The sequence below is a fragment of the Falco cherrug genome, chromosome 6 (genome assembly GCF_023634085.1).
Source record: "Falco cherrug isolate bFalChe1 chromosome 6, bFalChe1.pri, whole genome shotgun sequence".
In the NCBI taxonomy this organism is placed as follows: domain Eukaryota; kingdom Metazoa; phylum Chordata; class Aves; order Falconiformes; family Falconidae; genus Falco; species Falco cherrug.
The window spans coordinates 90,821,492-91,064,482 of NC_073702.1; the positions used below are offsets into that span (position 1 = coordinate 90,821,492).

The 242,991-nt window shown below is 51.3% G+C and overlaps 1 protein-coding gene across 4 annotated transcripts; it reads left to right on the forward strand.

Annotated features, from left to right (window-relative positions):
* The first annotated feature begins 117,739 nt into the window (after positions 1-117,739).
* Positions 117,740-234,123, forward strand: SLC8A1 (solute carrier family 8 member A1). Of its 4 annotated transcripts, XM_055714411.1 has the most exons (11): positions 123,233-123,460; positions 128,553-130,388; positions 217,597-217,703; positions 220,358-220,378; positions 221,155-221,172; positions 221,290-221,304; positions 221,988-222,056; positions 222,917-223,047; positions 224,206-224,305; positions 229,785-230,060; positions 232,674-234,123. In XM_055714411.1, the coding sequence occupies exons 2-11, from the start codon at positions 128,578-128,580 to the stop codon at positions 233,048-233,050; spliced, it is 2,925 nt and encodes a 974-aa protein (XP_055570386.1). In that variant the 5' UTR covers positions 123,233-123,460; positions 128,553-128,577; the 3' UTR covers positions 233,051-234,123. The 4 variants fall into 4 exon arrangements, with proteins under 4 accessions (XP_055570382.1, XP_055570386.1, XP_055570384.1 ...); XM_055714407.1 differs by lacking the exons at positions 123,233-123,460; positions 220,358-220,378; positions 221,290-221,304; positions 221,988-222,056 and adding an exon at positions 117,740-118,067; XM_055714409.1 differs by lacking the exons at positions 217,597-217,703; positions 220,358-220,378; positions 221,290-221,304; positions 221,988-222,056 and adding an exon at positions 218,045-218,148 and having other exon boundaries at positions 123,235-123,460.
* Positions 234,124-242,991: the final 8,868 nt, after the last annotated feature.

The following is a 242,991-nucleotide window of genomic DNA, read 5'->3' on the forward strand; positions in this document are numbered from 1 at the left end:
AAAGCCTTCGCTGCGCCCTTCTTGCAAAGCTCCAGTGACCTGATGGACCAACACCTCTGCACAGGTTTCTTTCTAAAAGAAATGCCATGAGCATGTAGAAGAGGAAACCAACATGACTTATAAGTGTGTTGGCCCAAAACAGAGGAAGAGAATTATTTCTTGAGGATTTACCTTCTAGATGGAAAGGGGTTACCGGAGCAACTGGGTTTGCCACAGAAAGCGTTAACTTTTGGAGCAATCGTCTTTCCTGTAAAGAAACACATCTTTTGTAGTTGTCAAGAAGAAAGCCACCCTCTGAAATACCGAAAACATTAATAAAATAATTTCCACACTTCATTAGGGATGTAGCCATGGTAAATAATGAGTTTATTTTGTTTTCTCCTACTGGCAAATTGCCTTTTAAATTTTAATCACTTCTCTAAAGTGGCTGCCAGAGTTCTTCTTTTTCTATAATGCATTTATATATTGTATATTAATTTCATTGCCAGTTTTGATACATATAAAATGGCATTGCATTAAAAATATAAATAAAGCACAGTGGCGTGCCTGCTGGAATACAAAAGACAGCAATGATTTCATCAATACATCAAAGGAGATCTCAGAGTGCTCTCCTTCCTAGCAAGCTTTTCTCCTGAGAAACCAGGGCAGATTTAGTCAGAGCTGAGCACAAGGAAGAAGTTTCTGTGCTGGACTTCAAATACACTGTGAAACATAGTAAACAGAATTTTCTACTCTAAAAAAGATCTCATGATGTGCTTTGGGGAAAGAAAGACACATTGATGTGTAGAAATGTTGAAAACCCGCATAAAAGATTACATTTACCCCCCTGTCCCATGACAGATGTTCTCCTGATTTAGTTGCCTTTGTAAAGTACATCAGAAAAGTGGCTAGACACTCTGCTGGGTAGCTTGCCTGGTAAATCCACCCACAGGCGCATCCTCAGGGGAGTCAAGTAGTTACAAATACTGGCATCACCAGAATTCGGGTCCCTGTTATAAACCCAGTTTGCAGCAGATGATAGTGGGGATAAAGAAGCTCACACATGGGGATGGAGACACCGCTGGAAGGAGCTTTCCAAGGGACAGCAGCGAGCCCATCCCTGGTGCCCCGAGGCAGCAGTGCAGCACACACTGCTGCAGGGGCACAGCAGGTGCAGGCGGGGGGCACCTGGGAGATAGTGTCTGCACACGGGACAAGACAGGTCTGCAGAGACATGTGGCTTAATTAAAAATTGCATCTTGTTCTTATATTGGTTTTAGCAATTTACACATGCTAAGGAGGAGGCTGTTACAAAAAAAAAAAAAAAAAAAAAAACAAAAAAACCCCAAAAAACCAAAGCTTCACCACTTCTATGTTGAGAGAAACTACAAAATCTGGAGATATCTGAGCATCCCACCTCAGAGACAGAAACAGGTTGCCTCCACAAATGTGCCGGGGCTGGATGGGTTTCGGGAGCCATGCAGCCCCCTTTGCAGATGTTAGGCCAGTGTGTTTGCCTATCCTGGGTTACAGCTTCCCAATTTTTCCGTGCTGTGGCTGCCGTGATGGCTACAGGACCATGCATGACAAGCCAGTGTGTCTTCTGGTCCAGCATAAGTTCCCTGAGTGGCACATTCTCCTCCTGGATTAAATTACACTGACATGCCTTCCTCGTGGACTTCCCAATGGGAAGAACTGGTGGGCTGCAGGAAAAACCCTCCTCAGAGAGAGCTGACACCTCACAGGGCTGTACAAGAAAAGGCCAATGTGGTACAGCTGTAATTCCGTCCCTGAGCAAATGGCAAAAAAGCTGAACAGCAAGGGGAAAAAACCCAAAAAATCAGGAACAGATTTAAGGAAACAGGAAAAAGAACACCCCCCACGTTTCAAGGCAGTATGTAAAACTAAATACACTGCTGTTAAAGAAGGTACCAGAAACTCTTGCCATGTAGTCAACCAAATATCTGTGGAAATGTCTCTCCATTTGAGAACAGCTTCTAGTAATGACAGCAAATGCATCCAAGAGCCGAACCCACCCCCTCGAAGAGGCCTCTGCTTATTGCCAGCGGTGACAGATGGGTGTATTTGGGGAACAAAGGTACGCCAGGGCCACCAGTGCTCCCAGATAAGCAGCTGCCTGCTGAGAGGGGAAACAGCAGCACATGGAAAATCTCCTTATGGGACAGGGTGCAAGTGATGTTTGTTCAAACATAAAGAGGAGAAGGAAAAGAGATAAAGCAAGAATTTAAGGAAGCTTTGAGTGGTAAAAAAGTGAGGGTGAAAGAGAAAGCATCTGCACACAATTTTCCATAGACTATCTTCAGCCCCAGTGTCTGCGAGCCTGGAGAGAGCCCTCCGCTTCTGCCAGCCAGCAGAGGATGTCAGGGGAGGAGATTCGCAGGAGAAATTGCCACAGTGGCAAGAGCCATGTGGAGCCCACAGGTTTTGTCACTCAGACTCCGACATCCAGGGTTGTAAGGACCCATTGAGGTGAAAGCAGTTGGGAAGAGAGCCTGGCTCACCACTGGAGGACTCTTCCAAGCCCCGAGCAGAACAGTTCTTGCCCACCTAGGGGAGTTCAAGCAGGGTTTTCCTCTGGGACAGCGCGGTGAGAGCAGCGAGAGCTCAGGCAGCCTGTGCTCCCTGACAGGCACCGTGCGGCTTGCCCAAGCCCCTGCGGGTTCGCTGCTGCTTGCATCTGGGCGAGACAGGACCAAAGGGAGAGGCAAGTTCCAAGGCCGTGCACTCTGCTCAGCGACTCCCTGCATCGGCATGGTGCCTGAGGGAGATGCCAGTTTATGCCCCTCTTCTCCCTTTCCTTCCTTTTCTGACTCTCCTGGCACAGACCTGCTTTGCTCTCACCCTGTGCTTTGCCCAAGGGATACAAGCAGGGCTGGGGAAGCTCCAGAAAACCAAAAGCTCTGCCTAACATGACCAGCCAGGTAGAGAGCTGGGGTTTCCACCCCTGCCCAGGGCCAGGATGGCGGTTTCTGCCAGCACACCTGCCTGGGGCACATCCCGCCTGCTGGCACCAGTCAGGCTCATTCTCTTTAAAACCCCAAGGGCAGGAAAAAAATACCATTAATACATTTCTCTGATAGGTCTGATAGACGAGACTCACGGAAACACTGCTTGAAGGAACACTGGACATCTCCCCACCAGCCTTCCACCAGAGGCAGGACTGTCACTAGGGCCAGGGCAGCCCCAGCTCTGGGGGCAGTTGTGATGGAGGCAGCTCTCCCAGGTGAGGAGGAAACTCTCCTTCCAAAATAGCTTTTAAGTAATTAGTCTGTCTGGGTTGTGTTTGTCTCCTAGACTGATTTCCTACTTTGATACCTTCCCAGAGAACCTCCCTACTTTAGCTCTCTTTGCCTTCCATACTCCCCTCTTTCAGTGCTTGCTTGTTCCCAGTTTCTCCAGGCACATTGTCCCAGGGGATTTGGATCAGGCACTAACCCTGCCACTTGCACTCTCCCGATGACTCTCCTCCTGCAATGCATTACTTTTCCCCCAAGTGTCATGATTAACTGCAGCCAGTAACTAAGTACCACGCAGCCGCTCACTCGCTCGCTCCTTGCCCCAGCAGGATGGGGAGGAGAATCAGAAAAAGGTAAAACCCATGGGCTGAGATAAGAACAGTTTAATAACTGAAATAATAATAACAACAGCAATAACAATAATTGTAATGGAAAGAGAGGAATAAAACCCAAGGGGAAAAGACAAGTGACGCACAATACAACTGCTCACTACCCACTGACCGATGCCCAACTAGTCCCCAAGCAGTGATCGGTGGCCCTTGGCCAACTCCCCCCAGTTTATATACTCAGCATGATGCTCTATGGTGTGGAATATTCCCTGGGCTAGTTCAGGTCAGCTGTCTTGTTATGCTCCCTCCCAGCTTCTTGTGCACCTGCTCGCTGGCAGAGCACGGGGAACTGAAACGTCCTTGGTTTAGAGTAAGTGCTGCTCCTCAACAGCTAATACATCAGTGTGTCAGCAACATTATTCTCACACCAAATCCAGACTGCAGCATTGTACCAGCTACTAGAAGAAAATTAACTCTATCCCAGCTGAAACCAGGACACTCGCATTTGTAGGAAATTCATTAACTCCACTGATTCATCAGATCGATCAAGTTTGTCAACCAGGATCAGAAATTATTGCAAGTGGAAGAAAGGCCAGACAGACATAATGATCATGCAAGTCTTACTTCTTTAGGAAACCAGCCTCAAACATAGCACTGCTAAATCTGGGGAGCTGTGCTAATTAACACTATCCCATTAATCCTCACAGCCCCTCTGGACCACTACTGGAAAACACAAGGCTCGCTTCTAGCAGCATGCTGGCACGGGCACCCCAGGGTACCTGACTCAGCAGTCCTTCGCCCAGTGTGTAAATTACAGCACAATCAGTAAATTTATTCAAGTTGGGAGAGTGGTGAAGTACCCACTCATACCTCTCCTTGCTATCAAACTTGTCACCCTGCCAAACAGACTCAAAATGGCCGCTACGCAGGCATGACGTGAAAACAAGGACTGCTGCATCATACCTAGCTTCCAGAGGCACATTAAAAAAAGGGGAAAAGGCAGATGCAGCAGCAGGGTTACCAAACACCCCCTCAAACCAGCCTAGCTTGGGTCGCCTATTGAGTCGACAGACACGCCACAACACGTATCCATGGCAGTGGATCCATAATGTGGTGATCTTGCACCCTGGGTTTAAATCCTTCCACAAACCGATGGAAGGAATACAGAGATGGAACAGCCTCTGTTCATTGTGCCCAAATTCTCACAGTCCCCTTTCCCATCACTGTCCCAATTAGAAGCACTTCTAGCTAGCAGAGATGATGAACTGCAGGTTTTCATGAAGAAGATATTTTCTTTGCTCTTCTCCTGAAGTAGAACGGATTTCAGGCAGGTTTTGGATTTTGGCTGAAAATTAAGTTCTGAAAATTTTCCCTAAATTGCCAGAGCACCTCCTCCTTCCTTGCAGAGGCAGCTGGGAGGCTGGAGGCCCTTGTGCTGTAACCGTAATGGAGGCGAGGCTCTCCCCAGCCACACCAGGCCTGGTCAGGCCTTCCCCCGGCGTTAGGGAATGGCGGCTCCTTATTCACCCCCAGAAAAGGAGAGAATGTGTGCCTGGCTGAGAGCGCTGGGGTCGGCTCTGCACCCATCCCCAGAGGGAGCCTCTGCAGAGCGAAGACGCAGGGAAGCCAAGGAAGCTCAGGACAGATGTACACAGCACTACCTCTCCTGCCTTGCTGCTGCCTCCCTTCGGCCCCCAGCCCGGCGACCCCGGCCAGCCCGGCCGCTGCGGTGCTCCTGTCCCCCGGCCCACCACGCACCAGCTGCTGTGTCACTGCCACAGCTCCACATGCCCCAGGCCTGTCCCTGGGATCTGCACCCTGTGCTGCAGCTCAGCAGCATCTGGGGGCACAAAACATCCTCAGGAAGCTCTGCTCTCCTCAGCTGGCTTGGACTTCCACCACCACTACCACCTCCCGTAAATGTATGCACACCTCGCTCCTCAGCGCTGCAGCCGGAGCTGCAGAGGGACAGCTACCGCAAATCCTCCTTGACGAGGAGACCCTGGCAAGGCAGGGCTTTCCAATCGCTACAATGTTGGCCTGCAACTCTAGAGGTGTTGCTACTGCAACCCAGTTACCGTGACCATGGGGTCACAGTGCTGGCAGTAAGGGAAGAACAACTGACATCATCTACCTGGATTTGTGCAAAGCATCTGACGCTGCCCCACATAACATCCCTGCCTCTAAACTGGAGAGACATGGGTTTGACAAGTGGACTGCTCAGTATACAAGGCATTGGTTGGATGGTCACACTCAAAGAGTTTCAGTCAACAACTTGATGTCTTGGATGGAGACCAGTGGCAAATGGGGTCCCTCAGGGGCTCATGTTGGGAGCAGTATTTAGCGTCTTTGTTGGGGACGTGGGCAGTAGGACTGAATGCACCCTCAGAGGTTTGCAGATGACACCAAGCTGAGCGGTGTGGTTGATACTCTAGAGGAAAGGGATGTCATCCTGAGGGACCTTGACAGGCTTGAGAGGTGGGACCGTGCAAACCTCATCAAGTCCACCAAGGCCAAGTGCCAGGTCCTGCACGTGGGTCGGGGCAATCGCAAGCACAAACACAGGCTGGGCAGAGAACGGATTGGGAGCAGCCCTGAGCAGGAGGAACTTGGGGGTGTCGGTGGACGAGAAGCTCAACAGGACCCAGCAATGTGCACTGGCAGCCCAGAAAGCCAAGCGAGCCCTGGGCTGCATCCCCAGCAGCGTGGCCGGCGGGGCGAGGGAGGGGGCTCTGCCCCTCTGCCCCGCTCTGCTGAGACCCCCTGCAGCGCTGCGTCTGCTCGGGCGGCCCCAGCACGAGAAGGAGCTGGAGCTGTTGGAGCGAGTCCCGAGGAGGCCACGCGGATGATCAGAGGCTGGAGCCCCTCTGCTGTGGGGCCAGGCTGAGAGCTGGGGCTGTTCAGCCCGGAGCAGAGCAGGCTCCGGGGAGACCTCAGAGCAGCTCCCAGCGCCCGCAGGGGCTGACAGAAAGCTGGGGAGGGGCTTTGTGCAAGGGAGGTAGTGACAGGGCAAGGGGTACTGGCGTTAAACTGAAAGGGGGGAGATTCAGGTTAGATATTGGCAAGAAATTCTTCCCCGTGAGGGCGGCGAGGCGCTGGGCCAGGCTGCCCATGGCAGCTGAGGGTGCCCCATCCCTGGCAGTGGCCAAGGCCAGGCGGGACGGGGCTGGGAGCAGCCTGGGCTGGGGGAGGTGACCCTGCTCGTGGCAGGGGGCTGGAACTGGGTGATCTTTGGTGTCCCTTCCAACCCAGACATTCTGTGATTCTATGAATCAGCAAGAAGTGTGGCTGAGACACGGCTTTCCCCTCTCCCGCACAGTCAGTCATCTGTGGCTCCACACGCGATACCCCAGCTGACAGCATCAGAAGCCTACACGTACATGTACGTTTTACTGTGGGGAATAACAACAATACAATTAAAATAAAAATGAGTAATTCCTCTGTCAGGAGCTTCAGTCCAGCTATCAGAGTATTCTTGTCGTCTGTTAAATTGCACTTTCATTTTTAATAAAAAGTTTATTTACCCATTTTAACTGTCACAATGCGACAGGGCACTTGGGTTCTGGCTGACAACATAATTTTTCATCTTCAACTATTTCATGCAATTGCAGCATATTTGAGAAAGTGGCCAAGCCTGGCTAATTCTAATGCACACCTACCACAGCATTCATTTCTGCTTCTCCTTCATTATTTGTCCCTATTACAGAACTAGATTGGAAAGCCCAGAATTTCTACTTCGATAACCTTTCAAGTTTACAAACATTTTCCATCACATTGGAAAAACTGGAAGATTGTTGGAGCGTTAGGTTGATTAAGTAGCTCAACAAAGGGCAAGATCTGATCTCTTTCCGGCATTTAAATTCTTGATCTTGCAGTAAGTGTTACTCTTTAATCAAGGATATTTTTTTTTAAATTCTTAATATTCCTTATCACCATAATGCCCTGTGGCTGGAATAAGTATTATGTATTCTGATACATGCTAGGCTTGCACAGCACACTGTGAAGTTACAAAATTCTTGTTAAGAATTTATCTAAATTCTGGAAGACTGCCTAGAAGGGTAGTTTTGTATGAAGAATATGCAACTGCCTAATATTTAGCACCTTTTTTTTTTTTTTTAACCCTGCTCATACTAAATCAGTCAGGAACCAGAACATGCAACTGCTCTACTTACCATCAGCCTGATTAAAGAAAGGAGCAGCCCAAACTGGAGACAGCTACAGCACAGGTTGCGTACCACATTACGATCAGGAGACCCCCCCACCCTGTCACACCATAGCTTTCCCATGCTAAAGACCTGCAAGCAGCAAGCACTAGAAGGAGCTGAGAGCTGTGATGGGGGCAAGCCTTCCTCAGAGCAGAGAGCTGGGCTGCTCCCAGCTTACACACCACCATTTCAAAGCCTCCGACTAAAGACATTGAGCCAGCCCATGTTATCTTCCACTCTCTGCTCTGCTACCACCAAAAATACTCAAATCTATTTTCTACAACCTTCCTATCTGTAAGCATCCCAGGGGATCACCCAGAGGCTGGGAATGTCAGAGCACATATGTGCTTTGAAAGCATCCTTTCCACAGGACCACACAGAGGAAGCCGTTGCACTGCACAGTGACTGCTTTGGTCCACAGGGGTTTGCAAAGCCTGGGTTTGCATTCTGGGTTTGGTCTGGCACCAGCCGTACCTGATGCAGTGCACTGGAGATAAGAATCATACAAGGACTCCTGCTGCACCCTCACCTGAATCCCAAAAATAACCTGGTTTCTGTGGTCTTTTTTCAAGGAACCGATGAGCGGGCAACGAAGTTTACAGACAAGAGGCAGCTTTAGTCCCAGGCCTTTGACAGATTAAATCCCCTAAATCTCTGTTTTCCCAGCCCTAAAATAACACGATCTTCTCACCCCCATTCAAAGTCAGTGAAGTCCTGATGATTGAAAACACTTGCCCCCCCTGAGGTACCAGGCACTGCTCACACCTCCTTATCAATAATTAGGATCAAGTGTGTGAAGGCACTCACCCATATCACAGAGATACATAATTTGTCAGCAGGGTAATGAAGGAAATGAATCAGGCTGAAACATCCTCTGGAGATCAACAAAACATTTGCACCTTTGAATGTGCTCACGCCCAGGGCAGCTGAGGGTGCCCCATCCCTGGCAGTGGCCAAGGCCAGGCTGGACGGGGCTGGGAGCAGCCTGGGATGGGGGGAGGGGTCCCTGCCTGTGGCAGGGGGCTGGAACTGGGGGGTCTTTAAGGTCCCTTCCAACCCAAACCATTCTGTGATTCTATATGATTTGTGCTTTTGTAAGTCTCCTGGGGCACTTTAAATTGCTGTCCCACTTTTCCTCAAGAACTAATTTTGCCAGTGTGAGCTTTCTGAAGAGCTACAGGACTAGCTCGTTAGCCTAACGGAGCTGCTAGAAAGCTCCCCGCTGCCTGCCCTGGCTGTGCTTGCACAGGCCCCTGAGGGAGGTGGAGCAGGAGTTCTTCAGGGAAGGACAGGGTGGTGTCCTCTGTACAGCAGGGCTCAGAAGGTTTCCTCTGGGAAGGACAGCAAGGATTTATGAGCCCAGGGGATCCTGTTAGCACCCACCTCAACCTCCAGTGTGTGGACCAGGGGTCCTCAAACTACGGCCCACAGGCCAGATATGCCCCCCAGGGTCCTCAATCCGGCCCCCGGTATTTAAAGAACCCCCCCGCCCCCCCGCGCCGGGGGTTGGGGGGGGGGGGGGGGGGGAACCAAGCAGCCGCAGATGAGTCCCTGCCACTTCATCCGTGCCGGCCCCCTGGTTAAAACGTTTGAGGATCCCTGGTGTGGACTATCCCGTGCTACCCAAGCTCCTCACTGGTACTGTGAGGCATGTGCTGCACCAGGGCATCTCCCAAAGGTTCATGAGCAGCTGATACCTCTCTCCAGTCCAGTGGAATGTAGCATTTTAAGCAGCCATTGAACAAGGGACCGAGGCACAGGTGTGTTCCCTGAGGGTTTCCCTGGGGCATTGGGATCCTGGCCAGTATGGAGCCAAGCCTCTGCCTTGACCCACAAAGTCCTTGGCTGCTCTGCACCTCGGCCATTCCCATTTACTGAGCAGTTCTATGTGCCTCTGTCAGCAAACATCTGGGCACCAGCTGAATTTCAGCGGTGGGAGAAAAAAAACCCAAACCCACAGAAACAAAGCAACAACCCAAAAATGCTGTTGGGATATGGTGATTCCTGGCTCTCCTGCCTGGAGAGGCGGCTGGTCAGCCACAGCCTGTGGTGGATCAACCCTGAGTAGTGTGCAGGTTCCTAGATCCCCCAGTGCCCAGCCACTGCCTGCCCTTCCCAAGGTGCTGTATTGCTCCAGCTCCTAGATGCCTGGGGGAAGGGCTGGCCCTGCTCCTGCTGGCAGAAGATCTGGCAGCTCCCCGTGAGACCCAGGCACTGCCAAGGGGCAGGACTTCTTTCCCTCCTAGGTTTTCTCTGTGCTGCCAATACAACAGGGCCAATTGTTTATCCCTCCCCCTGCCCCCAACCTGGAAAAAGTGTTGAGACTGAAGAATTCAATCAGCAGAGCTTAGGGGGAAATAAAAAATCCTGCTTCTTTGCAAGGACATGTCCCAAAGCAAGGAACATGTCTGAATTTACTTTTATTTATGCCCTTCCGGGGGCAGGCAGAGAAAAGCCATTTTAATCAGGCCTGGCTGGATGATATACAACAAGCTTAGCTCCTTGCTAACGCAAAGCACTGGGGATCTGAGTTTTCTCACTGGCACAAAATAACAAACCTAGCATGCACAGGGGAGTACAGTGAGAATACCACTGTCTCTGCAGTATGATTAGGCTTAAGAAGGAGCTTTCGGCTTGTTTCTAGTCAACTACGTGTAGATTTAGCAGCTGCCTCGGGTTCAGATTTACTACAAATTACACTGCACATCAGATGGTGCAAAATAAAGCAAAGCCTACAATATTTCAGTGTCAGGCTTTGTGCCACCCTATTTAAAGCTGCGGCAGAACTGCCTTCATTTAGCATCCTTGCTCTGTGCCTGAACCAGAGCTATCGAGGGTGCAGCTAACAAGCTCACTAAAGCCTACCAAGAGCTCACGCCTTCCTCCCTAGGCTTGGTTTCCAAAGATGTCCTTGGAAACTTCCCAAAATGCCTGAAGCTGCCTGAGCAGTAGGGTCTCCTAACATCCCTTCCTTGCAGGTTGTCCCTGTATTAGGCTGCTACAAGCTTGTAGAGTGCAGTCTGAACAGTCTGGGCAGTTCCTCCTTGGCACAGCTGGAAAAGTGGCTCTTTTGAGAGCAGCCACCCATGGAGGTGCTGTGCAGCCAGGGCACTGCTGTAGCACAGAGAGATTGCCTGCCTTGGGGGGCCCAACAAGCCCAGCAGGGCTGGAGCAAGCCTGCAGTCCCACAGGGCAGCCCCTCTCCCTCTCTAGCGTGCCCCATCAGGCTGGGCTGAATCGCCTCTATGCAGCTCTGGGCAGGGAAACAGCTGCTGGGCCCAGCCTAAGCTTGGTTAGGGCTTCACCTAGCTGAAATAGCAGAGCAGAACCTGTGCCCCCACAAGTCCTGTAGGAGAAGGGCCAGTTCCCTCTCACAGGAGCTTGTCACAGACTCCTACTCCCTGCCAGAGGATGGACAACTCAAACCACCTTTCTTCGTAAAGTATCCCAAGCCAGGTACTTCCCCAGCCTCATCCTCTGCATCTCCAGCACCTCCTCCACACACATAGGCAAACGTAGCTTAGGGTAGGCTGGCTCCTTGGCAGCGCTGGCTTGTGGTCTGGTTGTTAACCCCCCCGGCTGGGCACCACTGCTGCTGTATTTAGCCGAACAGTGCTCATTAAGAGAGCAGAGATGAAGAACAGTGGCATTGTAGGAAAGAACTGGGTTTCCTATCTCAAGAGCTATTATTAATATCTCGGTTATTCCTGCAAACCCATGACACATGGAGAATCAAAGCAAATTCATGATCGGGGCATTTTTGCTTAAGATAGGGATATTTAAGCCATAAATTCTATCCTGAGTGGGATATTCCACACCATTCCAAGCAGGACACTTTCCATTTAAGCATTTCTGACCCCTTACCCTTTAAAACATTCACAGAAATACAAGAAACACAGGCTACTTCTGACCACTTTCCTTAACTGGCCCGCAATGTTTTAGATGTGATCAACAGGTTGTCTTTCAGATCCTTACTGAACCCACACAGACTTTCTGAAGATCTGTCTACAAGATTTTTACTTAGAGAAAGCTGCCCATTAACATTCAGTGCACATAGCTATATTTAGTTTTCAGGAAATATGACACTCAGACCACAGGAGGATTGGAAAAAAATATAACAATGGCCTATTTCTTTATTATAAACCTGTTGCTAAGGTATTTCCATCGATTTTCTTCTATATAACATATTTCTAAAGCACTGTAGGAGTAAATTTAGGATCCAAAGCAAGAAGAAAAAAAGTTTCTCTAGCAAACCTGAGTTTGGTCAATCAATCATTATGATATAAAATAAGAAAAAAAGGTCCTTCTTACTGGCCTTATGAAGTGATGCACTGCAGTTCCTCAGAGCTGCGTGTGCCTCCAGCAGATTAAACACAATTCATCAGCAAGGCTTGAGATGGGTTTCTTGAGCAGTGAAACCAGTAAGACACCAAGCACCCACTCTGTCTGCTACTTGCCATCAATCACAGGCTTTCCTGCTGCCAAGCCATGCATGGGAAGGTCTCACAGTTTGAGGAGCCACTTGGGAGAAACCTTTCCTTTCACCAGGGGCTGGACAGGAGATGCAAGTTACGGGAGAGGGTTCAGTGCAACAGCAAGTTCAGCCTCCCATCAAACTTGGCCCAAGGCTGACCCAGAAGCACTGAAGTCCAGGAACGAGGTCCTTAGGAAAGCTCATCTGATGCCACGTGAGGGACATTACCTCCATGCGTGGATACTAAACCCGATTCAGCACCCTCACAGTTAAAAGCAAGGTAAGAGCAGTGCTCCAGGTCCTCCCTGCCATTTCAACATGTGACAGGAATGCTTTTCCAGCTGACAGATGCAAGGCAGTGCTCGGGAGGGTCAGCCTTAGCCTACGGCTTCCCGCAGCCATCCCATGCCACGACCAGAGAGGCACCCACCGGCCCTTTCCCAGCCAGACCATGCCACAAAAGCAACTGCAGGTGTCCCAGCTCATCCATCTCATTTGTAATTGAAGCACCTATGCTGTTTCAAAACAGTCAGAGGGTTAAAAACAAAATTAAGCCTATCTTAATTTTACTTGGTGGAGATTAATCATATGTACTACAAGATAGCAGAGACAGCCTCATTAGTACTGTTTACGGTGCCCATCAATGATAGACGGAAGAGAGACAAGAAACGATTTAATCTCACATAAATGAGCAAAACTAAGCACATAAACTGTCTGTTGATACTAACTTGATTGTCAAAACATCAGCAAGACAAGAAAAGGGGTGGTGGGGGCAGGTGCTAAGACTTCCTTGGCTCTCCCGGTGGGCCTGTCTCCAGCAAAACACTGTCTGGGACCAACTGGTCCCAGTCCCAGTGAAGCTTGTGGAGCCAGCCCAGCCCAGTATGAGCAAGCACTTCACTAAGTCGCTGATTCCAGAGCTTAGCTCAACTGTTCCCTATTCTTAGTTACCTGCAGGCTGCACTCCCAACTCATGAGACACTCATAAATAACTCCTTGTTAATAAAGCACCTCATTAAGACCTGGATTTCCTTTTAACGACACTCCTGTAAAACAGCAGGCTCTCTCCTACAGTCAATAAACCGCATGAGCAGGGGTTAGTTCTTAGCATCTGCCTCAAATCCACCTCTGTTTTGGCTAAATGATCTCTAAGTGAGTAACAGTATAGAAGCGACCTTTGGTGAGAAGGAAAACTTAAATCTCAGAAAAGCGTTCCTGATTTTACTAACATGGGTGGCTGCCTTCCCAGAAGAGTCAGTCTCTTGTTCCGAGCATAACTAAGAGCACAGATATCCTTCAAAAGCATCATTTTTTCCGGTTCTCTCTTTTCTACCAAAGCCTATGGGGAAGCCAAAAAGGGCTGGATGGAGTAAACTTAGAGTTGTTCTTTGAACAAATCTTTGTTACCATCAAGCCTGGAAACTTGGCAGCATCCTACAGATGACCTTGAAAGGAATCAGTTTGGCTTTGCCCGACTCTGAGGAGAAGGGATTAACAGTGCCGACACCCCCGAGAGGTTTGTTAGCAGGCACAGCAGAGCTCGGCCCGATGAACACAGCACAGCTCTGTCCTTGCCGCGTTGCAGACGTCCAGCACCATAAAACTGCAAGAGCTCCAGCCCCAGCCCTCCTGGGTAAGAGCAGCAAACTGGAAAACGCTTCTCACCCCTCGCTACCTCCCCTCTTCCACTCGCTGCAGCGTACTAGAGGACTGCTTCTTACCCTCAGAAAATACAGTAATCAATGACAGGTTAGCCGTCTCCCAGGTGGCACTCCAAACTCCAAAGCCTGGTAGCCTTATCCTTGCAAGCACTCCTCTTTCCCCTTCTCAAGGTTCCCTCCCCCATTTACTCCAGACTGTCTTGTTGTTCAATTCTGGCCTCAGACAGCAGCAGTGTATCTTCTCATGCCCATTTAATCTTCAGCAAAAGCCATCATGAGCTATTTGTCTCCAAAAATAAATTACTCTCAAGTGGATAGAAAGATGATGAGGTCAGTCATATTACTGACACACAAATGAAACCTTAAACCTGATATCAATCCTGGGACTCTTTCAAGGTGCCACCTGGTGCCAGTAACCCAGGATACAGCGCTGTAAGGTCCCACCTTGTGGGTAGGAGATCCCACCCAAACCATTGCACTGCACTGCATGTGCCCACAAGCCTGCCCAGCGCAACACTGGAAGACTACAACGTGGACTGCCTACGCGCCTTTTACCATTTAATAAGAGTCATTTGATAATGAACCATTTCCTAAAGTGGCCAGTGGTTACCAGTTATCTAATGGCTATTTTTCAGATGTACAGAATAAAAGAAACAGCAGGCACCGGAGTGATCTTGGTCCAGCAGACACACAGCAAGAACCAGTGGCCACAAACTGCAGCTTCCAATGAAGGTGGGATCCCTTGTCCCACTGGATCCGCTTCTGGGAGTTTTTCTTCTAGCCAAAAAAGGCTCTGTGTCCCCAGGGAGCACGTGCCAGCCTGAAGCACATGGCTAACTGGAGCAGGTGACTGGAATGCCTCTTCAGGCTTCAGACCCTGCGACTTGAGGGAAGCTTCCTCCAAACAGCAGATGGGCCTAAATCGATGGGCCGCTCTGACTCAGCAGAGACAGCATCACCTTAAGTGACACTGATAAATGAGTCCGTGAGATTTGCTTTGCTATGTTGCCTTCTATTTAGCTTCCTCTGAAATTTAAATGCACAAAATACTGTTAATATAAAGAGGAAGCCAGGTGTGAAATGAAATCTTTCAGATGCAATACTTCATTACAAAGTTGTTGGTATAAAGCGGAGGAAAGCATATTCAAACCAAAAGCCTAAAAAGTCCTATGAAAAGGGACATCTCAGTATGATTTATTTATAGGTCACTTTGCCCTGAGCCATGCCACATCCCCTGCAAGCAACAGTTTAGCTGTGTTAATTGTCAGCTTTCATTAAACACTTGGGAAATGTTCTGTGCTGAAAGTCCAGTCCAGGCCCCGACCCCAGCAGAGCTGACCCAGAAAGTGACGGCCACTGGTGTCACCTTTGCTGTCCCTCAGCCACAAGGCACCTGGAAACTGCCGGCTCCCAGCATCGAGGGGAGGTCAGTGGGATTTCAGGCTGGCACCTGGCAGCTCCGTGGGGTCACTCTGCAGGACCACAGAGCAAAAGTGTCACCCGGGGGTACACTGGAAGAGAAGGTGGAGATGGAAATCATCACCCTCATGGGAAACACAAGGAAAGCACTCATTAGCAACACTGCTAATAAAGATGCAGTTCTTTGTGCATTTGAGATAGGCTGGTGAGCAACTGTTCGAAACTGTGGCTCATTTTAAAACAACTATGTCTTAATGAAAGTACCCAAAGAGGAGTCAGAATCTGAAAGACCTTCTGCAGAATTTATTCATCCTTAAGGATACAAACTAAGCTGCAAGTTGTACTGTAATGGTGCTTTGGCTTTTGAGTTAGTGAGACAGATTTGGGGAAGCACACACAAGCAAAAAGGGAAACAAAACTCCTGATGGTAAAGAGGGACTTGAACTCCACTCAGAAAGCTTAAATGTCATTTGCTTACAGTAAAAGTTATCCAAAGATTAAAAGAGGGAAAAAAAAGTTTTAAAAACCTATGTGGACTTCCTGGTAATGTCCCCGACATTTTCTAGTAGCAGCGAGCTGGGTTCTCTGCCCAAACCCTACCTTTCCCCTGTCTTCCTTCCATCCCCCGAACCGCCCCTGGCAGCAGGAATGCCTGGCCACAGCATCTCACCTTTTGGGAAGCAAAATCCTGCCCTACTTGCCTTACCCTGTCAGAGCTGAACATTTGTTTCTTACCTGGTAAACCAACAGCTGCAGAGGAAAGTTACAGGCTCGTTGCTGGGATTATGCCAATTTGCAAGTTCGGTGGTGTCTGTTTGGAGAGAGCAAGCAACTATTTTAACACTGTTGGCATTCTCAGAAATAATTTCTGGAGAGAATTTCTATTTACATTAGTGTTACTACTCTGCACGGTTACTTCCCACGAGAAATATGGACTGTTTTAACAATAAGCCAGTCAGCAGTTTTCCGCCCAAGAAGTGCTATGCAGTCATTCAAGGCTGATTCCTTTGGACCTGTTTATTTTCTGGGTTCCTTGCTTTGTACCAGTGTTTCATTTTCCTTCCAGCTGAGCTGTGCCTTCTTGGCACTTTTAAAGATCCTTCTGAAGTATCTTTTTACCGCACAAATTAAATGAGTTTTTAAAACAAAGGCATGGAAAAAATCCACCATGGCCATGTTTGTCCCAGAGGTCCATGACAGTCCCCAGCTACCTCTCTCTTCCACACTTCAGAGGTTCTTGAGATGAAGGTAGGGTGGCACTTCGTTGTTGGCTGAGGGTGCAGCCCCTGCAGGGTCAGAGTATCTGTCTGCCCCAGCACATGCCACATCCTCACCACACTCCATGCCCTGCCCAGGCTAGGGCTGGCGGACCCTCTGCTCCTTTTCCCTCCTGTCTGTAGGTCTGTATGCGATGCCTTCTCCCTGGGATGCCCCATGGCTTCAGCTGTCCTAAAGAGCTCCCCAAGGGCTTGGCAAGGAACCCCCATCCCAGCCGCCTGCCCCCCGGGGTCGAAGCTGGCGACGCTGCTTCTACCTGAGCGCAGCATGCCCCAGGCGGGCTCCAGGGGTGGGCAGCCATGCTCCAGAACCCTGAGCCACGTGGGTGCCAGTGCTGGGGTTCTCCTGTTAGCCCTCATAGCACCAGAGAGCCCCGGTTCCTTGCTCTTGTCTCCCTGGCAGTGACTGGAAGGGCACAGGGCAGCAGCAAGCGCCGAGCGTGGCCCAGCTCAGCTCTCTGCCCTGTGCTGCTGGGGCGGCTGCGCGGGAAGGAGGGTGATGCTGTGCTGCCGCAGATGCCCGCTCTGGATCCCTCTTCACTCTGTTCTGTGCCTGGCCCCCGAGCTCGCAGGCTGGACTGTGCAAAGGAAATAACACGCAGAGACAAGCGAGGAATGGGGGTGAACCAGGGTGAACCTGCCACCACAGAGCCCAGCCTGGCAGCACAGGCCCGGGCAGAAACGGTGCTTGAGAGCGCCGGCAGCGGGCAGCCATCCTGTGTCTCATGGGCGGCTATGGAGTCTTGCTGTAAAGTTATAAATCAGGGTTTTTTCTCTGTCTCTCTCTCATGCAGACACACTCCAAACTCCAAACAAAGAAAACCAAACCAAACTCTCCCTGAAACAATCAGAAAGATGGGAAAACAGAAAAGTGAGCCCTCAGGTCAGAGTAATTACACGATTTTCAGCAGGCTGATTATTATTACAAAGTCCTGACAATACAGGTGAGATGCATCTTGCTTTCATTCTGTGGGCTATCCTTAATTCACTGCTACATGACACAATAGCCCAAACCTAATGGACAAAATTGCTGTGCACACTGTGAACTCCCATGAACAATAAAATGCAGTTCAGTCCTGCTTATTCATCATATCCCCTTGACCTTGAGATGTTTAAAAAGACAATGAAAACACCTGAGACCTTCCAGTCTGAAAAGCTCTGTGCACATACAAACCGCTTCTTTTTCAAGAGGGGCTTTGTTCGAAATTAGCGAAGTGCCTATTATGCATACTAAAAAGTGAGAGCGACAGATAAGGAATAAACAGCATTTCCTAGCATAGAAAAGTAGGTCACATCTACAGTCGTTTTATTCCCAAACTTGCGGTGCTTCGATTCTCCTTTCTTCTCCAGACCTTTCCATAAATAAACTTGTTGAGAAGACAAAGAGCTCCTTTTCTGCTCCAAATGAGGAAAATACCTCACCCGGCCTGCTCTGTACCCCTGCAGTTTGCTGGAGCTCTCTACTGATTGTCACGTATTCGACACTCACTGAAATCTTTTCTCCCAACAAGAGCAGCCAGAAAAAGCCCAACTAGAGGCTCAGAGAAGGAACGGGTAGTGCCAGCTCAGGTCGGCTCAGAACGTCCCACAGGCTGCCAGCTCTCTGCCACCTCTCCCTGCCTTGCAGGATGCTCACGCAATTAATCGGGGCCCCTTGCAGAGTGGCTGTGTGTAACCCAGGCAGGGTACGGCTGGTCAGCCCGGCCTGACCCCCCGCAGAGCCCGTTAGTGGGGACAGGCAGCTGGCCTGGCTGCGCTGAGGCGTGGGCGCTGTGCATGCTGTGGGTGCTGCGGGTGCTGCGGGTGCTGCGGGTGCTGTGGGTGCTGACAGCAGCCTGCCTCCAGAGGATCGTTTTCCCCATTCAACCACACGGCTTTTGAAACAGCTCATGTTTCTGTTCCCCTGCTTTTGTACATCTCCCCTCCTCCAACTTGCGTGAGATTCTAGAGGAAAACAGACCTTCCTCTGGATGTCAGGATAAATATATATATATTTTTTTTATATGTTTACTATTTCTTTTTGTAAATTATTGCCTGCTTTTCTTTATTGCCTGCTGCCTTTGAAGGGGATGAATCTTCTTCCCAATATAGTGGGGGTTCGGGTTGGATAGCACGTCACTTTTCCCTGCCACAGCCCCTGGAGCACTGGGAGCCTTGCAGAAGACGTTGCACTGAAGGAATTTGAGACCACGAGCAGACCATGCCTGCCCTACCAGGCATTGTGTGCAGGGGTTGAGCAGCCCGTGTGTTGGCATGAGCAGCCACTGCAAGGGAACCTGCTGGAGTGCCCTGGTGTGCTGTCCCTACAGAGGTAACAGCCCAGGCTGTCAGGAGAGGGTAGATGGTTTTGTTTGTTATGCAAACTAAAAGGCACCACGGCATGGGATGGAGACAGAGCCTTTCCACCAACAGGATCTGCACAGCAGCCCATGGGAAAATCCAATGTCTGTCCCATGCTGCATGAGAGTGGCAGCACTGAAAGGATGTAAAATTTACACACTATCTATACTCCTCTTTTTGTTTTATCTTATCTTATCTGTTTTAAACAGCCATTTTATTCCATCATTTGTTGTGGAGCCCTTCTTACTGGTATCTGGAAAGAGCACTGCACTGCCTGTCTCTCACACTCCCGCTGCGGAGCACCAGGTCCCTGCAAAGAGGTCCACAGGCCACCTCCCTGCTCAAATGCTGAAAGCACCATTTACCACACCCTGAGGTGGGCTTTGAGGCTTGGAAGTTCCAGTTCAAAACTGCTTCCTTGCAGAGCCGAGGCTGAAACCTTTTGGCCAGGACGGCTTGTTTGGTTACTTGATTTTCTCATGCCCAGCAGACCTGCTTTCCAGGAGCTACCACAACGCGCGCTGCTGGCGCATTACCTTGTGGGTTCCAGCAGTGAATCAGTGGTGATCATCTGGTGGTGTGCTCATACAGAAGAGCGCCAAAGCATCCCAGATCACGAGGCTCTGAGATGGCATCTATCCCCTTGACAACTGGCCTTGCTGTTCCTGGAGAGGTGAGGAGCTTCCCTCATGCTAAGGCCCACAGCATTATATCATGTTTGAATTTCAGGAGCTGGGAAAGCACCAGAATGCCAGAGGCCAAGTCCTCACTGCGGAAAGGTGCAGTAAGAAAGACGACATTCTGCGGTGCAGCAGCAGCCATGATACACTTTGTATTGCACAAAAGCCTGGAAAGAGCTATGCCCATTATTGCTGGCAGGGTATTTAATGGCAATCAGCCCTTGTCCAGCCTCACCTTCATCTCTGCAAACAGGGATCTCCAGTGCTGAGAAGGCAGCTCTTGAAGGTGGTGCCATGAGGAAGGCGCCAATAAAAAGGGTTATTATATTCACACGTTTTGTCCTTTACTGTAAAGTTAAATAGACAAAGATTGTTTCCACTCTGAATGAAGGCTTTGGAGTTACCTGGATAAGCCCTGTGTTGTGTGACATGTTATGTGGGAGCACCTGAAATGCTGGGGCTGCCCCCGGGGCCAGCTGCAGTAAAGCAGCAATGGACAGTTTCTCACTGGTGACTGAGATGAATGAGCAAGCCTGCCAGTGGTGAGGTTACATTAATTTAGCCTCACTGACTCTCTCTGGGGATCAATAATACTGATTTAGGATTTTGTTCTTATGACAGCTGAAAGGTGTGAGCTAGAAGAATTGTCTGTGCCTTGCCAACTGCTTCCCTCAACCACAGAACTGAATGCAAACTCACCACCTGAGTCCTGCAAAGCCTGGAGGGCAATGTAGATGTTAAGTGGTGGGGCGGGGGGGAACCAAGAAAAGAGAAACTAACAGAAAACCCAAAATAAGCAAGCCCTTAACCTTGCATTCCTCCTAAGGGTGCAGAGAACTTGTCCCATGGGGAGAAAGAGCAGGGGCACTCCCTTTTAGCAGGCCAAGTTGAGTAGTCTCTGTTTGTACCATACGTAACTGCGCCAATCCCCTCGGAGCGGAAGGGAGGACAGCTGCGACCCTGCTCTCTGAGCCCAGGGGCACTTTTGGTTCCACCTGGGCTGAGACAGCACTGCCCTGGCTCTCCTGCATGGCCAGTCCAGATACTTACTGGTCTCAGTGGGACTCCCCACTGGGAAGGCACCTCTAATAGAGCCTGAAACACCAAAGCAGCCTCCCTTCTGTGAGCAAGGATGCCTTTCTGCTGCGGCGAATGAAGAGACGGGACACAGCTTGATGCAAGCAAGTTGTCCCTTTATTAGTGATTTTCTTACAAATATATATGTTTCTACCTTCTACATATTACACACTGATTGGTTAAATCTTAAGCGTAAAAAACACTGATTGGTTGATATTTAAGGCACACCGTTAGAACAATAGGAACTTACTAGTTTATCTTGACCTAGCAATAATTTCTATTCCAAGGTTAGGGAGTTTCTTTCTACGCGGCTTTCTTGATTACATATCGGCGCCATCCGTTCCCTTATCTGGCTACTTGTTTCTCTGTCCGTCTGGTTGCCTCCTCAACTGTGACGGCTCAGGGGTCTGCAGTTAGCTTGTTCCTTTGTTCCCAGGGCTTGTGCCCTACAAGTTCTAACAAGTCTCTATTCATCAGGCTATCAGTACTTGGACTCTTGTCCTTGAGGCCTTGTCCTACATCTCCCCCTTCCTGTTGCACAAAAAGAACCCCTGAAATCGAGCAAAAACAAGGCACAAGTAATAGAACAAATAAAAAACCAACTAAGACAGATTATCAATGTTAAAATAACCCACTGTCTTTGTTCCGTACAATTTTACAATTTCCCCTTTTTGTTTTTGAACAGCTAGTACCAGGTTTGCCATGTTCTGCAGGGCCCTTGCAAACATGACAGCAACCAAGGCAATAGCAAACAAACAATACTGCCAATTGAGCGAATGGATGCCAAAAAGGCTGACATTTTCTCAGATTTTGATAACATGTTGCTGCAATGGGGCGCCTAAAATCCACACAGCACATACCATCAAAATCCTCACAGCCATGTCCTTGAACCAACAACAAAAAGCAGTGGCAATTTTGACTCACATGCTTAACTGCCTACCAAACAAGGTGATTTAACTCTTTAATGCTTTCCCTGCTGTTACTCCGGGTAAGAGAAGAACCGCTGCGACACGTTCCCATCATAGCCTCCTACTACATTAGTATCTACAGAAAGACAATTATCGACAAAGTGTAAACAATATCAGCTTCTTTTGGATTAACATTATACATAGGTGGAAGGGCACACCAAACAAGAACTGGTTCAGTCAAAAAGTTTGAAACACCGCATGCCTTCTCTGAACATACCTCTGGGGTCATTCCCTTCATTCCCTCTCTTTTTTATGCAAAGAGAAACACTTTTACCATAACAGAGAAGCCCCTATTTACATCTCTGAGCCCGGACCCAAACCGCAGCTGTATGCTCCACCAGGCTCAGGGCAGAAATCATTCATGCAGTTACATAGCTATATATCACTACAAGCATGCAGACACCTATTAAACACTAGATAACCATGTTTATCTTTCCTAGTCTCCTTCACAATACCCAGCTGTTCTCTCATCTCTTGTTAGGTCAAATAATTCTCCAGTTTCCTCTCCTATCTCTCTTCAGACATTCTCTATCCTCCTCTTTTTTGCTTGTTAATTGCGAGGAGGCAAAGGGTGTGTGTAGCTGGGTGACCATGACCTGCTTTAAGTTACAATCAACTAAACACTGAATACAGAAAAAAAAAAGCATGGGAGACATAAGGCAAACATCAATAAGGTGGTTAAAGATAATTATAATAAATCCTGTAATACTTTTGAGTCATGGCCCAAAGTTTCCCAGCCGTGAGAAGAGACCAAAGGCATCCCGCCCCTGGCTCTGTTGCAGATCTTTGTTTTAAGGCTTTTGAGTTTTGTATACTTTTGTAAATTAATACACAGTGGTCACTCAGATTCACGTAACACATCCTATCAAAGTCTTCACACTTGTGTCCCTGTGCTAATAATAAAAATCAATAGCAACTCGGTTCTGTAGCAACATATGATGGACAGAATCAACATCTGTTAATAAGCCAGAAAAAAAATAGTATTTGTAGTATTACTTTGTTTAGCAAGCTAGCAGCCTAATTTACTAAGCAAGTTAAAAGCATGTACTATTCTTACAGAAGAGATTAGAGAAGCAAAAATCTGTTATGCTGCATTCCAGAACTCAGCCTGAGAATTACAGTCTGCTGTGAGTTCTGCGTTACAATCATTTGACACATGTTGGGGTTGCGATTGTGAAAGTTGCCCGTTTACAATTTTCATTGGCATTATCACAGCTAGTTGTTTTAAAAGCAACCCTTGAGCTTCCTGATGTTCGACTTGTTGCAAAATATTCTGAAGCCAATCAATAAAGTTAGTATTACAGTTAGTGACTCTCTAGGACCCTGCAAGACTGTGGCAAGACTCCCGCATCCTGACTGCCTTAATAGCCATCTCATTCATTTGCAAACAGCTGTCCCTGGGATACCTTGCCTGAGTCACAGAATCGGCACAGTTAATTTCTCCAGCCAACTGCTCATAGTTAACAGCAATTCCCCGATTAAGGTTTTCAGTCAAGGCCACTACACATAGCTCACAAAAATCAGATAACCACATCATATACTGTATCAGTTAGTACCATACAAAGCAATGACTTCCAATCATGCGGTGTGAGTGTATAAGGCTCTGCCATCGCTTCAAGAAGGGACATAGCAAATGTATTATAAATCCTCCCTTCCCGCACTGCTTTGCTTAACCCTTTAACAGCCTCGTATTGCACAGGCTGCCACTCTGCAGGTTGATTTGTCTGACAAAATACTGAACATGCCCTAGTGACTCCCAAAACCCATCACTTAAGTGTTTCCCACTTGCATTCCTGCCACCAATCCCTCAGACCCCCTTTCACCCTCCCCCAAAATACAATCAATGCATCAGGAGAGACAAGGGGGTGGGGGAAAGGTCTAGCTCCTTTTCCAGATCTATAGGACCTGGATCAAAAGGTTTATCAGTGTCAATGGAATCATTGTCCGAGTTGTCCTGTTCCCATGCTTGGTCCTGTGTTGTGAGGGTCGCTGCAGTCAGTGACAGAAGCTTTGGGGGCAGAGGAGGTGTGGACAGAATCGGCATCGTTGACAGTGTGTTGAGTCGCGCTGTTGGTGGAATTTACAGCCTCCTCTAGTTCAGTGCTTACACTGTTGGCGGAATTTACAGCTTCCTCTGGTTTAGCACCGTTAGTAGAATTAGTCCACACTGGGCAAAGCGTAGTCAGAATTTGCCACCAAGGTGCTAAATGCATTCCCGACACGGAGTTCCCCTCTGCGGCAGCATCATACAATTGTCTGCTGACCGCTTTAATTTCTTTCAAAGTCTCTAAAGTTTCTTGACTGCTCGCCTGTCTCAATGAGTACAGGTTTCTAAAGCTTCTTAAAATTTCTTCAAATATTTAAAATCTCTAAGGTTTCGTGGCTGCTCACCTGTCTCGATGAATACAGGTGTTATCCTTGGGGTTTAGGTTGTCCGCCTGGTCCAGACAGCAAGACGATCGTTCAGCCAAGCCGTCTCCTCCGGAACGCAGCCCTCTTCCACGAGCTGTCTTTTTTAACGACCTGTTCCGTCCTTATTCTTCCAAGGCTTCGGAACACCACCATAGGGGTCACCATTTGAGGAGACTGAGGCACGGACTCCCTGATCTGACTAGAAGACCCTTTATGAGTCCATATACGTCTCTTTCTGGGGACGAAGCCTGATTCCCCGTTACAGATTTCCCACAGCTCACCTCTCAACTCCGGAGGGATTTCAGGCCGGCTCCTGCTTCCTTTCAGCAGATCATTCAAAGTTCTGTGGGATTCGCTGCATGTCGCTCAGTTAGGCGATTCCAGAGCCCTTCACGTTAGATCCTTAAACGGATCACGTCGGGATCACCAATTTGCGGCTAATGAAGAGACGGGACGCAGCTTGATGCAAGCAAGTTGTCCCTTTATTAGTGATTTTCTTACAAATATATATGTTTCTACCTTCTACATATTACACACTGATTGGTTAAATCTTAAGCGTAAAAAACACTGATTGGTTGATATTTAAGGCACACCGTTAGAACAATAGGAACTTACTAGTTTATCTTGACCTAGCAATAATTTCTATTCCAAGGTTAGGGAGTTTCTTTCTACGCGGCTTTCTTGATTACATATCGGCGCCATCCGTTCCCTTATCTGGCTACTTGTTTCTCTGTCCGTCTGGATGCCTCCTCAGCTGTGACGGCTCAGGGGTCTGCAGTTAGCTTGCTCCTTTGTTCCCAGGGCTTGTGCCCTACAAGTTCTAACAAGTCTCTATTCATCAGGCTATCAGTACTTGGACTCTTGTCCTTGAGGCCTTGTCCTACATTCTGCCTCAGTCGTCGTCCTGTATACCGGAGCGTGGTGTTATCCTCTTGTGTGCTACCATCTACCTTAATGGTTCAATTTGTCCTGTGAAATTGTTGCAGCGGGAGAACTGGACATGACACACCAATTTTCTCCTATAATAGGAATCGTCAAAGCTCCTAAATTGAATCCTTGGCTTCGTGGGAACCTGGCTAAGAGTGAAAGCTCAGCAGTTCTACAGTGAAACAAAAGAGCATGGACCATCGACAGCCACATGTCCCTGCTGCTTTGCAGTGTTCTACCTTGCAAAACACCTCTAAAATGCAGGAGGCTAATCTTACAGCCGATGCAGCATCTGAGCAGAAGTAGTTACTACACATCCTGGGAATGGGGTGGGGTGGCTTGATGTTAGAAATCTTCTCCTTAGGAATCTTTCAAATTTGCAGTATCTTTTTCCTCTGGAAACAAGAAAAGCATGAAAATAAGACCTTCATCAGATCCCCTGCTAAGATGGATGTTGTCCACTGCTCTTACTGAAACTTTTCTTCAAAAATAGGAACTGTGCAACTCTTCTGCCTGAGAAGAAAGCCCTGCAGACACTGGAATAAGTGTAACTGGTGCAGGGCTACCCAGGAGCAGTGTCTTGCATACAATAAATGCTCCCCTTTCATCTCTGCTCAGAGGTCTAAAGCTGATCTCTGTAATGCTGACTGCTTCATTGCTGACTGCTTTCTGCCTGAAGAAACCACCTCAGGGAGGAGAGAGATTTCCTTATGCAGCGCGCTGCCCACAGCGGCACAGCCAGCCACCTCTGATCCTAGTTTGAACATCTCCCTAGCCAGTTATGGGCAGCTCCTCTGACTCTAATGGAAAAAAAAAAAAAAAAAAGGCAAAAAAAAGCAGCAGCTTTTTGCCATACTCTACTTTGTCTTTTACTGTTTCAGACAGGGGTGAACAAAAATTGGCTTCATCTTACCCAGTGCAGTCGAGGACAGTAGGATCAGTGGGGTCTTACGCCTTCAGTCCTTTCTTACCAAAAACATCCAAAACACACTGATGATTGATGGCTTAGCCACTGAACCAGCTGGTGGAAACTGGCTTTGCTCCGGAACCCTCCCCAGAGCTGTACCGAGATGTTGAGAAGGTGACTGGACTGTGATTGTGCTGCCCACGGAGCACGTTATGAAGAACTTCCATAATGAAAAGACAACATATTTTGTTGTCTTGCAGGGTTGATTAGACATCACACCGACCATCAGCTGAGGAGTTCTAGGAAGCCCTGAATCAGTGGAAGAACAGGAATTCATGTCTTTGCTAGGCAAAGAAGAGCTCTTCAGTGTCTGAAACAAATGCTAGCCAAAGCTGTGAGACTTCAAGCCCTTGAAGGCCAAGAAATCAGGTGGCTTAATGAAGGAAGCACGGTTCAGCCCAGTGGCACTGTGGCAAAAAGGCACGCTGGTCTGGCCATGCTGGACTCTGTAACATGTTACAGGTTTCAGGCTGCAGACAGACATGCTTCATAAACAGATTTTTTATATTAAAGGTTACACCATCTCTCCCCGTGGAAGCACATCTGATCTGCTATACACGTAACTGGTTTCCATCCCTAATTTGTGCTTAGTCAGGGCTGGTACTGGAAGTGGCATGGCTGTGCCGGGTCTGTGAGTCTGACTGTTGTCTCAGCACGGTGCTGGGTCTGGTAACGCGGCAGAAAGGAGCACAGAGCAGGAACGCTGACCACACGTGGGCTTCCCTGCGGGGGGAAGGAACGGGCAAAGGAAAAGGGGAAACAGCACTGCAAGAGTAGCTGCTAGGCTGGGCCCATGGCAAAGAGGCTGGGCTGACCCCCCAGTATTAAAGGGAAATTAAGGGGAGGAGGACTGAAATACAGCCCCAAACTCACAGCAGGCAGGAGTTCTCAACTCCCAGCTTCGACTCTGGGAGTTGAGTCTACAATTTGGGAGCTACAAATTGTAGCTACAGGCTCCTACAATTTGGGACTGAAAGCCAAAGACAACCTTCAGTTTTGCTGCAGTGCAGAAGTTTGCAGTGGTTTGTTGCAAGGCTCCCTTCTTCTTCCATTCTGCCCATCTCTGCACTTTGGAAAAAGAAACTGCAAACATTAACCACCTGAGCCCCACTGCCCCTGCCCCAGTTATTACACAGCAAACCAGTATGTACCCTGGAACTGACGTTTTCAGAGTCTCTGTTTCAGCTCCATGGGGAGGCAGGCTGCCCTACCAAGCAGAGTTTTCTCCTGGGAAAGCAGAGCATCACCAAAGCCTGAGAATCAGCGTGCTTGGCTTAACCTGGACCAGAACAAATAAAAAGGTTAGAAGAAAACCTCAGCTTTTTCCACCCACCTTCTCTCCTGTTTCTTCAGAAAATCTGATCTCCTTGGGAGACAGGGTACACACAATGTTGCCTAAACCCTAAAGCATTTTCATCAAAGTTACAGTCTTTTCTCGCTTTGCTCCGTGTACTCCACCATCCCAGCATGCTGAGCACCCTTGTGGTCTTGAAGCCCTTCAGCTTGCTCTGTTGCTCTGACCATTTCACTGGCTCTCTTAGAAGTGGTCTTGGCTGTGGTTCTTTGGTATAAAAGACATTGAAAGGTTCTTGTGAAGCTATGGACCTCAGGGTTTCACTCTGTAGCAGCAGAGGCAGGGTGGCCCTTGCCAAGCTAGCCTCTAAATCAGTGTGGGTGTTAAATCAACCCAAGGAGGGGCAATGTCCAAGGCACTGGGCACATCTCAGGCAGGGCCAGACTCTGCTAGCATGAACAATACTGCAGCCCTTCAGTCCTGCGCTCCCTCACGGCGCACAGCGTGCTCCTGTCCAGCCTGAGCTCCCAGCTCTCCTGCTAGAAGAGCAGCTCACAGTCGCTACAAAACTGAAAGCGTGCAACTACAAAGCTAGGAAATCAGTATCTGGATTATCCCTTTAGGCTGCTGCGTGCCTTTGCTTATCACTGCGGCAAATGCAGGAGAGAAGGGGGCAAATCTTGCTTCACTTAGTTGAAAAAGATGTGAGCAATTAGTTTAGTTTAATGTTGCATTTTGGAGAATATTACACCTGTCTTGGCATGAGAGGTACAATCCTGTGTTGTAAGAGGAGACCATGGAGCAGGACTTGGTGCATGTGATGCCAGCAGGGAAATTAACTGCAGAGGATGCTTTTCATTTCAGCAATACCAGTAAACCTGTCTGTACCTTTCAGCCTGCCAACACCACCGGGTACCTAGCCTGAAGCCATGTTGTGCTAGTAAAGGGAAGACAATAGCAGCCTGAAGGTAAATATGGCAAAGCTCAGGAGCCCGCTGGCCTTGCAGGCCCTGCCAGCTGCGTTATCACACTGGGCACAGCTTCCCTCCGCTGGGGCACAGCCAGCCCCTGCCGCTCCCTGGCAGCAGGGAGGCTTGTGGGGCATCCCTGCCCAAGGGGACAGTCACCTGGCATGCAGTCCAGCTGCAGTTCAGGGACAGCTCACATTGGGCCCATCCTGATGGCAATATTTATAGAGCAAAGTAGTTGGCTGCTAGTCAATTGTAAAGACAAGATAGATGTCTTCATCCTGCACTTTCACTCCCTCATGCGTGAGCCAGGAGCTTTCCAGCTCCCAGGTTCACTTCAGGGCGTCAGGCTCTCCTTAGTCAGCCTGAACCGAAGTGCGGCTCGGGGTCAAGTGTACCCATCACATTACCCCAGCCCTCCAGAGGAGCCACGGCTTCTCCATGTCGCCACCAAACAAAGCCTTTCCTGTGCTCGTGCACAGCGGTGGGCATTTTTCAAGAGTAACCTGCACCGTCCTGAACCCTCCTCTGATTGACAGATGGCAGCAGCTCCACCAAAGGCACCGCTGGAGCATACCCGAGCCCTGTGGAAGGAGCAGGTGAGATATCTGGGGGCCTTTGCTCCTGGGAGCCATATCTTGGTTTACAGCCAGACCTGACAAGACATTCCTGTCATCATTACCTGACAAGTGTCAGCGGTTCTTGTCTGCAGCCATTATCCCTTTAATATAAAACAACAGGGAGATTGAATAACCTTCTGAAAATGCAGCCAGGCTTTGCTAGGTCCTGGAACAGCCCTTATGGTGTTCTGGCCAGCTCTGCTTTTATTCCATTTCCTCCGCTGGCAGACAGTGCTGCTCACTGTGCATGCGAGCGTGTTCAAAAGTGTGACGTAAATGAAATGCATTCAGCTTTATGTGATATATAAGAGCCCAGACGTGCCAGGACCTTCAGTGGTTTTACAAGGTCCAAAGCAGAGGCAGTAGGTGCCAGCCAAAATCTTTGGTTTCTTCTGTCTCTGCTTCTCTCGTCCCTTTTCTTAGAGGTTTCTTGGGGAATGAGATAAGTGAATCACTGAAATTGCCCCTTGGAGAGCTGATCAACTCGAAGTCTGCAAAATCCCAGACAGAGAACCTCCTGCTGACAGCTTCCCCCCCCTGGCTCCAGATGCTTCTCTGCTGAAGCCTGCCCAACAGACCTGTGCTGTGGCTCGGCTCAGCTCACCTGGAGCAAACCCTGAAGCCCCCAAGTGCCAGCACCGGGCCACCCGATGTGGCTCTCCAGCCCAGTCCCCGTCTTTCTGAGGAACAACCTGGCAAGCGTCAGCACCCACTCAGCCGCTCTGCCGCCCATGCACAGCCTCACAGCACTGTGCTGCACCCCCACAGCTCACCAAGCACCCGCAGTGACGGATACGGATCACCTGCCAGCCAGTCCAGGCTCTAGCCAAATAGTGCCGAAGGTTAGCTGCCACAATGATCCAAGTGGGAAATGTTCAAGCTAATGCATACTTCCCCAAAGACAGCATACTTCTACTGATTTATTCCTCTTCAGCAATCATCTGATAGCTCCAGGACGCCCCACTGCAGTACAGGCTCGGTAACAGGCATCTGTGGTTCTGAAAATGGTGTGACCTAAGTAAAGCGAGCAGATAGGAAGGGGCAGAAAACTGCTGAAGAGAACAGGCCAAACTTTCATTCACATTAGCAACTACAAGCAAAACCTCATAACCCCCAGCCCAGCTCGTTAGTCCATGCTGGCTGTGCACACTGTACATCAGCAATATTTTAATTCAGGCACAGCACAGGACTTTTCTAAAGCAACTTTTTTGTCGTGTTTCAGAGAAACGCATATGCACTGGGGGTGTTGCTTTTATCTGGCAAGAGAGCGCATACGTGTCAGGTGTATATGTACCAGGGAAAGGCAAAGCTACTGGAATACAGAGTGTTTGAGGTGGTAGGCAGTTTCAGTTCTCTTTAACTCCATTGGACCCATTTTCCCAGTGATCATCTTCTGGATAAAAAATTCAGCTTGGAAGCTGTCACACAGACAAGAGCAAAGGGCCTGCAAGGAGAATGACTGCAAATGGAGTGCATTTTCCTGTGTCTCTCACCTGCAGACGAGGGTTCAGTTTTGCAATTACCTCTTCTGTCTTTCCTCATCCCAACTGCTGCTCCAGTAACAAATCAGCATCTTCTATCACATTGCTTCCAGGATCTTGGTTGTGCAGCTTGCTGGGAACAGGAAGGGGTTCATGGCTTTGCATGCCTAGATACAGGAGCAAACCACATCTTCCCCTCACAAAGCATTCCTGCTGGAATTAAGACAAACTGCAGATGGACCTGCATGCCGATTTGCCCCTGTGAACAAAACCAGCATTAGGGGTGGGCTACCTTGCTTTGGTTCCAGCTGGTTCTATGATTTCCTCATCTAACATTTCATGGGGAAAAAACCTCAAACATCAGAACTTACCCCTTAGAGGTCCTACAGTCAGTCATTTGCATGCCTGAATCTTCAGAAATGAAAATGAGAGGCTATATGATAAGTTATCACAGCAGCACCTCCCAGGACAGCTCCCGTATCGCAGGCTTTGACATGTGTACTAGCAGCAGACAGGTACAAATATGTGGGCATCAGTCATTTTTCCACCCTCTAATGCGTTTCCGTATCTAGACACACAGAAAGAAATATTTATACGGATACACGTGTGTGCATGTAGTTCTTGCCATACCTCCTTTTAAACCTTTCTTAAATATTTTTAAACCTTCCCTAAAGAACCATTTTGCACATCCCTTATATTGGGCTTGCAAGAAAAGAAGGTAAATGGCACAGAAGTTTGTAATGTATAAACAATTAAGATTTTCTCCATGCAGTTGCGTGATGTATTGTTTAGTTGCTAAACAGAGACCATCCCTTCCCCCAGCTGCCTCTCGGCGCGGGTTTCACAATCCATCCCAACTGCCAACGGCATGACACCCTCCTGCCACCACGTCGGCATGGAGCACAGAGCTCCCAGACACCGGGGCTCCCGCGGCCAGCATGGGAAGAAGCGCACGCTCAGTGCTGGGCGAGCCCAGCGGGTACCTCAGTGCTGCCAAGACCCTCCACAAGATCCCCAAGGCTTCGGCAGCTCCCGTGGCCACCTGGGCGGGTGCCCCTGTCACACGGGAACCTCAACGAGTTAAAGTTCTTCAGTTTGTACCTACTCCTACCCCCCACCCGTTTGTCAGCAGTACTTTGGCACTGTGCTTGTGACAGCAGTTTGGAATCCCTGTGAGGTACAGCAGGGCAGATATTTTACCTGTCAATCAAACCTGGCAGGGCAGATATTTTACCTGTCAATCAAACCTGTGATGTTTTGGTGAGCTGGAGGAGATGGTGGTACCAGCTCTGGTCTGTTCCCCTTCCTCCTCACTCCTGCATTTCCTCTAACATTTGGTTTCAGACACTTCTTTCTAACACTGCTTTAGGCAAAATTTTGTTTTTTTACTAAAATATCCCCAACCTAAACTTACTACTGTGGAATAGCTCACAGGAGCTTCTGCGGAAACTTCGGCCCAGGCTTTTCACGTGACCATCCTCCTGCACTGGGGCAAACCAGCCCCCAGGTGCACATCTGGCAGGACATACCACTTCAGCCTGGCTCTCGTCTGCAGGGAAGGCTGGAAGACTGAAGGCATCCAGACCTGAAGACCCTTGAGCTACACAGGCACTGCTCCCAAATCTTTCCATTCCCAAAGCAGCTGGGGTTTGCAAAAGTCATCCCAGAAGGGATCCTTTTAAAAGACATTTTCCCTCCCGATCAGTCCTGCAGAGCACAGCTGGCGGGGGCTGCGGCACGGAGCACGCAGGAGCATGGTGCCCGTGCGAGTCGCCCCTCGTTGTGCCCAGCCACCGGCAAGGGGGAGGCAGCGGCCTCAGGGCCCCCCTCCAGAGAGACACCTTACAGAAGGTGGGGAACTGTAAGTAGTAAAACACACCCTAAACCATTATTTTAGCAGTTAACTGGCACCAGACAAAAACAATAGGAGATGAGTCTTACGGAGTTTTCAAGTTAGCCACGTAATTAACCAGAACAGTGAGAACAGCAGTTACTCCATCCATTCTGTAATGAAAAACAATAAAAAAAAACTAAAAAAAAAAAAAGGGGGGGGGAAGCCTGGAAGCCAGTGTTGTTTTCTAAAATGAGTTTCTACAAGGAACATTTAGCTTATAAAGAGAGATAAATTATAGGTATGTGCTTAATGTGTGTTTATGGTTTAGCTCCTAGGAGACAGAAGGCAGAAAAACGATCTCTGCTTTTTTCCATCTGAGCTTCATTAGAACGAGCAGTTGGGGCTGGTGTCCATAAGTCACCGGGAAGCGGCCTGCAGGACACCCAACACCTGCAGGCCTGCCGCAGGGCTGGCTGATGGAGGGCAGCTCCGGGACCCCTGGGCGCGCCTGAGGGACAGGGGTGGGAAGGAGATGACCTGTGACCGTTAGCAAGGGCTAAAGTCCGATAGAAATCCCTGAGGAGCTCCACCTCCCTGTTGTGGCTTTGTAGCAGCGTGCCTAGGGCAGCGCACGTGTGCTAAAGGTGAGCACAGCTTTGGCACAGTTGTGGGGCTGGGGGCTAAACCTGCACCCAGAGGGGTGGGGGTCCATCAGTGCTGCTTTCCGAAGCTGCCCACGACGCCCCTGTCCATGCTTCACCTGGGTGATGTGCTCCGCAGCCGCGCTGCAGGGGGAGCAGGGCATCTCCGAAATGCTGTGCCCTGGAGACAGGGCAGCATCGCCGGTGCCTTTGCTCCGCATCCCTCTCCCGTCTCACCGAACTCCTCCTGCTGTGCCTCCCTCCAGGCCAAAACCCAGCACGGGGGAAGCCAGAGGAAGCCTTGCCTCAGCCCTACACCACCTTGCGGCAGCTGTCCCCAGCTTGGCCACATCCCCATCCCTTCCCACCGAGCTCTCGTGGCCCCCCCCAGCTCCCTCTCCCACCAGCACTGACGTGCTGCCTCGCTCGGGGCAGGCACGGCGGGCAGTGAACCACCCGCTCCCACCCGCGCTGGGGCTGCGCAGCCGCCAGGTTACCACAGGGATTGTTTCATTTACCAGCTCAGGACTCGGGGGAGGAGGAGAGGTCATTGTTGGAAAGAACAGGCACCTAATTACACCGTCAGTGGGTGCAGAGGTAGCATATGACCGCTCACTGTATTAAATATAAAACTCAAAACAGTTCAGTAATATGAACTTTCCCTGCCAAAGAAAACAAAACCACTGTCCTAATAAAGCCCAGAACGGGGAAGACTGCATCCACAGCATGCTGTTGGACTGCGTGTGGACCAGAAGAGCCATAACAAACAGGAACAACTTCATATGCAGAGGGAGGGTGCCTGGGTGGAGAGAATCCAAAAGGCAAAGCAATGCAGATGGGACAGTGTGTGGGGCTTGCACACAAGATATTCCTTGTACACGTGGGATACGTAACAAGAGCTTCTTTATTAGGCAGAAATCATGGTTTATCCTGAAGTGCCCAGTCCCCAGATGGACAACAGCCCAGTTGTCCACTCCCACTCACATCCCATGCCTGAGAGCCACAGACATCACCCAGGGCATCACCACCGCTGTTCGCTATTGCAGGTGCCACAAGCCCTGGGAAGCTGCAGCCTCTTTCAGGTCCAGATTACCCTGCTACCAGCCAATCTGGGGAAGACGGACTAGTTTCACGGCCCAAAGGTTTTTCTCTTATGAAAATGCTTGTCCTGCCTGGCAGCGCACCTGAGACCAAGCACATGTGTCCCCTGATGTCCCACGTGGGCTGATCTTGCAGTGCAGTCTTTCTCATGGGTGCCATGGTAGAGACTGCTCTATCCCTGTCCATCTCATTTCACAACATTCAAGGGACCTGCTACCCGCAAGACCACTGTCAAATTTGGGTAATGTTGGTCAAGACTCAAACGCTCTGAGGTGCAGCTGCCTGGCAGGAACATGATCACACATGCTTCGTGTCCTTGGAAGCCATGCTACACCCCAGCCTGTCATGGCACTGCCTCCGAAATACCCAGGCTGCACCAGCAGCAGTCTGGAGATCCCTTCCCCTGCTACAACTTGTCAGTACCCCCTCAGCCTGATTTTTTACAGCCGAAAATCAGGCACCTTTGGGTCTCAAGTCAGCAGAGAGCGGCTGTTCAGGCTTACAGAGTTGCCCCAAAGAAGATGCCAAAGGCACGTTCTTAAAACCTGTTGTATTGCAGAGAGAAGTAAAAAAAGCCACTTAGCTGAGCTGGGGCTTTTCTTGGCATCAGGAGTTCACGTGCAGCAGAGCCAGAGCACTCACCCCTCTGAGGTACAAGCATGGGGCTATGTGGCAGGGCACCTGTCCCAGACCCTGTGCTGCAGGGTCAACAGGGTCCCAGGGATGGGCTCTATCTGGCAGAGATGACTTCCCACGGGGACTTTTTGAGCCCAAAGCCCCAGTAAATGGCATTTCCTTGCAAGTCAGGGCCCCAGCACCTCTCCCATGCTACAACTCTGTGCAGGAAGGACCACAGGACAGCTGTTTGTAGGGCCCTGGAAGAAGAGGGGGGCCATGCCATTTCACCCATGTAGAGGGAGCATGGCCAAACCAGGGGGGACTCAAATATTCAAGGTTTGCATGCAAAGACTGAAAAACTCATGGGGATGGTCAAGCTTTTGCTGGTTTTGTGGACAGTCATGGTGATGAATCCAAGGGGTGTGCTGACTTGTATCTGGAGGCTGCACCATCTCTCATGGAGCAACACATTTGTTCTTATCATCTTCAGAATGTGCAAAGGAGAAACTGAAGGTTATCCAGACTGATGCTGCAAACAGAATTTACTCTGAGCAATTAATTATGCCACAGGGATGTGCATGTGGCTGCAAGCACTTGAAAAGCGGTCAGATGTTGATTTAGGAGCCTTCTGTGAGGCTCCTGGGGTTTTGAGCTGTTGAAGCTGAGGGGCAGGTATGCACACAAGCGGCTGTATTTACCTTACTGCTGATCATATAATCACACAATCACACCAGTTCTACAGCTATACATATAAATCGAGCTGCTGTTCAGAGCTAAGATTCATGGCTCCATATATATCATGCTCACTGGCATCTTTATGGAGGCAAAGGTTTGTATCAGGAAAGATAGGAAGTAAGTGGAAAAAACAGGCTGAAATCACTGTGGAGCAGCGGGAAGTTATTTTTGGGGCTGCAGATAGAAAATCCAATGTATAAATGTATCTTAATGTACAGGTTAGGCTTTGTGTCAGAGTGATACAGCTAATTCTGAATTCTGATTTCCAAATGTATTAAAGTCTGAGAAGTTTTAAAGCAGAAAAAGAGGCAAGTTGTTTGTTCTAGAACATAACAACCTTAACATGGAGATCTGTGTCAAGTTAAAGGACAAGTACAATGTATTTTAACCCAGAACACAAAGGAGAAATGGAATACTTGTGAGAACAGTGAGAAGATTCCAAATATTTCTCATTTCTAGTGAAATCCTATCCTACAGCTCTTTCCTAGCCCTATAGAATAAAAGTGAAATGGGACATGCATACATAACCCCTTTCGGCTGTTATTAAATCCCAGCCCAAATGCCTTACCCCCTAACCCAGCCTGCAGCTCTGAATGGGAACCTGAAGCTTGAGTGAAGATGAGATAGAACCCAAGAGGTTATATTGTTGTGACACTAATAGAATATTTTTTTTGGGTGGGGGGCGGGATTAGAGTTCTTTAATGCCCTGATTTTATAGGTTTGTGCAAAATACAGCATCAGTTTAGCTGGAGACATCTGGACTCTCTCTGTTAAATGAATAAAAGCTTTTTTTTATGCAGAGGATTCTCAAAGGAAATAAGAAGTTCACTAGTTGGTGAATAAAACATGGAATAAATTTGAAATACTCAAGAGGGAAAGAAAAGCACTGCATAAAATTAAAAAAAAAAAAGATGTGAAGTTCCTGATAAAGAAAAATAACACTATGTAAGACATCAGAGGCTATGCAGCCGCGACTAATGACAAAAGGTGACATTAAACATTGCAGAACCCTGACTAGTTTTGTAATAGTGTATAAATCTGTGAATATACAACTTCAAAAAGAAGATTTAAATGTCCTTCTCTAAGCAGCTTACCAGAGCTCCATTTTTAAAATCTTCATTATTGTTTCTTGCTAATTTGTTTTTACCAGATTCTCCTACTGTCTCCTGTGCACTCTGGTTATGAGGTATTGATAGGATTAGGAGCCCATGGAATTCAAGAGCAGTCGATCTGTCCTACACATTCCAGGAAACAAAAGCTTCGTTACTAACTTAAACTAAAACCTGAATGACATAGGTTATCCTTTGCAAAATACTTGGGGAGCAAATGCGGGCAAACAGCTCTGTCTACTGCTGCAGACCCATAGCTACTCCAGGGTGGATAAAAGGGGGATCAGAGGTGTAGTAGGTTCACTGCTTCAGCAAAAATGCTGCCCTCATCGCAGGATTATTTTGACTAGCACTAGTCAGTTGCTTGACCAAGAATGTCAGAAAGCAAAATAATTTCATTCTTAAAGAGTAAAATCTAAGTCCCAGATGCCCTTATTCTGAAGCGTGATGCCACTTGCACGTCTCTAGTTGCTGTGATCCCATGATCTACAAGGACCAGTTCCGCTAGGTCCAGGTGTTTATATCAGACCTCTTTGCAAGGAACATCACTTCCCAGAGCACGCTGCGATGACTCCCTTGGTGTGCGTGTGGATTAAGGGCTGCTCCATGCCTGCCTGTTCCTGGCACTTACAGCCTCTGCGCTGGGCTTCGTTCACCTTGCACATGCACCATGGACCCAGCGCTCGACAACAGGATATTGACCCTGGACAGAACAACTGCACGGTACGGTGGCAGACCTGTGAAATTTTCTGTTGGTTCCTGAATCTGTAAGATCAGGCTTGCAAAAGTGGTGTTGGATTCATGACGCACTGTCTTTACCATCCCATCAGTCCACAGACTGCTGGTCCATTTGCTTCCCAGCAAAGAGGTCCAGGAAATACAAGCAGCAGTGGAGGGCGACGGACTGGATTCATCTGGAAAAGCGGAAGCCAAAGGGACATTGAATCCCAGACTACAGCTTGGGTGGCAAGTACCAAGAGCCAAAGTCCCTGCAGCAGGTCCAGGTGCGGCAGGAAAGGCAACAGCCACAGCTGCAGCTTGGGATGTGCGGGGTGGGCACTGGAAAAGCTTTTTTCCCAGGATGGTGTTACATCCCCAGTTGCTGGCGGGACAGGGGATCATCATCCCTGGAGTGTTTCAACACTCACATAGGCAAGCCACAGCTGCCCTGATCTAGCACTTGGTGAGAATCCTGCTCCAAGCTGGTCCCTCCCGACCAGCTTTTTTGTGAGTCTGCAGTTCTGTGAATAACTCTCTCTTTCTCCATTCCACAAATAGCATTTGTGTCACTTTCACCCAAAACCACCTAACACCAAGTGCTGGGTTTACATGGTAAGGTTTTGCTGCTGCGGGGATGTTGGGCTGGATTCTGTGAGAAGATGCCAGAAGCTGTCCCCGTGTCAGATAGAGCCATTTCCAGCCGGCTCCCAGCCGGACCCGCTGCTGGCCAAAGCTGAGCCAGCCAGCAATGCGGGTAGTGCCTCCGGGATAACGGATTTAAGAAAGGGTAAAAAGCACTGAGCAACAGCAGCTAGGAAATTTAGATTTGTTCTTATTTCTCATTATCTTGCTCTGCCTAACTGGCAATCATTAAATTAATTTTCCCCAAGTTGAGTCTGTTTTGCCTGTGGTGGTAATGGGTAAGTGATCTCCCTGCCCTTATCCTGACCCATGAGCTTTTCATCTCTGTCCTGTTTTCTCCCTTCTCCTGCTGGGGAGCAGGGGTGGTGGAGTGGCTTGGTGGGCACCTGGCACCTCAGTGGAGGTCAACCCACTGCACAGCATTTCTCTCAAATCATCTAAGCAATGATCAGAATTCAGTTTAAGTTACAATTTCTTTCCCTGATGGCCAAGCCAGCGTGAAGCAGTTTTTAGCTCACCCAGTCCTCCCCCAGCTGGCATTTTGCTGGTCCATTGGCTGTGCCCCTACAGCTGCTGGTGGGAAGCTCCTTGCCTGCTGGCCGGCTGGAGCACATGAGAGCACCTTCAGCAATAGAGAAGGTGGCACGGGCTGTACCCTCAGAGCAGGGTACCACCAGCTGAGCTTCTCTTGAAAGTTACTGCTTTTCTTTTTGGTTCTGAAGAAGGGTTTGTCTCTCCAGACTGGGTCTGTTTCTTCTGAGAACATTAGGTAGCCCTTTTTTTTCCCCTTTCCCTATGAAAATTGATTTACTCTCTTTAACAGCCTCTTCCTTATTCATCCTAGAATATCTTCATCATGTTAACCAACAGTTCATAGGAAAAAGAAATAATAGCATGGTGTTGCAATAACCTTCCAGTCTGATCAAAGAACAGGAAGAATTATTTTTTTCCTTTCTATCTAAAGACTATACGATTGAATCTGACAACTTCTTGCTGAATTGAAGCATGTCACTTCGGAAGAGGTCTGATCCAAGATTTCAAGTGATGGAGACCTTCCCCTTTCCTGAGAAAGTCACTGCAATATCTAGTTACCCACCTCAAAACAAAAGAACAATAATTTCTTGCACTCTCCTCTGTGAGCTGAGCAGACTCATATTGCAAGATGCTTCACACATCTGCAGGCTTCCACAGCCCCCAGATTTTGAAAGTGAAGACAAAACCATTTTCTCAGTAGGCCAACTAAAGTCTCTCAACTATTGCCTTTTTTAACTGTGTGCAGCCACGCGGTTAGGCCTTTTCATGTCAGGGCAGCATACTACATTCCCTGGCTTCACCTTTCTTGTCTACTGAGATTAATGTACAGGTAAGAAAAGAGGTGCAGAGGGAATCTGAAAGCATGTTTTTCTGTGTGTGACTTCTGGGGATAATCCTTGTGAGCCTCTAGCACAGGCTGGAGCAGGAAAAAGCAGAGCTGCTTTCATCATGGCAGTGCTGGGTGGCATAAGCAGAGAGTTTGCCATTTAATAAGAATTAACTCCATTATTAATTAGCACAAAATCCCTTAGAAGTTTTATTATTTCATTAATAATTCACCCAGTTTCCATAGACTCAGATTCCCTGTCTCACTGCATGATTACAGACTCTCTCCCTCTCGCTCCCCCCTCCATTCATTCTTTTCTTCCCTCTTTTCTCTCTTTCCCTCTCCTGTCACTCTCCCTGAAATTTGCTGTCATGGTTGGCTCAGTCGCCCTCCATAACCAGTCGGGAGGTACCATGGACTGTCAGTCAAAAGGATGACAACTGAGCTTTACATCTGAAAAGGTTTGGAAACGCTTCACTGCGTTCAGGAGCACCCGGGAAGCGGGGGACAGCGGCAGCACACAAACCAGAGCGTAAAAACGGAACAAGACAGGCAGTGTTGGTTGGGATGGAGCAAAGGGGGCTGAGAAAGGCAAAGACCTACAAGGCCCATAATAATCTTTGAAACAGTTTTAATTTGCCAAGCAGAGCAAGACTTGCACAGCCAAATGAAGCTTTTAAATGGATGGATGAGCTTGAAAGGGCAAATACTGGAAACAAAGAGAACTGGGCCAAATAAGACTGGCAGAGCTCTGCATACGGCTACCCGTATGCCCTCGGCTCCCACCCCAAGCTTGGACAGGCTGCAGAAACACCAAGACAATACCCTCCACTTGGAAAAGGCTGAAACATCATAGGATGAAGCAGGAGTTTGCCATTATAGACGCGTAGCCTGGGAAAAGAGGATGGCAGCAGCACCCGCTTTGGTAACCCCTCCAGCGCTGCCAGAGGGCCACGGGCCTTCGTTCTGAAGGGGGATGAGGCACGTGTGATAGGGGAGTTGGTAGCAAGCAATACATTGGGAAGACACAATTTGGGAGATTACTGGGAAATGGAGAGAAAGAATAGCTTGATTAGCGGGTTAGGGTTCTGTCGAACGTTTCACCTGGCCAGCAGTCTGACCTCTATGGGACCAAGGCACTGGAGCAGGTGTTTTGAGATGGGTAAGCTCTCAACAGGTTCCAATTCAAGGCTGAGCACTTCATTTATCCATAAGCTGGGGCTTGGGAAGGATCCCCTTGCCCTAGGACAGAAACACCATGATCATGTTGGCATCCTCTTCCTTCAGAAGTCATGGGAGTAGGCCAATAGACTGTCCTCGTGACTCTCAGGGTGGGACAAGAGTCTCCTGACCCTGCTGAACATGTACAGGTAAACCCAGGAAGACAAATAAATAAATAAATATGCTGATTCCATGGGTAGAAATTCTGGAAAGGTGTATTTCTATTCTTTGATAGGCTTAGTGGGCTGAGAATAAAATTGCGATGGCAGTTAACATGTCCGGGATGTGTGCAGGGAGGTCACAGCGTAGGAAGCCCCCCCAGCCCGCAAGGCAAGGGGTGGTAGCAAGGGTGTCAGCAGTGTCCAGGGGGAAATCTGGGCTTGGCTCATGTTCCGCACCAGCCCCACAAGAGCAACACCTGCACATCCGAGGGCTGTGGAATACCAGATTTGAAAAAAATACCAAGATGCCGAAAGAAAAATCCCTAACGGGGTGGCAGGTAGGTTTGAGCTTGCCTGCCCACTTGGGCTTGTCTGTGGGACGTTATATGCTACAGGTAAGCAAAAGTTATCCATGCTTGGCCAGGCTGCAAAAAAAATCATATTCCTGTGCACTAGCCTGAGCAGCTCTGGGTCCTCAGGGAGGTGCCTGCCCTACTCCCAGACCGAGAACTCCTCAGCTGATGCCTCCAAGGTCCTGCCGTGGCTTGCAAAGCCCCGCTGTCCCTTACCAAGGGGAGCATGGTGTTCCACCCAGCCTGCCCAGTGCAGGGGGCACATCCCCTCCCCGCACAGCCGACAAACCATGATGCAGTCTGGTGAGGCTGGAGTGTATCTTTGAAAAGGGTATCTGCTCTGCCTCCGAGGGGTGGCTGTTGCAGGGGCCATGCTTAGCTAGAGCCGAGCCCCAGCTCTAGCCATTCCCGTTCGACACAGCTTTCCTTCACCTCCTGCAGAGTTAACCAGAGCGGCATCAACATCTGCTCGGGAGGCGTGCGCAGAACATCTGGCTTTGGGAGCCTGCTGCACTGTGAAGGAGGGGCACCCAGGAGGAGAAAAACTGGCTGCACATAGCTGAGAGAAACTATCACTATTTTTCCCTGACTTTGGCCTGCCGCACACAGATTTCTTGTTTAAATTCTGACCTGACAAAGTCGCTTTGAGAGTTGTTTATCAAAAGGGATTTTTTCAGGGGGAATTTATTTTGCAGTGAGAGGGAGATGCCATTGCACGCCCAGCCAAATTCATTTGGAAAGACCCATTTGCTATTAACCAAAGCATCTTCTTCTCTTACCATAGACAGAAAAGTCTGTTCCAGAAGCAAACTGGAGCATTTTCTCTCTTCTGCGCTACAGCTACTGTCCTGACAGCCATGCTTAAGCTCATTAGCCAGACACTCTGAGTTTCAGGGTAGAAAGAAAAGCCAGAAGTCCAAGTTGCAGCACAGTAAAATCCACATTTTTAGGGATCATCAACAAATCAAAGATCAAAATTCAGCTTGTGGATTCAGGAGAGGTATAGATGGGAATTTGCCTTCCTGTCCTGCAAAGCATTTTGTTGTTCTTAAAGGAAGGATAAGATTTGGTAGGTAAAGATCTATCTTAAATTATTGTTTTTAACATATAAACCTCTCCCTTTGCTAACAGCAACCACTCTATTATTCCTGTAGCAGTGCCAGGCAGACTTGCTGGCGGTGAGGCTATATACTGGAGGGGGAATCCCCCCATTTTAAAGAGCTTGTAAACGATTCAGGGAGACACATAAAGTAGCATCATTCCCAGGTTCGCTGGTTTGTGCTCTGCATGTGAATATGTGCATATGTGAATACATATACCTGTGCGTGCGCTCATGCTGTTAGCAGCAGCTGTCCTCCAAGATAAGCAAGCGAGGACCAGGCAGGGTTCACATGAACGGCTGTACTGGAAGAAGCCCCCTGTGCTCACACAGCAGGTTGGGACTGGTTTTCCCCATGGGTTGTTCCACAGGGAAGGCACATTTCCCAGGAGACTTCTGCAGTTTCAGTGCACAGCACAGGGCACGTGTGTAAAAACCCTGTGAGAAGCTGAGCTTCTAGCACCTTCGCACTGAGATCTGCCCATGCTCAAGGGAAGGTGTTCACTGGGGAAGCTGAGTCAACCTCTTTGCTTGTCAGCAAAGGGCATTTTTCTGGAAATGTTCTGGAAGTAAGACATGGTGCAGAGCCCCAGATGGCAGGCTAGCTGTGCTTCTCTGTTTAACTCCCACCTTGCCCCAGCAGCTGCGTAAGGCTGGTGTGAAAATAGACCCAGAAGTGTTGCATGCAACTTCCATTGATCAGTTAATGGTGCCCACAGATAGTTTGAAAAAGCTCTAGAAGGTTCCTCTGAGCATTTTTTTTTCCTGAGGAAGGTGAGTTTTAGAGAGAAATACGCTCATCAACAGGGCATGCATTTGCACATATAAGCATATATCTAAGATGGCCAGGGTTGTATACTTAACGTCAATACACAGGGCTGCCTCTGCTAACTGCAAGCTCTTGGCAAGCATGGAAAGTGGCTGCTGCTGGAGATCATTGGGAGTTAACTGCTTGCTTGGTACAGAACATAGATGCAATTAATAGAAGTTGGAGGTCTTTCCATGGAGAAAGAAATGGTCCAGGAGTTTTATGTGTCCCAGAAGGGACAGGTGAGGATGTGGTGGCTGACACCGCGTGGCTCTTCTTTGGGCAGCACTGAGCCAAGGGTACTGACAGTCGCTTTGTACTGTTGAATTATTCAGGAGTCCTTCACAGATGACTGCAGGCAAGGGAGAGTGGGAGGTCCAGGAGGAAGCTTAGGAGGAAACACTCAGTGTTGAAGGAGAAAGTTAAGCATAAGCCAGATTTTCACAGGACTTCAGGCCAGTGAAGGGTGGCAGACTCTCCTAACAGACACATAGGCTATACAGGGAAGGCAGCTTCACCCTGTTACTGTGGTTTGATTAATTTATGGGAGAGGTTTTTCATTTTCATGAAGTTTCACTTCCAAAGATTTTCAGTAACAAGGTAGAAGAGACAAAGCTAAACATGGGTGAGGTCAACTGAAAGCCATGTACTGTATTGTAGCATTTATATGGCACCTGTGATAACATTATGGGGCTGTTCAGGCACCTGTGATAACATTATGGGGCTGTTCAGGCACCTCTAAAGAGGTGACATTCATTCATCAGACAGCAGAGTACCCTCTGCACAGGTTGCAGATTAGACTCGTCCCTTCCTTCAGCCATGAGACAAAAAACAAGGTTAAATTGCCCATGCTTTCTCTTCCAGATGTGTGAAAGGAGTAATAGTAATGTACTAAATCAAGATTCAGCCTGCTACCCAGACAGAAGCTTAGAACTGATGTTGCCAAGAGCTTTTCAGAGGTGTTTTCTTGTTCAGTTTCCCAAGAGCTCCCAATGTCCTCAGAGTTTCTGGGACTGTACTTGTGTGGAGACACTGAAGAGGAAGCATGATGCTGTGGCCTCCGGAAAAACATCTCTCCCAGCAGCAGCTCATCACCTTCCTCCTCAAGAGGTATCTAGTTCAGGAAGCTCCATATACCGCGCAGCAGCTCACAATTAAGACAAGCCTGCAACAAAAAGTCTTAAGAGATGCAGTTCAGGGGGACGGCAGGCTGCACTGAACAGCCTAGAAGGTTACCTCGGCAGGATGGTTTTGTACCTTTTGAAACAGACTTCCCTTCAAGGACAGGTGGCAGGTACTTAACGATACATCATATGTCAAAGACAAGCTACAAGCAGAGCACACAGCACGTAGGGGTGACCCTCTCCGTTTATCAGGATGTCTGCTCTCTGCCAAAGGAGACCAGGAAATCGATGGGTTTGGGCTGGGTTTTTTCAGTCTTTTTTTATCTAGTCTCTTGCTTTGGTTTTTTGCTTCCCCTTTTTTCAGCTCTACAGCTCTCAGGAGTGGCAGGGCTTAAGAAAAGCTGGCTTTAGGGTCATTTCTGGTCATCAGGACAGTGAGTTGACATTGGAGAAGGCAAAACATTTGTTATATTTTCTCTAAGGCCTTCAGGAGAGCAGCAGCTTTGTGTCTGTGTTGCCGGTGGCAGAATTTTAACCTGACAGTGCAGGTGCCAGCAAAGTCTGGCAGGGAGCTGAAAACTTCAGCAAAGTCTTACATGGTCTGGGCTGTGCAGGGCACATCCATCCTTGAGAAAGAACCACTAAAACATGTTCACACCAAACTGCAGTTTTGATGAGGCACAGGTTTGCAGGCAGTAAACATACCACCCAAAAGTTCTCAACCAGCACTAATTGTATTAACTTTTCTTTTCCTTAAGCATCTGGGTTTGTTTAAGCAGAGCATCAAGGAAAGTCACCCTATGGCACTGTTCCTGCTGTGAGTATAAATGGCCTCCTCATTACCCAAATGACAAGATGCGTCAGAAATTGTGCTGTCTCTCAATAAGCCACAGAACTGCCTTTACACTTAATTCCTGTTTTGTTTTGGTTTTTTTTTTTTTACTTCTCAAACTGAAGTTTGGAGTCCCTACAAACTCTTATCTTGATGATCACTGGCTGTGAGCCAAAGCACACTTTGCTCAGCTTTCCATAAAATGGAAACGACAAGCAATCCAATAGTTTCCTGGAGTGTCTTGCATGAAAGGAAGTTGGTTCTACCAGCTGAGAGGACTAACTTGTGATCCCCTCTGAAGCACCTCAACCAGCTCAAAGAACTGCCTGCTTTGTTAACCTGCCTCCATGTCAGGCCAGGAAACAGGGCTGGCTTCAAGGAGCAGCTCAGGTTCAGCAGGGACTACACAGTCTCTAGAGATTCCCCAGCCAAAGTAAAAATTTGGTATTGTTCAAGGAAAACAGAGCATGCTGGATTCAATAGCCTGAGAGGCTGCTGCAGCTCCACCCCCACAGATCCAAACAGCGGGGAGCCTACAGATGTTTTCCCAGTAGGCAAACGCACACAGAGCATGTTTATATGCCACATATATACGTACCTGCAAGGCCAGCCACGCGGGTCACAGGCAGACGCTCACATCAGCGCCACCAGCCCCATCTGATCGAGCAGAATAAAGCTCCCCCAGTGATAATACGTATGCGCACATATACCAATGGATCCCTCCAGTATGTGGGCTCAGACACCCAGTCTGCCCAGTCACTGTCCCTAGATGCCGGTCTCCCCAGTTGCTGGCACCTGGGGCCACACAAGCCCCCAGGGCTGCAGCCCTGCTCCAGCTGCTGGCACAGACTGTCACAGCTGGCCAGGCCACCGGGTCCCACGGCCAGCCCCCCCCGCTCGCACCCCTGGGGACAAGCGGGTGCTGTCAGGGCCGTTGCTGGGAGCGCCCGAGCCCTTGCTCCCAGCTCGCCACCTTGCTCGCCTTGCTCCGGCTGCCATCACGCTTGCGCGCTCGCTCCAGTCACTCTCCGGCATGTGGTTAACTCCAGCTGCTGCACGCACACACGCACCCCAAGCACACACGGGAAACCGAGCCCCTCACCTAGGAAGGATTAGAAAGCAATGTAACAAGGAGACAGAACAGACGGTGCTGGCCGGGTGCAGAGCACAGCCAGACGAGCATGCTGACCACAAGCTGCTTACACGTGACTGGCCCTTTGATCCCCTTACCCCTCTGTGTCCTCATTCTCACTCCTCCTCAAATCACCTAACCACCACCACACATCTTTTCCTCCCTTTGGCTCCCCACTAAACCTCCCACAATAACTCCTGTGCAATTCCAAAGCCCCTTCCCTTGCATCCCGTAACCCTGGGCAATGAGTCCGCTCTTACTGTGGAAGGTGACCTGGAAAGCTGCTCCAGCGACAGGCTTCACCCTGGATGGGTGGCGAAGATGCTTCAGAGCTTGGGGGCTTTGTGGCATGCTGCAGTGCCCCAGACCAGCCGCAGTGCAGCGGCGTCGCAGCATATCTCCGGTGCCCCCCAGGCTCGCACCCCCAGTGCTGAAATGGTAACTGGTGGGTACTCCCTGGCTGCCCCTCTCACCACACACACCCACCGCTGGGCTGCTCAGCAGGGTCACTGGCAGCACTGCCAGCTTGAGCCCATCACTAACTCCTGACCTACAAATCTGATGCAGCTGGGCCTATTTAGGCTACTGCTTCCTAGTGGGAGATGAGTGTGTCTGTCCTGCTTGGAGCCAGGTGTTGCAAATGCCACATTTGAGCACCCCACACAGCACGTATCCCCATCTCCCTCCATCCAGAACTGCACGTGCTGCTGGGCTCGCTGCACTGTTTTCCCCTGCAAAACCACCGAGGTAACCTCACCTACTCATAAACCAGCTGTATCACAGCCCAGTGTCTGCTGCTTTTATTCCTGGAATTTCTGCTGCCCTTGCCTCACCTGCATGAAGGACACCTGCCAGTGGGGTTTCTGTGGCAAATGCATTGCTATTTCTCTGGTGACAGAATTATAAAGGTGCTTTTCAGACACTTAAGTGCTCACTGCTGTTGGGGCACACAATAACGGAGAACAACGGTGCAGCCACAGGGGAAGAGCAAAGCTGATTAGGTAGCCTGAAAAAAGAAAATTGCAGGCGTCGCTTTCAAAGAATGACTGTTTCATCCTTTCCACTCCTTGTTATGTTTGATGTTAATATTTGATGTCCAGTTATTTCTCCCAACAAATGCTCTCCAGAAAAAAAACAAAACCAGTTTTGCTCTCCACTCCCTTTATTAAGTTTCACTGGAGATAAAACACAGCTCCTCCGTGCAGTTTGCTTCTCTGCCACAGGATTTTTGGGGGTTGTTTTTAAAAAGAGCTGAACAAGGTTTTTGTTGGATTAACTGCCTTTCTCATAATAAAAGCCTTGAGTAGCTCTAATTGTATACTTGGCTTTGTTTACAACAATTATATCAGCTTCTCTTTTCTCTGTAATTTATTTCCCAATCTTGTTATCCAGCATACTTTTATGTAATTTATTTTTTTTTGCCAAATGGGTTGATTTTCCCCCAAGTGCCTGAAGTTACTGCTGTGCTAGTTCCCTGACTCAGGTTGCTGTGTCCTGTACCTCTGTCCTCCTCATATCCCTTGGCAAACAAGTGGAGAAGCAGAGGTGTACCTTTCTCCAGGGATCTGAGTGGCAGGTTGGAAGCTGCTCAAGGAATGCAGAGGATGGACTCTGCAGATTTTGTGCGATGCTACAGAAGCAATAGCCCTTTTTTTCTGTGAGACTTTCCTCAAATCCTGACAGAAGGAGGGTTTCCATGAGTGGAAACACTGCAATCAACTTTGTGTTTCTGTTAAAAGATGAGCATTGTGACATTGCTTTTAGCCTAAAAATATGTCTAGAAATATGAAAGCAACACTGGTCTCTTTATGTTGGCATTTCCCTTTTCTGGTATATTTACATTGATGGGTTAAGCTTAAATATCTGGGTGTTATTTGAATGTGTAGTTAAATATATGATACAGTGTCTATAGAGAGAGGGGCATGTAGATACAGATGCTTAAATATATGATGTATTTTTTGGAAGTGGGGAAGAGTGAGAATGAAGACATTTTGCTTCCATTTTCCAGTCATAAGAAAACCATAAGCCAATATTTTAAGCCTAGTGGTCTGGAGAGCATCAGCTTGACTAGAAGAATTAAGTTTGATGTGTGTATTCCTGTCCCGGAGATCAGGGCCCTCGGAACACTGCAGGTCTGAGCTCAGCACCAGCTGTTACGACAGCTGGCAATGGATGTCTTGACAGCACCAGTATCTGTTAGAGACTGAGACAGGAGTAGGGAAAATAGTCTCTAAGAACCAAGCAATGGACAACCTTCAACTCTCCAAGCCAAAACTAGTGTCTCAGTGTTCAGCTTACTCGAATTTCTGGGTTTTCTCACGTCTTCAGTTCCCTCCCTTTGTTTCCTCCTCCGTGTCACGCTTTTCTCCTGGTCACTTGCTTCCTTTTCCTTGCACTGGTGGTGCGAACACTGCAGCCGGCGCGAGCCCTCGCCCTGGACCGCCGAGTGCAGGCTGTGTGTGCCTGGACCCCGCAGGGACCCTGCCCCAGCTGCCCGTGATGGTGGCTCTAGGGGCAGAGCTCTCCCGCCTGCCTTGTCTCGACCCTGGCCACACATAACGTACAAGCTTCGGGTTCTGAGTTGACCTTGAGTGTTTTTAATAACATGCAAAGTATGCCTTAAGCATCAGCCTGGCTCCAGGGAAGAGAACGTTCAGCAGCTGCTCTCCTACATCCTGCTTTCTTGGAAAGGAAACTGCCTTCCTTCTAACTCCAGGTGCTTTGCGGTCCCACCAAACATGGTAGCTGGCCAGCACGGCCACATGGACAACAACTGAGGTACACAGTCTGGCTTCACTTTTGTTTTCTATAGTTTTTCAAATTTGGTTTGAAAACTTGCCAGATCTTGAGCACAGAAGCCATGGGATGCTGAAGAGCTTTCAGCACATTCAGCGCTTTTCTCTGTGAAACCAGAAGTGTCCTGCAGTGCCTCTGGCTAGTCCAGTGCCAAAGTGGGTCCCCTCTCCATCCCCATAAGGCAACCCTTACCAAACATGATATTCCTGACATCTTGTCCTATCCAAGAAGACACAAAGAACAATTAATGGCCCTTCTACAGAGAAAGAGCAGCTTTTTTACTGATGTAAGGCTTTTACCATATCCATCCTCAGTCTTCTTTTTTCTAAACTGAACTCCCTGTGCATCATTCTCCAATTGCTAAATCAGCATAGCACCTTGACACCTCCCTGTAATTCCACAAAATGCTCTTCACCAATTTTCAGTTCTGTAATAAATGCAGTAGGGGGTCTATGGAAGCAAGTATTTCTCCTTGTCCTTGTTCCAAGCCTTGCTATCCGCTGATCTGGGTGCCTGTCCGGCCCAGAAGAGCCTCAACAGGCAAGAACCGGGTTGAAGGTTTCCTGCAGAAGCCCGAGCCTCAACCTCCTTCCTACAACCGTCAGCCATGTCTCAGGCTGAATCATGCTGCAAGCCAGCCCCTGGCCTTGCGGAGTTGGAAACGGGAGGAATGGGACTTAAATGGTGGACTGAAGAAACTCTGACAGTCTTTAAGGAGCCAAAAATCCTCTAAGGAAACTGGGGAAACAGCTAATATTCCTCTGGGGCATCGGGAGCCCTCTTCTGACTTGGCTCTGCTTATGCCACGCATCTCTCTCCCCTCCAGCAGAACATCTTTTTACCTGATGAAGTCCAGCAGCCCCTGCCACAAAGCCCTGGAGATCGTGACCTGCCCCAGGCTTTAAAACGGAGATTCGTGGTCAATGGGGGAAGCTCAGAGGAAGCACCCTGCGACTCCGGCCTTTTTGAGGTAACAGCCTTGTGTGCTTAAACACCTCCAAACCTCCGGCCTAATCCGTTCATTATCTCACGCAGGCACATGCCTGTGATTGTGGGAACACACAGACGCGTGTCACAGAGGGCAAGGCAGACTTGAAGCTGGACTTGTAGACCTTGGTGAGAATCCCAGACAGCAAAGTGGATGGGGGGCTGCGCTGCTTCTCTCTCCTCAGCTTGGTAAAGTGACATTTCTGCCTGTGAACCAAAGGATTCGGTACATGAAAAGGTCCCAGAACTGTAGCTGAGCAAGCTGATACTGCTGTGAAAGGTGCTTACATGTAGAGTTTGTCCCGGAAAGTGTCAACACCAGCCTGAACTCTCACAGTAGAAAAAAAAAAAAGTACAAATAATCACTCATTTTCTGGAGAAAATGATAGGCAATAAAAGTACTCCCAGGGCTCACAGCACACTATAAAAACTGACAGATAAAAAAATACATGCTATTAATCTGTCAAGCAGCTCGTGTTACAGCAGGGAGAAAGCAGCGGCCGCAGGAGCTGGTGCCCCCGGTGCCTGGGGAGGAACAGCAAAGAGGAGCAGCAGAAACCTCACCCAGCCTGCACCGAACCTGTGGGACCCTGTCAGCTGCAGCGAGCTCGGGGAAGGATTGACTGAGCAAAGCTGGGCAGAGGGATTGCAGCTTAACTCAAGATGTGTCTGAGCCTTAAGATATCTCTGTAGGCCTCTTTGCCTACAAAACTCCTGCAAACAAGTTCCCCAGCAGCATTTCCTGCCTTCGCTTTCCTGGCAAGGCTGCAATCGGAATAAAAATTTCCATGTCAGAGAGAAACCCAGAAGCAGAGAAGTATGCAAACGGGAAAAGAACAGTAATTCACAGATTTATTTTTAAGTTCAAGAGTTCGTTTTGAAGATTTTTGTAACAATTTTAACTATTCGCAGTTTATCTGATCCCAAAACTCATATGGTATCTGAAATACTATAATCTAAGAGGGAAAAAAAATAATCCGGATGGTTTTAAAGGAAAAATTATTCAACTACTATGTTTCATTAGCCTGACCACAGTCACATTGTTGGCTGGGGCGGAGGGCAGGGGGTGTGTGTGTCTTTTTTCTTTCTCAGCCAGGCTGGGAGGTGATCAGAGGAGAACTTTTGGGAGCAGTCAGGGTTCTCCATGCAGATACTCAGATCTCTGAGCTCGGATCTCAAGGGAGCACTCCCAGTAACCGATTCCAGGACAACAGAGCAGTCTAAGAGTTGGTACCTCTAATTAGCAAGCACGTAGGGCTTTGCCTGTAGGGCAAAGGGGCTGGAGGCTCTGCTAGTTCACACAGACGCACTGGCTGCTGCTGTCTGGGTACCCGCTGCTTGTGAACGCCCCAGCCTGCTGGTCTTAGCTCTAGCCCTGTGCCTCAACGCTCCTGCGCAAAGCAAAGGCTTCGCTTCACTGTGGGGCTGGGAAGGACTTGCTTGGCCGTCCAGGGCTGAACCCACTGAGGAGGGAGAAGAGGGACTTCAGAGAAGATTGGGAAGCACGCAAGCTCACCCATCAGCTGCCAAAGATGCCCCTTCAGCCTCTGTAGTGCTCATGAGGCAGAGAGGTTCCATCCTTCGTTGCTGGAAACTACCTTTACTCCTTGCCACCTGTGTGTCCATCCTCTCTAACTCTCCTGCCAGCCTCATACCCACAGGGGAACAGGAAGTCCTCCATACCATCCTCTCCAGGGACACTGCAATTTCACTTCACTGCCGGTTTCTGCTGTGTTACTCGTGTCTCACTGCCGATGCATTCACATGGCCAAGGCAATGCTCAAAGAGAGCAGCATTAGCCTGCTCTCCTCTCGGCATGCTGCGTGTCCCTGGGTGCAGGTCACCATGCTTCCTGCTGAGCGGAGGAATGACAATGCCGAACGCCGGCTCTGCCTTGCATGCTACAACATGGGCAGTCGTAAGAAGGGAAAATAAATTGAAGTTGGCCTTTTCCAGTCAAAGCGACCATTTGAAGGAGGGCTCTGCTTTACTTTTGTATTTTACCTTCCACTCAACCAATACCTGCAAGCTGCAGGACAAAGGCTAACCCTCTGCCAGGCACTGCAGGAAGGAGTCCCCTGTTAAAGTAAGCTCTGGAAAAAATCACTCACCCCTTCAGCCCACAGATGAGAACAGGCATCCAACCCCCAGAAAGCTGCAGCATTTGATTCGGTCCACAACATCCTAAAAGCCAAGGGCAGTAGAGGAACACTGGGGAGGAGCACCAGGGCCACTGGATGACCCAGTGTGATTGTTATGTGGATGACTGCTCTGCTGATTCCAGCAACTCACACAGCACGTGTCTCCCATGGTACCTAAACACTATGGTGAGGCTGGACAGCCCACCTTGTCAAGATCTGATGCTGTTTTACACTGCCGTGACAGCTTCCCAACTTTGGCTTCTTTCTGTTTTCATTTTAGAGCACATTCACATTAATAACAGTGGCTAAGATGTGTGTTCTTATTATGAAGGGAAAACTGCTCTCCAAAAAACTAATCAAGCAACGCATCCTTGCCTGAAGCAGCTTTTCAATGGAAGAAAAGCTTCATGTGCATGCTACTAAATATCATCTCCTTACAGCTGCATACTGTTTCTGTTAATACACTTTCCCAACACTCAGCCATGCTGATAGATGTCATTTTTCAATATAATGAGAAAGCAGGGGCATTTTGGATAGGTGTAGGTCTACTTCACAGGCCTATAAAATACACTGAAAAACAAAAAAAGAAATTCCTTCTATTCCTTATCACAGTATTCTTGTCCTTCCACCACAGAACAGTGGATTTCCCAGGCTCACATCCTCACATCTACAAACCTGCACCCTGATTACCAGCCAGAGAAGTGGGTACTGATGTGGTGATGCCGTCCCTGAAGAGGCTCATGATCTAGGGGAGCTGAAGACTGTTTTCTGTTGTGAATAGAAATTAATTGATCTCTTCTTCCTAACACCAGTCTAGGCTGCTTGCTTAGCAGGGTGGCCTTATTTATAGCTGTTTTGTTATTTGCAATGTGCTGAAAGACCATGAAAGCGTGAGAGTGAAATATGTAATTCCCTCTGCTGAGGCACTGACTTTGTGGCATCCCTTCTTGTCAGGAATGGGAGAGTTCATTCACCCTGCCACAGCCAACAGGCTACACGTCTTTCTAATTGTGGGCATGGATTCTTCTCTCTTCCACGTAAGGAGAGAAGTGGTCCTTGGCTCTGACAGCCAGGCACTGAGCAGAGGTGTGAGCTATGCCCACGGCATGCTGTCCCCTCGCCAGCCCCAGGCTCGCTCCCAGCCTACAGGCAGGGCAGAAATAACCCGGAGGTACCGGCAGGGCTAAGTTTAGAGAAGCAACAAGGAGCAGGATGCAGTGGTGTTCACCTGAAACGTAGCTCAGCAGCTGCAGCTGCTTCTCCCTGTTCCCATAGACAGAGCTGTGCACCCCGTGCCCCCGAGGGGGTGCAGCCACCCACCCCAGACACCACCTCGGTGCACCAGACGGGTGGCAAACTGTCTGGCCAGTCAGGCTCAGAGCCAAGCAGCACAACCAGATCCCTGCCCAGCTCTATTTTCAGTGACCTTTAGGAAGACACAGGAACTACCCCAGTAGCAGGGTTTGGTCTGCCAGGGGGAGTGCTGGGTGCCAAGCCAAACAGATGCAAGTACAGGGAGCACATCCACATCCAGAAGAGCTCTGCATGGCCCCATCTGCCACAGCCCCGAACATGGGAGAGACTCGTGTTAGCGGGACTTGTCCCTGCAGACAAGCCAGCCTCCCGCTGCTCCTGCCCGGGAGCATGCTGCGGAGCTGGGCATGGGAACAGCACGGAGGGGTCTCTGCTCCCCGTCCTGCTCTCTCCCCTCTTTGCTCAGCACAGCCACTTCAGTTCTGCAAACATGGGACAATTAGCAGCTTCCAAGAAGTGAATGCACTTTTTCTCCCAGTTGCCGACGGCCTAAAATAAAATATTGCAGCTGTTGGTACCATGTGGGATGGCAAATCACAATAATGCTTTCCAGGACACCTCTGTTGTAGACTCGCTTGTGGCATACAGCCACACTACAGCTTCACCAGCCTGTAGATTCGAAATTACGGTTTCACTCTTACTGATGACACCGTCCCACTTTGTGATGGATGTGTCTTTGCACTAGAAAAACATAAGCTGTAAGTGTATAGCTCAAAAATAAATTTTTAGTAAGGAGCTGAAAAGTTGTTGTTGCTTTTTTAACGCAGCCTGTATATTAAAGTAAATAGAGTCTGAGTAAAGTAAACAGCTGAGGAGACTCCCTGAGCAAACAAACAAAGCTCAGGAACCGAATGAATGAGCACGCCATACGGTCATGGCACGCATGTACCCAACGGACAAAACTGGCAAAGCCAAAGGAGTCTTTACATCCCGAGCTCTGAGCTATTCTGTGGTTTGTCATGGGATTAAAACTGTGAAACTGGAACTATGGAGTGGGGAGAGGAACTTCAGTTCACCTTCCCAAGTCCTTCGTTCTCACAGTCTGGTGCCTCTGTAGCATTGGCAGATGGCCTAAAGCAAAAATACTTCACAGGGAGGGACTTGCTGTGGATCAGTCCGCAAAGGCACACCTGGCATTAAAAATATCCTAACCTGCTAAGTGCCTAGAACCATTTTCAACTTCACTCTGGGGCTCAAAAAGAGGTGTTTGATGGAGTTGTAGCGGAACTCCCCAGCCCTGCCGCAGCCTGGCCATGGTTATTCCTGGCTCACTCCGATTCTGCATCACAGGAAACGTGCTTAAAGCCCTGTCTGAAAGGACACATTTCAGCACTTGGGGAAACTGTTTGCTCAGACAAGACCACTTGCTAAACTCAACTCACAAATAGTTTCCATCTCCCTGAAATGCCTTTTCTTTTCTAGCTTGCTACTGATCAGAGTTTCTCTGCTGAGACCCTCAAAGCTGTCCCACAAGGAGAGGGAAGGAGAAACAAGCTGAGATTCAAACCTGCCTCTGCAAACATGCTCTTCGATGGGAGGGAAACTGGCAATCTCTGTGGGCCTGCCAGAAAGTCACTTAAAAAAAAAAACAGCTGGAAACACAGCTGGGTTACAGCTGGCACTGGGGAACAGCTGGAACTTGTCCTTTCGCAGTGTGATGCTGCACCACCCTGGGGATCACTGGCTCATCCCTAAAGCCTGTGGGCCGCTCTTTGCCTGGTTCATGGGATTGTCTGTGTGAGCTGCCGCTGCCAGGAGGGCAGCCACGAGCCACGGTGCTGCTCTGCCTCCGGGCTGTATGCCATGTCCACAAAGCATCCACAGAAACTCACCATGCATGTCCTCGGCATCTCCCCCTCTCCTGTCTCCACCTACCAGCAATGACCTGGGGTTGTTTCAGCCCAGCCACATCAGCCAGGCCTCCGCAATGCTAGTTCAGGAATCCAGTTTTAGAGCACGATGTTGGAACAAGCAGCACATTTCCCAATATTCCCAGCAATGGGATCTAGCAGCAAATACAGCAGGGCATTTCAGTAGAGAAAGGGATAGTGGTGGCAGCCTGAAAGTCTGTTTTGTTTTATATTTCCTAAACAAAATATCTTTATTTTCTATCCATTTTTTTTAATTGGCCAGTACAGGTGTGGTTTTTTTCCCCCCAGATGCTAGAAGAAAAGGACACTAAAACGTAAGCAATTAGCTTGACTTCATATTTTAAAATAGAAATCTGTGCAAAACAGCAACAAGACAGGAAGGTAAATCTGCTCGGCATCTGCCTGCCACAAATGTTTGTCCGTTACCAGATACAACCTTCAAGCAGAACAAAACCAGCAAAGATGCTGATGGCAATGGGAGTGATCTGATACAGGTGAATTCAAAGGCAGATCTTCTTTCATCGCTCCTCAGCCAGGCCAGGAACATGCTGGGAAGGAAAACCTCCAGCGCAACTGGCACTGAGCAATATAATTTCTCTCTCTCGATGCTCCTGGGCCAAAGCAGCCGGGGCAGGTACGGGGCTGGCACTGCCGTGTCCATCCGTAAGGAACTCTTCCCCTCCGCCTGCTGCGCTGCGGTGCTGCAGTGCTGCTCCCTGGGTTTTGCAGCCCTGCCCCTCCAGGGCTGTGGGGCAGCCACCAGCACCTATGGGGCAGCCACCAGCACCCGTGGGGGCAGGGGCAGCCAGCGCTCCCAAGCCCCTGGGGCATGCAAAGCCAAGCCCCGGCCAGCAGGGAAACACGGGCGTAGGACTGTGAACCTTGATAAAGATGCTGGGAGACAGTAGCTAGTAAGGAGGTACAGAAGGTTTTCTCTCAGGGAAAGCCCTGCTCGCCCTTTAGGGCATCACACAGTGCGGTACCCAGGGCTCTCCCACCACAGGCAGTGGTGTGGCTGTCAGACGGCGCTTGCTGGCGGCGCTGGACGGGTAGCCCGTGATGTGCAGCCACCGTTCAGGTGTAGCTATGCCCCAGAGGAGGGACCCACCTCCCCACCTCCAAGCACGCCCAGGCTGTGATGGTGAACAGCATGTAGTTAAGGCTGGAAGCTCAGCATATGTTTCCCATCCTCCTGTGCACGCCTGACTACCCCACAGCATGCATGCTTGGCATTTCCTTCCAAATGCTTTCCACTTCTGATGCAGTGATACTGAAATAGCTATACGCTATTTCCCCTCAGCCATCCAGGGCCAGCTTTCACATCATGGCTGTCTTCTCAGAGATGCAATCTAAAAGGTGCCATGGGTCCACGTTCCTGATTCTCCTGGGCACAAAGAACAGAGAGCCCCATTTCTTTCCATGTGTTCTGGCCAAACAAACACTTTCCTCAATAGTTCTTTCTCACATCACTACTTCTCTATGGAAAAACAAGAGAATAGGACAAAAAGCAGGACTCGTGGTGAAAAGGGCTCATGGGACATCACCACCCAGTGCCAGCAGGCCTGGCACAGCCTCTGGGCTCCTCCAGGAGCATCCGTTTGTCTCATTCCGATAAACACCCCCTAACCCTGCATCCTTAGCTGAGACTGCTCACCAGACAAGATACTGCAGTTTTTGGGTGTGTTTGCCTCACATGGGAAATAAAACCAGCCAGAGGGACCCTGAGGAAGCAGTGTTCACTGTAAAGCCTCTTTCCCTGGTGTTTGCCATCTGTGTGGTGTCACCCACTGGTGAGGACCCTCCCTGCGCAGCCAGAATAATTACCGAGCCAGGTACAAACTCTGCTGTAACAGACTTCTATCGCCACAGCCAGAGCAGTTTATCTCCAACACAAATAGGTGACAGAAATGTCAGGGACACCGCAATGAAATCATCTGAAGAAACAAGAGCTGCTGCTGCAGAATTTGGTGCAAAACCCCCCAACTTTTCAAAGGAGCTGAGGCATCTGCTGCAAATTAGGTGTGAGAGATAAGGGGAAAAGAACCACAAAGGAGTTAACCCAGACAATAACCAGCTCCTTCCAAAGGCCAAGAAAAAGAAACCCAACAAACCTCAGAGAAACATTTACGGAAGGACTGTTTAAAAATCTAAATGTCTGCAAACCTAACTAAAATATACACAAATCAATATATCATACTGAAAATGTATTAATTTCATATTTCAGGGCAGTTAATTTCCTGTCTTTCAAATGAAAGAGGCTGTTGGAGAAAATGAGTGGTTCTGGGAGCACAGAAATGAAAGGAGTCTTTGCACAGATTCTCTGATGTCTAATAAGGGCCAAATCTGTGCTCCAGTATTTTTCTCAGTAGGATTTTAGTAAGCTTTAACTTTTCTACTTAACCATGATTTTTCATCAGGTTTGTAAGGCCCTCTTGTCTCTTCATCTGCTGCTCCAGTGTACAGTTTCACTGAGATGGGTCTGGTTCCAAACCTTTGGTCCTTTCCTACTAGAAGAAAATTAGCAAGATTTCCCCCAAAAAAAGCCTGGGGAGGGGGTGGTGGTGGTGGTGGTGGTGGAGGGCTGAAACTAACAACCCTTCAAAATGATCATTAAATCTATAATGCCATTGTAATAACTGTCCCCTTCATTCTAATGACTTACCACCATCCTTGTAATCTGGAAACTTGTATAGGCGTGTGTCTGACTGTACCAATCACCAATGCCCCCCCAAGAAATACCGTTCCTTGGGCGTTCATACACGCTCCTTTACCGCAGCGGGTGGCAGGTAGGTGCTGCTGCACTCGCCGTGTTGGTAGTGCCGGGCTGGATGCCGCGCAGCAGAAGGAGTGCTGCTGCCAAAAACAACAGCGAGGAAAGCCAAGACAAACTGTCAGGCCCTATTAGCAGGATCGTTCTGACTCAAAGCAATCCTGTCAGGAGGCGCCTGCACCGCGCCTGCGCCTCCGCTCTCAGGGTACCCAGAAGATGACAGCCCCATGGAAAGGGGCTCCAGAGCGCAGGTGGTTTTCCTGTCAGTCCTCCCAGTCACAGGGAAGGGGTTTGAAAGGGCCAGCTGAATCAGGCGAGGTGGGACCGTGCAAACCTCATCAAGTCCACCAAGGCCAAGTGCCAGGTCCTGCACGTGGGTCGGGGCAATCGCAAGCACAAACACAGGCTGGGCAGAGAACGGATTGGGAGCAGCCCTGAGCAGGAGGAACTTGGGGGTGTCGGTGGACGAGAAGCTCAACAGGACCCAGCAATGTGCACTGGCAGCCCAGAAAGCCAAGCGAGCCCTGGGCTGCATCCCCAGCAGCGTGGCCGGCGGGGCGAGGGAGGGGGCTCTGCCCCTCTGCCCCGCTCTGCTGAGACCCCCTGCAGCGCTGCGTCTGCTCGGGCGGCCCCAGCACGAGAAGGAGCTGGAGCTGTTGGAGCGAGTCCCGAGGAGGCCACGCGGATGATCAGAGGCTGGAGCCCCTCTGCTGTGGGGCCAGGCTGAGAGCTGGGGCTGTTCAGCCCGGAGCAGAGCAGGCTCCGGGGAGACCTCAGAGCAGCTCCCAGCGCCCGCAGGGGCTGACAGAAAGCTGGGGAGGGGCTTTGTGCAAGGGAGGTAGTGACAGGGCAAGGGGTACTGGCGTTAAACTGAAAGGGGGGAGATTCAGGTTAGATATTGGCAAGAAATTCTTCCCCGTGAGGGCGGCGAGGCGCTGGCCCAGGCTGCCCAGGGCAGCTGAGGGTGCCCCATCCCTGGCAGTGGCCAAGGCCAGGCTGGACGGGGCTGGGAGCAGCCTGGGCTGGGGGGAGGTGACCCTGCTCGTGGCAGGGGGCTGGAACTGGGGGGTCTTTGGGGTCCCTTCCAACCCAAACCATTCTGTGATTCTGTGATAACCGGAGCAAAACAACTAAAAATCAGGTTCCCCAATCAGTTTGCTGCTCCAAGTGGCATTGAAGCACTGGAGTCCAAGGAAAAAGCTGAAGTCCAAGGAATCATGTGTAGAGCTCATCTATGTGAGGAAAAATGACCTATTTTGCTGATTTCCTTCAAGTATGAAACCAGATTTGATGTTGCATTGTTATTGGCAAATGACCTTTAAAAATAAAACACAAGTGACTTTTCCAAGTCATTTGTAGTCTCTATAAAGTGGAAGGATTTGAGATGAATGACTGGTAACAGGAGACTGATTTGGGCACTAAGTAAACGTAAGTGGATGGAAAAAGCCAGCAAAATGAAAAGAAAAATGGATTATCGGGAAGCCTGACAGGAACAAGACAATGCCAAGAAAACAAATGAAATGTAATAATGAAATCAAGTTTTGCCTGTGATGCTTCAGTCTACACCAAAACAAGGTTTATTGTGCTTGGCAGTGGACTGCAAGAGAAGTGCAGCTGTTTCAATGGAGCTGCTGCTTTTTTCTCTGGTCTGGCCTTCACTGGAGCATAACGAGGGAGATGTGTTTCCTAGAAGTGTGTATCTCCTAACTGAAGATAGATACTGGAGATCTTCAGGCTTGTTCCTGGTCACAGCTCCTTCAAACCACTCCCGATTCCCTCACAGACATGGCAGGAGAGGCTTCGCTGCCTGGGGGCAGGTGGCCAGGAGGGATGGGGTGGCAGCCCAGTTTGCACATGCACCCTGGCAGCCTCCAAAAGCTCCATCCCTCAGCAGCAAACCACAAGACCCGTCTCTCAGAGTGCCACACTGGTGCCAGAAGGCCCCGACTGCCTCTCCTTCCATCAAAATGAACCTGACGTTCGTGCCAGCGTGAGAACAAATTTGCCATTTCAAAACTCCAGCACTGAGCAAAGCCACCAGACAGACCCTTACCCACAGCCTACGGTGCATTCCTGGGTTTACTCTGGTTTTGCCTGGAGACCCAAAGGGCAAGTCTGACCATCACGATTTTCGAAGGCACCCTAGTGAGAAAGCAGCCGGGAGGGCGGGCTGACGGGGGGCTGGCAGCAGGCTTGCCAGCTGTGGGGCAGAGCTGCAGCAGAGTGCTGAGAGCTGGCACGGCTCACCGACTGGAGGTAAGGAGGGTATTTCAAGTGCTGCACTGAAAATACATGACCTTACTACTGTGAGCAAGCAAGGGTCTGATCCAAAACCCCTCAAAGGCAATAGAACCATCTCAGCCTTTGCTGTATCATCAAAATGAAGAAAACAACAAGGTTTAGCTGTATCCTTTCCACTTCAAAGTGCAAGGAGGCTGACAAGACACCCACTCTCAGAGGTTTTTAATCCTCATATTTATTCCGTCTATGATTGCTTATATAATTATATATAATATATATGGTTGTCTAATCCTTAGAGGACATGTCAACTCTCTAAAAGAGGCTGAGCAGGCACCCTGTCTTTCAGGAATCGCGTCACGTATTTTTTTCTGCAGAGAACAATCTATTGCCTTAGCAAATCAAATGCAGAAAGCTGCATATCTCTAATTTTGTTCAAAGAAAATTGTTTTCTTCTTTTCAAAATTCAGGCTTGAAGTAGTTTCAGTGAGCACTGAGGCATTTGTCTAAGTGAAGCTGCCACCTTTTCAAATCATTTGCCACGTATATCTGTTTTGTAAGGCAAACTGTTAGAGACCTTCCAGTTAATACCACATTTATCAGCACAGAAGGGAATCTCCAAGCTCAGTGAAAACTTTGTCATAAAGCAAAACTGAGCAATAGTACTGAAACATACCCTTCTTCCCTCTGCTGAGGTGAAATGGACACCCTGAACCCAGAGCTTCCGCGCTCTGCTGCAGGCGCCAGTGCCACGGTTCTGCTGGCAGGAGCCTTCTCCCTGTCCCAGTGCCCGGTGCGGCACAGAGCTCGTGTCCTTCCTGACTCCTGTCAAGGCTGAGGCTGTGACACTGGCTGCTGCTGCTGAACAACTTCAGCTGCTGACAGCGAAATAAGATTTCGCTTTGCCATTGGAAATAATTCAGCAGAAACATCAGTTGTTTTCCAGTAATGTTAGGGAGATGACACATTCCTCATTACGTACACAAGGAGGGCTCTCACAACACCTTTTCACTTTAGCCAAAACAATGTGGTTTTGACCTAATGTGTTTCAATTAGGCACTAACAACACTTCAGGGACTGACACAGTCAGTTCTTTGTCATTTAACATCTATTATAGCTGTATTCCTCCCTTTCATCCCAAAGGCACTCCATAAGACAACCGACTGTATCTGTATACTTGGTTTACAAAATAAAGCAGGAAAGCATATATTTCAACACAATCCTAGTCAGGGGAGGGAGGATGTTTTGTTTGGCTTTTTAATAAAACAAGACAAATGGCTTTGTGCTTTCTGGGCTCCACAAACAAGGGCCAAGAAGCCCTTCAGGAGCCCTTCAAGGCACTTTAGGAACTTCAGGAAAGCTTGAAATTAAACCAAAGAACAGCAGGTACTTGCAATGGTTTCGGGAAAGGAAAAGGGCTCTGGTGCTATCCAAAAAAAACAGGCTCTTAGCTAGCAATTTTTTTTCCATCTTGGCACAAAGTTACCTGGTTTTCAGCTAGGTTTGTGAAGACAGGAGAGAGAAGCTGGTGACTTGAAAAAACATTGTGTTTATTCCGAACAGTGAGATGTTCGATACATCTCTGGCTATTAGACTAGGCTCTGCGGTGGGACCCAAAGCACAATATACATTCTGAAGCCTACAGAAATGGAAGGCAGAAACGAAACTGCTCGTTGCTTAGCTTTGCTGGTTTCTTCCTGTCTATGTCACATACTTTAACTCAGGATTTAATATTTTGTGCAACTCCACTCTATGGTTTTGATCAACACATCCCACTAGCACAAAGCCCCCTGAAGACCTTGGACATGACCATAAGCCAGTTCCAGGCACATTTTGCAGTGACCAAGGAAGTGGATGTGAACCTTGTAAAGCATCTGAACATCCACCTGCCTGCATTCCTATCACAGTGGGGCTGGCTGCAGAGTGTCATTCTCAATCAGTCTGTATTCTCACTCACTACCGTATTCTGAGCAGAACTTGCATAGAAAAGTATTCTCATAACAGTTGCAAACACTGATATTTAACTATAGAAAAGACATGGCACAGCTATTTCAGGAGGCTGTGTCTGCCTTAAGTCAAAGACAACTTCTCCACTGAGACTATCAGAAGAAAGAGAAATATCCTCTAAGGCCTCAAAACAAAGATAGGACAAACAAATGGTAGCCAAACCCAGACAGGTCAGCGTCATGGACATCTTGGAGTGCTGTCCAGACAGAGCTGAGGCAGTGAAATGGGACTGAGCACCACGCTTGTGGGATGCTCTAACTCCACTTTGGGAATGATGACACTTAGAAAGAATTTTTTTACTTGCACTCAAAATCAGGAAGGCAGCCCATATACCCTGGGAGGCACTTGATCCAAGAAGATGCTCATGCAAGCTTTGGAAAGTTTTGCAACACTGTGTCATACCTAATTTTGACGGTATAGGAATATCAGGTGATATAAGAGAGGGCAGGAGCCAGAACACAGCTGGGCTAAGGTGGCCAGAAGTCACCAGCTTTGGTCCAGAGGCTAAAAGGTGCATAAGCTTGGTGTTGTCTGCAAGCAAATGTGCCCCATGAACAGGCAATGATATGCAAGTGGATCAGGTTATGAATGCCTTACAGAGAGGAAAAGCCTTTAGACAAAGTAATCCCATCAATTACAACCCAACATGAGGCAAGGGATTTGCCATCCAACCCTTTAAAAGGAGCAGGCATATTTTATGTAGTAAATGTTAAGTATCGCTGTGAATATGGCACACTAAATCACAGCCATTTAGGCTCAACAGCCTATTGTAAGTCTTTCTCCAGATTTTGATTAACTAACAAAAATAATATTCTCTAATCCTCCAGAGAACATGTTCTTTGCTGTTCTGATAATGTAACTTTTTGTAACAGGTGATGCAGGTCACTCACAAAACGAACTTGCATTTTAGAGAAGCTGAGAGCGAGGTACAGTTACGCAATTCTTGCAGAACATGTATTTAAGATGTTTTCTGCAGCAGAAGCAGTAACTGAAAACATTAGGCTTCTGACTCCTGATCAAATGATTATGGAATTTAAACTGTGTTGCATTGAATCTTCTGTAGAGAGAGAAAGGTGGTATAGACACAAGTAACCACTCCTGATTGCACACTTAATATGCACTTCCCTTCTGGCTTGATTCCTTACATCCATGATGTTTAAGAGATCACATTGTTTGTGTAGCTTTCAATCCTCTGCTAATAAATTTTAAGTCACTAATCGATCTCACCGAGCAGTTGGTATTTCCAAGATTTTTCATCCCTACAGGTTTTGTGAAAATTGGCATCTGGCTAAAGGAAAGCAGTCCAGAAAGCGTTCTTGCTGTCTGTTATAAACGGCACTTGGCTACAGCTGGCAGCCCATCAGCACAAGTGTACTGGCTGGCTAACGAGCATGGATGTACTTCATCATTAGGCACCATAGATGACAGAACAGAAGCTGTCTGTAAAGGAAACAGGACAGGAACCAAGTTTATGTAGGAAACAAGTTTTAATTAGTTCTTCTGCTTATTGAACACCTTGTTTTATAGAACATTGAATTCCTTGTGCTCTGTCCGGTCCCATGGGGCAGTGCTATTCAGAAGAAGAATGACACAATCATGAGGCACACGGAGTGCCAGCATGAGTCGGTGACCCCCAGCTCTAGTGACCAGTTCCAGGGGCAGGTAATGACCCTCTGGTGAGGAAATAAGGAAAGAGGTAGCAGCTGTTTGTTTTCCAAAACACTGGTTTTCCTTGAAAGAATGGAACTATATCACGCAAATGAGGACTGTACAGAGGGCAGATTTTATTTGGTTGCATTTTTTTCCTTGAGTGACATGTTAAGGATGTGACTTTTTAATAGCTTGCTTACTGCAATAAAAGCCTTCACAATCAGACATTTGCACAGACAGATGCTTGCCTGGAACGAAACGGACAGGAGGACTCTCATGGCAGCATAACTGCCCTTACAGGGCAGGTGTTTCACACTTCTTTTGTACCCCTGTAGCCTCAGTGGCAAAACTGGAAAAATATACAGCAGTAAGTACTCAACCTGTACGTGTGCCAGCCATGGGTCAGAACAGACAACAGAGCTAATTCACAGGAGGGGTTCAGGAACACGTGAAATAACTAGCAGTGATATTATTTTATCTGTGCAAGCAGATACCATATTAAAAAATATTTTTGACTCAGTGAAACATTTACTTTCTAACAAAGGCTTCGGTATGGGCGGTAAGAAAACCTACCAGTGTTTAGTTATGATCCACTCCACCATCCGATTTAGAAGTACTTTATGTGCCTTATGTCCCTGCCTTCTTTAAACCATCCCGAGTCAGAGATTCCCTCCCCTGCAATCCCGTGACATACCTCAGAAAGAAAAGGAACAAAGTCACACCTCAGCTAGTGAACCAAACATGCCATGGCCCTGAAGCCAAATTGGATGAAACGCCTCCGTTCATACCATGCCATAGTACCCTCCAGAACAGGCTGGCCACATCCAAACTGACTTTTGGGGCAGCAGGATTCTTTCCTGGTACATGTCGCTATATCATACCAGCATAGTCAAAAGCACGTGGTTCTCTAAAGGACAGCAACCCTTCTAACGAAGAGCTCTGTATAATGGTAAGTTCAGGGGACCCTCAGGCCAAGCAAGCACCAGCACTTACTCAGCCTACAGAGCAGCAAACAAATTGTCTGTTGTGTGTTTGGATTTTCTCTAGAAAGTCTTTGCGTGTCACCCGTGGAGATCCAAAATGTGCAGGTCCAGTGTGGGAGGGGTGCCCACATTTGCTGTTTCTTTTTATAGATGGAGCAGAAGGTACTATAGCTTTAGGTAATAGAAAAAAAAACCTACCTTGCCTCATTTGTCTGGTTTTGGGTTTGGGTTTGGATGTGCCAGAACATTCATTATGCACGTGGTGATTAACACCAGTTTGATCCCTCTGAAGAAGAAAGGCATATCTACTTTCACCATGAAGAAGCTTTTGACCTTTGCCCATGCAGGTCCAGCAAGCAAATAATGGTTTAATAATCCACAGTGACCCACAACCCTTGCTGAGGGACAGACACTACTGCCATAACAGCCAAGCAGGGCTGATGCCCAGAAACATCAATTCAAAAACCAGGCACAGACCGAGGAGCAGAACTAAACTCCCAAGGGGCTGAGCAAAGGCTCCAGCTGGAAGCTTTATCTCACACGCCTGGGCTGTGTGGCGTGCAGAACACCAGGCACTGCCCCAAGCCAGGGCAGCCTCTGGCCAGGTAGCGCAGCAAGGATGCCCAGAGCTCAGCAAGGGTGCCCAAAGCTCAGCAAGGGTGCCCAGATCACAGCAAGGGTGCCCAGAGCTCAGCAAGGTGCCCAGCGCTCAGCAAGGTGCCCAGAGCTCAGCAAGGTGCCCAGAGCTCAGCAAGGGTGCCCAGAGCTCAGCAAGGATGCCCAGATCTCAGCAAGGTGCCCAGCGCTCAGCAAGGTGCCCAGCGCTCAGCAAGGGTGCCCAGAGCTCAGCAAGGGTGCCCAGCGCTCAGCAAGGTGCCCAGATCTCAGCAAGGGTGCCCAGCGCTCAGCAAGGTGCCCAGAGCTCAGCAAGGTGCCCAGCGCTCAGCAAGGGTGCCCAGATCTCAGCAAGGTGCCCAGCGCTCAGCAAGGTGCCCAGCGCTCAGCAAGGGTGCCCAGAGCTCAGCAAGGGTGCCCAGATCTCAGCAAGGGTGCCCAGAGCTCAGCAAGGGTGCCCAGCGCTCAGCAAGGTGCCCAGCACTCAGCAAGGTGCCCAGCGCTCAGCAAGGTGCCCAGCGCTCAGCAAGGGTGCCCAGAGCTCGGCAAGGTTCCCAGCGCTCAGCAAGGTGCCCAGCGCTCAGCAAGGGTTCCCAGAGCTCAGCAAGGTGCCCAGCACTCAGCAAGGTGCCCAGCGCTCAGCAAGGGTGCCCAGATCTCAGCAAGGGTGCCCAGCGCTCAGCAAGGTGCCCAGAGCTCAGCAAGGTGCCCAGCGCTCAGCAAGGGTGCCCAGATCTCAGCAAGGTGCCCAGCGCTCAGCAAGGTCGCCCAGAGCTCAGCAAGGTGCCCAGATCTCAGCAAGGATGCCCAGATCTCAGCAAGGTGCCCAGCGCTCAGCAAGGTCGCCCAGCGCTCAGCAAGGTGCCCAGAGCTCAGCAAGGTGCCCAGCGCTCAGCAAGGTGCCCAGCGCTCAGCAAGGGTGCCCAGAGCTCAGCAAGGTGCCCAGCACTCAGCAAGGTGCCCAGCACTCAGCAAGGGTTCCCAGAGCTCAGCAAGGTGCCCAGCGCTCAGCAAGGGTTCCCAGAGCTCAGCAAGGTGCCCAGATCTCAGCAAGGTGCCCAGAGCTCGGCAAGGGTGCCCAGAGCTCAGCAAGGTGCCCAGATCTCAGCAAGGTGGCCAGAGCTCGGCAAGGGTGCCCAGATCTCAGCAAGAGTGCCCAGAGCTCAGCAAGGTGCCCAGATCTCAACAAGGATGCCCAGAGCTCAGCAAGGTGCCCAGCTCTCAGCAAGGGTGCCCGGAGCTTGGCGGAAGGGGGAACAGCAGCGCAGGCAGGTAACTTAGCTACAGCAAGGCACCCAGGCATCCCGCTGCCCCTTCAGGGAGCGCAACTGCTTCGAACCTTTCAAATGGAAAAGCAAATGCCAGCCATCTGTTAGCAACTCATTCAGTGAGGCAGAGCAGAGGGGTTCATTAAATCAAAATGGGCTTAAAAAAATAAACCCACCAACAGCACAATACTATACCAGATCAAAAAAGATTGTGACCTCAAAATGCACAGCCAAAGATGAATGAGTGGCACACAAACTAGGGAGGAGGCTGGGAGCTGGAGAGGAGGCACAGGTGGTGGGTGCCAGAGCCACGTTTGGAGTGTAGCTCTTGGTGGAGTGCAGATGGCTCAGGAACACACCCCAGTGATCCAGATGAAAGATCTGAAAAGACCCAGGTGGACTCTGGCTTTGCCACATTAAAAACAAACCAGCAAAATGCAGGAGTTACCTGCCAGCAACAGACAGACAGGGAGGTCCTGCTGCATGGGGAAGGTGCAGGGACAATCCAAGTGCTTGCGTACATACCTACCCCATGTAGCCATGGGGCAGCAGGAGCAGTTGGAAACAGTAAGTTCTGGCTCCAGATGTTGAGAAGGCAGCTGCCCGTGCTCTTACACATTGCCAGGCACCAACGGTGCTCTGCCCTGCCCAGGGCATCTGCCCTACAGCACAAGGAAGGGACCTCCAAAGTGCTTCACCGCAGCTCCTGCTTGGAGCAGGAGTATCCCCAAAGACCAGGCGAGGGAGGCCAGGGCTTTATCTGCCACGGGTGGAGCATCCTTGGGTCTCTGATCACCTTTTCTACCAGAGCAAGGGAGAATTAGATTGCCCTGGGGTTTCTTTAAAGCTAGACCCTCAGTATCCTGAAATTTGCTCTACTGTGTATTTTGAAGGAGGTGGCAGGTTTCTTTGCAAGTTCTGATACCCATTTGCAATCGGGCATGTAGTTATGTACTATGGATTTACACTTTCCATTTGAAAAGCTTCCCAGGCCTGCTCAGCACTGTGACCATGCTGGCACCCTCATGCAGTAGTTTGCAAACTGCGAGGGAGTAGTGGAACTGGAACCAAACCGAGTTAGACTTGGCGACATTTTAGTTAAGTGAAAAATGGTTTGGAAGGGCAGTTGAGATCCCAGCCTTCATAAGGGGCAGCGTTGAAACTGGTCTCACCCTGTTTCAGTTCATACAGTAACCAGCCAGATGCACCGCCGCTTCCTTTTGGACACCGGAGTCTGAACCCACACAGTGCCACAGGGGTTTAGATTCACCCCCTGCATGAATTATCACAGACAGAGGGCCCTACAGTGCGAAAGCTGGCTGTGTAAAACATATTCATAATATCCATATTTTTAAAAAAGTTGTATTCATAATAGCTATAGGAATAAAATTTGCCAGTGGGACAGAAGTGCAAACAAATGATCCTGGACCAAGATGTCACCAAACGGGAGAGCTGGCAGGAGGAAGGGAGGAGGCTTTAAGGAGGGAGGGCAAAAGCCCTGCCAAAGCTACAGCAGTGAAGCTCAGTCCCACCATATCCCATAGTGCTGCATTCAGGTCTCCTCTCAGCTCCCATAGGTCAAAAACTACTTGAGCATGACCAGAGGAAGAAGGAAAGACAGTGTCTGCAAATCACACCTTGAAGAGGAAAGGGTAGCATACGATTGCTATAAGAAAATAAGGCAACAGGAAAAACACGCCAAATTTTATGTTTAAGAAAATCCTCTCTGCATTGAAGGCCAGGCTTTAAGCTGGCTCGAGCAGCAGTGCTGCCCTAGCTTTGACTCACATCAGCCCTGGGATTAGGCAACCAGCACAGCTAGACCATTGTTAGCACTTCAGCGTTGGCTGAAATGAAGCTACCTTATATATATACACACACACATATACATATATATATAAAAGATGCACATGGCACCCAGCCCCCAGAGGAGTCATTCGAACCCACAATTTGATTCCAAAAGCCAAGAGCGGGAGCACCCAGGGTGGCTGTCAGAGGAACAGGCTACCTGTTGCCCTCCCTCCTCAGCTGGGGACCTGAGAAAGTGAAACAAGTCGTGAGATGACATTTCACTTCATTATTTCCCTTGTGTCTGCACCTAACACAATGAGACTGAAATGCATGCTGAAGATATCCAGGCACAATTGCAATGTAAATAATGAATTAACGTGACAATACCCATTACAGACAGTGCTTTAGGGGCTAGTCAGCTACTACGGCAAATGTGAATTTTTCATAAGATAATAACAATCCCACCAGTCTATAACATCCTTTTCTCATTTTTTTTCTGAAACGATATTAACATCTACAACTCATTTTCAATCACCATCACATTCTGAAGGAGTTTATTACCTCTAGTCATGACTCATAAGAGTGGGAAACAACAGCCACTCCTGCTCCAAGTATAAACTCAAAACGCCTTCAGTTTCTGTCTTCTGACTGATTCTCAATCAATTGGAGGATATCAGAACATATTTACTCTGAAGGATAACAGATCTCTTCATCTTAAGTTAAAATTAAACTCAGCATCAATCTCCCAGAGAGAAATGAGATAACACAGGATCTCTTTCAGTCTTTCATATATGCCAAACCACCCCTGAATAAAACAGCACAGGGCTGAGCCGTGGCTACACCTTGCCAGTTTAACTAAATCCCGTTCACTGTGGGACTGGCAGCAGTGTGTAGGAAAGCCCTGAAATACCTTTTTTTTCTAAATCAAATGTTCCCAGAACATCCCAGTGTAGTATCACTCAATTTGGATCAGGGATGAATTGATATGCTTTACCTGACCGAAGCAACATTTGCTCACATAGCATCCTTCCACTGCTCCCTCCCCCATGTTTCATTGCTCACGTGCCCTGCACCGTGCGGGTGCACACACAGAAGCCTGACATCCCAGGCTTTCTCTGTCTCCCACTGTGGGACAGGAGAAATGGGAGCTGGGCTCAAAGGGCTGCAGTGAACTGGGCTACAGCTGGCTGGCAGCTGGTCACCAGCGGTGCTCCTCAGGGCTCCCTTCCAGGGCCAGTCCTCTTCAACATACTCACCAGCAAGCTGCCTGCAGGAGCCGAATGCACCATTAGCAAGCTTGCTGGTGGTACCCAACTGCTGATGACTCTCTCGCAGGACAAGATGCCTTGCAGAGGGATCTAGATAGATTGCAGCAATGGGAAATCATCACGGGCATGAAATTTAACAAGAACAAATGCTGAATTCTGCACCGGTGACACAGTAATGCTGGATGCAAGTATAAATCAGGAGAGTACCTGGAGAGCAGTGGAGGGGACGTGGAGAGGGAGATGCTCATCTGTTCTCCCTGGTATCCCGTGACAGGATGGGTGGGAATGGTTCAAAGCTGTGCCTGGTTTAAACCAGAGGAGGTTTAGACTGGGCACTAGGAACCACTTCTTTACTGAGAGGGTGGTCAGACACTGGAACAGGCTTCCTAGAGCTGTGGTCGATGCCCCAGCCTGTCAGTGTTTGAGGCATTTGGACAATGCTCTTAGGAGCACGCTTTAAATTTTGGTCAAGTAATTGGACTAGATGGTCATTGTAGGTCTATTCTAGCCGGCATTTTCTCTTAAAAAAGCCCCAAACAAAACACAAAGACTGAGGATGTGCAGTGGGTTGGTGCTGGTGGGGTGGCGGGTGCCCCCCAAGCCCCATCGCTCCCTCCTCAGCCGGGCAGGGGAGCAAACGCAGCGACAGGCTGGTGGGTCCGGGGGGGGCAGGGGGGGCGCTCAGCGATCACGGCACGGGCACAGCGGGCTCGCCCCGGGGAAATCAGTTTAATTTATTGATATTACTATCGGTTTGATTTATTCCCATCGGAGTCAGAGGAGGGGGATGGGAACGGAACGTGGGAACCTGAAGCCGCCGTCCCCCGGCGCTCCCCGCCCCCCGGCCCGGCTGCGCTCCCGGTTCCTCCCCCCGGAATGGGGCTGGGGTCGGTCCCTCGCAGCGGTCCCTGCCGCTCCTGCCCCTGCCGGGGGTCCTGCCCGGGCTGGGGGGGGCTGCTCCGGCACGAACCCCCCCGGGCTGGGGGCTCAACCTGCCTCCCCAGGGGCTCCCCGCGGGCGGCCGGGGCACCTCTCGCTGCCTGCGGGGCTGTTGCCGGTTACCCCCGGGCGCTGCCCCCGGCTGCCGGGCTGCGCCGTGGCCCCGGCTTCTGGCAGCTCCCGGCAGAAGCCCCCCCGTAGCCCCCCACTACCAACCCCTGGCTATGCACACCCACTACATCAAATGATTAAGGGAATGATTAATAAAATCAAATGTATTGTTACAAGTTCGACTTTAAGACAATCAAAATAAATGTGCTGTTTGCTGTTAATTGAAGGTATTTCTGTATATCCTGCTGAGCACTGATCAATCCTTTGTGCAAAGGAGAAACTCCAAAAGGAAGCACCCCCACAGGACCGATGAGCCACCTGGAAGCCCACCACGAGGAATGAACTCAGCAAAACCTAGGGAAATGTAGTTCTGGCAGGGGGAGATGGCAACGACCAATTCAGGAAACCCCTCAGACCCAAAAAGAAGGGGAGACTGAACTGGCAAACTGATTTGCATGAGAAGTGAGAGAATTACTTGGCAAACAGGAAGGTGAATACTGAGTAAGGACGGAGCTGGTAACAGGGGCTGAAGGCTGGTGTGTCCCCGTGCCAGGCTGCAGGAGCCCTGGCAGCCAGGGCGCAAGCCCGTGCGGGGTGCACTGCACTCCCCACTCTGCACAGACCAGAACGAAGGGATAGAAACACCTCGACCCAGTGAATTGGTGCTATGCACCGGGTAACATGCCCACTTAGGGGACAGCGAAGCTCCCGGCCCTGTGCCTTGTCTCGCAGGAGGGCTGGGCATGTCCTTCTGCACAGCCAGATGAAGGGAGTTTGGAGCCAATGGCTCCAGGAAGCTGTTGCAAGGATTAAATTCCTGAAGCCGCATCCCCAGTTTGCTCATGTTTTCATTCATAATTGTGTGAGACAAGTTCTTGTAACTTAACAATGTATAAATAGATGAACTGTAGGACTTGCTCCTGGGCAACATTTATGAATGCATGCAGCTGGTCTGACATCACAGGAGTCGCAGCTTATCCTGTGGACCACAGCAAGTGTCCGCATGTCTAGCAGGAGCTCATGACTTCCAGTCATAGCTGTTTACCTGAGGTGTGCCACACCATTTATTTTCTCTGCCACCCTCCAGGCACTGCGCAGGGATCATGTCACACAGCTCAGGTAACCAGCAGCCAGGATGCAAATGGCTGGCTGAACACCCACACTCACAAAATGACTCATCCAAACCATCTAGCAAATAAAATCATCCAGCAACCAAGCAAGGCAGGTTCGCTCCTGCAGACGGAACATGTCAGCCCTGGAAGGGACCACAGTTGCCAATAACATTATTTCTGAAGCCCACCACTCCAAAGCCTGCAGAAAAGCTGACAGGCTGCTACACATTCAAGGGTGGCTGAACATTTGACTCCTACTGTTGTCTCAACATCTCGTGTGCTTTCAAAGTTTGGGATATACTTCGGGAGAAGCTGAAGGATATGGCTGGGAACTCTTGTGTCTCAGTTCAGTTGGTTTTTGCAAGTGTTTTCTGTACAAACATTGTTAGGAGCAAGTACTGAGGCTATGCAGAGGTCCCACGTTAGCAGCTTCCATTTCAGAGCAGGAAACCCAGCCTTACACTGGTTGGGTGGCCCATACACGCTTTTCTGCTTGCGGGAAGCAAAATTCAAATCCACCAGCACTCCAAAGCAAGTACACAGAGCATCAGGCAACTGGCAGCTCTGAATCATTGGGGCTTGCTTTGTGCCCAACAGGATTTGCAAGGATTTCAGAAGTACCGTGAGCAAGAAGCCGATTTGCAACCTATTCTCCCTTTCATTTCACAAATAATTCCAGCTACTATTCTGCATAGCAACCGTGCAGCAATCCTGCCTTCATTCTTCCATATGAGACCCCTTGCAGCCTCTGCCTTCGGTTCCTGGTGCTCTGTAGCTAGTCACATGCACACAGCTTGGGCTGGGGGTGGTCTCCATCCCTAACGCAGATCTTCCTGTTTTCAGCATCTCTTGTTGACTATGCCTAGCTGTTGGTAGGAAACAAATGGTCAAAATTTGGAGACCAGACTTTTCAGCAAGGAAAGCAAGTTGCTTTGCTACTGTGAGCTACTAGCTAGTTTGGCTCCATACTTTCACATTTCCAGTGGGGCTGGGAAATAACCAGTTCTGCATTCCAGGTGGAGTGAATCAGCTGAGGAAGCACAGCTCGTGTTGCAATATCCTGACTGTGGCAGGGATTACTCTTACCCATGGCAGCCCAGGTTTCTGTCACACCAGACCCCTCAAAACACTGGTGGGAAGAAGCACGTGAACATCTACAGGTCAAAGCAGAAAGACAGCAGGTGAATTTCTGAGGGAAAAGGGCACATACCATCTTCAGTGGCTTTGAAGATTTCTGTGGCCCTACACATGGCATGAGGATTTGCAAGGAATTTGGGGACTGACATGCTCCTGAAAATCTTGTCGGTTCCACTGAGGGATTGGTTACATAATTCAGATAAATGCCAAGCTCCCTTGTCTGTGTTTTCGGGATTAAATGTGTCTGTTCAGTCACAACAATTTTTCCTATATTTTTCCCGCAAGCTAATTGTTTCAAGTAAAGAAATCACTTTCTATCAAAGCAAAAAAAAAATCTCACTTTACTGATTTCATTTGCTAAGTGTTTTCCTTTTTTATGGCTTTAGAATCTCCCATGTTTTAAAAAAAAAAACCAAACCAAACCAAACAAAACAAAACAACAACAACAAATTCCCACAGCCCTAGAAAGAACAGTAGTGATTTCCTAACTGCACTTCACCATGCTAGGGTAAGATGAAAACTTCCATCAACAAAAATTGCTCTTCTTGCAAGGTATTCTGGAAGTACTCTGGTTTAGGCTAAATATCTGGGAGGACAGTAAACAAGTGGTACAGCTCTGCTGCAGTCACTGTGCAGTTACAGAAAGTACCACAGCTTCATTTGCAAACCCAGAGTGCAAAGGTACCTGTGACTGGCATTCTGGACTGTTTTCAGTATGAAAATGAACGTTTCTGGTTTGCAGGGCCCCCCAGGGGCACAACAGCGAAGGGTAGAACCAACCCAGGCGACTTCCCCGTGTGCCCCTGTGCCACGTTCCCACAGCCATCATTACAGGGATGCACATGTCACGGTCCTGGCTTGGAAACCCCTGCACATCACGGAGCCAGTGGTCCTCATCCCAGCTGGCCCCAGCAGGTGGGGCTTGCACTGCTGTGAGCCTGCATAGCCTCAGCCACGGGGCGACCTACGCCAGTGCCCGGCGATGGAGGAGCTCGGGGCCAGCTCTGACACGGCACCTGCCGCTGCGCTCTTCTGTGGCCCTGCCCCTACCTCAAAGTGCAGCAAGAAGCTCTCATGGCAACACCCTTTCTGTTCGATGGTAGAAATGATGCATGGAGTCGTTTTCTTGTAAGAAAATCATAAAATAGCTCAATAGCTATCATAAAATAGCTCAAATGACCAAACTAGCAGAACCTCCCCGTGGACGGGGTCTGCATGGCACACCGTGCCCTCACCAGAGACGCGCTCTGTGCCGTGCAGGCAGGGCTTCCCAGTGTCTGCAGGGAACGAGCATTATCTCTACTGTCCTCTCCTTTACACTGCTAGCTCTAATAAACGACCTTGAAATTGTACTTCACTGCATACAAATGCTTTTCTTACTGGGATCACAACAAAGCAGCACCTCCCGGTGCGTAAGGACCTGTCAGCCCACACAGCTTCAGCACAGTCCTGGTGGGCACATCAGGCTGCTGCCGCCTGGCTGACTGCAAACCCAGCCCCAGGCCTCACCGACAAACCAGCCTCCCTCCTGGACAGGCCTTCGTCCACCTCCACGCCTTCCACGCCATGGCAGAGCAAACTCCAAATCAATAGACAAAAATAATATATTGGAAAAAAAAATATGACTAATGTTTTCAGGGATTTTTAAGAAAATAATCTTTGGAAACCATGAGAAAGTTTCCCTGGCAACATTGTTTTCCCTTCCTTTTTTGCTCACTGTTTTGTTGTGTGCCTGTTTCTCTGGCTCACGTTTCTGGCAGTACATGTTATGCACAACAAACGCAGCTCTGGAAAGGGAAGAAAATCCACATTCAGTCAATAAAGGCCTTTCTTCCCTCTCACGCCATTGGGGTGGAATAGTCCCCTCTATACCTAACACCAGTGAATTACAAAAGCTAGTTTAGAAATTTTCAAGACCGAAAAACTCACTATTCAGAAAAACTGTGTTGAATGGCTTCTACAGGATAGATGACTTAGCCTTTTTTCAACTGAATATGAGCCCAAAAGCAGCTATTACCTCCATCTAAATGCAAGTTTTCACTAAGCATACTGAAAGTAAAGTAGCAGCTAGGAGGTAACTGGGATATAATGCAAGTTGACAGCTTTGAGATCTCTTCCCCTTGGTCAGATCTAGTTGAATTTGGCAAATGGATTCAAGAGCTGTGAGTTTGTAAGTAGACAGGTCAACAGGAAAAAACCAGCATTATGTCCTCTTGCTTCTCCCGCCCCTGCTCCCCCCCCGGAAACTATGCTAAAAATGTAAAACCAACAACCCCTCCCCCCCCCCCCGATTTCTTGAACTTTCTGCATGTGTCATGAAAAAGTGGTATTATCATATATAAAAGCAAAGCTATATCTGAAATGTGACCAGGGTACTTCTCACATTAAAATCCAGTCTCTGCACAGCGCTGCCTTCTCCATTACACCCCACGGAGCACACTGACTCCCATCTAATTCAAAATGAATATTTATGACTGCAGCACCGCATCATTACATTTACACAGGTGTTTTAGTTAAAAGTTCCATTTTGCTCCCTTCTAAACAGCTCTTTCAGCTGCAGTTTTATAATCCATTCACCCTGTGAGGTGACATGCAGAGGAGTTGCGAGAGGACAGACCTCCGTGTCGCAGATGCCGCGTCCCTTACACGGCTGTAGCCAAGCCACCTGGGCTGCACAACACGGAGGCAAGCGATTGCACAAGGCTTAGAATTTCTTGGATGCTGTGCTAATATGTGACCTGGCAGCTGAAGCATCTGCCAGATTTGTATCTTTCCAAGCCAGGAAATGGATTGCCTTTAACAACTCCAACACTTTATCCTTCTCCTCTTGATGTAGCCCACATCCAGGAGTTCAAAAACATTTATTGCTCTCTGTAATTACCTACCAAGAGGAAACTGACAGTGTGTTGACATCATTTTGCCAGAATTAAATCCTTTAGATTTTCTGAGAAAGCATTTAAAACCTTAGTTATTGCTTAGAGATTAGCCAGACTGCCAAATATCCCAGGGTTTCATATATATAAAACTCTATTTTATACAAAGCTTAAGGTGTTGAGTTTCTTTGCCTTGAAATTTTCCAATACCTTCATGTGACCTTGCCTCGGGGAAATAAAAAGAAATAGAACGTTAATTCAAAACAGCCTCAGTCAGCACAGATATGTTCATTTCCCTGCTTCCTTCAGCATTGCCAGATCTGGCAAAGTTCTCCAAAAGAGCAAATAGAGTCATCATAGGATCTCGTTTGCAACGTACGGCTCCAGACTTACTGTAGCAGTTACCAGAAGCGGATCACCTGGCCGTTTCTGTCCAAGGGCAGAAAGCTTGTTCTTTCCCTGTGAGGGACTTGGCCATCACAGCAGGAAGGCGCAGCCCTGCGGTGGGGCTGGGCTGCTGGAGGTCTATAGCCCAGCTCCCACCTGGCGCTAGCAAAATCCTCCTGCATTACTCGGGTCCCCCGACTACTTAACGGGAAATTCCTCTCAGAGGTAAGCGCAGCTCAGGTGAAACTGAGCTTTGCCTTCGGGAGAGGCAGGCTTTTGCATGTCCCATGGCACGTCTGTGACAGGTCAGACTAGACCATGGCAGGACTTGCAACAACATATCAGCCACATTTTCCGGGCAGTGCAGATGGTAACCGTCCTGGGAAGGCGCTGTTGACCAGTAGCCCTCCCAGAACCCATTTCTCCTGCTGGGGGATGGATGTTCCTTTCCCAAGTGCCATTGAGCTGGTGAGTTGCAGGAAGGCTTGCGAACACATTGCAGGCTCTACCTCGCCACCCCTGCTGCTCAGATTAATTGGCACTTCTGGAGTTGTTTGCCTTTACAGGTTTTTTTGTCCCTGCTTCACTGTTAGTGCTGCCGGCCTTACACCTTCAAATCACAATTCAAAAATCTCCCAGAACAGATGGTAAACACATCTTGAGCAACACTGGTCGTTTTCCTTTGAATTAACATTCCTCACTACCTGAAAGTTGGCAGGGAGTTTACAGAGTGTCTTTGGTCTCCTTGGAGCAAGTCCACGTGCTTTATTTGCAAAATATCTGTGGGTACTTCTGGTTGGCTTTGCAAAGCTCAAGTAGATGTGAATGACTCAGAAGCTGTTCAACCAGCAAAGGAACTCTGTGGGTCACAATTGAGACAGGTATAGTGGGACATCAGAAGTGCCTAGGTGGTCACAATCAAGTATTAACTGATTTGCACTGAAAATGTGGGTTTTCAGTTAAATAGTGTTTTGCAAAAAAGGTCTGGTTTCCAGCTAAACATATCAAGTCTTAATTCAAAGTCTATTATCTGAAAGATAAATAGAGAGCCAAAATTGGTAACAAACCATTGAGACTTGTTTTGGACAGGTTGACTTTGTATTAAACCATGGCCTTCTGAACCCCAAGAGGGAGGCAAGCAAGGAGCACTAAGCTTAGGTGGAATTCCAGCTTTCTGAACGCACCTCTGCATCATGCGTATGTATACCGAACGTTCTTCCACTCGGTGGTGGTTCTGTGGCACCACACACTGCATTCAGCCAGCTTGATGCTCCACATGAATCACAGACATACCATTAAAATTGTATTTATAGAGCAGTAAAAAAAAAAAAACAAACAACACACACAAACACAAAAATACCAAACCAAAACCAAAACAAAAAAAAACCTCTCAATTTTTAGGTGTGCCACTTTAATCAATAAAATGGCTTATCCACTCAGGGTATTACAGGTTGTGATGTTTTATAGCTCCTCAACAGGTTTTTCTGCTTGAGCAGGGCAGCCAGTTCCAGTTGTATCCACTCAACAACCTTATGTGAGAAAGCAGCATCTCCTACGTGGTGCAGCTTTTTCTGTGTGCAAAGGCATCCACATGATCTACCATGCACTTTTGCCCCCCCTTCTTCTTCTGCAGCACATTTTTGATGTCTCTGAAGGTACAGACACCTTTTCTGGTTCCACGCAACACAATCATCATGGCATTGCTCAACTCATATTTTCCTCATCAGCAAACCAACTTTATCACCTGCCCTGTGGAGATCCCTTCCCTTTGCGCTTTCACCTCAGGACCTTCAGTGACTGCAATGTCAACAGTCTCAGAGGAGTTTAGAAAGCTGCTGACTGGCATCAAGCATCCGCAGGACTGCCAAACCTGCATGCTCACAAGCAGAACCAGGGTCTGAGGAGAGCTGAGCATCCATCACAGTCATGGACGTTTCCAGAATTAGAGGTATTGGAGACTTTCCCGTAGATGTTTCTGTTCCTATTCACCTTCAGAAGTCACATAATTCTACCCCTTTAGGAATCAAATTACAACAGTGCCCAAAAGCACTGAAAAACCCCTACGTATGAAGCACCCTTTCTCCATTTCTGCACCGTTTCCAGGAGCAAAATATTAAGCAGAGGCTGTGGAAGTGGGGTTGGGCTGCTCACTCGAGGAGCCGAAAGCCATGGCCATCTGAAGGCTGCCCTTCACCAACTGGAAGTTGTCATTGCATGTCTCAGTTGGCTCAGATCTGCTTCCCTGACCACAAACACCCATTCCAATTAATTTCCTGGCTTGTGCAGCAGATGAAAACCATATACCACCACCCATTAGAAGAGCAGAACACCCTAGGACATTAAGGCAAAAGTTCCCATTGGATAGCACAGCAGCTGCTGTAGATTAACCTCCATATATTCAACCTTTCAGACTTTCAGACACTTACAGCTCTTCTGTGGGAACAGGGCAAAAAGATGGAAAATGCCCCAATCAATCAGAAAAAAAGTTTTATTTTGCAATGTTTGGAACATATCCAGCTTCAACAAAAATCCTGGACCAATCAGTAAGATTGACGTCTGTTTGAAACGAATACTAAGGTAATCACCAACATTTTTCATTCACTGTCATGGAATTGGCTTCAAATTTCACCGAGGATCAGCGTCTAGTCTGGATCACTGGACCCTAGAACTGCACGTGCAGCATCTTCTGTTGCACAGCTTGAGACACTGAGCTCAACCGTGTCGTCAGTTGTGGGGCTGACCTTTATGAGCAGCAGTCTGAAATTCAACATTGCAGAAAAAAAAGCAAGAACTTCTGCAGGAGGCAGCACCCGCCACCCTACCCACAGCGGTGGCCAAGCAGCAGGCAGGTCGGACGAGCACAGCAAGCCGTGCTTTAGCGGCCAGGGAAGAGGCAGAGACACCCAACAGCCACACGAAGGGCAGCTGCAGCGAGGTGAGCCGCGCTCCTGGCATGCGATGCTACAGGGAGCAGCGATGGAGAGCTGCAACCTGGCAAGGGCTGGGCATTCAGCGAAACGTCTTCCCCAGGCTGTGGGTCACCAGTGAGGCTGGATGGGGACAGCCTTCAGCACTGCAGGTTCTGTTGCCAAGCTGTGACAAAGAGGCAGCGACCCTGATCTAGGTGATCGGAGGTTAGATTACAGATCTCCAGCCGTCCTTCCCACCAACGCTGCTGGCAGTCTATGAAGTGCCACAGCAATGCTTTCCCCTGGCAGCCCACCCCCACCCGCCAGCGGTTTCAGCACACCCTGGGTCACAGGCTCTCCAGGTGCACACTGCAGCCCGAGCAACATGAGGCCATCAGGGATGGCAAGCTCAAGATAAACTGACTTATTCAAAATACCACTATAGAAAAAACAAGTCAGTTCAAAGACTAGAGAGGGCTGTTGGGAGTTGGGAATGAGTTTCCAAAATTGTTTTAAACAATGAGATCTTGTGCTTCTTAAAGGCTTTTCTAAAAGAAGTCGATGCTTTGTTTAATTGGAAATAGGAAACCTACAAAGTTCACCCTTAAATATTTTTAAAAGCTTTCTAAATGGATTATCTGAGCACAGCAGGCATCATACTTTTTGTAAGTGCAGGATGATATAAGCCTCGGGGAACTTTTGAAGATAGTTCATTCAATAATTCATTCACTTCCCTCTATTACTGCGTTGAAGAAAAGTTAAACACTGGCTCTGCTTTAATAAGTCAATGAACACTCCAAATGTAGTTTCCTCATAGGATTAATTCAATTTGCTATCTTCCTCAAAGTAACCCTTTACAAGGCAATGTCAGGAAAAAGCTCAGGAGCCAAGCACCGTGCACGCACCACTAGATCACTTATCACCGAGCCAGCACCAGCCCTCTCTAAATGCAGATACCGAGTTTGAAGTGCAGATACTACAGGTGGTGACACATTTTCATGTTCTGGCACAGTCTCTGAAGCTCTCTTCTAGACCCGATAATTTGGTACAGGCAGCTTCCTACATAGGAGGGAAGCCTTTCAAAAAAACTTTCATCGAGATGTTATTTTGGGAGCCAATTGAGTCATTCTAGGCAAAATTCAACAGAATGATGTCGGCTGCAGGACCACAGGGACTGGAGGACAGGGCACCCCAGCGTTAGGTTTGCAAGCCCCATAGAAGCCCTTGAGGAAGGCAGCAGAGGAAGGGCAGGCAGGGAAGCATCCCAGGTCCCTGCTCTGGGCAGGGGGTGCACACAAGAGCTGGGGAAGGGCGTGTGCAAGTGACCTGCAAGCTACCACAAAAAGATAAATCTGATACTTAGTAGGAAAAGTATTTCCAGAACAGCTCTCCAGAAGAGTGCCAAAAAAAAAAATCCACAACACAAGCCTACTTTGAGCCCTTTGAAAAGGCAGGAGGAAGGAAACAAACCAATACAGATTATGCAGTAACTTGAAAGTCCTTTTTTTTTTTTATGGGGGACAAGCTAAAATTTTCAAGCAAATTAGGGAAGTGCTCATTTTTACACAACATGACTTGGAATCTGAATTTATTTGGGATTAACAGTTTCAAAAAAGTTGTGCTTTTGGTCATTCAGTGGCCCTTCTCTTCAATTTCTGGCCATTCAATGGCCCTTCTCCAACCTCCTGAGGTGAGCAGAGAAGCCACACAGGAGAACCGAGGTGGCCGTTTATCAGAGGAGGAGGAAGGAGGGTAAGTGTGAAGGGTTGGAGGATGTGGCAGGAGGAATTGCTCCCTGATGGTTGGAGGCTGCTGCCTTCTTGTTGCCTGTGCAGCTCCAGGGGCTCAGGCATGGCTCATCTGCCACTTCCACACCCCGAGCAGAGCACTTCCAGCTGTGCACAGCTGGCCAGCCAGGGCCTTTCCTGTACTGCGCTCCTCTTCCAGTCCCACAGACCTGACGTTCTGCCTGGGCTCAAGCTTTTCAGAAAGCATCGTCCCCTCCAAAGGCATCTGAGCCTTTCTACTGCACTGGAACATGTTCAGAAAAAAACTGCTGATGTTTCAGGGTATAACTTGCCTTAAATTAACTTAGAGATCTTGATTGTTAATCTGGTATAAATACATCCTTAGCCCTGGATACCTAAACAGCCAGGCTGCACCCTCACGCCTCTCTACCTCCAAATGCTCTCCTGAGGAGCAAGTGGCCTCTGACCACCTTCTGCGTAGCCCTGGAGACTGTGTAGGTGGCCCAACAGTGAATGCTCATGGCTTTTAATCCTTGGAGCACAACCTCTGTCTTTTGGTCCCATGTGAGACTTCCAATGCTGTGTTGTATTTAGACACCATAATCTCACATTCTCCCCCTTAAAAATAAGATTGGAAATGATAAGTAGTAAGTTACACAGCCAAAGGTACTTCATTGTGCTGGTGAGCTCTGAGACCTGCTGAGGTAAGACTATTAAGGCTCCTGAAAAGACCAGTGTTACCAAAAAATTAGTATTTAGCTCAGCCTTTCATTTGTGTAGAGTCTTCAAAACCATTGAGGCTTTGGGAGGGTCTAGAAGGGCAAAGGCTGAAAGAATAGCAAAGCAAGTGTTGTGGGGAACACATGCTCCGAGATCTGCTCTCGGGCATCTTACAGACCCCCCTGCAACCTCCACAGATATTGAGAGCTATTAAGAAATATTTGTGGGATGTTTATGAAGGAAGACTTTTAATGCCCAAGTCAGACTTCATGTAAGTAGATGTTTATGGGTTCATTTGTTTCTTGTGTTGGAAAGCCCAGAATTAATTCTCTCAGGACCAGTTTTGATTTAGCTTTGACAACTCCATTATCAGATGTAACTCTGCTGACATATGGCTGAATAACGTTTGCTATTAAAGTTGGAATGCTCTTTGCTTGCAAGATCTGTGGATCATTTGGAAGCAGGAGTGCTGCCGCGTTCCTTCCAGCCATGGATTCCGCACAGTCCTTCAGGGCCAGAGGTCCATATTCCCTTTCACTGAAGAAGTGGGATTATGTGCATCATACCCAGGTTTACGATTTCCCCAGCCTAGAACTGAGCTGAACCTGTCTATCCGAGACAGGTCCTGGCCTTCTGCTTCCCTCCTTCCACTATCCAAGACAACCAAAGGCCATGAAAGAGTTTTCAGGGAAAAAAAAAAAAAAAAAAAAAAAAAAAGAAGAAGAAAAAAAAAAAGTCAACACTAACTTGAGAAGTTATTCAGGGAAATTTACAGAATCATTGATTAACTCAGCATCAAGAGTCCCTAGTCCAACTCTGCTCAACACAGGGCAACTTCAATCCAGATCAGGTTGATAGCGCCCTTGTCAAGTTTTGAAAATATCCAACGATTATGGTTTCCATCCCCTCCTGCTTTTCCCCCTTGTCCTGTCTGAATGCAGCAGTTTCTCAGGCAATCCCTCACCAATACAGTGCAAGTAAGCAGAACAGGCGCTTAGAGGGTTCTTGTAATTCACAGCCATCTTACTGACCGTGTAAAAAAAGTGCTGATTCATTTGTCACATAGTGCTCTCATTTCTCAATTTGTAAGACTGTTTAAGATTATCAAAATGGATGTTAAGAAAAAAGTGTCCAATCCAGTTGTCAGTAATGGCAATATTCCAATATAATTCAATATGTATCAGGTGAGTTTCCAACACCAGAAAGCCAACATGGGCTAAAGAAATTCCATAATAATTATTTCAATGCCACAGATTTTTTGCAGCACACTAAGGAAAGCTCCAGGAGGTCTCAGTGTCAGGCTATGGCACATCACTGGTGGAAAGACACCTATCTGTAGTGTCTGTCCTTTCTCACACCTGAGCTCAGAGAGGTGATCCAAGGACAATAGATTCCAGCACAGTTTGCTTTGCCGAGTTTGGCATGCCATTAATGAAAAACACCATCATTAAAACAAATCAAATGCTTAGAGCTGTACCAACTTAAAGCAAGAAACCTGATGATCATTAAGGCCACATTCTCCTGATTCAGTCTCCAGTGCCAAGTCCCAAATCCACTGTCCTGCTGTGACTTTCCCTTTTTATCCCACAGGGAAGAGCTAGAGCTTTCTGGTCTGAATCAAAAGAAAGGGTAGCTTTAGCATGAGCGGGTGCAATTTAGCCTCTTCTCCTTTAGCATTAGTCCCTGTGCAGGCATTTCAGACATGCTCAGATGGTCAGCTGCAATCACAGAAGAGGGAACTGTGGAGACAGTGAATGATGAATCAGCAGTTGCGATGGATGCTTCTAGAGACCTGGATACATCAGGAAAGACAGCCCGCGTGAAACGGTCCACACCCTTGCTAGCTAGTCATCCCCAGAAGGCACTGGGGGCTAACGTGCTCTTCCTTCCAGCAGGCTAAAGATCCTTCTGGCAACAGAAAACTAGGCACTGATGCTGTGGGGTTTTGCATTCCCCCCTCTCCACAGTAGTTCTAGCAAGTACCATGCAAGCCAATGGCAGATGTGCAGTGCTTGGCACCTTCACAGCTACCTGCACGTCTTGCTGTGGGCAGGCAGACCTGTCGCAAGCCCGGTGTCTGGTAGCAGGGCACATATTGGTGGCCCATGTTGCATCGCTTTTTCCTGATGTACATAGGAATTTCTTGGGAATTTAAAATAAAAGAAGTACTCCCATATCCTGAGTATGCCTCTGTCTTCTCTGTCGCTGATTCATGCTAGTTCAGATCCGGGAGCACTGCATGTCCAAACATATCCAAGTGCATTGAGGAGATGGAAATCATACGGAACCTTCTTTCCATGACTTGGATAAAGGTGTAATAATAGGTACTAGCAAGAAAAATCTGGTAAGTTTACCAGAGGGCATAGATCTGGGAAAATACTGCAGTTAGCTCACTGAAAATGCATGCTTGCTGTTCAGAGACAGCAGCATGACAAAGCATCAGGTTAAATATAGTGTTTGAGAGAGAAGAATCTTACAGTGGCAAGAGTAAGAAATCCAGCCAGCAGAACAGAGCCATTAAAACACACACACGCCTTGCCAGGGACAGGACACACCACCTCCCACCTCAGGGGAGCCCCTCGCCAGGCGGTGGGAGGGCAGCCTCCCTCTCCGAAGGGTGAGCGGGGTGTCTGTGCTCCCAGCACCCCAGGGCACCCCACCAGCGCCGAGCCTGCCTCCAGCAGAGGGGGGTGCAGCCTGTGCAGCAGGAGCCGCTGGAGCTCCAGGAGAAGGGAAGAGCTCGACATTTTCGCCAAGCCTGTGACGATGACTTCATCGTGCACAAGTATCAGTACAAAACACCACATTCCTTTTCATGTAACTCAGCACTGGAGGAAAAGCAGTCCGAGGTTAGCAGACCTCCAGAAGCAGCAAAGTTTGGAGAGAAGCTAGTGAGCAGTGAGAAAATTGCTACGGATCGGTCCCCTGCTCACGAAGGCTTACAGAGAGCTGGTCACGTATTTCTCCCTGCACTGGCTGTTTGTACCACCAAGCAAACACTTGGAAAATGCATGTGCATTTGCTGGTCAGACCCACAGTTCACTGCCCGTTTCACTTCTCCATGAAGTATATGCTCTACTCTTCTGCTCATGCAAATTTTTAGTGAGTTTTTGTCTATGTCCCTGTAATGGATTCACATTTTCCTTTTAATACTGCTAAGCATCTTCCAGAATGTTTTCACTTCCTCTAAGAAGGTACTAGACAGCAACGTATACTTATATACAACATGTACAACAACTTCCAGCCTCTCAGTACAAGCAGGTAAGACGCCTGTCACAGTCCGGCTCTCTGCGGGGGTAATAACCCACGTCAGTGGTTGAGGTCACTGCTAAAAGTTTTGCAGAACAAAAGCCAGACACAAATGAGAGCACCAGGCACAAAGACACACTTGCATGATTTTTCTTGCAATTCTCAATTCAAAAATTGATTTTCAAAATGCATTTGCTTTAGTATTGAACTATATTGTCTCATCATTGCTCTTTCAAGATACATTTGTCCATATCAATCACCATAATTGCTGTACTGTAAAGAAACTTATTAGAATTATGTCTGCAAAGACTTCACAATTCAGTGCTAGAAAGAGCCTAGGCCATTAACAAAGTGTGCGAGTAGTCTAACACCCAAACATGCCCGGGAGCAACTGCCTTTGCCCTTGGGTACATCGCCCCATTAACTCCAACGGGGAGCTGAGAAATCCTTTCATCTGCGCCAGTGAGACTGGCTCGTTTGAAGCATCTTTTCTACCTACGGCCCGGCATCATGCCTCGGTCCTGTGTCGTCCACGGCCCGACCGGGGCTCGGCGCAGGCGGTGCAACTCAGCCAGTCCCAGGGGAACCCGCTGCCCGCAGATTCAGGCACCTGCTGCGGGAACAGGGGGTTCACTGTGCTCTGGAGGACTGGCACCTGATCCAGGGCACAAACATGCTTGCCAGACTTGTTCACTGATGAGGGTAAGAGGAATTGACAGCTCTCGTAAAAAATAGATGTCAGAAAAGCAAGGATGTTATTAATATGGAAAAGGTAGTAAAAGTAATAAGCCATATGGAACAGCTACCAGACAGAAATCAGAGTCCATCAACAGAAAAGCAGAAACAGCACAATTTGTTCCTCTGTCTCCAGGCGCAGGACTTGCTAATAAATTATTGTACCATGAAGATAAGAAATATTTATATATTCTAAAAGTGTTTAACCTTTCTTATATCTAAAGCATATTCTAAGTTAAATTTCTAACATAGTTTATAGAAAAAGTTGCAACGACCCTTGGCATCTCTCCCAGCCAAAAGTACAACTAAAAAAGTCCCCAGAAATGAATCTGCAAGTCTGTCCATCACAAAGTTGCCACTCGCTGTGTGTAATAGATGGGGTTTGGTTTGTTAGGTTTTTTTAATAAAGTATTTATTTTGTCCACAGGATTTTTGTCTTGTTCAGGCCAGACAGATTAAGGTCTCTCGCCCAATTTAAAATTCAGCATTTTCCATCGTGCACAGTTTTAGATGCTATTACCACGCAGCACAAAGCCTACTTTGCCGGCAGGTTTCCCAGCTTCCCCCAGCCCCAGAGCCCGTTGTTGCAGCCCCCGCCACACAGACGGGCCTGTCCTCCCTGCAGCACTGCTAACCAAGGCGCTACAATTCCCTTTTTATCAGATGGGAGCTGTAATAGGGAGCCAGCTCCAGAGAACAAAACAGAGGTTCCCTTGCAGGTTTAGGGGGGGAAAGCATGTGTGAAGCAGCACAGGCACCTGCCCGCACCCCCCCGTGGTTTGTCTCCTCTGGTTTGATCTCTGTGATACTTTGATTCAGACTCTTTCCTCAGGCCATCGTAGCCCCCCTCCCACCCAGCCTGGGTGGCCCAGCCTCTTCCTCCACCCCTGCGCCCTTTCTCCAGCTCACCCTACCCCCCCACCTCAAAGCCAGACCCCTCCTTTGCTTCCCACCCAAAACCCTCTCCCCACCCTCTCCCAGCCCCCATCGCCCTCCCCACCTCATGCAGTACAAACAGCCTCCCTTTCTCTGGGGGCCTGCCACCACCTCGCCAACCCCGCCACCACCACCCGCACCCAGTCAGCGGCAAGACACACCGCCTGCCACCAGCCACTGTGCTCTCTTGGCTATGGGCTCATTTCTCAGTAGCCAGTAAGCAGCATACTGGAGGGAAGGGGACAGTAAATACAGACCCAGTGCACCAGCTGGTTCATCCTCATGGTCCTGGTCTTCTTGTTCCTCAGCAATCCAAGCCCACGCACCTTCTACCCTCCCTGGGGTTGTCTTCCACATCCTGGCCCCAGGCTCGTTGCCTTCCCAGCAGCACTGCTTGCAGCAGCCAGGGATGGGGCAGCTGATTGCAGATGATGAAGGGCAGGTAATTGCAGACAGGGAGCAGGTGATTACGGGCGGTGGCAGGGCCGCTAAACTTCCCTGCCTGCACTACAAAGGTCACTGCCAGGCCAAGCTTGAACAAGCCTGTCTTGTTCCAGAAACAGGCCTGAGCTCTTCCCCAGTAGAGCACTGCTGTGCTGTATGGAGACCAGTGGATATGGTCATCCTCCCAGAATATGACAGGTAGCCCGGAGAAACTGAGACCGATTTCCTTAAACCACAAACAGTTAGGGACAGCCTTACAGCAGAAAGCACTAAGCCATTTGATTTCAACTGTTGCCCATCCAAGGGATTAAAAGGGCAGCTGCTTCCCTCAGAGGTACACAAGTCCCTCTCTTGAATCAAAATGGGCTTCTCCTAGACTGGAAGTTGCTGGAGTCCGCAGCTGCAAACTCAACCTTGCTTTTGAAGCAGCTGGTGCTGGACACTAAATGATACAGCAATTCCTATGTATGTGACTCATGTGAGCTCATACGAGTGCACCAGCCAGCTCCATCCTTCTCCCAGTTCCCTCCTTAAGCAGTTGGAGAACTCGTTCGATCCCTGCACGCACTCCTGCCTCATCTGCCACCCACTGTGAGGAGCAGGGATGGTCTGGGAAGCATCCCCAGCATATTTGCCTGATGCTGAGCCATGGGAGTTTAGCTTGCACTGAGAAATACCAACTTTTAAAGGTTCCCAGGTTGAAGACTAGTAAACATACAAGAGGCACAATTGTCCACGTCAGGCAAAGGGATAAAATAAAAGAGCTAAGTTTTTTCCTTTCCACCAAATTGGCAGACAACAAAGGCTCACCAGGTTTGCTTTGCAAGTGAAGCACTTCATAAAACAGATCAAAGCACTTCCTGAATCTCAGCAATAGTACGGATCATTTCTGAGTAACACATCCCATGGAGAGAGCTCTTTGCAGGGGCTGCACCAGCCAAAACAGGATTAGCAAGTGGTAGAAATAAAAAGAAATTTTCACACTTTCACTCTAGCAGTGAAAGCAATCACTGCTAGAGTAACTCAGAATGTGCAAAGTGCCTTCACTCCGGAAGATACCCAGGCTCAGGAAAACATATACACAATGGGATCCCACGCCACCGAAATGCCACCAGTTTTGAGGACAAGCATTAAAATTGTTAAATCACATTTCACGTTCTTGTTCCAAGTCATTCAGAGGCACATGGAAACTGATGACTGCAAGACACCTTGTATTTCAGCTCTTGAGATTATGTAGAGCAAAATATACTTTATTGTCTCAAACACACTGCAAATATCTGACTGTCACCTGTCCTTGTGTGCTACGTTGCCATTACCTTTTGGAGGAATTAAAATGGAGAGTCCAACCAAACCAGGATTCCACCATGCTTATTTCTGTAAATTCGTGTAGTGGCACAGCTCCTCTCTGAACAGCCTGAAAACTCAGTGGCAGGAAGGAAAATACACAGGGAGAACAGCTACTCTTTCAGCAGGTGTACAGACCAGTCATGGCCATCATGCATCTGTCTGCACTTCGTGTGACAGTCTAGAGGAGATGCCACACCAGCACCTCTTCCTCGCCATTTCTGCCCAGCATCCCAGCCCACAGTGCAGGCCATAGGAGCTATTCCTGTGTTTAACAACATTTGACAGATCAGCTCTGGAAGAGTTTTCTAATTTTTCTTTTAAGCTTTCTCTATTTTAGACATTTAGCCTGTTCAGCATCTTCTGGCAGGGAGCTCGACAGCCTTGTTATGCAACGAAGGAACCATGCAAAGGGATCCTTCCTTCAGTCTGCTTTAATACTGTTTATTAAAGAATTTTTGAACATTTTTCTGTTATGAGAAGCAGCATCTGCTGTTTTCCTGCTCTCGCTCATGAACATGGAGGACTTGACCACAGCCCTTTCAGCTGTTTTCTTTCCAGTCATATTTAAACTCTTCTTAAGGAGCTTCCACCCACACCTCGGTTCCCAGATCCCCTCTTCGTGTCCCTTCGTTGCTCCCCTGGCCCCCAGGACAGAGGGCACACAGCCTCATGCCACACACAAGTCTGAGGCACACATGCGGTTTATACAGCAGGTTAACAACACTGTCTGTTTTCCTCTGGATGTATTTCCTAATCATTACTCACATCCCATTTGCCTTTTCGACCATGCTGAGCTGTGAATTGATGTTTTCACAGTGCTACACACAATGTCTCACAAATCTTCAGATCCTCTTTGTAAATGGTGCATGATACTTTAGAGACAAATAGCACATAAGCATATTGAAGGCTCCCACACACACACAAAGACATCATTTTGCAGTTAAATAAAGTAAATTTTATTTGCAAGATCATTCTGCAGTTCCTCAGCCAGTTTGGACCACCCAGGACAGGTCTGTATCAGCAGCAAGCTTGGCCACCTTCTCCTAGATCCCTCCCAAAGACATGCAGGAGATTCTACAGGCAGGCTCTCCCCATGGAGAAAATAAGCACTGATTCCTCCTCTACTTTTTAAAACATTTATTTTTATCAAACTAGAAGGAAAGTGTATGTCTAATTGCCATGTCCTCACTAACTCTGTTCTTTATCATGATGTCTTACTGATGTGCCTGGCACTAGGCCCCTGCAACACCCAGTGCCACCACCAAGTTTGCGGAACGTTTCTGAGCTCAACTGAGACTCTGCAGTCTTTAGAGATTTATTTGCCAGCCTAATGTAACTCCATCTAATTTTCCTCCCTCTTTACCAGATAGCAGGGATGCAAATTTAACAACCTGCCAATCATTAGGATCTTTCAGAACATTGCTCGAGTTACTAGTGTCTTTATTCCAATTTCTTTCTTAGGTAGGACATAAAAAACCTCATTAATTTCATCAGTGAAAGCTTCTGTCTCCTAGCATCTGCCCTCCCTCGCCCCCACAGATAAGGGAAAATTTCAAAACCTCTCAAGAAGTCAAAGTTCTTAATTAAGGGGGGGGAAAAAAATCATACCATAAAAGTTAACAAGGGAACAGCGAATGAAGTGGCTGCACTGGAGAACATATGTTCGTTCTGTAGAGACACTCCAGCTGACGCCAACACCACACCGGCTGCTCCCATGCTTGTCATAGCACCAGTTGACTCATTTCCAGGCAGATAGGAAGCTTTAGCAGGATCACACTGCAGTTTAGCTCTGCAACAGAGTTGAAATTATTAAGAATCTGTCGCTGCTTCCAGATACACTGGAAGCACAGACATAAAATTGCTTGGATGTTTTTAAACCAGAATCCTTACACTTCTGGCAACCTTAAGAGCTTGGGCCACTAAGAATGACTATATGGGCTTGAAAAGACAAGTTTAATACAGAAGACCTCGCTACACTTTAAGCTAAGGCTAGAGTTTATCTAACAGCATAATTCCATTGCAAAAAGTGTAGGGGTTTATGCAGATTTTTTTGTTGTGTTGCTAAATCCATGCCCGAAGATATCACATCTTCTCATCTGAACTGGCAAACCTAATACTGTAGAAGAAAACATGCGATGTGATCACTCAGGTTTCCAGGAGTCACATGGTCACAAATATGCTGGACACCAGTTTTCTGGTACCTACCCTCTGCCTACATGGCACTGAATCGGGGGGGTGTCCCCAGGAGACAGCTGGGCAGCAGACACATGCTGCAATGGGCTGCAGCTGCAGCTGCTGCAGTTCTTGCACTGCACAGGTAGCCGTAGATGCTAGGAATGGATAGGCTCAGGAATCACATGCACTTTGTATATGTGGTCATACTCCTCACTAAGGCACCCACTGGACTAGAGACACCACAGGTACTGTCCCACCAGCTCATCCAGGGGACCACCTGGACCTGATGCTATGCAATGCCCTGCACCCGGCAGAACATCAGGAGCTAAAACTACACTATGCAAAAAGCTGGCCTCAAAATGACTGAAGTTATCTAAAAGCCAGCTGTTCCAGCTTTTCTAGACAGGCCTCAGTATGTCACTGTACTTAATAAACCATAAAAACTAATTCTTTCCGTTTTCCTTCTTTGGTTCACATCCACGCATCCTCAGCTGTTTTGTGCTATTTAATCTCCTCCAAGTCAGGAGACGACACCAAGGAGGCTGTGGCACAGCAGCGCTGTTAACCAGGGATAATTGTGGGGAGTGGGCAGGCAGAGAGACAAACAACAAAGTGCAACAGCTTTGCCAGCGGAGAGCAGGGGTATCAGCAAAGGTGCCACCTCTGCCAGTCAGGTTTTTCCAGGCTGAACCAGGCTTTTTCAGAGCTTAGCACAAAAACAGGGTTAGAAGCAAAAAAAAACCCAACCAACCCAAACCTTAAAACAGTTCTGAAGAAATGAATGCTCTCGGGAGGCACGGTGGGCCATTTCTAAACCAAGAGCTAACTTTTTCAAAGAGCTTTTGTTAATAAGTATCGCCTTCATTAGTGGAAACAACACACCCAGGGGCAGGGAGGGCAGGACACTGCAAGAAGAGCTCGCCTGGATGATGCGGCAGGCTGCAGCCCTGACACGCGCACGCAGGCAGGCTGGTGCACAGCAAGGCACATGCTCGTTTCCTCCTCTGCTGCATCAGCACCTGCCTCTGCAGCATGGACCACTGGCCGGACCCCCACCCACTCCTGCCACAGGGCAGACAAACCGTGCAGAGTGGCACCGAGCAGGTACAGCTATGCGAAGCGCCATGCCATTCCTTCACACGCCTGTCCATCCACAGCCACGCGCAGGCGGCCAGCCCAGGTGCAGAGACGGTGCTTCCTCCTCCCAGGACACCTGCTGCTCCAAAAGCCCCAGTTAAAAGGTTTTCCAAGCACTGTGACCGGGCATGGACACTCATGGCCTATAGTGACACAGAAACAGAAAGCCTGTTAGCATCAGGCAGTTCCGGGCATTTTACTGAGACTTTTATGCTGTCTTGGAGACCAGCCCCCTGCCCCATCCCCACCCTGGGGATGATGCCTGGGGAGTGCAGCAACCCACAAATGAGAATAGGCAGTGGCTGTGCAGGGATGGAGTCAGCCACTTCCTATGCAACTCCTTTGAGTTCATGCTTGATACAGTATTTCTCATGTGCTTGTAAGCCTGCCTCAGCCAGCCCTCCGTGTGTTGCATCCATCTCTTAGGAGAGAAGCAGGACCTCCGTGCCACTTTGCAAATGTTGTCCCATTGTTCTTGCCATTTGAGGGAGGGGAAAATAATGCCTCTTACTGCCCCCTGCACTCTCCCTCCAAAAATGCAGCTGCCTAAAGCCCTCCTCAGGCAGGGGCTCAGCATGGAAAATTTTAGCCCCAGAGGTGAATGTCTCAGAAAGTTATAGGGAAATGAAAGCAAAAGGGATTGATTGGAAACTGGTTTGTGACCTCAATGCCGGTGGTTGCTACTAAAGCCCAGAGCAGGGGATTGCTTGTGACAGGGCGAAGCAATCTTCCTTGCACTACTCACAAAAATTAATTAAAGACCTTGGAAATTTTGATTTATAGATCATATATTCCCAACAAGCATGTATTTATTATTATACATCGGAAAACACCCATACAGATGAGGCATTGCTAAACTAGGGCTGTCAGGTATTTATTTCTGCAGTCACTAAAAGAAAAGTTATTAAACTATCCAAAGGCAGCCTTCAAAAGCAAGAAAAATAAATTCCAAATCAGTTTAAATGAATGAATTCATAATAATCACTGCTAAAGTATCAAGTGATCAATCTCCGTCTCCACTGCCTTCTAATCCTGAATATTAAACGGGGAAAGCACAAAGCACAGTGCAAAGCCCCGGGTGCCTGGGCACAGGGACACATCTGGAGCCAGCCCACCCCCACGCAAGGAGCGCCCACTGCTGCGCCTCTGCCCTGGGTGGGCAGCCGACGGTCCCCACTTCCAGAAGACTTTCTCTTTGGATCTTGGCAATACAGAGAAGCACAGAATAACTGAGGTGGGAAGGGGCTGTGGGCAGGCTTGGATGAGGCTGCTCGGGGCCGTGGCCAGCTGAGGTTTGAGGGGTTCCACTCCTGGAGATCGCACAGCCTCTCTGGTCTTCCATGCCCATGTTCAACCACCCCCACGGGGAAAAAAGACTTCCTAGCACATCTTCTTATTTTCCTGTGACTCCTGGCATCATCCCCTTTTGCGTGCCTTGAGCAACGAGTGGGGTGGTAGGCAGTGCTGATATGGTGAAGGCCAGTGCTGTGCCTCACATGGTGAGGGTCTTCAGGGTGTCATTTCTGATTTCCAGCAGTGGGAAGATGAGAGTTGTCTCTGACACCTGAAGTGCTCCTGAAATGTCCTCTCCTGAGTAGCATCTTCCCACCCACAAGTGCACGGTTCATGGTGGGTGGGGGGAGCCCCTCCTTCACTCAGGGCCAGACAGGGCTTTCACCACTGAGGGCCCAGGGGCCACCATTTAATTGACACCAAAAAAAAAGAAGTGGCTGGGGTATGTTTCTGAAGGAAAGGTATATTTCAAAAGGAAGCAGCAGGCAAAATCAGCTCCCTTCTTCCCCTTTCTGCTCTCCAGAGGGGAGTGAAGCAAACATTTTGGACAGGTAGTGTAGAGGAAGGGAAAGAAATTAGGAGACGTGCCGATCAACAGGACGTGCTGTGTCGGACTGTGCTCTGCCAGCCTGGGGCTTGCTTGCAGACCCCTGAGACCATGCAGGGAGTTATTAATGATCACCTGGCAATTCCATTAATTGCGTGTTAAATCTGTCCTGTGTTGTACGAACTGCATCAACATTAAGAAGCAATGTGTGAGGTATAAGCAGTAGTACTCAGCAGTAGGAAATTGTTTTCTCCTCTGCTTTCCCCACTCTTTCCAGAGAGGTGGTAAAGCAGGAGGCCACTGATGGAGGGTGAAGCAGCTCTCACTTCCCGTGAGCTGGGGTCAGAAAACAGATGTGGGATGCCCCAGAGCTGTGCACTTGCAGCTTTATGGCACCACAGAGGTGCCACCTCCTCCGGCCATGAGCATGCCTGGCTTTGCCAAGCTAGCATGGAGCTAGTGGATAACGGCAGCTATGGATCATAATACGTTTTCCCAGTGAAAGCAATTTTGCTGAATTTAGACTCTTTAATTTTAGCAATACTCATCAGTGTCTCTTCATCCTGATTACAATGTTTGTCTCCAAAAGCAGTTTCCACAGAAGTGCTGATTAATGTTATCACACCAACAAGCTGATGAACAGAAACGAAAACACTCTGGAGAAAAGTTGTCAAAATCCCATCACCCTGACATGACTGCAGGAGCAAGGGAGCCCCTGAGCCACAGTCCTCCTCCCACAGGATGGAAAACTCCTCCCTAATCCCAGAGGGCCAAAAGTGACCTCTGGGTTTCCCAGGACGACGAACACCTTCAGGCAAAATTCTGCGGCCAAGCTTTCTTCAGGCAAAGTGCCACTTTTATCCTGGCAGCCCCATTGGCCTGGGTGCGTCTGGTCACGGTTTCATGGCAGGGAAAGAAACCAAGAGATGGGATCCCCTGTCTGTGCAGGGCATAGGAGTGTCAGGCCGTGAGCAAAGTGTAGAGCAAAGGAATTTCTGAAATTTGCAATATTCAGCCATTCAGGGCTCCAAATTCCCCTCCGGCTGCAGAATGGGTGGCAGAGCTATGCTGGTGACATTCAGTCATGGCTGGATGAGACCTGCCCTCAGGTGCCCGCTCCCAGGTGGTTTGCTGTGACGGGAAGCTCCCTTCTCTCTGCCTCTCTCTTCCCTCCATCCAGCATAAGACTGTGAACATTCTGAAACCTTCAGCTGCTGTGTTGCTACACTTCTGTCACGTTTGGTCATGTTTTCTGGGACAGATGAATTTTTTTGGCAGAAGTTGTTGCACATGCCACCTGTTTCACTGGTGAAAACAAGAACTGCTTTTCCTAACTGCGTTATAGCCCTGCCTCGAAACCCCGCAGAGTAAGACCTTTCTGTTTGCAGTCCCCCCATACCTGCAGTAACAGACAGGCTTTGCCCTCGAAAGCCACAGAGACACGTGGAAGAAGCAAAGACTCATCATTTCTGTTTTGCACAGGGATGAACCAGGACACAGAAAGGCCAGATGGGACCCCCAGCTTCTGCTTGGAAGCCAGGCTCCCAGCTGCTAATGCAGCGATGGGCTGGTTTCCGCAGGAGACGGTCCACAGCGCGGCAGCTGCCCTTGCCCTGCACGGCCCTCCTGCGCCGCTGTGCCAGGGGCCGGGGCTGCGAGCAAGGCTCGGTTTGCAGCAGAGGCAGCGAGCTGCACTAAGCTAGCAATGCAGCAGAAAAAGCATGTGACGGAGAACTTTCCCCTTTTGCATCAAGCACAGGTTGAGAACACTACCTTTCATTACCCAGACTCGCACAATTTAGGAGAGCAGGGCGATGTTTGGGCAACAGACAGGAGCATCAGCCAGGAAGGAGGCAAAGTGGCCTAGACCCCACTGGTAGTTAGGGAGGAAAAGAAAGGATGGTGCTTCTCTTCAGACCACCGAGGGGCAGCTGGAGAAAACTCCCGTGCACCGTACAACCAGCATCTCCTGTTTTCCAGGACCCACTGCAGGTCCGAACTTCTGCTCCCAGACTCATCTTTTGATGGCATGTTTGGAGATCTCCCTTGACAATCAGGATGGGAAAATCAGAAACAAAGGGGATGTTCTATGCAGAATGTTCCTTCACTGGTAACCCAGTGTGCTGTCCTTTGCAGACTGTTTGTCTCTGAGCTATTGTACAGAGGTTTCTTGGCTTCCCTCGCATAGTTTCCGTGGTGCACTGGGTGCATTTGGAGCATATTGTGTTACATAAAGCAGCTCATTTTAACGTTGCATGAATTGTGCCATCACCTCCCTGCCCTCTGCTTCAGGCACACAGGCTATGTGATATGTATGAGAGGTGTGACTGCCACAGTGAACTCTGTGAAGACTCATATGGCTTTTATCAAGCAAGAGACAGTGCTATGAGTATTGGGCCTGATCCTGATCAGGTGTAAACTGCTGCAGACACTCACACCAGGATGTTTCCAGGAAAACAAATAAATCAAGAAAAAAAGGCAAAAGGGTTTTTTTTCTTCTTTCTTGGCAACAAGCAGTTCATTTTTTCCAGCTGCGGTTTTCAAGTTTTAGAGGACAACCCAAATATTTTCACTGAAAACAAAACTTTCAGGGAAACCCTCTGTCTCTTTTACTCTATTTCCAAAGGCAAAACCCTCCTTTCAACAAAATTGTGACCAGTGTTAAGACACTGCCTGGATCCTCTGCTTGCTTCTGCTGACTGGGAATCCGGCTTGTTGAGACCTGAGGTTTCTAGCAGAGAATTTCAAAATTCTCATCTCTCTGATGTTCTAAATAAACGTAGGCAGCTATCTGAGCCTTACGTCTACCCTAGCCAAAATATTGTTCATTCCAAGTGGATTTGCTCCGTTATAAATTGTCTACAAATAATTTAAAAAATGACAGTGTTTCTTAAATTATCTTATCAAGCTCTTTAAATATTGAAATGCATCAAATATTAATGCTTGGCAATTCAGGGTATCCTTACTCCTGGTTACTGCGGTATTCTGATCAGCACTAGGACCGCGTTCTGCCAGCCCCAGGACCTGAAGAGTTGGCAGGAGCTAAGGGAAGGGTCGCGTGCAGTGCCCACGGGTGCTCGGCCCCCGGGTGTTCTTTGCAGGAGGGAAATGTGGCAGCCCAAGAAGCTGGGACAGTTTCGGCAGGAGTGGAGCGGGCTGGTTAGCAGGCACAAGCCCAGCCAGGAGCAGGCGCCTGATGGTGCATGCAGTGCCTGAGCACGCTGCTGACAGCATGCACCGTCTCCCAGCCCCGCCGTGCAGGTCCAGGGTGAGCTGGTGTCAACAGGGTCCCACGGTCCCCGCCACAGAAACCCAGTGCTCGTGGGCTTTTCGGTTCCAGTCTGGCCATAGAGCCCTGAAGTGCCTCAAGCTACATGCAAATCGGAGCCCATGTGGCTGCCTCTGAATTTAGGAATGTCACAGGGACCGGGCTGCTGCAATCCTCAGCTCTTCAGCCTCAGAGGTGGCTCCATGAGAAGGCAGGAAAGTGTGCGATGAAAAAAAGCACATGTGGATTTTGCCTGTCAGGGATGGAGAAGGTACACCTGTAGAAACCTGAGTCCAAATGAACACAGCTGGTATCAGACCAGCTCCTCCTTCTCTTCCAGCAGAAACACCAGGACAAAATTCAAGTCCTCTCTTTTGGAAGCCAAGGAGAAGGTCCGATTTAGCTGGCTGAAGTATCTCATTTCTTGTGGCCCTAACAACAAAGCTGACCAGAATACTGCAGCAACCAGGACTAAGGATACCCTGAATTGCCAAATGAGAGCTGATAAGCCATTTCGAATGCACGTTCCCAGGCTGGTGTCCAGCAAACGGGAGGTGGGGGGATGAGGCAGGCTGCCCGACTGCCGTATTCACTGCTCCCATCCCGGAACTGGGATTTTTCAGGGCTTGTCCACCAGCATGGTACCTGCGTGGCAGATTGCCCCAAACTCCAGTCCCTGGCAATGCCTCAGGGCTCACAGCCAGGCAGACAAGTTGGCAGGGGATCAGCAAGAGAGTTTTGATGGATTCCCTCTTTCCTTACCCCCACCCCAGCTCAGCCCACCGTGTGGTACTGGAGATTCAGCAAAATCAACATGTTCTTCTGGAACATTTCTACTTTGACTGATCAGGAGAGTTTCTAACAGAAAAATGTTCCACTGGAAAATTTCTGACCAGCACTAATTAGCATTTTTTCTATTAGCTTTGTCCTGAAGGCACAGTAATTTATGCCTTGGCGAAATAAACAATCACTTAATGATCACAAAGAATTGGACACTCCCCAGGTTTGAGGCGTACTTGCTTACCCTAAACCAAAAAAGTCTTATTCCCTTTCCAAGCTTTACATACTTAACACAAGGAAAGAATGGCTGCCTGACTTTCTTGTGCTTTACCTGGATACAGGCCCAACTGCATTTTAATCACTTTGCTTTAAAAACAGGAGGAAATAGTGGATTTACACTTGCAGCGCACTAAGGTTCAAATGACACTGGAGACAAGCCATGTACGTGGAACGAGAGATGGACCACGCTCAGAGAGATTGCAAGATAGTCACAAAAAACAACAGGAAGACAAAAAATGACCTGGGTACCCTAGGAGTTCAGCTTTCCTTGCTGTTCCTCTGCCATATATCCTAAACTCCATTTCTCACTGAATCACGGGGTTATTTAGGCTGTGAGGGACCTCTGGAGGTCCAGCCCCTGCTCCAAGCTGGGCTGACGCCCATGTTAGCTCAGGTTGCTCGGAGCTGTGTCCAGCCTCCACAGCACGTGATGCTACATAAATGCACCTGAGCAGCACATCTGAACATGCTGAAGGCATCAGCTGCAGTCTGCCCCTCCATGCTTTCTCCCCAGCAAGCCTTCATTCAGAGCCCTGTATGAGCCAAATGCAGGATAACAGATCCCTGGTGGCCTTTGGGAAACGGCTGCGGATGCCAGGCATATGGTGCAGCTTTTGTTACACAGCTACAGGGTCTCCCAGGAAAGCAGGCAGCTATATTTAAATCTCTCATGTGAAATTTGCATTGATATTCATAAAAGACACTATGGCACCTCTTTGGCGGCTTGAAACTGCAGCATGCAGCAGGGGAAAGCACCAGCAGCTCTGAAGACCAAGGACCCATTTTGTCCCAAGGCTACAGGCTGTGACAGGCACAGGATGGACAGCACGAGAGGCCAAGCAGAGCTGCCGATGTCCTGCATGTGTCCCACTGCCAAGGGTGGTCCTTCTCCCCCGTCCTGCTTGATTTTGGGAGGAGAAGACCAGTCAGCGGCACAAAGAGAAGAAACGAAGAATGGATGGGGAAAAGAGCCGCACCAAGTTATGCAGAAAGAAGCCTCTGAGTGAGGAATTTCTGGCTGCAAGAGAAGGCCACCTGTTAATGAAGTGTTGCCATCCACAGGTTCTCATCGGTTGCTCACACCTGCCGTTGTTTTCCACATTTCCTTTGTGGAAAGCAGGACATAAGCAATGAATGGAAGCAACAGCCTTGCTTTCCTTAGCCCACCTCGGTTAGGCCTAAGACTTCTTAGGAGCAAAACATGGAAGTCAAGAGGCCTGTGAAGCACAAATACGCTCATATGTTAGTGCCAAATCTTGTTTGGTTTTTATGCTGCTTTGTGGCAGCTTCATGTCCATATCTGGACAACCTGGTAAAGCATAGAACCACATGGATAACACCAGGGAAGCAAAAAGTATTATTCAATATTTAAAATTAAGCAGGAATTCAAATGCTTTGCTGAATCGTATTCTTCTTTGTACCAGAGCATAGACCTCTCGACTCACCAAGCCTGCCTGACAGGCAAGAGCAGCATATATTCCTGTCCAAGCAGCCCCCCGGGATGAGCTTGGCCCCTGTTCTGGAAAGGCTGGAGAAACCCCAGGATAGATTTTCAGAAAGGATTTTTCTCTTCCCATTGCCTGCCACCACCCAAACAACAGGCACCGATCATTTGGCTGGGGGCTGGAAACCGGAGGGTCCCCTTCCCACTTACTCCTCGCTTGCAAGGGATCCCTCTGCTGCCCGTTCCTGCTTCCACGGGCCTTCTGCTCGCCCTGGGCTGCAGGAGTGTGCGCCCGGGGTGGCTGCCTTTGTGCTGGGTGCTGGGTGGGTGCTAGGAGTCTCACGGGACCCCCACCGATACGCACACATCCCCTCCAGTTTCTGAAGGCTGACGGCAGGAGCCAAATATGCCATTTGAAGCATATTTGTATTTCTGGTTGGGCAATTTGTAACATAATAATGGAATAACGTAGTTTATCGTTAATTGTAGAAGTCGAGCTGGTGAGCCCTTAAAAAACTTCTATTCTGCCAAGTGTTCAACAGATGTTTAGGAAAAATCTCAGTCAAGGTCATTCGTGTGTGGGAATATACAAGGAATTTCCTTCTTCTGCAGTGCATCAAAAACACCAAGTCTGAGGATGACGTTTTCAACACAAGTGGCCCAAGTATGGACACCTACATTCAGCCTTAGGCATCAAAGTGCCTGAATACGTGTCTCACCAGTTTTCCTCTATCCGGGGAGCCCAGCCTGGAGCAATCAATCAGGTCCCTAAAACCTCCCTTACCCCTAGTTGCAATTATAACATAAAATACTAATGACATTACACTTAGTCTTGCCCTTTCACCAGAGCCCTTAACATTCCCACTGGCACAGCAGAGATAACAAAGGGCAGAGTTAAGGTTAATTATACGACCACTTTCCTGACCTGTGACCCAGGGCTGCCCATGCCCATTTTTGCCCTTTATCGGCCCTTTCTGGAACAGAAGCCTAGGAAGTATGGAAGGTAGGAAGGAGAATGAGGAGTGTTTTATTCATAAATAAATCTGCAAAGAGCTTCCAAACTGCAGCTTCCACTCCTCAGTGTTTCAGGCATGTCCCACGGTGGCTACTGTAATATCAGAGGAATGCTTACTCCTGCTACTGCTGCTAATCTGGGAGCAGTCACGTGGCTCGGCTGCAAGCTCTCTCTCTCCAAAAATTTGACTCCTAACCTTCCCTTGCTACAGACATGATGTATATTGCCTTGACATGCTTCCAAGTAGCAAACGTTCAAAACCCTGACCTATAAGCAAAAAAAGCAAAGGGAAAAAAAAAAAAAAAAAAGAAAGATATTTCTGAGAACAAAATTATGTGAGCCTGCAGGAAAGGGAGAAGAGAAATCCACCTTGGTCACTTCTGTCTGCCCTCACCTAGGAATGACTTTGGAAAAAAAGATAGCAAAATGTTACTATGGGGAGAAGGAAAAAAAGAAAAGGTGTTCTAAGGTGCAAATCAAAAAGAAAGGGAGCCAGCAGAAAAGACCATTATTTATTTATTTTCACTCATTTATGTGTCAGATGAAGCTGAAAGCTGCCAGATAGCTTCTTTTCGACAGCTTGAAGTTACTGTTGTGAACAGATCCATGTATGGAAGCAAAAGCAGAAAAGCATAGATAAGCTGAGATCCAGCTATGCAAACCATCTTTAGAGACACTTAAAGGACAAGCACTCCAGCTCCTTTCTTTCTGGTAAATTTAGAGTCACTATCATATGAGCTTTATTCCATTCTGCTTTACCCACAACTGCTGAGACTCGGCTGGGGTAAGTGAAAAGCAATTCAAGCATGTCTTGGGAACACCTAGGTATTTGGTTAGACTGACATCCTGAGAAAAGCCGTAAATCTGGGGTGATGGGATGACTCCAACAGCTGGATAGCAGTTAAGCTCTCTTGAGTAGGGAACGTGACATATAACAGCTTTGCCACTGGAGGGACAGAAACTCTCCAAGTGCCTGAAAGGCAAGAAAAAAAAGGTTGGAAAACAAGCATTTGTTTTATCACTCATAGACTGGATTTACGGGCTGACTGGTGGTAGAGCTTCAGCGGACAGAGGGGCAGGAGGGATGGGTGGTGGTTGCCAGTGCCTGCGTCTTTTTGTCTTTCTATTTAGAAAAAAGTCATAAAACCAGTCGAGGGCTTTTTCTTCTCCGGCCTGCCCTACTTTCGTTCTGAGCAACATGCCTCATTTGGGTTGAGCTGACTGGACATTAGGAAGAGCTTGTTGTAAGTGACTGTTGTTTTTCTTGGCACTTGACGGCGGTTTCTTAATGTTTCTCTGTAGATTTGAGGTTGATTACATCCTGTGCAAGGATTTTTGGTACAGTTTTAACTGCCATTACAGTGTTGTGAAAGTCGACCCCAGCAACAACAGCTGTGTGCTATTGTGAATATTTTCAAAGCACTGAAGTAACAGCTCTCCTTCAAACCAGCACTGAAACCGTTAGCTCTGCGAACCGGGCACTGTAAAACAGCCGAGTACGCTCTTGGCAGAAAGGCTTTCTCCACGGAAGTGTTTTGTCATAAAGAACACAGGAAAAGCTTTTAGTAGCCTTGGCTTAAATCTTGTTGGTTTGCAGTGGCACAGTTAAAGTGAGATTTCTCTTTAAATGCATTTGGGTAACAGCTCGTGTGCTTTCAGGTGTTATAATATGATATTCATGCTCCCACTGCAAAGTGTTAGGTAAAGCTTTCTCGGTTTTCAGGTGGTTAATAACTGGAAAAAATATTAGAGCAGGTGAAGTGAAATTTTACAGAAAGAACTGAAAATAATATTGGGAATATGACTGAAATGGTAGAAGATTTCCAGAGATATGAAGGATGATTGTAAAGGGAAATTACTAGACCACAAAAGTCAGAAACATTTCCATTCATGAATGAAAATGCTTTCCCTTGTCCTTACATAAGAACAACATAATGGAAGCATTCCCTTGTAACTCTATAGTGAAGCCCGCAGTGGAGGGGGCCCGCGCATACAGCCCTCATTTCCCCTTATTTAGCTAGCATTTTCATGGATATTCCCACCTTCCTCGTTTTTATACTCACTGAACTACAAATCTTCCCTTTGCCTGGTTTCCTCTCAAGTGCTGGAGAAAAAAATGCTGAAAATTAAACTGCAGCTGAAATTTGTCTGTGCCTTGCAAACCCTGGGTTTTTTTGAGAGGTGCCTTTTAAATACATATCACATGTCTAGCTAGGACAGAAATTAATCTTTAAGTAATTGGGGTCAATTGATAACATTGAGCCATTAACAAAGAAACCTTTTTGCTGTTACTGCTATGAAAGAACACTTCTGAATTTCACACTTAGGCAGATTGCTTCTATTTTATGTTGGGTATGGTCCTGTTCTATAGGTTGCTGTGAGCCTGCTGACAGAGGAAAGCTTTTCCCCAGTTTTCCTCCCTTTTTTTTTTCTTTTTCCCTGTCCCTTGTCCCTTCGAGGCTATGTGCTCCCCTTCCCCCACAGACAAAGACCAGCTGATGTGCGTGGTCCCTGCGCAAGGTATTACCCACAGTTGTGCTGAGCAGATTGGGACAAGGATGGCAGGATGGAGCTGGGTGAGCTGGGACCCGTTTAATTTGACCCTCCATAAAGGGCCTGAGGCAGTGGGCAAAGCCCTGGGGCCAGGAGCCATCACTCGGTCCTCAGCCCCAGAGCAGACTGTCCTTTCTGCCCCCTCCGTCCATCCCCTTATCAGAAACATTTTCAGGCAGGCTGCGTTATCACTGATGTTTATCATTATCGTCGATGATGATTGTTGTTGTTGTTGTTGTTATTATTATTATTATACTAGCTATTATTAATATTTACTATTGATTCATCACAAGTATTGCTAGTGCTTGTTGGTCCCTTGTGCAAGGCTGATGGGATCTCCTTCGGACCCCTTAGATGTTAATATAGTCATATAAAGCATCAGCAACAGTATCACTCACATCTTTTATAAGTGACTATCCGTTACGAGCGCTGCAGTCTCGAGCCCCCGCCGCAAGGCCCTGCCACACGCCCGCTGTGCTGGCGCACAGGGAGCAGGGGAAGGGGAGCTCTGCCCCAGCCAGCGGGGCTGCCCAGCCCAGAGGGCAGAGGGAGCCCAGCAAAGGCCACCGAGCTCAGCGCCCGTCCTCACCAGCCGCAGGCAAGGGTACAGCCACCCTCACTCTGGTGGCACCTGCGGCGAGCAGCAATACGCTGTGTGTCTCCTGTGAGGAGCCAAAGGCACAGGACTGCTGGGCACGCTGGTGGCTTGTGTTCCTAAATCTTAGTGGTTTTCAAAAAAACAAACAAACCAAAAAAACCCAAAAAAACCCCGACACACTTTGTTTTCAGACATCAGGTCTGAAAAATTCTTCACAGCAGACAACTGGTGGCTGAATTCAGACTTTCCTGTGAGAAGGCAAGCCGTGCTGGTGGTTTATAGTGTGCCCAAGAAGAGAGCAGCTTCAAAATAAATCACAGGGAGGAGAGCTACACCGTGAAGTCATGCAGCGGGGATTTTGCAAACTGTCTCTGGCCTGAAGTAAGGCCGCTGTGTATCCCCCTCCTTCAGACAGCTTCAGTATTTTTCTGGTGGCTCCTGAGGGATGGAGTTTGGACACTGTCTCTGTCTTTTCTCTAGTAAGACCGAAGTCTGGAGCAGCTTCTGGGGACAGGCCGACAGACTGACCCGCTGCCCTGGCCACACACATTTCATTGCCTGTGTTCCAGTGAGATGGGCTTTATGTGACAGCCCTGCCTGTTGCCAGTCTAGAAACCTGCAGACCCACTCCCCAAATCTGGTTTGCCCAAGGAACTGAGGCCTGAAGAATATGATACTCCAAAAAAATCTGAAAATGGGTAGCTGTTGTCTTTGGGTTTCCTGCTCCCAAAACATCAGCTTCCTTGTCTTGCCTTTCCTCCTTCAGGGGGAGAGACAGTGACCTGCCTGGGGAGGGTCTCACCAGAGGACTCACAGGGACAGGCAGTTTTCCAGAAGGAAGGACATTTTAGGAAAAGTCAGTGTTTGCAGGCTGCAAGCACATGTAAGTGCTGCAGCACGGTGCTCGCTGCTCGCCATCTCCGGCGTAGCCGCACACTTACCTCCAGTACCTTCAGTGCACACGTGGCCATGAGCCTTCTGAACAGGAGCAGAACTTCAGATGGGAAGTGAAAAGAGCCTGTGTTCTAGAGGAACTGTGCTGCCATGTTTGTTTCACTGTGTTGAACCCTGGGCCACCCCACCTCCCAAACCTTTTCCTCTTTATGAAAGTTTTGTGCATAATAGCTGACCTCATAGCCTGGAGAGAGGGCTTAATAGCCCTGATGGCCTCAGGTGGTCTAAATCCAACTGTCATTTTTGGCCACTTACAGGCATGAAGTACTCCTAAATTTCCATCCCATGATACCAGTTACCTTTAAAACCAAGCTAGAGTCTAGCTCGTACAAAACAGCTCAGGATGATAGTAGGTTTGCAGGCACTCAGAACCTCACTAGCAAACCAAACCATGTTGCTGCTGATATGTGCCCTCACGGGCCGAACCCCGGTACTGAGGTTTGCAGACCAGGCATTTGGCCAGTGAGAAAGCCTCTTACAAACGCAGGGAAAAATAATCCAAATTCAGAGTTGCACGCCTTGGCCTGAACAGCTGGGGTATAGAGGTGCCCCGGGTGTTTTCCCTAGCGGTCGGCAAGACGTGCCAGCGGGCGCAGCGTGTTGGCTGTGCCTCAGGCAGGCCCCAGCCGCCAGGCTCCCTCTCAGACCCCCACGGCCCCACGCTGCCGTGGGGAAGAGGCAACACGTGGCGGCGTCTTCTGCCAGTCTGCAGGTAACGCAGGCAGGTTAGGAGCTGACATTCGTTCTGAAGTTGATCCTTTAAGAAACCCAGTATTATTCTGGCAACACATGGCGGGGGGAAACATAGCAACAATACAGTGAATCTGGAAGCCTTCAAAGCTCAGTTTATTCTTATGTAGGACTCTAACCGTCACTGTGATCTAATCATAAATGTATTCTTATTGCATGGGGTCACTGCAGGCCAAAGCTGAAGTTGTTTTGATTTCCATACTTCAACATATTTGGATTTCTTTTATATTTAATGCTGAACTTCCTCCTGAGTTTGGGATGTTTGTTTTTAGGATCTTTCCCAAATCCTTGGTATGCTGAACTCTGACGTTGTTAACATAAAATGCAGGTTTCGGTTTGCGATGTCTCTGGCTGAGCCTTTTCCAGAGACATGAGACGGAGAGGACAGGACAGGGCACGCATTTCACTCTGCAAAACTCTGCATTGGTTTATTTATGCAGAAAGGTGGGCATAGTAGAAGGAAGATACAGAACTGGGATTCTAGAAAATGTCAGGATTTAGGTAAAGGTACAATGGAAAGACCTATGCTGTAGACCAGTTTGGGTTCCACTCAGCTTAACAATGACTAATGGCTTGTCTGCAAATAGCCAAAGAGGACAAACTCTCGGGAACTTCTGCCAAGGAGTGCTGTTCGGGTATAGATTTTCCCTTAGCAAGCTGGGAGATTCACTGCTTGGGTTGTTTTACTCCCCGTGGGGATATACTATATTGAACAGTGTGTAAAGCCTTTTTTCCTACTCTCAGTCTCCCAGTGCTTTCAAGCCCCTTGTCCTGTGCAGGATGAGTTTCAGCAGTGGTTTTGTCCCTAGGCTGTCCCCCCGGTGACCCCACAGAGTGCGGCGTGCCCTGGAGGCTGCAGGCTAATCCTGCCCGACACCACCACACACTGTGTCCTGCGCTTCCAGAGAGTTGTCCCTCCCTTCACTGGAACATCGAATTGGCTTTTCTTTCCCTGCAAAAGCAGGACACTAGAGGAAAATGTGAACATGGAAAAATAACAAAACATGAAAATGCAGAAATGTGCGCTGCAAAGCTATTGCTGCCTTTCTATCCCCTCCCCCCACAAGGCTTCCCTGAGTCCCTGTTGGAGTTTTCTGCACATGAAATGTTCCCTTGCTGCTTTCTTCTCCATCTTAAGGTGTATCAGGCACCCTTCTGTTGCAACATGGCCAGAATGGGGCTGTGTCCTCCTCTTTGTCAGCTGAGTGGGTCCCTGTGGGCCACCTGGACAGTGACGTGCAAGGAGGCAAGTGGCACGCCGCCATCCCAGGCTCCCTGCACCCTCACCCACGGGGAGATGGGCTGGGACCCTCTGACACAATCTACCTGAAGATGCTCCTTCAGGCAGGCAGGTCTCCCAGGCTACAGGGAGATCTCACCAAGATGCTGATTTGTGTCTGCAATGTTCAACAGGCATTAGGAAGCAAGGAACAGGACATGAGCTTAGTGGAGATGATGGGGGGCTTCGCCCACAGGGATTTGGGCAGGGCCTCAGTGTGTCTGAAGAGTCTGAAGGGCCCTGAAGCAGCCAAGGGGACGTGTTGGTCCACCTGAAGCAGCAATGACTGCCCTCAGGCTTTCTGCAAGGGCCTAGGGCTTGATGGACCAGTCTTATCTCGTGCCCTACAACCTCCTCACCCTTCCAAATCAGCTTGCCCAGGTGCCTTTTTCCAACAGCAGCCACCACACACCAGGGTTTAGGCCTTAGTGTGGGAACAGGGAGCCCGTATCCCTGAAACAGCCCCCTCCCACGCCGACTCCCAGCATCAACAACTGCCACATCCACACGCTGCAACAGGGAAGCAAAACCAAGGTGACATCTACCTTCCCAGCACCTAACGCTCCGCTCATTGCTTTTGCTGCACTTTGGGAAACGTGACGTTAGAAATACCCCATGTTATCTTTCTGGCTTACAGAAAGGCTCCGAGCAGGGAATGCGGTCCGGCAATAAACATTTGGATTTGCTGCTAGCGTGTTGAGACTGCCAACACGTACACAGTAAAAGTAAACCCTTCCTGTGGCCACAGACCACAACATGCTAGTGATCTGTGTTATTATCCTGCTATTTATTGAGTCATTGTCACTGAGAAACACACATAGGCGAATAAGTTGCTAACAATAACACTGGATGTGAGCGATAAGTTTTTGGTTTACTCTGGTGTAACTTATTCCATATGGCCCTTTAAAGCATGTTAAACGTTAAGCCACTTTGGCCTGCCAACTCTTAGTTCAAGATGACCTCCTGAATTTAGCCTGCTTTTCAGAGAACAGCTATTTGAAGCAAGGCTCTGAAAGCATCTCTTGCCCAGGACAAATGCCCAGTTCAGAAGCAAGACAGATGTTCTGGGTTTCCTGGTCTTTAGCTGGATGAGTAGGTCTCCATTTTTATTGATTGTTCAGAATTGTGATGTTTACTGCTGCTCTGCTGCCTGCTGTGACACCTCTCAGATGTAAGCTGCATGTTATACCAGTGTTCTGGCACAAGCTAATATAGGTTTAACTTCTAGCATTTACTTCCCATGTGTGTCTTTCCAAGTTGTTGATGAGCCAAATCTTTGAGCAAACTTTCTAGCAGGTTTTCCAGATCTTCTTGGTAGCTTTAATTCATGGGCGAAACACTGCAAAAAGAGAGATACGAAGCTGTGAAAGGTGTCTTCATTGCTCTTTCTGGCTACATTACTCAGAGGTTTAACGCGATGAGCTGCAGCACCACAGGGGTCCTTGTGTGATGCCCTTCACTGTGTTCCTGCCATGTCCCATACTGGGCCCAGTCCACAGCACAGCCTGGAAAACAAATGCCTTAAAAAGTTTCTCTCATCTTGAAATACTTTTTGTCACTGGGTATGGAGAATAGATGCTCTGAGAAGCAACTTTCTTGATAGCTAAGAGATTTGCCTTTTGGCTTGAGTTGATTTGATCTGAAGTGAATTGCTGAGAACAAGAGTAATGGATACTCAGGGCATTTTGGAGCCTTGCTGATAACCTCATCCTTCCCCTGAAGTGTGATGTATCTCCAACTTAACCTAGACAAACGAGCTAATCTTGAAGGTTCTCTGCTGCGAGTGTGTATGAGGATCTCGATGATCCTGTGGAGGAGACCAGCATGTACAGAGCACGCACGCTTTGTTATTGGAGAAGAGACAACTGTACTGCCATTGAAAATCTGCTCAGTGGGCAGTCATTCATCTGTTCAGCTACCCATTGTTGGGTAAGATTCAGGACAAATCATGAGTATTTTAGAAAAATTAGTTAGTCCCTTTCTAGACACTTGAGAATCTCCATTATAAATCACCAAAGACCCACCCGATGATCCACAATTCAGTGGCAGTGCTTGCATTTTTAGAGGCTGGGGCAAGCCTGTCTGGATGTGTGACTTGTTTTGTGTGTGCCTGGGAAATGCCTTAACGTGTTAAAATGCCTGAAGACGTACCTCCACGTTAATGCACTAGAAAACTTTTGGCCCTTGACCCTTAATTTCAATGTTCTTACCTCAAAAATAACCAAGCAGACTATTTTTAAGCATGCTTTGATGCACAAGGAATGCTACAAAACAGGACAAGTTTGTAAGCATTACAAGCTGTGCCACTATTCATGTTTTCTAGACATTTTCTGTCCCTGTTGATAAAAACATACCCAATTTTAACATTCTTCTCTTTGAAACAGACAGTCTGATTATCTTGAAACGTGCCTTGATGTGTGCAGCCTACGGAAAATTACAGAACAAGACAAGTTTGAAGACTCTAACCTTAATAAAGCTGATGTTTTGCCAGCAGAAACTCCCTGCCTTCATCCCGAGTCGTAACTTCATTTCTTGTCTTTGGAGTGGATTTTATTTGACGCACGTCCTTTCCTTTGTGGCTGCGAGTTGTGCAGAGGCTTCACTGCAGTTAGTCCCTTGCCCCAGAACCACGGCCAGGGAGGCACTGCTGTCATCGGGAGGTCTGCGGAATGTGGCAGGCATGCAGCTCGTCCCTCGTACGGTCCCGTGCTGGGCTGCAGCTAGTGGTCTCCTAGGGTGCCATCTCAGGCACTTAAAGGTCCCCTGTAGAGCCAGCCAGGAGAAGCAGGGGCTTGATAGGCAGCCAGGCTGCCAAGGAGGGGCAGGGCAGTGTGGCCAGGTGATGCCCTTCAGGGCTCTCCTTGCCAGTTGCAGAGACAGCTCTCCTTCATCCCAGAGCACCCCAGGGCCCTCCCCACCACGAAGGCAAGCCGGACACAAGAGAAGTGGAAACGGTGGGTTTATTATCCCACTTCAGACTGTCATAATTAGAGTACAGGGATGACCAACAGCCCCCAGTCGTGCATTACTTGCTTTATCTTATACTCTGGTTTTGCACCTTTTATCCTTCCCAGGTTCTGCTTCTTCAACAAGTCTCTCCCAGACAAGGCATCCACCTGTGTTTACTTTTCCCTCTCTGATCCCAAGTTTCCTGACTTTATACACTTATTTGGTACTCACGATATAGTTGCCTTGGTAATTTCTAGCTCAGTCAGCAATTAAGCTAGTACCCTGCTTTTGTTATATGCAACCTTTCTCTTTTCTACCAATTTTGATGCTGCTGTCTAGTTAGTGTAACTACTGGTCAGGGATGGCCAGCTGCGTATACATTACTCCCCTTCTTATGACCTGCAGGTTCTGATAGCTTCTCATAGCCTTACTCCATGTGGTATCCCACACAGCCATGAGTCAGGGTTAAGCAAAGTCACATCATTCTTCTGTCTTTGCTGTGGGGAGAGCCCATGCACACCCCTGTGGTGGTGTCTCGCTGGTGTTGCAGTGCCGTGGGCAGCCCATCCCTCTGTGTGCCTCCAGTTCGCAGCGGAACAGGCTCCCAGCAGGGCGAGCGAACGGGCCGCCATGGCAGGGTGAGGGCTTCCAGCACAAGCCCTACTGTGCTGCCAGCCCCTGGGACCGTTTGGGCAAGCCTCAAGGCTCCTACGGCTGAGCGTGAAAAACTAATGGAAGAGGTTGCTGAGTGAGTTAAATGGCCATGGGCCTGGAACAAACCTTGACAGAACAACACCCAAGCGGGATATATCATGGGTTTCAGAGCAACAAGCTCTCTGCCCCAGTGTCCCGCTGGCTGAAAGGCCCATCAGCCCAGCAAACCGGCTCCCAGCCTGGAGCCAAGGTCAGTCTTTTCCCAGGCTGTGTGAGCTTGGATAGCATGGCTGCCTTGATCTGCTCTCCCAGCGTGGCCTGGTTTCCAGTGCTTTCACCATTTTCCTACAACAAATCTTTGTCCAAAGCCTAAAGGTAGGTTTTATTTTCTTTCATCCTGCTCACCACAACCGTGGTTTTCTTTTTATGATGTGCTGAATGCATCCTGATTGTTCACCTCTCAGATACATCTTCCTGATGAAATAATGTTGGGGGCTAAGCCACCTGCACCTGATCTGAACTCAACAGAGGTTTGCTCATCCTCATCTTAAAATCGTTCTGTGACACAGACTTCTCTCTCTCTGCAGACAATCCAGCTGCCTACACCATTACTCTCATGGCAAGCTTTTCCTCGTGTCAACCTTCAGTCTCCCTGCCTGTAGTTTAACCTCATGACTTCTTATCTTACTGACAGTAGAAGTGGGAAACATCTATTCTTTCAGATTTGCGAGGTATATGTCTTCTCTTGACTTGACAGTCTGCATTCCTGCAATGTTTCCTCTTGAATCATGTCTTCTAGAGCTCTCACTTGTCTTATTTCTTCCACTGACAGCTCTGGAGCTGTTTCCTGCCTCCCTGATGCCACCAGTCATGTAAATAAAGCTGTTAACTCTGGAGTTTACTGATGGCAAGTAAAATGCCAGATACCCTTAACAGCCTTGGCACAAATATCAAAATACCACACGGGTGACTTGACATGCAGGGACCAGAAACTTCCTTGGTGCCTGAGGTGCGTGTGGAAGGGAGCTGAATGAGAGAGGAAAGCCTGCATTCCCATCAGCCCTGCTAAGACACTGGTCTACTAAACATACAGCTGCTTACACACCAGTGGACTGGTCCTACTGTCAGATCTCTACTCCTCCTCCACAGCCATGTCTTCCCACCCCTGCCATTCCCTCCATGCCTGCCACCACACTGTCTGCACTGCTGGAGCAGGAGGCACAGCAGCAGCCCCGGGATGCTTGAACCCTGTCGTCCCTGCTGTGCCCTGTCTTCCTGATTGCCAGCCTACGCACATGCAAAGGCCACAGCAACCCCTGTTCCTGGGCTGCCAGCTGCCCTCAGGAAACGGTCTCACCCGCTGAAGAGATGGGAGCACTTGCAGAAGAGCAGGAGTTCATCCAAATAAGCAGAAACGCAGAAGGAAGCAGTCAGTGCTTGCACAATCTGCATTAGGAAACATCTGCATGCATGCACACATATGCGCACACACACCCCTCCACATCTGTCCTGCACACACAAACACAGGGATACAACCTCAGGACCACAACAACTTTGCCAGAAGCTGGGAACAGCTTCCAACAAGAGCAAAAGATTTTTATAAGAGACTTGGGGATTTCTAGCCACGAGGCAGGTGGCAAAGGAGCATTTTCAATCATTTTAAAGCATCATAACCATCCAGAAAGCGATGAAAAAGCCGTTCAGCTCAAAGCAGCCTTCGAACAGGCTGTCTTTGAAATTCTAGGAGTGGTGGTGGTGGTGGGGAACAGACTGGCGTGTGACAGCATGGGGAATTTGAAAGGAGAATCCAGTCTTACAAACGGTTCGGTTTCATTTCTCCAAAATCTCCAGAAAAAAACCAAAACCCATAACCATTAAGTAACTCAGAAGTTAAATCTGGTTTTCTTATGTTTCTTCTCTTTTTGAGTTAAATTCTCTTTACATGCTTCAGGGCTTCAATTCAACTACCACGTTTAGGACACGCAGCATTGGTTACGGCTCCACCACTGTTGAGCGTGCAGCACCAGGAAGTCAAGCACGCTTGGGCTATACATCTTCAGAAGTGCAAACAGAGCGAACTGTGCCGAAAGAGCAAGAGCTGTGCGTGCACCAGCAAGAGTCCCCGTCCACCGGGCTCTCCTCTGAGCTGTGGGGAGAGAAGGGGACTGCGGTAAGAACCGTGCTGCTGCCTCATCTGTCCCAGGGGCAGCCAGCAGCAAGGTCACATGCCTTCTCCAAGGTGCCTTGGGGAAGACTGAGGAGCAGAGAAATTCCCGGTACCATAGGTCCTTGTGGCCTAAAATGGACTGCTGCATGCTGGTGGCAGCAGGCAGCCCATTCCTGGGCTCTGCTCTGGCCCCAGCGGCTGACCGCCAGCAGAGCTGGTCGGTGCTGGAGGGACACTTGGGCAGGCAGGCTTCCTGGAGTGAGACGAGGCAGAGCTGAGGCAGAGGTTAGTAAAGCTGAAGCAGCAAGTAGGCAAGGAAAGTGTCTGAACACCACCCTGCAAGGACAGCAAAGACTACAGCCTGTTACAGTGAAGTCGTTTCCCTTGAAGAGAAGCCATTTCACATCCTCTTGCCCAATGTGCTTGGTTTTTGCAAGGTGTTCCAGCCACTTTCTTGACCTTGAATATATAACTAAAATATAAATAAGGTGCTTTACACAGCTGAGGTTTAATAAAAAAGTCTGTTTTCCCTCGAATATCCAGCCTCGCTCAGGGCTGGCAAGCAGATGGTGCAGAGGAGGCCAAATTACCTTCACAACCAGGGGCCACAGCCGGAGTCACGCACGACATCCGACTCACCCCGTGTCACCCACCGATCACAATGGGAACCTTGCACACAGATCAGATGAGGGATATGGCCTCGTGTGACACTGGAGCTGCTGAGGAAGCATCACCATCCTCAGTTTGCAGGACAGTTACCAGATCCTGCCACGTTATCATGGTATTTGCACTTTTCATTTTTTCTTAAAGTCCCAGCTCATGGAGTCATGTGATTACATATCACAATTTTCATCTCTCTTGATTTTTTAACTTGTGGTTACCAAGTAAATCGTAAAACATCAAACCTCTAGGTTTCAAAAGCAGAAGAAAAACCCAAAGAACACAACATTTGTTGCTTTTTAATGCTGGATTTGGGATGATTTATTTTTTTTTTTCCCACCAGCCAAATTTTTTCCAGGCCAGGGCAGCCTTGGGATGGTGGTGAAAAGAGCTGGAGCACCAAGTGGAGCACGCTAGTGCCTGCTGGGTCGTAGTGCTGCCCCGGGGCTGGCACACTGCACATCCCCAGCCCCTTGCAGGACACCCCTCTTGAGGCAGCAGAGTCCCCAGGCTGCTGCTTTCACTGGGAAATGCTTTCCAGTTGAACTTGCATCTGCATTTTTAGTTCCTGTATTCTGCAGTTTTGTAACAGCAAAACAAAGCTTCATTGTTTTTGGTGGGAAAAGATGCTAAGGGAATATCTGGTCCTTCATTTTCCAGTGACTCAGGCTAGGAACTGGTTTTGCCTGTGCAATGGGGACAGGAGTGAGACGCTGATATTAGCATGCCCTGCTGCCAAGACAAATGACAGCTATCAGAAGGGGGTTGTGTTTCTACTCCTTTGAGAAGAGTAAGGAGCCAGTTTGCACCTTGTACATCTCTTACATTAAGCCCAGGCACTGAAGTCACTCTGCGCACATACTGAATTTTTCCTGTATATCCTTGTTGACCAGAAAGCAGCTTTTTCAAAAAGCAAAGTGAGGTTCTGAAGCAGAATTTGAAGAGAAGAGCTTGTGGCTTATATTGCGGAGTAGATGTCTGCAAAATATGTACAGCTCTCCCTATTTCTGAGCTGCCTAACTTCATGCCCAGGACCTACAACCAGTTCTGCTTTCAGCCCCATGCAGCAGGCGGTTTCCAGTGCAAATATTCTTTTGTGTCTGCCACACACAAGCAGTGCGCTGCGAAACCTGGCCAGTCAATATTTCTTCCAGGTAAACTCTCTCCCCAGCTGTTAAATGCTATGCTCATCAATTAGTGCTCTGGATTTATTGTTTAAACCTGCATAAAACACAGCATAGGGCAAGTACTAGGGGGAAAGCTCAAAAGCAGCACAAGCATGGTTTCTCCAGTTACCACTGTGGGCTCCCCAAGCATTGCAGTGAGAGCAAACCATAGGCTGCCAATTTTTCACAGGTGTGCAGAAACATCCCATTGAGCACCGTTTGCTCCCTGGGGTATAGTCTTTAGTCTCAGTTTTCCAGGGGCAGAAGACACCTCCCACATGCAAGACCTATGGCTGGCCGATGGAAAACTGTCATGCGCTCGGACCTCTCTGAGATCATCAGGACTCAGACTGTACCAGCTACTTGGAAACAGCTCAGGAGACACTGCCTGGAGAGCTCAAAAAGAAGTGTACAATGCCAAGCACACAGAGCCGCCCTCCCCATTCGCTGCTGTGTGCCACTCCATCCGCCACATTTCCAAATGCCTGATTTATCCTCCTAACAGCAATGCGGGTTTGAAGGTGGCAGCGAAAGTAAATGCTCACATTGCTGGAAGCGATGTTTCTGAGCATCTTTTTTAGCAACACTGCTCTCAGGGATCTCCAGGTCTCTGCCAAGAACATGCAGAAGAGAGCCAGAGAAGGTTCAGTGGGCACACCCTCAAGTCTGATGCATCGAGGAGCAAAGACAGATGATGGCAAGTGAGAGGTGACATCCCATCTGCTCCTGCAGGATCTCTCTGGCATCTCCTGAGGGACCCAAGGAAAACCATGACCGGAGACAGCGAACCAGTGAGGACTCATTGGTTATCCTCCAGCATTATCTGAACCCACAAAAGCTGGAGCAGAGACCAAAGTATCCCACTGAGGAAATGTTCCAGACAGGGCCAAGCAGGGGTGGTAGGACAGCCGCTTGGAAGCGAGCGTGCTGTGCCCAAGCAGCATGACAATGTGTCTCTTTTACAGGCAACATAAGGCAGGAATTTTCCCAGCAAGAAACACCTGCGAGTTTGTGTTCCCCTCCACTAAAACATGTAAGAGCTCAGATGTCTTTTTTCACAAGGTACTGAGTGGAGAACTGGCCTGCGCCATCCTGTCCTGTGCTTGCAACTCCACAGTGCGCTGACCCCGTTCTCTGCAGGGAGGAATTGTCTTTCTGCTTTGCCTGTGTAGACAATACCCGGAAACCTCCTCCGGCAACTGCAGGGAGATGCAGGCTGCTGTCAGAGGGCTGTGGGTGTGCATGAATGAATGAATGAATGAACCATTCTTGAGCACTGGCATGAGAATCTCCACGATTTTGAGACTACTAATTAGTGGTTGTAAGCACGTTTGCAATGGTAGGTGTTCACTTGCATGACTGCAAAGAGAGGCAGGGAAGGAAAGGTAGCTGGAGCAAACCACTGCCTCTCCCAGCACAGCCCAGGCTGCAATCGTGATGAAGTGCAGATGTGTCCACACCATGACAAACTTGCTGTGGCAGGACACAAGCAATCCTGTTGCACTTCCGCCTGGAGCACCAGGCAGAACACGGGAGCACTTGCTCAGCTGGCCCAGCAGATTTCACAGCCCATGCAGAGCTCGACGTCGTTACAGCTACCACTTCAGCTGGCTTGGCTGAGAAAAAGCGGTGAGAACCATAGCCACTGCAGTGTGGAGAAATCCTATCACACAGCGTCTACCCTCATCGTTCAGGCTTACTCTCTCCCCTACTCCCTGCCCTCCACTCCTTCTGTCAGTGCCCAACTCCACCTTTGTTTTGGAGACTGTGAAAGGTGAAGGTCTGAGTGTGCCTGCATCCCAGCCTTATATCCCTCCTAACCTGTCACTTTTCAATGAGATGAAAGCTGCTCTTAGGTGCAAGTGGGATGACGCTGCACCTCTGCTTCAGCTTTCCTGTCTCAGTGCCATTAAGGCTGGGTGATACAAACGGTTCATTTGCATGGACTAATGAGCATCACCACAAATCTTGCTTTCTTCAGCTCCCCTCAAATGTCACAAAAATCCCTCAGCTGAAGTCACCTTTCTGAGGGTCTCAGCGGGAGGCACTGGGAGCCAGGAATATGCAGGCTGCAAGCAGCAGAGAAAGGTGAGCTGGGAGGAACTGGGGACATGCCTGAGAGCAGTTCACCAGTGGATCCCCATTAGCAGAGTTAATGTGTTGGTGCTCCAGAGGAGTTGGGTACTATATTCAGTGGAAGAGCCGGGAAGTAGGTCAGCAGCATAACTGAGGGAAGTGGGGAGCTTTAGGGAGAACTTCATGGCTGACAGCTAATTAAAATCTGAGTTCCACTGCTTACTGTTGCAATGATTAAGTTTCAGTGTGCGGGGCAAAAAGGAACAGCAGGGATTGTGTTTGCTGCAACCACGCCAATTTTTTCTGCTCACACTATCCGTTTGCCATGCCAGCCTTGCATCCTGCAGCCACTGCCAAACCAAACGCCACCGACACGCAGCCACCGCTCTGCTCGGAGTACAGCACTGCGCATGCTGCACACCTTTAGCTCTGCTCATTTGAGATCAGCGGCCCTGCTGGGAGAATTGAATCCCATCAAAGTACCACGCGTGGCCCGATGCAACCTTTCCCCTCCTCTGAAGAGTTTTAACCCAAAAGAGGTGAGACATACAATCAGAGTTAGCTCCTGGACACAAACCCATGGATTTTTTTCTAAACCAGGTTTTTGTTTGGAAATGCCTTTCAGCCCATGTGTAGGTGATAAGGTCTTAAATAATCTAAATACCAGTAACACCTGCAACACTAACAAGAAGGAGCTGGTTTGTCGGTTGGTCAGCTCATCACAAAGTGCTTTACAAAGGACTTGTATGACGTTGTGCATGTCTTACACCTCATTTTGAACAGAGAAATACAGTTTACCATCTCTGCTGAGGGACATGGTGATGCAAAAATCTTATTAAAAAAAAAAAAGAAGAGAAAAGGAGAGAAGGAAGGAAAGCCACAAATTAAATCCAAAGGTAAAATTCTAGCTTCCTGTCCTGCCTGTGGTGACAACAATTACAGGCACAGCCTACAAGATAAGAAGTGGGAGAGGGTGCAGGAGCTGGAATAATGGTTCTGCTTCCCTGCGGTTCTCCTTGCACCCAAGGGTCTGGGCACAGAGGGCTACTCAAGGTCACTGTGTACTTGCAACCACCGGCCTGTGAGTTATTACCTTTGGTCCTATTTTAAGTTCCTCAAGTCAGAGTTTTGCCTGGAGGGTGGGACAATGCGTTCATCTGCTCCTTGCCGGAGCCAGTGAAGGCTGGAGGAGCCGTTTGGGCATGGTGGAAGGGGCATTGCCTGCAGGAAGGACAGCCGGGCCAGGCTGAAGTGCAGCAGGTCCCTCTGTGCCCGGCTGCCGGCTTCCTGCAGGACCCCCCCCGACGGTTGGGGACAGGAGGCTCTGTGGGTTCAGGGGCTGCCCTGGATGCCATCAGATGCAAGGGCAGCTTCCAGCAGGGCCCTAGATGACCTACACGCCCCTTGCCTGCCACCCCCTGGCCCCTGTAACATTGGTGGTATGAGGGGGGAGCGAACCTCGACCCAGGGCCCCCGGGGATGCCTCTGGCCTCCCGCCCCCCACAGTAGCCACGGGCACCGCTGTAGGGGACGGTGACAGACACAGCTAGGCGCTCCTCGCACCCCCCCTGCCCGCCACCTCCCGCAGGGCTCGCTCCTCCCGCGGGGTGCGCATGGGGTCGGGCTGGCTGGGCTGGGGGGAGGGCGGGGGGCAGGGGGGCATGGCCGGGGACTGGCCAGTACGGGGCAGGGCTGGGGGCTGCCCCAGGCATGGCGGGCAGGGCTGCTGGGGGTGGGTCCGCAACCAGCCCTGCCTTTCAAAGTCCCTAGCTCCGAGGAGGAAATCGGGAAATATTTCCAGCAGCAGCAGCAGGAGGAGGAGGAGGGCTGAAGCTGCCACCCCGGAGGAGGGACGGCGGGTTTCTCCCTGCCCGCGCAGCGCCGCGGAGGGATGCGGAGGGAGGGGGGGCTGCCTGCGGGGCGGACCGGCTGAGCGCATCCCCGGGCGCGGCGTGTGCGCTCCCTCCATCCCTCCATCCATCCCTCCTTCCCTCCCTCCCTCCCTCCATCCATCTCTCCCTCCCTCCATCCATCTCTCCCTCCCTCCCTCCCTCCCGCCTTCCTCCCTTCTCCCGCCCGCCGCAGCCGCGCTCCGGGGCTCCGCCGCCCGCCCCGCCGCGATGCCCCGCCGCTGCTGAGCCGGCCCCGCCAGGTAGGACCGCGACCCCCCGGCCCCAGCGCGGCGAGCCCCGGCACCGGCTCCTGCACTGGGGTCCCCGGTGCCGGGGGAGATGGGGGAGGCGGGGGGGTGGGGGCGAGCCGATGGGGAGGCGGGGGTAGGATGCTTCGCCCCCCGCCCCCGCCCGGCCCTGGGAATGCTTTCCGTGATCCCCCCACGGCACCTTTAGGCAGGCGACGGGGCTTGGCCCCCTCCCCCGCTGGCCAGTCGCGACATGTCGCGACGGGAGGCGCGGCGGCGGCGGGGGTTGCCTCCCCCTACCCTAAGGGCCGGGCACTGCCGGGCAGGTGGGGCTGGGGAGGGGGCTGGAGCGGAGCGGCTCCCCCCGGGGCGCGGACGGGCCCCCTCCCCCGGCGCGGCGGGGCTGCGGCACCCCTGCCCCTCCCGCCCGTGCCGTGCCGTGCCGTGCCGTGCCGTGCCGTGCCGTGCCGTGCCGTGCCGCCCGGAGCGGCTCCGAGGAGGGAGCGCGGCAGCACCTGCAGCCGCCTTGAAATCCCCGTTTCCGCCTGGATCGGCGTGCGGCGAGGGCCGGCACTCGGCGGCGCGCATCACGTAGGCTTTGTCTGGGTGAAGCATGGCTGGGGCTCTGCCGTCATCTCCAGTTTAATTCTTTAATCGTAGCCTTGTTGCTTCCCTCCCCGCCAAGCCGCGCTCGCAGCCCTGCGCTCAGCTCCGTCTCCAGGGCAAAAGCAAACCGCCAAAACGCTGCAGAAATGCAGCGAGCACGGGGGAGAGCTGGAGGCTAAGAGGGAGAGCTGTAGTAAAACCACAAGGTCACGGGCGTGTGGGTGCGAGTGTTTGATTTCAGGGCTCCTCTCTGCCTGCGCCTCGCGGGAAGCTGCTCCTCCAGTCCCAGATGTTGGGAATCCACATGTCAAGCGACGGAAACAGGGGCCGAGAGAGGCTGGGGCTCTCCGTGTGCCCTCCCAACACCTGCCTGGGCATTCACGTGCTTTTTCTCACTGCTACAAAGAGGTGCACTTTTATTTAGAAAAGGGAAGCTGGGACACTTGCACAGTGATGTGGTGATGGCGGCTGGGGAAGAAAAAAGCTGCGCTGTACGCCTTTGGCTGGGGCAGTGGACATCACCAAAGAAAGGCATTTGTGTTCCCTTGGGTGCATCTGATAAATGTTTCTTTCTCCCCTTTTCCTTCCCATTGGTTCTTCAGTGGCAGATTTGCCCCTTTTCCGGTGGGGGCATTTAGCCCAAATAGGGAAATAACCTAGCATTTCTAGAGCCATGACCTACCGGCCAAGCCGTGACCCCCCCGGCCGTCTCCCCGGGAAGGCTGATGCATTGCCCGACTCCTCTTACACCCCACCAGCTCTGTTTCTCTGGAGGCATAAACAACTCCTAAGTCAGGCCTGGGGAGCTGCGTCGCTCAAAGCTTCCTCTGTACCAGGGTTTGTGTTCGAGATATTGAGGAGATTAGATGTACTTTTTATGCCTAGCGTCCCTGAATGCCAACACCAAGTAGCACAATTTTAAGCTGATGAAACTTTGCTTGCTTCTCTCCCCCCCACTTTTGCTAAGATTTTTGTGAACTTCTGGCTGTGAATTGCTCCCGAGACTTAAATATTCACTGTCTTGCAGCTGCCTAGGCTGTACCTAGTTTGCTGTCTTGGCACTTCTGTACGTGGCATGGCATGAATTTTGCTTATGTCCTTGCTCTTGGGAGCCTCCACAGCACCTTTCATGATGCCGTGTAGGCATGGCCATTTCTCTGCCTGTCTGGGCCTTTGGTAGTGTCCCAATCTGCTCGGGGCTGTCAGGTTTGCAATTTTCTAGCATTGCGTCTAGGACAGTATTTGGGTTTCTGCTGTGTTTTCGAGGGAATACGGTCCTGCTGGCTTACTGGGGAAAAGCCACTGTTCTCCAGCAACCTAATGAAACTCAGATCCTATAACAAAGCCCAGTGTCCCCCAAGGCACAAACATCGCTGGACAACGAACCAACCAACCAACAGGCTGGTCGTAGGCAACACAAACAGCCGGAGATCCTGGCTCTCCTTGCAGCCAGTGCAGTGAATGACCCGGAGCTCTGTCCAGGCTCAGGGTGCCATGACCTGCGTGTGCTCCCAGCTCATGGACACGGGTGCCTGCAGCTGGTGTAAATCCTGGCTGCACCGGGGTCTGCTGCAGGGTGCTTGGGGTGCTGTGTCGTCGGGACTCTGGCATCCAATATGGGCTGTGCTCACTGACCGTCTTCCCCTTGCCAAGAGTGTGAGTGGTACGTCTTCAGCTATTTTCAGGAAGCTTGTAGGGACTTGGCTTTCTACACTATCTCTATCCCTCTGGTGATTTTAGCTGAAATTGGGGGGGGGGGGGGGGGGAGTGGGGGGGGGAGGGGAGCAATGTGAACAGACAGGCAGACATGGAAACAGTGATTTCATATGCCTGGCTTCCTAAGGAAAGCTGGCTACAAATAGAAGTGAGATTTGCTGCTGCAAAAAGCTCCTGGGGAGACGGAGAAGGTGGGGGAGACTGGGGAGGAGGGAGGGGTGGTTAATCCCACTTTTGAGACAGGCAGCCAAGGCCTGGCTTACACCTGGGCTTAGACTCCTGAGATCCGGTGGTCTAAAAACTGGGCATCTGCTTGGCACGAGCGTTCAGCTCCCTCTAGAGACAGCGGGTCGGGAGCCGTACCTCTGGACTGGGACACTCCTGGTGCTGCCACCCTTCACCAGCCAGGCTGGGCACCCAGCTGATGGATGGAGTGTGCCAGGGTGGGCTTCCAGCCTAAAATACCCTGCCCAGCTCCTGTCTAGACCGTGTCCAAATCGCCCAGGACCGCAACCTGCATTTGCATCAGCCTTTCCTGCGCACATTCCCAGGGATGTCTGGTCCCTGGATGGGCGCAGGAAGCTGGGGCTGGGGATTTGTTTCTGCTCCCTTGAAGATTTCTGCTCCTTCCTCCGCAGAGCCTCAGAGAGCATCCCACTGCACAGGGAGCCCACCCACAGCTGCAAACCCTGTACAAAAATGGGCCCTGGGGAGAAGCGGACACAGACAGAGAGGAAAGCAACAGGCCTGCCAGTTCCTCCCTCCTGGCCCCTACGGGGCATCTCTGGGCAGATGCTTCCTCCCCAGGCTGCTCAGGAGCCTCAGCCTTATTAGCAGTGTTTTATTCTCCCTGCACTCGCGGGATGTGCTCTTCCCATTTTACAGAGGGAGGCACAGAGCACAGGGCGCCGAAGGGCTGCCCTGAGACCGCAGAGGGAGTCTGTCGGCAAGGCAGCCTCAGAGCCGGCTGGTGGGGACCAGGCAGGTAGCACCGTGCTTAAATCAGCCAGGGAGATCCACCGGCACAGGAAGGCATTAACAGTCCTTAACAGGAGGAATAACGGGGAAAAGGAAAAGCCTGATGCTGCTTGATAAAGGAGACTGAAAACAGGTGGTAGGGACAGAGAAATGGTCTGGAGATAGCAGCGAGTAGGAGGGGAGATTAAATAAAAATAAATAAATAAATAAAACCCGACAGAAAAAAAAAACCAGCCTCAAAAGAAATGTAGTATTTCCTCTTCACTTCTCCTTTCCTGGCGTTTTCCTTGCTGAGGTACTGAAACATGGGCAAAAGGGACAACTTGCCACTCTGTCTCCATATGTTAAAAAGCAAGGCTGGAATCTCCCTGACAAACGCTTCCAAACAGTCTCTACAAGCTGCCCCCAAATTCATCCAATCTGGCTGAAATTTTATATTGGGGCTGTTTTACTTTCTGTATTTATCTGTTTATTTTGGAAAGTTGCTGGGGAGATTGTGGGAGGAGATTGAATGCTTCATTGAAGAGATAGGATACTTGGAAAAATCAGTTGCAGACTGATAATTGTTCTAACTTTTTAATGGCCTTTACAGAAAACAGGGTGGTCTGATGTGTGTTTTGCTTGATTGGCTTCACGGAGGGCTTGTGCCTCTGACTATATTTGGAGAGGTTTTGATGGTTTTTTTGTACTGATGCAATCGGGATGCTGATGGCCTGGAAATCGTTTTCCTGATGTGGAGGGTCACGGGCAGGGGATGCCAACGGGCTGTGCCTGTCTCAGGGTGCCAGAGCTGGGTGGCAAGGGAGAACGAGCTGGGCAGAGCTGGAGCAGGGCTGCGAGCCAAGGGTTTTCCAGGCTGTGTTTAAAGTGCCATCACACTGTGCAGCACCGGGTGGCAACACGGTATTTGGACGTAGCAGCTTTCCTCCACAGGTCCAGATGCATAGCCATCGTGGTGGTAGGGTTCTTCTCTGCTTCAATGGGTAAAAATCACAGTTGGCAGGAGCGACTTTGTACCAGCGCTGTGCTGTGGATCAGTGGCGAGACAGAATGAAGCCAGCAGGGCATGTGGCCGCCTAGACAAATCTGCAAGCACCCGGTCCCTTGCAGGGCTGTTGGCACCCGTTTTGTGTCCCTTGGCTGTGGGAAGCTGGGACCTAGGCTCTTGGCTGATCTACTGATTGACAGTTAGAGACCAGACAATTTTTTGGGTCTTTCTTTATCTTTTTCCCCTACAGCCGTACCTGTTCCCAGTACAGGCTTTGCTGGAGCTGCCCTGCTGTGAGGCAGGTTGCTGTGTCTGGCGAGGCACCGGTGTGCAGCCGGAGCCGGGAGGGTGAGCAGCAGAGGAGGGGCGCCCAGGGGAGCAGTTCCACCTGCGGGGGCAGCGCCAGCAGTGCTTTCCCCGGGGCAGGCTGGTCTGCCCTGTGGTGGCTCCCCTGCAAGAGAAACAGGGTGCTGTGCCTTGGAGACGGCGGGTCTGACCTTGCGGTAGGAGCACGGGGCACACGACCTGAAACAGCCATTTTGGCTGCGGGGGACTCGTCGGCTGGGAGAGCCTGTCCTCTCACCTTGGGACCTTTTCGGGGAGTTGCTATCTTGTCACCAGGGACACTGGCCCAGGAGTGAGTAGCTGGCTTGCTTTGAGGCTCTGTTTCTCTAGCTTGCAGGCTAGCTGCGCCTTGCAGTGGCTACTGGCTGCTTCTCCTCAAAGTTTTTGGCCCCTCTGGCTGAAAAAAGAACATCCTTCTCCTGCCCCTGATGCGGCAAAGGGGGTTTTGAGCTGCCTTCCCTTTTTCTCTGCAGTGGTACGCTCGCGCTAGAAAAAGCTCCTCTCTGCCTGGCTCTGACGGTGGGATGGGGAAGGGCTGGCTGGGAGTCCCCGTGGTGTTGCAACATGCTCGTGGTTGTGTCCCCGCGGCGTGTCAGAAGCAGCTGCTCTCGCGTGAGGAGCAAACTTCCTACTGCCCCCCGCGAGCCGCCCTGCAGGAGGAGGTGCTGCGCCCACCGCCACAGTGACACGGTCGTGGGGACCCCCTCTCCCGTGCGAGCTGGCAGCAAACTCGCAGTGATGGTGCTTGCCGTGAAGCTGATGTCGCAGTGAGGTAGGCAGCGTCGCGTAGCATTGGCGGTGGCTGTAATGGTGTGAACGCTGCTGTGTTACAGCTGCTCTGTGCAGGTTTTCTGTCGAATGCTGGGAACAAAATTCCCAGTGGAAGGTCTCTTGCTCGCTGTATGTGTGGCCACTCCTCCCTGGTGAGCCTAGGCCATTACCTTCCCTGCCCGATCCTTCTGTAGTGAAAGTGTCTGGGCTAGCAGTGTGTTTTCGCTGCTCTGAAAAATAATGGTGCTGCCGGCTTGTTGCAGATGGTCATAAACATGCGTGTGCTACGGAGGTGTGGGAGAATAACAGGAAGGGTCTTACAGTGGATATGTCAAGGGCGAGGTGCCCAAAAGGAGATGGGACTTTTGGGAGGCTGCTGCAAAGGAAAAGCAGTGCTTTGTTGAAAGGCAGAGCAGCTCTCAGCTCGCTTTGCATGCAGCAACCAGCCAGCCCGAAGGAACGCCGCTGCCAGGAAAAGGTCAGAGCAGAGTCTAAAAAGCTGTGTTCTCCCCATCTAGCAGCTCCCGAGCTGGGGGGCTGGAGCTTGAGCTGGCAGCGGCAGATCTCTCCTACCAATTTGTAAAACCTAGAGCTCCTATGCCCAGTGAGGAGGCAGATATCTCTGCAAGCCTCCTAGCCCTGCTGTGGGCCACAGCTGCCCTCCTGGCGCTTCACAGCACCAAGGCTGGGAATGAAAGCTGGGCCAGCATCCCTTGGCCGGGAGCTGCCTCTGAGCCGAGCTTGCCTCGAAGGGACCGTGCAGCCTCTTGCAGGGTTTCCTCCATGACTGTGCAAAAGCAACGTGCTAACACCCCGAGGGAGCTCGGCCACCAAGGGAAGGGGCACGGCTGCCCAGCAGAGCAGGAGCTGGGGTCTGGCTGTCCCCGTTAGCTCCAGGCGGGGGGCCAAGACAGCTCTGCTCCTGGGGGTGAGAAGGGCTCCAGGTGCCGCCCTGGCGTGGGGCAGCGCGTATGGGCAGGCTTGTGCCCCCCTCGCCACGTGCCTGTGGCCAGCACCAAACCCGAGAGCGGCTTGTGCCCCTGCCTGGGGCTACCGTGGTTGGTCTGAGCCGAAGGCACGGGGGGAGCGACAGCGAGGCCCCCAGCACCGCGGCGGGCAGCGTTTGCCGGGGCTGCTGACCTGGCGTGCTGTGAATCAGCGACCACGTTTACTTTTATTGTTGATGGCTGGGATGGGAAATGCAATTGAGACACCTTAATGAAAAGCTAACAAAGTTGGGTTTGGAGGGAGGGCTGGTGTTCTGGTAGCCTTGCTTCTCGTTAGCCAATAATATGAATGATTTATCTGCGAATATTCCTACTGCTGTGCCTGCAGCAGCATGCTGACCATGGGCTGAGACCCTATGCAAATGCAGAGTGAGAGGGTCTCTGGGGACCAAACTGTTTGTTTTGGATTGTACAAATAAAGAAATGCGGCTAGTTTTATAGCAGCTGCTTCTCGGAGATATTTTGAATGTCAGGCTCTGATTGTGTGTGTGCAACCAGCATGTTGTGGCCAAACATTTTCTAGCCCTCCATAATTCCTGAGTCTGGTGTTAATAACGCTCATTGTGAGTCAGTTCAAGTAGAAAAGCTGGTGAGGGAATGTGAATCCTGCTTGGTGACTGCACCACAAAATGCTGGAGACAGCCCAAGGTAGAGTTGTGGGATGCTACTGCCGTTCCACAAAGGGTACTGGTGCATTGCCAGGGCAGGGCCAGTGGGTTTTTCTTCCAAAGCTCCAGCTTCCTCCACCCATCTGAACTCTCCAGAAAAGTTCCATGTTCCTTATCTCCAGTCATACGAGGGAAAAATGTTGTTTGTAAGTGGAGAGCTGGGTGATGGAGAGCAGAAAGATGGATTGCTCAAATGCAAGCCTCTAGGTCTTTTTTCCTTCTCTTTAAAGTAATACAGGACTCAATTAAAAAAAACAAACAAACAAAAAAAACCCAACCAAACAACAAAAAACCCACAACCAAAACCCAACTTCTGTTAGAATGTTTGGAAGGGAAGAACATGTGGCTTGATTAATCTGATTTAGTGTGTGTCTCCTTTCTCATTGAGACTTCCAGCACTCGAATCTTTTTAAGACCGTCGAGTTGGTCCAAAGTGTGATGGGACTCACCTATTCTTTCTGACCTAAATCAGTGACCCAAAGCATAATATTTTCTCTAGAACCATCTGTTTCCTCTTCTTGCCAAAGGGATTTCACAATGCCTGGTTGCTCTGAATAATTGTACATGTGCAAGGATATGACTTGCCACAGGGAGAAAATTAACTGAACAAGGACAGGTGGATGCTCTTGAGTTTTCTGTTGAAACTACGACTCTTTAGAAAGAGAGCGTGAAGAACCATGCAGCTGAGTAATATTTTATGCCCACACTAATGTTTTTTTAAGCCTACATATTTAAAAGAAAAACCAAAACTACACATAGGAGGTATCTGGGATAATCAGAGCAGGTCAGCCTGTGTTTTGACAGCCCCTTTATCTTTAAATGTCTCTGAGGCCTGGTTTGGAGCGGTGCGAAACGAAATGCAGCAGTACAGATGTTGGGTGAGTAACTCGTGCTTCAGCTAAACTTCAGTGGCCAGTAACGCACATCTGTTTCAGCTTAGCTGTCCACCAGATGGCCTGCAACAAGGTACTCTTCTTTACAAACATGGTGTTTTCAATTGTTTTACTTCAGATTTGTAAGCGGTGGCCATGGCCCGCATTCTGGGGAGCTGGAGGCACCCAGGGGCTGTGACCACGGGGCCAGCGTTCGGGGCTTCTGACTCCAGCAGCCGCAGCTCTTTGCAGCATTAGCAGGATTTAAAAGGCAAATGACACCTTTCTTTTAAAACTGTCTTCGTACAAGAGAGTGGCTTTTTCTTGTTTGTCGTATCTGTTCTTATCGCCCAGCCCTCTGACTTGCTCACTTCCTGCTCTGTCTTTTTCTTAATTAGAAAATTGTGAGGAGGGCAGGGGATGGGGGGGAAGGCAGACTGACAGCTCCTGGTGAGGAAACGCCATTTATATAAAACTGGCTTGATAAATTCTCAGTATTATTCTTCAAGCCAAATAATCCTACTGCAGCATCCTTGAATAAAAGCAAATGGAGGAGATGAAGGAGAGGGCTTTGTTCCATCACTGCAATATCTGTTTGTGGGGTCAGTCCATAACACGGGCGCAGGATGGTACCCACCGCTTCCTCCAGATGCTCTTGGCTTGCGCTCAGTCCTGTCCCTGCGCAGTGTGTCCGGGCTGAACGGGGAGGGGCGTTTCTGTGTCGCAGGGGATAAGGAGATGGGTGATGCTGACCAGGTGCTTTTCTTCGAGAAAGTGTTGCTATGTCCCTCTTCAGGAGGGTAGATGTCTCTCCTCGGGAGCACCTGCCTGGCTGTCGTTCCGCACTCAGCAGCACAGCACATGTAGCCCACTGTCTGGCCAGAGTGCCGGCGGGGTTCCGGCCGTGCCAGGGCACAAGCCCTCTGTCGAGGGGAGGAGGCAAGGTGACCCCAGCCCTCCTGCTTGGGTCCCACTCCTGCAGCTGGGCCCACTGAAGCAGGATGCAGCTGTGGGATGCTGTCGCGGGATGCAGGCGGCAGCGCGGGGGGCTCGGTCGGGGTCTCCCCGCACATGCAGCCATGCGCCAAGGCTGGGCGGGTGGCCATGGCAGGGGAGGCATGCCGGGGGCCGAGGGGGGGTTGTCTGGGAGATGTCAGCTGGGTCTCCTGCTTGTGTCCATCTCTGAGCTGCACCTGGCAATGCCATCCTCCCCTTAGAAGCTGAAACCTTTCATGGCTGAGGGTTTTTTTGTTTGTTTGCTTGGGGTTTTTTATTTATTTGTTCAGGTTTGTTTGGTTGGTTTTTGGTTTTTCTTCTTTCTTTCTGGGATGTGTTTTTTTTATGAGCAAAACCAGTTTGGCCTTTTGTATTCTCCAGCAAAGTAAAGGTATTGACACATTCATTTTCCTCTCTTCATAGAAACATTTTTAAGTACTGCATGATTAAATTAACTTGGATTGGGGAAGCGTAGCATGGTAAAAGCTCTTCTTGAGGAGAAAATACAGCTTTAATAACTAGGAATCTGGCTTTTATGGGCCAGTAAAATTGCGAATGCAACACTGAGCATGCTCAGGTTTTTTGCACTGTACTTAAGGCATCTGTTCTGTCGGTTTATGCACTGTTAACTAACTGCAACCTCTTTAACAGCTCCTCTACACTGCTGGAAAATCCTGAGGCAGGACAAGGGCAAGTACTGCTGTCATGCCTGATGACTGATGTTGTAAATGGAGTGAGAAAGGCCCTTGAAGGGGAGGCCATCAAAGCTGACCTAGTGGGAAAAGAGCGCAGGGACAGGTTTCCTCTCAAAGCGTGCCAAGGGAGCTTGGATGCATACGGGGCTCCTTCCAGTTTTGGGAAGGTGCAAAGTGATGCACTGTGGAAGGAATGGCTCCAAAATCATTAATTAAAGACTACCCTTCTGGTGCACCTTATGACCACGTTACTGTTAAGGATAAGGTTCTGCCAGTGCTTGAGCTCACTTCGCACAGATTTCTGATGTGGAGTAGATGCTTGGGAGGGCGGCGAGCAGGAAAAGACTGTAAAATATGTAGTTTACAGTAATTATAAATGGCAAGTAAAAAAAAAAACAAACATGAAGAGGGATAGTAGATTCCCCTGCCCTCTCCTGCTCTTACCCTGAACTCCAGTGAGTGAGTGCACTGTGGTTTTGAAATGGGAAACAATTCTGCCAACTGTGAAGCAGAATGATGGGCTTTAATTAGATAAGAAACAAGAAAATGCAATTGAACAAACAGGCTTTCAGCGAAGAGAAAGAAAGTGCAATTAAACATCATAGTAGCTGAAGGGGGTAGGTGCTAGCCCACTGGTAGCATATGCACCTGTCCTCGCTCAGATAACTGAACTAGATGATTTGTACGTGGAAAACTGAAGTTTTTGATGCAGATGGGCTCATTAGATGGGCCTTCCTGAGTAACAGGGTAACTTGACTGTCTATGTGGGAAAGATGGGAAGTAGCCAGGGTATAGACGAAAATCTGTTATGTCTGGTCAGCCTCACTTAATGCATCTTTCCTCTTGCCTCTGCAGGTTGAGGACGTGTGGGACCTGTTCGATGGAAGTAGCCATGTTGCGAGCAACTCCACCACCCACCTTCCCAGTGAGCTTCCAACTCCTGAGTGTTGTGCTGGTGCTGCTCTCGCACGTGGACGGCATACATGCAGAGAGCCCCAGCGAACTGCCTGTGAATGACACCGAGGAGTGCACTGGATCATACATCTGCAAAAAGGGTGTGATTTTACCGATATGGGAACCCCAAGACCCCTCCTTCGGTGACAAAATTGCTCGGGCAACAGTGTATTTTGTAGCAATGGTGTACATGTTCCTGGGAGTATCTATCATAGCTGACCGCTTCATGTCCTCCATCGAAGTCATTACGTCCCAAGAGCGGGAAATAACCATCAAAAAGCCCAACGGCGAGACCAGCAAAACCACGGTGAGGATCTGGAACGAGACCGTTTCCAACCTCACACTGATGGCCTTGGGCTCATCTGCCCCTGAGATCCTCCTGTCTGTTATCGAAGTGTGCGGCCACGGCTTCACAGCGGGGGACTTGGGGCCAAGCACGATTGTGGGGAGTGCTGCATTTAACATGTTTGTCATTATTGCGATCTGTGTTTACGTCGTTCCAGATGGAGAGATAAGGAAGATCAAGCACTTGCGAGTGTTTTTTGTTACAGCGGCCTGGAGCATCTTTGCCTATACTTGGCTTTACATTATTTTATCTGTGTCTTCTCCTGGGATTGTGGAGGTCTGGGAAGGCTTGCTCACCTTCTTCTTCTTCCCCATCTGCGTGGTGTTTGCCTGGATAGCTGACAGGAGGCTTTTATTTTACAAGTACGTCTACAAGAAATACCGAGCTGGCAAGCAGAGAGGCATGATCATTGAGCATGAGGGTGACCGGCCCTCCTCCAAAGCCGATATCGAGATGGACGGCAAGGTTGCTAATTCTCATGTGGAGAACTTTTTGGATGGGACACTGGTGCTGGAGGTGGATGAGAAAGACCAGGATGATGAGGAAGCCAGGAGGGAAATGGCTCGGATCCTGAAGGAGCTGAAGCAAAAGCACCCCGACAAGGAGATTGAACAGCTAATCGAGCTGGCCAACTACCAGGTCCTGAGCCAGCAGCAGAAGAGCAGGGCCTTTTACCGCATTCAGGCCACTCGGCTCATGACAGGAGCTGGCAACATCTTGAAGAGACACGCAGCAGACCAGGCCCGCAAGGCTGTCAGTATGCATGAGGTCAACAGCGAGGTGGCAGAAAACGATCCCATCAGCAAGCTCTACTTTGAGCAGGGTACCTACCAGTGCCTGGAGAACTGTGGCACTGTCGCCCTGACCATCATTCGCCGGGGAGGTGACTTGACCAACACGGTGTACGTTGACTTCCGGACAGAGGACGGGACGGCCAATGCCGGCTCCGACTATGAGTTCACTGAAGGAACAGTGGTCTTCAAGCCTGGCGAGACCCAGAAGGAAATCCGTGTTGGCATAATTGACGACGACATATTTGAGGAGGATGAAAACTTCCTGGTCCACCTCAGCAATGTCCGCGTGAGCACCGAGGCCTCAGATGAGGGCGTTCTTGAGGCCAGCCGTGTCTCCACTCTCGCCTGCCTGGGATCACCATCTACTGCCACTGTCACCATCTTTGACGATGACCATGCTGGCATCTTCACCTTTGAGGAGCCAGTAACACACATCAGTGAAAGTGTGGGGACCATGGAAGTGAAAGTGTTGCGAACCTCTGGTGCACGAGGAAATGTTATTGTGCCCTACAAAACCATCGAAGGCTCAGCCAAAGGCGGAGGAGAGGACTTTGAAGACACCTGTGGGGAGCTGGAGTTCCAGAACGATGAGATAGTGTAAGTGAAGGTTTTATTTCTTTCGTACAGTCTTTGGTTCTCCTGCAATTAAATGCACAGCGGCTCCCAGAGCTTCACTGGTGGTGTTGGGGTGCCAGGGCGTTGCAGTAAGCCATGAATGGCTGCCTTACATGCTTTGGGGAGCCTGAAATGCTGCGTTCCTGCCTTGCTAACAGACAGGAGAGCAGTACCTGTTCAGGGGCAACCCACCCTCCCAGCAGCAGGGAGGTGGGCTCGTGAGCCCAGCCACCCACTCCCTGCCTGTGCCCTGAGCAGATCTCTGCAGCCTGGGCTCTACGGCAGAGCAGAGAACAAGACTGAGCTGGCCAGTACCACCCAGTCACAAGGACCCATCTTGCGAGCGTCTAACCTGAGTGTTTGCATTGTGGTACCTACCCCCGCTTGGCTGCTGAGGGTCAGGTCAGCTGGGGTTGGGCCTGGTGCTCTGCTCGGGGCCTTGGTGAAGGTCACTTCACCTCCTCCTCTTCTAAAGGCTGCAGGTCTGGGTCATCATCCAATGCACATCCTGAAAAAGTATTGTCATGCAAAGAAGCCTCGTGGTTAGGATGCAACTGCAGCCGCGTTTGGCTGCTTGCAAATAAAAAAGGAGGCTGAAAGCTGTTGGAAGCTACTCCCGAGCGTTGCTAGGTGGATGGTGGAAAAATGACTAGCGCTGTTGCCTTGTTGATTACACTTTGTGAGGAATATAACTTTGCTGAGTAAATCACGGTAGAAAAATCTGTCCTTGGGCATGTCGTGAAGGCACCTCCTTGCCAGCTGGGGCTCTGGGGGGAGCAAGGGTTGGGGTTGTGGTGTTCCAGCCTCGGGCTCTTCCTGCAGAGAAGAGGGTCAGCCTGTCTGTAGGTCAGCCCCTGCCAACAGTAGATTCTGTAGCACAAACCCACTTGGAGCAGCCCCTGTTAGAGGGCCCTGCTGTACCAAGGGGTTGCTACAGGCTGGCTCGGGCGTCGCGTGTCCTACCATCGGCCTCCAGGAGCGGAGGCAGAGGTTCGAGTGCTGAGAGCGGGCATTGCGTTCTGTCTGTTAGTGCTGGCCGCTCCACGTGCACGGGGAGAACGAAGCAAATGGGGAAACCTTAAAACTTCTTGAAGTGGGGGGAAAGAAAGAAGTGATTTGTAGTTCTCAGACAGGGCATTAGACCAGCCAGGGTTTTGACTTCTTAGGAAAAACTGATCAAGGACTTCACGGCTCCAGCAGTTTGGAGGCCAGGACATACATGTTGCTGATACGAGAGTCAAAACCGCATGATGTGCGTTGTTCCTGGCTTCTGGATGATAACTGTAGTAGAGAGGAATGCAGTTATTTGACTTTTTTTTTTTTTTTTTTTTCATTTTCGGAGAGGCGGGGAGTTGTCTGCAGAGGTGCAATGAACTAGGCTATAAGGATATCCCCCGAAGGCTCTTTAACCAGGTCACTCAGCAGTAGCAAAACTGGGCTGCTGGCAGGACAGCTTTGGCAGTCAGTCTCCATTCCCCTGGGATGGGACATGTTTCCGTGGCAGGCCAAACGCATGACTGTGGGCTCTGCAGCTGTGCTAGGAGGCGCTTGGGCACGTCAGCCGGGACCCTCGTGCAGCCCTTCTCTGAGGGCAGGAGGCATCCCCTGACTTTTGCTGACTTTTCCCAACAGCCCAGTACAGGGGGTGTGCTGGAAATGGGCTGACCGCATCCCACAGGTGCCAACGTGCCCTGCCACAGCAGCAGACCTCCTCCTTCTTTCTCTTACTTGCTGTAGACATGTGCACAGCCATCAAGAAATGGGGGAAAACAGCTTTCTTAGAAACCCCAGTGTGGTTTCGCTGTGTAGATGCCAGGACATAACTCTATTCCGTCTCCCTGGAAGCGGGGAGGGGTGGTACTGGGAAGCACCGCATCATAGCCTGGCATGGCTGAGGGCCTGGGGAGCGGGCCGGGAAGGGGTGGTGACAGCAGGGGCAAGGTCCTCCAAGTGCAGATGCTCTCAGATGGCTGAGGGCAGGGATGGGGACGGGCTGAGTGGCATCCAGTGCAGAGATGCTACCTTTGGGTTTTTTCTAGAGATGGTTTAAATTTTATGGCATTGTTGCCAGGAAGCTGCTCTTTGAAGCGCTGGAGTGATGCCTCTGGTCCCTTGCTTCGGTTGCACGGCTGGTGTGCGGTAGCCACGCACTGCGCTATTTTGGGATGATACCATGTGGCTTTAACTGAACCACAGGTGCAGTACACTCTGAGGAGAGCCTCATCACAGGGGCCAGATGCACCGTCACCAGGTGACAAAGCTGTTGTCTCACTGGCCGGGAAGCAAGAAGGACATGAAGCTTCTGGCTGGGTCCAGAACGAAACAAAAAAGGATTGATTTTCTCTTGAGTTCTTTTCCGAACTCTGTCGCTTGCTTCCAGGAGAACAAAACAGCTGTACCTTGGGCCTTTGCAAACAATTATGGAGACGAAATAATGGATCCGTTACCAGCCCCTCCGGGTGCCCAGGCAGCCTCTGGGCGTTGCAGTGCTGGTGGCGGAGCTGCGGAGCCTGTGCAGGTGTCTCCCCTGCCTGCCCTTCTCCCCGGCTCTGCGCCACTCACCTGCCCTCGCCTCTGCCTATGTTGACCAAAGGGCTTGCTCTGCTCAGGTGGGAGAGGACATGATCTACATGCCTCATTTTTCTTGGAGAAGGATGAAACTGCTTGTAGAAATTGCAATCTGTTCACATGCCTGAAAGGCAGTAGGTATTAATGTAAAATTTCGCTGCTGTGGTGCATGGCGGGGTGTTGGCTGGTGCAGTCTGACCTGCAGGGCTGCGTTTGCCCGGGCACGAGCTTAGAACAGCCCCTGCAGCACAGAGATGGTGTGCTCCTGCAGCTGAGGTGCTGCTGGCAGCCATCCTCCGTGGGAAGAATTTGCACTAATGAGAATAAAGAAGATGTGCCAGCACAATTTGTGGATTATAGAGGTAAAGCCTGTTTGCTAGTCATTGCTTGCTAGCGCTGTACTTCAGCTAAATCACAGTTATGTAGAATGGTGCGATTCCCCAGCACATTTGGCTCAGTAAAGTTCTAAAACTTTAGGTTTTCCCGTGCTCTGGTGGCCAAGAGATGGCTTTGCTGCCCTTTCTGAAGGTCTTTGGTGGCATTTCAGCTCTGCTGTTCCAGGCTGTGTTGATTCGCTTGATAAAATTGAGTGAGATGTGCTTTTCTGGGGCACTAGCCACAAAGGTAGGGCAGTGCAGGGGGACATGAGGATGAAAGAAAACTGTGTACAGGCCTCTGTTGCTGGAGGGCTGGCTTGCTGGTAAGCCCCAGTAAAATTGGAAAGCTCTGGGAAGGCCCTGATCTTGTGGAGACCTTCCTTCAGTTCCCAAAAGGCCCAGTTACGTAACGTGTTTGTTTGCGGTGCCTAGAGAGACTTTCCCATTTTGCAATCTGTTGATGTCCCCTTTCCCAGAGCACAGAAAATAGCTGTGTAACTGCTGAAGCCACACCATTCATGTGCATTTCAACAAAGATCTCTTTCCAGTGCTACCAAAAAAAATTTATAATGGAGAAGCTGTTGGTCCTCCAGTGGAACATTTAATCCCAGCACTGCCTGGTGGCCTCTTGGAGCAATGCTTTTCTGCTCCTTGCTCATGAAGCCCAGCTTATGTCTTTAATGGGTACATGTTGGCAAGTGAAAGAAACATCGTTTTAATGTGCTTTGCAAAGAGTTTGCACAGCAGATTGTTCCAGGCTAGCTGGGGAGGCTAAAGGTGCCTGACTTGGGTCTCAGCCAGGTCAGTCTCAATGATGCTGCTCGGGTACCTGGGGCTCTGAGACATCAGTGTGGGACAGGGTGCTATGATGTGAAGTGTAAGAGAGAGCCTTCCCTCTGGGGCCACCCTCAACAAGGTGACTCCAGCCTTGTTAATGGAGATGCAAGACAATGAAAGTTTTCTTGATGGAGAAGATGTGTAGTTGCAGGCTCTTCCTGCCCGCCCATCTACCACAGCTATGGTGATCATAGAAGAGGTCACTGGTTCATCTAGCCAGAGTATTTTTATCTCCTGTCCAAATGCCAAATAGTTCAAAAGAAGTCCAGCCTCCTATCTCAGAGGAGGAAGCAATCCTTCCCCCATCTGAGAGGTGTCTTGTCCTTGCTGTCTCAAAACAGCAGGAGCACCTCTTCCAGATGTGACTGCAAAGCTATGTGAAAATACATGTGTATTCTTTCCTGTACAAAACTATTGGGTTTTCTACAGATGGCATTGCAACGAGAGATGTAATACAATCTGCATTCCAAATATCTGCACCCACATCCCCCAAGAGAAAAGTTTTTACTGCATTAACAAGTCAGCAAGGAAGACGGTACACACCGTTTTACAGATGACCAATTAAACTGATATTTTACCTATGCAGTTACACCTGTAAATGCCTGGAGAGTTTTATGTCAATGGATCTTGCTGTTCATAATACGTAGTTCAGCTGTTTTCGTAAAAGGTGTCTGCGGCAAGTTTAGGAAGTGACACTCTTGGGCCATTGAATGTGACTTTCACTTGACGTTTCTCTGGAAGCATAAATCTAGAAGCCAAATGCTAACAGTGACACAAACATCAGATAAATCTCCTTATTTTTTTAGAGAAAGTTCCTCAGAGACCACGTAGCCTCCCTCCCAAGGGCCCTTCAAAAATGTCAGCGGCAACAAATACAGGCTGTGGCAGGGGGAAACCAAGTAGTACTACTTTTTTAAGTTCCCCTTTTCTTTTCCAGAAGAAGTTGGGTGAGGTATTTCTCAAACAAAATGGCAAAAATAAAATCCTGACTCAGCCCTGGGACCTCTCTAGCTCAGTTTCGCATACGTGGCCTGCAGCTTCAGGGGAAAAAAATGAACCCTGCAGCTTGGTCAGCCTCGCAGCAGGATGCAGTCAGAAAGCAACCTTCTGATGTGGCGGAGAGATGGCTGCAGACCAGGCTGAAGGCCAAGCAAATGAGCTTCGTCGTCGAACGCTTTGGCTCCCTCTTTGTCTGTTTGTTACCTCCTTCTTTGTCTGTCCCACTCTGTTGGCATGGCTCAGCGTGCGTCCTCTCCTCACGAGCCCTGCCTCGGGCACCCTGTGGGACATCCCAACGGACCAAACGGTGATCACACTCTGACTCGGCCTGCTTCTAGTGCCCAGCTTGGGGTTGGGAGCATGTTTTCCCCTCTCCACTGGCAGTCCCGCCTGGCCCAGTTGGACTTGCAGGCAGTTCAGACACGGCTGTCAGGGTCTGCGTGTTGGGTCCTTGGCAGGACACCCGGTGCCCTGGGTCCATCGTGTGGGAAGTGGCCCTGGCCGTGGCCCACCGCAGGGAGCCGAGCACGTGTGTCGCACCAGGTGGGGGCATGGCATGGGGGCCTGCTTCCCTCTCCAGGGGCGTTTTGGGAAGAAGTTCCCTGAGGCTGAAAGGTGCCATTGCTTTGGGTCCTGAAGGCCAAAAGCTGGTCCTCCCCTCTTCAGGGAGGAAGGTGCAGGTCTAACAGGCTGAGCTGCCTTTTCTGTTTCTCCTCTCTGTTCACACAGTGTTTAGCCTTTCCTCAACACTCCTAAAATGTTAGCCTTAACATCTCCCAGCCACGCGCATCTCTCTTGAACTGCTGTGCTCTTGTCTCTTGCGCTGGACAACCCCCACATTTCTGCTGGAAGCAAGGAAATCAAGCCAAGTGGCATTCACAGACCGTCCTCTTCCTCTTGCACCCCTGTGCCCGCAGGTGCTGGCTGCTGCCCTGTGCCCGTGGGCTGGGCAGCGAGTAACACCGACATGGCATGCACTGAAAAAGCCATTCCCAAGTGCCATGTCAGGTCTCAAGCCTGCAAAGCGTGTGCTCCCAGCTGTGATTCTGAAGTGTCTCGTGACCTGACCTGGTCCTCTCCTGCCCAGAGCATGGCCAGTGTGTGTGCTGCCATGGCGTGCCATCACGGGGTCGTGGGACAAGTCCTGCCCGTAGCTGGCTTGGGGAAGGCAAGCACGGGATGCAGGCTGCGCCGCTTGCCCAAATAAGTCATGAAATCTAGGAACTTGATTTGATGATGTCCCCTGTGGAGGGGATTAGGCAGCGAGGCTGTGTTATTGGATGAAGCAAGTTGTGCCAGCAACAATCACTGGGGGGAATGGCGGGGGGGGGAAGAGAATGGTGAGGACAAGAGTGGTTTGGTTCGCTCTCGCTGAAGAATGACACAGTTTTTGTCCTTGAAAAACCAATGTTTCCTTATTTGTAATGAGCTGTTGTTGGCAATTTACTGCTGCCAGCTGCATCTCTGTGGTTGATTAAGGGAGCTTGGATCTTAAATATGTAATAACTCTCTGAAAGCCATTGAGAGGCAGTTATTAGCTTCATCAGGGCCTGTGTACACATCCACTGTGCTCCTTTATGAAAAGGCTACCTATTAAATGCATTGTAGTAATTTATAAAACGCAGGATCCAAGCTTGTTTTAAGGAATTAAAGCAGCAACCCTGGTGAAGCTTGTTGGCATGGGAAAGAGTTCTCTTGGAGTGAGGTGCTGCTCTGCAGCTTCTTGCTGGGTAGACAAGACCCAGGGATAGTAGCAGCACCGTCCCCCTTTGCGGACTCTCTTCTTTCCCTGGCGTCTGCCTGAGCACTGCTGGCAGCAGTGCTAGCACCAGCTGTGATATGTATATCTTGTCAACAGAGCAGGGATCTGTCCCTTTCCCTCTAGCACACTCGGGATCCTTCACTGTGGCAAATCCTTGAGCAGGGAGAGGTGAACAGTTGGTACACAAGACCCTGATACAAGGGCTGAGTTCAGGCTGTGCATCCACCTGGGGAACAGCCCTCTTTCCTCCGACACTTTGCCCCCAGGTTTATCCTCGGTGGATGGCACTCAGTAGTTTTCTTCCAGCAGCAAGGCTGCATTTGTGGGCTTAAAACAAGAGCGACAGAACAAAAAGCAGACAGCTGACCACAGCTGGCATCCAAGCATCTGTGCAGATGGGCAGGGAAACATCTGCTCTCAACTAAAGCCAAACAGAGAGGAGAAGCTGGACCTGGCAGACAACTGGCTGAGTCAGAAACAGACCCTCCCCAGAGGGGGAGGCTGAGTCCAGCAGCAGGTGCTGCAGGCGGCTGCGGTGCTATCATCTGGCTCGCTGCGGGGGGGGCATGTGGTATTGCTCTGCCCCGGGCAGGCAGGCGTACAGAGGCAAGGAGCAGTCTTCCACGTCTGGGTCTGCCTTGTATGTGTCCCTATAGCCTTTGCTTACACCAGGGACAAGTTTGCATCTTCACTGGCAAGGACATGCGTGTTGCTGCCGTGCAAGGGGAAAGACACCTGTGCTGTCCCTTGCCCTGTTATCCAGCACCACAGGATAACTGTTAGCTTAACCTTCACGGCCTGGTCTGGCTGTACCACCTGTATTTCTACAGTGCTCTCAGATGAGGGGCTTCAATTAAAAGTTAGTCTTTGACAGCTGCAGAGTCTGTGATGGCTGGGTGCATGGTCCAGCTGCACTGGTACTAGCGGGTACGTTCTCTGCTTTGCAGTCTCGGGTGTGGTTGGAGTTAAGGTCAGGCCTCTCCAAGTCATAAGTGCCATTTAGCCTGAGGACATCTCGGGAGAAGTCAAAACCTCTACTAATAATGTTTCTGACACTGACATTGGAGGCGTTGCTCTGGTTTCCAAGAATGGCAATGCTGGCTCCTGGGTGACAACAAATAATAACAGCATTCCCTGTTTTAAAAATATCTTAGCATAAGAGAGAAAATATTCCTACTGCTGTGCAAGTAAGAGAGTGACCAGCATGTGCCTCCTCTGTCCAGTCCCTATATGGTTCCATTTCCATAGTGTCTCTTCTCCTTCCTACACAATCATAGTAACAAAATCTGTCTGGCAACGAGAAACGAAGCAAGAACAATGAACAGGGGCACAGACTGGATCCCGGTGAACTGGATGCTGGCAGGAGAGAGATAGAGCCGATGGCATACGCTTGCCCCAGTCAGAGCAAATCCCTTTCTAGGGCAAGGTCCTCCAAGTGCAGATGCTCTCAGATGGCTGAGGGCAGGGATAGGGACGGGCTGAGTGGCATCCAGTGCAGAGATGCTACCTTTGGGTTTTTTCTAGAGGTGGTTTAAATTTTATGGCATTGTTGCCAGGAAGCTGCTTTGCTCTTTGGAGTGCTCATCACAGGGGCCAGACGCACTGTCACCAGGTGACAAAGCTGTTGTCTCACTGGCCGGGAAGCAAGAAGGACATGAGGCTTCTGGCTGGGTCCAGAATGAAACAAAAAAGGATTGATTTTCTCTTGAGTTCTTTTCCGAACTCTGTCGCTTGCTTCCAGGAGAACAAAACAGCTGTACCTTGGGCCTTTGCAAACAATTATGGAGACGAAATAATGGATCCGTTACCAGCCCCTCCGGGTGCCCAGGCAGCCTCTGGGCGTTGCAGTGCTGGTGGCGGAGCTGCGGAGCCTGTGCAGGTGTCTCCCCTGCCTGCCCTTCTCCCTGGCTCTGCGCCACTCACCTGCCCTCGCCTCTGCCATCCTCTGACCCGAGACCGTACCTACGCAGCCTGAGCTGCCTCCCGACAGTGCTGTGACAGGTGATTTATCCTGACCTGCCTTTAGATACGGGCAAGAAACACGCCTGTCTGGAGGCTGTGGACACGGCGCTCCGCGGAGCTGCATCCCCGGGCACAGCCCTCCTCTCCCTGCTGGCAGCGCCGTGCTGCAGCCGGGGCTCTGCTCTCCCGATCCTGCACAGCTCATGTCCTGGTCCTGCACAGCTCTCACATCAACACGCAGCCCTGTCACAGTATACGAGGCAGAAAAAATGTCTGTTCTGCAGGGAGCCTGGAATAAATAGAGCTGCCATGAGCAGGGGAGAGACACGCTGGTTTCATGGGGAACAGGAGGCTGGATCTGAGATGAAACCTGTTGCTTTGGCTCAGGCAGGTGGGGAACAGGGTTTGCCTGGCACTGGAGCCTCCACAGGGCTTTGTGTTTGCTTAGTTCAATAGATTTGCATTCACACTTTAGGTTTGGTTATTGCAATTTATGTGCCTCCTTAGCAACTGGATATGTGATGGGACGTGGTAGGATAAGGTACTGCTCTGACACAGGGTAAAAATAATATTTAAAAATGTCATACTAATGCCCAAGCACAAATGATCCTGCCACAGGGGAAAGGGTGCAAAGCATTACAGGAGGTTTACCTGACTCATGAGCTCTCCAGTGACCTGGAACTCAGAATCATACAAAAACCTGAAAATGGGTCATTTTAGTAGGATTGTAAGAGAGCAGCATGGGAGCATTGGGTCAGAGTCAGGCCAAGCATGAACTGGATGAGAATCAGAGGGGAAGGAGATGCCATGTCTGTGCCTTAGCAGTGGGAAGGGAGGTGGGGAAGGGAGCTGAACAGCACATTCCACCAAGAAGCAGGTCCCTCTGTGGATGCCTGTGTTCCTGAGACCTGCAGCTGTGGGACGGGGATGCTATAATCTGCCTGTCCTCCGACCCAGAGAGCATACCGAAATCTAACCCTGTGTTGTTAGGGGGATGCCTGAGGGGCTCTTATTGCTGCTGGCAGTCCCCCTGCTAGCAGTTCACTGGGCAATAGGTGAAGGCAGCAAAAGCTGCCCAGCCAGGTTAGGTCTGCTTCTGTACCTAAAAGAGCCTAGAATAACCAACATGTTGTTTGTAAGCACCTCAAAGATAACAGAGAGATGAATAAGAGCCAGCATTTATTTGTCAAGAACAAATCCTGTCAAGGCAACCTAATTTCCTTTTATGCCAAACTTTTGGGTGAGGGAGAAGCAGCTTCAGAAGGGCTTTCCATATGGCCTTGATGGGTACTGTCGTAGGGAAGCACCAGCTAAGTGGGCCACTGGGGTGGTGGGGTCAAACCTGTCTGCAGAGAGAAACGTGGTGCTGGGTGGGGGTGAGAAGGTGTTCAGCAGGTGCTTGGCCTGCCCTGGAGCTCGCTAGGTGCGGGAAAGAGGAGTGTGGCGTTTAAACTTGCAGACAGAAGGAGTGGCATGGGCTGGAAGCATTATCAAAGGTAGGATGGGGATCTGCAGAGATGGGTCTGGAAATAGCCTCAGCAGAAGCAAGACGCCGTAAAGTGCTTGTGCAAGAATGGTCGGAAGCACAAATTCGGGTGGGAGGGGAACGACTGAAGGGGGGGTGCCACTGTGAGCCGGCAGGCAGTCTGAACTCACAACATCATGCTCTTGCAACGAGTGAGGCAAGCGTCATCCTGAAGATATTCACGAGGAGTGTAGCCATCCGTACGGTCCCTGCCCAGCTGTGTCCAGCTCTGAGCACTCAGCCCCAGCGGTGCGAAGAGTCCAACGAAAAGCGCAGAAAGTGACTGGTGGTCTGAGAAACGTCACCTGGGGCGAGGGGCTGTGGGAACTGGGGCTGCTTGCTTTCGGAAGATGCAGGCATAGGGAAGGTCTAAGCCTTGAGCTATATAAAGGGTGATAAGATTTTCTGTGTCTGCAGGATCTTGAGAAAGCAGCAGGGGCCGTTCTAGTTAGACAGGAGGGACAATTTCCTCCTAGTACAGATGGGTTCTCTCAGGAGTAGGTTGGAGGAGTGGGTGACCTCTGTCCACGGCAGAGGAGAGTTTAGAGACACCATTCAAAAATTTGCTGGAGACATCAGATGAGGTCTTGGGAACTCTTCCTCTCCTGTTATTTACTCTTATTAGCCAGGCAGAAGCGTTCGTCACGTGAGTTGCGTTCCAGTCAGGTGGCCTCTGTCCTGCATGATCTTCTGCCACAGTGTGCAAAGCAACCTACAGATGGAGCAGAAAGACCAAATGGGTGCATCCCATGCAACCTTCAGAGCTTCCCTGTGGCCACCCAGTCTGGACTCTTTGCTTACAGTGAATATCTGGGACATGGACAGTGCTCACCGCCGTCTGTCTCCTTTGCTAATAATTAGATGCAATCCAAGCTTCCCTGCAGGAGAGCCCTGTCCCCCTGGGGGAAGAAGCAAGGCTGCACAGATTAAGGAAGCTAATTAGAGGGGAAGAGAGCATTGGTACTGAAGCCTCAACAGTAAACTTTGAAATCTAGATAAGGGAGCAGTATTTAATTATATACAATTAAAACACTGCTTCTCAGCCCCCTGAGAACTAGCAGCCTTGTGAAGCCCTCACAAAGGTGCTAACGAACAGATTTGAAGGCAGCGGTGGGCGAGGGGCTGTGCTTATTAAACTTCACCTCAGAAACACATCTGAAGAGAAGAGCTAGGAACATTCCCTTGGACCACCAGCTCCTCACTCCTGTGCAGTGTCCGCTTTCTCCCAGGGCAGGTGATGGGAGCCCAAAGCTCTGGCACTGAAAGGGATGTCGCTCTGCTCTTCCATGCAGCTGGGCACAGGCCATTGCAGACACCCACACAAGGAGAGGCTGTCCTGAAAACGGAGGGGAGATTGGAGAGGGTTGTAAATACTCGGCCTGAGAAGGAGAAACGGTCTTTGTGCCCTTCTCTGGCAGGGCACAGGAGAAAAGCTGCTGCCCCTGTGCCCGCCGGCCAGGGGCCTCCTGCTCCCCCCAGGGAGCACCGTGCTGACATTGCCCTTTGCTCTGCGATTCTGCAAAGCTGCCCTGGGTTATTTTCCCACGAGTTTGCTCTAGCCACTGAAGCGGCTACCTCCCCTCCCTGCTCCTTTGCCACAGCACATTTATAGCCCCTGACTTCTGACCCTCCAGCCTGCCCTGCCCAAGCCAGGAGGGCAGTTTGCTTTCCCTGCAAAGTGCCTGCCTCGTGCTCAAATACTCGCTGCTGCACTCTGTGCCAGCTGAGCCAGCAAGCTTTGTGGACTGCAGCAGGAGCTTCTATCCCATAGCTGCTTCTGGGTGTTAATGTAGGAAAACCACGATGAGGGAAATCTTGGATGGATTCATATCATCTGGCAGAGTGATACTGCAGAACCAGCCTGAAGTTTTCCAAAATTCCTCTTCCTCAGCAACTTCAAACCCTTAAGGAAGGCTTTAGTTCAGCCTTGGATGCCAAAGAAGGCGGTGCCTGTTTTAATTTGTAAATATATTAGGTGCCAGGGGGCTTCTACCACCTGAAGGCAGTAACTTTGAAAAGCACAGGCAAAAGGCTAGAGCTTCTTTTCCTGCATCCTTGTCTCCTGGTCTTTTGCCTGGTCTTTGCCCCCACTTTCTTCTTGGTCTATGCGCAGAACCCACAAGTCGCATCTGCGATGTCCCAGACAGCTTCCCTGGTGGCTCGGCTGCTTTAAACATTACAAGACCTAAAAGTGATGCCAATGCCTTGAGGTTCATTTTATTTGCCCGAGCCTTTCTGGTAATGTTTCCCTCTGCTGTGCCAAGAGCTAAAGCCTCAGGGAGTTCTTCACTCACTGTGTTTTAGGTGAAAATTAAATTTCTTGTTGAATCCCAGAGCTCCAAGAGTTGGGATTTTAAGAAAAATGCTGAGACTAGCATTTGGAGTACCCTGTCTGTCCCTTGGTGTGCCAGGGGAGGGTTTGAATTGCTCTTTGTTGTCAGTCCTGCAGAGCTGGAAGGGAAAGTGGGAGGCTTAAGTTGCTTCTCAATCCAAATCTTCTTAGACCTAGTAGGAATGAGCATGTTGGCCTCTTGCAGATACACAGACAGATTTCTACAAAGCACTTGCTAATGAACCAAAACAGCGGTTTGTCCTTTCAGTGATTTGTGGGAAGTCACTAAAAGACTCAACCTGGGGAGCTCATTACACTGCTAAAGTAGCGTGGTTTAGTGGAGATGCTAGGAAGCTGTTAGCTGCTGGCGGTGATGCAGGGCGAGAACCTTGGCAGCCCTGGGAGGAAACCTGTGAGAGGAGACGTCTGTTGCCTCCGTGGGGCTGACTCGCAATGGGATCAGGGCAGCCGGGCTGTGCAGGTGGGGTGCGGGAGGCGCTGGTCTCCATCCCCAGCCACTGTCAGCTCATGGCCAGGCTGTAGGCACGCTGGTAGCATGCTGGGGTCTCCAGTGCGAAGTGCAGAGGAGGAGAGCAGAGTCCAGCATCAGTGAGAAGGGAGAGCCAGAGCATGTAGCCACGGGCATGGTAGAAACAGAGACCTTCTGGAAAGTACAGTCAGGCTTTCAAGGCTTAAAACCCTATCCTTAATCCTAGCACTTAATCCTATACATCCAAGGGAGGGTGGCACTGCGCTGCTTCATGGGCACAGCGTTTGTCGCCCTCAGCTCTCACACAGCTCAGCTGCAAAGCTAATTCACACCACTGCCCTTCCCCCCCCCCCCCCCCCCCGGTGCGAGTACATGGGTTTATGCAGCAGCTGTAGCCACCCCCAGAAGGGACACGCATACCACAGGGTGTCTGTGTACCCAAGGGCTGCACGGGCCTGTGCCTCAGCAGAGCAGCTGAAGAACTGACCGGGGAAGCGCGTGTGCGGGGGAGAGGTGGGGTAAGGTGAGAGAGAGGTGAATGCGTGATGAACACTGGAAAAGGAGGGATGGAAGGAAAAAGGAAAGAGGGGCCAAAATCACAGTGGATTGTAAGAGTGCTTCCTCTCAGCTGCTGGTGAGCACTTCCAGGGCCACAACCTGCGCAGGGTCATGTTCAGAGGCCCCTAGTCCCATCAAAGCTTAGGGCAAGGTTGGGCTGCTCAAGTTTGCAGCAGCTAGTTGGAAAAAGCTGTTTGGCTCTTGCCACGGAATGAGTTTGACATCCGTGCCGTAAATGCATTGAGCTGATACTGCACAAGTTTCAGCTGCGGCGTGCTTGCTGGGAGAGCCCTGGCTTGGCACTAAGCAGCAAAAGTAAAAGCAAGGAGGAACAGAGAATTCTTCTGGCCTTGCCAAGAAAAATCATTGTGCATGGGAAAGAGAGAACTAAATTGATCAGAATTTTCATGCTGTTGGTCAGCATTTTGGTGCCAAGGTGGTCATGCTCTGTGTGGATGCGTACATGCATGAGAGAGAGGGAAAGGAGAGAGGTAACATGAAGAGCTCTGTATTTAATATTGTGTTAATCCCTTCCGTTCCAGCTAGAGCAGAGGTTTAAAATTCCTTTGCTGAACAGGAGGGGAAATGTACTGATCTATGTGAACATTATTTAATTAGGGAAGAAAGGTTTACCTTTCAGGAAAGTTGCAGCTGAATGGATTAGTTTGGAAGTCTGAAGAAATTAATTGAAGGTTGGGGCTGTGGGGTTTTTATTTAGTTATTACTTTGCAGAAAATGCAAGTTGCATTTTGCACCAGAATTTCCTTCCCTAACTCTGGAAACTTAAGCAGGGGATGGATTTCAGGCCAAGTGTTCTGAAAACCCTTGCTCACAGCAACTGTGGCAGAAGGTGAAGCAACAGCACTTCAGTATCTCAATTTCTCTGTGAAAGCCAGTATGTTGAAAAGGTATATATCAAGTCAGGCAACTTGTGCAACAGCCTTTTGCAAGCAGGGGTTTGCTTCTAGCACCCTAGTTATGTGACGGGAAATCCTGCAGAGGAGCAGGTGGGAGTCACAAAGCTGGGTGACACTGTGGAGCTGCAGCTCAGCATGGTGCCGGTCTCCACTAGAACCGTGGGGAGTGGGGCGTAGCGCCTGCCCCCCCGTCCTGCCTGGGGCACAGCACCCTCGGCTCTCTGCCGTGAGCTCCACCAATTCATTGCTTTTTGAGCCTAGGTGCATGTGCTAATTAGAGATGAACTGGTGAGCTCTGCTAACACGTTTGAACACAGGTAGCTTTAGGCTTGCATTTGGGTCGATAGAAATGAAGGGGAATGATGTTCTTTTTGCACTGGTTATCACAAGCCGGGGCCCTGGTTTGGCAGCAGCGCCACCGCACAAACGGCTGGTAACACAGGGAGAGCAGCACGTCACTGGCGCGACAGGGTGGTGTGAAGCCACGGTATGAACGGGAGAGGCTGAGACAGACTAGTTTGTGCCCAGCTTGTAACCCACCTGGGACTGGCTGGATGAGCTTAAACCCTCAAAACATTTGCTGCCCCGTGGGGGGAAGCCCTCCCTGCAGGGACACCCTCCAGAGGGTGAGGGCATGCTGCAGGGTGAGCAGAGCTGGAGACACACCAGCAGGAGCATCGCTCCAGTGCTCCCCCCTCGCTCCCTCCACCAGTCCTGTTAAGGAACAGGTTGTGCAGCCCCGGTGCTTACACGTGGCAGGAACCAGCGTAAGGATTTCTCTTCAAGTTTCACCAGGAATGGCAAAACCCAGGAAAGTAAAACCCTCCCAGGAGGACCCAGTTCGTATCTCCTGAGGATCTTCTCTGTCTATTGGTGTGCCTAAGCAGCTCAGGTGACCTTGACATTCAAGCAAGGCTTTCTTCATTGCTCTGTGGGATCTCTTTGCTGGTTGCTGGCATATTTTGGTCGAGGTGGAGGCCATCAGGTTTTGGATGTAAGTAATAGGCTATAGAGAAAGGCTTCATCTCACAGCTGGTCTAAACTACAAATATAACCTAGCTACGTATGTCAGAGCTGCTAGAGATGCCCCATGAAGGTCATCTGGCTTACTTCCCTGTGTGGCAGGGATTGTACAGGCTTGTTGGTTGTCAGTCCTATGACAGCTGGAACTGGAGAAATGTTTGTCTGAGGGGTTTTCCCCAGAAGTACCTCACTGCATTTTCCTCTCTCACTGAAAATGGGTAAACTTGGAAATTCCACAGAAGCATTACCTGTTCTTCATTTAAAAAGCTGGAGGAGGATAAACTGTATAGATTGGGGGGGAGTGACTTGTTTTTTAGACAAAACACTGGGGAGAAAATAAAATGTCACCCTCACCTACTTCAGTCCTCGATGGCAGAAATACCCATTGCAACACTAAGGCTGAGGGACCTGCAGGGATTTGCAGTGCCAGCAAGGTGCTGGGCTGCGGTGCTGCTGTACAGCTGCACCACGGTGGCTGAGGTTCAGTTGGGGGGGGGGGGGGGGGGCTTGCCTGCGTGCTGTGACCGTGGAAATGGCTCACAACTCTTGAGCTGCAGGACAAAATTACCTTCAATTTCTTCTTCTGTCGCTCTGTGCCCTGCAGCAGCACTCTCCAAAGGCGGTTGCAATGCAGGCATAAACAAAACTCAGCACTTGCTGGGACTACACATACCTGGAGCCATAGCGGAAACCTTAATGAGTTAAAATGGGCTTTAATTATCTAATTTCTCATTTTCAACCCGTTTCTTGCATCTCTGCAGATAACTGATGTGATGGAGAATAGTTCTTGCCTTCTGGAAGCTGATGGCCTTTTGAAATGCTCCCATCAGGTGTGTTTTTCAGGCGTGTATACCTCGTCAATGGGAGCTTGATTTGCCCTGACTCCGCCAAGTGGAGGAAGGAGAAGGTGTGGGCAGGGAAGGTGATGCAGGCTTGTCTTTGCCCTGTGGATGTGGGCACTAAGGCCCCGGGAGCAGCTTCTGCCGGGTGACTGCAGAATAATTCCCCTTTCTGCCACAGAGTTGCAAGGGTGGCTGCAGGCTGGCAGGGGGAAGCCAGCCCAGCCACGGCGCTGGCTGGAAATGCCGTGAAGCAGGAGAGTTAATCGTCTGGCCACGGCTCCTGTTAGGCTCCACAGCTGCTTTTTCGTGGAGGAGCTCTTTTCAAAACTCAAACCTATTGGCCACAGACAATGGCAGCACATTTTTTAAGCCGAGAGGAGTGTAAAAGACTGCAGACAAACCTGGAGCGTTTTCCCCAGTAAATATATGCCCTGGGTTATATCTGTTGAAATTGTTGAGAGAAGATCCGACAAGTATCTGTAACATGCAGATGCCTACCAAGGGTGCCACGTACTCGCAGAGCACACACGGCTCTCGCCTGCCAGCCGGGAAGTGCCACTAGCTGGGGTTGCAAGTCTGCAGGTAAATAACACTGCTCCGGTTTGGGTTTTTTCCTTTCCAGCCACGTGGCTGGGCACATCTGGCAGATGCGCCTTGCTTTTCAGGTCTGTCCTTCCACGTTTCCCATGCGGTGTTTGCGAGCACCACACGTTTGCTTGCAGCACGCAGGCAGGCAGCACTGCGGAGCGGTGCCCGCAGGTAACCACGCTTCTGAGGCGTGCGGAGGGAAGACTGACAGCAGAGTAGCTCTGGAGCACATGGGGAGGCTGGCAGCAAGGCAGGCGTCAAGGTCTCTGCTCGCCACCCCGCGACCTCCTCTGGGGCTGGGAAACCTCTTCTTCCCACAGAGACCTTTTGTCTTTCCTCGTATCGTCCCTGTTCCCACCCCAGCCTCTCCTCTGTCCTCTCCAGTTTCCTCTCTCACCTTCTGAGTGTCATGGGCTCAGGGGAAGAAGGCTTGTACCCTGTCTTAAACCATGGAGCTGGGTCATCCTGCCCCAAAATGTGCTGTGGGTACCTACACAGGTGTAATGTTGCTCCCAGCTTGGCCTTGCAGGGTCCCTGCAGAGAGACCTGATGTCCAGTGGACTTAGTCCTCAGGTGTCAAAAGTTAATAAATGAGCTGTGTTTTACTGGGATCTGAATCCCAGTATCCCTGGGATGTGCGGCAGTTCAGGTGCATACAGCCTGGTGCTGCCTGTGGGCTGAGCTCCTGCCAGGGATGCTCTGGCACGGGTCAGATAATCCAAATATGCACTGTGAGACACCCCACACAGTAACTACCGGCAAAAGCTATCAGGGTTTGTGTTTCAAACCGCAGTTCTCGAGCCTGCGTCTTCTTCCTTGCCATCAGTCCAGGGAGGTTTGTTGTGCCTGACGGCTGTTGCCACCCCATGAACTCACCCTGTAGTGTAGCTAGCCAGCATCGCTGCTTTGGCACCGACTGACACCAAAGTTTGCTTGGGTGGTGGTTTCATGACCATGCTCTGCTGAGATACAGCACAAATTGCAGAAAGAGAAACAAAAGAGGGTTTGTATTTAAATAGAAACGGTCCTTGTGGTTTTGTCACCACATATGGCATGGATATATGCAGAATTTGCTGCTGGTTTTGCCTAGTAACAATAAGCAGGTTGAGACGATATGTTTGAGCTCACAAAAGGAAACATGACTTTTCTTTTATAATCCCTATTTTCTTTAATTCAGGCGTTCACTGCTGTTTAAGTAATGAGTTGGGGGTGGGCAGGAAAGCATTCAACTGCAATGGAAAAGAAACAGGCTACCCCAGAGGCACATGGGTTCATCTGCCTGTCAGACCGCTTTATGAGATGTCCAGTGCAGAGGCTGATCTCCTGATGAGGACCAAGCGCTGTGAGCTCCAGCTCAAGGCTTACGTGTGCTGGCCAGCTCACTCGGCTGGTTTGCGATTGATGTTACGGGTGAGCTGTTAGAAGCCTGCATGCAGCAGACTGAGAGCAGGAATGCCAGCTCTTTGCTGAGCCTGAGACCATCTCCATGGTGGAGTGCATGTGCACAGCAGTGTCTTGGAGGAGAAAGCACTTAATGTCATGGGGCCAAAGCTGTTGATTCTTCAGGGGCCATGAACCTGTTCTTTCCCCTGCCCCTCCCCCCCCGCCCCTCAGAAGGAGAACCTGCAATGCTGGTTTTCAAGCCGGCGTGTCTCTGAACATATGTCCCTTCCCTGTGTCTCAGAGGCAGCTCCCTGCCCTCCCAGCCACACAGCAAAGCCTGAAACGGTGACCCTTCCAGCGTTACACTGAACCTGAAAGCTGGGAGGCTGGCAACAGTCTGCAAGCCCGAGGGGAGGGGAGGAGGGGGCTGACACCTGTGCTGTTAGATTAGCAGAGAGGAGGGCGACAGGGAAGCACCGCCGGCCCGGCCAGGCTCCCGTCTGCTGATCCCCAGGCGGCAAAGAAGGATCTTGTGCCCCGTGGTGGGGCACGGGCACCCTGGCGGTGCTGCCCCCGGCCAGGGGGCACACATGGCACACAAAGCACGGCAAGGCGTGAAGCTCGGCAGCTTGTGCCCTGCTGCTGCAGGAGGCCTTGTGGGGGGTTCTCACAATCTGAAATTGCAGTGGGAAATGTGGACTTTTGCTATCCGAGGAACTTTTTCACACAGGGTGAGTTGTATTCGCTGCTAACATCTGAAGTGAAGCGTTTCAATGCCTTGTGATTTTCTAAGTCCATTTTTGTGCAGGAGCTGGGTATGCTGACGTTTCTGCAAGCCTGAATGCCAGAAAACACCGTTGCCCTGTTCGCCAGTGAGCATCTTGTGAAACGCCCTGCCTTTTCTTGGCAGTGCTTTACTTGTAGAGAGCAGCGGGTCACACAGCGCCTTCGCAGTGGTTAACAGCATGCCGTGGTTCTGGGCGGCCGCAGCACCCTGCTGCACACGTGGCTGTGGGCACGGCGTGCTGGGACAGCCCTGGGAGGGCAGGGCTTGTCATGCAGCAGCGTGACAATCGTACTGCAAAGCTAAGTGTCAGTGCGGGCTTGTTAATTTTACAGAGGTTAATGGTTTTTGTTAGTGCCGTGTGTATGAGGATTGCTAGGGACTTAGCATCTTTTTCTCCTCCGTGTAGTTCTTTGACCGTATATAGCCACGGTATCAACTTACAAGCCTGGGGATTGCAGCTTTCTGTTTAGATTTTAGATGAAGGGCTGCAGTTGGAAGTGATTGTTATAAATATTTCCTGCTATCTGGTAGCAGGCTGACTTCAGTCCCTTCTAAGGAATTCACCGTAATTACCCTTTCTAGCAGCTGCAAGAATAACTCTGCTCCGGCAAAGGCTGGAGGCTGTGCTGTGCCCCCCGCCACCGCGGTGGGAGGGGGCTGCAGCCCACGCCGGGGGGCTCAGTGGGGCCGAAGCCCCAGCCAAGGGCAGAGCCCCCCTGCCCTGCCGCAGGCTGCGCATGGCATAGGATGCTGCCGGGGCAGCACGAGTGCATGGCTCACGCGCCCAGTGACATGCACGGGGCAGGGAAAGCACGTGCCAAGGCCACCATGACGGTCTGAGACTCTGCAGGTGCGAGGAGGGGAGGCTGCTGTTCCCTTTGCAGGCTCGAACCTGCCTGCCTGCTGTCCCCGTCTGGCGCTGCTGGCGCTGCTGGTGCTGCTGGCCGCGGGGCTGGTGGGGTGGCCGCAGCTGGGCCCGGTTGCAGGAGCTGGGCTTTGAAAGGGAGGTGAAGACCCTCTGGGGTCCCGAGGCTTGCACAGGAGGTGTTCCGTGAGAGGGGCAGGCAGCGCCATCCAGCGCCATCCAGCACCGTCCCTCACCATCCACCATCATCCCCTGCCATCTCGCTGTCCCCACTGCACCGGCTCTCCCTGTGAGAGCAGCCAGCGGAGGGCACGGGATGGGTGTTGCTGGAGGAAACTTCCTCTGGTTTCCCTTTGTAGGGAGAAGCAGTGGATGCAGCGCGCCTTTGGGGCCACTGCCGCCCATCCAGGAAGCCCCAGCACTGGAGCCTGGGTAGCTGCTTGCAGTCTCATAGCTGGCTGCCCAGGTTTTTCCTCCAAACACTCCGAGTAACAGGGAGGGTGAGGGCTGTCACCCTGCCCAGGCCTCTTTCTTTCTGCATTTTCCCCTTTCTCTCTCCCTCTCTGCTCTCTTTTAAAATCTCTTCATATATCAAAAGACCCACGTCAAACCAGCCAGAGCTGCCAATCCATGCAGGAGGGATAAAAAAACCCATGCAGCAAGAACAGTTAGAAATCCTGACTCCCAGGGCCTCTGGAAATTTGTGCCATAGAAATGCTGCACTGTTGTGCAATTTAGTGCCTCTGAAGAAGAATAAATCTGCTTTAAAAAAAATCCATCTGCATATTGCATATATTTATAGTTAGCTGCAAGCCTTTCCAGTAAGAACTTTTTAGAATTTATTTTAAATTAAAGTGACTAGCGTGACATACCAGTACTTAGCCTTTTAACAAAAACATTTTAGTCTTATAAATACAGTTGCTATTATTAAACTCTAGGGAAAGCCAGCAAGCTGCTCCGAATAAGAGCCCTCTGGTTTGCCTGTCTAAGCTCTTCTGCGGAGACCCAGAACCGAGGCAGTTGAACACCTTGTTGGAGGCCAGGGGTTCTTTTATGTTCTGCTTCCCTGATGGCTGCTGAAGCTTGTTTTAAACTTTGTTTCTGCTTTCTCTTCTTTTTTCCCTCCCCCTTTCCATTATGTTACTCCCTATACCTTTTTTCCTTTAGGCCTTCTCTATCCTTTTCCTCCCTCTCCCTCCCCTCACCGGGAAGCCCGGTTCCCAGCGCTACTCCCTGGCTTTCTCTCCGAAGGCAGCCCAAAGCCTGCTGGCAGACGGGTGCTGGGGCTGGCTCGGAGGCTGGCACAGGTTGCTCTCAGGGCTAGCAGGGAACGGGGGTGTTTCTGTGCGTGGAGGAATGCCTGTGGATGAGGTTTGCAGGAAACCTCTGTCTGTCCATTGACCCTGTCTGTATTTACACCTCTCAGAAATGCCCAGCGGGAGCGAATTTTGTCGCTCCAGAGGAGGTAACAGCAAACACAGTGCTGGTGGAGCAGGTTTCAGCCTGTGCTCGGCACGGTGCAGGCAGGGCCCCCGTTTTTGGGGACCTCCCCTCTGAAACGCCGCCCGAAGGTGAAAGGCAGGCAGCCAGCGACCGGGTCAGTCCCATCTCCTCCGCGTTGGTTCTCGCCCAGTTCGTTTCCAAACAAGAGCTGAGCAGCTCTCCCTTGCGCAGCCTTCAAGCCTGTGTGGCTGCTGAGAGGGAGGAGGCAATAAATCACGGCAGCCAAAGGCACGGGCCCATCCAGCCGCTTAATTAATGAGGGGCTTTCTCCTTATTTGTAACCTCCTTGCAAAGCAAACAAGTATGACTGGTAATGAAAGGAAACATGTGCACAAGTTTAAAAATAGGTGTCCCAGGGCAATGAGGAAAATCTTTGCCCTGCTTTGTGTGGCTGGAGCCAGCATCCAGCATCTCCCGCTTGCCTGAGACTGTGAACAGGAACGCGCGCGCACGGGGGCTGCTGCCCTGAAAGCCCCCTCCAGCACAGGCATCGCAGGGAAATCCAGCCTGCTCTGCTCATGTCCCCGTGCTGGTCCAGCAGTGGCCCATGGGGATGTAACCAAACCAGCCCGGCTCTCGCAGCATCATCCTGCCTGTGCTGGAACCCCTCTGCTTGCCGGTCCCAGTGCTTGCAGGGTCCTTTATACGTGGTGTGCTACGGGCTGCCTTTGGGCAGGTTAACCACAACGTGGGTCCCTGAGAGTGCCCAGGTCAGATGGGTTACCCCCCCTCTGCCTCTGCTGCCCTTTGCCTCCTCTGCAGCCCACAGCTGTGCCTCTGCATGTCACCATGCAAGCCACGTGCTTTTGTCCCCCCTCCCCAACCTTTGCAGCTTTCTCCCTCCCATGCACCTCCTCCTGGCTCGCTCTCTCCCCGCAGCTTATCACTTCATGCGGCAGAGCCGTATTTCCGTGTCCAGAGACCCAAAGCAGGGCCCTGCCACGCCAGTACCTGGTAACACCACACCCCATCCGAAGGGCTTTGCAGACTTTGTGCAAGCCTAAAAAACTCTTGCCTTTGCAGATGGGAAAGGGAGGCACAGGGGTCTGGGAGCAGCCCACGGGAACCTTCTGCAGCGCATCATTGCTCCAGCTCCCCTGCCAGCTTTGGGGCTCCGGGGCGAGCGCTCTGCGGTCAGCGACCCACAGGTCTGCCGGGAGGAGAAAAACAGCAGCCGAGTCCTTCCCACAGCCTGCTGGCTTCAGCTGCCGAGCATCTCTTGGTGGGAAACCAATGGACCTTTGTAGGTTTTCTAATATGCTTTAGCAGTTGCTGGGCTGAAGGGCTGGATTCGGCTCTCCACACTGCACTGAAGTAGAGGCTCATGGGTTTGGGGCGTAGTTTGTTTCAAATAATTCATTGACTTTTTTTCATCTTGCTTGGTACTGGTTTTCTAGTCAGTTTGTGTCTCTTAACATGTATTATAAGGACAAAACCAGGGCAACTGCCTGCAGCTTGGAGGTCCTGAGCCATGTACCTGGGAGACACAGGGCTTTCCAAAAACCTGTGAGCATCAGTTTGCTGGTCTGCACAAGGACACATCTGTATCAAGCAGGATGGGCAGGATGCTGAACAGCAGAAACGCAGAGTATAATTGGCCAAAATGGTGCAGGTCCTGGTGTCCCCCTGCAAAGCCAGGGGTTTCTGCCTATGACATACACTGGAAGTAGGGAAGTTTTAAGATTTTAGCATTTTTCCCTCTAGCATGGGACATTAAGAAGTATCAGGAGGCTTCTGTGTACATAATTTCTGTTTGCTTTGTCCTTATTCCAGGTTTTCTTTTCTTTTTTTCCCCTCTCTTAATTCAGTCAGTTTAAAGGAGTGTAAGTGTTATGCTTCAGAGTTAAAAGCAGACAAACTGACTCAGTTATGCCCTGAAAATAGCCGGAAATTTGCAGTTATGGGGCAGTGATTCCCTCTCTCCCTGTCTGAGCTGGTCACTTTGGCACCTCTTGCCTGTCCTGCCCTGCACTGCTGCTTTCTGCCGCACGGAGCTGCCGTGGGGGGAATCTTGCCCCAGGCAGGCACTCACACTCACACTCACACTCAGCTCGCCTCCTTACCTTCTTACCATAGGAAACGGGGCCTGGCGATGCTACTGCTGGAATGAGGAGGGCAGCTTTGCATGCAAACCAGGAAAAAAGTACAGACTCAAGCAAGTATGGGGGGAAAAAAATCATTTAATTCCTGTGACAATCACTTTATTGTTGTTTTTTTTAACCCAGAAGGTTTTCTATCCCTGGAGATTTTTTTGATGGTTCAAGAGATAAAAAAAGTCTTTCTGCTGTGTCTGTCGATTTTAGTGATAGCCCAAGTAATTGCGCTGGTTGTAAACTGTGCGGTAATAAGCGTGTGTACAGCTGCAACGCAGAAAGCAGAGCTAATCTGGCCGAGGGTGCCAAGCAATATGCAGTGCAGAAGTAATGGTTATTAATAGTATGTGTTGACTTAGGCTGATAATGCCCCAGAGTGTTCGCTCGCCGTGGTAAATGGGCACTTGGTGCGGAAGACAAATACCTTGTAACCAGGGAACTGCCGGCCCCTGGACTGCCCCGGCTGTGTGTCCTTAGGGACAGCGGTTCACCAGGGTGGGGGCTTGGGTGCACCTCGAGCAAGGGAGGCTGGGAGGCTAGGGCAGGACACAGTGTCCCGTGGCTGACAATTTTCCTTGCACCGAGAATTATGGAACTGTGTTTGGATGCGATAATTGTAGACACAATGCGCCATGTGGGCAGGAGCGATGCAGGTTGCGTATGGGGAGGGCTCTTGTCTGAGTTAATTACTCCCAGAACCAGAAATAATTAGTGCTGAGCACTATTTCTGGAATCCAATGCAAGATGAGCTGGAGAAATATTGAATAGGAAAAATCATTACATAGTCTGAAGGGTAGAGTTAGTTGAAGAGGGCGAACAGAAACTTAATTGAAAAAATACAAACCCTCACAGTGTTAAAATAAGAAAATGCTAGATTAATCCAGGAAAAATCCCTTAACCAACCCAAAACCTGGAATCTTCACTTTTTTTTTTTTTGCCTTCTGGCTCTCATTCCATCTTTCTGAACGGGACTATAGGTGACTGTCAAGTCACATGGAGGGTTGGGGAAGAAATTCTTTACTTTCTTCCTTAAACTTCTCTCTTTTTCTACTTTCCATCTTTGCAAGAATTCACTGCGTTTATGGGAATAAATCTCTGATACGGCAAATGAAAAGTACAACCATGGCTGTGGTACCTTCATAGCATTTTGGAATTTCACCAGCTTTAGACAGTCTGTTTAGCAAAAAGAAGTGAGAGCTGGTTTTCCTTTTTTCCTCCCCATTCTTTGCCAGTTTTGAAAAATTAAAGAAATGGGTAAGAAACAGCAACAGTGAAGACTTAAAGCAATGGCAGGGAAATAAGTATTTCCTATTACATAATAATAATAATAATGATAAAGTCAGGAATAAAAGAAATAAAATAATAGTATTAAAGATAATATTATAAAGGCAGGCGAAACGTATTCAAGCATGTTCTTTGGAGGATAGAGAGGGCTTGACATTTTCAGAAAATAATTGCAAGATAAGTTTTATGGGGGGAAAAAACTTTTAACGAGACATTTTTGGACAGCTCTGATAGTAAATATTATCCCTCTTAAGAGAATTGTGGACATTTAGAGGAAATAAAGGAATTTTCCTTAAGCCAGAGCAGCAAGTGGCCTCTACAGAAATGCAGTGATTTATTCTGCCTTGTTTAAGAACCTGAGATCCCTTATATTCCAAAGGAAAGCTGAGGGAAAAAATCCCACTGTAAGGGCAATTAGTGCTTCAGAGATGAAATTTAGAGCCAAAACAGCCACCTGTGAAGGTGTTTCTGCTTGTCAGGCACTACTGCTCTTATCATGCGAGCTGATACTACAGTCGGTAAACCAAGCAGCTGCAGTGGGAGGTGTGGTATTTAGGGAGCTGGTCCTGCTGCTCTCTAAAAAAACCGGTGATTTTAAGGGGTTGTGGCAAACACCGGGATGTGCCTTAGCATCATCCGAGCTCCGAGAGTACCAGCCGTAACTCAGGGCCATTGGTGTCTTGTTCAGTGCCAGCTTTGGTAGGGGTTTCTCCTGCTGTCCGCCTTGGCCTGGGCAAGCCCCCGAGGGGAGTGCTTCTGGCCGCTGAGCGCTGTTTCTCGTGAGCGTTCCCCTCTTCTCCACGGGTGGGGAGCACTGCAAGCATGTTGACATGAGTCAAAATGTCAATGACGAGCTTGCCACAGATGGAAGGGGAAACAGGGGGTCTCTGCACAGCCGTGGGTCACTCCGGCCCCATCTGCCTCTCTCCAGGTCTCTACTTCTCCGCAGCCACAGGGCTGTCCCTCTCCACGCGCCAAACACCTACCCTGATCTAGGATGGATTGCTTAGGGGACCTGGGTCTCCTTTGACCCCAGCATTAGGTTGTTGCCAACTGCAGTGCCCCACCTCGTCTTGGGAACAGAGCTCGTTCCCCGTGCCACAGGGACCTCCTCATAGCCATAACCTAGTGCAGGTGGGGATGAGGAGTTTGCAAGAAGCTTTCCCCTCCACGCCGGGGGAGCTAGCTGTAGCACAGCCCTTGTGCCCTGTTCTGCACGTGGCTGTGGTAGGGACTGAGCCAACACCTCGTCGCCTCTTTTCACCCAGAGGGTACCAGCCCAGGGCACTTCCGTAGGTGCCCAGGGCCAGGCTGCTCCCCGCCCCGCTCAGCTGCACCGGTGGTGCCCATGGCACAGCAGCAGCCCATGTAGGTGGCCCTCCGGCTCCTGCTGGCCCAGCCCACGCCACAGCACTGCCTGCAGAGACACTGGTTATGCCGGACAGAGCAAGCAGCCTTGTCTTCCTCACTTGGACTTGAGAGAAAAGTGTCCTTGCTGAGGTGTTGCCAGGGTGGGGAACCGTCCGGGAGTCGTGTCTGCACTCTCCTCCCAGGCTTAGCTCAGAGCACACGGGTATGCTGACACAGGGTGATCTGTAAGAGATAAACGTGGCTCTCACCTTCCTCCTGACTAGCCCAGGGTATCTCGGTGTGTCCCACCACTAGAGGAACGGTTTTCGTGGCAAGGCTGGTGGGAGCAGGGACCCTGGCAGCTGGGAACTCCCAAGCTGTGTCTGTATGAGATGGAGAACACAACTGCAGACCCAGCACAAATGCCATGGGGCCTCTTCCCTTTCAGGTATTTAACAAGAATTGACTAAAAACCTGTGCTTGGCCATGCAGCACCAAACGGCTAGAACCATAGCAGTAATGGGGGGGGGAGATGGGTGATTTTTTTGTTACTTAGACTTGTGAACAAGCCTCTTGGATCACAACACCTGTGCCCATGGACAGTGGAACTGAAGGATTGTTCGGGGAGCTAGTGAACAAGTGCACTCATTCAAGAAACTTTCATATTTAAGGATAGGTGATTGGTCAAGCATCCACGGACTTCTGTCCCGAGAGGCCTTAGGAAGAGGTATCATTAGTTTTCTCAAGTTGAAAATGACCAGATTTGCTTTTGTTGCCGAGTAAGTGGTTTGGATCTCATTTTCCCACTGCATATTGTACTTTGCAGACCAAAAAAGACATGAGAAATAGAAGTGACTGATTTTTCCATTCCTTAAGCTGCCTCCACGTGGGTTGATTGCTCAAGGGATTTCAAGGCAGACTGAAACACAGACAAATGCTGGCTTCGTGTACGCTCTTAAATATTGCTGTGTTTTGAATTTTATTAGAAACTTGGCAGACTTTCACTTGAGCTCTAACTTCCTTTTCTGCCTTCAGTTTATCGGCTGCCATAATTTTAGGTGCACAATCACAGTGTGCAACCATAGAGCCCAGCACGCATGGGCAAGGGGAGTGCTCTAAGAACATGTTGGTTAAAGTATTTGTATTGGTAGCTGGCAGCCAGGGAAGATTAGACCCAACCTGGTACATTGCACAAGTGAGGAAGCCGTTCTCCGGCGTGCCCGGCGCTACCAGTCCTGCTGTGCTCGGGCAGGAGGCGTAACTGCCCGGGAAAGGGCCAGGATCTGCTCTCAGTCACATTCTCGGAGTTCTGCCCAAAGACACCTTGAAGGGGGTTGTACTCAAGAGCATATATGTTCAAGGGAGAGGATGTGATAAACCTGTACATCTGTCAGAAAGTAAATACAACCTCTTGATCTTTCTGTGCTGACTGCAGCTCTAAATCCTGCCGATGAGGCAGCCGTAATTCCTTGTGCAAGGCACTGCAGACAGATGCGCAAATCCTCGTTGAGCAGGGGAGGTACACGGTTCACCATTTCTCCAAAGAAACCTGTGACTTGTGAAATCGGTGCCCTTTATTTGGTTTTGCTGCAGTATGTCCTGTTCAGGGTCCAAAATGCGGGATGGCAGATGCTGCTGGATCTGGCCATGAGCACCTTTGAACTGGCTGATGAGGTGTCACAAGCCCTTGGGGAAGTGGAAGAACGTGAGCAAGCTGGGGAGAAGAGACGAGTGCAAAACTGCCGTGGAAGGAAAGCAACCCCTTTGGAGCAGCACCAGCCCTCCACACTTTGGTCACCTAAAGGCAGGAGAGAAAAAAAGCTGATTGATAACTGATGAAGCTATTAATATGACAGGATGGTTTCTTGAGCATGGTCCAGACCACGATATGTTTGGGAGTCGTTGGCAGCTTGCCACCCGCAAGGGATCTCCATCCATCCGTGCAGGAGGGAGAAACTCCGTTTGCTTTTTGCTTCCCCCACAAACCAACCCCATCCCAGTTAGTGTGCAGACTCGCCACTGTGAGGGATGGTACTTTCTGAAACAGCTTGATTTTCTCTGGGAGAGATAGATTTGACCACCACTACTTCTAGTGCTGCGAAGCCTCCTTGCCTTGAATTTCCTCCAGCACAGAGCGAGCCCTGGTGCCCGCTGAGTACAACTGGAGGAAATGCCTAAGACAGGGTACGGCTGTGACTGGTGGGAGACGCTGTGCTGGGCATCCCATATCCTATTCTTGAAGAGGCCCCACAAGCTGGAAGGAGTGCCAGTTACGGACTATAGCAAAAGCTCATTTCTTATTCAGTACTGAAACGGGGGTCTTAAGTGGAGCAAAACTCTGTGCTGCATCAGCCCCCAGCTCACACGAGGGCTGCAAGGTCTCCAGCGATCGGCCTGGAGTGAGGCCCTGGGACCGGTTGGCACCCAGGGGAACACGGGGTCCCGCCGAGCCCCAGTCCGTGCCTCTCAGCCTGGGCAAAGCCCTGCAGGAGGGTGGTGTGGGTTGGCTCCTGCTGGGCGGCCTCTGTGTGGGGCAGGGGCTCTCCTGGAGCCTGGTTTCCCTGTGGCCCGGGCAGCCCCTGTGCCATGCCCGAAGCAGCAGGTTGGAGGTGCCCACCTGTGTCCCCCGATCCTGACGGCAGGACGTCTGGGGAGAGGAGGCACATGTTTGCCCGCTGTTTCCTTAGTCTGCGGATGCCAGCACAAACGGGGAGCGCCTCGAGGCCGGGTGCACGGCTGAGCTTCAGGGCACTGTGGCACAGACCTGCCCCGGGAGCGAGAGCTCTGCCCGCTGTGGCTGCGGCGCTCTGGGGTGGCAGCTCCATCTCGCTGCAGAGGAGGCACCAGGGAAACGAGCCAGGCTTCAGCAAGCTTGTCAAAACGCCCGCGTCGCCCAGGCTCAAGGTGGAGCAATAACGAAGACAAAGTGGGGAAAGGCAATCTGTACCCAGAGTGGGTTTAATAAGTGCAATTGAAAATAAATCACTGCAGACGTGGTGGCTCACGCCAGCTCTCATTCATGCTCGTTCCCTCGCTCTGCTTTCCTTTCCCCCTGCTAATTGCCCTGCCGCAACGCATTATTATCCTTTTTTATTACCCAGCCGGTAGAAGCTGGGATGGTCGCCGAAGCTGCCTTGGAGAGAAGTTGCACTGGAACAAACCAGCTAACATCTTAGCCTGGGAGAATAAATTAGGACATAAAGAGAGCTGGAGAGCCCGTCACGCTTGGTGTTTGACGGTGCAGGACTCAGCGCAACTACCTGAGCAAACAGCAGAGCCTGCAGTGCTCTGGCAGACTCGCGTGCCGCTGCCTCCCTGTGACCATCTCACAGCTGAAAGCCCACTGTCCTGGTGCCAAGAGGCAGCCCCCCAGAAAGGGGGTCTCTGCGGCCTGCCCCTCCCTCTCTCATTCCTGAGAAATTAAAGCAAGTTCTGGGAAAGCAGCCGGGCACTGGAGACCTTGGGAGATGTGGCTCAGAATAGAAACGCTCTCCCTCGCCACAGCCCTCTTGGAAGCCATCTCAGCCAGAGCGGGTTGGTTCCTTTCACCTTACTGACAAGCCACCGGCTGCAGGGCGGGGCTTGCACAGTTCCCTGGACAGTTTGGGGGTTCTCAGTTGGCGGGGAGCTGCGTGCACCTTGTTCTGCACTCTCAGAGATGCGGGTCCTTGTTTTGAAGCAGGTGGATGGAGGCAGTGAAGCGCAGATGTCTCATGGTCGTGAGTTTGGAGGGAGGACTGGACGGTGCTGTTAATTTGCCGTGCTGTGGGAAGCCGGACGGCTCCCCAGGCATGGCTTGGTGCGCTCCTGGTCTCACACCCAGCCTGCCCGGTGCTGGAAACATCACCTACAGCGCTAGCTCCGCTCGGTCCTCTCCCGCACCCCACGCTCCAGCCTCCAGCGGGACCAAGCGGCTGCTACAGGGGGGCTCCCACCTGCCAGGAGCAATGGCAGCCCAGGGTTTAAAAAAAACACCCCAGCATTAACTATTTGATTGCTGTGGAGTGTTTAAAGTTACTGTTTCACCAGAAGTTCCCAGGCAGTTCTGTGCTCCTTCATAACAAACTCTTCTCTGGCAACTAGGCGATTCCCAGGGTGCGGTTATGTGGCTCTTTGTGGCATGGTGACAACCAACCCTTTAAGGCTTAAAATCAGCTCTGGGTAATGCTGAACCATCTAGACCAAGAGGTGCTGGAATGGCAGGGCTGCCTTGAAATGTCATGGTATGGAGAGCTCCGCTCTGGGGCTGCTGTAAAACCTGCGGCTGACAGCCTGCCTGCCACAGCCACGTGCGAGCCCCGGGAGCCTGTGGGGGCTGGAGGATGCATCGGTGCTACACTGAGCAGCAGGGCGCCAGGCCAAAGACGGATGGGTTTTGGGGAATCGCTCTCCTTTGGGTGAGCGGGGACCCACTGTCCCCATGCCCGAGGCATGTCAGAGATGCCAGAGCCCAGCTGGGGCTTCCTCAGGTGGTGGCAGCGGTGCCCCCGCACACAGGGATGTGGAGTGGAGGACAGCGGGGGAGACTCCGTTGGCACAGTGGGCTGAAATGCAAGCCAGTGATCCGAAGTATTTTGAAGATGTTGTCTCCTGATGTCTTTGCATTTGACATGAACCCATCCTGCCTGGGGACCCTGGAAGTACATGGCTGCTGGGTAATGGCTGGCAGGGCTTGCCTCGCAGGGGGCGCGGGGGTGAGCCGGCCCGTGCTCAGCTGTCCCCCCAGCCCCAGGCTCTCAGCCTGGCAGCTCGGCTTGCTGGCACAGTCCAGACGGGGGTCGGGACCTGATCACCTGCCCATCACACAAGGGGGAATGGAAGGGCGTCCGTGGGCCCCCACACAGCACAGCCTAGGCGTCACTAGAGAGTGAGCCGCACATGTATCCCAAACTCAGCATCCTCCAGGAATGCCCCAGCTCCCCTGGCAAGATCGACACACCTGTATGTTTTGCTGTAAATGCAATTAATTAAGGTTGCTTTGATGAGCAACGTTTGGGGGGGGCTACACCACAAATGCTTGGTCTCTCTATGTGACTCCAAAACCACAGATGCCATTTACTGTAAGGGTTCATCTGCCCTTCGGTGGTCTGTGGCTCGGGCTGTAGGAATCTACCTCTCCCCAGCCTGGACCCCCAGACCCTCGCCGTGCGCGGTCTCCGTGCAAGCAGAGGGACGGGGCTGTTGGGGCTGAAGTCCCAGAGGCCTGCCAGCCCTGGGTGAACGCACACAGCTCGCCGTCCGTCTGACTGTACAAGTGCTCTGCAAGGAGCCAAGTGCCTTTTGGCCACATCAGCCTTGCCGTGCATTTGCAGATGAACCTGTGAGGAAGCACATGCCTGAGACGTAATGTGCCCTGCAGAGGCGGGCTGCATGTTTTCCTTGTTGCAAGCAGAGTTTTCCTTGTTGCAAGTAGAGGAAACATTTCAAAGATGCTGACCCAAATCCCTCAGGAGAATAAGGCAAATTCTTTGTTGGCTTGACCGTGACTCTGCATGATTCATGCAATTTGAAGTAGAGAGAGAGTAGGTTACTCAGGGACCCTTCATGAGAAGCCAGAATGGACATAGCCTGGGGTAAAATCCTGGGAGATTAGGGAGGCTGAAGCAGCAGGATCCCCCTGGGCAGGCAGCCAGGGAGGCTCTGTCGAGGGAGCAGGACTGATGTGTTGGAGGTGGTGGCTGGACGGGGTCACAGAAGGCGATGCTTGTAGCTTCTGCACTTGACAACACACAGGTTCACCGTGGGTCCCCCTTGCAGATATTTCACTCCCTGAATTTCAGCAGTATTGCACAGGGCAGAAATCAGGGCAGCTTTGTAAGGTGTAAGTCACTGCCTCTGGTCAAATCTGGTTTTGAATTTGGGAACAGCTATCAGCCAGCACAGCCCACTTGAACTTTTCACATTGTGTGTCCGCTTAGGGCTTTGCGCGTTTGTGCATATCAAGTACTCCCCAGCTGTAGAGATCAGGCATGCAGAATCACTCACCTCTTGCAGGAGTAAGTGAAAAATTTGCCATGTGTTGCCTGGTTTTAGCAGCCGTTCTCATCCTTTCATCTGAAGCCCCTGAGATGCGAGGAGCAGAGACGGTTCCTGCACACTGCAGATGGGCTGCTGCATAAGGACAGAAATTAAATGATTCATCTTGTGTGTAATCCAGAGGCTCAGCCGAGTTACTCATCAAACCCTTTATAAGCCACTTTGTAGACTGCTGCTGCTGCCTATTACTTATGATATCTTACAACGTCTGATGAGTTACAGTGTTTTGCCTGCTGCTTCTTCCATCACTTTGAACTCTGAGCTGCGTGAGTTTGTAAGGCAGGTTCTGCTGGGCCACTGCGACACAGCCCTGCTGGTGAGCGGTGAGCAGGTTTGAGCTGCATTGTGCGGGCCACTGGGCATCTGGAAGCTAAAGGGTCTGGATTTCCATCGTACCCACGCAGACATTTTCAGCGTGGTGGGATTTGGATGAGGAATCGGTCTGTCTTTTGGGGCCAGGCACACGTGCGTCAGTCACAAGGAAGCGCAGCCTCTGACCTGCAGGGTGTTTGGGCGCAAGAGGATTTTACATGTATTTATAGAACTGTGATTTCCATTTTCTCATCAACAAATACAAGTCTGTGCAGGAAGGAAAAGCACTGATGTGCTGGAGGAGAGTGATGGAAGCTACATGGGAGAAGCGCTGATTGGAAAGTCTCACACTGTGGCCCGTGATGGTGTGGTGAGGGTAAGGGTGTCATCCGAAAGTCTCTTACGCTGGCTGTTGCTGCTGATTTTCCTCTTTAGAAGTTGCCAGAAGCTGCTCCGTGCATGGAGCTTTCTTCAAAAACTCATGCCTCCTAAACAGCTCCTGTGTCTGGGAGGCAGGTGCCGAAGCACCCTGAGCACATCACCCCAAAAACCCCACGAAGCCATCGCCATTGTTCATGTCACAGCAGTCCCAGTGGCACACTGGGAGGCGAGCGTACTCCCGGGGCCCACTCCTTGCTTTAGAAGATGACCTGTGCCATCGACACCTCCAAAATAAAGCACTTGGCACTTCCCAGGGCATGGGGGCAGCCGGCCTGCCTGGACCCAAGCCACGGGGCACGTTGGGGCACAGCGGGGCTGGGTGCGGGGCAACCAGGGTGGTGAGCTGGCACCCGGCGTGGTGAGCAGACACGGCATTAGCTGACCCCTGCGTTTACAGCAGGCGGCTACACATTTAGCCAGAGTATGAACCATTAACCAGTGAGGAGAAATGTGCTTTTTTCATTCAAGGAAGCGTTGCCTGGGGTTTGGTCTAAGGCTTTTGCAGGTACCTTTAGCTTTATCGTCTCTTGGATTCAATTGGCAGCCCGACGCTATTGTGTAACCTTGAAATGAGAGGGATTTCCAAAGAGCTCTGGAGCTTTCCCCACTGTTTCTGGCAAGCATCCCTTCCTGCAGCCTTGCAGTCCTGTCCCCCGACCCTCATGCCCAGAGTCCTGGAGAAGCTCCCCCTGCGCTCGCACCCCGGATTGCTGAGCTTCCAGTCTGGCCTCACTCTTCCCTTCCTTTTCTCGGTCGATGCTCAGCATTGTCCTGTTTCATAATGGCTTGGGTTTCCCCTTGCTGCCTTTGCCTTGTCAGAAATCAGAAAATACCACAGGCAGGAGGGCTCCCAGCGGAGCAGCGCAGCAGGGAAGGCGCGCAGGGAAGCAGCGCTGCGGGCAGACCTGGTGTGCCGGAGCGGCTGGGAGAGGCAGCCTGGCATGGCACTGGCCCCAGACAGCCTGGCCCAGCCTGGCCGCAGCCCCGGGTCTGCTGCACCGCCGTGACCTACATATACCCATGCTGCCAGTGGATGTATTCCCAGACTTTTTGTTCCTCTTGGCCTTGCTGGGAGGAGCCAGGGAGGTTTTTTGGGGCCAAGCTCTGCACTTGGAAGAGCTCCTTAGCATGCACTTTTTGCTGCGTAAATAATAAATGGTACGTTTAATATTAAACATCCTGTGCTCTTACTAGACCTTATTGCGCACGTGAAACCTGGCAAACGAAGTGCGTGAAGGTAGTTTGTCTTTAAAGCCATGCACGATTTCTAATGTGCCATCTTCCTTTTTTCAGGGGGAGCAGCATTTGTTCTCTTGCTCTTCCCTCTGTTCCCCTGGCAGCACCTCAGTGCGTTCTTTCCTGCGCTGAGCACGGTCCCTGACCTGTCCTGGAGTCCCTCTGCCCTGGCCATCATGCCTCTTGCACCACTCCTCATCCCTCTGCAGTGAAGCTTCAGCTGCCTACATGGGCACAGCTCAGTGCAGAGCCCCAGGAGGACCACGGACACGGGGATGGAGAAAGCCTGAGGGATTCACTTGCAGTGAAACGGCAGAAATGTGTGTGCAGCGCTTGGTGGGGCTGGGACAAGATTGCTTTCTGGCAGGAGACCAAGCAGGCTGCATAGCAAGGATGATGGAGCAAGTGAAAAAATTAGTCATCTGGGGGGGGAAGGACTGTCGGTAGAGTGGGTGGCATCTGCCTGGTTAGCTCACGGACTCCCAGGGAGACACTGGAAACCCCATCACTGGAGTAAATGAAAACCCCACTGTACTCAGCTCTGGGGAGAGATCCTGCACCGGCAGCGGGGAGCCTGTGTGTACACGCACGATGCATACATAGGCGGAGTGGTGGACAGCAGTACAATGCAGCTGGTTTCTCCATCTCCAATTTCTATGATTCAATGACCATCAATCATTTTGGAGAGCTAATCGTGTTACTGCACAGTTTCAGGTGAACAAGGAGCAGGCGCGGTCTCCGGGGACCTGCCACACTGCAAAGCAGGCATCCGTCTGCGCCAGCGTTATTGCGTTAGCCAGGCACCCCGGCCCGCGCTGGTACCCGCTCTGCTCTCGCGTTGCTGCTGACAGGCAACGGCTGCGTGCACTAACAAACAGCGGCAATGAGGCGAGGGTGGGCAGCCTGATTAGATTTTGTTTGTTTGTGTAAGATTCATGGGAGGAAGAGGGAGGGGAAAAAATCCAGATAAAGGAGAATGATGCTGCGCATAAAGGCTAGCGGTGAATGTACAGAGCTGGCCTTTTAATTCAGTCTTCATAGTCTGAAAGCAGCGCACACACTCGCACAGGCAGAACCCAGGCTGCACCTAATGGATTTTGAGAAAATGAGCCCTCGGCTCCCTCCTCCCAGCTTTACTTTTTAGAGAATGCGTTTCCTTCATTTTGGAAATGATTGTATTATCTCAAACTGCTTGTAAATCTTGTTAGCCAAGTAATATAGTTTGGACTAAATGTCTGTTCCTACATGGGCCTCAGGGGAATATGGAAAATAACCAACACAGCCCCCGTTGCGAACTCCCACCAGCTCTGCAAAGGAGACTCCTTTTTTCTAATTAACCTCGGATCCTTTCTTTGGTGAGGCAGAGAAAGAAGCAGCAAGATTAATGAAAATTAGGCCTGTTAAAGCCTGTGTTATTTTCTATTTGTGTGCACAGCCTTGCCACAAACTGAACTCATCACCAAAAGCGGTATGAATCAAACTGGAGTGCAGGCACTTAGCGTGTGCGTGTGTATGCACTTAGGTGCCTGCCACAGGTGCATTTGCAACTGGAAGGAGCAGAGAAACCGAGGCAAATTGTTAATTTTCCTATTATTGATGTAGTTGAGAGTTTGCACCTAGCAAAGCTGGTGGAGCTGTGACAGATGAGTTAATTGGATGCCACACTGGCAGGCCTGGGAGAAGCTGCAGAAACCTGGGGACAGAAACGGTAGCTGGGGCTGGGGGAGAGCGTGTCCGATGTGTGTTGATTTGCTTAGGGATACAAAGCCATAGCTCCTACTCCAAAGGGAAGGGACTTCTGCTTGTTGGTTTTATTTCCCAGAGGACTCCATTGTAGGGTTAAAGCTTGTGTAAGAATCAAGATACCTTCTATTTAAATCTGTCTGATCCCTCGCTTTGGGAGAATTGCTGGGCTGTGCCAGAGACAGGGCCAGCTGCACTTCTGTACATCCCAGATGAGTTGGACTCAGCTCTGGCACCTTTCTCCTGCCAGCTGCTGCCCCCACATTCCCTGCTTTTCTGCCAGGGTTTTAGGGGATGGAGAGGACCCTGCAGGCACTGGCAGCAATGATATCTCTGCCCATTCTTAGACACGTGACTGCCCGGCTCACCTCCTCTTACGTGGTCTGTGCACCTCCTCTCTGTCCGTGCAAAAACCAGAGCCCTCTTTCTTTCCCTATGCTGTTCCAACTGAGTTTCCCTTCACTGTGAGTCATGCCTGGTCTCTCCTGTTGGGTCCTCCAGGGACCAGGGGGCCTCCGCAGGCCCCCCGGTTGACTCAGGGAGGTGCTGCAGCCGTGCTGCCTGCCCGGTGCAGCGGTGGCACTGGCCATCAGCCTGGCATGATGCCCCTTGTGTGACCAGAGGTGAAGCCACTCCCAGATGGGGGGGGCTCTTTATCTCATGGGGGCAGTGCAGGGCCTTGGAGGCTTTCCCGTTGCCCCTTGGTGGAACAGCTGTGATGGGGGGAAGGGAAGGAAAGGAAACCCCCCAGCCTCCCTGTAGTATCGTTTGGCAGCTGCTTTGGGGCTGAAGACCTCTGAACGTTTTCCGTGAGACACCTTTGGAAAAAATCTCAAACTTAAATCATCTGAAAGCCAGCTCAAGCCTGTTGATGGTGAATGGGATGAAGAGAGTCCAAGGGGAAGAAATCAAGAACCTGCAATTTTCCCCTTCCCTCCAGACGTCGCCCACCTGCGTTGGGGAGCCCTGAGCTTTGACACTGGAGGAGCGGTGGCTTGATAGGGCCAGGAGCCACTGACCTACCCCGCTGGCTCTGGCTTGCATTAAGTGTTTTGTTTTCAGCAGCGCTGGAAAACTCTTTGCTGGGATAAATGGCTGCGAGCAGCACTAGGCGCTCTGTCAGGTCAGCCCCCACAGCATCCCGCGTGCTGACCCACACCTGCCCTGGAGCTGATGGCCAGCACGAGCAGAAGGCAATGCGTGCGCAGGGGCTTCCAGGCTCAGGCGCAGTTAGCAAAGCTGTTTGTAAAGGTGAGCGATGTCCTTATCACGTCAAGCATGTGGTACCCCCTGCACCAGCACAGGAAGGCACCACACGCTCGTCACTTCTCACAGGTCCCCCGCAAAGTGGTCCCTAAACCAGTTGCATGCCCCAGGCTCACGGTGTAACGGTGACAGGCGACTGTGCTGGTTCTCCCACAAACAAACCACTTCACAGAGAGCCGGGGCAAGTGCAGGTCTCCATCTGGTGAACCAGGCTGCCTTCGAAAACAAAGCAGCAGCTGAAACCCGCACATAGATCTCGTCACTACGCTCCTCCCTGAGTATACAGAGGCCAGAGCAAGATCTGCACTGGCGATTTCTTGCGGGCGCATATGCTCGAGCAGTCCCAGGCAAAGGCTGGCTTTGACTTGTCATCCATCTTGCTACATCACCCCATAGCAAACAGGAGAGGACCACAGATGCTGGCCCACCAGAGTTACCAAGGGCAGGGCAGGGGGTGGCAGTAGCATTAGGGTCTCTTTCTCCTTGGTGGGACCATTGAAAGGGAGCTGGTGACCAACTCCAGTGACCAGTGGGCCTCTGCGCACCCCTCCTGCTGCTGCAGGCATTGCCTTGCCCAGGTCCCGGCTGCACTAGTTCCATATCAGGCTAAATTCAGTTTTGTTTCTGTGGCTGGGAAGTCCTGAGCCAGCTGCAGTCACTGCTGTTCTTGCTGTAGAGCTCTCCTGGGACTTTGCAGCAAGGAAGCAGCATGGCCTGGTGGGCAGAACTCACTGAGCACCGACCGACTGGGTCCTGTGCCTGGCCCAGATGCCGAGCCATGGTAGGACCTTGGCAGAGTCACGTTGTTTCTGCGATGCTGCTTCTGCCTGCCTGTCATCTTGGAGCCACTCCCTATGAGGGCTGTCAATGCTTCCATAGCACGAGAGGAAAATACTGATGCATCCAAGGGTATGTGAAGCTAAGGAATGAAGCTATTTTCTCTGCAAACACCCCCTCACCATGGCGAGAGGTTTGCTCCGGCTTGGTATGCAGATCCTGCCTTACAGCAGCCAGGGACTGCAGTTCCATTCCCACCACAAAGCTGAGCCCACCATGGAGAGGTCTCGTCCCTTTCTGTATCCCCACTGCTGACACGGAGCAGCCACTTTGCTCATGTCTCCCCAGGGAGAGCCACTTTCTAACTTGGAGCAACACCATCAGGGTCCCAGCAAGGAGAGGGGAAAAAGCCCTTTGCTCCCTGCAGCAGGGCCATCCTTCCAGAGTAACCCAGCTGGAGAAAGGCATCACAGGCATGTAACTGGGTGGTGGGCTCTAGGCTCTGAAACCATTGGAGAAGGGTGTGAGCAGGTTTAGAGAGCAGTTTCCCATAGGAAAGGCCAGGAGGACGTGACCTCTGGAAGCGCACCCTGGGCTGCCTGCTTGCCCTCTGCATCTCACAGTAATTTCTTTTCCAAATCCATGTCTTCTGACCAAAGCACACAGCCATGAAGCACAAGGTGGAGAAGAGTCAAGCTAGCGAGGGAGGATGGGGAGGTAAGGCTGCCGTAGGATAAAAAACAGCTGGTGGATAAAATCCTGTCCCCTGGGAACCTGGGGAAACCCTCCTCAGGGGGTTAAGCGGTATCTTACATGGTCCAGAGAAAAGGCAATTAAATTACTCCCCTTGCCCAGTAAATTCAACCCTTTTATTCTGTCTGCAGACACAGCAATTTTTTATTGTTCAGCTTGCTTGTTTACATGCCTTTACATATGTTTCAATAACCATCTGGATTCCTGGGGCTGCTCTTGGCACAAATTACGCTGTTGGCCATTTGGGTCAGAGCAGCCCCCCAGACGAGAGAAGGGTGCCTCCCTGTGCTGGGTCCACTCTGCCAGGTAAGCTTTCCAGCCCTCAGCTGGTCTTCAGCCTTTATCAGGCCCTCCAACAACCATCCTGAAGGGTGGGCGCAGGAGTTGGAAGGTATCACGGCGATGGTCTCGTTGGTGCTCTGTTGCCATGTCCCTGACCACCTGCCATAAGCCAGCGTTTCCCTTTTGTGCCCCTGGCTCAGGACACCCAGCACGGTGCCAGGAGAGCTGCGCCGTTTCCAGGGTCACAGCTTTGGGGCTACGGACCTTCCTCCAGCACCTTTGGACCAGTTCTTTATTCTTAGCTGTTTGACCTGGGCTGAATGAGAAAAGCGTATTGTTGATACATCCTCATAAAAACACAAGTGCTTGCGTGCTTTTTTCTAAACCTTAATTTAAAGCAACTGCGTTTTCCACCTAAACATCTGATTCCGTATTTAATCATACTAATCTCCTGACCTCAAAAATACTTCGTCAGTTAGTGCCACAATTTGGCGTGCTGTATGTCAGAACATAAAAATCCTTTCATTTCTTTTAAATCCGTTGCTTTTTAATTTCACCAAGAGATTGCCTTTTCTTGTGTCAAGGAAAGATAAATGAGAAGTGTCAGGGACACCTTTTATATATCGCCTTATCTTTAAACTAAACAAATCCATTGTGTGCAGCCTGGCTTACCATGGAAATCTCTGCACCCCATTATCAGTTGTCGCCCTGTTACTTGCTGTTCTCCCTTTCTGAAGTGGAGTGACAGGAACCATGTATGTGCCCTCACTGCAGATTTACTGAATGTCATTCTGCTGGTTTGATACTATTTTATTTCAATCTACTGTTTCTGCGTCCAAAGGTTTCTTTTGTTTTCTTGATGTCAGAGTGCAGTTCTTCACCAGGCTGACTGCTGTGAAGTCCTTTTTACCAGCAGCTACAGCTGATTTAGAATGTAGGGCATGCAGGAGTAGTTTGGGTTTTTTCCCATCGATGTGTGCGTTGCTTTGCATTAATTTCTTTAGACTTCGTCTTCCTACTCCCTCACCCTTCTTGGGTACCATTGAAAATTCCTACAGTGCTCACGGAGCTTGAGTCAGGTGTGCATATTCACGTATACATACATGTTTGTATGTGTATAGCCATGCACGCGTACATGGAGGGATGTGAGTGTGTATGTGCGTGTATGGGCTTCTTTCTCAGACAGTTAAAGAGCTACTGACGCCCCGCATAGCCCCCTGCGTGACTGTACGGCACCCCGCTGGTGAGCTGCTTCTTTCAAAAATTGATCGTTTATTCTTTCTCCTCGTTTTCCACTTCTGAGCTACTTTCAAAGCTGCAAGCTCTCTCAGATTTCTCGGCTGTTAATCCCTGGCTTCCAGTGCCACCCTTCCACGGGACATGGACCGGGCTGGCCACCTGAGCGCGAGGCAGGGCTGCACAGAGGGCTCTTAGTGCTTATCCTCACATTGCCTGCTCTGACGCCAGGCGCCTCGGGCTGGTGGCTCCCTTGCTCTCCAGATTTAATCTGGTTACTGCATAAAGCCACTCTGTACACTGAAACAAGAAGTTGGAGATTTTTGTGCCGCATGTGAGCTGGGGGCAGGAAAGGAAGCCAAAATGTGGAAGGCCTGTTGCTGCTCCGCTGGCACCCTAAGGAGGCTGAGCAGATCCAGGGTGCGGAGCTGCACCACCCCGCGTGGCTGTCGGCCACCGGTCCCACGGGACAGCTGCCCTGCTTGGTGCCCTGATACCCATTAAGCAAGCACGCGGCCAGCCGGATTCCCAGCCGGCAGCCCACCCAGGAGCACGCAGCCAGGGCGCTGAGAATGCCGCCGCCTGCCGAAGCCAGCCAAGGCTCCATGGAGGAGCTGGGCCAGACTCTGCTCCAGGTGGGCCACGAAGTGATGCCACCACTGCAGACTCAGGCAGCCTCCCTCGCCGGAGGAGGGCAGGCAGCGTCTTTGGGAATCCTTAAGGAGGCGATGAACAACAGAAGCAAGTTTTACGTAAAGCAGGATGTCTGGCCACCGGCCCCTGCCATGAGAGGAGCGGTAGCCCCTTGGGTGAACGTGGTAAGGGCTGCTGCATTGCATGCCTTGTGTTTCAGCCTTTCAGCTTTAGACCCACTGTGAGAGCAGCCAGGTTCCTTCATTTTGCGAAGCATTTAAAAAAATATTAAGCTAGCTCCATGTTCGGTGGGTCCCTTTGTGACAAGTTACACGATGACAAGCCAAGAGGGGTGGGGGTGGGTGGGTGTTTGGCTCTGGCGAGATCTGGTGTCCTAGTCAGCATGAGGAGCTGCTCTCTTGATAGGGGAGAGAACATAATAACAGATTATGAACTTTTTTTATCCCACAGCAGCATTGCGGTGTGTGTGTTGGGGGTGGAATTCAGAATTCTCACATTTCAATAAAGTCACGTTTCCCTTCAAACTGGGAAACCAGTCCCAACAAAAAAAACAGTAGGCACCCCAGGAACCATTTGCTTTGCGAGCAGAAATGCCCACAGCAAGCTGAAGTGAGCCGTCCTGGTCAAGCTGCGTATTGAAATAACACAGGAGAGGGCTGGTGCAGGCTGCAGACAAATGGAGCCCGGGGACGGCTCTGCATATAATGTGCTCCTGCTCCAGGCACCCTGCAGCCCTGCCTGCCAGAGCCGTATTTGCATCCTCCATCGGGTGCAGGTAGCTTTCCACCACTCCTGCAGATGACGGTCTCATCCAGTCTAAAAAGAAAGCAAAAGACCCTCCTGTGGCTCCTGTTCTGCATTCCTCTCGTGGGTACAAATGCCGTGCTGCTTTGCAGGGCCACAGGGGTTCTGCCTTTGAGAGGTGACTTAGGACTCCTGGATTAGATCCAAAGTGTATATAAACCCCATCTGTCAGGGCAAAGCCCTAAGGCCGTGTTTTTCAGAGGATGGTGGAGATGGCACTGGTTTATGCTAGCGTGTGGTCTGGTTCTTTCTGGTTTTCTTGCTGATTTGGGAGCTGAACCAATTCAAGAGTTCCAACGGCTTTAAAGCCCAGCTTTTCATGAGTTGCCATCAAAATACAGATGCATGCATGAATACACATTGTTCTAATGGCTTCGTTGAGTACTTTGGTTGTGTTACTGTCCTGAGCAGGGGGACTCAGTCTTGGCCAATAGCACTGGGTGATTTTACTGAGGTCCATTCATTTTTTCATCATCCTGCCAACTTTTCTGGCTGGGAGAGTGATGAAAGGCCACATCTGCTCCCCAAAGACCAGGAGAATAAGGAGAAATATGGTTGTTCCTGGAGGGGTGTCCCACAAGGCTGCTGCTTCAATGAGGCTTAGGCACAAGTGAGTCCCGACAAAGGAGGAGATAGCCCTGATCTCACATGATAGCCATGATTTCACATGATCACTGTCATGTGAAAGTGCAGGTGCAAAATCGAGCTCGTGGTGAAGGGTCCTCCTGCCTGATGCTGTGCCTCCTGTATGTCCGCATCCCCCTGGGGGGCTGTGCTCCCACCTTGTTGCCCAGGCACTGTAAACAGCTCCGCAAAACTGTGTGGGAGCTCTTCAGCTGCACTCGGGAGCCCTGGCCTGACTGCGTTGGGGAGCAGGACCAGCGCTGGCTTCTTGTAGTGGCAGCGAGGCAGCGGGGCTATGGATACCAACCTTAATGCTTGTAAATCTCCTGTGATCTAAAATCTGAGACCTCTGGTCTCAATTGCACTGAAATGAAGGAGAAAACCTGGCCAAGACCTTGACGTGCCTTTGTGTTTGTGTGTGTATATGCTTCACCCAAATATGGGGGGGGGGGGGCGAGGGAGCATAATTTCCCACCAGTGAGATAACTGCTTATTACATGAGTGTGAAGCAATTTGATCTGCAAACCTTTGCAGTCGAGAAACCAAGTCTTGCAGGAACTAAGTTATGGGTATTTAGGCAATGGAGGTATTGTTGTTGCTGTCAGAGCCCTGAGTTGAAGTTTTCAGGAAAGCTGCTGCCCTTTAAAATAACTTTGCTTTATTTATTAGCTCAAAACTTTCCCAGACCGAATGACAAATAAAGCCTGTGGTATTTTTCCAGGGCTTATTTTGAGATAAAAGCTATCTGGTATAAAGGGTTCCTCTGGCAGCTGGACAAGAAGACCATAAATCAGCATCAAGGAGCAGGCAGAGCTGCCTGACGGATGCGAGGTGCGCTGGAGGGTTTCTCCGCTCCAGATGAGCTGGGGCAGGAGCTGCTCAGGCCAACACGGCGCAGAGGTAAAGGGAGCTGCCTCCCACCTCCGCTGCGGTCAGGCGGGGAGCAGCGTGGCATGGGGTGCGCTCCGGCACCTGCCCCCAGCCACAGGGGCTTTCTCCCTGATGCACCCCCTGGATTCAGTGGAGAAAAGAAAATGGAGGGGGCAGAATGGGAAAAGGCCTCCCTCCACTGCTCCCCCATCCCCTCCATGGTGTCTACTGCATCAGCCTGGCCGTGGGGCCACGGCACAGCAGCACATCCCCGTTCCGTGGCGCTGGCAGGAGGGGGCCAGGGGCTGGCGAGGACGATGCCGGTATGCCATCAGGAAACGCGGTGTGGCTGAACATGGTGGCAGCGGGAGTGTCTTGGTTATTCTGGTCCGCGGAGCTGCTAATTAAGAATAACGGGCTTAAGTGAACACGGCAGTTTTCTCAGTGCCTCTGTAGAGAAATCATCCTCCCCTTACGAGTCCTTTAGTCCTCGCAGCTGCTACGTAGCCCAAACCCCTTTAATTTCTCCAGACAGCACCGAGAGGTCATGGGGTGGCTCCCAGCAGAGTTTGTTGAGGGTGGAAGAGATGGAGAGGGCTTGGGTTGCAAGAGCCGAGGGAAGCTGAATGAATCATTAAAAGCAAGAACCTGAAAGCCTCCACCAAAGGCCTTTACTAATGTTGATTTGATTGTTTATGCCACTTGGTGGGGAAGAAACCAGGGGCAGATGCAACAACTAAATATTTGGTCAGTGCAGCGCCCTGCCCACAGTGCCTGGCCTTTGCTGGAGACCCTCTCTGTGCGTCCAGGCCAGGTGACGTGTTGGGGGAGCAGTTCAGTGTTCCCCTCGAGCTGGCTGCTGGAGGCCAGGCAGGGCATGCGGCCACCCGAGCATCCGTGCCAGGCGCCGTGCACCGGTTCTCACAGAAAAGGAGAGTGTCCGGTGAGGGAAGCAGCCAGCTCGCCCCCTGCCATCCACCCGCCGGGCTGGGGGGCTTCTGCTGGTGGTCAGTAGCTGGGGGGCTCGCAGGTGTCACCCAGAGGCTCCAAAGTGCCTGGGAGCACTTGCCCACTACCCCTCCTATGCCCTGCAGGCTTTTTTGCTGGCAGCCAAGGAGAGGAGATTAAAGCGGGAGCTTTTAAAACACTAGGTTGGGAGCACATCAGGAGAAAAGAGGAGCAGAGCCAAGCTCCTCACCCTTGGTGCTCACCCCGGGGAGGGGGATGGTCATGCTCTGGAGCCAGCCATCGCAGACAGGGGAGCAGGCTTTGGGCAGCCTGGCATGGAGGGGCTGAGGGCAGTCATCTCCCACGCCAGGGACTCATGCACACCATCCCTGCTGGCTCCGCAGCAGCTCCCAGCAGGTAGCAGCAGCTCCCTGTATTGCAGAGAGCTGGTAAAGATTGCAAGGCATTCAAATACCATGGCAGAAGCAATGGATGCAAGCAGTTTCTGATTATGCCAACTAGGTGAGCTGTCGGTGCCTGGAAGACACAGTGCAGGACAGCTGCTGTGCAGCAGTGACCCTTCCTTCTCCCGCTGCTCCTGAGGAGGCAGCTGCAGGTATTCTGGCCCCACTTAACACAGGCAGTCGCTTTCAGGTGCAGTTAAGCATTCAGAGCAGTGGGTTTCCGTGTGTACTGATCCAAGCCTGGAAATGCTCCAGCGTGGAGCGACACTCTGCCTTGCTTTGGTGCTTTGCAGTTGAAATCAGAGAATTAAAAGGCCACCAGCTCGGCCATGAGCAGCTCACCAGAGGGATGTATCGAAGGGTGCATGAGGGAACTCTGAGGGTGCTGAGCTCTGTCCTGACCCTTGCAGAAGACCGGTGTGGGCAGCGTCTCTTTTCTCCTCTCAGTGTAACAGCGTTGCTCCACCTCACAGCACTGTGCAATAAAAACGCGGAGTGTTTTTAGTGAAAGGCCTGAGTAAGCACCAAGGAGCCATGTGCTGGGCGCTTTCCAGCTGCGTACAGGCTTTGCCTGGTGTTGGTGCTGCTCCGACACCTTGCTGGTGCCCAGCACAGCCAGGCTGGAGGCCTTGACAGAGGCCAGGGGTCGGTGTGAACCCGCAGGGCTGGCAGCCTGGCAGGGGACCCCTGCCTCCTCTCTCTGTGTTATCCCAGCCCTTGGATCTGGTCGTCTGCAAAGACCCTGGTCACAGCCACTGCCCTGGCCAAACAACCGCTGTGATATGTGGCAGGCGTCTTCTGCAAAGCCTGGTTTGCAGAGGGCTTTGCAGCATCTCTGCAACCTGCACAGATACCGCAGGCAAGGCCAGGAGGGGTCAGGGGCTGGAAGCTGGAGAGGTCTCGGAGGAGCAAAAGGGGCCATTTTTGGCATAGGTCTTCAGCGTGTCCTGGATTGTGCTGTTAGTGGCAAATCGAACACTAGAAAACTGTTTGAGCATCCAAGCCAAATCCATCCCTGATAGCATTGTGAGTGAGTTACAGTATGATTTCTGTTAGGTCTTTCCACTGTTTGGCTGCCTTGGATGTCTGCAGTCTGCTCTAGGAGAACCTGCTTCAGCAGCGGGGTCGGACTAGATGATCTCCAGAGGCGCCTTCCAGCCCCGGCCGTTCTGTGATGCTGTGGTGGGCTGGCTGCCGAATTAGCCATTTGCTCTCAGTGCCTCAGGGTAGCTGCAGTTTGCTGCACGTGGATTTTTCCCCCTGCAAAGCGCATGCTTGTTCCTTTGGCTTCAAGGACTGAACCTCCAGCATTTTCCATAGCATTGTTCTCTTCTGTGTGCTTCCTCCCATCTTCGGAGCAGGCCACGTTTCCCAAGGATAAAAGGCGAGAGCTAAACCAGGATGAACTCAGAGCCGCTGTGTTTGTCAAGTGCAGCCGATCTGGTTTTAGATCAGCAGAACTCGGTTCACATCACAAAAATAGACAGTTCTTCAAGGCATCCTTTAAATGTTAGCAGCTCTTTAAAAGGCAGCTCTTTCAGTCTGTCTTCCTAACTTTCTCCCTAAAATGCTGCTTGTTGCACAGAATGGGCTCTGTTTACTCCCAGTCCTGCAGCTGAGCTCTGCAGCTTTGCTGTGGGAGGGTCTTGCGGGGTCTTTTCACCCCCTAGCATGAGTGTGACGTCTCTGGGAACGCAGGGCCCAGGGCATTCCTGCTGTCTGTTCAAGAAGAGGATCCCTCTCTTTGGGTAGATCCTTGGCTTTGGCAAGGCGTGGGTGGTCACTTTTTGGTCTTCAGATACATCAGACTCCAATCTCATTGCTTCCCCCAGCAAATATCTTACCGGGAGCCGGCCGTGCTCGCTGCTGAGCATGTACAGCGGCAGCCCACCACGGGAAGGAGACAGAAGCTTTCCCAGAGAGCCAGCTCGGTCCAGAGTACCCATTCAGGCAGCGCCACTGCTGCAAGAACCACCCTGGCTCAGAGTGCCCCTGGCTGAGGCAGCTCATCTGGCGGCAGCGGAAGGCTCTTGTGGGAGCTGCTGGGTTGTACCCAGTTATGTCTCAGTTTTTCCTCTGCCGGTGTGTAGGGTGGAACTTCATTATGTTTAAAGAAAAATGTAGCTTTCCCCACAGTCCCCAGGCTTGAGGAGACCAGACCCTTGGGAGAGCCTCGGCGACACGGCGCAGAGCCCTGCAAACAAACATGCACTGCAGCACTGCACGCTGAGCACCACACGCTGAGCACCACACACTGAGCACCACACACTTCTGCCTTGCAAGAGACCACCAGTGGCCAGTAAGGGGTCTGTGAAGATCACTCCACAGGGCCAGGGAGCTTGAATCTGTTACCCTCGTGGTCAAAAAGTTGTTTGAAGTTTGAAGCTTCTTCCTTAGAGGAAAAGAGAAAGCGTGGTATCAGCTGCTAACGTTCTAACCTTGCATGAGAGGCTATCAGCTGGTCCCAGTGTCTTAAAGCTTTGTCAGCCTGCATTGGAGGGATGACCTGTCTTTCTGACCATCCCCTGATGCAAATACAGAGATAAGATCCCTTGATGCTAATGCTGTGCCCGAAGCCCTGATCAGTAAATGCCCAGATACTGATGGCAAGAGGTGATCGCCTTGAATTAACAGCAGCCGCTCTTTAAAGGTCCTTCTGTGCCCGGACTCAGCTGGCCCCTGGTGCACTCTCAGTCGCGGCGGTGAGAGGCTCAGGGCTCAGCACCGTGCATTGTGCTGTGTTTCCCTCATTGCTGAGGCATCGCCTGCTCCATTTTTCTTGCTCTCCTTTTTGTATTTTTTTTGTCTTTATTTTGCTCCTGCCTTGTGCATTTTTAATCACATCTCAGGGCAGCTGCAGCATCCTGGTTATTGCAGTTGCATGTCTGTGTATTGTACACACTTGCTCTCCTCACAGCTGAAGAAGCTTTTCGAAATAAAAAAATCCCTTCCTTTCAAGCACTGCTCAGATGAAATATGCATTCCTTGGTAAAATATTAAAACAAATCTCTTCCACACAGGCACAACCCATGAAGATGTCTAAAACACACAGGGAGGCATGGATGCAATATTTACAATCTTGAGCAAGGCAATTTATAATCCGCCTGAGCTCCTTGATGCTACTTGAGCATTTTTTTGTGGAGTGTATCAGAACAAATTAATCAACATTTTCCTTCCTAGCTATATGCAAAGGGACTTCTAAAATTTCTGGCTGTAGGTTGTAGCACTAATTGCTCACTGGGCTCATCCAAGTGGCTTGGATTTGATAAGCAGGAGAAAGCACCAGACACTTCAGTGAGTTTCTAATGCAAACTGACCAGCCCATTTCCCCTTCTGCAAATATTAAAGGTCAGCACAAAATGAACCGAGAAGGCAGAGGGATCTAGTTGCCGTTTGCTTTGACGCTGGGCTCTTGTTTCCCTTCCTTGGGTCGTAGAGCAAGGAGGGAATAGCAGTGAACTGCCCCATCTCCCGTGGCACCTGCACATGTCCTCCCTGGGCACAGTGCTGGCCAGGGACCAGTCACTGCTGGCAGCCCTGTCCACAGGGGCTGGCGAGGCGTCTCTTACTGTCTGCTGCTCTCCGCTCATTTGTACCTCCACAAATTCTCCCATTAAAAGAGGTACCATGCAGTGTATTAAAGACACCACCACTCTGCTTGCTCATGAACTCAGCTACCATGTGCTGAACCGTTTCTCATGGCAAAACACAGCTCCATGCACTGGCCAAAGGAATGACTTTTGTTGTTGTTTATTAAAAGAAAAAAAAGAAAAACAAACGCCCCCACACACAAACTAAAAAACCCAGAATAATAAAAACTGTCCCCCCAAAATGTCAGTAGATTTTGACACTAGTGCTGAAGCTGCAGTAGTGCGGCAGAGACTGGAGCAGGGTTGTGGCTTTTCCTGGTGGGGCAGTTTGGGAAGGCTTGCTCCCAGCCCTTGCCACTGCCTGGATGCCCGTGGCTTCCCAGGGGTTTCCTGCATGGGTTTCCTGCTGAAGCCGAGCAACACTTTTACCGAGGCAGAGTCTCCATGCATGCCTGTGATGGGTGCAACTGAGAGAAAGACATGAGGAGAGGAGCAGAAAACTCCTGGGGAAGCCAAAAGCATTTCTGTGCATCCCTTGTGCTGCCTTATGTTACAGGGTACTTGTGACCTGTGCTGTGCGCGGGATTTGTGTGTCAGTGCCCTGCAGTCTGAAAATACCTTTGCCAGCACCAGCCAAGCCTTACTGTGGGTGTGCTGAAGTGGTTCAACACTGGGAAATGACTGTTTATGCAACCATCATGCAGGAAAACCGAAACCCTTTTCCATGTTTCAGGATCCATGTTTTAGGAATCTGGTTTAAGACGTGCCATGCATTCTACTGGCTCACTCTGACCAGGTGGAGCTGATGTGCTCTAACATCTCATCTGGAGACCCAGAAATGCACAAAGCTATGAGGAGGCAACTCCCTTCCAAACCAGGTCTGAAGCCAGAGCCTGGAGAAGAGATGACTGAGAGAGGGTCTTAGCAATGTTTACCTTAAGGGCAGGTGTCAGGAGGATGGGGCCAGGCTCTTTTCAGTGATGCCCAGTGACAGGACAAGGGGCAACGGGCACAAATGGCAACACAGGAAGGTCCATCTGAATAACAGGAAGAACTTCTTTACTGTGAGGGTGACAGAGCACCGGGACAGGCTCCCAGAGAGGCTGCGGCGTCTCCTTTGGAGACATTCAAATGCGCCTGGACATGACTGTGCAGCCTGCTCTCTAGGAGAGCCTGCTTTAGCAGGGGGTTGGACTGGATGATCTCCAGAGGTCCCTTCCAAACCCAACCAGTCTGTGATTTTGTGATTCTGTGACTGTCACATCAGATCAGTGTTCCTGCAGGCAGAGAGGGGCTGGGACTGCTCTGGAGCAAGTGACACTGCTGCACACCCCTCTGTGACCAGAGGCTGCAGAAGCCCTGGTGTAGCTGTGAAGCTTTCATCACAAAGCAAGCTGCTTTACCGAGGTTCAGAGCCTGCTGGGTGCTGCTGGAAAAAAAATCAGCTCCTGCACATACAGCATCTAAGAGCAGAAACTGCTGAGCCATTTGCACCAAACATGGAGTTGATTTTCTGTTTGCCACCATAAATTAAGAGGTCTCAGTGCAGAGCTGGGGGACCAGGGTTGACCCAAGCAGCTCAGTTGGGTGTCTGGTGGCCAGAGGGAGAAGCTGGACCAGGGGAGCTTTGCAGCACTTCTGGCCGGTTCGCTCTCCTGAGGGATTCGCCCAGCAGAGCTGAGTCTCTGTTGGTGCGCTGGGAAAGTCTGGCCAAGGACAAAGCTAGGATCTCAGAAAGGAGGTGCATGCTGTGCTGATGGCTGAGAGGCAGAGCTGGGCTGCTGCATGGGCCATGCCAGCACTGCAAAGGCACAGTGATGTGGCAGCCTCCCTGCTGCAGGGCAGCAGCACCCCTGGGCACTTGGAGCCTTTTGAGCCATGGCATCAGAGTTCTGGTGGTTTCATGGCAGATGAAGTGTCAGTGCAACTGGGGGAAGGCTGGTGAGGTTGAATGTCTGGTCCCCAGAGAAGCTTGACAGAAAAGTTGCACACAGTAGGTCCCTGCACCACAGCCTCTCCCATACCGATCATGCTCTTACCCTCCAGTTACACATTTCATAGCATTTCTTGCACGTAAGGCTTCTGGGTGCTCCAGCAAATGAACCTGCAGCATTTGAACTGGGCATACATGGCCTGCAGACCCCAGCCTTGTTTCTGGAAAGTGAAGGATGAGCAGAGAGCTGTTAGAGCAGAAAGGACCTGCCCAACCTTGGGCAGCAGCCCCGTACATAGAAGGGACAGGAGGAATAAATGTGCTGTGGCTGTGGAGTGGGGTGCACCCAGCTCACAGCCTTGCAAGAGGGCATGGGGAGGGCTTCCTGGCGTCATTGCATCCTTGGTTTCGTCGCCTTTCCTAGAGCAGACATTGGCAGCATATCCTCCCTTTTACCCTCGACTTGGGAAGTGCCACTTTAAAAGGTGCTGACAAGGGCTGTGAAGTACAGTGTCCGGGTCCTTGTGCCAAAAGCCCATATTCCCCATCCAGCAGTGGTGGCAGCGCTGGTGTTCCTGCTTGCCTGGCCAGCAGAGCTTCAGCGCAGGCTTCAGGAGGGCCAGGATTTCTCTGCCTGACCTTGGAGCATGAATATGGTGCAGCAAAAAGTCCTGGCCACTCACCCATGGTGCTGCTGGCACCCCTGCAGCACGCTGGGAACGGCAGAGACGGGTGTCTGGTGCTCACTGCATGGGCAGAGTGAGCAGAGATGTGGCTCGGGGGCTGCTGAGACTCCTGAGAGCTTGGGAGCTGTGTTGGGAGGACAAGAGGCATCGACGTGCCTTTACAGAGCCAGCTAGGCAGCTGCACCGCTACAGCTGATAGCAGAGGGATTTCAGAAGTGTTGAGTAGTGCATCGATGCAGTACTACCCCTGAAACCCATCTCCCTGCACTTGATATTGCCAGGATCCCTGTGCCAGGCGCCCAGGCTCCATGATGATTGGGAGAACCAAGAGGTTGAGCAATTTGGTGAATTATTTATCCGTTATTCATTTACCCGATGTGCATATAATGCTGTGCAGCAAGTAAGCAAGCACAAAATTAAAATCTAAAATGATGGATGCTGCCTTATGAAGGGCTCTTCATCCCACTCTTGAGACTCATTCAGCTTTAAATATTGATGGCGGATCGCCTGTTGGCAAACAAATATTGTGTAAATCTATCCGTCTCAAACTCACTGCCACAGTTCGGGAGGCAGAGGGTTTGTGCAGTTTACAGCCACATGGGCTGAGGTGTGTGGTCTGTGCTGCCTGGGGTGGAAGCGGGGCTCAGAGTCCCCTTAACTGCCTCCTGAAGCTAGCAATTCATCTGTGCTTGAGTACGTACCTATGTGGCAGTACAGCATCAGCTAGATGCAGTCTTTAATATGCTGATCCTTACAACACCCCTAAGAAGCATGGGCAGCCTCAGCAGGGACTGCAGCAGGACGTGTAATCGCAGGGCTGTTGTTGCGTCTGCATTACTGCTTGGGTAACCGCTGGCTCCAGTTGCTATTTATTTTACTTCAAAACCTGCCGAGTGTTTATTAGTGTATGGAGGGTTAGTTAAAAAAAAAAAATATCCAGATCAACAGATGCCTGCTGAGAAAGGTGGTGTGATGCCAGAGGAGCCCGAGGAGTTGCTGGGCTGGGGGACCAGCACAGCGAGAAGCAGCTTCCCACGTGCCAGCCGGGCTGCACGCCGTGGCACGGTGTGTGCCTGCTGCCCGGGCCAGCCGCGCTCAGCCCCCCGCACACGTGGGCCTGTGGGACCCCGAATTCCCTGGGTGGCTCCTGCCGCTGCCCCCCAGCCCAGCTCCCACCCGCGGCAGCGGCTGGATCCCCAAAGCCAGCCCGGGAGGGGCTGCCCCAGGTGAGCCCCACAGCTGCTCCCTGCGCGGAGCTGGTGCACCAGAGCCGCTCGGTGGCCCTGGGCCCGTTGGGTCCAGCTGTGGTCTCATCTCCTGGTGTGCGGAGGTAGCTGTGGCCGCAGTCTTGCCCAGCCTGCCAGGGTTCCCGCAGTGTTCCACACCATCGTCCGCCCCCCTTTCCCGGCCGCGGGAGCCTGGGGAAGGACAGGAGGCTGTGCAGAGCGGGCTGGGGCTTGCCGGCGCTGGGCAGCCTGGGGGCACCCTGGGGACCGAGGTGGCAGATGGACAGCCCAGGGGAGCTGCCAGCAAAAGTCATGCTGAAAACAACTCTGTTGGCTGTCCCGAGCCACGGGCACGGCGAGGTGCCTCTCCGGAGACACGTGCACTGTCCTCGTGTGACTCCAGGGCTCATTTCGCTACGTGCTGCAGCACCCGCAAGCTCCCACGCAGGCACGCTGCTGCCCGCTGCTGCCTGCTCCTACCCACTCCTGCCTGCTGCTGCCCGCTGCTGCCCACTCCTGCCCGCTCCTGCCTGCTGCTGCCCACGCCTGCCCGTTCCTGCCCGCTCCTGCCTGCTGCTGCCCATGCTGGCAGCGCTCCACCCCCGTGTTGCAGGGCTTTCAGGGCAGCAGCAACCAGCAGGTTTTCATGCCAGCAGCATTCCAAAGGGAGGAGCAGCATGGCTCCGGGGTAAAGGCCCAAAGGGTATGTGAGCCTGAGAAACAAATGCCGCCAGCTCCCATCATCTCTATTCTCTGGAAGAAAGACCACAGCTGAAAAGCCCAACACAAGTATCTTAAACGTGGAGCGGGGCCAGTCCAATTACTTCTCTTGGTCCCATGCCCAGGGTTTATTCCGTGAAACATCTCGGTGACAAATGTTCTCACTGCGAGAAACTTTCTAGTACTTTTTTTTTCCATTTCTTGATGCTGTATAAACTCTTGCCAGAGGCTGCCCAGAACCAAGGTGTAATTCTCATCCATCCAGACCTCTGCAAACTGCAGCTGGAAAATATCTCAGCAAGGTAATAATCACTACAGCCTCGAGAAACAGCTTTGTATTAGTGAACCCAGTGATTTCTTTGTGGGAAAACTTCCTCTGGAGATACTATGTCCTTTTGCTCCTTTAATCTTTTTCCTGGGATTTCCATATCAGCACCCTAAGACCCAAGCAAACTGTATTGCTCATTTTCATCCTGTTTCAGGCAAGGATTAATTGCAGATACTTGGCTGTCTTGCTCTAACTAGCCATACCATACCATTAAACTAAACAATTGCCAACCTGAGCATATGAAAGCGTGGCTGGATAATGTTTCTACCAAAACGAAAAAAGTCCTGGTGGCAATTAGGGTCTGGACCTTTGCGTTGCAGAAACCAGTGCCTCTCTGTTGATCGTGGCAGACTTGGCCCTTGCTTGCCAGAGGGAGCTGCCGTGTGTCACTGCTTGCATGCACACTGTTCACGTGAATGTTGCAAGAGGATCAGGGGAAGATGTGAGCTGCAGCCTCAGGGAGTTAAACTCTGGTCTGCGCTGTGCTTCTGGGCTGGAGCAGGCACGCAGGTGTCTGGATCACGGCTTGTAAATGGGGAGGAAACTGGGAGACAGCGATGTGTTTTGGAGGGGCAAGAAAAAGGGTCGTGCCAGACCCCCAGGCACAGTGGGCAGCCCCAGACGGAGAGAGGCAGCCCAGAGAGCTTGCTGGCTGCTCCATCCTGGCCCTACCTCGTGCCTTGATGTCGGGGCTTGTTATTCAGTGCAGGACTCTGAGCAGATGAGTTGCCAGCTCTGACCACTTAGCCAAATTAATAGTGCCGAGCGGGAACAAGGCGTACTGGCGAGCTTCCCTGGGACCAGGCAGATAGTGTCTGCCCCCTGTGGGAGCCAGCGAAGGGGGGGCTCCCCTCTCCCAGGCAGAGCTCAGCCCCGATGGCCTTGCTCGCTCGCAGCTCCAGAAGCCCCAGCATCCCTTAAGCTCCACTTGGGGTCTTTTTGATTTGGGAGGAGTTAAGGAGAGGCAGGCAGCGCAGACGTGCAGCCCCTGCATTCCCCCACTGCCAGCACTGTGTGGCTGAGCCCCACTGCCCATGGCTGTCCCCTATATGTGGCCTGGGGCTTGCTCACCCCTGTCAGTGCCCTCCAGATACTTCCAAGCACTGATGATGTAGCAAGCAGCAAGTGCCATTTTTTTTTTTATTATTTCTACAGCAGCCACTCTCAGTGCCTAGTCCAGCATCAACCCCCAGTCTGCAGCCAGTGGCTCCACCACATACTGCTTCCCTTTGGAGAGCACGGTGCTGAACGGATGCTGGGGCCTCGGGACTGTGAAGCAAAGAAATGGCACTGCATGCAGAAAATCGGCAGTATCTGGGACAAAGCAGTCACTTAGAGAGCCCTGTGCAGTGCGCAGACCGGCTGCTGTGTAACAGCGTTACATACCAGCAGACTGTTTGTTACCACTGCCTCTTTTTATTTCCCTAGTGAAACCCCATGTGTTGCATGCAGTTTTTCCTGCTATAGTTGCTGGATCTTTGCAAATCCATCCCTCGCTGTGCCTCCCTTGAGGTCTCACTAGAAAGCCTGGCATCTTGGCCATCCAAAGGCACAAACAAAATGGGAATTATGGTTCCAAAGCACCCTGAAAGCCTCAGGGTTACATAGAGACAGGGGTCCGTGAGCTGTGCCTGCCATGCTCAAGGCACTATGGGCAGCACCAGCAGGCACCGAAGCACAGCCCTGGCTCAGCCTGGCTGCCTGCTCCTGCGCCTTTCCCCACCTGCAGCCTGGGGCCAGCTGGGCTTGGGGGTGCCTCTCCCACACCGCGCTTTGGCACACTCGTCTTCTCTCTCTCTCTCTCTTTTTTTTTTTTTTTTTTTTTTTTTTTACAAGCCACAAACTTGCAGTTTCTTCTTTTCTTGCTGGGGGAAAGGCTGCCAACAGCTCTGGTCCCCAGCATTTTACAAAGGCTTGATTCACGGGCAGGTCATTTGGGGATCCCACAAGGCTTCAGGCTTGTGGGCAACTGCTGAGAGCTCTGGTTGGTTGTTAACATTTGTGGTCCCACCCTGGCTTCCACCACCACCCTGGTGAAGGAGGCGTCAGAGAAGGTGAAGAATATCCTCTGCAGCCCGTGGGGCGGCAGGACCCACCAGAGCAGTGGAAATCTCCTCAAACCGCACTCAGTACCTGAAATTCAAATCACGATATTGAGGCTTTTTAACAAAACACTGTCATTTGATTCCAAACCATTTTTTTAATGATATTATTCAAAAGTGGCTTGTTCTAAACATGTCACTTTCAAAAAAACTGGCATCTTTATGGCTGAAAAGAAATACTTTGAGAATAAATCTCTATGCCAGTACTAGTGATAAGTCTTTCATTTCATGCTCTAATTGAACATTGGCTTTACAACTTAAAAGCAATCAGCCTAAATTGCCTTCTGCTAATGTTAATGCTTCAGACAAAGGGTAACAGCCAGATTATAGGTTCGTATATTATTCAGGCAAATCTGGGTTCGTCATACATCACTTTTTAAAGGAAAATTAATTTTTCCATGTGTCAAGAATGAAAATAGTAATAATGGATGATATACTTACATCATCCTATGTTGCTGAGATTGGCAAGAACATTGCTTCTGAACAAAGTGAGTCGCAGCCAGTGTGCATGCCCTCATGCCAGCCCAAGCAGGCAGATGGGCAACCTCAAAAATGCCGCTTCCCATGACTCAAGCTTGTGCTGCTTTCAGTGGAGAGACTGGATCTCACCCGGGGCACTGATAAGCAACATCCCCTTCGTCTGTTCAATAGATGCCATCTACTTTGATTCCTCGCTTGGCAAGTGGCTTTGTGGGTCGGCACTGACTCACTGCCCAGACTGAGCTGAGAGCAGAGCTTACCGGCTTGGCTGGGTGCTCTACCCTGGGAGCGCGTAGCTGAGCCACCCCCCAGGCTCCCCCACCACCACTGCCCACCCCCATCTCATGCGCGCTGCATCTCCCGGGCCCTGTGCAAAGCGGGCTGGCCTCGCAGGGGCAGTGCTGCTCACCTGCCACGTGCCCCCCTCTGCGGCAGCCCTGAGTGGGCAGCGGAGCCGGGGGGGAGCTGCGAGGGGCCGCTGTCACCCCAGCAGTGCAGCACCGTGTGTCTGCGCGGGGCGGCTGGCACGGTGCTTGAGCCGAGTCCCTGCGGGGCTGGCACTGCGCCTGGGCAGATGTCAGCCACGGTAGCAAAAGTTTGGCAATGGAGGCAGGGTCTTCCGATGGGGAGTAAACAAAAGCTCAAACCACAGGCATCAGCTGAAGCTGCAGTATCAGGCTTGGACCCGCCTTTGATGCGTCTGGGTTGTCCCCTGGACGGTAATCACCGATGACTTGCACATTTTCCTCCTGCTTCCCCCAGAGCCTCTGTTTCCCAGCCCAGCTTCCTCCCAGGGATGACGGTGGGTTTGCCTGGCAGCCCCAGTGCCACTGTACCCCCGGCATGCTCCCTGCTTTTTCGGCTGTGCCATGGGAATCCCGCTCTTTCCCAGGCATCATGCTGGAGCAGCATGCTTGTAGCTGCAGGGCCTGGGCCCTCTGCTCCCCGGGCGCTGCCTGTTCCCACCACATCTGCTGCTCTCCACTCGCAAGCTGCCTCCGCGGCGCCTGGCATGAACAGCACCCTTGTCTCCTCACTCAGCAGCTGCATTAATTCACACCTTGTTTCCTCTTTCAGGAGCAATCTCCTTCCAGCAGCTTTTGAGAGCCACTTGTGCTTGCCCTGTGGTTCAAGGTTAACGCCTGCCTTCTGGCTCACCCCTGCTGTGCTGACCCTCTGGTCCAGCCTAGCGGTTTCAGGGTTTCACTGGCACCTAAATTGTTGGGGGATGTCTTTTGCACTGGTTGGAGCGAGTCTGTGCTTGTTGCGAGCTTTGAAGTGGAAATCCTCCTGGATCCACCTGGATCCAGCCATCCCATCAACGGGCCGAATTGCCCCTTTGATTTCCTCATGCCCTGGAGGGGCTCCCGTGCACTCCTCCGGTGCCTCCGCATGCTGCTCTGGACCTCGTGCGGGAGGTTTGTGGTTATGCTGGTGGGAAGTAAAGGTTCCTCCGAGCTGCTGGGTGACAGGCTGTAGCGGGCAACAGAGGGCATCACATTCCAACTGTGCTGTCCCAGCTCTGCTTCAGCCCAGGGGTCCCTTCCATCTTTCCCAGATGTGGAAACAGCTGCCCAGCAGATTGATGGCCCCTTGGGCAGAGGCAGAGTGGAAGGTCCTGTGATTTGCAGAAGCATTACCCAGTAAAAATAGCAACCCAGTAAAAAATAGATGGAGCTGGGAGCGGTGCCTGGCACTGGCGAGCGCAGCCCCAGCAGGGAAGGCATCCCTCTGGGCAGAGACCATGACACTGTGAGCAGGCACTTGCAGGATGGAGTGGTCCTTGCCCTTGGCAGGAGCAAAGGACACACTCAGACCTCTTGTCCTTCCACTGCAGGAGCTGAGGCTCCAAAGGGAGCTGGGAGGGAATGCGTCACAGCTCAGGGCTCTCTACTAGAGATCAAGACGGCTGGACAGGCAGAGTGAAGAGCAGCTGCAGCCCCGGGGAGTGCACTGTGCACAGGGATGAGCCTGGCAAAGGGTTTCTCCTTGCTTACAGAGGGGCAGCTGATACCGACTGAAGTGACCACACAAGCATGTTTAGGCTCCGAAGGTCAAATCCCAACTGGTCGTGCTGCCGTCCGCGTCCCATACTTAACCCAGGGAGGCCACTGGCACAAATCTGCAGCAGCTCAGCAGTTTGCAGCAACACCTAGAGTCTTGTGCAGCACTTTACCTCAGAGGTCCCCAGGCACCTCACAAAGCCCTGCTGGTATCACCTGCCATAGGGGTAGGGGAAACTGAGGCACAGAAGAATTGAGGCAGAGGTGATGTGTGCTGGATCAGACCACATGGCTGAATTTTCCAGCATGTGGCTCATGGTCTGAACGCTGCCCCGTGGCTGTGAGCATCACTTCGTATGAATAGAAAAACACTTGGGGTTTACCTGCCTTATGTATTTACTCCACAGCTGTCAATCTGCTGTTGAAAGTGGTACAGTCTGAAACCAGCCCTTGTTAATAGCTTGTTATCAGGACTGGTGCCACTGTGTACAAGCATTATCTCCTTGATCACATCTGTCTCAGGAAATGTGGCTGAGAGGAGAGCGAGGATGGAGCTCAGTGGCTGTGGGAGCCTGGGAGAGAGACCTGGGCACCCTGCAGTTACGCCATGACCGTCTCCAATTCACCTCCGCTCAGCGGAACACTTAGAGATGTCACCAGGGAGCTGCAGTGGCTGTGATTGATCGTGTCTCTGCTGCACACCAATGGAGGAGAGCAACTTCAGCAAGAGGAGACCTTGGCTCCTGAGCCTCCTCCCCTTGAAGTGTGGGAATGAATTATGCAAAATGATCTGTCCCTTGGCTCCTCTGACAGCCACTGCCTTCCTGACACCTTCTGCCTTTACTTCTTCCTTCATCTCCAGGCAGTTTTAGAGCCACTGAGGCAACATGTCCTTTCTTCTGGTGTTCATGTGCATCCCAGGATGCCTGTGGAGGTCAGGGCGACTGGTTGCCTGTTGGAGGATGTTGTCCCAGATGTGAAGATAAATTGCTAAACTAGCCTTGGTCAGAGCCCGGTGGACTGCTGGGCTGCCCCTGGGCTCTTAAAAGAGAGAAGGAAGTCATAACCCATGTTAAAATATAATTGATTTCTTCTGTCAGCTGGCAGGGCTCCAAATGCTGCTGCACACCACTGGCACGGCCAGCCCCCCTGTGCTTCCCCAGCCACAGAGGTGGGGCTGTGCTGGGGCTGGGGTCAGGGATGCAGGGATGAGGCGGGGGGCCTGAGGGTGCCGGCAGTACTCCTGGCTCAGCCAGCTTTACTGAAGGGCTGCTGTGCGTGTGGTAGGCTGGGGACCGGTTATGAAGCTCCTTGCCTGGACCGATCCCGTCTTCAGTGGCGGGGCAGAGGGAAAGGTCAGGAGACAAGCAGGGCGCCGGAGAAGGACATCTGCAGAGGGGTGTTTGGGCAGTGCCCTGCTGTTGAGGGGACCTAACCCTCGCTTGTCCAAGTGAAGCAGATGTCCCCTCCTGCCAGTGGCCGCTGCTGTGCTGTTTGCCCCAGCGGCTGGCTGGGATTCTGTCCCCAGCTGGAACCAAAACAGAGAAGAAAGCAGAGACCAGCCAAAGGGGAGCGGGACAGAGGGGTGGAAGGAGGAGACAGACACACAGCCTGTGCTGGCACCGGCACCTTGGTCACCCCTTTGCCACGTCCCTGCTGCTGTGCCGCTCGCCCTGGCGCGATGTGCTCGGGCCGCTGGCTGCCAGCGCGGCGCAGGAGGCAGGGGAGCCAGCCGTTTCCCTAGCCGTCTTCCTGCCCTGCTGGGACATGCATTTTATGTAAAAGTAAGTTGGCAAATAGCTCGTCTTATTTTGATTCAAAAAGCTCCCAGACTAGAGAACCAGAATGAAGGTGGCTCTTTTAATCTGTCACTTGCTGGCAGCTGGGGAACGTGCTGACCCCAAGAAAGAGAGGTCACCAGCTTCTGGTGGAATAAAATAGGAAACCCTTTTTTGTTCTGGGTGTTGGGGAAGACAAAAACAGAAGAAAACCCAACCTTCTGAAATCCCACAGAAATCGCACCTTTTGCTGCTGCTAAGACAGGAAGGATGCCTCCTTCTCCTGCTCTTTGGCTGCCTCGGAGTGCGAGCAGGGCTGGGCAGAGCCTGGCTTTTACGCCAGGATTGCCTGTGGGACAGAACATGGGTTTTAGTGGTGGCTGCATCTTGAAAGTGCTGCTGCGCTCAGAATACTCACAGTGATGGCAGCTCGCTGTGGAAATGGTTTAAAATTACTTATTTCACACATGCTCTCTCAGGAGCACTCGGGGGGGGTGTCAGCCCTGGTCCTGTGTGGTCAGAATGATTTACGCAGGCAGCACCCTCACCTTTGGCCGCTGGAGGTGGGGTACGTGAACGCTGAACTTCAGGTCTACGATCACGTGCACTTGCACATTGTTCAGGTTGTATGGACAACCTCTGCTTTCCTGCCCGTAGGCACTGCTGTGCACATGTAGCTCCCTACACACGCCTCCTCAGCGCGGTGCAGCGGCTGCCCAGCACCGAGGATGTGGTGTGAAATCACGAGGGTGCTTGACAGAGGGAAGGCAGTGCGAGGAGGCCATGGGGTCAGGGATGGTGCTGTGTCTCTGGGTGGTCACACCCGGCTGCTGGGCACCTCTTTTGCAATCAAACATTAACTACCCACAAACTGCCCGTGCCGGGGATTTGCCAGCAAGTCAATGACCAAGTTGACCCTGCAGAAGAGCTGCTGAGGTGGGTTTGGCTCGTCGTTCTTCGGAGCAGCTCATTTAGGGCTTGCATTTTTGGTACGCAGATCAGCTGTCTGGAGTGCTAAGCCTTCAGCATGTGAGATAATGAAATGCCATATGATTAGCATTTGTGGTTTGCCACTGTTTGCTGAGGAAAATAATAGCTAGCTTAAATACCTATTAGTCACCCATAGCTCTGCATGTCTGCACTGTACCTTCAGAAAGCAGATGCAATTTAGCCAGGGTGGTGGTTTTTTTAAAGAATCTTTTTAAAGTGCACTTGTGAAAAATCAGCTTTTAAGTATGGGAAATTTGATACGACTCGGCAGTTCTCACCGATTAAAAAGCCAGTGTTCAAACCCATCTCTAAAGTGCTAGTAGGAAGCAGAAATGTTTCCTGGGGGAGTTTGGAGCCCCGCTGAACACAGGCTTCAGGAAACATGCAAAATGTTGTGTGTGGTTTTGTAGTACTTTTTTTCTAAGGCTAGTTTTGTGTCGCTGGCCCAGGCAGATTAGTTAAAAACTCGCCCTGTTTGCCTGGATCTCCCACCTTCCCCGCGTTGCTTCATGCTGCTTTACAGATGAAAGCGTCTCCCCCTGAGCTGGGGAGCCTCGGAGCTGTTCCCGGTGCCCGTGGGATTTCTGGCCGTTGCTTTTCAAAGGCTTTGGGGGAGAGGCACGAAATAACCACAGGGAGCTGGGGAGCCTCCTCCCCAGCTTTGCCTAGGGCGAAATCCCGGCAAGGTGGCCCAGACGCTGGCACTGTGTCCATTGGAGCAGCCACCTCGCAGCCTACCAGGCCCAGGAGCCCAAACCCCCTGGCCAGTCATCAGCAGGGGCAAGGCTGGTGTGGGAGGTGATCCAGAGATGAGGGAATAACAAGTTGATTTGGCACCATCTCATTTCACACAGTAAAGCCTCTTTCTCCACCATTTCGCTACCAGCAAGGGCATCCCAGAGAGTTCTGGGTGCTGGTCCCAGACCCTCGTGGAGGAAGTGACAGACCCTGCACCCTGCACCCTAAGCCTCTTCCACCCTAAGAGGCAGAAGGGAGCTGAGCAGATATTCCTGCTGCAGGAGCTGAAACCCCCTCTCAGCCTTTCCCACTGCCAGGAGAGCATGGCAGGTATGGACAAGCAGCTCCGTGTGCTCCTTGTCCTCGCCCAAAGTACCAGCACAGCATCTGGGGATGGACTGGGTTGGAAACTGGTGTGAATCTGATTTCAGATTGCTGATCCCATCTACCACCCATCTGGAGAGGAATGGATGCCCTTGCTACTCTGATCTAGGAAAAGCAGCAACTAATGGGTATTGATCAGAGGAGAAAGCAGATCTGTGGGCACAAATTTATGTGCGGGCTTGAAAGAAGTATGTTCCCTAAAAGGGGAAACTGTGAATAATCAGGCTTTGAGACAAATGCTAATCAGCATTACGTTTTGCCTCTGAGTCTCCAGACAGAGTGTTTAATCTCTGGAATTAAATATTTCCCTGGTGAGAAGTTAGACAACTTCAAGAGGCTCCTGTTTGAAAAATTAAGCTTGGTGTACATTGGCTTTAGATCTCTCTGATTGTGTGGAGTTCAGTCTGTCCAGAAGCTGGCCAGCCTCTGGACCTTTGAGTACATCAAAAACATTAATTTCTTCCCTGCTTTATTGAGAGACCAACAGAGAAACATGTATTAATCAAAGGCTACCAGGGACGGCTTTCAATCAGATATAAAGGCACAGAGTTTTCCATATGAGAGCCACAACACAAAACATTTGCTCACTGTGAAATATTTTATCAAAGATTAAAGCTCAGATGTTCAGTATCTGGAAAAGTATCTCCTACAAGTTGCATCTTCTTTTTGGTAGTCCCTGGGGCTGGATAGCATTGAACACAGGAGCTAAGCCACAGGAGAAGGGATTGTTGGAGATGTGAGCTGGACGTTTGGCAGCTGCGGGTTCAGGCAGTTGACTAATCGATAACTGGTACCCATCCCAGCTTTTCATTGCAGTGGTGATATCTAGTTTAAAGCAGTCTCAGATGGATTAACCTTTTATTATGTGCTCTGGGCTTGCTTCTGACAGTCTGGAAGGCGTGCCAGATGGCATGTGTGTGCACGTGCAGGCATCGATACAGGGACATGTATGAGCACCCTGCCCTAGCTTTGGGTTTGGTCTTGCTTTGACTAAAGACCCCCCGGGGTCCCTGCCCACCTACACAAACCCTTCTACAGCTGTGTATTCCTGACCAGGCTCCAGGAGAAGGGTATGCGTGCTTTCCCAAGTGCTGCAGGCCCGTATATGCATAGAAACGTACGTGGTACTCACTGCAGCAAAATAAGCTGAATCAAGTCACAAAGAAGCAAGAAGAAAAACTGTTCCTTGCTAATAAAAAAAAAATAAAGTCTTTTAAAACAAAACAAAAAAGAAGATACAAGGAAGGAAGAGATTTTTTTGTTCCCCTTAGGAGTAAGAGTTCTGGTATTACAGTACTTATTTTGGAAATTTCATGACAGTGATTTCATCCTTTGTAGCCACTTGTGGCTCAGTACATTTTTACCGTGGTTGCCAAGTAACAATCACTAAGCATTTGTGTCTAGATCAGTAAAGGGGAGTGGAGGGAATGGGTAAAATCTATTTTCAGAGGCATAATCATCAGTGGCTCCTTGTAGGTTAACGGTTAAGTATGCCCAGCAGTGACACTGTTTTGTTGAAGGCCCTGGGATTTACAAACAGGAAAATAGAAAGCAAAGAGGCTGCAGAGGGGTGTTTTATCATTATTATTACTCTTTCAGAGCAGAGTGGCTTATGAGTGATTAAGGAGGCATTAACTACGTCGGACGTCAAGTCCCACGTGCAAGAGGCGCATTATAATCCCCCCCCCCGGAGCCGGGCTGTGGCTCTTGGTCCCCCGGCTGCGCTGTGCCAATCCCGCTCCGCAGGCAGAGCCCCGCTGGCCCGGCAGTGTGGCCAGGTGGGGGAAACATTGCCCTCCCTGCGGAACAGGAGGGGGCAAGGGTGGGAAAACAGGGGGGAAGGCTGGGAGAGCTGGCGAAGGGCAGCTGCAGACGTTCGCCCAAGTGCCGCCAGCCTCCACGGCCGTGCCTGCTCCCTGGCTGCCGGGCTGCCTCTGCCGCCAGCAACACCGCCCGTCCTGGCCGGCAGATGGGGTGCCTCTGCCCCCCCACCCGTGGCGTTCTCAGGAAAACTTACCCCTTTCTGTGACTGGCCCCTCCGGAGCTTTTTAAAATCCTCCAATACATCTTCAAGGTCACCTTTGTCTTTTCGAAGATATGCCATGGATGCGGCATTCAGGGAGGGCTTGGAGAGAAACAGTTGCATGCCCTGTTGTCTTCCAGATGGCAGCCCTCTACATGTCCCCATGGTCTGCCCACCTTCCTTATCATGGCTGAAATAGCTCCCACCGATTCCCTGCCCCGCTGCCCTTGGCACCCTTGCCCAAGGAGCTGCTGCCAGCCACCCGGGTGTTTCCAGGCCCCGGTGATCTTACATGTTCCTCAAGAGCCAGGCAGTGCCCTGGGGGAGGCTGGGGCAGCTGCATCTCTCCACGCATCTCAGGGCACCCTGTATCGTGGGCGAGCGGGGGGTGGAGGCTGGGGGGACACACAGCTCCCCACTCCGCCAGCCCAGCAGCGTGCCTGCGCCTGCCTCGGGGCTCAGGGACGTCCCTGAGCTCGGCTGCACCACGGCGCTGCCATCGCACTGGGGGGCTGGCGTGACCACACAGCTCCCTCTCCCTTCCCTCCCCAGAAGGAAAAGGTGACCCTGGGAAACGGGCCAGGCATTAATTACAGCTCACAGTGCTTCCAGCAGCAGGCCAGCCGGTGGGAAGCACCTGGCTCCTTGAGCGAGAGAGGGGGCAGCAATGGTCTCCCCCAGTTCTGTTCGCACCAGGCGCACTGGGGAGGCGCCCTGAGGCAGGAGGAGCGGGGGGGCTCGTGGCCAGCCGCCCTCCCCGGCTGCCCTGCACGTGCCTCGGCGGCTCAGGGCTCAGGGCGAGCCAAGGTGGTGGCTTTGCAGCTGACTCCTGCGTAATTCGACGTGCCTCCTGGGTTGGGTGCCAGGGCTGCCCCCTGCCCCTGCTGCCAGGGGCACCAAGGCAGTGGAGGAGGAGGAGGAGCAGGAGAGGCAGCAGGGACATGTGCATGCAGGGCAGCGAGGGGCACCCTGCCGCAGCTTGCCTGGCAAGTGGCACTGCTCCCTGCGCGGGTCACAGGGATCGGGAGGAGACGACAAACAGATGCTTTAATCGAGGGGATGGGCGCTCTGTAAGATGACTGATCCTGCCCAGGTCTGCCGCCAGCTGAAACGCCCCGGGGTGCTGCCCGCTGCTGGGGAGAGGCTGCACCCCTGGGGCGGGGGCACGGTGCAGGGACAGGGACAGCAGCCTCAGTCCGGGGCCCGGCAGCTTTTGGGATCCAGTGAAGAGCCAAACGGCACGGGCGCATGTGATGGGGAGAAGGGGTGAGGAGGGACTTGGGAGAGACGGACAAGGGACAAAGCCCCAGCACAGCTAGCACTGGCAGCAGTTTTCCTGCTGGTCTCACAGGGCACGGAGATCTGTCTCTGCCTGGTCTCCCCAAACCTCCTGCATACAGCTCCCCATCCTCCCCCACAAAAGCCTGGTTGTTAGCAGAAAGCAGACAGGAATGGCTACTTGGGGAAGAAAAAGGGTTTTGCAAAGTCTTTTTGCAGGTTCCCAGGAGATGGCAAGCGTGGAAGGGATCCATCTCACACACATTCTCCCCACGACAAATGACCCCGTGCAGGAAGGAGAGATTTCTGTTTAATTGTGTGATGTGAGATTGCTGTTCCATAATGCTGAGCAGGCTGAAAACTGAGCAGGGCCAGACTAAAATGTGCCAGAGCAGAAACGCTGGCGCTTTCCTACCCAGGCCCTCCCCCTTGTAAAACAGCAGTATTTTTAGAGGATTGGTCATATCACAGGAGTTCATTTCATGATGTCTGTTGGATGGGACTGCCGAGTCCCTCTGCAGCTCGCTGGAGTGATGTAAGCAGGATGGAGTCAGGCCCCATGATGGAAACCATGATGAGCGGTACAACACAGGCGGCAGCCCCGGTGGCACGGTGGCTTGCCTTTGGCATGGGGAGAGGCATCTGGGTGCTGTTCCTTCGGCCAGAAGGCCAAACAGCTTTTGTGGCCTTCTGGGCTGTTAGACTGGGGGGCGGGGGGTGTAAACAGGGAGGTAAGGGCACCTGGGTGTGGGGCAGCAAGGCTGCTTTTGGGTGACAAGTGAGAGCTTTAGCCATCCCAGTGAGGATCTGAAGAGGGTGTTTGTAGGGACACTGTGGCCCTTATGTTAGGAGCGTCAAATGTAAGACTGTAAACCAATTGGCATAAGGTATGCTAAATGGATCCCAGGACATAGAGCAATGTGCCCTTTTTAATAAAAGTGGAAACTACATGTTTTGGGTCAGAAGGAGCGTATTTGAGAAATGGGTCTGTGGTGATTTCTCCTCCTCCCTATGCACCTTATTCCTCCAGGGCCAGGAGGTTTTGAGGATGGGAGAGGTAACAGAGCCAGTCCAGCCTGGAGTGTCAGCAGAGGCGTTCTCACCTGTACTGCCAAACCCTCCCCGAGCTGGCGGCCGGCAATGCCACCGCCACCGGGCTGAGCTGGAGCCAGGGCCAAGATCCTCCGCCTGCAGCCACTCTCCCTGCTGCTGCCGGTGACCGCAGCCCTCGGCGCGGCGAGGCTCCCGGGCTGAGGTGTGGGCTGTGTTAGTGCTGATGGTGCTGTGTGTAACTGCTGAGCGGGGAGTTAAACCAAGCAGCTTCCTGGAAACTGCTGCAGATAAGGCTTAACGCTCACATCTGCACAACAGGGCCCCATCTGTCTTTCAGGAAGCATCTACCTTTAATACATCTTCATTTCATACCTTAAAAAAAAAAAGGGGGGGGGGGGAGGGGGAAACAAATCCCCATTGAATTGCAGTGGAAAAACTTTCTCCTTCCACTTATAGAATCCAGTAGTTAGAAAGGAGCGACTCCCAATCCAGCAGAATCCATAGCTCACATTGAAGGGGGTTAGGGTAGGGGGTGAGTGTGTTTTCTTCAAGTAGGTTTTGACTTCCAGATCCAAACTTATGTGTCCTCTTCTGGTGGTCTGAGATTTGGGAAACAATAGAGCCAGACCACTCATAATTACCTAGGCTTTTAAAGACCCTGTCTTCCTCTGACTGTCACAAGTTTGGGGAAAAACACATGACTTGTTTTTCAGAGCTTTGTCTGGCTGCGTTTCATGGAGCAGGAAAGATAAGGAGTCCTGCGGGACCTCTGTTTTTAAGCATGAGCTCAGTGCTGGGTTTCACACCTCCCTATCAGCGAGTTTCTGCCTGTGCAATGCCTTACCTATCTGGGAAGAGGCACATGGCGTTTCTGCCCGAAGTGCCGGCACTCAGCCCTGGGGGTGCTGGGGGAAAGGCAGCCCTGGATGTGTCTGTTTGGCTGCAGCCCAGCAGCACATCACTTCGCCAGCACACTCTGAGCAGATCGGGACATCCTGATGCACAAGCAGCCCTCCCCGTGCCACCAGCTGGCTGGGACACTTCAGCTGCCACCTACCAAGGCTGCTCAGTCAAACGCGAGGTGGCCAAGCCGTTTCTGCTTTGGCCCCATCAGGTCTCCCTTCCCTAAAGCTGCTGAGCGATTTTGTGCGTGAGCCCAAGCAGCTGCTGCCTCCAGAGATGTGTTTTGTCCGTGGCAAAAGGAACCTGAGAGGCAGTGCATGTACCCGTTTGCTGGGTTAGCAGAGCACCTGCGGCTCGCCGTGTGCGTGCTCGGGTGGTTTTGCTGGGAAGCATCCCACGGAGCCTGGCAGCCTGCTTGCTCCAAGGCAGCTCCTGGGGCACCGGTCCGCCAGTGCGTGGAGACACCCACTCATTCGCGTGGATTGAAATATAGCCCGAAATGGGCATGATGTGGAAAGAGGTGGAACATCAGAACCACAGGGATGTTGGAGATGAGTAACAGGGGCGGGGATGCTTGTGTCAAACCAGTGTCTGAGCTGAATCAGGCTGAAAAGGTTCACAGGCAAAGGGTGTAGGGCGATGTGTGGTCAGGCTGGTTTTGGAAGCTAAAAATAGGAGCAGAGTGGAGTCAGTCCTTGGTTAATCTGGGTTTGTTAAGGCCAGACATCCAGATCCAGTTCAGTACTTTCATTAAAAGGGCTGTATTTACAGAGCTGCCGAACTGGCCTGGGGCCCACTAGGGTGACCCTGGCTGCTGGGCACTGGGCCAGTTTGACTGGGTGACTTCGGTGTCCTCCTTCAAAGGCTGCGATGAAATGTTGGCCTGGCTCATTCTCCTGAGACCTCATACAGTGGGTCACGAGCAGAGCTGGGATTTCTCTGCTGAGCATCTCGGCCCCAGGCCCGCGAACGTCCGCCTCTGTCCTCAGGAAACCCAGTCATGTGGGACTTGCCCAGAAATTTCCTCTTTTGGTCAGAACTTCCCATCTTCTGTCCTGACCCATCAGCAAACCTTTGAAAGCTGAAATGAACACGTTTGCCTGTTTCTGAGAGATTTGGAAAGGAAAACCAGCCCTTCTGCGTATGCTGGCATGAATGAGGCTTGGCTTGTGATTTGGCTGAATGGTGAGACGTGATTTGCCCACAGCTGGCTCATGTCTCATGTGAATTATGTGGAGGCTGGAGTAGCTCAACCCTGTATTGCACACCTGAAAACTCACACAGGAACCAGGCATCAGGCATGACCCTGCTGCGGAAAAAGCTGCATGCAGAATTTGCACGTGGTTAGCAGCAGAAAGCCTGCTGGCAGGCCACAGCTTGCTAATGTCTAGCAAGCACACTGCCAAAATGCATTTCTGAACATGGCTAAAAAAGCAGCCAAGCAGCCACGGACTTCCCAAGGAGAGGGAGCGGAGGGAGGCAGGGCAGGGAAACGAGCAAGCATTGGTGATGCCATCAGCCTCACATCCCCAGCAGGCAGTCTGCGACCTCCCTGGGGACACCCTGCGCCCCCCCGGTCAGGGTGCAGGTCCTGGGGCCGGTGCTGGGCTGGGGGTCCAGGGCAGAGCCGTGCTGGTGAGCGGGTCTGCCACAGGTGCCGCCTGCCTGCCGGAGCTCACCTGGCGTCTGCAAAAGCCACCTCTCCCGGCTTTGCCCCACTGCCCTAGCAGAAAGGAGATTTTCCCCGCAGTGCCAAGCAGCAGAAAGAGAGAAGCTAGGTAATTTCTTTCTGGTAAGAAAACGATCAATATACCTATCTGAAACATAGCTGGCTTTGTAAGGGACACGTGCATCACCCTGCATTTCAACAGTCAGGCCGAGTTACTCCCTTGAAAGCATTGCAATTCACTGCCCATTTGGTGATAGGCAAATCCCCCCCCAGGTAGCTCTCTGCAGCTGTGGTTCCCTTTTCGCTGCTCATGTTTTCACATGGCATCTTTGGAAAGACATGTGCAGATTTCAGAAAGAGCTGAAGCACAAAGCAAAGGTGAGAAAACTGATGGGTCAGGAGGAGAAGCTGCTGCTGCTCCCGCAGAGCTGGCTGCTGGTTAGCTGCCCATCCCCAGCTCTTGAAAGCAGGATTCTCCACGATGTTTGGCTTTCCGATAGCCTGAATGGTGTCTCCTGGACATACCTATCTGTCCGGCGATGGAGGGGATGCTGAGGGCAAGTCTATCAGTTTTGATGGGGTTGAGATGAGTCCTGAGCCTTGGTGCCTCCAGCCCCAGCTTGCAGGCATGAGCTTGGGGATGCTGGTATGCACTGGCCAGGAACGGCTGCATGGGTAGCACAGAGCATCACACCACTTTCCTAAAGGAAATTACTGCTACCAGGGAGAGGGAGGCACAGGAGAGAGGATGGGAAGAGCAGGGTGTCCTGATGGCCACAGGCTGGCGGCTTGTTCCGCCTGGGAAAAGCCCAGGCCAATCTAAAGGGCAATTTCCATCGCTTCTGACGCTGTGACAGGACATCGCCGGCTCCAAACTGCGAGAGAGATTACTTTGTTTGCCCACAGTCAGCTGATTAAAACGGTGTTTTCCGCACATTTGTGCAGTGATTAGTGATGAAATGCAAATCATATGCAAATGGGCACAAATGGCTGGTGTGCGCAGCCAGCTCCAGTCAGGCACTTTCATTTCCTCTGAGGCGTTTGGGTTCTTTCCGTACCCACATGGAGGAACAGGATGAACCCACTTGTGATCTGAGCACACAGCTGAAGTGAACAGCGCAGAGAGAGTGGCAAAAATCAGCAGCCGCCTGGGTGCATGTACCGAGTGGCATCTGGTTTGATTGCACCAATACATGGAATACAGCTTATGCAGAGATCTTTGTTAATAAACAGCTACGAACCACACAAATAAACCTTCCACATACCTTGCTTCCCAGCCTTGTTTCTTTTGTTTAGCAGGGCCTGGCTGGAGTCCTGCTTGTGGAATAGCCTGTCACCTTGCAAATCAAAATGCTGTAATGGCTGCTGGATGCAGCAACGAAGTGTGCTTATCTAAGTATCAGATTTGGAAAGAAGGTCTATGAACACAATGAAAGCAACAAAACAAATTCCCAAACCCTTTCCACGAAGAAAAATTGCGAGAAGTGTGTGTGTGTGTGTATGTATATGATGTATGCATATATGCATATTTTTAACTTGGCTCTCTGTTCTTTGGCTTGCAGACCCAGAGCATTGCCTGAGTCTGAAATTCAGCGAGGCTGTGTCTTCTCATTTCCAGGCACCTTTGCAACGATGGCAGGGCCAAGATAAATAAATAAATAAGGGCTCGTAGAGTGAAATATTATACTTAATAAGGCTGACGAGTCCTCCTGACACCCAGTTGTGAAAACTTTAAAAAGTGTCTGTTTCCTGTAGCTATCAACATGCTAGGAAAAGGGAAGCCCTATGGGCTGGTCAGATTTTTCCCAGCGGCTGCAGTGACTTTTGCAGCTGGATTTGGTTTGCCTGAATATTGCTCATTTTCCTGGTGCTCATAAGAGCCCTGGAATGGAAAGCCTGGCTCCCCTGGCACCGGGTGTGCTGGCAGGTGGAGGGTGCCGGCCCAAAAATTACTCATCCCGATCAGCTCTTGGCTTCCCCTGCAGTTTGAGGAAACGAGCTCAGTTCATGATAGACTGAGTACAGGAGGCCTAACGAAGGGCAGAATTCATGGAGAACCTACGTCCCATCACTCGGCATGCGGGTCTGCGGTGCCCAGGTCTGCGGTGCCCGCGGCACTGCCCTCCCTGACGCGGCTGCCCAGGCGGCACGTACCCACCAGCTGGGCAGCCCACGTGTCCCTGGTGCCTGTGCCTGGCCGGTGAGCCCGAGCGCAGCGGGAGGCAGGTGGCTCCGGACCTCGGCAGGCAGAAGCAGCACAAGCCACATGAAGGCTGCGAGTGTCTGAGGCTGCTGCAGCTCGGTCTGCGTGCCTCTGGGCTCTGCATGTGTGTGTGCCAGTGCCTGTTAAATATACATGGCTCTGCTATTTGTGGGACACCATATGTGTACCAGAGAAGTAACCAGGCGGACATGTGACTTGCTGTGCTTCTTAGGAAGCGCAGAGGAATCGGAGCCTGTACCTCGATCTTCTGTGAATTGGATGCAAATCTGTATTCTCCAGCTTTCAGACCAGCGTCCCTCTGATATTCTTTCACGGCACAGCTGTTTCAGTAGGGAAACAATGGCGGTTCCTGGCCCTAGAAGGAGCTGTGGTGGTCCCCCATGCCTCGCCTGCCGCCCAGCCCCGGACGTGGCGCAGGGCCCGCTCTGCTCTCCGGCTGGACATCACTTGTGTTCACTGCTTTGCTGGCAGGGCGCATCGCGAGTAAATCGTCATCCTCTTGGAATATGCTTTGAGCATTTTTATCTGGGTTTCTGGCAGCTTGGAAGCATACCTTTCTGCCTATCTGCTAGGATTTTGACATGAAACTGTTTACTTGAGATACAGAAATGGAAATCTCGTTTTCACAATTCACCGTGGAATTTTCCTCCAAAGATCAGTGAAAGCAATCATTAATGTGGGGCATCATTTGTAGCTCTGTGCAGAATAATCCTCTAGGCTCTCTGGCAGCTATGAATTGGAAAACAATAAAGACCATTACTGGAGGGTTCTTTTAAAAAAAAAAAAAAGTGTTCTTTGATACATTGTATAGCGCTCAGGAGAGGAGGCAGCAAATTAAAAATCTCTCAGCGAATGCATGCAGCACCGTTCCAAATTCCTAAACTTGTGCGCTTTTTTCCCTTCTTTTTCCATGCCCTGACATCTTCCCTGAGTAGTGCCAATATAGTTGGAGACTTTTGCTAATGTGCTGTCCAAAGGCTCCTCTGGGGAAGCAGCAGCCGTAAACAAGCACAGACTCCACCGGCGAGGGCTCACAGCTGCACCGGGCTCCTGGCCAGGCTCCTGGCTGGGCTCCTGGCCAGGGTGGCTGCGAGCCCCGTGCCCATGAGTGGGCACCCACCCGGTGCCACCAGCCTCTGAGCGCTCCTGCAGGCGCAGTCGCTGCTCTCTGCCCACATTGGCCCCATTCGTTTCGAAGCGCAGTCGAAGCCTGCCGAAAGCTGCAAGGGGGCAAATCTGACTTTACGGTGCAGCCTCGCAGCCCGTCCCCCCCAGCTGGTCGGGGTCCCTGTGCCTTCTGCGGTGCATGATGGCACTGCCAGCTGCCGGCACTGCTGGACGGGGCTGCCCTGGCTGTTCCGGCAGCTTCTGGCCATCGGGCTCAGGCTGGGAACTGCAGGCACGTGGCCAGAAGCCCTGACCCTGTCTGAGCTCTGCTGCAGCTGTGGTGGGCAGGGTCCACGTGAACCTGGAGCACCCACACAGCTTTAGAAATGCGAGTGAGGAGGTGGAACGGGGCTGTACGTGGCACCTGGCAGAACCCTGCCTGGCTGTGGCAGGTACACTCAGTCCTGTGGCAGACATGCTCAGTCAGTTCAGCATCCTGATACCCAGTCCAGAACAGACACCCTGAGGAGATGGCGTGAAGTGTGTGATGAATGAGAGTGGTGGGGGCTGCATCCCCAGCCTGTGGAAGGGCACCTCAGCCTGTGTGAAACAGACCCTTTGAGTGGAGTCTCCTGCTGAGATTTCATTCTCTTCTTGGAAAGCACTAATATCCCCACAACAGCACCTATCCAGGCTTGAAGGAAAAGCTGATGGGTTTCAGAAAGAGGGGCAGAATACAAAAGGCAGCCTTTAATTCCTGTCTGGTTCTTTTGGTCAATTTGTTTTCTTTCTACTACATTTTGCTACAGTTTCCTCGAATCCTGACAAGCAGTGTCTTTGGAACACTTCTTAAAAGCACCTTTTTTTTCTTAACACTGTAATTACCATCATCAGTATGGCTTTCCGGAGCCAAAGGCAATTAATGGTGGGTTTGTAGCTCTTTCTTCCTCTCCCAGGCCTTGCTCTGGGAGGGCTCTCTGGGCAGTGTCGTTCCCTTGGCCTCCCTCCTGCCCTCCCCCCACCCAACAGCTCCAAAACCATCCCTGTGCCTCCCACCAGGCCCAGGCTGGGGAGAAACCCCCGAGCACAATACTGAGCTGTGTTTCTACCTCTTTGTGCTTTAAATGCTTCTAAGTCTTCCAGCCACTTTGGCCCGGAGCTGAACGCCAGCCTTGTGCCTCTGGCTTTCCCCAGCAGCACCGGCTCACTAAATCAAGCTCAGGACCAAGGCAGCCGAAAAAGGAGACTCACCCACTGCAGATCCCAGGCCAAGTACGAGGGGCAGGTGCAGATGCCCCGGCAAGCCTCACTGCTTACCTAGCGCAAGCTGATGAGGAGGGCTACCAAAACTGCCACGGAGAGCCTGCCATCCTCGCAGCAAGCAGAAGCCCGTGCACTGAGACATCCACCACTCAGAGGCCAGCAGTGAGGAGGAGGAGGAGGAGGAGGGGAGGCACACAGGCAGGATTTCCCCAGGCCCTGTGGCTGCCCCTGCCATGGGCACCCAAGACAACCAGCTTCCCTGCCACGGCCAGAGCTCCCAGCTCCCCAGTGGCTCCCAGGCACAGGGAAAGCCCTGCTGAGGGCACAGCCTGTGCAAAGACAGATTTGGCACTGGGAGAGGATGGAGCATCTCCAGAGCAGATGAAATCTTCCAAGACCTTGAGCTGCCAGTTCGAAGAAGCCTACGCATTTTGCAGATTTTTAGAGTCTTAGAACTTGGTCTAAATTAAGCAAATTTCTATGGGATTGGCACATCCTAAGCACTGTAGAGATCCTTCTGCTAAGTTCCATGCTCTGCAGCAAAGCATAAGGAAGAGAGAATTACTCAATATGGTGTTTGGGAAAAAATGTTTGCAAGGGCAAAGCAGCATACTTTTTCCCTGAAGCTGAGTCTTCAGTGGCGAAGATGGTGGGGCTTTTCATAGCTCTCTCAGCAGTGGCCACCCCACGTAGAAAGTTTTGGTCTGAGTGGCTAAAGTCTGGCAAAGTATCAAGCAACTGAAACAGACTTTGAAACAGTGGAAAGTCATGGGCAAGTTCAGCGACAGGCACTTTGACATGCTCTGCCTTCAAAGCCCTGAGCACATCAGGCATCCGGATGAGCATGTGTAAGATACAAGCATCAGCTGCAGAAACGGCGCCTGGGAACTTTTCCTTCTTGTTGTTTTAACTAAGGATTGCAGAGGGATAGAAACCAGCTCCTGGTCTCTGGGGCTGTGGGAGAATTGCTGCTTCCATGCAATGTCAGCAGTTTCCAGCACAAGAGCAATGCGCAGCTGGACCTGGCGCAGCCCTTGACATGGGATGCACAACCTGTGGAGTTTGAGAGAGCCCTGTCTTTGCAAACAATCCATTGGGCTTTGGCTTCTGACCTTTGGCTGTCACAGGAGCAAATCCAGCATGTGTGTGCCCATGGAGATCTGCAGCAGGATTTTCCATCCGTCATTCTATATACTCGTCAATCCTCTGAGCTTATAGACAGGCACTGGAGCTGCTGAGCTGGCCACGAAGGGGAGTCATTTTTAGCCCCACGTTTAGCTGAATTTAATTTGCTCGCACTGGGAGGTCTCTGATGGGCTGAACACACACAGGCAGGTCTAGGCTGAGGGCGCAAATGCTGCTGCCACAATTGCCAGGAGCAGGGCTGGTGCATGGCGGAGGCCTCTGCAGGCAAGGACTCTTCTGTATTGCCATTTTTAAATGCTCCTTGCTGTTTCATCCAGATGCACATAAACTGAATCGTGGGCTTTTTTCCCCAGGAAGAGGGGAGAGCGCTGGCCCAGGCTGAGCCCACGGCAGAGCCCCTGCCCAGCTTGTAGGGCTGCGAGCCATCACAGAGCACTCCGGTGCTCCTCCATGCTCACGTCCTCCATGCTCACGGTTCTCTTGGCCACTCGGTTCCTCTTATTTTAGCTTTGTTTAAACAATCTCCTTGGTAACTGAGAGACAAAAGCAGGGTTTTTTCACCCTCCTAGTAGGGTTGGTTTCCTGCCTATCTGGGCACTGGGAGGGATCCTTATCAAATAGGCATTCTCTGTTGTGCCCCCACCACAGGCTTTAACCCCATGTGTCACTGGTGATTTCAGAAGACCCGGTGTCTCTTTCAAAGGGTTTTTATACAGAATTCCAGTTGAGAGGGCTGTATTTCACAGTCTGGTGTATGGCAGTAAACAGACAGCGTGTCCGTCACGCGGTGTGAACGGTGGCTCTTGAAATTGCCCGCGTGCTCCTGGCCTCGGCTGTGCCCTGCAGCAGGGGAACCCTGCTGGAGTGGCTCTTGTCAGGGTGCTGCAGCTGCCGGAGGGGCAAGACCCTCCAGCCGGGTTGGGGAACGGCAACTTGGGGCGGCAGCACCCTCCAGCCGGGTACCGCGGCCCTGCACACCCTCTAGCACTTGCCTCTGCTGGGACACAGCAGCCGGGGGACGGCTGAGTCCCCTGGTCTTCTCAGGGCAGTTTCAGAAAGGCCCCTGCGACAGGACAGGCATTAATCTCTGACACCTCCTGAAGACCTGGAGGTGTTTGAAGAGGCAGGGACAAAATTCCATCTCAGCGCTCGGCTGACACGTTTTTTACCTCTGCCCTCTGGAGAGGCAACTCCTTGGAAAGGAAGGAGGAAAGAAAAAAAAAACCATAATGAAAACAACTCCTAAACAGTCTGAAGTGTTGGCTGCATTTCCAGCCAGGGGAGGTAAAATCAGCTCCTGCACTTACTCCCTCCTCTTGAGAACAAGTGGTGTGCAGCAACACAGATTTCAGAGGCAGACCAGCTTTCTGCCCTGCTCTGCTGTGTTTGGAGCCAAGCCCTGGGGCCATCTGTCCCCTCCCCGTCATGTCTTGCGGGGCTGGGGGCAGAGGGGGACCCCGCTGCTGGTGCTTTGCCCCAGCACGTGCTCTTTCTTGGCCAGAGCCATCCATCCCCAAAGGATGGAAACAGCAGTGTGATAACACCAAGCAGCAACTTTAATGCAGAACTTAAGAGCTGAGATTTTTGAGGTCATTTGTTGACTTAATGCTCCAGCTGTTGTCACCGTTTGAGGCAGCACTGCCGCTGCAGCAGCCCCGCACTGGGGGTGGCGGGGGAGCGCTTCACTGGGCTGCTTCTGAGTTTGCTCACGGCCTGGGTTGGGGTCTTCAGAAATGAGTACCCCTATCGCTTCAAGCTTGTATAACAACAGCATTTCCCATGCCAATACCCAGAGGCTTCTTGTCTTTTACTCAGCCAGGTAACCCCCAGTACAGGTCCAGCACGGGTGACTGGCCAGAGGGAGTCTAGACCTGGAGTGAACTCTGCAGCCAGTCATTCAACTTGCTAAAATGTGAGCATTGCACTTGAACCTCCCTTGACACGAGATTACTTAGAACTTCTCCTAATAAAAGTTCAGTGTAACACTTGACAAACTCATAAAAGATCAAAAGGCTTTTCCATAGCTTGGGAGTCCATTAGAGTCAGCAGGGCCCCTGCAGAGAGGGCAGGTAGAGTGTTTGCTGTGTGCTGCACCTGCAAAAGCAGCTCACACCTGCACACACGCACGCACTGCCTGTTGAGGCAGATGTCATTTTGTTCAGCAGTTTGACTGCAACTTGTGTGCATGTGTGTGTGCACCCACATGTGTTTTGCTAAGTTGGCAGAGAAGCTGTTGAGAGCAGCAGGGCATGCCAGGGGGAGCAGCGCAGCACAGAATAGTTCAGTCACAGGTACCTGCCGAGCCCTGAAGTTAGTCACTTGCATCGCTGGGCAAGGGATGACAAACACAGTGATGGGCAAGTGCATGGTCCTGCATTTGGGTCACCACTCCAAGAGTTTTGGGGGAGTGTCTTGAAAAGCAGGGGCTGATCTTTTTGGGGCCAGCCAGCAAACAATAGGAGTCAGGTGCATCCCTGACTGAGCAGGGAGTCAAAATGAAGCTGGACACTGCTCCTGAGAGGGAACCTGCACATTCAGGATCAGTGTTTGCCCTCTGAATTTCTGCAGCACCCCTCTGCTGTCGCTGAGCATCCCCTCGTCCTCTCCTTTTCCCACGTACAGCTGCTCTTCCGGCAGCAGAGCTGCCAGCCAGCAGCCCTGGCAGAGTGGCAGGGCGCAGCTGAGACCCCTTGTCCCGTGTCTTCCTAAACAACAAGGAGAATTCTCCCTTGCCCTGAAACCCAGGCAAGCGGCAGTTGAAATGTGCCTTCCCTGGGAGGGAAGCACTGCTATGACTGATACAAAATCTTGCGGCAGTGGCGATGCTGGAGCAGTTGATGCACAGCAGACGTATTTTGAGCTTCCTTGAATCCTGATTCCTGGTGCTTGAAGCCATGCTATTAGGCATGGACTTATTATTTCACATGGTCCCCACTGTTTTGTTTAGTCAGCGAAGTTTGCTAAATGATTTACAGGGCTGCAGAAATGTCCTTTCTGCTGGCAGTTGCTCATTGAAATTCATTTTGGGGAGTGCTGAAGCCATTTCAGTAAGAGCGATGGGTCCTGTTTGAGGAGCATTGTCATGGCAACTGTGCCAGGTGCACACCGGGAAGAGGAACTCGTATTTATTTGAAAGGTTAGAGCAATTAATGTCTTAAGGAGGGACGCGGCAGTAAAGAAAAGCTGCATGCATATTTGGGTGCGTGGAGAAGCAAGAAGCACTTGTATGAGTTTCCAGTTGTTTTCCTTGGGGAAAACATGTATGAGGGCAATCAGGGAGATGGAGGGGGGTTTGACCCAGAGGTTCTCTCCCACCCAAACCCCTTCTCAGTTTTATTCCTCACCATGCATGGTTTTATTCCACTTCAAGTTTTCCAGCGAGGATTTGAAATCCAGCCTTGAGCCTTTCTCAGCTCAGCACACATCTCTTCCCAGCACACACCGCCCCCCTCACCCAGCTCCCTGCGAACTGGGGCAAATCTTGCCAATGGAGCACCATGAAACACAGGAGCCGGGTTTCCATCCCCTTGGCTGCCTGCCTGTATTACCCACAGGCCTGACTGACCGGCCAGGCACAAGGAGAAAGTCCCGGAGAGGGAGAATGGGGGAAACGCCAGATTTTGGCTCTGAAACTGCAGACTTAGAAATGGGATTTGCAGGGGTTTGTACTGAGCGAGGACGCTGGGCTGAGCTGAGGGACTAACGGTAGTTTTTAGCTGGCATGGGTAGGGTTGTACGAAGCCAGAGAAGTTATTTCTGCTCCGTCAGCTTTCCCAGGCGCCTTGAGCAATTGCTGCCGGGGGTGTTTTTGATCAAATTCACATCAAATGTGTTTTCCCTCCTAGTCGTTGTCACTTGTATTGCACTGTTTGGGCATGCTGTGCTTGGAGATCCAGACACTGATCTAGATGGAGCTCCTCCTGTCTGGTCCCCCAGCAATCCTGCCTCTAGCAGGCAGTCCGGGAGCTTTAAGGACAGTGGATCACCGTGCATGGCAATGGGATCGGGAAAGAAGAGCAAAGCACTGTTTTGTCCTGGTGTTACTGCATCCAAAGCCACGGGAAGGAGGGGGGCACACCTTCAGCTGTCCTAGGACAGCAAAACGTTTCAGTATGGCCAAGGGCCCAGGCCCTGTTTTGGGGCAGATGGGCAGTGCTATGCATCCTTGCCTAGCTGGCCGCTTACAAAATGTGGCGTTGGCAGATGAACGAAGAGGTGCATTAGCCAGAGCACAAAATTTACAATCAGATCCAAGCAAACATCGAGGATTCCCCAAAAAAGCACTGCTGGTCTGACAAGTCCTGCCCAATACGGTCTTCCTAAGAGGAGAGTCAAGCAGCATTCAGTCTAGCATGTGAAATCATCTTGCCTGGCAATCATTGCCCCTAAAAAGTGTTTTCTGAGGCACTGAGCATCAGCTGTGCCTCTCATCTCCCAGCTATTTGTGCAGCAACAGCTCTCAGTCCTCCTCTCCCTGCAAAGCACCCCTCATGTCAAGGCCAAGGAGGAGCAGGCTGGATATTTTTCCAGGATTTTCCTGGTAGTGGTGCTCTGAAGCAGGCCAGCATTATGTAGTTGAGCCATATGGTGTAATTTAAACTTAATGCATCTTGAGGCCAGGGGAGCAGTTGGTTTACGCAGCCATGGAAATGACAACACAGCCCTGTGGTCTTAGAAAGATTGATTCAGCGAGCCTTGGAGAAAGAGGCAGAGGGCAACCAAGAAAGTAAGAGCAGAGGGATGAATTTGGGCTCCAGAGGTGGAGGGAGGACAGAGGAGCTAGTTCCCCCTCCCACTGCTTGCAGTGCCCTGGCTGGTGTGCTCAGTCACGGTTTTGGTAGGCATCGGACTGTGCAGCCCTGTGCAGACCTGGGCCGCTGGACCAGAAGAGCAAGCTGCCACATCAGATCAGCTCACATCCACGGTTCCCAAAGCATGCGTCAGGCTTAGCTTCAGGCAGGTTTTCCTTTCCCCTTTATGTCGTATCTGCAGCACGCTGCAGGCAAAATTTTCATGAAGTAAGGACATTTCATGGCAGCAAGGCTTGGCTTGGCAAAGGACCCTGCATGGGTGACTCATGGGACACCTTACAAAGATGGGATCCCATCAGCAGGGACAGAAACCCTAACGAACCCTCGGTAACAGCTAAAATAATTTGTGACACAAGGTCGTTCACGTAATGCGGCCCATTTCTGCACATCTTCTGTCCCTCAGGAAGGTGCATCCCCTCGCTGGCCTTGCCCTCCCGTGCACCCCCTGCCAGGCACGTGTGCCCTGCAGCTGGGACGAACGTCTCCGCCACAGACCTCGGCGTCTCTCTGCGTGCGAGGCTGTCGCCTCCTCACCATCAGATGCAATTTTGTTGTCAAGTGATGGAAGAAAAGCCTGATCTGCTCCTTTTCCTTCCCAGCAACAAGATGACTTCCCTTCTCTAGCAGCTGTCAGAAGTTTGAGCAATGAAGCTGCTAAGTGCATAAATGCGCTCCCTGGTGCCCCGGTTGGGAGCGTGTGTGCCGCAGACAGACACGGGGAAGCTGGGTCTCCTGGCGTCTGTGACAGCATGAGTGGGGCCTGAGCCCTGGGCAGGCCCACCAAGCGGGCAGCAGCCAGGGAGATGGGGAGCAAAGTGCAGCAGCGCAGGGGTGGGGTGGGAAGGAGCTGCCTTGCCCTGGGCGGTTGGCTCCAGCCGTGGCCTGGGGTCTGGCCCAGGCTCCTCACTGTGGCCACGGCCAGTCTGCACGGCCTGGGCCGCCAGATCCAGTGGTGCCCAGCCCTGATGACGGTTTGGGAGCTTTGTCACCCACGGCACCCAGTCCCCTACAGCAGCCCCCCTGCCCCTCGGCCCGGGCGCTGCCGCGAGCTGCGTGAGGCAAGGAGTCTCCCGAGCCACGGGCCCGTCTCATGGCAAGCTTCAACTCGGCTCACTGAGTGACGGCCTGACAAGCAGGTGTGTGAGAAATCGATGTGGCAGCTTTCTGGGGGAGTCTGGGAACCTGTGCTGGAACCGGCAGCACCAATGGATGTGGCTTTGCAATGTCACCTCCAGAACTGCATCCCATTCTCTTGCCACGGTTGCTGACCCGCTGGGTGGAAAGTGCTTGGCTGTCGGGGGTCAGGGCTGGCAGCACCAGGCGTAGGCAACAGGGCTCCACTCCCGAGTGCCTACGCTGGGCGTTGTAACCATGAGTCTGCAGCTGAAAGCCCTCCGAGCTCTTCATGTGGTTCTCTGGGCTGATCAGTGGAAGCTGGGCTGGCGACAAGCTGCATAAGTGCATTGCTCCCTCTGTTGACTGAGGAGTGTCTGTCTGTCCGGGTAGCGACAGCATGCCGCGTTCTCATGGACAAGCTAGTTACTGACTGTTTTGTCAGTCGGTTGGTTGTGTGTTTAGAGGGGTTGGTTTGTTTTCCTGGTCCACTGGAGACACCATTAGTAGCTATGTGCAGTACTTCTTTGCTGTTCCAGCTCATGGGTGACTTGGACACAATGATGCTTTCTTAGCTGCAAGATCTCCGATCTAGGTGCATAGCGGAGTTGGGGTGGGCAACATCTCTGGATTGGAAGGTCTCTGGTCCAACCTCTTCTCAGAGAGCCAATGTCAAAGCTAAAGCAAGTTGCTCAGGCAAGCTTTGAATATCTCCAGGGATGGAGGTAGCTGGCCTCATTCTCTTACTTGAAAAAAGAAAGAAAGAAAAGAAATCAGTGTTAAAAAGACATGACTACTGTTCTGAAAGAGAGCTGAGAGATGCGTTGTGTAGCAATGAAAACCACCTTTTTGCTATGCTGAATCTGAGCAGCAGTAGGAAGTGAGTGCTGGGCTTGAGACACCTCTGCTCCTGGAGATCTGGCCCTGGCAAGAACTGGTGCCCTGGAGGATGTCCCCTGTCCCCCAGCACATTCTGCCTGCATCTCTCTAGAGCTGATTGCTGATGCCCTGGAAATAGTAAGCTCCCTTGGTGTAGAGGAATTATAGATGACTGTATGAAAAGTTTATTTGTAAAAAGTTTGTGATGATGGGTAAAAACATGAGGTATGAAATGTTAAAAAGAAGAAAAGAGTTCAGGGTCAAGTTGTCTGGACTGTATGAGAAGGTCATTTGTAAAAAGGTTATGATGATTATTAAATACCTAAGGTATGAAATAAAAGAAAAAAAGAAAAGAAAAAAAGAGGGAAAAAAAGGGGGGAATCATGGAGGATTGAAGCTGGGTTAATTAACATCGATAATACACAGCTGTGGGCTGGCTTCAGGGGCGGTGGGTTGGCTGGTGTGGATAAGGTGCAGCTGTGGCTGGTTCCTGCTAAGTGGTTAAATAGCTCTAAGGGGTATGGAAGAGGAGCAGTCAATGAAGAGAGATTGGGACGAAGTAAAGGGAGGAGAGAGAGCACCCTGGATGAGGAGAATGCGGCAGAGGGACTGGCCTGAAGAGTATGAAGAAACAGCACAAACTGTAGATGGACCTTTGAGACCTTGGGGGGGATTGATGGCTGTGCTGAGGCAGGGCGTGCTAACTACTTATTGATGTTAACTTGGTATGTGATGGTAAAAGACCTTGTTGCAGCTGGCTAGTTTTGAGAGTGTCGTGACACCTTGGTACTTGCAATGCTGGTTGCTTGTCCAAGACATGACAGGGTTTGCTGCCATTTCATGTCACTAAGCAGCACCGGGTAGATTGGGAACAGTAGGATTTTTGCAAGTACATTGAGAATGTCCACTGGTGCACCATGACTGCAGATACTCAGGTTTGGAATGAATGCAAAGGTCCATGTAGGCTGTCACCAGTTATTCCTGGTGCCATCTGATCCCACAAGAGGGAAAAGCTAGCAGAGACTGGAGAGCTGAGGGTCCCAGCTCCATATATCTCTGCCCAGTACTGTACCCTTCTTCTCATGTGGCCTTGGTCAAAAAGTACTTGTAAAGAAATACTTCTCTGTGGGTTGCTGTTCTGCTCCTGTCACCCTGTGCTAGACTGGGCTAGCTCGTTACGTATGTACCTGTCCTGGCACATGCATGGGGTTGCTCACAGGGTGCCTTCCCAACTGGCGTTTTTCTCCAAGCATGCGCTCTTTTATTGCCCTGCCTCTGCTGTTATACAAAGCCAGTTTGCTTGCCTGTTGCAGGACAGGGCTGGGTGTCCTCTGTCTAGTGCCAGGTCCCTGCTGGGGTCACTTGCAAGCAGGCAGCTGGGGGCTCTCTCATGCCCTTTCCAGAGATGTGCCCAGAAGACACAGGCTGGCTCGTGTGCTTGTGCCAAGTGCACATCACCCCCTAAGAGGAGCTATCTGCTGTCCATGGCACTGAGCTGGCACTAGCAGTCACATTGCTCTCCCTGCACATGGGATACTGCAAACACCGAAAACTTACCCGAGCTCAAAGTGAAATGGGATAAATCCACAGAGTGTGGCTGAATACACAGAAACCTGGTCTGGCCAGGAAAACCCCTGAAACACAAATACCTGGGGGCTGAGAGAGCATCAGTTGGAAATGCTGTCTATATGCCCATCCTGCTTTTATACCCTGCTACTCCAAGCTGCTCTTGGCAGTCATCAGAGGAAGAGGCTGTGCTGGATGGCCCCGGGGTCCAATTGGGTATAGTAGTTCTTCCCTTGGTGCACCATCTTCAGAGCACCACCAGTCAAGAGGACTTTTCCGTGGGCTATCGTAACGAAGGGCCACATGGGAATGCTGTTAAAAGACCTGTATGGTTCAAACGAAATAGCACGGTTTGAAATGAAAACTAAATCCTGATGGAGAGCATTGGACTTGGAGCAAGGGCAGATTTGTATGCCATCTTCATGAAGATGCTATCCTTCTCTTCTTGCTGCTGGGTGTCAGCAAGAGAAGAGCTAGAGCTGCAACTCTGCAAGATTTGTTTTACTCTGTGATTTCCGGTACATGGAAATGAGATGAAACTCATTCCCTCAGCAATTGCCTTGGCTACAGACCCAGGGAAGAGCAACTTCTGGTACAGAAATGCAGGCAGTTGGATGCAGCATGGATACCCTCAGCCTTCATGTCAGAGGAGGGCTCTTTAGCTGAGGCAAAATGGACTCAGCAGGAGTGGAAGGAAAACCCCAGCAGCAGCAGAGACTTGCTGCAGACTTCCCCTGTGCTGTCACCGGGGCTCTGTGCGATGGGCAGGGAGGAAGGCAGGAGGTCTACCATGGTTTGGGGCGACACGCAGCCCCATGCACCTAAACCCATCGAGGAGATGCTCCAGAAATTGCTTTTTCCCACCAGCAATGTGACCGAGGGACAAGGCAGGAAAAAAATATTCCAGGTTTTTCAAGGGCTGTGGTGTTGCACGCTTACGGGACTTGGAGTGTTTGGCTTAAATACCCAGCTCCTGGAGACATTAGATTATGGCAGGAACACCACTTTCATCCCCAAATCAGAGCTGATCCCAGAGGATTTGAGGGACAGCTCGGAAACACTGTCTAGATTGACCCCATATTCAAGGTGAAGAAAATGTGTAATGCTTTAGAGGCTGCTTTAATCTCCTGGTTTAATCTTCTGGTTTTACCCTGTCTCGTGGAATTGGGACTCCTGGATTCTGGCCCTGCAGTGACTCAGCAGTGGGGGTTTCAAGGTGCTGTACAGTCTCCCTTTTGTTTTCTCTTTGCACAAGCGCTATCACATCTTGTCTTGAAAGAGCTGCTGAGCCCAGGAGAGAAGACTTTAAATGCAAATTTCAGCACGTTCTCGCACTGCCACTCTTCCTCCTGCTGTGTCCAGCTGGGGAAGCCAAGGGGCAGGCGGAGGTCTGAGCTGCTGCACTCAGCCCCGCATCCCAACTCGTTCCGCCAGCCTTCACGAGCTGTCCTGCCTCTGCCGGGCCCTCCTGCTCTGCCCCGCTCACACCCTGTATCGTCATGCAAGAAAATCAGCCTGACGCAGCAAGGCGCACCTTCAGGAGAGAGGACTGTGGGTAGCAGGCTTGCAGAGCTGAGTGCTGAATGCAGCAGGAGCACAGGACGGGCGAGCCCCCCGGGAGCAGGGGCTGCCATCCCCCGCCTGCCCGGGCAGCCCCATGCTGCTCACCTCCCCACCGCCCGCTCGCCCCAAACCTCTGCCGGGGGGGGTGCAGTGAGAAGCAGAGACCAGGTCAGAGGGTCCACGAGAGCAGGCTGTCATCGGTGCACGTCCTAGATCACTGACCAAAGCAGTCCTTACCCTAACGCAGGACAAATCGTGCAGTTGCCTGATCCTCCTCCTCCATGATCAGACGCTGCAGCGTGGCTGCACACGTGCTGGAGCCTGTGGAGGGGCTTTGTGCAGGCGAAAGGCAGTGGGTGGGGGCCAGGCACGCTCCAGGAATAGCCTGTGTTGTTTTCAGATACTCACTGTTCCTCAAACAGATGTGATCTCAGACACCATTAGGAGAAAATCCTTTTTCCTGGGACTGCCGTCTCATCCCAGAGACAAATCTGCCTCAGCAATTCTTGCTGATTGGAGATTGATTGGGAGAGCGGACTCGCCGTTTGTTCCTCCCACCCTTTCCCCCAACAGCCTGGTGCAGCAGGAGCAGCGGCGGTGCACGTGTCTGCCTGACGCAGAGCACTTGCTCGCACCCTGGAAAGATCACTTGGCAAACTGCGTGATAGCAGCAGCCGCTGGCAGCGGCACTTGAAGCCCCGGAGCCACGTTATTCAGGGAAGTCAGGTCAATGTTGGGTCTGAGCATCAGGAACAGCTTTTAATTGGCACCCAGGTTTCTTTCTGTAAGAGAGAACTGTTTTGTGAGGCTTTGAAGAATGCCACACATGGCAAGCCAGGACACACCACCCATAGGTCGTTTATGTCTTGATACCTCTGCTGCCCTCAGAACTGATGAAGGCAGCATTTTAAACTGACTTGCCTGAGAAAGGCGCTTTTTTTTTCGTACATGGGGGCAGGGTGCAGTGGACATTTTAATGGGATTTGTCAGGAAAATTATTGATTTTGTTAGTAATGTTTTTGAAATTGTGCCATTCTGTTAATTCTGTCAGTCTGTCTTTGATAGCTTGGCTGAGAGCATTTTTGCATCCTTCATTAGTTTTTTAATATGCGATAATTTCCCCTAACTCATCAATGCAAAACAAGATCAGTTGTGTGCTTGGTAACCATTTTTCCTATGTACAAACCTATTGCAGCAATAATTATAAGCAGAAAAAATTATTACAGATATCAATTATAAAATACAATTACTCTGAGCTGTGCTGCATTGTTACACTCTTCACAGCCATCACTTGCTCTTAAGTAAATGGTTTCATTATAAGCATGAAGGGCAAACTTAATACACTTCTGACTCATAGCAAACAGCACAAGAAATCATCCTGGCTGTTCCTCCAAGTGCTTGGCGGTGTTTGCGCCGAGAATAAAATGTCGACTTTGCTGCCAAATACTTGTCAGCTTAACAGAGGGGCTCTGAGTGGCAGTACAGATGTGCAAAGAGGGGAGAAAGCCAGAAATTACGGCAGCGTGGCCTGAGTTTCGCTCCCCTAGAGTGTGGCTTCCTTCCATGTTTATGGATTTTCAGTGCTGGGACCTGCCAGGAACAGCAGATCCTCCCTGATCATATATTAGAGCAGCCTGAGGGCTACTCCGGCTTGTGCTGGCTGCCTGTGGGAAGTGCAGAGGAGCCAGGGGTGGGACAGGAGGGATTTTTTTGAAGGACAGAACAGCCGGGCTTGGGCAGCGGGAGCATGACTGGGGAGCTTGTTTAAGCGAGAGCATTCACAGGAGGGCAGTGCTGCCAGGCATGGGGAAAAAGCAAACCCCGCCAGGTCGTTGGCTCACAGAGGGCTGCAGTCACTGCACTGCCTTTTTATTTGTTGCTGTTACTGCCTTCTAATTTCTTGTGTGGGACAAGGTCAGAGCCAGGAGGGGGTCCCCTCCCAGCAGCAATGCCATGCGCACATGGCAGTGAGCAGGATGCTCCAGGCTGGGGCTGCCGTATTTCTGCCCCCCACCTTGTCTGTGCAAGGGCTTTGCACTGCAGGGAAGACCACAGTAGCCCCGACTCCATGCACAAGCCTGTTGTACCCCCAGTTTGGCCACCTTCGGGCAAACATCTTTCAGCTGAGTATTTCCAGGCTGCTTATGTGAGTCCCTGAAAAGAGCTGGAAAACTTCCACACACATTTTTTCCCCTGGTAAAGCAATTTTTGTTCTACTGGGTGCCCCAAGGAGCAAATCTCTCTGCTGGTGGCCACAGCGTCCTGCAAGGCTTTCACCCTTTGCAGTGCATGCTTCATGGCTGTGTCCTGAGTGGTTCTGCCTTCAGACCTGCCCTGCTGATGCTGCAGGGGAAAATTCAGGAATCTGGGCCATGTGAGGAGAGAGGCTTGCTGCATGGCTCTCGGACAGGAGAGGGCCAAGTCTTTGGTGCTTGGGGAAAGATATGCTGCTTGCAAAGGAAAAGTAAAAAGTCAGATCTCACTGTCAGTGAAGCTTTCCTTCACCCTGCCCTAACAAGAAAGACAGTCTTTCCCTTATGTTACCTCCACAGAAAAAGTCCCAACTCCAGCATCCCTTTCAAGCTTGTCAGCTGGAGCCTCCAGAGCCCAAACTGAGCCGCTGATCAGGGTGTTGTGCCTGGCGAACAGAGCCTCCTCCGTGCCCAGGGCTGCTCTGGGCAGTGCATCTGCTGCCAGGGGCTTGGTCTGCGCTGCTGCCAGTGCTCGTGCCCCCGGGGCCCTGCGTGGTGTGTGCAGGCTCTCAGGGGGCTATTCCATGCTATTCCGTACCTGGGGATTTTGGAAGGGGACGTGTCTTGCTGACCCCGGGCCGCGGCACCTCTGGGGGAGGCTGGGCCAGGCTGCGTGGTGCTCAGCTGTGGCCTCTGGCTGTGCCGGGGAGGATGGAGGATGGCACCCTGCGAGCTGCTGCTGCGCCGACCATGTGGTCCATGCTCAGCTTGAGCCAAGCCCATCTCCTGCCCTTTGCTTGCGGCTGTGCTGCCCCTGTGCTACCAGACCCACTGGTTTCTGCCTGCAGCCCCCTTCTCCTGCCATCTCCACCCTCCTCGTCCTCCCCCTGTCTCCCTTCCTCCCTTTTCCCCCCTTACTCTTGAATCTCTATTTCTTCTTCTCTGTTCCAGCAAAACGATATCAATCAAGGTGATAGATGATGAGGAGTATGAGAAAAACAAGACCTTCTACCTAGAGATCGGGGAGCCCCGGCTGGTGGAGATGAGTGAGAAGAAAGGTGGGGGACGTGCTCCGGGGCTGAGCCCAGCCTGTGTGTCCCTGTCTGGCTCACTCATGCCTGGCACCTGCAACACCGAGCTCACATCCCCGGTGCCTGTGGAAAAGGGCAGGAGCAGGGACATTCCCAGCCCCTCTGAACTCAGCCCCTCCCTGGCCCACCGAGGTCCGACCCCGGCTGGGCAGTGGGGATGCTCCTGCCCTTCTCCGTACGCCCCAGGGGGGATGTGCCGCCGCTTCCCCCCACCCAACCATCTCTGGCACCACGGCACCCGGGCGGACGTGAACTGCATGTGTGTGTGATGCCAATCATGTGTTTGCCTTTGTCTTGTGTTCCCACAGGAAATTCATTACCCTTAGAGTACTTGACCGTGAGGAGTATGAGAAAGAGTGCAGTTTCTTCCTTGTGCTTGGGGACCCGGTGTGGCTACGACGAGGAGTGAAAGGTGTGAGAGTAAAACCAGACCAGCTCTCGAGACGCTGCCGTCCGCTTTCTCTGTGTCTCCCTACTCTCACACTCCTTTCTCCTCGCACTTTGGCTCCCGGCCGTTTTGCCCTCCCTCCTTTGAAGCTTGGCCACTGCACCTTTTTGCTCTGTTTTCTTTCCTCTCTCATTTTGGGAGCACTCCGTCTCACTTTCAAGGGCCCCCTGGGAGCAAGACACGCTCCCGGGACGGTCTCAGAGCACCCAGGCAGGGGACAATGAGCATCGCCAGCCCCAGAGAGATTTTGAGAGCGCTGCCCTGCCACGTCGCAGCTACAGCTTCATTTAATCGAGCAGAAAATCCAGTCTCGAGGAGTAAAAAGGCGATGCTGCATCATTTTTATCGAAAGATAAAATAGCCCTCTCTTGAAATAAAATGCATGGCCAGAGCAGTAATTTTATCTTTTTTATACGGGCACTAGGATCTTAAAATAGCTGAGAATCATGGCACAAGCAGGTAATACCGTAAGATGCAATCAGTCTAGGAGAAATCAGGTTATACTTGAATAAAGTTTCATGGCTCTGCACTGGGTAATAGCTTCTCATAGAAATAATAAAAACAATTTCCTCTTTCCTCACATTTCTAAACTAACTGCAAACCTTCCCAAAAAGACAGAGTTCACTTATTTTTCTGTGCGTATCTTTTTTCTGCTAGGAAATTAAGTGAAAATTAATGGCAACAGCTAATTCTGCACGCTATTGGTGGGCTGAGCAAAAAGCAGGTTTGCAGTTGCTTACGACAATTAGTTGCCCTACAACAGACCCTTACTAAAGCCTTTGTGAAAAAAACTGGTAGAAGCATTTGGTCTGTCTGCCTTGGAGCTGCTTTCTAGTTTCTCAGACATAAGCTCTCCCTTCAGCAGGCGTGGGGTTGCAATGTATTATTTGCTCAGGACAGCAAGGGCCCCCAGCGGTCCCCACTCTGAGTGGGGACACGCTGCTGTTATTCAGTCTAAAACCACATCCAGCAGCGATGCCGCATTCCCCTTCAGCACAGGGGCCATCCAGGTCAGCTGCGTTGCCCCCTCCATTAGATTTCCCGCTGCCTTGTGCGACTAGCCAGCAGAAGCAGGGCCATAAAATCAAGCACACTGGCACGTGTGGCCCAGGCTCTGCGGGTGGGATTTGTATCCCAGAGCGGTGCCAGGATAAAGCTACGTGTAGGCAACTCAAGTTGGCAGCTCTGGCTTTGCCCAGCTTCACAGGGAGCAGGGCCGGCTCAGCCTCACGAGTCTGGCAAGAGCAAACACACTTTCTGGGCCCCAGGTTTGAGAATTGTGGTACCAACTACGCGATCCAGCAGAAATGTTTATTTGAGAATAAAAGGAAAAGGAGAGGAAGTTCCTCATCTTCCTGGTCACAAAGATACCAAGGAAACCTGAGGGAAGCTGAGCTTTGCAAACTCACTGGTTTGCCTTGGAAGGCAAGTCAAGATTTTTAAGGATGCTATTTGCTGATTTGGCCATGCAATGATTTTATATTTTTTTTTCTAACTTCGATTTTGCACTTGGTTTTGTTTGAGAGGCAGTGAGGCGGGGCAAGCTGTGTGCTCGGCACCCTGGAGACGAGAGCGTCTCTGAAATGTCACCCTGAGGCCAGGTAGCCGTGGTGGGGTTTGTGCCTCAGGGGCCAGGGACCCACCAGCGCACTAAGGGAGAGGCTTTTTCTTTTGTTTTGGAGACCTAAAATGTTGAGCAACAAGATCCTTGAGCCAAGCCGTGCCACAGACTTTTCTCTCTTGTTGCATACGCCAGAAGCGCAGCTGCCTGCTGGTGCTGTTGCTCCCCATTAGGCAGCTGGAGGAGGTCAAAGCCAGTAGCCGCTGCGCATGGGGCGTCTTGTGTCCTCCCCCAGGGCAGAACTGCCTCCGAGACCAATGGAAGATCTTGCACATACAATTCAAAGGGGAAAAATGAATTTTTGGAGTGTGCCTTCTAATCCCATATCCACCCCATGTTTGCAATAGTTTTTATTTTAAATCCACAATCCCATGAAACGTTTCTGTTCCTTTATTTTTAGTGCCTTTCTCTCAACACTAATGGTATCCTGCAGCTTTACAGATCTGAAATCTCTGCCCTGGGATCTGGAGTCTTTCTGTGGATATCCCTTTTGATTTCATTATTCATTTACTTTTCTTCTTCTGTGTTTGTCTCTGTCTGTCTCCTTCACAGCCCTGTTGTTGAATGAGCTTGGTAAGCGCGCATTCGTTTTTCTTTTCCATTTTTCCAGTTTGTCTGCGTATTTTCGGAAGACAATTGGGTTTGCTTGATTTTTTTCTTTGCTCACAACATTCTCTTTTAGGGTGGTCAGCACTATTTAAGTAAACTCAGGTACTTAATGCCACATCTTTCCTTGGAGTAGAGCCCCAAAGTCACTAACGTTAATGAGTGGTAGCCTGCTTCGGCAAGGAGCATTTTTCGGGAGTGGCGTTCTTACGCCACAGCAAACCCACCAGCCCCCGAGTTAAACATGCACCGTGCAGGTTAACTCATAACCTCCTGCGCTGGCGTGGCAGGAGCAGGATTGCCTGGTGACTTAGGGATGCCTGTGGCTGGACAGGAAAGTTGGCCACTGCTTTTTGAAGAGGCGGTGCAACCTTGGCCTCCGGTCTTGGGGAGATGTAGAGCCCACCACCCAGCCTCTGAATGTCTTGCTGGCCATCCTCAGGACAGGGTGGCCGGGGAGGGCAGCAAAGCCACCCCCATTCCCCTGCACACCCCCAGCCCCAGGACAGGCTCTCACTGGTTTTATCCACTCCACATACATGTAGACCCCGGGGGACGGTGGCGGCAGATGTGGGTTGAAGAGCCTGCACGCAGGGCTGCCCACACTGCCCCTCCGGCACCGGCCCGGCCGCGGGGCAGGGGAGGAGCACCATGTCCCTGCGGGCTGCAGGCTGTCCATGTTGCTGTGCTGATGCTAATCCTTTCTCTCTCTCTCTCTTTTTCTCATTTTTTGTTTCATCTAGGTGGCTTCACCATCACAGGTATGGATTTCTGCTCTTTCCCCCACACCCTGTCCCCCTCTGTCCCTTGTTTCAATGGCCATGTGCTCACCCTGCTCTTTCCTCTTGGTTTCCTCTTTGCTTTTGTTCTGTCTGGAGACAAACTCTGGAAGGGTAAGAAGGCGCTGGGCCGTGGCCTCGCTGCTCTGGCCGCTCACGCTAACACCATGTCTTCTCACAGAGTGCTCTGCCTGCCGTGCACGACTAACCCCACCTCGGGGAGGGTGAGCCGGCGCCCCTGCAGCCACAGGCAGACCCCCTCCATCTCTTGGAGCAGAGGGTGCTTCTCCGCTTGGTCCAGCCTTCCCCTGCCTGCTGCCACACGGGAGGTGCACAGGGCTCTGCACAGCGCGGGGAGCCTGTCCCCCCACCCCAGGCAGCAGCTGGGGTGCCCCAGCACTGCGGGAGGTGCAGGACCCCATGGCAGCTTCAGGCAAGGTGGCCCCTGCCCTTCCCACCAGCGAGACCCGGCAGCAGCGTTTGCCCATCCATCTTCAGCCAGCTGAGCATCCATCACTAGGCTGAGACTGCAGGGGGAGAAGGTCCTGGGTCCCACACGTTGCAGAACAGCCCCTCAAGAGCCCTGGGAACAGTAACTCAGACTAAGGAACCTCTGGCCACCAGGCCAGTCCCTTTGGCCTGCAGGAGCAGAAGGGCTTTCCCACGGTGTGGCACCGCTGTGCCGAGGGGCAGCTGGCGCAGGAGTGACACTAACCCCATGTGAAGTAGGAGTAGAGTTTACTAACCACACGGGTGTGCAGTCCGTCCTGCTGATCTCCTGCTGATCACTTTGATAGGCAAGCCTGTCTTCAGGAAGGTCCAGGCTAGAGATCATCCTCTTCCTTGCACCGTGGTCACCATCCAAGGTACCCACAGTGTGACGCTCGAGGGCTGTGGTGGTCTAAAGCGGGCTGACCAGGGTGTTCACCTACTGACAGTTTAACTACAGTGAAACCAGCCCTTTTTTTCCCTGATGTCCCTCTGCTCATCCCTGGGGTGGGCTGGAAGGTTGCTCAGTGGGGTTCTGGACAGTGGCAGTGACAAAAGCCACGCTGCCTGGGGTCCCCATGCCCCAAAGGTTGCATAGACGCCAGTGGCGGTGCAGACCTGCTCCGTCGCTCCTGTAGTGCCTCCACTGCCTCCTCCCTCAGGGTCGGGGGCCAGGCCATGCCTGTGGGTGGCTCCTCACACCAGTATGTCCCAGCACTGTTGCCTCCAGCCTCACCATGACAGCAGGAGTTTCAGACTTTCCAGCTGCCAGCCTCCTCCCTGAGGTAAAGCCCTGCTCAGAAGGAGGCAGAGCCCAGGTTTCATACCCATCTCCATGCCGGGGCTGCTGGCAGCTTACTCTGGTTGTAACAGGCTGATGGAAATGTCCTGACCATGCCCTGATGCAGCCCTGGAGAGTTGGGAAATGGAGCAGCCTTAGTGACGATCTGTCTCCTCCCAGCATCCCTGCAGGAGAGGCAGCAGGTACCATGCGATACGCTGTTCCCCAGTCCTGGGGTGAACTGGGCTACTTCTGAGGCTGGACAAGTTGTGGACCTCTTGCCAGCATTTCCCAGCAAAACTACCTTGTCTATTGCTCCATGACCACCTCCTCCTCAGCTACTTCTGTCACTCACACTCCCACCTGGAGGCTTCCTGACCTGCCCCTCTGATGGCAAGCCAGCTTCAGGGAGTGACCAGCCAGGCCTGGCTCACCCATGGGCTCTTTGCTTTGCAGAGGAGAATGAAGAAAAGCAGCCACTGACCAGCAAGGAGGAGGAAGAGCGTCGAATCGCGGAGATGGGGCGCCCAGTCCTGGGGGAGCACACCAAGCTCGAAGTCATCATTGAGGAATCCTATGAGTTCAAGGTACAGTCCACGTCCCCTGCCCCTGTTCCTCTTCCCCTGCAGCTGGGGACTCTCCTTTTGTGTTCGCACATGCTGATGGTGTCACAGCAAAGTGAGGCAGCTCCTGGCATCGCAAGGTCTCAGAGCAGGACCCAGGGACACTTTGAAAGATGGCTGAGCCATGGCATGATGAAAGGGTGGGAGTCAGTCCGGTGAGATGGCGATGGGTTAAAAATACACTCTGCATCCTCAGCCTGTCCATCAGCCCACAGCCGTAGTCCTTGGGGGGTGATCCCTGACTTTCTGTCCCACTCACAGACTGTTCGTGGTTACTGTCATACAAGCAAGTCAACGCAGTGAGCCTAAGAGCTGACTGGGTTCCAAAATGCTGCAGGTTGCTTTAAAATATAACCTGGTTCTCACAGTGATGTGCTACACCCAGGTCCTACTTCAGGTGGTCTTGAGTGAGCCCCAAGCCTGGGACCCTCAGTGCAAAGGGCTGATGCCCTAAATGCAAGTGATGGTTGTGAATCTGAGCTGCTGTGAATGTCTGTGCCAGACCGAGAGCTGAAAACTGGCTATTTCTTCTCTCTTCCATTTTTCCATAGCCTAAAAAATAACAGACCACCCGTTCTGTGTGGCAGCAGTGGCTGCCTCCCTGCCATGGTTTTGCTGCCTGCTGTCAGCGGGCACCTGAGGCACCACAGCCTGTGCGCAGCCCTCCCCTGCCTGCCCCGCAGCGGCTCCTACCCACTGCTGCTGCAGCACCTTCCCTGCGGGTACTGAGCTGCAGCTCCTGAGCTGCACAGAGAGGTGCACAGAGCCCAGCTCCACCAGCGGGCCTTGGTCAAGCCCCATTTAGTGCTTTGAAGCAGTCTGGTAAAAATTCTTCCCGAGAAGTGGGGAGTAGCAGTAGCTGTGGCACCTCAGCACTATTTGCTGTTAAACCTCCACTGACATGGCTCAAACTCCCATCATGAGCAGGTTTCAAAAGGTCTTTTTGAGTGGCAGTGAGGGAACTGCAAGTACCTACATTTGCTTTCGCTGCTGGGGCTCTTGACATGAGCTTAAAATTCCCTAAGCTTTTTCCAGAAGTGCATGGCTGTAAGCCCTAGCGCCAGTGGGTTTTAGCCCAGCACCTCCAGCCCCTAATTCTCTCCTCTGCATCTCCATCCACAGAACACGGTGGACAAGCTCATTAAGAAGACGAACCTGGCCCTGGTGGTTGGCACAAACAGCTGGAGGGAGCAGTTTATTGAGGCTATTACTGTCAGCGCGGGTGAGTTTGGACCACTGCTCCAGGTGAATTATAGTCAGCCTCACTTGTGTCTCGGCTCGGCTGTATCGGTAGCACAGACCGTAGTGGAGCTGCAGGAGGCAAAACAGGTGGCAGAGTTATTTACATCATCTGCATAAGTGAGGCTGTTGCATTCAACCCCTTCACGGGAGCGCCTTGTCTGATGTGTGGGAAACTTCCTGCACTACGTGTGTCTGTAGCACCCGGCAGAGAAACACCCTGGCTGGTACCAGACGGCAGAGGGGAAGGGTCAGGCCAGTGAGATGTGGGAGGCGAATGCCGTGTTCCAACTCAGAGCGGCATAAATTATGCTGGTGCGAAGCAGCAGTGCTCCCCATCCCTGGTGCTCCCTGTACTGCAGTGGCAAGGATGACGCAGTAGTGAGGGTACCAAGCCACCGAGTCCCCCTTTCTGTGAGCCAGAATTTGCCCTTGACCCCCTGCTTGCAGGGACTCCCGCTGGCGTAGCCCACTGTGGCTGGAGGTTACGGCTCAGCAGCCCCATAGCTGCAGCAGCACATGATATCTGTGGTCATTTCAGATCATATCTGATCATCTCTTCCCTCTCTTGATGAATTGCCTTTCACTCAGAAATGCTCTGTTGTACTGTTCTCGCAGGCACCCGTGCCAGGTTTACCAGTATGCCCAGTATAGGATATATTAGTATTCCCCGTTCCCACATCTGTGGGAGGTGAGGGAAAGAAGGTCTCCTCCAGATGTGGTTTTAACAGCTGGAGACACTGTAACTCACCAGCGGGGTGTTACGACCTCACAGCCCAGCCTGGGCTGCGTGTGGGTGCGCGTTAGGGCAACATCAACCAGCTTAGGTTAAATCACTGGGGAAGGCAGGCTGAGCTCCTCTGGCTAATTCTGCATTGAAGTGCATGGGGGAACACTCGCACGCCCTACCTCAAGCTCTGCTGCACAGGGTAACCTCTGCCTAGCACAAAGTAATTAAAAGTGATGGCCGTACCACGTACCCTCCACCTCTGACAATGAGGACAGGACGCTGTACAGCAGCTCTCTCCTCGGATTGTGACCCCTCCCCTTGTAGCATAGTTGGTCCTAGAGCCTCCAGCCAAGAGCCTCCCATTATTTTGGATACAGCATGAACATATCATGCAAGACAGGCCTTGCTGCAGGTTTTGTGGTTAATATGGCTAAACTAATCTGTGCCAGAATCAATTATTTGATTGCATCCCATATTAAAGCAGAGCTAATCACTGGGACTTGGACCCAAGCTCTGCGAGACGTGAGTCTGCGGTTATGTGAAAGCCCCATTGCCACTGTGTCTGGAACATGCAGCCACCGTCAGCACCAGCAGGGTGATTAACAAACATTTAATAAATGTGGCGTATTTCAGTGGACGTGAGCCGTCCCTTGCAGGTGAGGAACAGTAGCTTGTCTCTGGGCTCCAGACCTACTTTTTTTTGCCAGGATTTAGCTTGTTTGGGGTCGAGTTTTTCCCTGCAGCCCACCATGGGGAGCAAGTGAAAGTCACACATTCCCACTTCAGAATGTGACATCCCAGTTGGGAAAAGCAACATTAACACCCCATTTCCCACCCAGTGAGCAAGCGGCACAAGGTTAGCAGGGCAGCGGAGGGGTGGAGCAGCAGGAGGCCAGCTCTGCAGGAGGGCAGCGCAGGTGCAGCGAAGCTGTGCCATGCTGTGCCGTGCCATGCTGTGCCGCCCATGGGGCTGAGCTGGAGCCAGTCGCCCACAGCTGCCTTTGGCATGTGCCCAACAGCCTGTAAAGTTTCTTCCACAGCAAAAACATCCTGGAGTTTGTGAGCCGGTTCCTGAGTGCACCCCTGGGTCACCATCCAACCTCACCCTACATTTCAGGTCACCTTCACAGAATCTGGCCAGTTCTTGGAGAGAGAAATGTTATTGCTGGCTAACAAAATGATAGACAGATCTGGATGAGTGTTTTGATAGTGGCACTCATGTTCATTTTTCAGTCTGTTTTATCATCTCCATGAAGATTTAGATCCATGACTGTCCTGCTGCCATACCTGCTGAAAAATTAGTGTGAGCACAGCACAGTGTATCCTTCCTGTGCCAGCCTTTGTGAAACAAGCAAAAAACCCAGGAGATCGTCAGCTTCCCAGGCTGAAAAACTGTTCCACATCTTCACAACAATGCATGGGAATAGGATATTTATATCTGCCAGAGTAATAACACCGTGCCACTGAATAGCTACTGTTTCTGCCATAGTGAGTTTGAAGCTTTAAAGCCAAGCAACACATAATTTTACAGCAAGTTATCAGAGACACGTCAAGTTTCCCACTGCCTCTCTCTTATGTGTTGGTCTTGAACTCCAAAGGTGCTTTGAAGACAACATGTGCAAAGTTGCAGCCCAACAGAGTACTGAGTAGGACTTTTTCCTGGTTGGTCATGACTCTGTTTAGCCAAATATTGAAGACCTTCAAAGATGATGCCCTTCAGCCAGGTTATGTGTCCCAGGGCTGCACCACCCTTCTGGAGATGTTTCTCCCGATGTGACCACCCAAGCTGCAGTTTGTGGCCATTGCCCCTTGTATCACTTGTCAGCGCAGACGGGATTTTCACTCCATCCTCTCTGTATATGCCCTCCAAGTCACCCTAGGCTGTTGTGTGGTCCCCTCCAGTCTCCTCCCCATTCACCAAGCCAGCTCCTTCCACTTCTCCCTATAGGCAACATCCTCCAGACTCCAGTCATCTCAGTGACCCCAGTGAATCCCCTCCAGCTTCACCGCAGCCCTCGTGTGGGATGCCATATCCCCCCTGCATTAGAGGTTTCCTGCTGCCTTGCTCTCCCTGGCTCCGTCACTGCCCTCCCCCCTGCAGCTGCACCTCTGCTGAGCGCCCCAGGGTGCCCGCAGAGGGCAGGGTTTACATGCACTGGAGCTGGGCCACACCAAGACCAGGTAACCAAATCTCTTGAGGGTGGTCACAATCCAGCTGGTCCTTGGGCCTTTTCCTTTTCTTGTTCTCATGTGCTGATGCACTCTCTGCAGGACTGCAACAGGGAATAGCCAGGGTTTGGCCTCCACTCTCCCAGGAAGGATGCCATGCCTTGACCCCCAGCTGGCTTTTCATCGCCGCCTTTGTGGTGAGGCAGACAGCAATTGCTGTTATGAGCAGTGACAGAGCAGGCAGGTCCCCAGCAGCTTACCCAGGAACTCTGTTGTCATGGCACACAGCCACCGTTTGAACATGGGGTTAATTGATACCCACATATTGGTACACAGCGTACAGCAAGACCACTTCATTCTCCCTGCAGGAGGCTTTATACATGTTGCTATTCAAGCAAACATCAGCATTGTGGAGGAAGATGTGAAAGGAGGAACATTTGCCCTGGCCAGCGGTGGGGCAGATAAAAACAGCATGGTCTCATTCAAAAGCTTATGCCAGGCTGATCAGTACTGTGGCTGCCAGGAGAAGCAGCTTTTCCCAGGCACAGAGCCGTCATCCCCTTGAACCCCGTGTCTATCACGGTGGGACCTTGTCCCCTCACCCACTGTGGTGGGGCAAAGCAGAGGTGCTCTTGGCTACTCTGGGACTTGGCCGCTTTTTTCTGCCATCCCGAGGGGTCCTCCCAGGCAGGACGGCCAGGCTCACTCGTGCCGTCTGACAGGATGGACTGCACATTGCACCCTCCCATTGATAACGAGCTTCCTGCATCAGCTGTGTGGGGAGATCTGGTGGTCCACATCCTTGGATGGAAAAAAAAGCATCAAAGACGATGAGAAATCATCAACCCAAGTGCAAGGGACTTCGTCAGCACAACTCACAATGGCCTTGGAATCCCCATCATCCGTGACTTAGAAGCCCATCCTTGTGGGGACGCTCCCACTGGTTTCAGTGGGAAAGCATCACCTCCCCTTCACGCCCAGGATGGTTCCGGTGTGAGCACGAGCAGTTTCTGACCATGCCACCATTCCGGTGCTGCGCACTGTGCCAGCCTAGGGGAGCTCTGTGTTTGCCACACAGCCCGCCCAGAGGACAGGTTGGCCGGCGGGCTCATGAGATGCCTTGTCAGAGGTGCTGGAGTCAGGCAGGAGGTCACCAGCCCCACAGGGCTCACTGGTGTGGTCAGCCACACACTGGGGGGACTCCCTGGAGGCTGGGTGCCAAGTGGCTTTGGAGAAACAGGTGAGGTGCTGGAGCAGGGAAGGGAGAGAAACCAAGACACCTGCCTGGATCCCCGTGGTCCTGCCAGGACCAACAGGTTGAAGATGTACTGGGCCAGTGCCAGTGTAAAGGGCCCCTTGGGCAGGGGCCAGGACAGTCTGACTGCTGAGCTCTTTCCCCACCACCCAAGGAGAGCTTCAGGGCATGGGCCAGCCGGCATGTGCAGAGGGCAGGGCTGTGCGTGTGTAACCCCCCAGGAGCCTTTGGGGACATGCAGCTGCTGGCACTGAGGGTCCAGGAGCCCCCGGGACACCAGGCAGGACGGGCACAAGGGCTTACATCCCCAGCGCCTCGTCTGTGCTGGAGACCAGGCTCTGGCGGGTGCTGCAGGGGCTGCGGCCGTGAGAAGCAGTGCGCTGTGTGGGGCTGGGTGCTCGGCATCACACCGGGAGAGCCAGGATCCGACCCACACAAGGTGCCTGGTGAGCAGAGATGGGTCCAGGACTGATGGCAGGCTCGTGCTGAGAAAGTGACCCCTGCAAGGCATTAGCAACAAGTGGGAAGTGAAGCACTGAGCTGCCTCAGGGACAGAAAATAGAGACAAAGGAAAGTGCGTTTTTGCTGTGACAAATAGTGCCCCATGGCTGGCTACCTGACAGCTACCTGGAAGGGGTGCAAGTGGGAACAGGCAGCCAGGGCTCGTAGGGAGGTACATGAAAGAGCAGGGAAATGCAACAGGGAAGGGCAGTCAGCAGGGCTGGGCCATGGATGTTTTAGGGAGATACTCTTCATGGCTGATCCTGGTTTGCAGAAGAGGTGAAGTGTCAGAGGTAGCAGCTCAGCAGCCACCAAAACCAGCTGTCTTTCCAGAGCTGGAAGCAACTGCAGGCACTTGTGAAAAGCATCTGAAAAAGACCTTCCTTAGAGGAATTTCTATGAGGCACACGTTGCTCCCGATGGGTTCGCCCGCCCTGATCGGCTCCAGCCAGCCTGAGGCCGATCACGTCCCACACCTTCTGGGGAAAGGGCTCCTGAGCAGGGGCTGAGTCCCAGAAAGCGTCTGGTGGCTGAACTCAGGCACAGGTGCTGGCATGACACTCTGCATTTTCTGAAGTGCAAGTTGGTTTTGGAAGCCAATGCCTTTGGAAAGTCTCTCTGCTGTGGGAAGGGGCCGGGAAAGGCCGTCAAGACCCACTGATGATTGCCCAGAAAACAGGATATTTGGAAGTCAAGGCCTTTCAGGGCCCAAATCATGACACTGGAGGGGCTGCAGAATGCGCAGGAACTTTGCCCAACCTCCTCCAGGACGGGTGAGCCTAATCAGGCACTGGTGGTTTTCTCTAGGGGAAGACGACGATGACGATGAATGTGGGGAGGAGAAGCTGCCCTCCTGCTTTGACTACGTGATGCACTTTCTGACCGTCTTCTGGAAGGTCCTTTTTGCCTTCGTGCCCCCGACAGACTACTGGAATGGCTGGGCTTGCTTTGTCGTCTCCATCCTCATGATCGGCCTCCTGACAGCTTTCATTGGCGACCTGGCATCCCACTTCGGCTGCACCATTGGCTTGAAGGACTCTGTCACCGCAGTCGTGTTTGTCGCACTGGGGACATCGGTGCCAGGTAAGGACAGCAGCAGGGTTTGTGTAAAGGTCCACCTCTGCCCAGTCTGGGTTTGGGTTTGGGCTGGGAAAGCTGGGTGCCCTGACGCCCTCGGCTGTGCACTGCAGGAACTCCGAGGACAAATTTGAGGGGTGTGGAGGGGTTGTTTTTCAGTCTCAGATGGGGCGGGAGGATCAGACCAGGATGTGGATTCAGTCCCCTGGAAATTATTTCAAGGACGTTCCCCTTGCAAAGAGTGTGAAGTTCCTGTTTCTGTGGACAGCCTCCACGGCATCCACTCTCGGAGTAGGGAATTGTCTTTGGTTAAAGTCCTGCGTGTGTCGGCAGTCCTGCACTTTCTTTCTGAGCATCTGCTCCTTTAACCTCGCCTCCCAGGTGAGTGAGGTGCCAGTCCGTACTCGGGGCGTGCTGCCCAGCATGGACACCTTTCTGTCAGACCAGGTTCATCCTGGGTTCAGGTGGACCAAGGTGGGGTTGCTGAGCTGAGGAACTGCTTGCAGTGCGACTTGTGAAGCCCCAAGAAAGCCCCAGTCCCATGGATGTTTGGAGACGCGTCTCTGCCCCAGCGGTCACCCAGCCTCAGAAGACAGCAGAGACTGAGGGCTGACCAGGGAGAGAAAAACCCACACGCTTCCATACCTGCATGCCGCTCCGTCCTCCCAGGGACATTGGCTTGCTGCAGCCCAGGCTCCTTTTTGCTGGCTCAGCGAAGGGCCACTCGCAGGGGTGAACCAGTGTGCTGGAGACGGTGGTCCCAGTGCCACAGCTGCTCTGGGAGGTCCCACGTCAGCTTGTGTGAGAGGCCCTGTGCCTTTCACTTACCTTCTTCGACGCGCTCTGCTGGCCAGGCACAGCCTGTTTCCTGGACAAGGGGCTGCAGCCCAGCCCAGCCACCCCCTGCATTGATCACACCGTCCCTTGCCACCCCAGACTTCCAGCAATCAGCACTCGGGTGCTCAAAAACCTTGAAATTGCCCTAACGCTATCAAAGCCCAAAAGAGAAGTGAAAGAACCAAAAGGAAGAACAGATTTGGACAAGGAACAGAAGGACCATTTTTTAGACCTCTGGCACTAGAGCTTTTAGGTGTGAGGTTTGCAGGGCTGCCACACACCCTTGACAGCAAAAATCTTCCCTCCGGCTCTTTGTCTTCAAAGGGTGGCATTTAAGAAGTTCTTTTTAGGGTGCACTTGGCTGCTCTTGTTTGAATTAGCAGATGCTGCCAGACTGTGCCGGGTTGGCTGGGTGCTGGCTGAGCTCCTCCACACCTGCTTTCTTGGAGACAGGCAGGCATCAGGCAAATGTGCAGCGAAATGAAGACTGGCAGGGGACCTTCTCTGCACTGAAAGCACCGCTCAAGCTTGCAGAGGTGCCTGTGGCTGTTTCCGCACCGGCTGGCACTGGCAGTGTGTCCAGCTGCGGTCCATCCATCCCTCCTGCCACAGGCAGCTGGATTGCCACAGGTGCATCAGCACTGTCCCACAGCCCCAGTACTGCACCGTGACCAAGGCTGAGAACAAGCAACAGTCAGATGCATTTCCGTGGGAGCTTTTCTTTAAAAAACGAAGCAGCCTTTTGATTTCTTTGCTGCAAATGGCCCCTCTCACTATGCTTGTAGGGGCTCAGCCTGCCCTGTTACATGAAGCTGGGTCTCCATACCAGGCTGCACTTCACCGTCGCACCTTGGAGCCCCGCTGGGAAGAAGCGTAAAGGAAACTCTGTAGAATTAAAAGCCATGAAATGTGACCCCAACTATTTTCTTTTTGCCAGCCGCGCTGTCCTGCCCCTACCCAAGGTGATCTGGGAATGCATGTGTGTTAAGGATTCATCTTGTCATCGTTAGTTGAGAGTGCTCACCTGAACAAGACCCAGCTCACCCTCCCTGCAGATCCAGAGTGGGTTTAGATGTAAAACCAGCACTTCCCTGTGGTGCAGAGCAGCATGGCGCTGGTCTGCTTGACACAAGAGCTACCATGTAGAAAGGCCAGCTGAGTTTTATCACAGCTCTTTTGACACTGGTATTAAGAGTGTTGGAGCACCTGGGCAAGCGTTATACCCACTTGCCTGGTTTCTTCTCCCTGAGGGGTGAAAGATGACTGCTCGTTTGCCAAAGTGTCAGGGTCCACACAAGACACTGGACTTTAGTGAGGCAAAAGGTTTCGGAGAGACATCGTTAAAGCAAACACAGAAATACAAATGCAAACCCTCAGGGGACCTGAAGGATAGATACAAACCATTGTGGTTCCCACAAAGCTTTTCCAACCTTTTCACTTACTTTGCAAGTCAACAAATCAGTGGACGTAGGAGAAGGGGCCGGCACAGTGTAGTACTGGGGAGGGTCATCTCTGGTCAAAGCACTGTGGGGCATCTGGGGCGATAGTGGGGGAAACCCCATATTTCTGGACACTGAGATTTCCCTCCTGGGCATTTCTGGACCCTGACGTCGCTCTGGCTCTGACCAGATGGGCCCTTCCCCAGGAGTGCCCACAGATGGGGCTCTACCCTGTTTCTGCATGCCCCAAATGATGCCATTGACATTTTTCCCCACACTGCCTGCTGCAGTCCCTCCTTACCCGGCCATTTTCTGAGGGTTTCTCTCTGCCTTCCCTTTGCAGACACGTTTGCCAGCAAAGTAGCAGCAACACAGGACCAGTACGCAGATGCCTCCATCGGGAACGTCACTGGGAGCAATGCTGTGAACGTTTTCCTGGGCATCGGGGTGGCCTGGTCGATCGCAGCCATCTACCACGCAGCGCACGGACAGGCCTTCCAAGTCTCGCCTGGCACCCTGGCCTTTTCCGTCACCCTCTTCACCATTTTTGCTTTTATCAGTGTGGGTGTGCTGCTCTACCGGCGGAGACCTGAGATTGGAGGTGAGCTGGGCGGGCCGCGGACTTCCAAGCTGCTCACATCCTCACTCTTTATCCTCCTCTGGCTCTTGTACATATTCTTCTCATCTCTGGAAGCCTACTGCCACATAAAGGGCTTCTAAAGGGACAATCAGAGATAGTAAATATATATATATATCTATATGTATCTATATAGAGTGATATATAGGTATAGATATAGATATAACGCTGTGTATAATGAACAGAGAAAGAATAAAAGAGATTTGCCATGTTCACACACCTGCTGACGAAAAGCGGCTTTGGAGCATCCTTTGAACTAGGCAGGACCCCAAAGCCAGCAGGACCCCTCCCCAGGCAGCGGCCCCGGCTGGGAGCCCGGCGGCAGGGCCCTCTCTGCAACCCCACCAGCAGGAGCGGATGATGGCCACCGAGCCCCCGTCAAGCCCTCCTGCCGCCGGCCCCAGGAGGAGGAACACCGGGCGAGCAGGGCGCGCAGGTGCAGGGAGGCCAGGGTAGCCGGTGAGCCGTGGAGCGGTGGGCGAGGGAGCGAGAGGAGAGCGAGGGTCCCGACCTCCGACCGCCGTCCGCCTGCCCGCGCTGCTGGGGAATGTCCCCTCTTGCCCTGCCAGAGGGAAGCGAGAGACCGGACTGCAGACAAGGGGAGCCGGGGAGCTTTCTAAGGATAGAACAGACCGTTTTCGTCATCGATTTGGGGTTGATTTTTTTTTTGTTTGTTTTGGCGTGTGTACAACTAGCATTGCCCCTCGTGCCCGCCACATGCCCCTCACCTTTCCCTCTGTGCTTCGGGGATGCTTAGCAGCGCGCTCGCACCTGGTGTCCCCAGACACGGGGGGGGGGGGGGGGGGGCAGGGTGTGCCCCCCACCCTGTCCAGCCCCTCAGGCTTGCTGTCGTGGTACTTGTAGCATTTGCATGAATGAAATGACCCCTATCTGTATATAGCATCCTATAGCGATAGTCCTTCCAGCCATGTGGGTTGAGCATTGCAGATACGAGTGTTTATTTTTCACCGGGTTTTATTTATTTTAGTTAGTTTAGGGTTTTGCCATAGGTTTTTGTGGGTTCGTTTGTTTCCTCTCAGCAGAGGGAAAGCTGTCCCTGTGTATTGTTCTGCGCGTGGGTCCATGAGAAGCAATAACGGCCGTGCAGATGTAGGTTTTCAGGGAGGAAAACCCACCCCCAGAGGCTGCGGGCTTGCCCCCCGAGGTTTGGCTGGAGGCCCCGGGAAGCCCGGGCAGGATGAGCAGCATCCCAGCCCCAGGGAGCCCGGGCAGGATGAGCAGCATCCCAGCCCCAGGGGGATGGCACAGCAAGGCTGGCCCCGGCGCCTCACCCACCCATGCCTTTATAGCTGGAGGCTGCCTCAAAGCCCCTTGGCCCCGCAGGTCTAGCGACAGCCCCTGTTTCTGAACATTAAGCCATCAGGATCAGTCCCCAGAGCTGGTCCTTCCCCACAGCCATTTGGAGGCAGAATAATTCAGCGTCAGGGCTGAAGGGCCATAAGGAGATCTCGCTGAGCATAACCGGGAGGCGTCCCTGAGGAAAAAGGGCACATTTTGCACTGTCCGGATCTGAAATGAGCAGGAAGGGTGAGGCGGGGAGGTGCAGCTCCACACCACCCCCGACTCCAGCAGTGCGGGGGGGTGGCAGGCCGAGCGCGGGAGGAGGGGTGTCGAGGTTCCCTGGGTGCAGCACAGGGCTGGCTTGGTGTGCTGGTGGTGAGGGATGTCTTCTTACCCTACGCCCTTCACCGGGCTCCCCGGCGTCCCCACCTGCATGTCCATCAGTGAGCCCTTCCAACCCGGGTGGAAACCACGTCTGGTGCTTGTACCGTAACCATTTGGCTGGAGGTATTTATACTCATTTTGAACAGTCTGTGGAAATTTTAATTAACCTGTTGTAAGAACATGGAAATAACCGGTTGTAAGATTGGAATATGAAGTTGTGGGGACTTTTTCTCTTCTCAACCCTTTTTCCACTTTCGATGGGTTTTTGGGGGGGAGTTCTTTTTGTTTCTCATTGTTCTGGGGGAAGAATCACACACAGGTGCAGGTTGTTCAGGGTTATAGGTTACCTTTATGTACAATGACTTCATTTTCATCTGTTTGGCTTCATTGATTTTTCTTTGTGTGTATTACCCACCACTACAGGCAGTGAGTCCACTAATTGTGATGATCCTTATCAACGGTACACGATGCACAGACAAATAAAGTTTGTAATGATTCCTGATGGATCCAGTAGTGCTCCTGCATATTCTCTGTGGAAGACCCTTCTCTCCCTTCCCGTTGTCTCCCCTGGCGTTGTACCCATCTCTTCTTTACTCATTGGTTTGCCTTTGCTGTGTTTCTGCTGCTGACAGGGGGCAATGGTGCCTCCATGCGCCCCATCTCACCCCATCTCATGGCTTTCCTCCTGCTCCATCTCCATTGTGCCTCGGGCTCGGGGTGCTGCTGTGTGCAGCCTGCCCTGCTCTCAGGGGGATGCAGGAAACCACCCAGGGTTAAAGCTGCCCTGAAACCCTCCTGGGGCCAGCACCTCCCCCATGCTGGGGCTCCCGTCGGTGCTGGCTTGCCCTAGGCTCAGGGGGAGCTGTGCGGGTGCCCCCAAGGTACATAGCAGCTCTTTCTGCTCGTGTCCTTCAGGTATATAGAGTTGCTCTTGATCCAGCCTTATGGTGACTTGCAGTAGGTTAAGCCACTAGCTAATGGTAAGTGGGAATGCAAGAGATGTGTTACCAGGGCAGGGTTCGTGGGTGCAAAAGCAGATCTGAGGCACCCCACAAGGTCACCAAGCAAACCAGGAGCTTAGTCTGCTCTGGGCGGCTGCCTGCCCATGCCCCGGTCCTGGTGCCGTGGGCCATTTCTCACCCACATGGCTCGAGAGAGCTCAGCCAGCACAGAGCAGGAGAAAAGTCTCTACTTGCTCAGGGGTGTTGCTCCTCCCTGTGTTTCATCCAGCATCTGTCAAGCCATCCCCATATAAACCCTCCCTGCAATGCTTCCCAGGTCCCGCTCTGACAGCTGAACCCAAAGACCAGCTCCAGAGATGGGTCGCAGGCAAACACTGCCTTCACCTAGCGGGGCTCTGCCTGCCCCTGCCGGTGAGGTGTGCGTGCCTGGGGTGTGCTTCTGGGGTCCTGCCGTGCTCCTGCCCTCGGCCCTGCCCACGGTCCTGCCCGTCGGCCGCACAGGGTCAGGATGGGGCCGCGCAGCAGCTGCAGCAGCAGCTGGCTTTGGCGCTCCAGGCTAGAAACATGCCACCAAGCAAAGAGAGGAAGCAAGAGGTGGTTGGTGTTGCTACAGCTTGACCATGTCTGTAGGGGCCCAGAGGCAGGAAAATTCCCACCTGCCAGTGCAAGGGGATGTCTGGCAGGGCAGCCGGAGGATTTAACATGATCTCTGGGCTGCTGTCATGCAAAACTGGCCCTTCCCCACACCCTGTGCTGCTTTTTGCCAGCTGTGCCACCAGCCTGACTCTCCCTGCAGGTGCTCAGCACCCTCCAGGATGAGCGCAGGTCAGGCTTCAACACTCATCAAGCCCCAGGCAAACACACCAGTCACATCCGTGTGCTTTTTCCAGGCAGTGAATTATGGAAGCAAAGCAGCTTTCCTGACCCAGTAATTACACCTTCCGAAAGGTGATGTTGGCATTTTGCTCTCATCATTTGCTTCTTCAGAATGAATTGCAGTTGCTGAAGTCATTAACAAGTAGAATGGGACTTGTGTAACAGCTCAGTTTAACAGGCAGTAAATAACTGTTCTGCTCACAGAGCTTTCCAAAAGGAATGATGGAGCATTTCTTGCTTAGGACAAGGTCTAAATCACACAGTAAACACCAGCCTTGTTTATGCAATTATTCTCTGCCAGCTGCATGGTTTCTGACATCTCCAATGAGCTTATGCAAAGCGCAATGGTACTTGCCCAGTTGCTCATGGAGGAGCCACGGATGAGCAGCGAGCCTTTTGCCTGGCTGCCACCTCGCTGTGCCACGGATGAGAGGGACCGCTCCGCTGAGCCCCCGACACCCACCGGTGATCGCAAGGGTGAAATGCCTGCTCCTCTGCACTCGTCTTTAAGCCAGGCCCTCCCAAGGCAGGAGGGAGCACAGCCCCCAGCACAGCCCGCCTGCCCGATGGGGCACAGCCTGGCTCCCCAGCTGCCCTGTCCAATGCCAGTGCTCTGCCATCTCCTCCTCATCCCTGCCAGCCTCCCTCACAAGGGAAGGGCATCGACCATCTCTGATAAAGCCGCAGCCTCAGGGAGCTTGCCAGAAACAGCACTTCAAGCCCTTGGCCTCCACCCCTCCACCTGCTCTCACCCCCTCTCATCACCCTGCTAGCCAAAGGCAAACCTTTCTGTGGAAAAGGATGCAGCATGGAGCAAAGGACATTCAGAGACAGACGTCCAAATAACTCAACGGGCCACTGCAAAGCGCTTTGGGACAAATGGAAGGAACGCACAGACAGTAACAGCCCTGAGCATCTTAGCAAAGCCATCTCCCCAGCTCTTCAGGGGCCAACAGGAGTGGAGGCAAATCCCAGCCACAACCTGAACACACAGAAAAGATGCGAAGGAGCCAGGGTCTCTGCAGGTCCCCGGTGCCAGCAGGAGCCACAGACCCGCAGCATCTCACAGATGAGCCTACCCAAAACTCCTGCCACCCACCTGCGCCTATGCAGGTGCAAATCCCTCGTCTCCTCCAAACAACACGCCCTCCTGTGTGTCACCCATCTCCAGGCAGCCTGCAGCAGCTCTGGGGTGACGGAAGATTGCCAGAGTCATTTCTGCATCTTTCTCCCAACTTTTCATCACTTCCTTACAGAAGGGGAAAGGGAGGCGCTGAACCCGTTATGGCCACAAGTCTGGGTGCAGTCTATATAAATGTGCTATTTCTGCTAGGGGCGGGAGCACAGAACCAGAGCTCATGTCTTATTGTTACAACTATTTTAAAATGCTTGGGTAAGAGTCAAGTGCAACAGTACTGGGGCCTTATACATACCTAAGGAGGAGACTCAGCTGCATTCCTGGATGGGTAGAGCTAGACATAGCCAGAAAGTGATGGAGAGAAAGAAAAGAGGGAAAACTTCATGCCAGAGAGTGTTGTTCCAGTAGAAACCCCTGCACTATTTTTTGTAGGTTTTGGCACCTGGGCCAATCTGGGGAAGCGTGCTTGCAGAGCGCCGGGAGCCTCTCTGACCTCTCCGAGCATGCAGTGACTGACCACACACGTGCATACACATGCACAGCACAGCTGCAGAAAAGCCTGTTTATCTTGTAAAAAACTCACTTGCCACAGGAAAGCTTCCAGAAGCATCTGTATTCTTGCAAAAAGCACCAAGGGACAAGAAATACCATCAGATTCCTCATCTTTTAAGGACCTGAACCATCCTTTTTTTGGAACTAGAGGTGGTGAGAGCCTCTCACCAGCCAGCAGCACAACACCCCTCACACAGAGGGAAAGCATGCTGTGAAGGAAAGGGGCCCATCTGGCCAAGCTGGAGCTGTTACCGGCAAGGATAGCTGGAAGATCATTGTTACCAGCAGGATTTTCAGTCTGTGCCATGTCTCTGAGAGCATCCAAGGGCTCTCTGTGGGGTCTTACTGTCTTTCTGGTGCATCTCGAGAGTGGCCAGCCCTGCCTCTGAGCACCCAGTGCCCCCAGGGTGGCTCATCGCTCTCTCCTGCGGGCCCGGCACCATCCCTTGGCTCCTTCCCACACTCCTGACATCCACGCCAGCCTGGGGCTCCCCTCTCTAGAAGCATGAAAGAGAACGTGCACATGATTCCCAAAGCAGGCGCTGTGAAGTGCTGCTGGGTGGTGGAGCTGGGTGTTGCCGGTGGGATGTCCATCATCAGAGGGCACAGGGAAGGGACAAGTGCCATGGGGGCCTGCCCAGACCTAGAAGCCCTGTTTTAGGCACTGCCACAGCCTGTCCCCCTGCCCCAGCTGCCGTGGCTAGGCATGCATCTCGATTCCTGCACAGCTGTAGCACAGTCTCTAGCTTCTTTTGGCTGTCTGTGGGCATCAACCCCAGGCAGTATTTCTATCTATCTGATTCAAAACAGCCCTTGATGCGTTGCACTACAGTACAACAGTTCTCCACTGCTCCCAGCGCAGGCGGCCGGTCCCCAGCAGTGTGCAGTTCCAGGCAGTGGTGGGAAGGAGTTTGAGAAATGCTCCAGGACCAGATGCCACCAGACAGTGGGGTCCTCCAGCATCCACCTCGAGCCATCTCAAGGCCCCAGAATGGCTGTCTGCGCTCACTGATGATCCAGCCATGAGTCCCCCCATGGAGCCTCTTCACGTGCCCTCTTCCTTCAGGCTTCCTGCAGAGGAGCCGTCTCTGTCCCTCCTGACCCCCACCCGGGGGCTTCCCATGCGGGACATGTCTCCTCTCTCACTGGACGGAACAGCAATGCCTGTTAGCTTGGGCTTGCTGTCTGTATCTCAGGGTGAAGATTAACCACTCTGAATGATGTCTGGGGTTTGAGCCCCTGCAAGCAAAGGGCCGTGCAAGCTTCCCTGCAACAGAGGCAAACCTCAGCGTGTGGAGCCCTTCCTGCGCATCGCCCAGGCACTGCTATGGCCACCACCCGCAGGCACTGTTGTCATTGTGCTGCTGTCCTTCACTCATGAATTTTTGGAAAATTAGGTAATTCTGCCGCATTTCTACCATTACCAAGCCCCACAGATGTTCCAGCTACACACACACATCCAACCCTGCCCCTAAACCTCCAGAGCAAATGAATTGCTTTACCTGGGGGTTCAAGGTCCACCTCAACTCCTTTATTTTGAAATGGAGCCTGTTCTTGGCACTCTGAATATTCTAAAACTTATCTACCTGCCTACAAAACTTTCCTGCCTGCCCTTAAAACGGGTAGAGTTTAAGTAAAGCAGGTTCCAATGGCCCAGGATACTTATACAACTTAGAGCTCCTCAACCTCTGCAGGACATGGAGAACTGCCACAGGGCTGTCTCCCTGCATGTCCTGACCTCTTCATTGAGGCTGGATTTATTTCTCCTTTATTTCTAACTCAGGGGAGTCCCTTATGGATGATGGCAGGGCGAGACCTGCATGGAGTACCACCTTGTTTTCTTGAGGAAAATTGCCGTGGCAGTCCATGGCACTGCCATCACCATGTGCCCCTCTGCTCCAGCCCGCAGCCCCTGGCAGGCTCCTCATTTGCAGAAACGTGAGTTTCTGGCAGATGAGCTTCTTTGCAGAGAAAGGTGGAGAATTGCTGAGTCACTAAAACTGTTGCATTGGCCCAGGATAGGTTGGATCCTGGTGATGCAAATGCATCCTAGGCTGCTCTTGGACTTATTTGGGAGCATTAGTGACAGCTTTTGCAAACCAGCGGCTTTGTGCCTCCCAGGATGTAGGAGGTGCACAACTGGATTTCTCCTTGCTCGGTGCAACGCTGAGATGGCTCCCTTGCCCCAGCTATAGCCCTGGGCATTGCCACCCTCTTGCCTTGCAATGACAGCTGTGATAAGATGCCCCTTGACCAAACTCCCCCTGTACAGACGAACCGCTGCCTGTTGTGCTTTCACTTGTTTGCCCCATGTTGCTTCCTTTGTCTTCCGAGTGCTTGAGAAAAACGTGCTCACGCAGTGAGCCATGCAGGAGACCTGCTGCTCTTGCCCTTAATCAGGAAATGTGTGCTACTCCTCGCAGCTCTAGAGAGCAAAAGGTTGTGATAATACCTTTCACATTATAGTTGCTATGTTAACAAGAAAAAAATGTTATTTATTTTTTACCTGACAACACTTGTCCAGCTTCTTTTTTCCGCAATGCATTAAGCATTAGGAGGCCCAGCTCTGCAAATAACCAGGCTTTCAAGACTACCTGTTGAGGGGACTGTTCAGCAATCTAGCAAGATGGTTTTATTCGTGGATGGAGGGGAGAGGTGGGTGAATTCTCCCAAGATTCCCAGCTCCTGCTGGAAGAAACACACACGTGCTGGTAAAAGCCACAAAACGCTGAGTTTGGTACAGTGCAGCCCTCTGTATCCCGGGTCTCTGGGCCAAAGAGACACAGCATGAGCTTGTAAAATCAAAACCGTGGCCTCCTGAAGACCGCTCGTCAGTGGCGGGCAGTGCACTCTCCCTAGGACATGCAGAGAGGTCTCAGGTTCGCCTGGTGCTCAGCCGGCGTTGGCAGCACCGCTCATCAAGCAAGAAGGGGACATGGAGGACATGGCGCACCACCACCCCCCACCCCAACAGACGAGCCCACGGGATGTCCCCGGCGAGCAGCAGGCAGGCTGCCAGGGAGCAAAGCTGTTGCCAGGAAAGCTGACAAGGTTGCAAAGGCAGCAGGTTCCCGGTGGGACTCTCCACATGGCAGGGGCAGCAGGCAGAGCGGCTCCAGCGCAGCACCCTGCAGGCAGAGCCCAAGGAGCAGCCGGGGCTGCCCGCGCTTGTTCATGTCAGCATCGGGCTTGATTTTGCTGGCTACGATATTCTGAAGAAGAAGGAAATGAGATGGGAATGAGTCAAAAAATGACGGTAGCAGTAATTTAGATCCATTACTAAATTTCCACTGTAATTAAGTGGTCCAGTTATCTCCATGCTTGAGTGACCACTCCAGCTCTTGAAAGCCATTTTCTCACACTTGAAACACAGGGAAAGCAGCTCTTCCTTTTTCTACAGTAGAAAACAGGCCGTTGCTGTGGGCTTGGAGAGAGGACAGAACTGCTCTCTCTTGGTGGAGATGGCATCCAAAGCAGCAGCTTCCCTTGGCATCCCACCCAACAGTGGAGGGATGCTCAGGCAGGGAGCCGGCATCTGCCTGTGCAGCCTGTCCCAGAGATGCTCCCCATGGAGTGAGACAGCCGGGGCCCCCTGTAACGGCAGGGCACAGGAGAGAAAGAGCTCAAAATGGCTCAGGCAGCCCTAAAAAGTGGGGGGAAGCACTAGCGGCTAGAGGCACCCTGCGAGGCACAGCCAGCAGCGGGCGTCTGGTGCTGAGGCACTGGTAACCCACCCCGCAGGCACACTGTGTCCGGGAACAAGGGACGGTTGTCCTCTGGTGTTCCTGGTATGCTGGAGCACATCAATGGTGTGCTCAAAAACCGCTGCTTTCCTGCTCTCCTCTGACAGCAGCCACTGTGCCCCTGCTCAGCACCGCCGGGGCAGCTCCCCATCATGGGCAGGCAGCCCCAAGCATCGGCCAGCCCTGCTGCCCGCCACGCCACCATCACCCCCATGTCCCATGTCACCTCTCATCCTGTGCATCCTCCCTCTCGCAGCTGGGGCAGACAGACATCTTGTGCAAACCCCGACAGAGAGAGAGAGATCTCTGGCAGCGGCACGCCGCCTGACCCCCGGCTGGGCATGGGGCAGGCTGGCCCCAGCAGGGCAGAGCCAAATTTTTGCAAAGTGTGGCTGAAAGGAGAGTTCGCAGAGGAACTGTCTTGCCTGGAGACAGAAATCAGAGCGTGGGCCCACACTGAAGCCCACCTTCCCTGTGCCGCCCGCGCTGTGAGCCAGCACTGCCCCGGCCACGCGAGGACCCTGCGCCCACGGGTCCCAGCCCAGGGTCCCCCATGCTCAGCAGCTGAAGCCTCCCGATCTCTCCGTCTCTCTCGTCATTCCTCATAAGTTCAATGGCACAATGCAGCTACTCTATTTGAAAAGCCATAATATTTGTTGGTACAACTCTTTTATTACCGTGAGTTTATATATATTTGTTGATAAAAGAGGTCATCTTGGGAGACACTTGTAGTCTACTGGGAAATAATTATCTGATGCTGTATATTCTGTACATGCTGTATAAACAAAGCGAAATATTTAAATCTAATTGTTTGGTGGACTCGGTGGCACGTGCTGGGGGGGAGTCTGGGACCGGGCAAGCCCCCTCCTTGGGCCACCACGGCTCGGTCTCAGGCTCCCCAGCAGAGTCACGGTCCCGCCAGGGTCCTGGCCAAAGCCTGGGGCAGGAGCTGGCCACGGCACAAGGGTGCAGCCCACCACCCCTGGGTGCTTTTCCCCAGGCGGTGCCTGCACGTGCAGGCGGCCACACGCTCTCCTGCCGGGGGCGAGGTGCAGGACCAGGCACAG

What these genes read in the sequence shown, in the direction of transcription:
- SLC8A1 (XM_055714411.1), top strand. Translation starts at nt 128,578, where the DNA reads ATGGAAGTAGCCATGTTGCGAGCAACTCCACCACCCACCTTCCCAGTG. An exon ending in CACCGTGGTCACCATCCAAG is followed by an intron (nt 222,057 to 222,916) that starts GTACCCACAGTG and finishes TTTGCTTTGCAG; the next exon opens with AGGAGAATGAAGAAAAGCAG. An exon ending in AGGAATCCTATGAGTTCAAG is followed by an intron (nt 223,048 to 224,205) that starts GTACAGTCCACG and finishes CTCCATCCACAG; the next exon opens with AACACGGTGGACAAGCTCAT.